The sequence below is a fragment of the Oryzias latipes genome, chromosome 3 (genome assembly GCF_053564925.1).
Source record: "Oryzias latipes strain Hd-rR chromosome 3, Olatipes_Hd-rR_3.1".
NCBI lineage: Eukaryota > Metazoa > Chordata > Actinopteri > Beloniformes > Adrianichthyidae > Oryzias > Oryzias latipes.
This window is the reverse complement of record NC_136239.1, coordinates 32400370-32682274: the sequence shown is the minus strand read 5'-3', so window position 1 is coordinate 32682274 and position 281905 is coordinate 32400370. Positions and strand designations below refer to the sequence as shown.

Below are 281905 nucleotides of genomic sequence, written 5' to 3'. Positions count from 1 at the left end.
AACACTGTTAAACAAGTCATTGTGAAATTTAGTACAAAGCTTAACCTTGTCCATCAAGTCCTGAATTTTTAATGGCCACTTTTCAGTTAAAAAGATAAAATATGGTTGAAATTCTAGTTATATCTTCCCTTTGCAAGTATTTAGGTCTCCTACAAGTAACATCTTCAAACAGGACAAATTAAACAATTTATAGGGCACTTCTCATGGATGTAACCAGTGAATTATCAAACAACTCAAAAGATACACACTGTACCTCTGTAAAAACGGAAAATAACTTTGATTAATTGGTAAAAACATTATATGATAGTTTAAAAAGACTTATGGAGTTGCCATAAATCTGAGAATAAAGGCCATTGAGATGGCTGTTTGATCTCTATGAGCTTACAGGGTAAGGCCGGTGTCTTTATAGTGATCAGTGGGCTCAGCAGTCTCTCAAAAATATTATTACTCAACTAGGTGTAAAAAAGTGTAACTTGAAGCTGTGTTTTAAAAAGAAAAAAAAAACATAAATCAACCAACCACGTTGTATTGAGATCATCAAACTTTCTTTACACGAACTCAACTTAGATGACGAAAAAATGAAAAAAAAAAAAAGTGTGATTCAGGTCTCCCCTGGGATGAGCAGATGTCAATGTGCAACATAGATAGCAAAGATGAAGAAGATCATCGTAAAAATAGTAGGAACAGTTCAAAAGCCAGTGTCTTTCAGTATGTGTGAAAGCAGTTTATCATGGTAGGGTGACTCGCTTAGGTGGGAAGGTCACACTGACCCTAAACCATGTGTTTAAATTGGAAACAAACTGTGGGTGTGGTGTGATCTTTGGGGATTAAATCAAACATGTTTCACAAACAACAAACGCCTATTTTCTTGTTATGTATTATAAAATAATATTTGTTTACTGAAGATATTTCTCTGACACAGTGTTTCCCAACTTTAAATAACGCTCAGTGGACTCATTTGGTTTCTGTAAAGTTGATGAGAATCCTTAGAGGAAAAAGATAAAACATGCAGGGTTGTTTCAGCTCAGTGTTTGTCCTGGATCTGGATGATCATGAATCAAGTCACAACAAAGTTTTTTAAAAAATGGAACCTCTTGCATCCCTGTTTGACACACATCTTTAGCGGTTTGGTTGCATTGGCTTTGGTTAAACAACCATAATGATTTCTTAGCATGGCTGTGGCTGCAGCTTTGTAATTCCCTGAGGAGATGGGTTCACTTTAAAGGCAGAGATTTAGAAACTAAACGTAACCTCTTTATCTGTTGATAATTTGCAACATTGCATTTAATCCAAGACCCCACTACAAAGGAAAAAAAAACACTGACGAAAATGTTTCATATATTTGGAAGTAAAGTCAGGCATGAATGAGTGAGCGAGATCTTTTCAAGAAGCATTGTGCGGAATTTTACTTCAAATAAACAGTTCACATTTTAACCTCTGTCCTCCATTTGTTTAGATTTTATGGAGGGTCCGAACGCCTGACCAGTTTGGTTTGATTGGCACAGTTTTGAAACTACAGTCCAAAACAAATATCCATCCGTCCATTTTCCAAACCCTCTGAATCCTGTTCAGGGTCGCGGGGTTGCTGGAGCCTATCCGAGCTACTGTTGGATGAAGGCAGAGTCCATCCTGGACAGTTCCCAAAACAAAGGTATTAAAGCCTAAGCAGCACATTATAAAAGCATTATAAAAGCAGGAATCAAGCAAACATCCAGAAATGTGGAAAAAAACTATTTGACAGACATCAAGTTATTTTTGTCTTGCATGTAACCTTATTATGTTCTTTCCTTTCGAAAGACTAATGTATGATAACCTTGTTGTTTACCAGTGATTTATATCATGGTCTGGGTAAATGCTCCAATATGATTGGCTGCTGGGTGTGGATTAAAAAGCGATAATCCACAGTGATTATGCACGCCAAAAAATGAAGCTCTGTTACATAGCTTAAATGTTCTATATCACTGAAAGAAACTTTCGCCTTATAATCTGGACAAAAACAAGTGGTAAGAGGTTCTCTCTGAACTGAAGCTTTATTTAACCCATTGTGATGATCAGCATACATGTCACTATCCTTTGCCACCGCAGTCGTTGTCGGTGCCGTCTAAACGAGGCATTGTCATGTGGCTGTGACAATGGGCCGCACAAATAAAACAAGTAGTCCGCATTTTTGTAAACAGATACAAACATGTTCAAATTGTGGATAAAAGAAGCTGTAGAAATAAGAAAAACACAAAAACAGGACCTGGGATCAAGGAACACACACACGGTCACGTATATTTGCTACTGACTTGCAACTTATTTTACTGAAGAGATTTAAGTTATTATGACTTTGGGAAAGTGTTAAATGTTTCTCTTAACCTACTGTATCCCTTTCGGGGTCTAGGGGCTGCTAGAGCTGAACCTGGCAACTATCAGGGCAAGGTGGGGAACACCCTGAACAGCTCAGCAATCAACCCATATTAAGCTTGTGTTTGGACTGTAGGAGGTAGCTGGATTGCCCAGAGAAACCCACGCGTGCACGGGGAGAACATGCAAATTCCACGCTTGGATTTGAACTGGGGCCATTTCGCTGTGAGGCGAAAGCACTAACCCCTGTGCAGCCCCAGTGTTGCAGCAGTTAGTGATCAAGATGTGTCATGATAAAATGATTTAGCATGTTAAAAAAAGAATTATCTTGATCCTAAATTAAAAATATTTGTTCAGTGATAATCTAAAATCTAAAAATGTATCAAGAAAAGATACATTTTCATTATTGTAATTAATCATTCAGGCAAACAAATATGTTTAGACAAAAATTAACTGTACTGATATAGGTTTTGATCAAAAAGTAAACTAAATGAAGCATGCAGCTGTTCTCCTATGAGAGAATGCCAGATCTGATAATGAAACTCATCTCAGACATCAGCTGAGATCACACGCATCACCCAGCTTTTTCTAACCATATGTAGGTTTAATATAACACATCTTCCGTTGGACTTCCATTGTAAAATATGACCAAAACTCTCGCGACTGGATTGTCTCAGGCAATTACTCTTTTGTTTCTAGTTGAAAAAAATGCTTGTTTATTTTGTCATTGTTTAAATACTAATACAGACAACTGTATTTAGTTCATGGTCACATTTAAAAATGTCAACATTTTATTGTAAAATAATCATCTGTGAATGTTGGTGTCCAAATATTGCATCTTCTGTCTTCCATTTAGTGTTTCCCCCTGAGTTCCACTCTCACCTGTTTTTTTTTTTTAATCAATCACAGCTGTTTCTTCTTCAGGTGATAATCCTTCAGTCTATTTAAGCTCACGGTCATCCATCTGTCCCCCTTAATTGCCATCTATTTTTGTTTTTTTGTTAGGTTAGTGTTGGGTCTGTTTTCTGCTTTAATGTTTAAGATTTTCGTTCATGTTTTAGTTCCTGCCATGTGCCTGGACTCCTGTGTTTGGGTCTTTCGCCAATAATGACATTTTAAATTCACGACAGCATGAAGTGTCTAAAGGTTTAGCTTAGAGGTAATGCTTCAGCCATAGATGAGGCATATGATCCCATATCCCACTTATTTGTGTTGGGCTCATTTGAAGATATGATAAAGATTATATGAAAGACTTGGATCAACACCTAAGCTAGCTTCAGGCACTTGAAATAACGGAGTGAAGAAAAGTGTTTCACCGAGTGCCAACATACAATATTGCAGGCAAATATTAAAAGAACGGAAGGAACAAAATAATTAAATAGAACAAACCCAGACAAGTGCATAAGACTGCCATTTTTTACTTGGAGATAAAGACTCAGTCAGATAAATAGATAATTAATTTAGAATTAAAATGATCAAAATCCTTAACTGAACGTCGATGGAAAGAGGTTTAGATTCATAGACCAGCAACACCTCATTTTCAAGAATAACCTCAGTGGGCCATACTGTAGCTGCCAATCACATGATCACCTGTCATTGAGCAGAATTTCAATCCTATGTACAAAATATATTTAAGTTTGTACAAATTCAACCACAGTACAGTACAGAGTCTTGAATATTCAATCTGAGAGCTAAAAAAAAGCCACAGAAGTTTATTCTTGTAATTTCTACAGTTGAAAGACGGGGGTCGGAGTTTTTGGTGGAATAAGCCATCCAGCAAATGGCCTCTGTATTTATCTGGCTCCAATAATTTCAATCTCTAAACCACCCTCATAAGAGCAGGTGAAAGTCTGACCCATAACTTCATTCTGGTTTGAAATCACTTGGCCACTAAGCTGGTAGGTAACCTGATAACTATTGGTTAGACATGTTATGCATGTCTGTGAGGGTGTTTGTGTCCATTACAATAGATTAAAAATAAAGCATTGGCCTAACAAATGTATTTCTGCATTGATGTATAAAACACTGAGTCCTTGTTGCTCTGCCTCCCCAGTTTCGTTTTTCCTGATGTCTGTTTGATCTAAGTGAAGCAGAAAGGTCAAAGCCACAAAGTTTTATCAGATTTGTTTAGCCAATAAAAGTCAAGCCAGACCTCCACAGACTGATATTTAATTGTTAGCCTTCTGCAGCTCCAACATAGTTGGAGATAAAGCGAGCCTTTTAAATGCACTTCTGAAGGCAGGAAAAAGATATCACAAAACATTAGATGCAAATTTAGGTTATTCATTTACCTAATGCCAATGGCAATTAACACACACCACCATAATCAATAACTAACCTAATATACATACTTCACTTGAAATGTGATAAGATGTTTAGATATGTACTTAAAAGTAACAGTAAATATTATCATCACATACTTTTGGTTTCAAGTCATTACAGTTCTCAGTCCTATCATATATTCTGTTTAGGTTGAGCTTTCTTTGTTTCTGATCATAGACACTTTTTTTGTTCTACTAAATATTATATATATAAATATTAAAATATTTGAGGTCAATGTACCTTGGTAAAGGACATAAATGTACACTGCAAAAACAGGATCCATAGAAAAAAGTCAAACATTCTTAAAACCTGAAAGAAATTATTTAAATGAATAAAAACGTCTGCTAATAAAGTACAAAAAATTGTCTAACAAAGAATTCTTATTTTAAGAAAAACAATTCTAATCATTAAGATGCTAAGACTTTTTGATAATTGTTCTCACACGACAGAAAATAACACATTTTTACTTTCTTAAGATTCCCTTTTTGCCATGTCTGTGCAGATGCAAATCCAGGTAGATTTCATCAAAATAGTTAGTAAAAAAAAGCTGGAAACTGTCAGATTGGTTTGCCAATTCCAGTTGACTTTGGTCGTTTTAAAAGACAATTACATCTGGGAAATTAAGTCAGATTTTTTTTTTCAAACACTTTATGGAGTCAGTTAAAGCAAGATTTTGTGTAGTGCAGCAATATAACAACTTTAGCGGACTCTCATGGTGGGAAAGTAATGTGTTATGAAAGAAGCATTGCCCCTGTAGGAATCCTGCAGAGAGAGGAGCATGCAGCGCAGCAAGAATGTGTGACTGAACACAGCTCAGCAGGAAACTGTCTGCAGAGCAGCAGTGGGCAGACTGCAAGCTGAGACAAATAATGTATAATTAATAAAAACACCTGGCTGAGTCCCTTGTCTGCTTTCAACTGTTGTGAGAAGTGAAAAAGGGTTTACACGAAATTACCTGCAGTTGCATTTTATCTGCATTTTAGTTAGAAAATCAAAGCTGTCATGTTGAAGCACTCCCGTGAGACACTTTGAATGTATTACTTTGTTACCTAATTCCCTTCAACTGGGATTCCAGCATGAGACCCCATGTCCAGGCAGAAAAGACAAGGAAGCAAGCAGAAGCCAAACATATTAATTAACTTAGGAAACAAATCAAAACTGAGTAAAAACACAACTCTAAAAACTACATTGATATAACACAAGTGGGACAAAACTGTCAAATCTATTTAGCAAGTAGTATTTACAAAGGTTAACACAAGAAAAAAAAAGCCTGTTGTCAACTTGATTTACAGAGTACAGTAAAACAATAGCACTATTACAAAAAAAACCCATCTAAATGGACCGCAGTGTAATAACTTAAAAGAAAACAGGAAGAATGTCAGTCATCTGATGAGGGTTTTCAATACGACAACTCTCACTGGGGTTTCCACCCAACTTTGTGCTACAGAATGTCAAAGCCCAGGCAGTTTTCTGGCAGTTTTGTTTAATGAGTGTTTCCTAAACCTAAACCTAAAAATTAAAAGCAAAGAGAAACTTTAAGCTTTAGGCTCCCTCAGCTCATTTCAAGCACCCGCTGAACTATTTTGGTCTCAAACTAGAAGAAAGTGTAGAAACACCTCTAGACTGAAGAGCATGAACACTATAACTTTCATAATTAGTGTGAGGTTTCTCAAACTGGGTTCTAAGAAGCTAAGATGGACATAGAGGACACTTTGGACATCAGATTCAAATCAAACTGAGCTACCACCTCACTGTTACAGCGATTTTTAAAGTCCCTCTCTGGTCATATTTTGATCTATTTTAAAAGTGTTCCCAGTGTTTTATTTTAATTATGAATAGGCTGTTTTTAGCCAAAATCAATTAACCTGTGTAGTTTGCTAGAACATGTTTTCTGCAGAGTGGCAGGAGTTCATCAGAAATTCACCTCTGTGTTGTGGATGGAACACCGCCCCCTTACCTGCCCCATTGCTGAGAGGGAGCTTGTGGCCTACCAAACTTACTACATCACAAATAATGTTTTTGTCAAATGGTATTTTTCAATCTGCTCCTGAACCTTAATGATTTGAAGAAAGAAATACTCAGAAATGCAAATTTGAATGTATTCTTTTTCTGATTTATGCCCTCTATCATCAATGCCATAAGAGCATTTTAAATACACAAAAACACTATTTGTATCTGAGTTGTCTCTGAGGACTCCTAGGTAGGCCTAGGTTTATCTGCTTCTTTTGGTTAGAAAATGTATATTTAATATCCTTGGTCCCTGATATGAAAACGTCTAATAATTCTTTAAAAAAATGAATGTTTTCTTAAACTTTCCAGGCAGAAAAGTTCTCTTTAGTGTCTTTTGATTTATAAAACCCCAAATTCAGAATTTTTGTAAATGTGGGGGTGTCTCTGTCAAAGCTTATAAGGAGCTGACAGAAATGTAATCTCACCCCTGAGCATCAGTGTTAGAACCACTGAAGTAACAAATTTACAATAAAGAAGGGAAAGCAGTGTGCTCACGTTTTTGTTTGGGCTTTTGTTTCATATTTGTTCTGACATAAAGTCCCATCTTCTTTTTCAGCACTGCAGCCTTTGAATGACAACAAGCAAGGATTGGTGCTTTAATATTTTTATTGTGAACCTGGATAATTAAAACATAGATATTCTTTTTCCAGTAAAATGTTCAACTTTAATTATTTCTTATTACCTCTAAACTCGACTCAACAGAGCAGCTCATATTTCCCTCCTATCATGTATGTGAGTGTCTGTATGCTTTTGAGTGTGTTAATGTGCAAGAGGACAGTGAGCACTACTTATGATAAATGAGGGCTATCATGTAATGTCCACATGTGGTCTGTATCTGAAAGATGATGTTGATTAGGGCACATTTGCACTCAACAAAGAGAATCTTGAGATTATACTATTGCATAGTCAGGAAATACCTTGTCTCCCTATAGCCACACTCCAAGCAAAATGTATTTCCTGCTTATTTCTGGGGCAACTCCTAAAACTGTATACCATGAATACCATTAAAGAACTGGATCAAGTCCAAATATTCTTCACAGGAATGAGATAACACTAAAAATTGTGACCCCTTCTTCCCCATTGGTCCTTTCTGTACCGGCTTTTTTTCAGACCCTAACAAAGTTTTCCACGAAAAACAAGGGCCTGTTTCCTGTCTTCAAACAAAAACAGACATGAATCTAATAAATGCCAAATTCAGATTCCACATGAGATATGGCCTCAACTTCTCAGAACTACTGCTGTGCATTTCTGACTTAATGTCTTAAACTTAACCTGGACACTGAACCTTTAATGAGTTCAAGTCCAAAATAAACAAGGCTTATGTGATAAGTGACTGAAGGATGCATTGATGTAGAATTTTTGATAAGGGTCAAGTGTTAAGGGCAGAGTGGATTGGAAGCAGGAAATGTTAGGACTGTTTGTAATTCCAAGTAAAAAGATCCTGTGTTTCATACAGTCATTTTGACCGTTTTCATTCCAAACACTAAGAACCAGAAACATTTATTTTTTAATTACATATTAGATGCAAAAAAGTGTGGGAACTCATCAACAATAAGTCTAAAAGCCTAAAAATATTGTATTTGTCTCCACTCTTGAATGACAACTACATTGTGTGTAAATCTTAGTCTTTACCTTTTATGCTGCATTTGTGTGAGTTTGTACACTAAGCAAATACAAGCATGATCAATCTGATGTACAAACACATGGAAACACACGTTCATGCCCCCTTTTATAATTGTCTTCTTTTACTTTTTGTAAACGACTCTACCACAAATCTTAAAGAACTGACATAAAATCTTTCTGGGTGAAATGTTATCAAGGGGATTTTTATAAACAAAAACACCAAATTGTAAAATATTACACGATAATACATACAGAGAAAAAATACATTTTATCTTTTTGAGAGCATGCTTGTGCTGCACTATGGTGCAGTGGTTAGCGCTCTCGCGTCATGCATGGGTCTTCCTCCTCTCACAGTCCGAATACATGCTTTATAGGTTGATTGGGGACTCTAAATTGCCCACCAATCTCTAAATTGTGCATTTGATTACGTTGCCCTGTAACTGTCTGGTGACGTGTGCAGGGTGAACTCTGCCTTTGGCCAACAGTAGCCAGAATAGGCTCCGGCAGCCTCTTGGCCCCGAAAGGAGTACAGCGGGTTAAGAAAGTGGATGGATGGATGGATGGATGGAGAACATGTCAAGTAATTCTTACCATCTTTGCATAATAACATATGTCTGTCGGTAATACATATATCCCTTGTGACTGCAGAACATCCTGAAGAGAGTGATCCCTCCTTGCATGCGCCTTTTTTGATCACTACTCTTGGTATGCCAGAGTAAGGCAAAATGTTGCTTAAATTGTTGCTTTGGCATGTTGGCAAAATAACCTTACACACCCAGGGCCTTCAGGGACGTATGGCAAAAACCATTGTCATGATAGATATAACATTGTTTTTCATTCAGCATTTGTATCTTTCTTGCATTTTGTCAGCAGGCGAAGGCCATCATCGAGTCTTGAACTCATCTGATCACTTTCTCAGTACGAGAAATTACACATAAACTTATTTTACTTTTTACTACTATTTGTTGGTCCTTTTAATCACTTTCTAAACTACATATATAATATTTTGGCCTTATTTGTCACAGTCTTCGGGCCCCGCCCCCTCTCCTGTGGCTCTCCTTGAGTGGCACTCAGCTGTCTGCAGTTAGGTTACGGTAATTTGTTTGTACACTATTTAAGTCTGTCTGTTTCTGCCTTCTGTGTCGGAGTGTGTTCTTTGTTTGGTCTGTATCATGTTGGTTCCTAGTCCTGTTATGTTGTGGAGTTTTTTTCCCACCTAGTGTGGTGTTTTTTTGTTATTAAAGATCTCTGGATCTTTTCTCAACTTTGGAGTCTGGTCCTGCATTTGGCTCATCCTGAGATATCGTAACATTATTGGAACATATCAAGCTTGGTTTAATGCTTCTTGTACACTTCCTGTTGGCCTTTAAACAAACTGTGAACTGTTTCAGTTCTAAACTGAATCAAATGTGTCCAGAGGAAAATTAGCTTTTGTAATAATCGCGTCTTCTGGAGAGTTCATTTGCTTTTTGTTTTCCAAGTTCAATTTGCATTTCAGAACTTGGGTGTTTTACTTTCATTTGCAGATAGGACTCATTTGCATCGGCAGCGTGTGACGTGCACCAAATTTAATATCCAACATCTTTCTCCCATTCCTCCTGTGAACTCCTGGGTTAAGCTACCAATCAACACAGCTGCTTCTTGTTTCCATCAGTGTATTTAAACCTATGGCTTCTGCTCTTTTTTTCCCTGTCAAAGCCTAGCTTGTCATCACATTTTCTTTGGTTTCAAGTCATTACAATTCTCAGTCCTATCATGTAATGTTTAGGTTTAGCTTTCTTTGATTCTGATCATAAACACTTTTTTTTCCAATCATTACAATGGCAAAGTAGGCTACTTTTTAGACTGTATTTAACTTGCCAAGCTTTAAATTAAATATCAATGAGTTTCACTCAGGATTTGCAAATGTTTCAGCAAACCACATTGTTGACAAGCTACATACAGGACCAAAGCACTGAGTTGGAAAACAAAAAAGATTTAAATGAAAGCATACATGAGCCTTGTGGAAGTGAGATAATCTGCAGTTGAACTCTCTGAGGACTTGGAAGAAAAACTTGCAATGCTTCAGCAAGCAATTCCAAAACAAAAAATCCCAGAGGAGTGTTGTGAGAAATGGCAACAGAAATTAGATAAGTTAGCAGAAAGAAACAAAAATCTTTAGCTAACAGTTCCAGACCGTAAGTGAGAGTTTGGGTTTTCTGAAGAGTTATCACAGGAATTCATTAGAGTAGGGGTTTCTGTTAAAGCAGTTACAGAAAATGACATAAAACAGTAGAAGGAGATTCAGAAGGTACAAAACTATTGTTCTCAAACCTCCATGCACCTTCTTCCGCTCATCAGGGCCCAGGTCGCAGGGGCAGCAGTCCAAGCAAAGATGCCCAGACTTCCCTATCCCCAGCCACTTCCTCCAGCTCCTATGGGGGGACCCCGAGATGTTCCCTGGCCAGCCGAGATAGTCTCTCCAGCAGGTCCTCGGTAGTCCCGGGGGTCTCCGTCCAGTGGTGGAAACTAACTCTGGTTGAATTAAAGCGAACCAAATGTGTCCAGTCTGAAAACACCCTTGGACAACCTTCGGGATTAAATTGTTAGTTTAGACGACCCAAAAGAAAAATACACAACTGCAACAAAAAAAAGTGAGGCTGTAGAGGAGGAAAAAGAGAATCCTTTCTAAGAAGTGTTTAGACCTTAAGTTAATATTCCAAGAAGAGAAATATGAGAAAATAAATCTAGGTATCTCTGCAGAAGTCTTAGAATTTAAAGAAGAAAACTATTAGTTTCAGAACACAGCACTGCAGAAAGAGCTTCAAAACACAGAAATCATTCATGAGGAAACACAGAAATAAGATTTTGCTCTAATGACTGATAAAAGAGTCTAAAGAATTAATTAAAAAAGTAAAGACATAGATGTGTGTGCTTTTCAGTCAAATGGAAAGCAGGACTGACACTTTAATATAGGTACAGATGGCCTTAGGAAAAAGATTGTAAAACATTTGAAATCATAAAAGAACAATTTCAAAGAATGAAACCCAACAGAAACAAAGGAAAAGTCATACAAAGAATCAAAAAAACATCAAGAATGATCTAAAAGCTTGCTTTATACATTATGAACTTGAAACACATGGACGTAAAGTATGAAGCTGCACAAAAAAAGAGCATCAACCTTTACTAGAAAATTCAGCTACTAGAGAATAGACCTAAAAGTATACATCTAATAGCTAACATCAGAAAGTTGCTCAGAGGTTAACCTCTGTGTGCTCCTGCTATGGGGCAAGCATAAAGCTCCAAATAAGGAAAACCAAGCTGCACTGGATCAGAATTTTGCTATTGTAGAAAAGCTGCAAACTACATATGCAGGCTTTGACAGCAAAAAGCTGCCCTATGGAAGCAACTTTTTTTGCTCTGCAAAAAACAAAAAAAGAAACTCTTTAGTCGAAGATTTACAATTTAGAAAAAAGGGGGCAGATGGACCCAGTATGCACAGAACAGTTAACCTCAACATTGGGGAAACCATTCAAGCAGCCTCATGTAAAATCTGGGAGGCCCCAGTTCTGCCACATATAAAGGACAAACTCACAGGGTCTAGAAACCTTCTGTAATTTTGACAGGCCTGTGCCTCCAAACTACAATTTTAGCTATTCTTTTGAAAAGAAGAAAACAAACGTCTGATCTTCACAACAGGAAGATAGTATAATAATCTTCACCAGCTTAGCAAAAAAAACAGGTAGCACGTTGGTCTGTCTGATAACATTGAAGTCTGTCAGGCCTGTCTCAGCATTGGTTTGCTCTGAGTGCCTCAGAAATTATAAGTGATTGGCTAGTGACTCATCAGTTCCTCTCTCTAAATCGCCTACTGATCTTTGCATTTGTGTTCCTGGATGATCGAGTTTTGTTATGGGCATTTCCCCGATTAGAGTGTCCCATTGCAAACCAATCCTGGGGGATGGGGCATGCAAAACCATAAACATACAAAGGGTGGTTAAATATGAAAAATCCTCAGACTTTTACTGTAGTTACAGAGACAGAAAGGATCCATTTCCCATGTCTATCTGTGTCTAGTATCTGGAACTTCACCCATGGCGTCTGGTTGGGTTCAGTCCAAATGAAATCCATGGGGTCCCCGCTGATTCTGCTGATAACTTTTGTGGACAGGATTTCTCTTGGAAGATGTTTTACTTTGACAGAATTTTGCAATTTACAAACAGTATCAATGTAATGTTTTTTACTCTGGGAGTCACAAATATGCTTTTACTTTGAGTTTTGGAAACCAGCCTCGTTGCTCTTCACATCACATCCTCAGTATGTTGGTCAAACTGAAACACACTTTAATTTGATCCATGTGGGACACTTAAGTCACTTCTTCAAACACAGTAACAAAAACTTTGGCATTATTTGGTATTTTGATCATCTGAATGAAAAATGACTAAAATATGTTTAAATTATTTGTAAGGGCTGCCGTGGAGGAGGCCCTGAAGAAAACTAAAGAAGGGATTCATAAATTCAGTGATGGAAGACAGGAAGTTGGTGTAAATTAGGAAGATTCAAAGCATAGGGTTGGATAGAGACATGTGCTTCTCTGTAGTGATCCCAAAAAAAGGAATTGAAAAAAAGTTAAGAAAGAACTCTTGAGATAATAAATTTTAAAGCAAAACAAAGAAAGAACTCTTGAATTATTTGAAGAAGAAAAAAGAAAACACAGCAGAATTAGTTTTGGAAATCTAGCCTCTGATGGTCACTTGAGAAACTGCAACATTTGCTTTTAGGCTCATGTTATGTGCGACCAAGCACAAAAAAGTGATGGTATTTCATGTTGCACCTTGCTGCGTTGTATGCACATATTTTAAGTGTGTCCAAGACTTAATTGTGTCATTGGTCGCATATATTTAAAGTTAAAGTTCCATTAGTTGTCATGCACCTGTGTGAATTTTGTTCCCCATCTCCTGGGGAAGTGATGAGCTAGAGACTCAGCAACCATCCAAAATCCTATCCTTAACCCTTCCTCCAGGTTCGTGCCACACATATTTAGAAAATACTGTGCGAATAGTCACTTTCTTGCTCATAATCTGGGATGCAAAGTGGGAACTTGGTCGAGGTCCTTGCACACAATTTTAATGTATGAAAGAATTGAACACACAATTTAACTCCCCCTCCCCATCCATCAAGATAACACCTGTGTTAAATTACTGAAACAGCTGCCTGTTGTTTATTCAAACAGTCCCCGCAGTGTATTTAAATCCATGAATCCTGCGGTTGTTAACAATCAAAGCTTTGTCCTAACATCTTTTCCCCAAATCAGTACAGTTCTTTCTGTTTCAAGTTTTTATTATTTCAATTTGTTATGTTAATGTCTGGTTTTCTTTGTTTCGAGTTCTGTTTTTTGAGTATTCTTTTGAGAGAGAAAAAATGTTTGGTTGGGCTGAAAAAGCCAGCTGCTTGAAGGAAAATGTCAAATACTCAACCAAAGAAATGATAGGAAAGAAAGATAAAAGGTAAATTAACTAATAAAAAATGTAAGCTGTAAGGAAATTCATAATACTTATATGTAACCCTAATTAAAAGAGTTACAGAAAATATCTTGCCTGCCATATCTGTACTTAAAAGAAAATGCAGATTTTTTTTTTCATGATTTAAAATCATGCAGGTAGCTTCCACCCCACAAAAAGAAATGTTTTTACCAGCTGGGGAAGCTGCATGTTTATGGCTTCTAATTATTGGGCGAAGCATTGAAAAATGTTGAACTTAGATTGCGTGCCATAGCTTTCTAACAAGACAAAGGAGATCAGGATAGGGCAAATACAAACGTCCTGTCATGACCCGAATGAGTTTGTTTTCAGCTAACCTTGGGTTAATTTCTTAACCTCTCCTGATCCTTGGTCCATGATTTTCTTCCCCTTCACACTCCCATTTCCCCTGTTTTTACTGTGTTCTTTAGCCCTTTCACTTACCCCTCGTGAAATCCTGTTTGAACTGCTTCCAAGACTGTAATCTGTCAAAAGGAATACGAGTCTGATCTTATCATGTCCGTCCCCAGTAAATATGGAAAAGATGGTGTGTGGCAGTCTAAGTAGGTGTCCGTCCATTTGGATGGAGTGTTTAAATCATGTTATGTTACACACTAAAAGGGCAAGATCCCTGATGGTGTTGATGTGATAAAATCACATAAATTAATCATAAGAACTGCAAAGCAGAAAATGAGGTAACACTTTCTTTTACAGTACTTACAGTGTACTTAAGTGGTATTTACATGGTACTTAAAGTGTAACTAATAAGTGTAAAAGAAAGTCAGCCCTCTTTCCACTCTATTACTTGGTACTTTCAGTACTAAATACTGAGTACGTTCACGTATTACCTTCCCGTACAGTGTACATACACACTTGGTCTTCTGACCTTACCAAATGAGGCAATGCTAACTTCTTTGTAAAGGTGAAGTAACTGCATTGTAAAAGCATATTCTGACCTGATTACTTCTTGTAACATGTGGCAAATTTAAAGAGAAACAAGACAGCAGTGAAAACAACAGTATTTAATATGATACACATCTGTAAGATACAAGGTGTCATCACAATGAAATTTGTTTTAAGTTCTCAACAAAACAGTAAAAAGGGGTATTCCGAAGACCAGATTTTTTTTCACAATTTTTATCTTTTCTTCAAGAGTTTTGCATTGTTCCAGAAATGATTCACTCTCCTTTGCATAGCTCATGAGTTTTCATCCACCGTTAAAACAGGAAATGGCCCCATATCCTCACCTTTTCCAGCCAAAGTCATTTCTGCAATAGTTGCAGTCAAATCTATTGTATTTTAGTCTATATTACACTGACGACATGTGGAGTTGTGCTTTTTGACTGTCGTAATTCCTTAAGCAGAGTTTGGTAACAGTGCAGGACTTCTTCAGGGTTTGTAACTACAAGAAAAATCACAATACAAGCTCAAATGAACATAAACAGCATAATGGCTTCGATGAAATAAAAAGTACATTTTAGTTATTTAATCGTTTCTGTATTGAGTTTGATAAATATCTGTGAATTCTTTATTGCTTTGACACAATGCTTGAAATCAATCAATTATCCTCATTTATAAACATGATAGATTATCCACAACTTTTTTGATTAGGTACAAAGTATATCTTAGCTACATTAAACAAAAACAAAAAAAAAAGGAAAAGATCAAAATTGCCACAAAAAAATCTAATTTGCTTAGACAAAGAATTATAAAAGTAATGTTTTAATAGGCAATCGCTGTGTGTATTTCTTCTTCATAAATATTATTTGCACCTACAATTTGCATTATCATAAAACACATGGCAGTGTAAAAAGAAAATGATTTAATGATTTTCACAACATTTAAAGTATATGTATTTTAGTGCTACACATTTCAAAGTTTCCATTCATTATTGACTCTCCAATATCCATCTCCTTTGCAAAATGAATAAAACTGTTCTCCATCTGTTTGAGCTGAACAGTTTTGACACCTGAGCCCTGAGATAAGACGTACAATCTGCATTAAATGTAAGTAAGAAGAGACGTGGCATGATGTTTTCAGGGCTGTTTTCTTATCTTTAATCTCTGTTAGTGTGTCTGGTGTGGATGTTGCTGTCCACAGATGTTAGGGGGACTGTGCTGAACACTATAAAAGATCTTGGTCCTTTACGATCCTTTATTTTGAAAAAGATCAGTTGATTTAACTTATAATGTCAAGATACTACATTCTTCTTATAAAACCTACAGATTATTTTCATTGCAGCTCTAGCAGATTTAATTTAGCAGGTTTAATTTAGCAGAACCAAGGCAAAGTTTAACACAGTTAACAAAACAATAGTTGTTCTATGAAAAAATTTTGCTTTTTTTATTTTCATTTTACAATCAATTCAACATTTCAGGAATATTTTACGTCTCTCTTTAACCATCATCTACTGTTCATGCCTACTTCATGCATAAAATTACAAATACCATGTACTTGGAAAACTGGATTCAATGCTTGCTAACTCACAACATCACATGTTGTATACTTTAAATAACATTTCGTATCAATAATTTGTTAACAAGTAAAGTAATACAAATGTAAGTATCATGAAAAGTTTTGAGTCAAAGCCAATTTCTGCCTCAGGTCAGAAGGCCAGTCACAGCTAAAATATACAATTTTTGATGCTCGATGATTAAAATAATTGTTCAGTTTTGCGGTGTTAATGTGTGTGAACACAATAATCTGTTTTTAATGTCTGTACTGTCACAGATTCACAACGGAGCATTGACTTTAGGATGCCACTGTTTAGGTGAAACTGAATTAAAGTTGTTTAAAAGTCCTCAGTCTTTAAGTGGGATTGCATGTCTCCGAATGGCAGTTATCAAGTTAAGTCTGAAAGAGTTTCAGAATAAGACTCAAAGAAATAGTTGAGTCAGATCCAAGTTACAAGTTTTTTGCAGATAATTTTTTTCCACCCACTCTTAACACACAATAAATTACTGCTGACTTCCCTAAAACATTATTTCATTTAACTACACTGCAAATGTTACAGAAAAAAATAATGAATACTAACATGGGTACCAGTTAAATTTATTGTTTTTCATTGCATCCATTTTGTGGTCCATAATATTAATAAATCAGAAAAGGATTGGATACAAATGTTCTTGTTTTAGTGGGGCAGGTTAGTACCATCAAAATGTGATTTCATCCTGAAACCTTTTCACCCCATTTCATCACTTCCATTTCTCCCTTGACAAGTATCACATCATCACACAAAGGCAAACAGTAACAAAAGGAACTAACTTGAGAAAATTGACAGAATGCTCCTTTTATATATGTTGGTTTCTAAACTTTAAACAATATTTATGTTCAGATGAGGAAACACAAATGGTTTATATGGTTGCAGCCACAGAATTGTGAAAGGATTTCACTTATGTTGAAATCAACCGTGTTAAATTTCCCTAACTACATCTAGGCTTTATTTTATAATGACATGCCATTACCAGTAACTAATGAAAGGAAATCAGCTTCACATGACTTTCCTGTTGCCGCACAAACTACCTTTTTGAATGTTTTTAGTTTCAACAAATGTGAAAACATGAGATGAATCTAAAGAACCATTGGTGCTCTTTTTTTTCCAGGAATTTCAACGTCAGATGTTACCCTTTGACTTTGAAGTGTTTGAAAAAATGCCGCTGTCAGTTTAATTAGACCAACAGTTTTTTCTATCAGAAATTTTCACAGAAATGAACCCCTCTCTCTCTCAAGAAGGTAAGTAAAATGCCATGAATTCCCTCTGTATTCCAAAGACCGTATCAGGTTTAATACAACTATTCAAAATGGACTAAAGCACATGTCAAGGACTTAAAAAAAAGGAGAAGCAGTTCTCACAAAAGCAGTCATTGTTCTAAGAAGTAAGGTGCATCCTTTAAGAAGATATGATGGCAAACACAGGACGAATGTTTAAAAATGTCTGTTTAAATAATAGTTTCCTACAGCATGGATGGAGCTTTTTAAAGTCTAGCTATTACAACATTTTATATTTCTCCATATTGTTTTAACAATGGATATTTTTTTTTTCTTTTTGGAAAAGAATAGAACACCAGAATACATGAAGAAGTAGATAGTTTTTTAAGGTTCAATATAAAAATACCAAATGCAGAAAGATACAATTTTACAAGTATTTGTCACCACAGTATTAGAGAATGACAAAGCATATATGAAAAAAACAGTTAACTGTTATAAAAAAAAGTATAAGCAATAAAGACGAGGCTCAGCTTCATATACAGGTAAGTGTTTCTTGGACTTTGCTAATATTTTTTTCTGAATGTTGAAACTGATACATTTACCGAGTGCTTCGTTACATTTAATATAATTTTTCTTTTTTCTCCTTTACCCAATTAAGACCAGGAACAATAATTTAAACAATATTTTATATAAAATAACTGTTAGCTTGTGAAACAATAACATGACCAACCTTCCAATGAAACAGCCAGGTTTTGTGGCATTCATTGTCCACAAATCCAGATCTTCAGTTCTGGACACAAAGTAGAGGAGCCCCTGGGTCTATGTCAACTTAATCATGGTGGCCAAAGGTAATTGGATTGACTTAAGTCCCCACAGGCATGGTATTAGAAAATCCTAATCAGTGTCACTGGTAGGAATCCAAGGGGCTGCTTGGCTTTCACAGCCAATTAAAATTAGCTGTTTGACTAAGAGCCATTCATTCAAACTACAGGGAAGTCTTTTCATTCACTGAATATTAAGAAAAGTTGTTCTCTGTTCAATTTGAGCTGAAAGGGCAGGATTACTCTTGACAAAATTGGGTGAAAATTGATTAATATATTATTTGAACATTTATTAATGCAAATATTTGGCACAATTCATTAAAAATCTGTTATTTTATCTTAGATAATAATTCAAGGACAGTTGATTAGTGTTGTTTTATACTGGTCAAGAGCATTTCCAATCCAATTTATCAAATGCGCTTCTGACACTGTCATTTATGATATTTTCTAAAACCAATGCTATGAAATCATCTGGATAAAAAATATGGCTGTACTCTCAAATGACATATTTAAGGGCTTGAGGGTGATGGCTCCACTTAGCAGGAAAGTAGGGATGCCCAGTTTAGTTTAGTCTGTTTAGTTAGATCAGTTCAGAATGTTCTATTAAATTCTATGTATTGTATGATATGGTATATCATGATTTCATGTTCACTTTACAATTACCGCTAAGAAGCCCATTGAGACGACTGTTGTTGTGATTTTGGGCAATATAAATAAAATTGAATTGAATTGAATTGAATTGAATTGAAAGTAAAAATCTAAAAAGTATGAAGATTCATGAAGCATGTAGGAGCTGCCATCTAGTGGTTGACATTTGCAATTGCAAGCCAGCTGCTAGTTGGTTATATTGCTTTTGTATCAGAAAGATCAAGCCTACTTTGTGTGATAATATCAACACAATTCATGAGACAAAATATGAAAATACAAAGTTCGCAGACATTACAAAATTTGTTTTAGCAATGCTGTTACACATAACAATAAAGTGTGTATTTTGAGTTTGGAAAAATTGTCTATTCGTACATTTCTGTCATACCATGTTTTGTTTTAGTATAATTGAGTTGCCATTTAGAAGTTAATCAGCACTTTGTGAGATAATTCTAAAAAATTCAAAGAGCTTCCTCAAAGTAATCTCCAGGGCTGTAAACATACTGACCCTTGTGGGCCTCATATTTTCTGGGACTTGCCCCTCCAGCCTGGACAATGTTTCACCAGACTGAGGTCTGCCTTCATGCTGCTCACTGACCTGCAAACAGCATCCATGGGTAGGGAGTAACTCCAGCAGGTGGGTGACGTATGTGTACTAAACCTTCAAAACAAGGGAATAAAATACTTTTGGCTTAGTTCAACCTCAATTCAAGATTTTATTGTCAGCTCATAAAAAAAAGAGATAAAGGTTGCAATTAAAAACAGATCCTGAGCTTTCTCAGACCACACACAAGTTCAGGGAAGTTTGCCCACATTTCTGTATCAGCCTGAGTCTCAATTTTTTAATAAAGTAATAGTTTAAAAAAAAAAAGGAAAAAATAAACATCCTCAACCCAGAGAAAGAAGCTGCTTGTTTTACCCATGCCTTTTTAATAACAGTGTTTCATTTATGAAAAAAACCAAAAAAACAACTTGGTACTTATCTCAGAATTAGAAAGAGAAACATAAGTACATTTTACTTATGATGATCTCTTTGGTATATCAAGCTGTCGGTCATCACATTTTAAAAATAACTGTCAGGTCCTTGATTTGTATTATTTGGTGTTAAAAGAATTTCTTTTCACTCAGCCTCATGCTGTTTGTGAACAGTTTTTTGATTTTTTTTTTTTTTTTTGTTTCTGATCCAATATGTTCCCTCAAGCTGTTAATGATTTTTCCCAGATTCCACGTCACAGTCACGTTTGTTGAGGGGAGCAGGTGCAGCGGGAAGCCCGTGAACCTTGAACTTGCAGCCTGGTAGCTGTCACTGTGACATAGAGCGTGGGGCGGGCGTGACCTCACAGTTAGTCACTCTTTAACTGAGTCCATGACTCAGACATGGAAAAGCTAACTTTGGGCTCAAAGCCTGTCAGACAGGGTTGATTCTTCTTTTTCAGGGGGGTGAGATGATGTTTCCCAAAGTCTCATTTCCTGTCAGTTCACACACACAATAAAGAATCCAGGAGGCTGGCTTGTGGGCGGAGAGTATGGTAATATTCTCCAGAGGAAGTGAGCACAGAGTAGAGGAATGTAGATGCCATCAGTGGGAGCTCAGCTAACAGCTAGCCTGCTAAGAAAAGTTAGAGCTGCAGACGGAGAGCAGAGTGATGAAAACATGCCCCACTTCACAGTAGTACCAGTCAAGGATCAAGACCAGTCCAACTACGACAGTCTAGAGGGGATTAACTGGGTTGATTACAGGGATACTGGACAGGACAGCTTTGACCACCAAGACACAGTTAGTTCTGATGGTAAGTTTTACACAGTTTCTGTTTTTTCTGGCAGACAAAAGATGAGGAGTGTCCTTTGGCTGAAAAAGTGGGTTCCGCAGTGAAAGTTTATTTGCTAAAGAGTTTCGTCTTTGGAGATCTCTGAACATCTGGTTGAATGGTTACCATGGCAATTCTCCAGGGCCTTTCAGTGTTTTCTTGTTTTGAAAACAAACTGTGTTTGTTTTGACAGTTCACTTTTGCTTTAGCTTGGAAAAACTTTTTCCTTAGTTTTGGTTGGGTCTTTTAAGGTTAGTTTGGGGTTAGATCACAAATAACAAAAGAGGGAAACAATAGAGGCGCAAAAAAAAAAAAGAAAAAGTGGGGGAAAGACGCAATGGGGGTGGGGCTGTGTGAGAAGGGCCAGTACCACCACAACAGAGGGCCTCTACTAACTTTTTTTTTTTTTCCATAAAACATGGAGCTTTTATTCGTGCCAGCGGAGGATTTACTTCATCGCCAGAGCAAATGCCTCGCTCCTCACTTTCTGCCTCAGCATGTCCCAGCTGTCTCGTACTTGTTCCTGAACTCGATCAACATAAAAGGTTCTGAACTGGTCCTCAACAGACACAAACACAGGGAGTGGAGGGAGACTAAAATTGCTAGATTTTAGATTCTAAGAAGGCTGTTTCAGTTTATGTGGGTTGAGACAGAAGACCACAGTTACTGGATTCTTTTTTTTTCCACCCTTTACTTCAGGCTGTCCTCAGTCCTTCATGGTGACTAAAAAGTTCTTACCACAAAGGACCATGTCGGAGGCGCCTTCTAGTTTCAGATTTTCCAGTCAGATATTTATACCACCAAATGATAGACAATTGTGTTTGAAAATGTGTGGACATTTGAGGAAGACAGAACTATGAACAGCGGGAATCTCAGCACATGTTTATCCAGCTGCTCATATTTCTGAAAGTTACACATCAGAGCTAAATATCTATTGAGTTAATTGGAAAATAATTTGTAAAAGTCTTATCTATCAGTGCTTTACAGGTTCCTTAGAAATAGGTCAAAGAATAATTATTCCGTTGGCAGATTTTCTATAAATAAGCGAAAAAATCTGCCAATTGGGTGCAAAAAAAGTCTAACTAAGAATTCTAATCTTAAAGATCCACATAAATAAAAATCTTGTTTGTGGATTTAAGGTGTTCTTTGGGCAATTTTTCTCAAGATGGAGAACTTGTATAAAGAAAATTAAGCTTAAAATTGCAATTCTGAATATTACTTTATTCAAATTGTTGTGATTCAGGAGCAGATGAAAAAATGCTGTTTGAAAAAGCTTGTACACATGATGTAGAACAGGGCTGCTCATTCCTGGTCCTCAAGATCTACCACCCTGCCTGTTTTCCAGCTCTCCCTGCACTGCTTCCTGCTGATCACCTGGACTAGGTGTGTTCATTCAGTCAGAATGTGGAGAAATCTGATTGAGCTAATCAGCAGCTAGTAAGACTTGGAGATATGGAAAACAGTCAAGGTGGTAGAGCTCCAGGACCAGGAATGAGCAGCTCCATTCCGATGCATTCACCTGCAGACAAATAGATCCATGTACGTCTTTGTTTTCCCCATCTGAGTTGACATCCAATTAAAAACTGTGCCATATGCAAGAGCGCCGATATTGTTAGCCATTTTTCTTGCATCCTAACCTAATGTTAGGTTTGGGTTGAGAGGGGCTGTAAGATCGCGAAAGAAGATATATGATAGGAAGTCAGGACGAGCTTACTCCTGGCCAACAGTCCTGTTCACAACTCAGAGGTGAATTTCTAATGAACTCCTGCCGCTCTGCAGAAACTATGATCTAGAAAATGACACAGGTTTCTTTATATGAGCTAAAAACGGCATAATTATAACTAGAAGGAGCTGCATTTCCAGAAGAAAATGCAGGGTTGAATGCTGTATTGCTGAATGAAAGCTGAATTTCCTAAAGAAATGGCTGAACAGAGCTGAAAGAGCTCAAAATTTTAAAAGTAGAAAGGTCAAAGTGGGCAAAAACAGTAAAAGAAGTTAAGCGATAGGATGTCCTATGTATTTTAATGAAGCAAAAGTCCTGGAATGTCTTTAAAAGTTCAAAGATTTGGGAAAAAAATAATAGCAGGAATAAGCTGAAAAAGTTGAACATTGTAACAGTAGAGTGGCTAAAATAGGTCAAAATTTGTAGAAGGAGTTAAGCATTAAAGCTGAAATTGTTGAAAAAATGGTTGAACTGTTGAAAATTTGAAGATGTTGCTAAAATGGATAAAGTGCTAGCTTTGGAATCAGCATCATCAACTGACTCAAAGAAACACATTGTTTGAGAGTATCATATTGGTAAAAGCTACATGTTCTAAGTTGATAGAAAATCCACTTTTTTCAAAATGGCGGCTTTTCTATTGATTTTATCTCCATAGCAACTATTTTATGTTTGAGTCGCCTGAGGATGACGAACCAATCGACGTCAGTTTCAGATAAATCGGAAAAATTAAACCTTTGGACGTCCTTAGCAACGAAGTTTGTTTGCTAACCACGCCCACATTCCTTATAAGTACAGATCCAGTGAATTTCAATATGTTCAGTTCCAGCCATGGATGAAGTTTAATCAATAAGCTTCAGATTTGGTCAAAAAATGGCCACCAAACAGTAGGTTGTGTCGACATCCCATAATGATTTCTAAACCTATTTTATAGTCCAAAGCCTTGTGATCAATTTAACGTTTGAACGGTGTCTCTAGCTGAAGACATGTTGAAGTTACAATGGTTGAAAGAACCAAAGGTTTTCAAGGATTCTCAATGTATTTAAATGGAGCGAAAATCTTGGAAAATCCTGGAATATCTTAGAAGGTTCAAGGATTTAAAGGACCAAAAGTAATAGCTGAAAGGAATAAGCTGAAGGAGTTGAACATTGAAATAGTAGAATGGTTGAAATAGGTTTGAAGGAGTTTAAAATTGCCTCACATTTTGGCACAAAATGGCCTTCAAACTGTAGGTAGTGTTGCCATCCCATAATAATTTCAAAACCTATGTTGAAGTCCAAAGCCTTGTGAACATTTAAATGTTTGAACGGTGTCTCTAGCCAAAAGCATGTTGAAGTTACAATGGTTAAAAGAAACAAAGGTTTTCAAGGATTATCCTTGTATTTAAATGAAGCAAAAATCTTGGAAAATCCTGGAAAATCTTGGAATATCTTGAAAAGTTCAAAGATTTGAAAGACCAAAAGTCGTAGCTGAAAGGAATAAGCTGAAAGGGTTGAACATTGTAATAGTAGAATGGTTAAAATAGGTGAAAGTTTGAAGAAGTTTAAAATTGCCTCACATTTTGGCACAAAATGGCCACCAAACTGTAGGTGGTGTTGCCATCCCATAATAATTTTGAGCCTTATATTAAAGTCCAAAGCCTTGTGAACATTTCAATGTTTGAATAGTGTCTGTAGCCAAAAGAATGTTAAAGTTACAATTGTTTAAAGAAGCAAAGGTGTGGCCAATGGAGCAAAAATTTTGGAAAATCTGGGAATATCCGGGAATATCTGAAAAAGTTCAAGAATTTGAAGGACAAAATGTCATAGCTGGAATAAGATGAAAGAGCTGAACATTTTAATAGTTGAATGGTTAAAATAGGTGAAAAATTGTAGAAGTAGTTTAACTGTGAACTTCTGCACGAAAAATTCTCCATGTATTTCAATGGAGAAAAAATCCTGGAAAATCCTGGAATATCTTAAAAAGTTCAAGGATTTGAAAAACCAAAAGTCATAGCAGTAATAAGCTGAAAGAGCTGAACAGTTTAATAGTTGAATGGTTAAAATAGGTTGAAAATTGTAGAAGGAGTTAAGTGCCGAAAAACAGCGGAAGATAGCATAAGAGGAAAACAAAGGGTTGAATGCTTTACAGCATTCAACCAACTAGAAGGAGCTGCATTTCCAGAAGAAAATGCAGGGTTGAATGCTGTAGTGCTGAATGAAAGCTGAATTAGCTGAAGAAATGTCTGAACTGTACTGGAAAAACCTTGAAAAGGTAAAGGTACAAAAGTCCTAGCAGGAATAAGCTGAAAAAGTTGAACATTGTAATAGTAAAATGGCTAAAATAGGTCAAAGTTTGTAGAAGGAGTTAAGCATTAAAGCTGAAATTGTTGAAAAAATGGCTAAACTTTTGAAAATGTGAAGATGTTGCTAATATGGCTAAAAGTACTAGCACTGAAATCAGCATCATCAACTGACTCAAAAAAACACATTGTTTAAGAGTATCATATTGGTAAAACTACATGTTCTAAGTTGACAGAAAATCCACTTTTTTCAAAATGGCGGCTTTTCTATTAATTTTATCTCCATAGCAACCATTTTATGTTTGGGTCGCCTGGGGATGACGAACAAATCGACATTAGTTTCAGACAAATTGGAAAAAGTAAACCTTTGGACGTCCTTAGCAACAAAGTTTGTTTGCTAACCACGCCCACATTCCTTATATGTCCAGATCCAGTGAATTTTAATATGTTCAGTTCCAGCCATGGATGAAGTTTATTGCAATATTTGCTTCAGATTTTGTCATAAAAAGGCCACCAACAGTAGGTTGTGTCGACATCCCATAATGACGTCAAAACTTGATGTTGTAATCCAAAGCACTAATCATTTGACAGTAAAAGTGGAGCCACGTCCTGCAGCAGGAGACATTCTGGCAAATGCAAAGCGTCAAGACCAATATTCTCAACTATGCATGTGCCATGCGGTTTTGCACACACATCCATGTATAATGGAGAGATATATTGATCATCAGACAGCTAGCTGAATGATACAGCATTATATTTTCATTAAACAACTAATTTGTGTGGTGCAAAAACATCATAGTCACTTCTCGTAACAGCCACCTAACTCATGGTTTGGGAATCAACACTTTCCCATGAGCCTTCACTTTTGAAATGTCGAAGGATTTGAAGGACCAAAAGTGGTGGTAAAAAAAAATTTTGGAGGTAAAAAAATTGTAAAAGGAGTTAAACAAGGCCTGAAATTATTGAAAAAATGGCTGAATTAATGAAAATTTGAAGATTTGAAGGAAAGGAATGAGCTGAACTGTTTCATACAATGGTTAAAGTAAGTAAAAACCTGTAAAAGAAGTTTAGCACAAGGATTCTCTATGTATTTTAATGGAGCAAAAAATCCTGGAAAATCCTGGAATATCTTAAAAAGTTCAATGATTTGAATGACCAAAAGTAATAACTGTAATAAGTTGAAAGAGTTGAACATTTTAAAAGTTGGTTGGAAGAAAATTTTGAAGCGTCCGAACCGGGTGTCGAACCGGGCGCCTCGGGCACCATAACTTCCCAATGCATTTTAATAGGGCAAAAATTCCCGGAAAAACTGGAATATCTTTAAAAGTAAAAGGATTTGAAAAACCAAAAGTCATACCAATAATAAGCTGAAAGAGCTGAACATTTTAAAAGTTGAATGGTAAAAATCGGTTAAAAATTGTAGAAGTAGTTAAGTGTCAAAAAACGGCGGAAGATAGTATAAATAACTAGAAGGAGCTGCATTTCCAGAAGAAAATGCAGGGTTGAATGCTGTATTGCTGAATGAAAGCAGAAATATGATGAAAAAGCTGAACATTGTAAAAGTAGAATGTCTAAAATAGGTCAAACATTGTAGAAGGAGTTAAGCATGAAAGCTAAAAAATTGTTGAAAAAATGGCTGAAATGTCCTGGAAAATCCTGGAATATTGTGGAAAATTAAAGGACCAAAAGTCAAAGGTGAACATTGTAAAAGTAGAATGACCAAAACAGGTCAAAATTTGTAGACGGAGTTAAGCATGAAAGCTGAAATTGTTGAAAAAATGGATGTACTGTTGAAAATTTGAAGATGATGCTAAAATGGCTGAAAGTGCTAGCATCAGCATCATCAACTGACTCAAAAAACCACATTGTTTAAGAGTATCATATTGGTAAAAGCTACATGTTTTAAGTTGACAGAAAATCCAATTTTTTCAAAATGGCGGCTTTTCTATTAATTTTATCTCCATAGCAACCATTTTACGTTTGGGTCGGCATGGGATGACGAACAAATCGACGTCAGTTTCAGACAAATCGGAAAAAGTAAACCTTTGGACGTCCTTAGCAACGAAGTTTGTTGGCTAACCACGCCCACATTCCTTATATGTCCAGACCCAGTGAATTTCAATATGTTCAGTTCCAGCCATGGATGAAGTTTATTGCAATATTTGCTTCAGATTTTGTCATAAAAAGGCCACCAACAGTAGGTTGTGTCGACATCCCATAATGATTTATAAACGTATTTAATAGTCCAAAGCCTTGTGATCATTTTAATGTTTGAACGGTGTCTCTAGCTACAAGTATGTGGAAGTTATATTGGTTGAAAGAAACAGAGGTTTCAAATTTGAAAAACGCAAAATGGCTGCCAAACAGTCTCCATCCCACAATGACATCAAACCTTGATGTTGTAATACAAAGCACTAATCATTTGACAGTAAAAGTGTAGCCACATCCTGCAGCAGGAGATATTCTGGCATATGCAGAGCTTCAAGATCAATTCTCTCAACTATGCATGTGCCATTACTTTTTGCACACACATCCATGTGATGGAGAGATATATTGATCATCAGCTAGCTAGCTAGCTAGCTGAGTGATACAGCATTTATTTTCATTAAACCACTAACTTATGTGGTGCAAAAACATGATAGTCACTTCTCGTAACAGCCACCTAACTCATGGTTTGGGAATCAACACTTTCCCATGAGCCTTCACTTTTGAAAAGTCGCAGGATTTAAAGGACCAAAAGTGGTGGTAAAAAAAAATTTTGGAGGTAAAAAAATTGTAAAAGGGGTTAAACAAGGCCTGAAATTATTGAAAAAATGGCTGAATTAATGAAAATTTGAAGATTTGAAGGAAAGGAATGAGCTGAACTGTTTCATACAATGGTTAAAGTAAGTAAAAACCTGTAAAAGAAGTTAAGCACAAGGATTCTCTATGTATTTTAATGGAGCCAAAAATCCTGGAAAATCCTGGATTATCTTAAAAAGTTCAATGATTTGAATGACCAAAAGTAATAACTGTAATAAGTTGAAAGAGTTGAACATTTTAAAAGTAAAATGGTAAAAAAATTTGAAGCGTCCGAACCGGGTGTCGAACCGGGCGCCTCGTGTATCATAACTTCCCAATGCATTTTAATAGGGCAAAAATTCCCGGAAAAACTGGAATATCTTAAAAAGTAGAAGGATTAGAAGTACCAAAAGTCATAGCAATAATAAGCTGAAAAAGCTGAACATTTTAAAAGTTGAATGGTAAAAATCGGTTAAAAATTGTAGAAGTAGTTAAGTGTCAAAAAACGGCGGAAGATAGTATAAATAATAATAATAACTAGAAGGAGCTGCATTTCCAGAAGAAAATGCAGGGTTGAATGCTGTACTGCTGAATGAAAGCTGAATTAGCTGAAGAAATGGCTGAACTGTACTGGAAGAACCATGAAAAGTTAAAGGTGCAAAAGTCCTAGCAGGAATAAGCTGAAAAAGTTGAACATTGTAATAGTAGAATGGCTGAAATAGGTCAAAATTTGTAGGACTTAAGCATGAAAGCTGAAATTGTTGAAAAAATGGCTGAATTGTTGAAAATTTGAAGATTTTGCTAAAATGGCTAAAAGTACTAGCATTGGAATCAGCATCATCAACTGACTCCAAAAAACACGTTGTTTGAGAGTATTATATTGGTAAAAGCTACATGTTCTAAGTTGATAGAAAACCCACTCTTTTCAAAATGGCGGCTTTTCTATTGATTTTATCTCCATAGCAACCATTTTATGTTTGGGTCGCCTGGAGATGAGGAACAAATCAACGTCGGTTTCAGATGAATCGGAAAAAGTAAACTTTTGGACGTCCTTAGCAACGAGCTTTGTTTGCTAACCACGCCCACATTCCTTATATGTCCAGATCCAGTGAATTTCAATATGTTCAGTTCCAGCCATGGATGAAGTTTATTGCAACATTTGCTTCAGATTTTGTCAAAAAATGCCCACCAAACAGTAGGTTGTGTTGCCATCCCATAATAATTTCAAAACGTATGTTGAAGTCCAAAGCCTTGTGAGCATTTCAATGTTGGAACGGTGCCTCTAGCTGAAAGCATGTTAAAGTTATAATGCTTGAAAGCAACAAAGGTTTTCAAGGATTCTCCATGTATTTAAATGAAGCAAAAATCTTGGAAAATCCTGGAAAATCTTGGAATATCTTGAAAAGTTCAAAGATTTGAAAGACTAAAAGTCGTAGCTGAAAGGAATAAGCTGAAAGGGTTGAACATTGTAATAGTAGAAGGATTAAAATACGTGAAAGTTTGAAGAAGTTTAAAATTGCCTCACATTTTGGCACAAAATGGCCGCCAAACTGTAGGTGGTGTTGCCATCCCATAATAATTTTGAACCTTATGTTGAAGTCCAAAACCTTGTGAACATTTCAATATTTGAACGGTGTCTCTAGCCAAAAGAATGTTAAAGTTACAATTGTTTAAAGAAGCAAAGGTGTGGCCAATGGAGCAAAAACATTGGAAAATCTGGGAATATCCGGGAATATCTGGAAAAGTTCAAGGATTTGAAGGACCAAAAGTCATAGCTGAAAGGAATAAGCTGAAAAGGTTGAACATTGTAATAGTAGAATGGTAAAAATAGGTCAAAGTTTGAAGAAGTTTAAAATTGCCTCACATTTTGGCACAAAATGGCCGCCAAACTGTAGGTGGTGTTGCCATCCCATAATAATTTTGAACCTTATGTTGAAGTCCAAAACCTTGTGAACATTTCAATATTTGAACGGTGTCTCTAGCCAAAAGAATGTTAAAGTTACAATTGTTTAAAGATGCAAAGGTGTGGCCAATGGAGCAAAAAGATTGGAAAATCTGGGAATATCCGGGAATATCTGGAAAAGTTCAAAGATTTGAAGGACCAAAATGTCATAGCTAGAATAAGATGAAAGAGCTGAACATTTTCATAGTCGAACGGTTAAAATAGGTGAAAAATTGTAGAAGGAGTTTAACTGTGAACTTCTGCACGAAAAATTCTCCATGTATTTCAATGTAGCAAAAATTCCCGGAAAACCTGGAATATCTTAAAAAGTAAAAGGATTTGAAAAACCAAAAGTCATAGCACAAATAAGCAGAAAGAGCTGAACATTTTAAAAGTTGAATGGTTACAATCGGTTAAAAATTGTAGAAGGAGTTAAGCGGCGAAAAACGGCGGAAGATAGGCGTAAAGAATAATAAATAAAGAGAAACAGGAAAACAAAGGGTTGAATGCTTTACAGCATTCAACCAACTAGAAGGAGCTGCATTTCCAGAAGAAAATGCAGGGTTGAATGCTATAATGCTGAATGAAAGCTGAATTTGCTGAAGAAATGGCTGAACAGAGCTGAAAGAGCTCAACATTTTAAAAGTAGAATGGTTAAAGTAGGTAAAAAACTGTGAAAGAAGTTAAAAAAAAGATTTCCTATGTATTTTAATGAAGCAAAAATCCTGGGAAATCCCGGAATATCTTTAAAAGTTAAAAGATTTAAAAAAAAATCATAGCAGGAAAAAGTTGAAAAAGTTGAACATTGTAATAGTAGAATGGCTAAAATAGGTCAAAAAATGTAGAAGGAGTTAAGCATGAAAGCTTAAGTTGATAAAAAAATGACTGGACTGTTGAAAATTTGAAGATGTTGCTAAAATGGTTAAAAGTGCTAGCATTGGAATCAGCATCATCAACTGACTCAAAAAAACACTTTGTTTGAGAGTATCATATTGTTAAAAGCTACATGTTCTAAGTTGACAGAAAATCCACTTTTTCCAAAATGGCGGCTTTCCTATTGATTTTATCTCCATAGCAACCATTTTATGTTTCGGTCGCCTGGGGATGACGAACAAATCGACGTCAGTTTCAGACCAAATCGGAAAAAGTAAACCTTTGGACGTCCTTAGCAACGAAGTTTGTTTGCTAACCACGCCCACATTCCTTATATGTCCAGATCCAGTGAATTTCAATATGTTCAGTTCCAGCCATGGATTAAGTTTATTGCAATATTTGCTTCAGATTTTGTCATGAAATGGCCACCAAACAGTAAGTTGTGTCAACATCCCATAATGATTTCTAAGTGTATTTTATAGTCCAAAACCTTGTGATCATTTTAATGTTTGAACGGTGTCTCTAGCTACAAGTATGTTGAAGTTATAATGGTTGAAAGAAACAAAGGTTTGCAAAGATTTTTTTCAATGTATTTCAATGAAGCAAAAAATCCTGAAATATCCTAAGATATCTTAAAAAGTACAAGGATTTGAAAAACCAAAAGTCATAGCAGTAATAAGATGAAAGAGCTGAACATTTTAAAAGTTGAACGGTTAAAATAGGTTAAAAATTGTAGGAGGAGTTAAGTGCCGAAAAACGGCGGAAGATAGCATAAGAAGAAAACAAATGTAACACTAGAAGGAGCTGCATTTCCAAAAGAAAATGCAGGGTTGAATGCTGTATTGCTGAATGAAAGCAGAAATATGATGAAAAAGCTGAACATTGTAAAAGTAGAATGTCTAAAATAGGTCAAACATTGTAGAAGGAGTTAAGCATGAAAGCTAAAAAATTGTTGAAAAAATGGCTGAAATGTCCTGGAAAATCCTGGAATATTTTGAAAAATTAAAGGACCAAAAGTCAAAGGTGAACATTGTAAAAGTAGATTGACCAAAACAGGTCAAAATTTGTAGATGGAGTTAAGCATGAAAGCTGAAATTGTTGAAAAAATGGATGTACTGTTGAAAATTTGAAGATGATGCTAAAATGGCTAAAAGTGCTAGAATCAGCATCATCAACTGACTCAAAAAACCACATTGTTTAAGAGTATCATATTGGTAAAAGCTACATGTTCTAAGTTGACAGAAAATCCACTTTTTTCAAAATGGCGGCTTTCCTATTGATTTTATCTCCATAGCAACCATTTTATGTTTCGGTCGCCTGGGGATGTCAAAAAATGCCCACCAAACAGTAGGTTGTGTTGCCATCCCATAATAATTTCAAAATGTATGTTGAAGTCCAAAGCCTTGTGAGCATTTCAATGTTTGAACGGTGCCTCTAGCTGAAAGCATGTTAAAGTTATAATGCTTGAAAGCAACAAAGGTTTTCAAGGATTCTCCATGTATTTAAATGAAGCAAAAATCTTGGAAAATCCTGGAAAATCTTGGAATATCTTGAAAAGTTCAAAGATTTGAAAGACTAAAAGTCGTAGCTGAAAGGAATAAGCTGAAAGGGTTGAACATTGTAATAGTAGAAGGATTAAAATACGTGAAAGTTTGAAGAAGTTTAAAATTGCTTCACATTTTGGCACAAAATGGCCGCCAAACTGTAGGCGGTGTTGCCATCCCATAATAATTTTGAACCTTATGTTGAAGTCCAAAACCTTGTGAACATTTCAATATTTGAACGGTGTCTCTAGCCAAAAGAATGTTAAAGTTACAATTGTTTAAAGAAGCAAAGGTGTGGCCAATGGAGCAAAAACATTGGAAAATCTGGGAATATCCGGGAATATCTTGAAAAGTTCAAAGATTTGAAGGACCAAAAGTCATAGCTGAAAGGAATAAGATGAAAGGGTTGAACATTGTAATAGTAGAATGGTAAAAATACGTGAAAGTTTGAAGAAGTTTAAAATTGCCTCACATTTTGGCACAAAATGGCCGCCAAACTGTAGGTGGTGTTGCCATCCCATAATAATTTTGAACCTTATGTTGAAGTCCAAAACCTTGTGAACATTTCAATATTTGAACGGTGTCTCTAGCCAAAAGAATGTTAAAGTTACAATTGTTTAAAGAAGCAAAGGTGTGGCCAATGGAGCAAAAAGATTGGAAAATCTGGGAATATCCGGGAATATCTGGAAAAGTTCAAGGATTTGAAGGACCAAATGTCATAGCTGAAAGGAATAAGCTGAAAGAGTTGAACATTGTAATAGTAGAATGGTAAAAATAGGTGAAAGTTTGAAGAAGTATAAAATTGCCTCACATTTTGGCACAAAATGGCCGCCAAACTGTAGGTGGTGTTGCCATCCCATAATAATTTTGAGCCTTATGTTGAAGTCCAAAGCCTTTTGAACATTTAAATGTTTGAACGGTGTCTCTACCTGAAAGCATGTTGACGTTACAATGGTTTAAAGAAGCAAAGGTGTGGTCAATGGAGCAAAATAATTGGAAAATCCGGGAATATCCGGGAATATCTGGAAAAGTTCAAGGATTTGAAGAACAAAATGCCATAGCTAGAATAAGATGAAAGAGCTGAACATTTTCATAGTCGAACGGTTAAAATAGGTGAAAAATTGTAGAAGGAGTTTAACTGTGAACTTCTGCACGAAAAATTCTCCATGTATTTCAATGGAGCAAAAATTCCCGGAAAACCGGGAATATCTTAAAAAGTAAAAGGATTTGAAAAACCAAAAGTCATAGCACAAATAAGCAGAAAGAGCTGAACATTTTAAAAGTTGAATGGTTACAATCGGTTAAAAATTGTAGAAGGAGTTAAGCGGCGAAAAACGGCGGAAGATAGGCGTAAAGAATAATAAATAAAGAGAAACAGGAAAACAAAGGGTTGAATGCTTTACAGCATTCAACCAACTAGAAGGAGCTGCATTTCCAGAAGAAAATGCAGGGTTGAATGCTGTACTGCTGAATGAAAGCTGAATTAGCTGAAGAAATGGCTGAACTGTACTGGAAGAACCATGAAAAGTTAAAGGTGCAAAAGTCCTAGCAGGAATAAGCTGAAAAAGTTGAACATTGTAATAGTAGAATGGCTGAAATAGGTCAAAATTTGTAGGACTTAAGCATGAAAGCTGAAATTGTTGAAAAAATGGCTGAATTGTTGAAAATTTGAAGATTTTGCTAAAATGGCTAAAAGTACTAGCATTGGAATCAGCATCATCAACTGACTCCAAAAAACACGTTGTTTGAGAGTATTATATTGGTAAAAGCTACATGTTCTAAGTTGATAGAAAACCCACTCTTTTCAAAATGGCGGCTTTTCTATTGATTTTATCTCCATAGCAACCATTTTATGTTTGGGTCGCCTGGAGATGAGGAACAAATCAACGTCGGTTTCAGATGAATCGGAAAAAGTAAACTTTTGGACGTCCTTAGCAACGAGCTTTGTTTGCTAACCACGCCCACATTCCTTATATGTCCAGATCCAGTGAATTTCAATATGTTCAGTTCCAGCCATGGATGAAGTTTATTGCAACATTTGCTTCAGATTTTGTCAAAAAATGCCCACCAAACAGTAGGTTGTGTTGCCATCCCATAATAATTTCAAAACGTATGTTGAAGTCCAAAGCCTTGTGAGCATTTCAATGTTGGAACGGTGCCTCTAGCTGAAAGCATGTTAAAGTTATAATGCTTGAAAGCAACAAAGGTTTTCAAGGATTCTCCATGTATTTAAATGAAGCAAAAATCTTGGAAAATCCTGGAAAATCTTGGAATATCTTGAAAAGTTCAAAGATTTGAAAGACTAAAAGTCGTAGCTGAAAGGAATAAGCTGAAAGGGTTGAACATTGTAATAGTAGAAGGATTAAAATACGTGAAAGTTTGAAGAAGTTTAAAATTGCCTCACATTTTGGCACAAAATGGCCGCCAAACTGTAGGTGGTGTTGCCATCCCATAATAATTTTGAACCTTATGTTGAAGTCCAAAACCTTGTGAACATTTCAATATTTGAACGGTGTCTCTAGCCAAAAGAATGTTAAAGTTACAATTGTTTAAAGAAGCAAAGGTGTGGCCAATGGAGCAAAAACATTGGAAAATCTGGGAATATCCGGGAATATCTGGAAAAGTTCAAGGATTTGAAGGACCAAAAGTCATAGCTGAAAGGAATAAGCTGAAAAGGTTGAACATTGTAATAGTAGAATGGTAAAAATAGGTCAAAGTTTGAAGAAGTTTAAAATTGCCTCACATTTTGGCACAAAATGGCCGCCAAACTGTAGGTGGTGTTGCCATCCCATAATAATTTTGAACCTTATGTTGAAGTCCAAAACCTTGTGAACATTTCAATATTTGAACGGTGTCTCTAGCCAAAAGAATGTTAAAGTTACAATTGTTTAAAGATGCAAAGGTGTGGCCAATGGAGCAAAAAGATTGGAAAATCTGGGAATATCCGGGAATATCTGGAAAAGTTCAAAGATTTGAAGGACCAAAATGTCATAGCTAGAATAAGATGAAAGAGCTGAACATTTTCATAGTCGAACGGTTAAAATAGGTGAAAAATTGTAGAAGGAGTTTAACTGTGAACTTCTGCACGAAAAATTCTCCATGTATTTCAATGTAGCAAAAATTCCCGGAAAACCTGGAATATCTTAAAAAGTAAAAGGATTTGAAAAACCAAAAGTCATAGCACAAATAAGCAGAAAGAGCTGAACATTTTAAAAGTTGAATGGTTACAATCGGTTAAAAATTGTAGAAGGAGTTAAGCGGCGAAAAACGGCGGAAGATAGGCGTAAAGAATAATAAATAAAGAGAAACAGGAAAACAAAGGGTTGAATGCTTTACAGCATTCAACCAATAAATAAAGAGAAACAGGAAAACAAAGGGTTGAATGCTTTACAGCATTCAACCAATAATAATAACTAGAAGGAGCTGCATTTCCAGAAGAAAATGCAGGGTTGAATGCTATAATGCTGAATGAAAGCTGAATTTGCTGAAGAAATGGCTGAACAGAGCTGAAAGAGCTCAACATTTTAAAAGTAGAATGGTTAAAGTAGGTAAAAAACTGTGAAAGAAGTTAAAAAAAAGATTTCCTATGTATTTTAATGAAGCAAAAATCCTGGGAAATCCCGGAATATCTTTAAAAGTTAAAAGATTTAAAAAAAAATCATAGCAGGAAAAAGTTGAAAAAGTTGAACATTGTAATAGTAGAATGGCTAAAATAGGTCAAAAAATGTAGAAGGAGTTAAGCATGAAAGCTTAAGTTGATACAAAAATGACTGGACTGTTGAAAATTTGAAGATGTTGCTAAAATGGTTAAAAGTGCTAGCATTGGAATCAGCATCATCAACTGACTCAAAAAAACACTTTGTTTGAGAGTATCATATTGTTAAAAGCTACATGTTCTAAGTTGACAGAAAATCCACTGTTTCCAAAATGGCGGCTTTCCTTTTGATTTTATCTCCATAGCAACCATTTTATGTTTCGGTCGCCTGGGGATGACGAACAAATCGACGTCAGTTTCAGACAAATCGGAAAAAGTAAACCTTTGGACGTCCTTAGCAACGAAGTTTGTTTGCTAACCACGCCCAGATTCCTTATATGTCCAGATCCAGTGAATTTCAATATGTTCAGTTCCAGCCATGGATGAAGTTTATTGCAACATTTGCTTCAGATTTTGTCAAAAAATGCCCACCAAACAGTAGGTTGTGTTGCCATCCCATAATAATTTCAAAACGTATGTTGAAGTCCAAAGCCTTGTGAGCATTTCAATGTTTGAACGGTGCCTCTAGCTGAAAGCTTGTTAAAGTTATAATGCTTGAAAGCAACAAAGGTTTTCAAGGATTCTCCATGTATTTAAATGAAGCAAAAATCTTGGAAAATCCTGGAAAATCTTGGAATATCTTGAAAAGTTCAAAGATTTTAAAGACTAAAAGTCGTAGCTGAAAGGAATAAGCTGAAAGGGTTGAACATTGTAATAGTAGAAGGATTAAAATACGTGAAAGTTTGAAGAAGTTTAAAATTGCCTCACATTTTGGCACAAAATGGCCGCCAAACTGTAGGTGGTGTTGCCATCCCATAATAATTTTGAACTTTATGTTGAAGTCCAAAACCTTGTGAACATTTCAATATTTGAACGGTGTCTCTAGCCAAAAGAATGTTAAAGTTACAATTGTTTAAAGAAGCAAAGGTGTGGCCAATGGAGCAAAAACATTGGAAAATCTGGGAATATCCGGGAATATCTGGAAAAGTTCAAAGATTTGAAGGACCAAAAGTCATAGCTGAAAGGAATAAGATGAAAGGGTTGAACATTGTAATAGTAGAATGGTAAAAATAGGTGAAAGTTTGAAGAAGTTTAAAATTGCCTCACATTTTGGCACAAAATGGCCGCCAAACTGTAGGTGGTGTTGCCATCCCATAATAATTTTTAAACCTTATGTTGAAGTCCAAAACCTTGTGAACATTTCAATATTTGAACGGTGTCTCTAGCCAAAAGAATGTTAAAGTTACAATTGTTTAAAGAAGCAAAGGTGTGGCCAATGGAGCAAAAACATTGGAAAATCTGGGAATATCCGGGAATATCTGGAAAAGTTCAAAGATTTGAAGGACCAAAATGTCATAGCTAGAATAAGATGAAAGAGCTGAACATTTTCATAGTCGAACGGTTAAAATAGGTGAAAAATTGTAGAAGGAGTTTAACTGTGAACTTCTGAACGAAAAATTCTCCATGTATTACAATGGAGCAAAAATTCCCGGAAAAACTGGAATATCTTAAAAAGTAAAAGGATTTGAAAAACCAAAAGTCATAGCAGAAAAAAGGTAAAAGAGCTGAACATTTTAAAAGTTGAATGGTTACAAACGGTTGAAAATTGTAGAAGTAGTTAAACGCCAAAAAACGGCGGAAGATACTATAAGATACGATAATAATAAATAAAGAGAAACAGGAAAACAAAGGGTTGAATGCTTTACAGCATTCAACCAACTAGAAGGAGCTGCATTTCCAGAAGAAAATGCAGGGTTGAATGCTGTATTTCTGAATGAAAGTAGAAATATTATGAAAAAGCTGAACATTGTAAAAGTAGAATGTCTAAAATAGGTCAAACATTGTAGAAGGAGTTAAGCATTAAAGCTAAAATTGTTGAAAAAATGCCTGAAATGTCCTGGAAAATCCTGGAATATTTTGAAAACTTAAGGGCCAAAAGTCAAAGGTGAACATTGTAAAAGTAGAATGACCAAAACGGATCAAAATTTGTAGACGGAGTTAAGCATGAAAGTTGAAATTGTTGAAAAAATGGATGTACGGTTGAAAATTTGAAGATGATGCTAAAATGGCTAAAAGTGCTAGCATCAGCATCATCAACTGACTCAAAAAATCACATTGTTTAAGAGTGTCATGTTGGTAAAAGCTACATGTTCTAAGTTGACAGAAAATCCACTTTTTTCAAAATGGCGGCTTTTCTATTGATTTTATCTCCATAGCAACCATTTTATGTTTGGGTCGCCTGGAGATGAGGAACAAATCAACGTCGGTTTCAGATGAATCGGAAAAAGTAAACTTTTGGACGTCCTTAGCAACGAGCTTTGTTTGCTAACCACGCCCACATTCCTTATATGTCCAGATCCAGTGAATTTCAATATGTTCAGTTCCAGCCATGGATGAAGTTTATTGCAACATTTGCTTCAGATTTTGTCAAAAAATGGCCACCAAACAGTAGGTTGTGTTGCCATCCCATAATAATTTCAAAACGTATGTTGAAGTCCAAAGCCTTGTGAGCATTTCAATGTTTGAACGGTGCCTCTAGCTGAAAGCTTGTTAAAGTTATAATGCTTGAAAGCAACAAAGGTTTTCAAGGATTCTCCATGTATTTAAATGAAGCAAAAATCTTGGAAAATCCTGGAAAATCTTGGAATATCTTGAAAAATTCAAAGATTTGAAAGACTAAAAGTCATAGCTGAAAGGAATAAGCTGAAAGGGTTGAACATTGTAATAGTAGAAGGATTAAAATACGTGAAAGTTTGAAGAAGTTTAAAATTGCCTCACATTTTGGCACAAAATGGCCGCCAAACTGTAGGTGGTGTTGCCATCCCATAATAATTTTGAACTTTATGTTGAAGTCCAAAACCTTGTGAACATTTCAATATTTGAACGGTGTCTCTAGCCAAAAGAATGTTAAAGTTACAATTGTTTAAAGAAGCAAAGGTGTGGCCAATGGAGCAAAAACATTGGAAAATCTGGGAATATCCGGGAATATCTGGAAAAGTTCAAAGATTTGAAGGACAAAAAGTCATAGCTGAAAGGAATAAGATGAAAGGGTTGAACATTGTAATAGTAGAATGGTAAAAATAGGTGAAAGTTTGAAGAAGTTTAAAATTGCCTCACATTTTGGCACAAAATGGCCGCCAAACTGTAGGTGGTGTTGCCATCCCATAATAATTTTGAGCCTTATGTTGAAGTCCAAAACCTTGTGAACATTTCAATATTTGAACGGTGTCTCTAGCCAAAAGAATGTTAAAGTTACAATTGTTTAAAGAAGCAAAGGTGTGGCCAATGGAGCAAAAAGATTGGAAAATCCAGGAATATCCGGGAATAAATGGAAAAGTTCAGGGATTTGAAGGACCAAAATGTCATAGCTAGAATAAGATGAAAGAGCTGAACATTTTCATAGTCAAACGGTTAAAATAGGTGAAAAATTGTAGAAGGAGTTTAACTGTGAACTTCTGAACGAAAAATTCTCCATGTATTTCAATGGAGAAAAAAATTCCCGGAAAACCTGGAATATCTTAAAAAGTAAAAGGATTTGAAAAACCAAAAGTCATAGCAGGAATGAGCTGAAAGAGCTGAACATTTTAAAAGTTGAATGGTTACAATCGGTTAAAAATTGTAGAAGGAGTTAAGAGCCGAAAAACGGCGGAAGATAGCAGAAGAGGAAAACAAAGGGTTGAATGCTTTACAGCATTCAACCAATAAATAAAGAGAAACAGGAAAACAAAGGGTTGAATGCTTTATAGCATTCAACCAATTAGAAGACTTCTGGGAACACTTTTAGAAAAGCTCAAAAGATCATCAGAGTGGTACTGGTCCCTAAGACATGTTTTCTCAAAATACCGGTAATATTATTTTGCAACAGCAAAAGCTCCTTGATAATAATATTGTTTCCTTGCAAGGTAGAAATTCATAATATTTTTTCTTAAAAAAATCTTTTTATTTTCTTAAATTCAGTTTTTTGTAATGTGGAATTAATTCAAGAAAAAAAAAAAGATGAACATCATAAACTAAACTTATTTACATGAATTCACAGCTTTTTCTCTTTTAACGTTAAAACGCTTTGTAATCTGCCTAAAAAGACGTAGTAAAGTGAAGGGACAAAAAAGTCATTTGAGAAGTAATAATATTCTTTTGGTTAATGAGATGATATGTTGACTTACTGTTTTACAAAAATATGTCTTGTGTTTTGTCTTTTGCTTGAGTGTCAGTAACGCTAAGTTAACTTATAAAATTCACAAATAAACTCGTCTATAAATCCCATTTATGAGTCATATTGTATGATAGAGAACACATTGAGAAGAGGGGATTGTAACATCCATAAGTAGCTGCTGTAGCTTCATGACATCTTAATGGGAGTGGTGGGCTTGGCTGCATGGTACACATCCTGATGATGGTGTGACGTGTGCTGCATGGGGAGTCAGACAGGGCTTTGCCTGTTCGAGGCTGTGAATTTCGCTCTGTCCAAGCAAAGCAACACAAACCTGTGGTCACTGCAGTGCTGTACCTCTGGAAGAGCATTCTCATCCTGGGAGGATTTTTATTTACCACTTTTTTCTTGTGAAATTTGTTTGCAAAAAGCTAAACTTTTACAACTAAGTTTAGCCCTTTACCTGTAAATTCTTGCATTTTAAAATAAATTAGACAAGTATATTAGTTCAAATATTATGAATATCTTGAATTTCTGAAGATTTCTATTTTATGGCTAATTTTTCATGCTGTCACACTCTGAAAATAGTTCCAGCATTAAATGCTTCTCTGGGATCTCAAATATCTTCCCACAGCTCTAAAGCACATGACTCGTGTTTTGGAAGTCCTATAGTGACATCTAAAGCACATGTAAGGGTGTATGGGTGTAAAAGTCAGTCCATCAAAGTCTTTGTCCAGAGTTGAGCTCCAGCAGAATCGAATCGGAAAAAAGCGACTAAATCAATGGATGAGTTTAAATACATTTGCATTAAAACAACAGAGTCATAAGAAATACATTAAGCCTTCAATCCAATGTCTTTTGCAAACAGTCATTTATTACTTTCATGCAGATGTTCATTCTAAAAAAAATGTCAAACAAATTGTGTTGTAAGCTTTATTTACTTTTTATACTTACATAAAAACTTGGTTATATTGAACAAGAAATTGTAAGTTTGTATATTTCTCATATACATATTCTTTCTTTTCTTAATTTATTCAATTATCCTTTCATCTTAACATTCATAAAAATACAAACCTTCATTTTATGCACAATGAAATCATAATGATTCCAATGTTTTTAAAATAATATATAAAAGTCAGAATTAGAAAGAAATATAAAATTAAACCTAAAATATGTACATCCAGTGTCACTGAAGGATAATAATAGACTGTGCTGGCGACCATTCAGTGATATAGTATTGCACTTGTGAATAATAAATAACCTATAAATTCACTTTTCAGTCTGATTCCATGCAGATAGAGGGAGAGCAGAGGTTAAGGACACATCAGAACATCATTCGATAGGTTTTAAAATATCAGTAGAATGTGAAAAATACCATCTCAATACCGTTATTCTTTCTTATTCTGAGACTGTAAAATTATAAGCTAACAAGTAGCCTACTGTAAAGGTTAAATATATTTCATAAACGGTGACGTTTACCACAAATACATAAATAAATAAATCTAGATTTTTAACACAAAGCAGGACAAAGACTACGATTTTTTTGACTGGCTTTTTAGAAACAAATTGGCTTAAATTACAATTAATTAAACGTTTTGTGCTCTCATGTTAAAGAGAGTATGTCCTTCGGAGGCTTATTTACAGTTTTTAGAGCTACTGCAGAGCGACAATTTTGGTTTGACGGACAAAGCTGCAGTGGCTTCAGACCTTGGTTTCACTGGATGTTCTTGGGTTTGTAGCAAACGGCACACTCACCTCTTCACACTTCTTAACCCCCTAAAAAAATCAGACTGTGCTGCCCCCCTTTTTCTATCATTAGCACACATCAGGGATAATATGGTTGGTGTACAACCCAGCAGGTGAATGTTCCTCCGCTCTGTACAGATTTTACTCTGCATGAAAAACAAGCACTGTGGCCAATGTGGACGATAAATGGTTAATTAGCCACAGGCCATGCCTGAGAAAGGAATGCAAGGGATCCAAGAAAAGAAATAAAAATCTAAAATTGTTATCTGAATGTGTGTCATTTTAGGAATTTGGTTGGCTTTGTGCTTTGATAACATATGTTCTACTTATTTCTTGTTGAGAAACCTTGACCTAAGATGAAATATCATATACAGTTGTTGATGGCATCAATGTATAAAACCAGCAGGGGAATATTCTTAGCTAAGACGTAGATAAAGAGTTGATCCAGGGTTTCAGAACCAGTGCGATAAGGTTATTTTTTGTTGGTGTTTGTGGTTGGTTTGCTTTAATCTTTTTCGCCGTGTCTTTGCTCAAGCTTGTTTTTAACCTTGCATCTGTTCTGTCTTCGTTGGGCTTGCCTGTACGAGTGACGCGTCTCCAAGCTCCCACAGGCTAACCAAGTTCTGTGCGTCTCACTCGCTAAAATAACTCCTTTCTGTACAGATTGGTTCCAGAGCACAGACATGTGTGAGAGCCTGTTAAAGAGCCTGCTGAGCCCATGTACAACTGTCTAGTGGCTGGCTGAAAGTGAGCCACCTTGTTTGATGCTTCATTTCCCAAAAGTGGCAAAACTGTCAGAATTAAATAAATATGGCATCTACAATTTCTAGCATAGTTCAGACCACTAAACAAAGAAGTTACAGGTCCATTTTTTGATTCCTTCTTTTACATGGATTGTATTTGTATTTAGAATCACAGTTTGCCTTAAATTAATTTTGGAATCTCTACCTGGGGCAAATGATCCAGGGGTCACGTTGACACTAAAACCCCTCTAATAGTAATAAAGTAGCAAATAATGGAAAGTTTTAGCCTAACCTTAATCTATCTTTAATTGTTATCTTTACACACCCCACAAGTGTGGCTGGTTCCAGTTACCACATCAGTGTTCTAAAACAGTCATATACAATCACAAATAATGTAATTAGTATTAAATCCTCATCACACAGGGCAGTGAACTTTGACGTCTTTGCCTCCCAGATTAAGTCCTAAATGTTTCTTAAACAGGCAGTTTAGCAAAGAGGATTTATGTTGTAATCTTAAGAGGCTAACCAACAATGATATTGTTTTATAATCTGTTTTAAATGTTGCATTTCTCTCATATTTTAAGTGTATAGACAATTTGAAGAAAAGAAGATTCTAGCAACTACTACCAAAGGCTTTATCATTTTGACATCACTTTACAACAGTTATGTCAGTCGGAAATGCTCCTATGTTTGTATCTGCTTCATATAAAAAGCTATAATTTAGTTTCAAATGGCTTGAATTGTGGGGGCTGCAGAGTGGCACAGTGGTTAGCGCCCTTGCCTCACAGCAAGAAGGCCCCTGTCTCAAGTCAGGACCCAGAACAGAACACCAACAGGGAAACCATGTGGAGTCTGCATGTTCTCCCCGTGCATGCGTGTGACACCGGCCTCCCCCCACCATCCAAAAACGTACTCCATAGGTTAATTGTTTACTCTGTGAATGTGATCGTACATGGGTGTGGGATTTGTGGCCCTGCAACAGACTGGCGACCTGTCCAGAATGTCCCCTGCCTTCGCCTTCAAGTGGCCGGGATGGACTCCAGCAGCACCGTGACCTCGAAAGGGACAAAACATGTTTAGGAGATGAATGAATGAAGGGCTTGAATGGTTCTATTTAAATAAGCCAACATCAAGAGATGTTTTATACGACCTAAATTCTGAGATTGTTTCAATAGAAAAACACTTTTTAAATTAAACTCAGCAGATTATTGAAAACACTCCTGTAAAAAAAATCTAAAGGTTAAAAAAATGGTTTGGCACGCAAATCTTTCCCTGCTTGATCCTGTAGAAATGGCAGTTAGCCCTTTTTGCGGGGGCTCAGGTGACTTGTCACTGCACGCTCCTGTAAAACCTGCTGTTGTGTGTACGCAGCATGACTCCTATCTGCCTTCACAACCTGCCAATTAAGCTTTAATCTGTCCAATTCCACATTTAATGTGAGGTCATTAACAGCACACCCCTGCTGTCTTCTTAGCCCTTGGTTAAATCAGCAGAGATGTCATGTGCTGTGCAGCATGGCTTTGCAGGGCAGCATTGAATGAACAGAAGCCCTCATCAGGAAAGCTGTAACCCTTGTGCTATCTTAGATGACCCCACCCTTGCATTGACGTGTTCTCCCTACCATGATAAAGGCAGATAAATGTGGAAAGATTTCATGTAATCCATGGACACCAGTGAAGATCACAAATCATTGAAGAAAAAGGGTTCAGCGCGCTGTCTAGTGGGTCTAGATGACCCAACTCCCAATGTTAAAGTGCCTAGGCTAGCACAAGGGTTAAACTTTTTATTGCATCATGTTAAAGCATTTTTGTCATGTGGTTTCCTTTCCGTAAAAGAAATAAGTGCCTCTCTGCATTGACACATCACATCACTTTAGCTGTCCCTTATCCAGGGTTTAGCCTGCTTTGGCCAATGATAGCAGAGATAAGTTTGAGTTATGTATATAGCTGTTGATCCATACCTTACAAATGGCAGCTGGATCAGATGTGACCCAAGTCGGGTAAAGATGGATGAATTTTTGTTATCACATGAAAGTAGCACTAGAGGGCAGTGTGGTGATGCTGTTCTTGGTGTTTGCAGTGAGATAGATGGGTCCTAAATGTACTTTTACTTTTAAATAGTTATAGATTTTAAAAATTGATTAAAAACATTTTTCCCTTTCTTAGATTTTAAATACAAAGTCAATGTCATTGTGGTCTGCTAAAATGTAGGAAACAGATTAAAATGACAGTTATATTGTAAATGTGGGCCTTAAAGAAAGATTAAATTCACTTCAATTTTCTTGTACATTAAGAAAATACAGGAGAAAAAAAACCTAAACAAAGTCAGAATGAATAACACTTTTCATATTCCATATTTTTTAAGATTTTATCATTTTTAATAGTTATATTACATTTTTATATACTTTTAGTTTTTAAAATGCTTCTTTACTATGGATGAAAAACATCTTAATTTTTTATTAAAATTGCAACCTATTATTAGTTAGGCATTTGTGACCCACATATATGTGCAGCTATAGAAAAACCACTCCTTTCTCTCAAAACAAAGAAAACAAAAAAAAAATGCATCTGTTCCATTTTATAATGAATGCCCATTTTATTGCTCAATGTATGGATAAACGGGCATTTACCTGAGTGAGAGTGGATAACAACAGCTTACTCCTATCCACTACATCACTGCCCCCTCTCTGTGCACCATGTGTTAGATCGGACCCCTGAATGAGTGCTCACCCCGGGTGACTGGGTGTCCTGGATTGTAATTGACAATTCCCCTGACTGGAGCACAGAACACTCTCCTGCAGACTCTGCACAGCTCGTAACCATGCTTCCCTACAGCATTATTAGCAGCAGTGAGACACAGAACACAGGTGAGCAGAAAACTACAGTCAAGGTCATTCAGTGCAGTGGAGAGTTATTGTTTTATTTCATGCTCACTTGGTAAATTGTCTGGCTTCTTGTTGCGAGATTAATTTAGATTTGAGAATGCGGCTGTTGAAGTTCACATGCTCTAATAACTCGAGGTTAGGTAATTTCTTGGTAATGAGATGTTTGCCTGCTTGCGAATGTGAGTGTGTGATAAAGTTTGAGTACAATAATTGCCCTGGGAGCTGTGCTAATCTCTGTTTGATTCTTTCCTCAAAAGCGGAAATAAATGAGAGTGAAATCGAATTGCATGCCTGTTTATCACCTCAACTTGGCTTTGTCATTCTGTGCTGCATTTGGCCTTTGTTTGGTATATCACTGGATTTTTCTGCAATGTGGGAACTGTTAAAATCTTTCAATTATAATTGTGACATTTAAAAGCTGGAAAGGAGGCGTTGTAAACAGTGGAATTTGTTTTTCTGTCTTGAAATACTCAGGCCAGAGCAGGGAATGAGCAGCCCTTTATTATAATGTTCATTTACATTCCACACTTTTTCTATAGTGTTCTGTTTAAAATGTTTCTGTTAAACAAAATAATCTGATTCAAGTTTTAACAAATACGTTTAAAAGGAACAAACCCTTTTACTGGAAAAACGTAAATGAAACTCTTTGTACAAAATCATGTTCTCATATTTTTATAAATAGTAAATATTTTAAAATAATTTCCATTAATAACTGTATGTTTCTTTTCCATAAAATAGGACATGGCAATCATAAAGAAGACAGTCCATTTCTCAGCAGTGCTGATGCTGCAGGAAAAAGAAATGACTACTATGACAGGAACCTGGCTTTGTTCGAGGTCTGTTTTTCTTTTTTTTCCATTTTCAGAAATTTCTGATTGACATGACACCTAATCCACCTGGACGTTACATCCTCCTGACTTTCATTTTAGGAGGAGTTGGACATCCGTCCTAAAGTGTCCTCCCTACTCAGCCGATTGGTCAACTATACCAGTATAACGCAGGGGGCCAAAGAACACGAAGAAGAGGAGAGCGCCGATGCCTCACGGCAGAAGACGCCCAAGGTCAGCAGAGGGGGAGCTCGCAGTTTTCATAATATGTACACTCAGTCATTTGAGATTTGGAAATATTATACTTCAGTGTTGGCTCTGGTCCTGCCTCCTCATCCAAGTTATTAAGGCTCGTTGACGGATTGTTTATGACTTCGGAAACTCTGCTGTTAGACCGTGCCCATGCAGAACCTTGAAACACACAAAGTGCTGATAACAATTGAATGACCTTTACAAAGTACATCAATCAATACTAATGATCTCTGCACTTGTTTCCTGAAATGTCATGCCAAATAGACCACTCTTTGTCATTTCCTCTCTCTGTCAGTCCCCCAACATGGGCACCCTGATGGGAGTCTACCTGCCATGCCTACAGAACATCTTTGGTGTCATTCTGTTCCTCCGTCTGACATGGATTGTGGGAATGGCTGGAATCATCCAGTCCCTCCTGATCGTGATCATGTGCTGTTCATGTGTTAGTATGCCCACACATGCTGCACAGACACGCACACAGCAATACTGCAAGCCGTTTCCTTTTGAACAAAACCTACTTTGAAGCTACATATGCTAAACACGTACAATTATATTATAGATGTGAGCAGATGTGAGATGTGAGCTTTTTCAGTTGTCATTTCCGTGATGAGTAAACATCATCTTTTCACTCCCAGGTCGTCATGTTAGATGTGTTCACAGATTTCTCCTCAGGTTTAATATGTTTTCTCTTTTCTTTGACAGACCATGCTGACAGCCATATCGATGAGTGCGATTGCTACAAATGGTGTCGTTCCAGGTAATATTTAGATGTCATTTTATTTTCTCTGAACTGATCTTGCATCTCTGCTGTAATATATTCTTATTTTTGCACAAAGCCTAAAAAGCATCACTGGTTTAAATTAGTTTTTAAAACTCTGACCACAACAACGTATAGAAGAAAGATCTAATTTTGCAAGGTCTTCTTTCTGTAGCCAACCGTTTTCACTACATATGGTAAAATCCGTTTGGTGTTTTATAGCTGGAGGGGCGTACTTCATGATCTCCCGCTCTCTTGGCCCTGAGTTTGGAGGAGCCGTAGGGCTCTGCTTTTACTTGGGCACTACTTTTGCTTCTGCCATGTACATATTGGGAGCCATTGAAATTTTTTTGGTAAGTCTTCTTTGTTTATATTTTTATGATTTTTTTGCCTTTTCTTACGTTTGTGTCAATTTCAATGTTGTGTGCGAAATAAACAGTTCTATTGGGATTTCAATGAAAGTATAAAATGTGTTTTTGCAAAGGGATTACAGTGTCAAACCCCTAAACAGAAAATATATTCTCTGAAAAATATTTTTGCTTCAATGAAGTCAGGGAAAAACTATCATGTGAATGAATTATAGAAATTGTTAGAAGAGAAAAAGGGTTGATGGCCAATACCTTTATGAATAGCACAGTTGCAAAAGAATCAGGGAATTGGAGTGGCCTTCTAATCAAAATAGGCAATGCAGTGCTGCCTACTTAAAATAAAATCATGAACAATTCTCAACTTCTATCTATGAAAAACATACAGGACACTGGGAGAATGTTCCAGTTTCTTGGGAAAAAAAAGAAAGAAATTCTGACTTGTCTATGCATGTTGCTATTTCCTTAATCTAGCTTCTGAAGAGTGCAGAAGAATCTCTGCTTGCTTCTCATCCTGTTACTGCTTTTGTCTTTCACTTTTTCCTATCCAATTGCAGATGGACTAAAATATTTACTCAAAGAGTTGTGGATCTCTGTTTAATTATTTTTTTCTCCTAATCTTTAAAAGAAAAACTTTCTAGAGATCGTCTGACTTTCTTTCTCAGCACAATGTCTCACTTTTTTCCAGTTGACCTCCCTAGAAGGTCACGACTCTGGAATCAAAAATTGATTGATTTGAGGGAAATTGGGAAGCATAAGGGACTGTGTCCGAATGACAGCCCCCTGCCCGGCAACCAATGTGAGGACACAGACTCTCCCCCTTAACAAATGCATGAGTTACTAAGAGGAGACAAGAGGGTTTCATGCCACAAGTAAGTGTGTGCACCTTGGAAAGCTCTTGGTCAAAGCTGAAGGAATGACTGGAGCCCCATATCCTGACATTTTGAAAGCTACCGGCTGGCCTGCTTTATGCTCAAAGCAGAGATCCTCGTCAACTGCTGGGTATGGACGTGTACAGCAGTGGAAGTTTGGCAAAGGAAAGTTTGACAGAGAGCGTCCTCAAACTACTGATCTTCTGGAGCCCCTTTGCTCACTGAACACTGAGGTGTTTATCAGTGATCCTGTGGTTTCCACAGGTTGTGGGCTCTAAAGTAGATGGCTTTCAGTGGAACGCAATACTCTAACGCTGCCCCTTTTTAGTACTTTTTACCTTTACTGGGACAGAAGCCAGATGGAGTGTGCCTAAACAAATTAGGGTTTGTTTGTTTAATGCCAACGTTCTGTCTGGAGTATCGCAAAAGGAATGTCTCATTAATCGAATGAGTAGAAAGACGATCTTTGCAGTTAGAAATCAGAGCCGAAAAAGACTGGGAAAGCCTTTTTTGTGGATCTTATCTGGAGCAACATAAATTCTTCTAGTGTTTTGTTTGCTTCTGTTGAACGACAGCTATTACTAAATTAGCTGCTTATTTCGTATCTCAAAGCAAGTTCAATGAGCTTGCATCCCTTTTCAACAGAAATATGCAATTAATGGGAACAGCAATACAGCAATCCATCACCAATAAGGTAACCAGGCTTTAGTGACAGCCTGGCAGGTTGAAAGGTTGAGAATTGACTCAAATCAGTGCTAAAACACTTGAGGGCATGCTATTCTGAATAAACACTTCATCCTGCTATTTGGACACTTTGCAAAGCAATTTCCTCAACAGTCTGAAATTGATTTTTTGAACCGTCACTTAAAACTGCAATTGTTAAACCCTTGTGAAGAAAAACAGCCTGCATCCTTTCTTGTTTAACAGTTACAGGGCCATTTTTAATTTTCATGACAGACTAAGGCCTATTAGTGATTCAGTGTTTATATTAAGGCCACAACTAAATCAGGTTTTTTACTATTTTAATCAAATTGCAAGACTCAAATCTCCAGATGTTCAGAAACGATTTGAAGAAGCAAATGCATGCCTTTATCTTCTGTAGGCTGAACTACTGGAACAGCCTGGTGCTAATTTATAAATCCCTTTGTGGCTTGAATTTGAATACCTTCCAAATCCATTGATGGGATACAAACCTACAGCCTCCCATGGTAGCGCTCAGTTTGAACTATCTTGGCCACATCATCAGAGTTGTTTCCTGGAGTCACTTGGTGTTTTGAGTCCTAAAACCCTCAAGACAACCTGACTGAGGCTGATCAGGCCCCACCCTATGTCCAGGGGAAGTTCTACTGCCCCCATTAGTTTACCTTCCATTTAGCTACAATGTACCCAGCAATATATTTTTTAAATAGATGTTTGAATAATGGTAATTAATAATATCATGAGATGCACATGCATCTGTTTTATGCTGTCTTTCATCTATTGTGATGTGAGTTTGTAAATGGAGTGGAAATGCATTAACCTACTTGCTGTGATTATCTTCCTTTTAGAAATATCTGGTCCCTCAGGCAGCCATATTTCATGCTACAGATCCCCTCCGCAGTGACAGCGCCCTGCTGAACAACATGCGGGTCTACGGCTCCCTGTGCCTCAGCCTGATGGCTGTTGTAGTTTTTGTGGGAGTCAAATATGTCAACAAGCTGGCTTCTCTTTTTCTGGCCTGTGTCATTATCTCTATTGTCTCCATCTACGCTGGCGCAATTAAATCCGTCACTCACCCACCAGATTTTCCGTAAGTAGCTATAAATAAACAGTTAATTTAAAAAAAATTATAAAACATATGTCGGCACAATCATGTCATGTGATTTATGATGATTTGGTTTTTTAGCCCCTTTCACACTGTTCCATGTTATTGTTTTTCCTTTTATGTTTCTTAGGCCACGCTCTTTTAATTCTATTTCCCATCTGCAACTAATTAGCAGCCTTCGGGACGATTTCAACTTGTTTTTAAGCTGTAAATCATTCTGAGACAGTCAGTGACAATTTGAGGAAACAACTTAAAAATAAATATAGGCCACGGTAATAAATAAGAGCTGTATCATTATGATTATGATGACGTTAATGGAAGTGCTAATGGTAACTGAGACAGTAATAACTTGGCCATTATTTCCGCAGGATCTGCATGTTGGGTAACAGGACTCTGAAGCTTGATGGCTTCGATGTGTGTGCTAAAACTGTAATGAGCGGGAACATTACAGAGCTCAGCCAGCTGTGGAACAGATTCTGCCTGCCAGGGAACATGAGCAGCACTCATTGTGATGACTACTTTCTCCACAACAATGTGACAGAGATTCAGGGCATTCCTGGACTAGCAAGTGGAATTATCAGTGGTAAGGATGTCCAAGATTCTAAACAATGGAGATTGCGTATGTTGTTTGGTAAAATTACACTTTTTCTTACCATAAAGGCAACATTTCAAGTTATTTGTAATGCAATCTCTCAAATGGGGTTTTGTAAGGATTTAGTAAATGAACTTGAACACAATTATGAATTTACTGTTTGTCTGTTTCATACAAAGTGCATTACTGCTAATCTAATATTTTCATGTTTTTGACGACATTGATTAACTACCTGACCTTTTGAAATTTCTCCATTTTTTAAAGATGTACCTATTTAGATCATTCAAGAAGAGACATGTTGGAAAATATTCATAACTTTCATTTGTGTCAGGAAAGGAATCCTCTCGGTTGATAACATGCTGTATTCCGTCTTCAGATCTGAATATAAAGCTTGCTGATTTAAACAGTTAGAATAAAGAAAAGAAAAATATCAATGAGAAACTGCATTTCCTAATAAAAAAAAGTGTTTTTTTTTATTTTGGAAAAAAAATAATTTTTTTCCCCCCCAAATTAAAACGTTACCTGTTTTAATATTTGTTTTGCATTATAGATAACATGTGGGGCAACTACCTACAAAAAGGGGAGATTTTGGAGAAGGCGGGCCTTCAGTCAGTGGATGCACACAGTTCCATTGAGAACTTTGTCAATTATGTTTCGGTGGACATCACCACATCCTTCACTCTTCTGGTGGGAATCTTCTTTCCATCTGCCACAGGTAATGCAACTTCACCTTTAAAATACTGTGTGTGTGTGTGGGGGGGGGGGGGGGGTAATTGTATTTTGTGATTTTCACATTCTGTAAAAGCACATCAGTGCTTTAAGTTGGGTGTAATAAGTGTTGGAAAAAGAGTTATTCACCACAGCCACTAGGAGGCATTGTGTCTCTTTTTTTCTCTCCCTCTCATTGACGCATGCGTTTGATTGGCATGCTTCCTTGTTTCTGCAGGTATCATGGCAGGCTCGAACAGATCTGGTGATCTCAGAGATGCTCAGAAGTCCATTCCTGTTGGAACTATATTAGCTATAACAACTACTACAATTGTTTGTATCCTCTCTATCAGCAAATATGCTTTTACTTATGAGATTAATATGAATTTACAATCTAAGTACCCCATTTGTGCTATCTGAAAATCCCTAAACTATTGTGTTTAGATTTAAGTTCTGTGGTTCTGTTTGGTTCCTGCATTGAAGGAGTTGTCCTGAGGGACAAGTAAGTTGATGTGTGACACATTTTTTTATAGCAAATAATGGGTGGAGAAGATAATCCAAGTTCAGATTCACTCAGTCACTATTACTTACAGATTTGGAGACGCTGTCAAAAAGAACCTTGTTGTGGGGACACTCTCCTGGCCATCTCCCTGGGTGATTGTCATTGGATCCTTCTTCTCCACTATTGGAGCAGGCCTGCAATCCCTCACTGGTGCCCCAAGACTTTTACAGGCTATTGCCAAAGACAACATCATTCCATTTCTTAGGGTGAGCAACACCCGACCTGAAATCTTCCTCTTACAAAAAATAATTATAGACTATCTGAATGCTTTCGTACGTGCACCAGAAACCTTGGATGGTTGCCAAACGATGAACAATTTACTCATTATTTGTCATGCCAGGTTTATTTGGCTTTACTTAATGTACAAGAAAGGGAAATCACTGAAAGCGTAATCTCTTAAGCATGCACAACTTAATACATATAATCTTTGTCTCCTTATAAGCAAATTTTATAATTTTAGAACACTGAGAACTAAAGACCCAAAAAAAGTATTTTGATTTGTTGTATTGGATTAAAGAAGATTGAGTCCTCTTAAAGTGTTTTTACTGAAGGATTAGGAAAATACTTCAACTTATACAAAAGAGTGCTTCATCATGTATAATACACATTCTCGGCACTATAATGACACCTTTTGAGATTTATTAAAATATTGATTTCTTTTTTTTTGTGTGATAGGTCGTTGGTCATGGAAAGTCCAATGGAGAACCAACATGGGCATTGCTGCTGACTGGTCTCATAGCTGAGCTGGGAATACTTATAGCATCTTTGGACATGGTAGCTCCGATCCTTTCCATGTAAGCTTATTTCACATTCCTCAGGAAAGATATATCAACATTATTATGTGTCTTGGATAACCCCCTGCTTTCACTACATCACACAAGCAGATTTTGACATGTCGGTCAACCACAAGCATAGGGGCCATTACTTCTTTTTTCCTTCAGTTTTAAAACAACCTGCATTAGTTGAAAGACCTGCAGCTGTGGGGGAGTTCATGTCTCTGGCAGTAGAGCATCTATCAATAGATATTTAATGCGTAATTTCTTGGCCTCGACAATTTACATACCAAAGTTGTGCTCGGGTAGGACACGCTACAACATTTTGGCCCTAAGGCTCTACTGTTTATTTAGAAGCACTGGTTAAACACAGCTGATAAATATTGGAAAAAGGTCCTATTTTATTTTGTTTTTCTTTAAGGGTCTTGTTATACTTAAAAAAAAAAGCAAATGTCCCCCCTCATTCATCAGTTAGATGTCTGCATACAGGTACGCTTCTGTACTCTCAAATATTTTCATCATGCTAATGTTCAACATATGGACCAGTTCTGTGTTTTACCTTGCTAAAAGTTTCTGCAGGTTATTGATCCTATTTACTTTGTCAACAGGTTCTTCCTGATGTGCTATCTTTTTGTGAACTTAGCCTGTGCAGTTCAGACTCTTTTACGAACTCCAAACTGGAGGCCACGGTTCAAGTATTACCATTGGTGAGTGAAGTTGGGACACTGTGTGCACATTTTTGCATCTAGTTTGTTTCTCATACATTTTTTGAACCCTCATAATTTTGTATGACGCAAAGCCATTGTTTGGTCATTTAAATCCACAGGGCTCTGTCATTTCTTGGCATGAGCATGTGCTTGGCACTTATGTTTATATCCTCTTGGTACTATGCCATTGTAGCCATGGGCATCGCAGGGATGATCTACAAGTATATTGAATATCAGGGGTATGTATGAAGTTGATGTTACATGTGTTCCTCTGACCTGCTTGCCTCTCTAGTCAAAACTTATGAAGGGTGATCACTCCCTTTATCTTTTTCTACACTGTATTCACTTATATAATCAGAGCAGAGAAGGAATGGGGCGACGGTATAAGAGGACTATCCCTTAGCGCTGCACGCTATGCTCTACTGAGACTTGAAGCCGGTCCCCCACACACCAAGAACTGGAGGTACAACCACAACAGCAGAAGACACTATTACCTTACAAAAACATCAGTGTTGATTTGTGTTTCATTTAAAAGTAAAAAGATATTTAAAGCAAAGGATGTCAAGTAAAGGTTAAAAACAAGTCTCCTCCATGGAAAAGTTACATTTGTGTTTTTCATTTTGGAACCAATCTTTAGGCTCTTTAAGACCTGTGATCTCTTCCACATGGCACTTCCTGCTGATAAAGCAACCAGTCTGTCTTGCAGTAAATATTCACACATCTGGATTCAGTTACGGAAAAAAAAAAAAAAAAAACAGAAAAAAAACTGCAGCCTTAGACTTTCCTCTCCATTACCCAATAACATTTAAACAATCACAATATTTTGTTAACTTTTTGTTTTTTTTTGCATAATGGTTAAATGTGCAATTTGGCATTGAGGAGGGTTAAAATATAAATCTATAATACTGGTTGCCTTTCGGTTTCTAACTGGTTACACTAATTGCCAAATGAAAAAATTGTTAAGAGTTAATCAGCTTAAAAAATGGGAGAAATAAACTCACTAATAGATGCTATTTGTTTGAATGGATAATTCAGAACGTGTGTGGTTGCTTCTAAAAGCATACATGCCAAGCAATACCAGCAAGTTAGGATGGCACACTGCACACAGCACCAAGTACCAAGTTTAGTTTGTCTGTCTTCAACAAACACTCTTTTCAGACGTCAAATATGACGTATTTTAAATGCAGAGGAAATAACAGATGAGTCACTTTGATAAGAAAACAGAAGAAAAGGACCAAGCAGTTATTGCGGTCTATGAGAAAGATGGAAGATGTGTGAAGAAGATATTTTTTCAGCGACAGAGGCAAAAGTGAAAAACCTTCTATTGTGCATGTCACCTGTTATCAGACCCTTTAATCTAAAAACCAGTGTTACTTTTTAAATGAGTAAACATTAAAACATTATGAATGAACTCAGTTTTTTCAATTCAGTTTGTCTGACAATGAAAATTCTGCCCTACAGACCTCAGCTGCTAGTGCTGCTAAAGCTCGATGAAGACCTTCATGTGAAATATCCCCGCATGCTCACTTTTGCCTCCCAGCTGAAGGCAGGAAAAGGTCTGACCATTGTAGGCTCCGTCATTCAGGGAAATTTCCTGGACAGCTTTGGGGAAATGCAGGCAGCTGAACAGGTAAATTCTAGAAAGTAGCACACAGTGTGCACCATTGTTCACTGTTGTATGGCTTTGCTGACTGTGCTTGAACTGATTGTAGCAATGAGCACTCTTTGTAACTTAGAAAATGACACTGAGACTCTTACTCTTGACAGCAATACATTGTATTTTTCTTTGGCAGAGGTTATTTAATTTATTTCACAGTTATGGATAACATGCAACTGGAGTAAATAAAACAGGGTGAGTCACTCTGATCAGATTAGAAAGACATGGGTAGTTGAGGCTATATTTCTTTGAAAATAATAAAAATAAATTAAAACATTTGTCATGATTAACTTGAGATAAAAATGTTAATACATCTTAATTAAAAAACAAACGGCTTTACAGTAATGATTTTAATCAGATGCTACTTTCTATGCCAAACTTAGAATATAGTTTACTTTTTCCTTGTGTTGTAGATATATTAATGTTCAGTATCTCTTAATGATTCTAGGCCATAAAGAACATGATGGAGATCGAGCGAGTCAAAGGTTTCTGCCAAGTTGTGGTGGCAGCAAAGGTGCGGGAGGGCATCGTTCATCTGATCCAGTCCTGTGGTCTGGGGGGGATGAAGCACAACACTGTGGTGATGGGCTGGCCTTACGGCTGGAGACAGAGTGAAGACCCTCGAGTCTGGAAGACATTTATTAGTAGGAGTCCCATTGTGTTATTGACCCTCCAACATGTTAGCTGAACACCCAAATCATTGTTTATTGCCTCACTCCAAACTGTTGTTATAGATTTTATAGATAAATACACTCTACACTGCCCCTGGTTGCATCTTTTTTAAGCTAATGTACTTTAATTTTTCCCAGACACAGTCCGCTGCACCACAGCTGCACATCTGGCTCTGATGGTGCCTAAAAATGTGTCCTTCTACCCGAGCAACCATGAACGCTTCACAGATGGCAACATTGATGTGTGGTGGATCGTACACGACGGGGGGATGCTAATGCTGTTGCCTTTCCTGCTCAAACAACACAAAGTCAGTAAGAACGTATTGTTCTAAAAGAGACTGCTCATAAAAGATTATCATATATAGTCCTGTAAAAAGAAGCCCACACGTATGTTTTATTTTAGGTCTGGAGGAAATGCAAAATGCGCATCTTCACAGTAGCCCAGATGGACGACAACAGCATCCAGATGAAGAAAGACCTGGCCACGTTTCTGTACCAGCTGAGAATAGAGGCTGAGGTGGAGGTTGTTGAAATGGTGAGAGCTCATCTTGCTCCATAGATCTTTTATTTAAGGGTTTTTAAATGCTAAATCGCTTGTCCTGGCAATTCTTGAGGAAACATGAATCATATTTGCCAGGTAATCAAAAATGAAACCTGATGTTCTTGCTGCTGCAGCATGAAAGACACTCTGCCTCTGGCAAGATAGATGCATGAGTGCTGCAGCATGATGAGACCATTGGAAAACAAGAAACTATAGTTGAATATGAAAAAAAAATAAAGAAAAAATTTGTTCACAGAACCTCAAACATAAAAATCCTGTATCAAATGGATTACATGCTGTTACACACTGACCTCCTTAAATAAACATGTTTTATTGGGATTTGATATGTACATTAAACATTTGTTCAATGGGATTTCAGCATGACAGTGACATCTCTGCATACACTTACGAGCGAACATTAATGATGGAGCAGAGGTCCCAGATGTTGAGGCAAATGAGGCTCTCCAGTGCAGAGAAACAAAGAGAGGTATGCTCCAAGTCTCAATTTCATCTGTCTTTTTATTGTTTTTAATGACCATAAGGAGGAAAGAGGTCACAGTATTTGGCATATTTATGTGTTTAGTGGCAAGGAGGAAAGATGTTACAATATTTGGCATATTTATGGGTTTAGTGGCTTGAGTTTCCTCTATTATAAGCACAAACTATATTTACAAAATAGTTTTTTGACATTTGGATGACACATGCAGGCACAGCTGGTTAAAGACAGACACTCTCTGGTGCGGATGGGCAGCCTGTACTCAGACGAGGAAGAGGAGGTCGACGTTCCCCTAGACAAGGTTCAGATGACGTGGACCAGAGAAAAGTGTGAGGCTGAGAGGAAAAACAGGAGCAATGCCCCAGAGAATTTCAGAGAACTCATGAGCCTCAAACCGTGAGTCATTTTTTTATAAACAAACTTTAATGATTTGAGTACTCATGAACTGAGTTTCTTCAGTCAGACTAATGCTTGCTGCTTCACAGGGATCAGTCCAACGTGCGAAGAATGCATACAGCAGTGAAGCTGAATGAAGTGATTGTCAACAAATCCCATGATGCCCGATTAGTGCTCCTCAACATGCCAGGGCCACCTCGTAATGCAGATGGAAATGAAAACTGTATCTTTTGCCTATGTAAATCCGCATGGATGCAGGTGTGACTGCAGTCAACGTGAAGTGTGTGAGCACTTGTGTTTTTAGTTCTTCTTAACAAGCTGCCCAGATATGGAGTTTTTGGAAGTGTTGACTGAAGGTTTGGAGAGAGTGCTGCTGGTGAGAGGAGGAGGGCGGGAGGTCATCACCATCTATTCATGAGGAGTCAGGAGCTGCAACATGGGGAGCGGTTTTGAACACACCAGGACACAGTCTGTTTTCAGAAAAGAAGGCAGCACCTACTGTGCTTCTCAGCAGAACTACTCAGATGCATTCATTTTAAACTTTATGCAAACTGTTGAGTCTAAAAGATATAGAAAAACAATGTAAAAAAAAAAAAAAGAATACACAAATGTGTACATTTTAGTATTTTGGCTACTGTAGATGCTCAACATAATTTTGCTATGGATAGAGGGAAAATATCTGTATTTTTGTACAATTATTACAATACAAAGAATTGTGCTATTTATACTGTTTGGATACATGAAATGACTTCCATGTTGGCTTTTACCAAAAGTTCATATTCATCTTTACATTAAAAAAAATCCAAAAGTGCAATAAACAAATACATTTAGTAAAATAAAAATACATTCCTAAACATAATTTATCAATAATTACCAGTCTCTGGACGAGCTGCTTGTTAATATATAGGTCAAACTGCTTTTAGAAAAAAAATCAGTGTTTGGCAGCTTTTAGATATGAATTCTTTGGTTGTACCACACTGGGTGATGCTGAAACATGTTCTGAGGGATTTGGGGATTAAAAATTAAATTTAAATTAAATTATGTGAGGGATAACACCTCTTTGACATTCACTCATAAACCAAGTGATATTATTTTCTTTACTCCTAATCTTTTTTTTTTCTTTACACCCAATCACATAGTTTTCCAACACAAAACTACGGTTACAAAGTACAAATATTCATAGAGGAGCAAAAAACATTTTTTATCAGTTTACTTAAGGAAATGTTATGAATCGAATAGATTATCGCCATTTTTATTTTTTATTTTTATCTACTATTTATAAAATCTCTGTATAAAGAGAAAAGAATTCAGTCAGCAACTGCCTTCATCTCAATTTAAAAATAATTTTGACTCACCAGCTTGAGATATTACAGGTGTTTTATGAGTAAATAGATCCTCAAATTAGAGTCAATTATGAACAGATGTTGAGAGCCTTGCTACAAACATCATTTGAAAATCCAAAACAGTCAACCGAAGGAAACAGTTTGGAGTTTCTGAAGTCTGTGGCACTTCTGCACGCAACTTCAAGTCCTGTGTTTACATAGAGAAAATGTAATATAAAGGTATAAACACAGGATGAATACACAGGCATCATAACAGGAAGGAAGAAAGCAATTTCTGCCCCTCAGTTATTGATGTGATTGGATGTCAAAGAAAAACATGTAAATGGGGCCCAGAATGACAACAAAGAACCTTGTGAAAATGCAAGCTGAAACCAGTATCACTATCCAGTACTGAGTTTGTAAGCATGTGACGGAAACCTAAATATATGGGAACAAGTCTTGCTTTTGACGAGGTCAGAACGATAATGAATTTAGTATTCAGCTGTTTGGTTATTGTAACCTTAAAAATGTTCTCTTTCACAATTCCCACTTTTTAAAATGGAAAAGTGGTAACTGAATAAAATTCAAGAAGATTCTTTCACAATGTTACTGCAGGCAAACAGCCCCAATGTTTAGTGTGTAGGGAAAAAAACTTTGCATCAATTTTTTTTACATTCCATTTTTACAGTTTTTTACATAAAATGTCTTGGGATACAATTTGGCTTGACCTCAAGTTTAAATGAGAGGCTGAGTTGAAATTTCTTAACACTGCAGATCCAGATCATTTTCCAGACAATAAGCAAACAACCAAACTTAATTGAGCAAGTTTCCCTTTCATTTTCTTGGCTTTCTGGTTGCATTTAAAGTTCAGTGCAGAGGTTAGTGTAAAAGTGAGACTTGTGCCGTGTGATGTATATTTAGCTATTTTCATTCTTTCTAGTAAAATTATTTTAGCAGGTTTTAAATACAATTTTCAATTGGAATTGTGATATGATTAAACCTGAACTTAAGGCTGTTGAGCAACAGTCTGATTTGTTGAGCATGAAAATATCCTACATCTGGTAAGAAATTTGCAACATTACCATGAAAATATTTATTTACAGGTCACTTTTTCCTTTTTGCCTGCAATTTAGGTAGACATTCAAAATTCCTAATTGTAAATAATGATGCCTTCTGTGATAATGAGAAAAGTATGTTCAGTTTGTTTTTGATTCTTAACATTTGGGATGGGGTTGCTGTTTATCAATCCTGAAATCAGACTGGCTTACAAAACATCTGCATACAAAATTTAGGACAAACGTTTTTGTAATAGACACAGAGACTGCATGCAAACCTATTGAAATTTGTTTTTATACTTTATTTTTTACCCATTAATTTTAAGTGTTATTTTTATTTATTACCTTTCTTGTGGCTGCCTTTTTAATTTCTTATAATTTTTATTTGATACTTAGTATCTTGACTGTTTAAAACAGTATGTTTGCCCTGTGTTTTTTTATGTTTTTCATCTTCTGACAAGTCAAAAATTGTTTGCTAAGTGTTTGTTTGCTAAGACTTTATGATCTCAAATGAAACACAAAATACAGAATTGGGCTTTCCATTGATTTCTATATCAGTAAAACCATGTTATCTTATGTCATTCAAGGCCACAAATATGGGCTCTTATTTGCACAAAGGAGGAATAGTTTTTTGTGTGTGTCTTTTTAAATGTATTGTAAATGTAAATGTAAAAAAAAAAAGAAACTGTTTCAGTCAAAATGCCTAAAAAGATGGGAAAAAACATGCTAGACTGTTAAAAATTGATGTAAAAGTATTTTAAAAGGTTAATATCATTAAAACAGAGCACACACACCTGTTTTATCTTTTATGAGCAAATTGCTGATACTTTAAAGAAAAACATTGTTCTATGCTGATGATTTGGCTTAATTGTTGTATGTGTGTAAAGAATGAAACTTAAAAAGTTTTTCGGCAGAAAACTATCATCAATTTTCAGTTTCCCAGAAATTTGAATTCAAAGATAAAAACGTACTTTTATCTTTATTTTCTTGATTAGTGTTACAATTCTAACAATTCCTAGGTGTACATTTCTTTAAAGATTATGCAACAAATTCAGAAAAAAGAATATTAGTAATAAAATAAAAAATAAAATTTACATCAGTTTGTGAAATTATACATATATGTATATATATATATATATATATATATATATATATATATATATATATAAGTGCATTAAATAGATTATATGCAAGTATTTCTGAAATATTTCTGATCTAGGATAAAAGCTCTGTTTATCTTCATTACTGATTTCACAAAATAATTCTTAAAAAAAAGATGTATATACATTTTCTTCCTTAAATATAATTTAGAACTAAGCTGTAATTCTTGATGTTTATTTGTTCATAAAAATGCTAGAAAGAAGTAAGAGTGATGACATGAGATACAAATTCGGTAAAATGAACTTTGCTCCAGAAATTGATCTCTGAAGAATTGGATTATGACGGTCTAGTCTGCAGAGATTCTTAACTTTTTCAGAGGGAATCTGGTCTTCACTGGGCATCAGGTGCTGGCTGTTGTCACGAACCTGCAGGGACAAACATGAAGAAAAAGGATAATTGGGCATGGTGCAGAACATTTTTGAAAAGGATGGTTTCTATGTAATGTCAGGTAAGGGATAATGACTGACAAAGTGTGCCTTGTCAGAAATGAACGCCCGCCGTGGAAGCCTGAACCATCTTACGCGAAGCAGAGGACCCTTGCGTCTGCGATCTGCGTTAATTTTTGATACTGCACACTTCAAAGGCTATTATCCTACTTACACCATGGTCACTTACAGTAGAAATAAGTATTCAATCAGTCTTTAGTAGTTTAGTCTTGTTATTTTTTTCGGTTTACACCGCTTTTTTCACAAAAAGCGGACTATTTGTTACATGGTGCTGGGTGTTGTCACAGTAAAATAATGCGCCACTGAGCCAGCTGAGCTGGTTGCTAACACAGTATTCCCTTACTGCCATCAAAGGGACTTCTGTTTTCACTAACTCACATTCTCGACTTCCTTGAACACTCGCAGGAAGTTTCTTCGGAGGACATCTGCAAGGTCTTGTTCAGACCAGTTTCTCTTCAGGAGTTCTTGAATGAGGGCGGGGTACTTTGACACATCCTGTAGACCCTGAGGAAAGCTGTAAATCAAAGCAAAATGTGGATGAAAGCAATTCTTAAATCTGTCATTTAAATGTGTCATTTTTTTAAAATATACTGACAGTATCATTCCCTTCAAATTCAGTAGTTTTTTAATTTTACAAGAACAATGGTAAATGAAACCATTTAAAATAATTTCTTAAAGAATATTTTTGTGAAAGAATTACTTTTGTAAAAAACCTCTTTGAATAATGTTGAAAACTGGATAATTGTCAATTGCACACATTTCCTTTTGCTTCTGAAAAGAAACCCACTATAATTTTTTAACAGTTTTTGTAAATGCATCAGCAGTAATACAGTTCACCTCAATTAAAATCCATTGTAAAAAAAAAAAAGGACAAATCCGTTGATATCAAAAATCTAAATAAATGGTTTTTTTTAAACTATACATTTGTAAAGGACTCCAAGTGCAATGGGTCTGTGTGTTCTACAGCCATGCGTAACAACTGCCGTTCTGTTCACTGATGGAAAAGCCTGCGGTAGAAATATTGATTCAATGATTTGTGTAGCTAAAGTTTAGTTTATGCCGGTGAGAAGTGATACATCAAGTTAAGATATTATTTTTTAATTTCCAGGAAAAAGTAAACAAACAGCTTCTTTATTTTCTGAAGGGTTCTTACCACTTTTTCTTAGTTTCATTGATAATATTGTAAACATGAAATGACTGTTGGAGCCAGATTATAAGCCACACACTCCCAAATCACACTTTAATACAAATCACATTTCATTGCTATTCAATTGACTCGTCACTGAGACCATAGTAGTCTCACTGACTTAGAGGGAGAAGTAACCAATAGTTTAGCCTATTTATTTGAACACACCCACATCTGCCAAACAGCATGGACCACACTTCAGCTAACAGCTCCCTCACTTATGGTGTGGAAATTCACACTCCGGTTTTCCACCTTCCATGAGTCTTAGGGGTTTAAAGCGGGGGTAACCCCCGGTTCGCCACAGTGTTGTAGATTGAGGATGTAAGCGCGCGCGGCACGCGCCTATGCGTGCTCTACGTGGCTCTGCAAAGCGCGCACGCCTCGGCGCAGCGCATGCACCAGAAGTTTCCTTCTACAACAGTGATGGAAACTTCTGGCACGCAGCAGACCGGTTTTTCCAAACCCGTTGGTGATGGTTGATTTTTTCACGCTGCTTTTAACGATGTCTCTTAACTAGAAAGCTGCGTCATATTAGTGGCAGTCACGTGCATGTTGGGTCTAATGGCACCAAAGGATCTTGGGATTCTTGGGATGCGGCTGGGCATGGGTGTTTCTTTTATTGCACCATGACTTAAGTGTCTAACAACTGAAGTCAGGTCCATGCTGTTTGGCTGCTTGAGTGCGTGTCAAAGCAACAATCCTTAATGCTGAACATAGAATTATGCAGGCAGTCTACCCTCTGAGACTGCTAGAGCGCTCCTGGCGGCCGATTAATAAAAGCATAAATTAGCTGCATCATTGAATAAGTTGCAGGGTCAAAAGTTGGTGTCAAAAGTAGCGGCTAATAGTCCGGAAAATACAGTAAGTTGGAATTATCTGAAATTTATAATATTAATACCATTTTATATTAAGAAAGAAATAGATCATTTCTATTTGCATATTTGTAATGATGTGAGATTGGATTAGTTGATTAATGTCTCCTGCCTTGCTATCTGTGTTCACCTGCAGCATCAGGTGTAGCTCAGATAGTGAGAGGAGGAAAAGACTTTTAAAACCAAAAATTCTCATAACTTTTATTAAAGAAAAAAAAGTTTTTTGATAAAGAGAAAGTGGGCAAATATTTTTGCCAATGCGATTTGGGACCAACCTCCTCCAACAAGGGCTATTGTGACTGCAACAAAGACATACAAGTCAATCAACAAATAATTTAGCTAACTGATTTGATATACATTCCACTGCCTACACAAAAAGAATACCTGATTTGACTTTGTATGGTGTCTAACTGAGACAGGCTGTTGTGAATAAGTAATGTGAATTATACCCATAATGCATTGCACTGTAAATGAACTAACCTAAACAATATATTCTAAAAAAATGTGTGTGTGGCAACTTCTAAAATACAGTAAGACAGGTGAGATGAGGCCATGGTTCTTGGCAGAGCGTTATACTAGAAAGCACCGTTAAAATTGTTTTAAAATCAAAGAAAAAGTTTTTGATTTGAAAACTATTTAAAAGTTTTGGACGTTTTTTCTCAATTTCTGTCTCAGTTCTGAGAAAGTTATTGGATAGGGGCGAAACATCTTCAATCTAAAAAACTATCTCCAGATGGCTTTTGGTAAAATCCCCATAAAGCAATGTAACAGTGCTTCCCCAATAGGTCTTTAGAACTTAACCAGAATGGCCTCTTTTTATCAAGTTCTACATTTTTATTTTTCATGTTACTTAATTTGCTTTGATCATTTAGATTTTAATTACCAGATCCTTTGGACTGCCCGCTCTCAGGCAAGATTTTTGTTTTCACACTTTGACAAACTGGAATCTTGCATAAAATAAACAAGTCAGACTTGTTCTAATGTATTTGAACTTAATCTTAGGCAGTTTTGTCAAATCATATTTGTGTTCTGTAGGATAACGTAAAAAATAAGATGCTTTTAAAGAACTTGCGTACGAGGAGAACTGTATGTGCCCTTGCAAAAATGCTAAGGTAAGTGTTAAAGAAATGTCATCACAAAAGACAGGATGTCAGTTTTCTAGTAGCTGATTAAAGTCAGATAAAGAAAAAAAAAATGCTGAACTGTTAAGTAAAAAAAAGGGCATTTTCTTACCTATCAGCACCATCAAAGTCACCACCTATTCCTATTGACTTAGCCCCAATGATCTTCTTTATGTGGTCAAAATGGTCTGTTAGGGAGTTGAACATTGAGTCAAGTTAACACATGAATTAGTGATCATTAATGTTTTGATGTTTTGAAGCATAAAACTAAGTTGTAAAAGACAAATGCCTTACCAGCAACGTCAGAGATGTTGGCGTCTTTACCACAGGAAATGAACTTGCTGTAGAGATTCACCATGATTAAGCCATTCTTCTGTTCCTAAAACAGAGTAGCTCTATTAGCACAGAGAACTCTTGTAAAAAACCAAAAGAGAAAACAAAAGAGACAGGTGCTTTCGCAGAAAAAAGAAACAAAGTACGTCTTGGGTGATTCCCCAGCCCACTCATGCATTCTCACCAGAAGGCATGTTGATGGGATCAGGGAGATTCTTAAAGTATATCTTCAACAATAAGTTGAAGTATATCTTTATACTAAATTTCTTTGAGACAGGCCAATAGTCTTTCTCCATGGTCTTCCAGAACTCCTTTCAGATCTGAGTTTTAGCCTCTGTAACTGGCCTATGAGGTTGGACTGCTAATGTCTGCCAGCTGCCTTAGGGTTCCAGCAAGCCAGTTAGACTTGAAACAATTGCTTCCTCAGTTAAAATCATTACTTACTGTACTTCTGGTGACCATCACTGGGTTTGTGGATTGTCCCCCAGTACAACATGCACTAATGGACACCATTGTGCTCAAACATGGTTATTACTGTTATAATTAATATTAAGGGCCTGCTCGATCACATTTTTTTTAAGTCCGTGCGGTCAGTGCTTTTTTTTTCGCTGCAAGGAGGACCCGGTAGACAGGTTAGCATTAAGCTAATATGTGCAAAAAACCTTAGCCGTGGAGGCACTTAAAACTCTGAACGGGGAATGAGCATCTCGGATGTAAATATGTGGGAATTACATCATCCTTTATTTTGTTCTGGACACCACCGGAAACACAAATTCATATGATGGTTTCTGAGATTGTAGCAGCATTTCTGCCTTCGGCGATCAGGAGCTTCGCGCTCCGCAATGCGAAGGCAGCTGCCGGTCCGAAGAAAAAAAGCTTGTCCGCGTTGCGTCCGAAGGAGGACCGCAGAAGGCGGAAATGCTGCTACGTAGTCCTGAGAAGCTGTGTACAATCATCAGAAGTTCACAACCATCACAAAGCCATCTCTTCTGCCGCTGACACAAAGCTCCACTGCTCCTGGTGTGTCTATGTCTCTTAGCAGCCGGACACACAAATAAAGCACTGACGTAATCGCCCCGCCTCCCCAATGGAAATGCTTATTCGAATTGAATTATGCAACAATGTTCGCAGGGTGGATGTTAAAATGCAAATTCAATCCCCTCTTTGTATTTTCGTTTTAATTATGACACAGAATAAGCGGTTTTAAAGAAGAAAATGAAAAAGCATTTTGAAGTATTGCTTTTTCATTTTAATTTTTAGTCATTTGATGCAGTTACATTTTGAAAATTAAAAAGTGTTACTGTTAATCCATTTTAATTGTCAAATTATACATTTCTAAATTAATTATGCTACACATTTACCAGAGAACTTTTTGAAAATGAAATGTCAAATACCATTTTCATTATCATTTTAATTAAGGGACAGAATAAGCGGTGTTGAAGTAGAAAAGGAAAAATAATTTTGAAGGAATGTTTTTTCATTTTAGTTTTGAGTCATTTGATGCAGAATCATTTTGAAAATGAAAAAGCATTTCTGGTTTTGACTTTTATTTTTAATTATGCTACAGAATCGCCTCCATATTATGCAACCACACATGTTTGAGAGAATGGTATGCAGACTGCACTGCTACAGGCAAAAAGGCAGCAAACAGCTCCAAAGACTGCAGTGAAGAAATAACAGGCTCCCTCTTGGTCCCCATTGAAAAGATGTATAGTCTTCTATATATTAGCAGAGCTAAAAGAATTTGAACGATATTTAACCAAGTCCTAAAGAACAGCCAAAACGTGCACTACCAGACTTAAAAATAATTTGTTGCATGTTCACTTTTGCACTAAGTTCTGACAGTTTATTTAAATCAGACAGTACTAATTTACTCTTCATGTCTGTGTTTATATGTTTATATTTTATGTGTGTCTGTATATTTTAATAATACTAACCATATGCTTTTCAATATATCCATGTATACATTTAAGGCCATTTCATTCTATTCTTCTGGGTAATTGAAGTCTTAAACCTACAATCTCCAAGAATTTGAACGGACACTCTCCTACTTAACCACTGAGCTGATAGATTCAAGTGTCAAGGTTACAAATACCATTCAAAATTCCTCAGTTCTACTGAACTTTTGGCTTCCTTGTTTGTGCCTAGTTTGTATATGTCTCATTTACATGTTCTGACTTCCTATGACTTGCTATTTTTAGAACAATGCTAGATGTTTGCCTTTCATACCATGGGTCTGATGAGAAAGACAGACAGAATATTTTATTTGCTTCCCCATCATATTTTCTTTCATGTTTCTTACTTAAGTTTCAAATGGTACAGGGTGCTTTTTTATCTTTCTCGAAGCCCCAAACACTTTACAGTCACAGCTCCATTCACTTATTCACACACTGATGTAGGCTCTGCTGACTTACACTGGCACCAACCTATAACCACCAGAGGCAATGTGGGGTTCAGTGTCTTGCTGAAGGACACTGAACCCTACGGGAATCGAACCTGCAATCTTCCGATCAGAGGTCGACTGCCGTACCACGCCACGGCTGCAGCCACCCTATGTGTGCATGAGCTTGTATTAATTATGGTGTCTTTTGTACTTGTTCTTTACTTTCAGAAACATCAAAAATATGTCCTGCTTTAGTATATAGAATATGTGTGCCATGGGATTCTGCTGTTACTGCGCTAGCTTTCAGTATTTTTGGTTTCTTTTTTGTAACATCAGACATTATTTTTTGAAAAAACATTTAATACTTAACTGATACATTTAAAGTATAAAACTTTATTATATTAAAAAAAAAAAGTATAAAACTTTTTTTTTTTTTTATCTTATAAAAACAGAATCTATTCTCAACTTTCTTCTTTACATCCTATTCCTGTACCTCTGGTTTATACACATATTCTCTCCTTCTGCTGTGACAAACTTTTACTCCTCTTCTTTTCAGAATGAATCTTACAGTTTTTCCTTTATGTGCTCTTTGCTCTCTTTACTGGTACTAACTGTTTACATGAACACCATTTTCCAGACAAGCTTTTCTTCAATGAACTTGTATTCTATATTGTCCATGTGTTGAATGTGTTGCAACAGCAGGAAAATTAACTGATTATATCAGTAAACTCAGTCAGCCGAGGGGTAGTCATAAAATTGTCATAAAACACAGTGATTATGTCTGTGCCTCTTCCAGTCCTTGTTACTGCAAATAATGTGTTTACACGTAAGAATGTTCAGCCTAAAGTCTGCATATTCCACGTCTTCTTCTGAATAAATCCTCTTTACATAAATCTTACTGATCATCCTACTCCATCACAGTCAATATCAATTTGTTTCTAAAGCACATTCACACCACCTCAATGGTGCAAAATTATCAAAAAGTAAGAAAACCATTACATAACAATAGTAAATAAATAAATAGTTATAACTTAAACTAAAAGAAGTTCAGAATTAAACTGTTTTAAAAAGTCTGTACTCCCTTTAATTAATCTTATTCTTTAAGCCTTTAAAGTACTCCTTTTATTTTTGACAGAACACTTAAGAGGGGCTTGTCAGTACATTCGCCAGCCCTGTCATTAATCCTCTGACCTGCAGCACATTCTTCCCATTTCCGTCTGTCTGACTCATGAACCTTAACAAATCCACCTCTCCAATGGTGTCCAAACTAGCTTACGAGTCATAATATGGTCTTTGCCACCTCTGCTCACCTTGTGGTGGATCCTTCAGTTCTGAGGATCTCCATTCTTTCAAGCTAACATTTCACCAACAGGTCTGCTAAACTCATTTATTTATAATCGTGTTCCCAGATGACATACCGAGTAAACCTCTACCTTCCACCCTGCAGACAATGACTGTAGCTGTCCAGTTCTTTGTCAACCTTCTTCCTATGCTGCCTATTTGCACTGTCCTCTAATACTTCAGAGTGACTGATCTGTTTCAGAGTATGACATCTATACAGAATGTGTTTCTGTGTGCCTCTGCCTTTATAAGTCACACGTATTCTTGCTTCCTCTGAAACTGACAATTTGATGTTTAAAAAAAGTCTGGAAAAAAAACATTCTGATTAATCGAAATGCAACATTTGTATCAGACTTCTGTGGAAACTTAACTGTATTCTCATTTCTGATGATTTTGGCAAATATTAAAGATATCTGTGCTTGATTGGGTGGAGTCCACTCAAACTCGGTCTATTGTTTCAAAAGGGAAATCCTTAAAGAGAGGAAAATACAAAATTCCTCAGACTCCAACAACGTACAGGTATTGCATTATGAACTTTTGCAAACACATATGTGTAATCTATCACTTTTTAAAGTTTAGTTTCAAGAAATTTTTAAATAGATTTGTCACACTTTTTGTAAAAGGAAAATTAAAATGTTTTTCTGTTAAAGATTATTTAAACATATTTTTAATAAAGTTATTGTTTCTGAGATAGTCATTTGATCTATCTGTTTTTGAAATACGTTTAAAAGGTTGCAGGCTTATAGGTGAAATAAAGCTACTCGTTAAAACTTTAAAGATAAAATTGGGTTTTTAATCAATAATAATAAGACCAAGTTGTTAGTTATATCTTTAAAAGATAAAATATCTCATAAGTGTTCAACTATTAATTCTTGAAGGTAAACAATGATCTATTCCTTCATATGTGCACAACCAATAAATCTCAGAGTAATTTTGCTTTCTTACCAGCTCACGCAGGAGCCAGTCAGGTACGTTGCGTTTGTTATCACAAATGGAGTAGGAAGATGAATGGCTGAAAATAACTGGTGCCCTGGAATGCTTTAGGGCGGCCGAGGCCGTTTCCCAAGAAGAATGAGAGAGATCCACTATCATTCCCAATCTGTTCATCTCCTCCACCACAGACTGAAAAAGACATTTAAAAACAATTTGAGGAGCCATTTATGCATCACAGAGAAAAAGGAAGTCATCAAACAACAGTAGATGTTCAGATGCACAGGCACATTAAACAATCACATGCAAAAATCTAACCAGGAAGTTCTCAATATCACAGCAGCAAAGGCCGGTCTAATAAAAAAAAGCAATACAAAGATGTGCTTATACTGTTGAATAATATTGCTGTATGAAAAAAACGTGCATGTTTATTGGGATGACCCGGCTTCCGGTAAATATTTGGCACCAACCATCTACCTGTTCACCCCAATAAAATAAGTAGTGTTTAAAGGGCTTACATCATGTTTTTCTCAAGCCTTTCAGAGTAAACTATATCCATATTTAATAATATGGTAACTTTGGCACACTAAAGAACACATTTTTTGTGAAATATTAGTTATTGTTGCGACTAATTTTCCAAACCAAAAGTAAGGCGCCTCGATCTCTGAGGCACTGGCTTTCGCTCCCTGTGAGTGCCCATTTCATGACTTCAAGCTATGCCGGCCTCTGCAGCGTGTCTGATTTTCACCCACAAAAATATACAACATCCAAACTTTTGGGAAGTTGGATGTGCATATTGTGCTTATAAAAGGAAAGCTAATCACCGCTAGCTCCATGGAGAAAGCGTGTGTGTTAGCCTGAGGGCGGTGCTGGCAGCGCAGACTTTTCCTGGAAGGGGCTGTTCTCACTACGTTCACACTGCACTGAAACGACCCAATTCCGATTTTTTTGTCCATATGCGACCTGTATCTGATCTTTTCATGACTGTTTGAACGACACAGATCTGATGTATCCGACCCGTACGTCATTGATACGCTACAAACGTCATCATTCCACGTAGAAGTAGGCGGGAACGAGACATCAACCATGGCGGACGATGCTACTGAGACCAGTCAGTGGAAGGGAACCGAGGTCACTGATTTGATTAATATTTGGGGTGACCGCTCTATTCAGGCCAAACTCGAGGTCTCTTATCGCAACTGGGCGTTTTTTGAAAAAATTTCCATGCGAAATGGCCGAGCGTGGTTTTGAACCTGCCCCGCGATGACTTTTTTTCCCCCTTTCCGGCCGTGGTCAGAAGAAGCGCGGGCGAGACCAGCTTCTCCAGGGCCTGAAGGTGAATCCTCCTTCGGGGTTCACTTCCCCGTTCTGACCCTCAGATTCTCCAGAGCGGGTTAATAAAGAGTCAATAGCAGATCTTCTGGGGGGAGCCTTCTTTTATTACCGTTCTCCTTTCTCCATAACACACAACATTAATGCACGTCCCCACTGCCCCCCTCATTCCCTACCTCGCTGCACACGCTCTCTCTTACATACACACGCGCCCCGCCCCAGCACATAAACATCCCCATTCCACAACAGTGGGTACAGACGATCCTGGCTCCAATGCCTTCTTAAAATGAGAATATTTTAATTGTGCTGGCTCCTTTGTGAAAATAAATGTAATAATGCAAAAAAAAGCTCCGCTGTTGACAACACTGTTGTTGACATCCATTGTTAACGTTAGCTACTTCCGCAAACAACAGTGACGTCGTTCACCGTTGAGTACTCTTCTGCACGTGCGGGTCACTTCTGGGTCATTTCACGGTCACACAGGAGATCACAAAAGTTTCCATTTAATCGGAAATGTAAACGGCCTTGCAAAAAAATCTGATTTTTTCAAAAAATCGGAATTGAGCATTAAGCCCTGCAGTGTGAACGTAGCCTATGTCACAATGTGAGAACCCACTCGTTTTCATGGACTGGGAGGGGCTGGTGCTCAGAGGCTTTTAGAGAAAAGTTTAGAAATGTGTGAATGGAAAAAAAAAAGCCACTTTTGGGTTGTTGTTTTTTTTCTGAGGAACTAACATAATAATACACTTAAAAGCTCAAAAAGTTGATTTTGCATGATATAGGCCCTCCTATTTACCTCTGGATAATGCTCCTATTTGCATTGGTATTAAAAATAAATGACTTTAGCAAGGGCAATATGACTTTTGACTGCCCAAAGTGGAAGACTCATGCAATTTACTTTAAAATGCTTTGACACTTTCCTAAAATAGACAGATACATCGGGATGTAGCATGATGAATGCCTACTAATAATAAATCGTTGACATTTAAGAGGAAGTTACCTTGCCAAACGGTGTTAAGCTGTTGTTCTCCCTTTGAAATACACCGTAAAGATCTGTGGAGGTTTCAGCCCTGCAAGAAAAAAAACAAATATCAACATTGAAACATGCAGAAACACTCCTTTATTTCATAAAAAACAATGTGTCCGATTAAATCATACCATGTATGATAGACATTTAGCTGAAATAGCTCTCAAACCGTGACAATTAGTTTAAAAGGCATCCTAATTTACCAGGGAGTGTTGCAGTTATGTGTGAGGGACATGGAGCGGACCCCAAGCTCGTAAAACATCCGCAGAACTGCAAGGCTGCTGTCAATAGAGTGACCCCCCTCTATACTTATCAGACAGGCTATTTTTTGTTTCATCATAGAATTGGTCAGGTCTGCAGGGACAAAGAGAGAACCACAAAACACACAAATATTGGTACAGGAAAAGGCTCCCATTTAAACCATAGAACAGTTTTAGAGCTCTTATGACACTCAATTACTAGAGTTCAACATCCATCACAAGTCACTGGCATAAAAGAAACAAATAAACCACAAAGAAAAAAAAGGAACTTCTTGTTTATAATAAAGAACTTGTTGTACCGTCGTAGGTCGTGACCAGTTCCAAGTCCTGGGCCTTATTGCACATGTGTCTGACCAAATCTATTTGTTCCAGCGTCAGCATCACAGCATCTTTCTCCTGGGCCCCACACGGAACATAGGCCGCAAACATCTGACAAAGCAACACGGGCGTCAAACAACAGGCACAAAGGAGACTAACTGAACTGCTTCCATTTTATCGCCACCCACTTACCCCAAATCAATGCTTTCAATCATACAGGTTGAGAGATGTCATTTAAAATGCCACAAAATGGAAATTAAAAAAAAAAAAGAATCACTGGCACAAACAAAGAATAAACCAGCTGACTGTACCTGTGTTTGCACACTTCCAGCTCTGAGACGAGAGATGTCAGTGGCAACTTTGCTGATTTTCTGCAGGTCAATCTGGCTGAGACGATTGTTATAATAGACCCTGATCTTAAGAGGAAGGTCATTATGACTGAAAAATAAAAGAAGGGAGACAGATTTTAATTTAAAAAAATGTTGTATTTGTTTACTGCCACAGAGGAGGATATAATAATAATGGATCAATTACCCATCAATCAGAGGAAACCTGTCCATCAGTTCCTGTGCTCTTTCCTTTTCAGAATATGCAGATGTTAACAGAGGCATAATTGTCAGAAGAATCCAGAGCCACATGATCACTGGCCAGCCGCTTAACATTTTCTTTAAGGTCCCATTGAAAGCATAATAGGAAGAGAAAAAATAAGAAGTCAACGGTGGCAAATGGTAAAGGAAAACAAATGGTGAAAATTAAATAAATGATTTTAATTTAATTTATACGCAATCCATCTGTACGCTTGTTTTTCTTACTTAAAACTTTTTAACGTGTTGAATATCAAAAGAAAACAACAAATAAAGGGCAGAAAAGTAAACAAAGAAAAGCAGCCGCGTCCAAATTTTAATGGGATCACAGGTTATCTGTAAAACACCAAAAACGGAGTTAACTTTGTTAACATGGACTTACCAAGTCGGTCTGTTTACCACCCTGTTGAGAAGCTGCATGAACACTGTGTAAAGTTTCCAGCGCCTTTGAACTCACGATACGATGACGACAGGCGTGTGCTGCATTCGAGTCTATCAGAAACATCTGCATCATTTAGTTTGACCTCAACTTACACGAAGACTTGTGTATGTGTGGATTAAAAACAACTAAAAACTGAAGTTAGTGCCAGTGTTAAGTACAAAGATTTGATTTCCAGAATTTTTAGATAGTAAAAGTCGACCTGTTTAAAGGGATGATCTGCCTTTTACGTGAGACATTCAAACGCATCAAATCGAATCAAATCAAACTTTATTCATAAAATAGCGCTTCTCATGCATTGTGCAACTCGAAGCTCTTTAACATTTTAAACAAAAAAAAAACAAAAAACACAATATTACAGTAAAAACCACACCCACAAAACTGCAGCAACAACCACCGACCAAGCCAGCAAGCCCAGGCAGAAAAGATCCCCACAAGAAACAGTGGGGCTAAAATCGTGATAAGATGCTAACATTAAAGACATAAGATTTATATAAAAACGTAAAATTGAGAATAAGATGCATAAAATGAAATGAAATACATAAAATAACCTAAACTACCATCTTGATCAAAATGATGGTGCTATCTGCTGGCCAAACCAAGTAATGGGCTGAAGAAACACTAACTGAGGTTTACATTTAGAATAAAAAAAATAAATAAAAATAAAACAATCTTTTGTTTTACTCATCAGTGTTTTGCTTCCATTTTCTAGTTTGAAATGGGGAGGTTGGTGTTAAAACAATGTTGGAAAAAAATACACACGAGAAAAGGAAGAAAACAAGTCAGCTGAGGTAAATTTGAATTAAAAAAATGAATGAATTTAAATATTTGATCCAGTTATTGTTCGGGCAAATAATGGTCCATTTTGCATATCATGTATTTGATCACCTGACCTTTGTAGCGTGCCACAAAACACTTTTCAAATATCTTCTTTGTAGAGCTTCTTTTAACTCGACTAGACTTGTTCTTAATTGCCCTGTAGGGAAAAATTCATTTTCACTTTCTTGAGACCAGAGATAACATCAAGAGGCAGACGTGTGACATCACCCAGACACTTAAAAGTATCACAAGAACCTCACACCATAACAAAAATACATGGCAACTGAAGGGACATTGCCAGTGACAAACTGACTAAACAGTCGCAACATCATATTGAAATACATGCAACATGACATTGGTTCCCAATTAGTGGCCGTGGTGCAGCGATAAATAGCCCTTTTTGGAATGTTCTGTGCTTTTTCTATCTTTCTTGAAGGCCCAAAGCGCTTTACAGTCACAGTCGCAATCACCCCCCACACACACACACACATGCACACACACTGATGGCGGCTCCGCTGCCGAACACTGCCACCATAACCACCTGAGGCAGGTGGGGGTTAAGCGTCTTGCCCAAGGACATTTCTACACATAGGCTAGCAAGACGGAAATCAAACCACCCTAGCACTGGGGTGGCTGTGATGCAATGGTAGGGTGGTTGACCTCTGAAGCGAAGATTGCAGGTTCAATTCCTGCCATGCCTGCCCATGTGTCAAAGTGTTTCCTTAGGCCAGGCACTGAACCCCACATTGCACCACCATGGTGGTTATAGGTTGGCACCAGTGGAGCCGCAATCAGTGTGTGAATGACCATGATTGTAAAGTACCTTAGTGCTTCAAGGAAGGTAGAAAAAAGTGCAATACAAGTATTTATCATTTCAAATTAAATAAGTAAAACACAGGGTAAAATATAATGAGTACTCACAGCTGCTACATTGTGAAAGGTTTCTCAATGGAGAAAATAAATATTTAAAAGAGTGACAGTTTTATCAGGACTGGTTTTAACATGATTACCTCAAAACCATTTCATTCAAGTTAAATACTAAACCAAAAATTTAAACAATTTACCATTAAACAATTGCATTCAAAAACCCAGTGGTCTTTTGATTATTAATGCAGTTTTTAGGCAAAATCAGAAAAACCTCCATCGTATTCTGGGACAGTTTTTGCAGAGCTGCAGTACCTCCTTAGAATTTCACCTCTCAGTTGTGGTCAGGACCGTTTGAATCGGGCAGCCCTGCCTCTCCTTCGTCTTCCCATTGTTGAGAGCTCTCTGTTTACACTTTCTCCCTCTAGCTTACAGCCCCTTACACCTCCAACCTAACATTACCAGTGCAACAAAAATGGCGAGCAATATTGGAGCTACAGTTTTGACCCAGAAACCCACTTGAGCATGGAAAACAAATAGGTACATGGATCTAGTCATCTACAAGTGAATGGATCAGAATTAGAGAGCTTGTGGCGTATTTTTTATAAAACAAATAAGCTCTTTTTCAAATTACATATTTTTCATGTGCTCCTGATTTGCAATAATTTGGATAAAGAAATCCTTAGAAATGCAAATTTAAACTTAATTTTCTTTATATATGTCTTCCATTGTCAGAAAAATGCCACAGGAACACTTAAAAAAACAATTGTCATCAGATTGGGTCTTTAATGAGTTATGGCACAAATACACAAAAGAAAATATGACATGATAAGCTTTTCTATTTTTTTAATGTTCGACATATCACTAAAACTAAAAAGCTAAACATCATATAACTATTTTAAGAAAGGAAACTAAGACTAAAACTAGAGAAATATTTTTCAGGAAAAATAGCAAAAACGTGTTTGCCTGATAGTGGCCTGCATTAATACTTTATAGTAAATTAAACAAACATCCAGTCAGCCATGCAAATAATGTCAATTTTGTTTGATCTATTTGTCAAACTGTGAAGGCTTATTTTAATGTGACTTGTATTTCCATTTCCGTGCCCACCAAGGTTGATGCTCTGACTAAATGGTTTGGTCAATTCAAATGGAAACAATGGCAGCTGGGATTCCCCCTCTCACAGCAGGAGGATTAGCAGAATAATATCCGTAAAGTTGTGATTACTTTATTAAAGCAGCAGGGTGCTCCGATCTGAACTGAATCGCTCTCATCATTATGGACAACATGCCGTATCTCAGAGGGTTGACCAGCAAGCGAGGTTTCTTATTTTCCCCCTGAAATGAACCAAAATCCATTTGTGGCCTGCCTGATGCTCCCTCATCAGCACCAGACTAATTCCAATTTGCACTATTCAGTCAATACTCATTAAACAGAATATTTCAAGTTTGAAAGAATATAAATGAGGAGGCTGCAGTGTGTAACCAGGAGCTCTGCCTTCATAATAGTTTGCACTCAGTTGGAAGATCAGATGTATCATCCTGTGAAAGCTTACTGTTAAGAATTAACACAACCAAGTCATAGGAAAGAGTACATGCATATGTTGAAAAACATGAAAACATTTTGTGGGACATCACTTATTTTTTTAACCATTTCTTCACTTGTGCATTTGCTTAGAAAGCTACAGACATTCCATAAATATACCATGTGTTACGTAATTAAGATTCTGCTCATACATTACACTCAGTTAAGGCCCAAAATGAGACAGACCAGGTATGGCAATTACACTAAGTAGCTATCAGCATTGCCAATCTCCAGATTGTGTTGTTTACCACACAGATAGAACTCCAACAGATGTGGTTATCAGCACAGCTGTCCTGCGAAAGCAACACATTGCCTATCTGCATTACGAAAAATACACTTGGTATACGAAACAAGAAAGTTGTAAGTGGCTATAATGTTTTACTTGTGATTCATTTGTTTGTTTTTTTGTGAATGTGGCAGGGCACATATGAGTTAAATGATGTGGAATGTGGCACCTTGTTGCTGCCAGATGAGTTTTTAATGCTTTGTTTAAATGCAGGCTCCATCCGGTTGTGGTTTTAGGCACGGAACGTACGGGCGATTTTGTAAATTTAAAAGTGGTTCAGTGCTTAGAAACAAACAAGAAAAAATTTCGCCACTATTGGTTTTCTATTATCTCTTATATCACAGGGTATCACAGGCCATCAGGATGCTAAACACCCTCTCCCCTCTCCACCTACCCACCACCCATATCCCCCCATGAACAGTGCTCAAACGAACCCCCCCCCCCCCCCCCCCCCCCCCGCTGCCTTGAGACACTGCCTTAAGTGCACTCGCACTTTTATAGCAAATTGCCTATGTTGTATATTGTAAATTGTATCTTTTTCTTTCTTTTTACTTATTTATTTTATTTTAAACGTATACTTTGTTTTTATTTTTCTTCCCCTGAACAGACACGAGAGAGTAAGAAACGGATTTTCGATTCATTGTATGTGATGCACATGTGAAGAATTGACAATAAAGTTGACTTTGACTTTGGAATGGCCTAAAACCTGCGAATTGGCGCCCCCTGCAGCTACACGCGCACGGGGCTCCCGCATGTACTAACTAGAGGGTTACTTGTCCGGGGATTAAGTTGGTGTAAAACTGCCACTGGTTCCATCAATAGACATGTGGTACTCATATATGCAAAGCTTTGCAGAAAACGTCATGACAGATTTTCACAAATCACAAAAGATTTCCATCCTTAAAAAAAACACAACAAAACAAAAAACCTGCTGAGTGACTAAATGAATGGCAAATCAATTACAGGGATATCATTAGAACTTGTGGAGCAGAGAATAAGATGCATGAATGAAATTCATTGCATTTCTGTCATGAATGGTAAAATGTTTATTTACAGAAGCAGATATTAGAAGCTTTTTATGTCTTGTCATGTGCAGCCAGAAGGCCTCCACAAAATAAGTAATAATACAATTCTGATTTAAATCAATAGTTCCTGTCCAATGATCTCTGCAATTATCTTTTTAGTTTGTAGTCCATCTAATTCTACACAATACATTTATCAAATCTAGTTTATTTTGTTTATATCATAAAGGGGAGGCACCAAGGTGACATGCCTCTCTTCTGAATACACAATCAAACCCTCAAAAACCCTCCGTTTCACAGCAAGATTTACTTTTATTGGTGGCTCATGGGTAGTGTTCAAGTACACCTTAGGGGGCGCCCGTGAGCCGCCAGGTGTTTGTTTCCGTTCTTTGAACAGGTAAACGCTAATAAATACATTCGATTATATTTCATCTTAACACAGTCTGATATAGGCAGATTCGAACATTTTTCGTTTGGATACTGTCCAAAGAGAAAACAGGAAGGAGTTTTTACCAAAAATGTTGCAGATTTTCGTGAAGGAGGAAATATTTCGTTTACCAATAAGGTAGGACACAAATGTTTGATTTGCACAAAAGTTAGTACACAGATCAATGATTTGACAACAACATTTTACATTCGAGAGAAAAAAAAAACTATTTTTTAATTTGATTAAAGTCTTTGAGACAAAAAAAATTGTATACCACTAGACCCATGATGAAGAAAAGGATGATGATGATACATTGATTAGAACAGACATGGGCAAGGATTACTACAGTAATATTTCTGCCTTTTTGTTTTGTTTGCTTGTGTTTATTGAGAAATAATATCTTTTTTTCCCTTCTATGCTGTTTTTAGTCAATCAGTCCCTGATTTAGTGTTATTTCTTGTTGTTTAGTGAGGTTTGGGGTTGGTTGGTTGATCTTTTACTATAAATTAGTGACTACATCAGTCTTAGCTCAGCAATTTTCCCCCTTTTAATTCTAGCCCTAACTTGAAGCATTTTCTGTTCATGATCGAGTATGGTCTCTTTTTTTCTTATTATGACACAAAGACCTTTTTTTTTTCTAAAGTAATGTTTTGTTTTTAGGTCTTTACTCCTTTTATGGTTGTTGATTAGCCTATGCCTTAAGAGTTGTCCCGAAAAATCACAGAAAGTCCACACTGCTATCTATGTTTCCTTCTTTGAATGTGCTCTTGAAGACAGTTCAACTGGACATATGCAACACAATACAGGGAAATTTATTGACCAACAACACTGCATGTTTAGTTTTGTCAGTTGACATCAAACAAAGGCTAAATTCATTTCAAAATCTTTTAAATTCATGTTTGTATCAAACAAAGTAATGACTATTCAGAAGAATTGTTTGCAACATACTCTCATGAGAAAGGCTTGCTCTGAAGCAGGACCATCTTTTTAAATTGATCTGCATTGATTTGAACAGAACCGGATTATGAAAACAATGTTAAACTATAAAATGAATTAACTCAGTAGGGGTGGGATTGTATACATTTGCTTCTTCCCACTCCTTTTCAAGCAATAAGTCAAGCTCTTGACTTTAGTTAATAATAACTATATTTAATGAATCAAATGTGACTTAAGTGTGTTTTTGTTAGGTTTATTCATTTATTTTTATTTTTTTATCAATGCAAAATCTGTGGGATTTTTTTTAATAGTCTACAATTAATGCTTTAAATAAACCAAATCAATCAATCAATGAAAAAAACGGCATGTCATAAAAAATACGGGATATCTCAGTCCAAACTACAAACCTGGATGTATGAATTTAACAGCATTTTTAAATGAATGCTTTCTTGGTCTCATATGTCTGTGCAATATTGTACAAAAAAAAAAAAACACAAAAACATGCACACTGCTTCAGCTCTGCACAATACCCTGCAGAAATATTTTTTTCCTGTTGTGTTGATTTTAAAACATCTTAATACGCCCTACATAGCCAGAAACGTGAACATCTCTTTGAGCATTTTGGATAAATATATGATGGATTAAAAAAATAGCTTAATTCAGAATTTCGTGAATAATTCGTATGAAAATCCACCTCACTTCTTCCTTTTTTTGTCTTTATCTGTGATTACTGTCCATTTTTTCAAGTTATAAGCTTGTGGAGCAAACTCTGTTGGTGCATCAATATAGAAAAGTCTGTATGCAGAATGGACAAAGGTAATTTTTTTAGCACGCCCGCTGAATGTGGGAGTTGTTCTCTTTTAAAACAAAAAAACTTGATTGGGAAAGTATTTCACCTTAACGCACTGTGCTTTACTGCTGATTGCACCATTATTTACTGACAAAAAAAGCCTTTAGTAATTGATGGGGCTGTGGTAGCTGCTAAAAGGCAAGGCTCCAATGAACAAAAGATAAAATTGTTTTAAAAGAATTTGTCTGATTGTCTTTTATTAGTTAGTTTTACAGGAAGAAGAACTGTCAGTATAGGACTTTGTTTCACTTTACCTTTAGTTAGACAGCTGGAGACCTTCATGTGAAATAATAATAATAAAAAAAGCTAAATTAGCAGAGCCCCCTTTAAGGTGAAGCGTCTGTAGATAAATATTCATTTTTGTTTGGATGAAATAGACTTGGTTTCTCTGATGTACAGAGGAGCCTGCGATGCTTTTCATTTGTTGTACAAAGTCACACTGAAGATAATAAGATGCGCTTTTCTGCAAAAAAAAATGGAGTTTAAACATTTATATCTGTGCAGTGGATGTGTGCACAGTCTGCCCACCCATAATGCAATTTTTTAGTAACATTTCATAACAAACAACAAAATAGTTAATTCCTTATAAGTCAGTTTCAAGCAAATATGTGGAATAAACTAAATGTAAACACTTTTAGACCTAAAGGTTTATGTGTGTGTGTGTATATATATATATAAATAACAAAGTGTAATAGTTCTTTCTTTATTTACATTGCAGTTTTAGTACAGAAAAAAATTATTTTGAAATTAAGAAATTATGATTTTAATAAGATAGGAATTATGCACACATTGTGAAAATAATTACTTAAAAAATGTACTCTTTTTTTATTAACTGTGATTTGTAGAATGAATATTGACAACATGTTTATGAAATTTATAGTAATTATGTCTCTCATCACATGATACCTTTCTGCAGCAGACTCTGATCTGCCTTTATCACTAGAGGGCAGCAGTCAGTCACTGTATTGCAGGCGAACGTCTTCACCTTTACACAATTTTTATATGAATCAAGATGAAATGCATCAAAAACAACTTTTTCTTTTGCAAAACAGATAAATGACTGCACTACAACATGATACATGAAAACACTTGTTCGTATCTAAAGCTTGAGAAAAAGCCTTAAAGCATGTCATTTCACATCAGTGCCCTTTCAAATTGTAACCGCACAATGCTGCTGCCTAGAATTGTACATTTTTCCAGAATAATAACCACTGAGCAATGACAGTTTTTTAAATAGCTCATTTTTCCAAGTAACTCACTTGCAATAAGACGCTTTGTGTGTTGTGGCCTTTGGGAGACTGAAAGAATTCTTCAGTTTTAAACTATTTTTCTGCTTGGGATTCTGGCAGCCAGTGTTCAGTGTTTATTATCTGCTCTTACAGCCTTGACTTTAGCATAGCAATTACATCCTCAGCTGCACTGATTAGTCCAACATGGAGGCATTTCTTAAAAATGGGCTTGAAAAGACATTTTCCAACACTTACCAGGGAGTAGCTGGGGCACAAGCTTGTTCATTTAGATAGACCACTGACAGTCAAATGGCAATAAGATGCTGTCAATGGCTGCTTAAGAGTTCGTTTAACCTCTTGTGTACACCGTGCAAGAAACAAAGGGCTGTTCAGAGAGGCATTCATTTAATTCATTTTAACCCAGACACACAATAGAAGTGCCTCCTGTCATTTTTTTTTAACACATTCATTTTTGTTCAACACATTCAGTCTACGGTCACTGACAATATTTCCACCTCTCTTTGGTTAACTGCATAACCTTCTATTCTCTGAGCAATCACATAATCAATCATTGTCCCATTGCTTGACAAGGCAGACAAAGAGAGTGTATGAGTGAGAAAAAACCTTTCGCCCTGTCGGAACAAGTAAGAGGAATGTCGGCTTCACAGGCCTAACACCAGCAGAAAACATAGGCTTGGTAAATATTCAATTTAAAGGATTCCCAGATAAGGAGAGTTGAAAAATTGAGGCAGCACCCATTCTTCTAGATAAGAGAAGACGGAGCCATCTGGAGGCTGGGAGATAGCAAACTCCCACACCATCCCAGAGACCTCACTCTCATCTGCTGCAGCGGCAGAGAAGGGAAAATAGAGTGCCAACACTTTCATTATGGTAACTTCAAAATGAATTTATTCACATTCAAAGCAGGCAGTCAGCTAGTTTTGGGCTTTGGTAAACAGCATGTTATTGCTGTGTCCACTGTTACAAGGTTCTCAAATAATGTTATCCATTTTAATATTCAAAGAATTTTTTTTAAAACTAAAATCTATTTCTCCATATTACCCAACGTTTAACAAATACCAAAAAAGGGGACACACGTAAGCCCTTGTTTGTCTCAAGAGGGGAAGGTACGGTGTGTTTGGCTCCATGGCACTAAAATTACATGACCTTAAAGAAAAAAAAAGCTCTATTTTAAAAGACTTTATTACTGACTTTAGATGTATTAAAATAAAATTCTAACAAATAATGCGGTGCATTTTCAAAGAGATCCCACTTTGACTGCATTTTATGAACAAACATCACATCCAAGAGATTCACTGTTTGAATAACCTTTTCCACATTCCTATATTGCAGTTAGTTGACTCCTTTACCAACCCATTTCATGGCAGCCGCATTGGATTTAGTTCTAGATTAATGATTTTGTCAGTATGTTTTATCTGTTCTCTCATTCGGGTACGCCTGCCGTTATCCCTAATTACCCCTCTGCATTTCACACTTGGCCCTGAATTCTTAATGCATGATAACAGATGCAGGTCGATTTGAAATTTACTTGTAGCATCATTATCTTCTTGACCTGCACTGCATACCGACTGTCCCAAAGGCTCTTCTGTGAGAGCTTTACCTCTGAGATAACAACAACATTAAACGATAACCTTCCAGCGGTCCGAGGACACGCGGTTTGCTTCATATGTGCAGGACTGCAGCACAAACTGATTCGATCGTGGCAAATCGGCAAAGCTCTGATTCAGATAATGGGTTAGAAAGAAAGGTTAAACACTGAAAAAAGGCGGTTAAGGTGTAAATGCTTTATACTAAATTATCCATAAACTTTCATTAAAAGTCAAATTTTACAGTCTGTGCAGTTGGAATTACATCTTATTTTGTTAACATTTCAGAAGCAAACATCACTTTATTTCTAGTTTTCCTTTTTGCACATGGTATCAATAAAATATTTTGTGATTAGAAGCACATGTTAAAGATTCAATTAGAAATTTTCAAAAACATTTCATAGGAAAATTTTTGTACTTTTTTATTCTAAACATGACCTTTAATAAGTTGCTTTTCAAAATAACATTTGATTTGGTTTCCATCAGCAGAGAGCAGTAACAAGACTTGCATCAAAACGAAATGTAAAAAAAATGTCAGGTAGAAAAAATACTTAAACATTGCATTTTGGCAGAGTTAAATAGAAGTTTTACAGTTTTGCTATTAGACATGTTTCCTTTAACACTTATACTTTTCTATATGTTAGTTTGCTTGAGAAATACAGTAATGTAAGAAAAAACCAATGTGCATAGAGCTAAAGGCAAAAATGGGAAGATTGCATTTTTCCCTTGGTTTCATATTTAGCAGAAACACTGAATGGAGGGCAAATCCTGTCAAACCGAGTTTTAATCCTTTTCTCCACTCTGTTGTGTGATGTTATATTGTTATCGTAATGATAATCTGTGCCTGTATTTTTCCCCTTGGCATTTCTATCAGGCTGGGATGGTTTGGTCCCTTATCAACAGCTTTGTCATTAAATCAGCTTTTTCTACAGACAAATTTCACTGCTGTTATTCATATCAATAGATCAGCACACTATGATTTCTTTTTTTTTTTTCTTTTTCTTTTTTGTTCCATCAGAGCTTTGCAGATCCAGTGGTGTGAGTTGGAAAGATTAAATACAAAAGATATTTCCATTGGAAAGAAAAAAAAGTTTATTTGTTTTTTCTTTTGTTCTGTGTTAATAAGAAGAAACATAGGCTAAAAGGTATTGCATCAGTGGATTCAAGCTGTTTTTATTTAAAGTTGTTAAATCTGTGTGGTGCAGTTTTAGAGACTAAAAGTCATTAACAAATAAATACTAGTTTAAAATAACATTAAAAGATTTTGTCTACAAGAAAGAAAATCTGCAATTTGTGCAACACATTGTCTTTCATAGCTTTCTTTTGATTTTGTCATGGGGAAATAGAAAGCATTATTTTGGGGAATCAATCACAGAGCAGTTGCACACATCATCACAGGTTGGTCCATGAGAAGAATCATAAAAGATGTCCTTTAAATGCTTTATATACACAGAGGAAAGCAGTTCAGACCCGGTTAAACTGACCCCTGGAGGCCTGAATTGGTACTCGGTTCTTCTTGGAAAACACTGTTCTGACTGTGTTAATGTTCTGATTGTCTCAGCGTTGTGCAGAAGAGGAATGCGGTGGCAAATGAACTCTAGCGATTCCATCCTCTCTCCTGTGACAGAGGTTCACGCCAGTCAGTGAGGAGGGAGGACGGGGACGCCTTCCCCCAAACACAGTTTCTTACAGTGAGAGAAACTGCTGTATGGCAAAGGTCCAAGAGGTCTCTTGCATGTTGTTTGTGCAGCCTCAGCACCCGTGCCCTCCCACAAAGCACTGACAGCTTCTGGGGGCTGATAGCCTGGTTCCTGGGGATCCAGCGGGTCTTTAGAAAGAAGGATGCTGATTGAGGGTACTGTCCTGTGCAGTGTCATTTCAGATGTGCCCCCTTCAGCACTTTCCCATACTTCTTTTATCACTTTGTACCGCAGTTTGGTCAGCTGGTGCAGGCGTCCCACTTTGCGCTTCATGATCTCAGCACAGGTGATGGTCTTGGTGACCGCTCGACCTGATCCAGTGAAGACGACCTGCCGAAGCCCAGCACTGCTGACACCGCCCTCACTTCCTCCTTTCTCTCCCTGCATCCGTGCCATAGCAAATCCCATTAAGTTGCGGATCTTGCTTCCCTCTTTCACTCGCATCTCCAGCACTCCAGGAGGCAAACCAGGGAATGGGGAAGGACTGTCCTCCTCGGTGCGGCAAACTTTCCTGAATCCGTCTTGCCCCAATTTAGGTGGTGGGGGAAGTACTGGTTGTGGTGTAGGTTTCAGAAGGTTTAAATCACTGTTAACCAGTGCTGGCTGCATTACAGCATTTGCATGTGCTTGACCCTGGTTGATGGGAAACATCCCATGGTTTACTCCTTTCTCAACTTGAATTGATCTGTTTACCTCGTGCACTAGTTGGGGCTTGACATTGTTAAAGGTCAGACACTGGTTCTGGCCACCGACCACTCCACACCCTGTGAACATTTCTGCAGTCCTCTAAATCCTCACTACAGTGTCACTCCACAGACTCACTCTTCCCACATTAAATACAACACAACATGATTTTTTTTTTTTTTTTTTACATTTCCCGCTTTTCGTTTCCTCCAGTCAACAGCTGCAAAGTTTTAAGACTTCAAGAAGAAATTTTACTGACTCTCCAGAGGCACTATCAACAAAGTCTTTAATGTCCCCTTTTAGAAAAAGCTGGAGAAATAAGATAAACGCCTGGCTGGTGAATTCAGAGTACTGTGGGGACTTTCCAAAAGATTCTTTAAAGAGCATCTCATTTTCATACCAAAGTGCTCTAGAGAGATTAAAAAAAAAATCCCCAAAAAAATAGCTAAATTATCTTCTTTCCTTCCTTTTGTGTTTTTCTGATAGTGGTGTTATCTAAAAGCTGCAAAAGATACAGAATGCTTTGTTCCAGCCTTCTTTGAAAAAAGTTTTCTAACTGCAAAAAAGAGACTGAAAGCTGAAATTAGGACCCCACCTTTTTCTCAGCGACCTAGTCCAATTTTTGCTTGACTGATCGTCTCACCTTCAACCCAAAACTGACCTCTTGAATTGATCAGCTTTTAAGTTCCACCTCCTCAGACTTCTTTACTCCATCTGAAGTAGTTCTGGATCTCCTGTCTTTATACCCCTTCTGGCATCCGCTGTAGCCAAGGCCAGGTGCGCAGAGGTCTGCTACCGGGGTGTCGTCCCTAGAGTTCAGTCTTGTCTTCAGTGATGCTCTGGGAAGCCTGTTCTCTTTCTCACAAAGAGACATAAGGGACAGGAGCTGCCTCACAAATGCTCACAGGAGGAGTGTCCGTATAGTTGAGGGGGAGCATGAGGGAAAGAGGAGACGGCCCTCTTAAAGGCACAGGTCTTTTCATCTTTTGGATGAACACCCTCCCCTCTGCAAATGAAGCTTGCCGTCTGAGGAAACCGAGAAGGGGACAGTGTCCCTTTAAAACCTAGAATGTAGATCCCCGGCAACTTTGTCAATCTCTTTAGAGGACGTTCAGGCGTTCAGTGTACATGACTGATTAAACCAGAGTTCTGAAATAGAGACCCAGTCAAGCTTTAAAAATGCATTTTCAGCTATAAAATAATGAATCAAATTAGCTTGGTTGTAATTGAAAACATCCTTCAAAGTGCTACAGAAAGTCAGCAGCATTAAATTGCACTGTGCTTAGCCTTTATCCAGTTAGATGTTTGTGACCATTCCCATTTACATAATGCAGCATTAATAGCCCCATTGTAGAAGCAATCAAGTGGCTGAATGTCTGTCTGAATGCATGGATTGGTGAAGTTCTGGAAGCCAGAGAGCCGCTGGGATCAAGGACACAAGGACCACAAAATCCACAGAAGCATGACTTCCATGTTCGAGGTGCTGTAATGGGAACCGCCTTTTTTAGACGGGCTTGTCGGCGCAGGTGTGGAGATGAGGTTGGCAGGTGGGGTAATAAGCATCATAATGGGGTTTCTGTCACCAGTGGAGGGCGCTGGCTCGCTCAGGCCCGGACAGCTGTGGCATTGCGCTGTTCAGCCCAGTCTCCCGGTCGACAGGTGGATTTGTTTTTGTGCGTGACTGACAGATGGAAGAATATGTAAAGACAGCCCACTGAGGCTGAACCTATGAGGCCAAGGGAGAGAGGCAGACAAGTCCTAACTACTCTCAGCTCTGTACATCTCAAGGTGCACAGCAGTACACACACAATATAAACTCACTGTGGCTCTCTTAGCGCTTAATGTGAGACTAATTCACTCTGGCATGTGCATTATATTGGGTCCCTATGGTAATCAAGGGATAAAATAAGGAAACCCTCCTCACCCCCAATCCAACAGCTAAAGTGAAAATCTTTTATTAGCAGAGTTGGGATATGAATCCTAACCAGACTATCAACAGATTGTTTGGATTGCGAGAATGCTTAACTTTTTTCTGCTTAATTCATATGTTTCAGGTAAAAAAGCCATTCATCTCTGGAAATGTTCCATGCTTAGTCGGAGACACCGTAACCATTGCACGTCTTTTTCTTGCCTTTTTTGCAAGCTAAAAGAAAGATGGGAGACAGAGAAAGCAGGGGGAGGAGGGGAGTGTCTGTCGTGCTCACCGCTAAAGTGATCATTCTGTTGTTTGGGAGAAATTACCCTCATCAGTCATACAGAGATGCACAGCTGCCTGAGGGGATCCGTAATGTTACTGCGTAACAAACTGTGTTTGTGGGTGTGCGCACGGGCGCATGTTCAGTGAGAATGAAAAGAGGCGAGGAAGAAATCCGAGAGGGCAACTCTGATTTAACCACAGCGAGGTTAAAAAGGACGATAAAGGCTGCTCTCTAATCATCCCTCACTTAAATGGGATGTTGGTGCACCATCAGTGTCTTAGCTTTTTTGCCCGAGAAAATGTATAAAGCAATTTAGAATTTCAACAATAACTGCACTATGTCAGATAGACATAATTGTACATTTTAACCCTTGGTAGGTCTTTGTTAACTTTTTTTTTCTACTTTAAAATTTTGCTCTAATAGTTTATCTTTAAATTGATTTTGTTGTGGCAATGCTTGATAATAATCGTTTTGGTACAATCCCAGCTTCTTCTTTTTTTTTTTTTTTTTACAGATAGCTTTCATATGTTACACAGTATTTCCACAATGTACCTGCAAATTTCCAATAAACCGAATTCAGAGTAGTAAATTTACGACAAATTACTTCAAAAACTGAAAATGAAAAATTGTATCAAACTGTTTTTTATGTCATATGAAAAAAATCAAAGGCGTGGAGAGCAAAAATGAAAGGCTTAGAGACAAAATACAAATGTAAAAATCCAAAAAACAAAGCAAAGACAATGTCAAAACAATGTGAAAAAAATGAATAAACCTTAATATTTTAGGGATTTATTATAACGGGTATCGCAATGTCATACCTATTGTTTTTTTAAACCAAAAGAAATGTCATTCCTACATCATTGTACTCAACCAATGTGATTGGCAAACCCACCAGGGAGTTCATAGATCACTGTGGGTTAATGCATCAAACTCAGCAGATTTGCCTTTTTTTGTCAATGTTTTCATGTTTGGACCATTAAAAAAAGAAGAGACTGCAAATTCTCTTTCAATTTCTTCACTTCTGTCTTGTTTTGAAACTCTTTTAAAGCCAAAAACGGCTGTGAGGTGACCTTCTGAGTGCAGTCCTCTTCCTTTAAGTTGCTTCATTTACCGATGGGTGGAGGTGGTGCTCATGCTTGGCAATCTGGGTTTTTACACCTCCTCCACATAAATGGCCTCTGCCCCTTAAGCTCTTAGAGCACTTACTCCTCCCCTTATCTGACCTTGGCTGGCATCCGTGACAGTCTTTGAATTCTCTACTGAACGCTCTTTTTTTCTGTGTTCATTTGGCAACCACTTTTCTTCTGCACACCATAATTGACGTAAAAAAAATATTTGTACTGAAAGATTCTGACAAATAGAAGTTGCTGCTTTTTATTCTTCTCCCCCTCTTTGTCTTGTACTTCAGGTGTCTGACATGGTTGATGTTATAAATTATAGGGCTCCTTTGTTGTTTGTTGCATCACTGTAGAGTCAAATTGTAAAGCAGCTTGTTGTGCCGTTGTCAGGACTGCACATAAGAGCGGCACCGCGCTGTGACAGCCGGTCTCTCACTTTACGTTAACCGCAAGTGTTTTCACGGTCATCAACCAATGGTGGCCTGGAGGCTGTCATTTCACTCCGTGTGCAGCTCGCCCGCAGCTTGGTTCTGCCCCACAAACTCACAGCCGGTCCTGGTGGGGGGAAACACAGGCACACACGTGCATGCATATGCACACACCCGCACGCACACACAAAGAAAAACTATATGCTCAGCATAAGGCCGTCTGTTGGAGCAATTACAGAAACATGGCAGAACACGATGAAGCAGGCCCCACTATCAGAAGGGAAATAGAGTGAGCAGAGAAAAAATGATGATGCCATTAATAACATGGAGGCTCAGAGGCTTGCAAGGAAGTGCTGGTAGATGACCCTCTCTATGATTTTCCTGTGACGGCACTTTGAAATACAAATGGGTGTGCTTGGGTACAATTTTTTGACATTTAAATGAACATGCTTGATGTACCAAAAAATAAAAAAAATAGCAGTACGGTTATGCGATGTACCAAATGATGCATGAAGTCATGATTTACCGTCACTCAAACACCTATTGTTTTGGTTAAAAGAAAATAACAATAAAAAACAGAATAAACTTTTTCATTTATTGAGTCAGACCACACACACATCACTTCCCAAAGCTGCTGCCACATGGCACTGCAATGCAGATGTGCCTCACTCCGTGGTGGGAAACTTCCAGGAAAAAGTTTTGTTATTGAAAGATGGGAGAGAAGAAAATGCTTATAATTTATACTTCAGAAGGAATAATACAGAATTAATGAAGAGAAAATATTTCAATAATGGGGCCATTTTATCAATTAAACCGTGAGCAGTATGTATTTTTTCAGCTTTTAAAAACAGCATTTCATTGTTTAGTATGCCCTTAAGGTAAAAGTTAAAAGTTGTCATTGAAAAACTTTGATCAAATATTTAAAAAATTAATTCGCGATGTCGGTTTGAATGCAAAAGCTAATGAATGCCTTCCAGGTATGAGTTCTAAGTTTATTTTTTCTTTTTTTTTTGTTAATTTATAGACAAGCAATCATACATTGCATGAATTTTGGTAAATATATGGAATTTGAACTGCTACTCAGGTTTAGCAACACCCCCCCCCCCCCCCCCCCGATTTTTGGTATTTCTTATTTATTCATTGACTTTTCAGCGTTTCTAAAGTTTTTGTTATCGCAAAATAAAGCAGTAGTAATAATCCCGTCTTGTTCTTTTCAGAGACAGTGTTTTGAGCTTTAAGGCGCAAACCAATGTTTTGTAAAATGTACAGGCTTAGTGGCTTCTTTATGACTAAATGAAACAAAGTTAGTTGTGCCCCCCCCCCATGTCTCCTATAAACACTTAATTTCCACTGAGTTTCCAGATGGTGACATTCCTCTGCACCCCTCTGTTTTGAGCTCTTAACTTCCTGGTGCACACATTTGCATCGGGTCGCTGCTCACTCCTGCACACTTGAGGCAAAGCTCTAATCCAACCCTGCTGGACTTTCTGCAAATAGCTTGATGCAAATAGTTGTTTTCATTTATTTATTTTTTACTTGGAGAGATAGTACAAAAACCTATTTGGTCACAAGTGTGTAAATTCAACAAAGATGCTGATGGAAATATATGTTGGTCACTTGTCTCTGTACCTATCTGGGATGTTGTTCTTCTGGTCCAACTCAGTACAGGTCTCTGCTTAAGACTAGCTAAAAGAAACCACAACAGTTGGCTTAAAGGATCTGCTAAGAGGACTACGGTAGTTTTATTCTCCATTTAATTGCATCGAGGAGCAATCATTTTCTGTCCTCCAAATCCTTGGTAAAGCTACGCTTTAGAATAGAGCAATAATTGCAGGAGTTTAATTGCCTGCCAATGTTCTGCTCCCACTGCCTGCTTGCATTGAAGAGCCCAATAATTAGAAACAGGGAGAAATTACGTGGCAATTTTGTCTTGGCAATTATCATAATGCAAAAGAAGTGCCATTAGTATTGTTATCCCCACAGCACATAATCCTTTGAGACCGTCAAGTTCCTCTCTTAGCTGCTGGGTACAACAACTCTTGATTTCCCAGTAGCCTTTGCACTCCCTCTGTCACTACTTTAGGCATCAGATATCCAGGGCAGCCGCTACACTGTTAGTCAAACTTACGACTGAACACATCCATGTGGGTTCTGGGAGGATTAGAAGTTGCAGCATTAACGGTCTCTATTCTTTAAAGGTATAAAAATTGGGTGTTAATCCTCTTCTGCTATTTCAACCGTGTAATTATGTTTGATATGACAGAAAAATTAACACAACTGACAGACATTGTATGTGTACCCTACTGCCACTACAACCGTTTCACAGATTCTTCTCAAATTTAAATTACTCCTGGTTTTGAAAACACTAAGAAAAAAAAAGTACTCTCAAAGGGAATTTTGACTTAGTTTGCTCTTTTTAATTAAATAATTTTGTAAATGTATGTTGTCATCTTTAGTACATTCTACAAAATGAACCATTGAAGGAAAAGTAAGAAACCAGTCAGTGCAAACACGGCAAAAGCTGTCTCATTGTTGTTTCAGTTGTTTATTTATTTTTTTCCCAGCTCTTTTAGATGAACAGACACCAACAGATAAACCAAAGAAAAACAAGACTCTAACCAACAAAGCTTTCATTTAGCTAGACACTGCTGTAGAGCCAGGAAGTTATGTTCAACATTGCTGTTCTAGTGCAAAAAAGGCAGTGTATGCATGTCAGCATTGACTGGTGTACAAACACAGTGACCAATTGACTTATACTAGACTATTATCTTCTAAAAGATAACTGGGATAGATTTATTCTATCAGATGCTAATACTAACTCTATTCATGGCGTTTATTTGTGTTGGAATATTGGTGCTCATCCAAATGTTGATATAAACTTGGTAAATTTAGAATTAGGGCTCCTTGATTTTCACCATGCATTCTACTAGAGTAGCTACTCAACAAGGTTTGCCTAACCATCAAGTGTTAGTGTAAGAGGTACAAATCACCAACACACAAGGACAAAGTAGATGCTGTTTACACTATCCCACCTCAGAAAAATGGATGCCGTCTTCCTGGTTACGTGTCATTGTTATTGCAGGACTTCTGTAAAAGCACCAACATGAAATTTTTTTGAATTTCAGGACCTGCAACCGTTGGAGTCACCGACTCTACCCTGAGTCACATTAAAGTCCCACTCCAACTATATTTTTATCTGTTGTACATTTTTATTTATTTATTTTTTATTTATTTAACAGGGACAGGCAACATTAAAAGCATTGCGCCAGAATTAGTCCAAAAGGTATTTTTCATTTGAATTCCCTGGACAGGTGTTAAAAATTGTCCACCTCAAAAGCCCAATTAAATACATTAATAGAAAAAATATATATACAAAAAAATAAATTTGTTAAACAATCATATAATATACATATAACTAATAAAAACATGCACACAGTGAGCTAACATTAGGGTAACATAAAAAAAGACATTTATAAATCTATTTGTCTGCAAGTCAAATTATTTTATATTTGTCCTCCATCATGAGAAAAAGGCTACAGAAACATGTTAAAAACACTAAAAACATGATTTTCATTGGAGTAGGTCTTTAAGCACTGCACAGACACTATAGCATTCATGATGCTATCAGAGTTTCTCAAGTCCTGAATGACCATAGAGGTTTCTCATTATTCTAGCAGAGAGAAACATTACCATCTGCTCTGTTGTAGTTTTTATTTTTTTATCGTTTACAGCACTGCTCACTCACACTCGAAGAAGGACATTCAGAAGCCTGAGCTGTATAACAGAGGAAGTATGGAAGACCACCTTGGCAGCAACAGCAATAGTCAGGTTTTACAAGATATTCATTACCTAGGTTAAGCATCAGGGATTAGGACAGTAATGCTTCACTGGCTGAGAAACTGAAGCTCGTTTTTGCATGGTTCAGGGAGTAGTCGTCTGTGTCAGCGGCTTATCCTTCTCACGGATGCCTCTCCATCACAGTGCAGTATGGCGTAGGATGGGGCACACGATGGTAGCCTAAAGAAAGATCTGATAATGTCTGTAGTATACAGAGTATTGTCCAGTTGTCTAGTTTTTTTTTAAGTATAAAACCAGTCCTCATTGTTGTTTAGCTTATTTATATCAGACATTACTCAAAATAAAATTATCAATAAATTCAAAGGTCTGACTTTGAATTTTCCCATTATGTATCATTTACATTTTTCAGCAGTTTAGTTTTTGACATCTCAGGTATTTTACATGCAAAGCATGCTGCCCTATAAGGGATAAAAATACATTGTAATAAAAATAAAAAATCTGGCGATATTTTATGTAATACTTATTTTTGCAACCAGTTATTGAATAATTTTAAGGTTCATGGAAATTTCTCCATGCAATTCACAGTGTTTTGTGGATTTGGAGGAAGCGTAGGATCTTGTCTGTCATGGTGTTCTGTGTGAGGTACATTGAGTTCTGAACCCCGCATTAAGGGCTGTCTGGTTTCCGCACAACCAGAGCAAGAGGCTGATCCTATATGTAAATAGTAAAACAAACCTGTTCTAGGTGCATGCCGTGGTCCAGCAGGGATGCTTCTTTGTCTGTCTTTTAAGTTTTTTTATTATTTTGAACAAAATTTCAAGATGCAGCCAGGGGCTGGAGGGAGTCTGGTAGGAGAATATAGGATTACATCTAAGCTTTTTGAAGATGATGTTGTTCTTCTGGCTTTCAGGAACCAGGACACCAGTGTGCACAAGGGCAGTTTTTGGTTAAGTGTGATATAGCTGGAATGATATTTAGTACATCCAAGTTGAAAGCCATATACTTCTCGGTCAGAAGAAGGTGGCTTACACTCTCCAGGTAGTGGGTGGAGAGCTTATGCTCAGTTTGGAGGATTTTAAAAAACTAGATATCTGGTTCCTGAGTGAGAGAAAAAGGGTGCGAGAAGTTAACGGGCACATAGCTGCAGTGGTTGCAATAATGTGGTCTGTATTGATCAGATATGGTAAAGAAGATGTGCTCATGAGAGTATAGATAAGTTCCCTGGAACAAGTAGCTGAAAAGAGTTTCCTTTACATGGTGGCTTTAGTGTTCGCTTTGATAAATGGTGAAGAACTGGACACCCCCCTGGAGGAGCACGCAGCAGAGATGCTGCTCCCCCACATCAAGAGGAGCCAGCTAAGGTGGATTGGGCACTTCCTTTGAAGGACCAGGATATGCCGTGGATACATTTTCTTTGCTGGTTTGGGAGCACCTTGAAGGTCACCCTGCAAACTTGTAGAAAGCTTCTGTGGAGAGGAAGATCTAACACCAGAGCTTTAGCTCCAGTGTTGACATTCTTTCGACAACGGTGGAGGATTCTGGAGCTGAGAAAAGTAGGCTTGCATTGATATGCTACACTTTACAGCGGTGAGGTGTTACGCAACATTTTACGTTTGTAAAGGTAGCTTCTCTCCTTGTCAAAATCAGCCAATTAACGTTGATTGCATAAACAGTCGAAGAGGATGTCAAAGGGCGTGTGTTGTTTAGGTGTCATCTCTGATGCTGAAGGGTTAAACCCCCACAATATTGCTACGGCAAAGAGTAGAAGTAGAAGATGGATGGATGGATGTAAACAGAGCAGTCTTTGCTAAAGAGTCACAGATAAATATCAGAGGGGTTGGCAAAATCCAAAGTATAAACAGTTTAGTTGTGTTTACTTGCATATTGCCTTGAGTTCTATTCAATTTGTACACTGTGTACTATTTTACTGAACTGAACTGAACCTACTTTTCATTATAGTACACATATTTGAGTGCAAATTAAAAATACATGTTTTTGTTTTGTTTTTAATCATGTTTTCAAGTTTGCTATTGCTTTCTTCCCCCAGATGACAGATTGTTAACAAAAAAATATTTTTTTTTGTGAACATATTAAAATAAAAGTAATTCATAATGCAGCCTTTTTTGTTTTTTGCATTTCAATAAGTGATCCCTAGAATAGAAACTGAACTGATGCAAACAGAATGTCCCATCAAGGACCAAGTGAACTTTAAAATGAGCACAGAAACAAACTAATAAAGGAGATTAAGACCGTCACGTTTACTGAGCTAACTGTGCTACGGCAGGCAGTTTACTAGCAGGGTATTATCTCTGTGCAGAAAACAAGAGGTTTCAATGCGACGCTAAATAATGAAGAGAAAATGACTTTGAAAATCAGGATGTCCTTTACTGTTAGTGTTGAACAACTCTCAGTGGCTCTAAAGCAATCAAGTGAAGGGATTTACAAAAGATTTTAATTTGCATGCATTATCCAAAACTCCTTACAGACCAAAATGCAGCCAATTGCTCTGTCAAAAGATATGCACTGATAAGTTTGAAGGTCAACAAGCAGCTGCAGTTAAGATATCAGCAGCTGGCCTATACCATCAGCTCAAAGTCAGATTGAAACTCAATACACACTCAACGTATACATACCGATTAGAGGGAGGGTGACCAGGTGGCATAAACACTATCAAACACCAGAACAGAGCGTACAATTAGCCTTTTTCACTCCTCATCAAAGTTTACGATCAGTAAAATGCTTCTGTTTCATCCCAGTCACTTGAAAGTCACACGCTCTACTATTTCCAAATGCCATAAAAGAGGTCATCTAATGAGATCCAGTGTAGAGAATAAAAGGGGGATTAATGAACAACGCCGTTTGAAGAGACTAGGCAACCCTCACCCAAACCCTTCGTGGTGCATATGCAAGGTGTGAATATTCTGAGGCTTTCACGTCGCCACTTTATTGAATGGTTTGTGGCGCGCTTGGAGGAGCATTCTGCTGATGGAATCAAAACCCCTTTCACAAATTCAAATGAGGTGCACTCAGCTGTGATTGGTATTGGAAAAGCATTTGTCGGAACAGGGGCTCACAGAAGGCTTCTTAAATACAAGGCAATCACAGTGTCTAAAGCAGAGACGAGGCGAGAGGTGTGCCTGGACTGCAGAGTGGAAACAGGACAAAGGATTATGATGATAATAAGCAGTAAACCAAAACAAAGTCATCCCCTGATCCCTCATTCTCTCTCTCACTCTGTCTCCATGTATCTCTCTTGATTCTAAATCCTCCATTGCTCTTGCAGTCTTTCCCTCCCTCTGCATCGCACTCACCACATATTGACAGAGCCCATTTTTTCACTGTGCCTGAGCTACAATTTAAAACTCATTTCTCATTATTTGGGATGAACCCTCACTCATGAAATTTCTAATCTGTCGAGGCCATGATGGTTTCTGGCTGAAGCATAGTCTCTGTATGCATATCCCTGGCTGTACACCTACTGTATACGCAATGTCAACTCTTACACTCCCTGCTCACATTATTTTATTACCATTGTCAGCAAATCTGCATGCTGGCAACCTGAACCTTTGTACTTATGTCTTTCTTTTCCCACTTCAGCTGCATTTGGTGCAATGACTGAAGTCTTTTTCTTTTTTCATTTTAGCAGTAATGTGCAAGCACAGATCAAAAACCATTTCTAGCTCACCAACTTCTGCAGAAACACACATGTGACAGACCTGAAATATTGAATCTGCAGGCTGGGGACATGAAAGATAAGAGGAAGGAGAAAAAAGCTGTGGTGGCTGAGGTCATTGACAGTTTACAAACCTCTCATTTTGTTTCTTTAATGAAAGGTTGCTGAGACTACATTGTACCACAGAGAGATTCCCTCCTACTCTTCAACAAATCTTTAAGAAACACAGGAAGGTTGTGTGTTTGTGAGCGGATAGGAAAAATGAGAGGGATAGAAGAAGCCATTCTTATGCCTGCAACAACTGCGGCTGGCAGCAGAGAAAAGAGAAGAAAAGTGCGGAGAAGATTGTGTCTGGAATTCTTCAAGTGTGGCAGTAGTGGTCCTCAGTCACTTTATCAGTGCCACACCAGAGCATTTTCCTCCCATCTATCTGCCCAGCGACTACTCTTCCAGCGTCTCAGAACAGGAAAAACAGTTGGTCCCTCACCATGGATGGCTCAACGCAATCAGCAAGCTTTCTTTTTCCACCCACCCTGCTCATGCTATCTCTTCACTCAACATCACTCTTTGTCTAAATGCTTTTTTCCTCTAACTCAATCCCATCATATTTGTAGAAGTGCAGAGTACTGAAAAATTGCTATACTTCACCTACGCTGCACATTCTCTTTTCTGTTCACTGAACACTGCAGTTGGGTGTAAATACCACACCATGTCTGGTTACTTAAAGGATTTCTTTGAGAGGGTTTTGGGATCGTGCACTTAAGTTCAAAGACTTTTATCTGGAATGCAGTTTAAGTTTGTGTACTTTTCTTTCAGTCGAGAGAGTACGTCTGCCCAAGAATTGCTTTACTTGTTTTAAAAAAAAAACACATTTTAACAGAAAATGATGGTAATATGGATTTTTGTTCATAATGTTTAAAGGTTTTCACTTTTATTTAGTGTATTCTACCTTACAAAAAGGGTGGTATAAATGTTCATTTGTCTGAGTGCATAAAAACTTTCTAAATCTTATAATTTAGTTATTTAATTAAAAAAAATATCAGCAATACCTATTTAAACAATGTTGTAAATTAATAAATTCAGAAAGATCAGAAATAATGAACATCAGTTTTTTTTATGAAACATAGTCTCCTTCATAGTATACTTTGGATATTAAAACTACATCTTTAAATTTAAACATTTAATTCCTGACAACACAACAGGAAACCCATTTTACATGCAATTTTAACTTTGAGTTTCACAGAAATTATATCTTAAACCATTTGGTATAGTTGAAGTCTAGTGTTTAAAAAAAGAGCATACTTAACCTCAAAGGGTCTACATCAATGCAAAATCAACTATTTTGAGCTTTTAACAACCCCAGTGTTATTTTGCCCCATTCATGCATTTCTGAGTATTCCTCTAATCCACAAAAACAAGTGGGTCCACACATTGTGACGTCACAAAGTAGGAAACTGCCTCTTCCAGGTAGAGTCTGTGCTGCCAGCACCCAGCTAACATACACACACTTTATTTGCTGTGCTAGTGGTGATCGCCAAAAAGGCTTTTATTTAATATGCACATCCATCTTTGCAAAAGGCTGGATGTTTGTTTTCGTGGGCGATAGCAGACAGGCTGCCGAGGTCGACTCTAGGTTGACGTCATGAACTGGGCAGTACCCACAAGGAGCGAAAGGCAAGTCATATTTCATATAAAGAAACATTCTTTAGTGTGCCAAAGGTAAATTGGCATATATATGGATACAGTTTACTCTAAAAGGCTTACGAATACCATGATATAAACAGTGAGATACTTCTGAGATTGAAAGATTTAAAAAAAAATCAATTATAAATGTATGTACACTGGACAGATAATCTCACCTATTTGACCTTGAACAGTGGAAATAGAGCCTGAAGTGGGAAGGGCCGTTGACTGGAGTTCACTCCATCCACCTCAATGATACTTTCAAAAGAAAGGATTGTGCTGGGCACAATTAATCAAAGTCAGTTTTCCTGAGTTCAACTTGGGCTCCATCTTCCAATCAAAAGAAAAAAAAGTCCAATAAGACTTACATTTGAGCTCTAATAAAGTCCAAAAAGCTGATATATATATATAAAACCAGACTTCTCATAGGTTTATTTTTTATTTAAAACATGACTTTTTTTTAACAAAATGGTCATTTTAAAGTTCTTCTCCTTTGAAAGCAGCCACCAGTGATCATTTGAGGAACTGCGACATTTTTTATGTCTGGGTTGAATCTGGGGACAGAAGATGGCCTTCAGTCCAAAATTCACACATCATCGCAAATAAACAAAGCAAAAGTAAGAATGAGAGAAGCTTGAGTGGATAATTGATCAGGTTGAAATTACCAATGGATTTCTTTGTGCCAGAAAATCTATTGTGCTTCAGGTCATCTATTGGGAATCATAGAGGTATGAAGTACAGTGTAATAGGCACGGAGCAATCTGTTGAAAATACTTTTACATTCCAGCACCATTTCCATTGATTTCTACTCTCAGCATAAACTCAGACCCACCTTCTTTAAGGACTTTAACAGGGGCTAAACAGGGAAAAATATTTTAAAATACACATTAAAAAAGTTGTGATAAATCAGTATTTTTAAGAAATAGGTGTTTTTATCCACTGATTCGGGTTAATATACGTATTTAGGGTTACAATATTCTTAGTTTATTTCTGAAACCTGCACCTAAATCCAGTTTGTGTATTTCCTGGCTGCACTGTCTTTCTCTCTTTAAAAAGACTGTGAATGATCTTATTTAGTGTGCACTGATTGCTGCTTTAACCTGGCGGCCACGCTGACTGCTGCTGCATTAATAATGGTAGAAAGTCAGGAGAGCTGGCGAGGCCCGCACCTTGTTCACCATTCGCTTGCTATCTCTGCGGTACCAAGAAAAGAGCCAGCAAACAGCAGGGGAAGTGTGGCGGAAAATTACAGTCTTGACATGCCAGCCAGGGAGGCTGCTGCTGCTGCCGCTGCTCGGTGGGGGCCGGTGTGTGAAGAAGACAGAGTTGGCAGGACTTTTTTTGTGAGCTATGCATGAGTTGGGTTAGAGGAGTAATGTGTATAGTTGTGCATGTGCCTTCTTTTGCTTTTGTTCATGTCTGAGTTGCAGATCTATCACCCTCTCTGCATTGAGGACGTCTAAGTTTCAGCTGTGAATAAAGTCCAAGGTGTAAAAAAACAGACCTTACTTTGGTTCTAAAAAATATATACACAGAAAATGTTTTTGGACCAGAAGGTTCTATGTGCTGACGTGTTGTAATGGTAAAACAAACAAGCAAACTCAGCTCATATCACTGTGACAGATCTGTCAATATTAACTAGACGAGTGAAAACTGCTGCCCTTTTTAAGTGTGGCCAACAATTCCCTATTTCTCTCTACTCCACACGACATGTTGATTGGCTCTGTGAAGATTAAAGCTTTGCACTCTCTGCAGGGGGAACACTATAATTGATATTTCAGCTCTTGGCAAATTTTCTCTCATAGGCCAGTGGCTGTTTCAGCAGAAAATTAATGTTAGCACAGCTTGGTGGCAGAACGGTGTTTTAGGAAATATACTCTGAGTCAGGGTCTCTGTGGTCTGCTGGTTTCTGCTTCAACTCTCTGAGCGTAAAATGAACATCCTGTTCAGAAGAAAAAAGTGTTGCCTTTACACGGGCACACAAACATTGTTCTTCAAAAGTCGGCGCTAATGATTGCAAATGTAAACAGCAGTGGTAGGTGCTTTAACAATTCTAAAAAGTTTTATAACTTTTACCATATTTTCTGGACACGTTTACACGTTTCTTCAGAGAATAAGTCACAGCAGCCAAATAAATGCATAGTAAAGAGGAAAAACTCTAAGTTTCTCTGGAGTATATTGTATGTCACGCTTTAGGTAGAAAAGTGCAATGTCTGAACATCCTGTGTGCGGTGCTGACAAATCAGCTCTCTGGATACTCCTAATGTCGGGGGCTAAGTATGACCAGTGATGTCACAACAACTCTGCCAAGCTCCCTGTAATGCCGCCCTCACACTTAATGAGAGTTGCGCATCAAATTTTGGCCTCATCGCTAATTGCCTGTATGTTTAATTTACAATGCATGAAAGACATGGATGGCGTTGAGAGATCAGGTTTATTTATATTGAAGAGCTCTACAAAAGCATTGCTAATTACATCTCCACGTCTGGGCTCATGAGATCATTCAGTCTTTTTTGTAAGTTGAGGTTCATCAATTACTGCAGAAGAAGTGTTTGAATGACGGTTGCCTTTTATCTGTACTTCCATCTCTCCATCTCTTCACGATTTGCTGATGCGCGATAGTCCGAGGAGGGAAAAAAATAAGAAAAAGTTAGAGGACAGTTTGATCATTATCTCTATTAAAATAAGAAAAATATGATGTACTTGAGTAAAACAATCAGATTCTGTAGCTAGTAGGCTACATGCTATATCAAACTGATGCTATGTCCAAATTCCTTCCCTACTCCCATACTACTAAAAAACTATATAGTGCGGGACTTTATAGTGCCTTGGATTTTAAAAGTAATTCGGACACCATTATAGAGTAAGGAATCTGTCACAAAGAAACGTATTCATAAAGACGAAGTTGTGCACAAATTAATACAATGTGCACAACTTTACAGAAAAAATATGAATACAAATTTTTTTACATTCACCATGTTTGTGAATACGCTTTGTCTTTGTTTTGATTACGACTTGTCTTTGTCTTTAATATGAAATTTCCTCTGTTAACTCACTGTCAAAAATACTTCAGGGGGTCACAGACGTATACATCTAGTCCAGAAACATAGAATGTTCAAATTTGTGCATGCGTATTTAAATTTAGTTATGAAACTAAAATAAAATAGAACTTTTTAGAATATTATTGTACGCATAACGGGGAAATTATCTTGTTACTATATTAGCTGTAACAAATTGTAATACAGCAGTCTCTGGCAGCCTATTGTCGGTGCCAGTCGTCAATAGCTGTAAACGATGCACCAGCGAATATTTTCAGACCATAGACTTAAAAACCAATGCACAACCCCTCCCTTCTCATGTTCCCAAATATGAAATACTCGCTGGTTTCATAAAGTCAAAATCCCATAGACTTATTTTGAAAAATGGACAGTTATTATTCAGTCATATCTTTCTTTATCCTTCGGCTTTTCCAATCAGAGGTCGCCACAGCGAAACAATCTCTCTATCGAGGATGAGTCGCATGGTTAACTTGGCAATGTTTTACGCCGGATGCCCTTCCTGACGCAACCCTCTCAATTTATCCGGGCTTGGGACCGGAACAGAAGCAGAGAAGGGAACAGGGAGCAGCCAGGATTCGAACTCTGGTTTCACGGACGGAAGGCGCTGCAATCTATATAATTTTCAGAATTACCAGTGTTGTTTCAAATACCTTCTTCTTAACATCTTCCTTCTAATCCTAATTTTTTCTCAAATATGTTTTTTATCGCAATTGTTTGAAGTTATTAACTGATCAATCAGATGCCTCAGTAAAAGTGTGTGTGTCTGACAACGAATGTCTGAGGTGTTTGACAGATTTTGGGTAGCAAATGGCAGCAGACTTCATGTCTGTTTTCTTTCTTATTTTGAAATTATTTTAAAAGTGTTAAAAAAAAAAAGATTTTCCCTTGTCTCTTTGGCCCAATGAAGATGATCTAGGAGTGAAAATCTATAAAAATAAAATAAATGTTAACAAATCTACAAAACTACTGTTCGGAGATTCAGATGTTTGAATGCTTCTCCCTCAACAGCTTGTACAATTATCCCTAGCTCGCATTATTGACTTTCTAAAGGGAAGCTGAATACAGTCTATGTTTCCATTATACAAATGCACAAAACTTTATCAAAAATCTAGAAATGTTAAAAAAACACAATTTTGGAACTACACTGTTTCCATTAAATCATAATTATGCGAGTAAACGCAAACCAACTCACGCAATAAGTCGAGAAAAAGCACGGTTGTGAACAATACTTTGATTTACAGTATACGTTTAAATTTCTGTCTGTGTATAACTCATTACAATGCATGTGGAACACGAAGGATGTTCAGAGATAGAATTTTTTATTTTCAAAAGTTCTACAAAAGCATCGGTAATCACTTCTCCGTGTCTGTGTTCATGAGATCATTCAGTCTCCCACTGCAATAACATCTTCCTGCCACTTCTTCTGTGTCTCTGTGACCCACATTGCTTCAGAAGGAGAAAAATAAAAACATGAATCCAACTAGAGGATCTTTTTAGAATTGTCTTGATATAAATAAATAAAAAATTCATAAGATTTAGGAGGCCTGAGCTGGCTGCCTTTCCATCCCGCAGAGGGGCTCTTACTGCGGCCGGCCACCCGCCCGGATCCCGGCATTGCAGCTTGCTTTGCCTGGCGGCGGAGCAACCGCAGGCTGTCAACCTGTCCAGTCAGCATCACTACTTTGCCCAACAGCAACCGGGACAAGCTCTGGCAATTCTGCAGCCCCAGGAGCTTAAGAAAATGGATGCAAACTGTCTACCTGTGCAGAGATGTTGGTCACGTGACTTTTTTAATTAGAAAAAAGTGTTTACATTGCAGTTTTCTGAAATATTTCCATTTTGCATTATTTCTTCCATCAGCTGTTCTCACAACAAAAAATGCGGCAGGATATCACTGTTATAATCTGTTTTCTTATTCAACAAAGCTATGGTATCAAGATAATTTCCCTTCCAGGGGATCAATAACATTCTAAAAAGTTAAATTCTGTTTAAGGTCTTTTTTGGACAGAAAATCAGAGATTTCACTAAGTAAAAATCAAATAAATACAAGCATTTCACAAAAACTATTTATGAATTCACTCTGTTCTAATGATGAAAATGTGGACGGTTTACACATTTAAAAAATAAAAATAAATGTACACATTGTATTGTGTGTCTATATTCGCCAATCTAGTGAGCTTCGATCCACTCTGATTTTTGGCAGAGGCTTCTGGGATATTTCTTCTTCTGCATTAGTGCCAGTAGCAAATACTGATATACATGCCTGCAGTGCCCTCTAGCAGTTGTTAGTGGGAAAATGACAAACGTATTTATTTTTTAATCACATATAAGTCGCACCCCTGGCCAAATTGCTCAAAAACGCGACTTATACTCCAAAAAATATAGTAATAAGATAGAAATGTTGCTTATATTACACTCTCATAAAGCTAAAAAGATGCAGCACATATTAATGTCAAGTGTACTTCAAGAAAGACAACAGTAAAAGTCTGACAAGGACTTGACCAGACTTAGTGGCTCTTTAAAATATGAAGTTGCTCAACAATGAGGAGCATCTCTTGTTCACTTCATTAACACGTGTCATTGTGCCAGGCTGAAGAACGTAAAAATCGACCTAGCATGAAACAACACCAGAGTCATCGCTCCGATCGTTCCCTTATGGTGCACTTGTCCTGAATGGCCGAGTGGCATTAAGTGGACACAGGGGATTAGGCAGATGATGGCAGGCGAGGTCCTCATATTGGTGCAGTGTGACTCCGACCGCATTAACACAACATTAGTCTCATTTCCATTCAAACGGCGTGAGCTTTCACACAACACTGGAGAGCACCGCCAAAAATCATTGTGACCCTCACGCTCCAGTCTTTCATTTCCTGTCTCCATTCAAGCCCTTCCTTATCTTTCTCGCTGTGTGTTCTCCCATTTTCTCCTTGCCCTTTCTCTGCTATTTCCTTTTTTGTGTCCTTGCTCCCTCACACCGCTCTTTCTCTCTTCTCCTTCTCGTCTTTCCCTTTTCCCCTCTTGTTCCACATCAGCAACTGGGTGAAGCCTCTTCCCGTCATGCTTGGCTGCTCTCCCCTTAATTACCATGCATTCTTCTTTAGCTAATAAAAAACGCTGATGAAACCGATTACTTGGCAGCAGGGCTTTATATAGAGTTGGATTTAGGCACCAATTGAGAAGGAGAAAAGACTAGAAAAGAGAGGGACACTGGCAACAAAGAAAGATGAAAGGGGAGAGTCGAATTGGTAAAGAATGATGAGTGAGGAGGAGAAAAGAAAGAAAAAGACCCAAAAACAATGCATGAAAATGAAAAAAACAAAACAAAACAGGAATGGTTTGGGCAGTAACCCATTTGTTGTGTTTGTTGTTGTTTGGGTCAGGGTTGTTTTAGGCCCTGAGGGAACTTCCTCATCTTATCACAGTGAGCAGACGGCTGGCACATCTTTCTCATTACTAGCCTCTCAGTTATAGATTGCTTTTGCCTTACTTCTTTTTCCAGCCAGAGGCAGTCTCTGTTACAGTCTCAGAGCCACGCTTGCACCAAACTCGGTTTGAACTGCTGAATTTAGACTCTGGCTTTTCATTTTCCTTTTATGTGAATTAAGTCTGTGACTGTCCATGTAATCGTGGTTTCAACCCAAGCAACTGTGGTCTGGGGGGGGAAAAAATGAAAGTGTCAGTTGATTGAAAAGGCAACTGAGAGAAGCTGAGGGGCTGGTTTACGATACACTCTCTATGCTTTGTTTGTTTGTTTGCTGGTAAACTGAATGAAATGGAGATTAACACTGATACGTTACTGTTGAATACGCAGGCCATGCATTTGTTGTAGCTAGTAAGATGTCAACACTTCGCTCAATGTTATTTATGCTGAGGCTGAAAACTGTTGGAAACTGCAGGCTATTACAGTGTATTACAAGTACAGCTTATTTATTATTGAGAAATGATGGATCGTAGTTCAATTAAAGCAAATTTATGAACTTTTTGTCTCAAGTGGATCTTTTAAATATGTATGAATAATGCTAACTTGTACCAGCACATCTTTTAATAGTCAAATAGCAGTTAAAATAATAATTATTTGTGTGTTATATCAAAATGTTATATATAGCAAAGGAACATAGTTCGGACATAGTTTCTAGCTCCACCGCAGAACTCTTTTGCTTGTCATGCCGTCATTAGGGCAGCTGGCTGGCCGGCAGCTGAGGTATGGGATATTGTAGTTTAAGGTTAAATAGGAATAATAATATTCAAGACTTGTCTTTTATTAACATACTATTTAGCAGTCACTCTACATCCGAAGGCTAGTAGGCTACATGCTACCTATCCCTAGACTAATCACGTGAACAATTATTTCGTTCGCACAAATTAATTTTTTCGTTTGCACGGATTTAATATTTCGAGGGAACGGAATATAATTTTGTGGGAACAAGAAATTAATATGTGCGAACAAGATATTATTGATATTGATTGATATGATATTTTTTATTTTATCCAGGACACGGGCTCTGTACAAATCTATCTAGAAGATAAACTCTTCTATCAAACTGCTAACTTCTTAACCAGACAAAATGTAGCCTTTTCTAAATAATACATTCATAAAGTTGATGCCTTATGTATCTCACACATGATCCTGCACCACTTTTTGTATAGGCTGCAAGACCATTTTTCTATAACATTCTTACAATTAGCTTCATTGGCCAATTTCTTTATCATGCTGACTTCAGAGTTTTATAACATGCTGTTAAAAGAGTAAAACGGCATTCGGTGCTTTCAATACTCAGTACTTAGCCAGACATAATAGCTGTCCATCTTAAAAAGTTGTTTATGTAGGTTACAGCAATTTTGTAATCATTTTTGAAATGGTCTTTCAGAAACTGTCTGACTTTGTGGTAACTCATATCTGGGTGCATATGGAGACAGCTATTCAATCCATGCACCAGCTCCCTAGGAAAACCATTAGTGTCTGCTCTGAAAAACAGAGTTGATCTTTGAAGCTTTCAGTGCACAATTCAACTTTATGCACAAAAGCGTTTAGAAAAAAAAAAAAAATCTCATTGTTCTCCACTAAAAAACTGTAACAAATTGTGGTACCAGAGAGCTTTTTGGTGTTTCATGACTAACTTAAGTTATAATAACTTGACATGAGTGTTTTAACTGAAAAGTCAGTTGCAGGTAAGCTGGACATTTTGCTTATAAACAAAGTTAGCTTCATTTAGCCTGTTAAATTCCTTCATCAATTAGTCTTTAGGTGAATAAGTTGCAAAACTGGACAAGATGTAATTTTTTTAAAGTCTGTAGTATAAAATTTAAGAAAGAGGATTAGGGCCATGGAAAAAAAAAATAAAAGGTCACAGAAAATTCTGACTTTGAAGTCAGAATTCTGACTTTATTCTCAGAATTCTGACTTTAATCTCAGAATTCTGACTTTAAAGTCAGAACTCTGAGAATAAAGTCAGAATTTTCTGTGACTTTTTTTTTCTTTCTCCATGGCTTTAATCCTCTTCCTTAAAAATTAGATTTAAAAGGGTTTTAAAAAGACAAGTTTTAGTAAGTCTCATATTTATCTTTTTTAAAAATGTTGAAATGTGCGACTGTGGTGCAGATGGTTATGGTTGACCTCTGATCAGGAGATCACAGGTGCACCAGCGTTGGGCATTAGTGTGTGAATGTGTGTGTAAGTGTGGGTGAAGGGAACTGTGACTGTACACCGCTTTGGCCTATATAAGTATATACCATATACCATTTACCATTTTATTCTGGAATGTGCATTGTTATTTGTATAAGTGTCACTGAGATGATCTGACAGATTTGCTCAATGGAATTAGCAAATCTTTGGTCCAAGTATATTAAAATGAGAGAAAACCTTTTTTTTTTTTAAACAGGCAAGAAAGTGGTGAAGAATAATAAAGAAAAACTGGCTGGACAGACGCACTGAATACCTCTGATATATTGTCACTTGACTGTATCTTTACATCGTTATGTCTGGATCTCTCTTCCTGCTCTTTAGCTGCTGTATCATTTTCCTGGCTGATCTTTGGCCAAGCCGTTACCTTTTATCTTCTTTGTATTTTTATCATCTGTTTTATGTAAGAATGTATTTTTATTAATCCTGGAAATCCGTGTAGTCCTCATGTTTCACTGCAATCGCAGTTCAATGGTCCTACAAAAGTCATTCGAGTCACTTTGATTTGCCTGGTTTGTCAGCCGTCTTGCTGTGAAATTGAGGTAGCTAGTCTTATTTATCCTTGACGGCCTTTTATTTTTCTCTCAACAAGAAAGCCCTGTTAGAGACCCAATTAGATGAAAATTGTGCTTTTGGTGTTTTTAACATTCTCTTGGGCATTTTGCTCATGACATATACAAACTCAAGACAAACCTACTTTCTACTTTGCAAATCTGTTGATGGTGAGGTAGTGATTTATATTTTTTTTTAAAAATGCGTGAAATAAAAACTCAAATTGGCACAGGAGAGAATTTCCTCCAACAAATCTTTACAGGAATATTTAAGCGGTGGGGAGATGTTCAGTATTGAAATGCCTTATAATGGGGATGTCCAAAATCCGGCTCGTTGGCCATTTGCAGTCCACATTCAAATTTCCACTGGCCCTCAGGCTCTTGTCCCAAAATCAATTAGCAATTATTTTTTAGTCTTCAAATTTGAAATTCACAGTAATTTTTATAAAAACAATTATTAAGATATAATTCTGATTTATGTGAAAAAAGTATCCAATTGCTATAAAATGATCATTCAATAGTTTATTTGCATTTAACTTTGTTATTTGAGTTCAAAGAATGCTGGCCCTCACACATTTTTACTTCACCAAATCTGGCTGTCTTTGCAAAAAGTTTGGACACCCCTGCCTTATAACCTGCAGGAAAAGTACAGTTCCTGATTTTGTTTTTTAATTCAGCTATGGTTTGCAAGCTTGCTCATGTTTGATTGTACTTATTCCTCATACTTCAAAAAAAAAATCCATTAACGAGATTTGTGTTTACAAGTGTATATTTGCATGTACCTCTATCTTGAATGGGGTACTTTAACCTCTTTAGGCCACACGGCCACACCCTGCTTTAAGCTTTCATGTCATTCCGAGATACTCCTTCATCAGTAAAGTATAAATCAGAAAGGGAAAAAAAAGAAGAAATACTGACTTTAATTATTCAATTATCCATCCCTTTTCAAAGATTTAAAATATCTGCTAGACGATACACATTTAAAAAAAGAGAGCAGAGACAGCTGGAGTGAAGCCGTCCTTGTCAAAGTGTTACTGAAGCTTTTTTCAAGTGAAGGTGACCTGTAGCCTGGGTATTGTTTAATTTAATAATATTCAGCTTATGTTATTTATTTTTCTTACACTATGTATTTACTATAATGATAAAAGAACTAAGGTGCAGAACCAGCATGACCATGAAGTGTTAAAGCAGTGCTTAGATAAACTGTGTAGCTAAATAGATACATTGACATGCACAGACGCTTTAGAACAAGCTGAGCCAGACCCTCTTTGTTATCCTATTTCATGACTCTTTCTCAATAAATATGGACGTCCTGTGAGGCATCCTCCACATTAACATGTTAATGTTTGCAATTTGTAAACATAAATTGAAAATGTCAGAAGCTCAATAGCTAAATGGAGATAAGTAAACACATTATTGACGCCACGGCCACTTAAGGTTGGACACCCATTCCGTGCAAAAAGGGAATATTATTAGGAGAGGGGAAGAATAGGAAGAATGTAAAAGGAGGTGGAAGAAGACAAAGACGAATAAGAAAGAAAGAAAAAAAAAAGAGAAGAGGGCAGGGGTGCTTTAATTCACACAGCACGTACTTGCCAAGGGGTGGAGACGATTAGGTTTGTGATGAGAGGCAGCAGTGTGACGGAGAGGGCATGGGGGTTGTCAGGATGAGCGAGGATGAGGTAGATGAAAAGGAGAGAAGTATGTGGCTGTTCCTTTCGATTCCTGCACATGCCTGTGCACATATAAACAATTGGTTGCGATTTGTTAGAATTACATGTGCGCTTTGTTTCAACTCGTGCATAGCTTTGCTCACATGTTTGCACTGGCAACTAAATCATGTTCACCCCATCCCTTTATTCCAAACACTCAGGGACACACATTGTTAAAAAATGAGTTGGTGCAGTTGGCACCTGGTTTCCCTTGGTGCACGCACATTCATCATTCAGTCGTGGGCCTGACAGAAACCTTTGCCCCACGAGCAATGAATCCATCGTATTTAGAGGTAGGAGTCCCTGACAACTTCACAAAAAACCTTAGAGTTAGTTTAAAAAGTAAACTTTGGAGTTCTTCTAGTTAGAGTATGTTACTGTAGTTTTAAAAGAGAAAGATTATATATCCTTCTGCACAGATATCACATCTTTTTTTGGCAACCATAGAAACAACCTATAGTCCCACTGCAATTATTTTGATCTATTGTAAAAGTGTTCCCAGTGGTCTTTTTATTATGATTATGCTGTTTTTAGGCAAAATGAAAGATGGAAGGCTAAAGAATCAGTACAAAATCCCTGTGTAACACCTACTTCACTCTTACTTATGACCTGTTGCCCATAGCTTGCCCGTAGAAAAAGCGTGCATGAACATTTTTGCTCTACAGACTTATCAAGCGGACTACGACATTCATATTTGATGCAGGCTACCTTCATCCGCTGTACAGGTTTGCATAGTTTCCACCCACAGACAGCCTGTATCCACCTGTAAGGGCAGTTGTGACTAATGCTTTAGGAGGATCCTCCACACCAGTGACATAGCTTTATCTGTGAGCAGGGTTGTTACGGTGGGATCTCCTGGGTCAGGCTGGTTGTTTCAGAGTACTTAAATTATTTTTATATCAGACACTGGTTTTTTTTATATATATTTAGACATAATGAACTTTATTGAATGATTGCTTCAGTCTGAGAGTTCCTGTGGTGATGCCCTCCGTGAAGATGATGAAGACGACGAGCTTGTTGGTGTGAGCAGAACCTCACATCATTTCCTCACTCCGGCTTCTAGCCTGATTTATATTTCTATTCTTATTTATATAAAAAAATATTTTTTTTACTGTGTTGGGTGTGAAGGGAGACCACCCAGGCAATGTGGGTGTTGTCTTCGTGGATGCTTTTCTTTTCACTTTCTTTCTTATTTTTATTGCATGAAATACAATTTTGTGATAAGATGCTGGGTAATTAACAGCAGATTTTTATCATTCTGTTTTCATTTTAGACAAATGAATAAATAAGAGGATGTGTCCTGTACTCATGAAGATACTAGCAGTAAAAAAAAAAGCTTTTATTCTGTAGACACAATCCAATAAAAGTTGTGTTTTTGGTCTTTTTAAAATGTTATTTTAGTATTTTTGGCATGATGGAGGACATATATAATAAAACTACAGATTAAACTGCTTTTCTCATTATTTCTTTATTGAACTGTTGTGAATCAGGTGTAGACGAAAAAAAAATACTGTACTATATTCCAGAAAACAAAATAGTTTGGTAAATTAGTAAAATTAAATAAAAACACTGGGAACGCTTTTACATAAGATCAAAAGATGACCGGAGTGGGCCTGTACCATGCAAAATTATTTTTTTTAGCTTTTAAATATATTATAATGTGATCGGCAAAAACGCTTTCCCTTTATATGCACAACATGCACATCCATCTTTGCAAAGTTTGGATTTTGTTTGTGGGTGAAACACAGACACTCTGCCAAGTCCGGCTCTAGGTTGCATGACGTCACGAAATGGGCGGCACCCACACGGAGTGAAAGCGATGCCTCAAAGATCGGGGCGCCTTACTTCCGGGTTGGACAGGAACTCAGAAAATAACTAATATTTACAAAAAAAAAAAATGTTATTTTGTGTGCCAAAGGTAATGTATTATAATATGCATGAATATTGTTTACTATAAAAGGCTTAAGGATAGCATGGTATAGGCCCTTTAAGACACAGTTGTGTTCTAACGCAGATATGGCTGACATGAATGGATGGCTCCACAACTGGTAATTACATATCTCAACATTATAGTGAAACAAATTCTTTCCATCAGTGAGTACATTTTCTATCAACAATTTTTATAAGTTAAAAAAACATTACAAAAAAGCATCACACCATACATGCATGTTCTGCAGCATACCTCGTGAAAACTTTCCTTTTTATGATGCATTAGACCTTATTCAGAAGTGCATTCTGTGGAAATTACTTTAATTTGTATGTATGTGAATCTGCCCGAAAAGAAGTGCATTAGTGTGCTCATTTGAAAGTGTGGTCTTGTGTGTAGATTTTAGAATTAATGAACGTTCCAGTACATTTGGTCTGATGCCAATGGGCCCAATTGCTTAGCATGCCTGCAGGACATTAATTGATGGCCGGGTTACGCTTCCTAATAAGTGTCATAAATAACGGTTTAGCAAGACGAAAGGGAAAAATCTCAAATACATTAACTACTGCAATGACATCTTAATGGAGATTCAACTGAGATGTGATCAAGAGGAATCTGTCATGTATGAATCCATTAATGCAAGACTGAGCCTCTGCTCCGGAAAACTTGTGACAGTGATGATGGGAGTGGGACATGCCAGCTTTGCTGGTGCTCATGTGTCATTTGCAGCTTTAATGGACAGTGTTGTCAACATCCTCATCCATACTCACACATGGCCCTCCACCAACACAGCTGTTAAAGATCTGTCAAACCTCTGTGCAAGAGAGCCACACACCACACACCTCCGGAGGCTTTGATGGAGCTAGTAAAAACCATGGGGTGAGCGCTGGCAGCATCATTGATTTTATCCCCAAATTATTGTTGAGGACGCACATGTCTTGCATACCGATGTCGGACCTTTCATAGGCAGAGAGACCCAATGGTGAAATTAGCTTCAGCTTAACTATTTTACTTTTATTATAGGAGTAAAAGTTATTCAAGCAAGTTCTGGCATCTAAGTTTGGTAATTGATGCATATACTGCACATCGTGTACCTGCACCTTGAACCAGCCGCACCTGTGTTTTGGATGTTCAGTAATCTATCAGTGGATTTACATGTTTAGCTTGCTGGCTGGTTTTCTATGTGACCATACTACAAATTAAAGGCATAAAAGCCTTTGCGCCACCGTAACAAAAATGTTGCTCAGATGAGTAGTTGCTATGCGTGTGATTTGAACTGAGTGGCTTCCCTGGCAAATTTCAAAGTTTGAGAAATAAATGGGAAAGTTCTTTAATGGATGTGTTGAGTATTTATATATGGGATTGAGTTTCTTGATGTTCTTCATTTTGCTTATGCAAACTGAATTTGCAAATCTATAAGTATTTGTTTATATAGCTTTAAGTAATATCCTAATTAAATCAGTTTACTCCAAAATCAATAAACTGCTTGCACAAAGACTAATCTTTTAAAAAATACACAAACTGAGAAATTAGCTAATTTTCTTACTTTAAACTTTTCAATATAAAAAGCCTGTTTTGTTTATTTTTTTATATACTTTTATAGTTTTTCTTTTGTTTTATTTTCCATTTGTCTTTCATCTATTGTTAAAGTGCTGTTTTTATGATGTGTGCTGTTGACCTTTTGGTCTGGTTGCCCTTGCAAAAGAGATCTTGATCTCAATGGCTTGTTATCTGGTTAAAACAAGATTTTACTACAGTAAAAAAAAAAAAAAAAAAAAATTCTGACACTCTTAATCTTTAAAGTTGGTTTAGCATCAGGTTAGTCCTGTGGACTTGGTTTAAATGTTATTTGAAATGTTAGAAATATTGCACCTTTGTCTTGAGAAGTGAACCAAGACAGAAGTGGACTAAACTAGCTGGAAAAATGGTGCAGTTCCAAAGAGAGAGATCTTGCGGCCGACGTTGCTCGACCAAGACAGGAAAGAAAGGCATTAAGAACTACTCAGAGGAAAATCGTGTTTTGGGCATTTTTAATCTATTCTTGTGGCATTTTTCTGATGATTGAAAACGTATCTAATTAAAATAAACTCAAAATTGCTGTTTACAATAGATCAAAATATGATCTTTAGGAAGATAACCGGATAGTCCTGTTGATCTCCCATCATGTATGAAAAAGGGCCTGTAGTTTTTTCATGTTTGCCAAGTTTTTAAGTTTTTGTGATGACTGCTTCTTCTACAGTTTCGTGCTGTGGGTTAATTTTTAGAAATTTTTGTTTAAGTCTATTTCAGTCCCTGGCAAACTGCAAAATTAAGGTGATATATTTTTAAGTGTTCATTGTCTATTTGAACCTATCCTTGATGTAAAAGCAACCTAGGACTCAAGGCAGCCTCTCAGAAATGTAACACTAAGTGCCTTGGCACAGAATCGGACATGGTCTGTCATCAAACAACAAATGCAAAGGCAGCTAATTTTGATACAGGAAACCCTTAATATCTAGCAGCAAGGTTTTGAGAAATTCCTATTGTACATGCGTCGGTATTGTCGTCCCATGAGTGTGTGTGTATGCGGATGCGTGCGTTGATGTCCTTTTGTGAGTGCATGCATGTGGTTATTTGTGCTCATACATTCATGTAAATGTCAGCTGAGGCCTGTGGGGTGACAGTTATGCTCTCAGCAAGTAGGTAATTAGCATGCATTATTCAAATGAAAGACTGGTGGAATGAGGGTGGGGACCTGTCCACCTGGTTGTCAGCAATAGAACCAGTCTCGCTTAGCACCACTTACTCCACACATTTAGAACATCAGAGCATGTCTCTTGTCATTGTATTACCCTCTTGCAAAGTGTGTGGATGACACACTTTTACACTGCTTCATAATTAGGCAAGATATGATCAAAGACAGCTACATCAAAGAGGTTTAAATCTTCTGACTGAAATAAAAGTATCCATATTTGCACTTTTTAAAGCAAATTCAAGTCATGCAGATTTCTTTTGTATGAGAATGTCAGCAAAACGATGGGACAAAATGTTTCACAGGAGTAAAAAAGTCTACAAGAAGAAAAGGTCTTTACATGTAAAGAGACTGTTTCAATAAATGTCTGTTGGTGTTTTTGGGATGAGAATATCAGTGCTTCACACAGAATAATTCTAAAAATCACAGAACACAAATGAATTGCTGCAAGCCCTAATTACAGGATTTGAGCTGTTACTAAAACAGTTTCACAACATTTTTCACAGCTCTCACCTCCTGGCCAGCAGGTGAAAAATGTCAGTGAAGAATTTCCTCAACTCATTTTGACTTCACTTTCAGGACTGAATCAGTCGTGTTAAACTTAGACAACTCTAGTTACCTAATGTCACAACCATGTGTTACTTAATTTACTATACTGCAATAAAGTTTATTGTTTCAAACTTTTTAAAATATATTGTTTTATATGTGTTTTATTTTGCTTTAACCGTTTTACAGTGTCTACATCCAGCTTAATTGCGCTTAATCGCAACTGTCCTTATGAATCACAGACAAGTGGAAATAAAAGGTCACAGAGCTGTGCCTGAGGTTATTCTGACAGTCTTCTGAACCATTGTCAACCTATTTTCACTTTGATAAATGCTAAGAGCTAAGATGATAACTACCGAAGCCTAAAACGGCCTGTCCTACTTTTGTTTTTTTTTGTCGTTTTCTCGTGATAAAGAGATCCACTATGTCGTTATCACGAAAAAACAAGATAACAAAGAATATACTGTAGTTTCCTGCTCTCTCCACCACACTGAGACCCAGAGACGTTTCTTTTTTAAGTCCCTTTATTTTGTGGTTAGTCTAGGCTGTTACCATGCAGCCTCCTCATTTAGACCTTAGTGAATATAGTGCCCAGGTTCAACCCCTTCACCCCACATCCTCCTGTTATTCCTCTAAAACCGCCGACAACAGGTTGAATGACACAACCCAGGGCCAACAAACGTCTCTGCGTGGTTCGTTCACTAGGCTGCGGGACCCAAAAAGCCACCCAGCCCGCCTCAGTCCGCTAAGATGCTTTAAATTACATTTGTGATCAGATGAGGGCATCAGGCCGTATTAAAGTGTAAATAGAAAAATAAATCAACAAATATAAAGACATACTGAAAAAACAACTTTTGGGGAGTGTTTTCTTCTGCTGTCTTTGTTGTTAACCACAAAATAAAGAAACTTAAAACAGCGTTAAAGGGTTGACACTTAAAACAGACTATGTTTTTTTACTGATAGCACCTGTGATTCTCAAAAACAGCCATGTTTTTTTGTGATGAAGTCCTGTTTTTTGTTTTTCTCTGTGAAGCAGGAAGAAGCAAACGTTTAACGTAAGAGGATGAAAGTGGGAAAGCAGCTGGTCCTAACCCTGTGAAGGTCTGTAAGTGTTTAGGAGAGGTGGCAGTATCTGAATGGCCTCTTTAACAAGATCTTGACGAGCGAAAAGATGCCTGAGAACTGTATGAATACCCATTTTTAGGTTCAAGGGAGATGTGCAGAGTTGTTGAAACTACGTCGAATCCCTGTGGACCATGGTGTTTGCAAATGACATTGTGGTCTTTAGTGAGAGCAGGGAGCAGGTGGAGATTTGATCTGAGAAGGAGAGGACAGAAGGTTAGCTGGAGCAGGACAGAATATCTGTGTGTATATGAGAGGAACTCAAGTGGAACGGTGAAGTTACAGGGAGCAGAGGTGAAGAAGGTGGAGAACCTGAGGTAATTTGTGTCAGCAGTCCAGAAAACAATGTGAGAAAGAGGTGAAAAGGCATGTGCAAACAGGTTGGAGCAGGTGGAGGAAGGTTTCAGGTGTAATGTGTGACGAGAGTGTCAGCAAGAATTAATGGAAAGGTGTAAAGGACTGTGGTGATAGCAGCCATTTTGTTAGTTTGGATACAGTAGCTCTGAGAAAGAGACAAGAGGTTCTCTTTTAAGAGTGATGAGGATGGATAGGATCAAGAATGAATACATCAGAGGAACAACTCATGTTGTATGTTTTTAGATAAATTAGATAAATCAAAGAGGAGGTTCATGGATGATAATTGCGGAGAACATGAGGGTAGTTGGTGTGATTGAGGACACAGAGGAGAGTCAGATTATTTGCCGTGGCGACCCCACATGGGAGCAGTCAAAAGACAAAGAAGATGCATTTAACTTGCATTAATTGTATTTTCACAAAACTAAAAGAATTTTTACAATTTTTTTTGAGTCATCTTGTTTTAGCCTTAGATAATCCATCGACACCGTCCTAAATAAAAAATAAAAACTTACGTCATTTGGTAAAACTTGGACAACTCAAGTAGTTTATTTTCATCACATTTTTAGTATCCAGCAAGATATTCTACAGATTGTAAAAAGTCTTGGTATTTATGAAAGGACTCTTGCTTAGAATGGTATTTGCTGTTAAGAAAAATACATCATGAAAAGTTGCCGTGGAGGACACAGCTGGAGGCAGTCTGGCAGCAGACTTGGACTTTTAAATAGTTAATTCAATGAACTGTAAAGCTACTTTTAAAAGAACTAAACCATGATAAACCGTGCAACATGAATCCAAAACACAGAATCTCAGGTAAAGGAATACAAACCGATGACTTAACTGCTCTGAAAGCATCTGTGATTCCTGACTAAGTAAAACCTGGTTTGTACCTTACTCAATTGAACCTGAATAAAAAAATAAGTAAATGCAACAAACATAAGAAAAATAAAATAAATGAAAAACATTTACTGAAAAGGACACAAAGGTCTGTAGAGTATTACTTCTCAAAAGATCACATACCAGGTGACCCTAAATGTACATGAAAATCAGTAAAAGTGACCCTGTTCTTGCAGGGCAAAATCAAGCTTTAGAAAAACAAAACTAAGAATTCTCATGAATGGTCTGGTTGTAAACGTATGTTCAGTTCCAAGATGTATCATTTTAAAAAATCCCCACAAAAAAGTTTGATTTTTTGATCAGTGTAATAACAAGTCCTCTTGTTTTAAGGCATTTTTTGCTTTTCCTTTACGGCTTCCTTACTTATTGAAAATACACAACTTTTTGGTTGTTTTACAGAAAGCTGAACTACAAATACTTTCTGACCATGCAGCAAAATTGATTTTTTTTTCCTTTATTTGCAGCCATTCATATTGTTTGTCAGAGCCAATGAGTGCAATCCCTATCATAAAGAGGAGTAAACCTGAGACAGCAGTATCTCTGCTTGTGTGTTGAAGCCAAATCTTCTAGATCACTAATGCATTTGTGAGGAAAACGAAACTTTAAAACTGTACATTAAAAGGGGAATAGCATTTTTTTAAAACAAAGATTACATTTTCAGGCTCTTTAGTGCACGTGTGCTGTCTCATGATATCATTCTCCATAATGCAGTTAGATTCACCCGTGCCCAGTCTGATATATTATCATTTCCACAAAGAAATGAATCATCAGCTCCTCATCTTGCATCCATTCTCAAGCCCCACGTCAGCGCCCCTCCTGAAGCAGGCTGTGTTTACTTAATTGATCTATTAGCTGCTTGAGAAGGCTCACACTCCTCCACACAACCTTTGCAGCCAGTATTTGCATCTGCCAGTTTAATTGTGTCCCTATCTCCTCTTCCACATTATTTACCTACTTACTCACCCTCACCGCAAAGCTCGCATTGTCCCACAGTGACTGATGGCCTCACTGGAATGGCAGTGTGTTACCTTGATCATAATTTGACTTTGTAGCTGGAAAATTATGGCGATAAGACCTGCAAATAATCAGATATGTGCCTGTTTCATAGTGTTACTCTTAACTTTTCAACAGTAAACCACAAAACTTGTTTTTCTCCACTTTTGCACACAAGGTTTAGCAACAACAAGTTTTATTCTGGCTGCTGGCATGGATGCTTTGTAATCCTCTCTATGAAAGTGCAGAAACAACACATGTGCAGGACCACTCTTTTATTTAAATACTCAAACATAAGGCCTGCTGGCCCAAGGCTTATTTCCAGTGGATGAACTGGGCATGAAATCAGCCTGGCGTAACCCTCCTCTTCCATAGTGGATTTACATGATTTACATACAACAGTCTTTTGATTGTGCTGGGCCACCAACTAATCCTTTGTTCCCCGGAGTGTGCTTTGGTTGTTCTGTGTCCACTTTTGTTAGGTAGGTAGATTTGTTCTGCCCTCCAGGGGTGATAATATGTATTACATCTCTACAACTAACTCAGGTCTTCTTGAGCATCATTGCAACAAAAAATCAAAAACACAACTGCAGCACAGTGTTCTGTAGAAAATATAAATAGAGCATCATCAGTTTTAAAACATCATCTTACAGATTCATTAAGTATTTTTGTGTATCGGCATTAATAAAAGTGATATAAATGTCATGGTTCATGTTGTACTCTGAGCAACCACTAGATGGTAGTAAATACTTGAGACTGAGTTTTATTTTCCTCACAAATCAGACCACTCAAAGATGAGAGCCACAATGGATTTGCTTCAGGTTCTACTGTATATTTGCATTTTATGTCATTTATATTGATGTGAAGTGTTACATAGTGCTGCCACCCATAATGTTATTAACCTTCCAATGTATATTGAGCAATGTAAAAAAGTGTAAATACTAAACTTTCATACATTCAGCCTTCAAAGACTTCTCTTTACCTTCCTGAATGGAAGCCATGTTTAAAGAAAAAAAATGTAAAAAAAAAATGAAAAACAATGTATTGTTAAGTTTAATAAAAAAACTATTTTCTGTGTGATATATTTAATAATATTGAAAATGTATGAAATAGAAATAAAAACAAACAAAGCATTTTTATGATTTCCTTAGACTCAATATTGATGTTTCAAATATGTATTTTCTTCTTAGAAAATAGTTGTTTAAAAGTTGTGTTTTTTTGTGGTTTCAAGAAGTATATTTTTGTACATGTATGCAGAAAACAACTGTAGAGTCCACTGTAGAGACCCCTGTCAAATTCAGGACCCCTATCACAGATACCCAGCCATCAGGGTTCAACCTATCTGTCCATTAAGCTGGAGCTGGAGGGCGCAGGTTATCCACACCGAGGGAGTGCCAGCAAACCTTGTACAGAGCAGACCTCTCTGCAACGGCAAGCTCAACAGCTTATACTTACCAAGAACATTACTGCTTCATTCCACCGGCAATCTGATGGCAGGCTATCATTAGTGACTAGAAAGGTGATAGCAAGGGAATTGAGGGCTTTCATATGCACAAGCTGGCCTACTGGATGCCACATGGAGTGTGGTAGTTTAGCTCAGAGGTGAGGGGAAAAAAAGACACTTTTAATAAAAAGTCACAAAGTCACTCATCAGACAGTGCGGAGCGGAACAAAGCAATAGAACCAGCTGCATTGGGTGCGTGTATACATTTCTTTCATAGTTTTTTTTTTTTTTTTATGTTGTGCAAATTTTTTCATCTCTGGGAAAATCAGTTTTTCTGCATTAGGAACATTTTCTAAGCAGATTCAACTGCTTTTAACAGGTAATAACCGAAAAAAAGAAAAAAAAAAAACCTATTGTTTATTATCAGTTATTATTGCAATTTTACTTTCAAAAAGGAAAAAAAAAGTTTATTATTAGGCATCTCCAAAGAATTTTAGGAAACATTAATTGTCACAGCTATGAAACTTAATTAACTCAACTTAATTAATTTGCTTAATTAAAAACGGGTTTAATTAGCATCATTATTTTTTTTCATATTCAATTGAAGCTATTTCTATAACTGAATGTGACTATCATGTAAAAATCTATAACCAGGTAACTCCACGAACTCCTTAAAATGAAGCCTATCCTGGATTCAAAGTAAAGAGGAATGCTATTAAAAGATATCAAACAGCTTCCTGCTTGCCGTCTCCACTGTCTGAAATGTCATTCACAAATGGAGGTTAAGGGAAACTGTGGAAGTCAAGAAAAGATCTGAAACATCAAAGAAAAATCCCTCAGATATGACTGCATAACTTTGAAAAAGAGAGCAAAATCCCCTCATGACTGCAAAGAGGGAAAAGTTAGGCTGACACAGAAGCGCTGGTGCACTACTTAGGATTGATGATCACCCAACCCCACCCTAAAATCCATCATCTTAGTAAAAAAAAAAAAAAAAATCATCGGCTGTTTCCACGATGAGTTCAAAGAGGGCACCGTTTAAGGAAAAGGAACATGTTTACAACCGTTACCGGCAATAGAAGAAATGTGTAAGTGCATCTTAAGCATGCTGTGTGTGCAAGGCATTTTGCAAGGAAGAGTGGGTGAACATCTTTAATCAGTCTGTTTGCTGGATGAGATATCTCCCAGAGGGGAAGGGAGTTCACTCACACACAAAGAAATGAAACAAAACAGTTTTATTACTGCAGGGGTTTGTTAGCATATTCTGGCATGCATTTTTAATTTTTTTTTATTTTAAAGACGTAAAAATGTGATAAAAAAAAAGCTAAAATATATTAAAAGGGCAAAATCAATATATTTGAAATAAATTCTGAATCGTTTAGGACATTTCAGTTCTATGAAATACAAATTATAGGGTTATATACATGTTCTAACTGTTTGACTGGTGCATTTACGTATGTTTTTATGATCAATGCATTTTTACCTTATCAACTTTGATTTTAGGAAATGTCTTAGTACTTTAAATTTCTTTAAACTGTTATTTTTATTTTGTTTATAATTATGTTACAGTGCATGTTGATCTATTTTGTTACTTCTCAAGGAATACTTCAGATCCTTAAAAGAAGTTGTGTTATTCTGTTACCAATCTTTAAACTTAATTGCAGAGGCAAGAAAATGATCCTTAAAACAATTTCAATTATTAAAAAATGGAGTTAAAATATTTTTAAAATATATTTTATTTATACATTTTTAATTATTTTTTAAATCCATTTTGAATTTATTACAGCGAGAAAACAAATAGAAAATCAATCCCTCATCTCTGTCTCCCTTGGCAACAGGTTATAATCCATAGTTACAAGAAACGGTTGCTAGGTGCGTTGCTGAGATACGGACCCTTCTCTCCACTGCCGCTACGTAGGAGGCCAGCAGGTCCTTGATGATGGCAGAGAGATGAGGGACGGGTGAAAGGATGACAAGAGACAGGACAATGAGGACAGGAAATACACGCACACACCTGACTGAAGTGGCAGGAGCAGATGTACAAAGAGAGCACAGTAGACGAGCTGAAATGATAGCAGAAAATGGAAAGTAAACACTGAAAGGATAATGCAACAGTCTAAGTGGGCAATCTGCACACCTCAATTTGCTGCAAAAGGTTCTTAGTGTGTCTGCTTCCTTATATGTGTGTGCTTCTTTTCTTTGTGTGTATTTGTGCTACATCTGCAAGACTGACAGTGGAAAGAAGGGAAGATAGGCCGGTGTACTACTCCTTGAAAAGCTATCAAGCAGAAAAAGGCCGGCTGATGACTTAAACCACTGTGTGCTTTGTCTGAGGTTTTTGGTTCAGAGGGAGGAAAATTTCATCTAAAACTACAATAGAGTAAAAAACTGAGTTTTAGTGTCAAATGTCTTTGCTAAAGTAAAATAATATTAAGTGCAGTTTTGCAGCATTTTTTTCATGTTTTCATAAAAAATGTTTTCAACATTGAGTTTAATAACCAGTCTCCAATGACTGTAAAGACTGTTAAACTAGAAATTCAGTGTTGCCTATCAGGGCTCAATCACAAATGTTGTTCCATAAATGCTGCAAAAAATAGTAACAGTTGTGAGTCTGTGAGTGCGAGTGAGTACAACCGGTCATGGCTTTGCGCTGCTGATCTGATTAGTGCAGTGGTGACAGAAACTCGTGGGAGCGCTTTTTCCTCATGACTTTCCTTGTTTGTAGATGGAAAGAGTGCTATTTGCTACAGAGGCTGCAACAGCCATCTGCCGCTCCCAGTTTAGATAATCTCCCATCTCTTCCCCTAGGGGGCAGTAACACCGTGCATAAAGGCACGCCACTTTTGGCTCTGCTCGGAGATCAAAAACACAGTGCGTCTACAAGCATTGGCTTCTCTTCTGTGCACCTTAGGACACGTTTCCAGCTTATTTGATAATTACTATACAAATAAAATAAAAGGGTTATTAATATATTATCTCCATTTTTCTTCCATTTTTTAGATTCAAAATCCCTGGTATCCTCAACTTTGCGATGCCAGCTGCTTTGACAGCATCAAAAGAAAGAAAATTCCCACAATCAGATAAAGGGTGCCTCACACCCTTGAGTTTTCCTGTCAAGTTTGGTTTGGTGTATGTTTGATTATTATTGTGTCATGTGCTGAGGGAGGAAATTTCAGCTTGTGATTATAGCGGAGCTTCTGGATGATCACAGCAAACACATTCATTTAAAAAACAGCTCCAACCTCATGACTGACTTAATTTCTTTTGGGACTCAGATGATTTAAGAATCACAGGGGCCTCCTTGTAAGTAGTACTTAAAATGCTCAATGATTTGTTATTAATAAAAGGAATTGAATTTTAAAAATGTAAATTGTCAGCAACCGTGTCTGATTGCTTTGAGCTCTTAATGCATTCAAACAAAAAAATAAATAACAACAAAGGAGTAAGGCGTGGACTGTGTTTCTCATTGTCAAAATAATTATTTCTCTCCCGTTTACTTGTTTACTGTGTTATTGTGTAAAAGTTCATTGTCAGATGTAAAGCAGACGGCTGCGGACTGAACAATAGCTGGACCTCTGACTCAGTTTTTGTCTTTCAGCTCGGCAGCTTCTCCACGCTGTCAGGCAGTGCTTTGATAGGAGACTCCTGTTTGTTGATTGGAATGCCTCCCCTAATTGGATTCAATTCCTAATTGAAACGTAATAAAAAATGCATCAGTGGATGTGGTGCCAACAATTATCTCATGCAAATCTCTCGATGAATTGATGCAAGGAGGGCGTGATGGCAGGTGTTAAAAAAAAAAAAAAGCATTGATTTATTAAAGAATAATATTAGTTTAAACCCATCCTTCAGTGTTGAAAGCTTTCATTACCACACCAGTACCTCTGTTTGATTCGGCCTTAAAATACGTGTCACACACCTACTTTTAATTATGGGAGAAAGTGTACAAACACTGTACTTTGTCACAAAAAGTTGTCATCTGTTGAGACAGCAATGTAAGAAAGAGTTAATGCGTCCTCTGACATATTGCCTACTGCTGTAGTCATAGCAACAGGTCAATAAGTAGTTTCTCTGATCTTCTGTTGCTGCACGGGTTGCTAAGATACAAATAGCTTTCTGGACTAGGTGAAGTGGGATGCAAACATCTTTTGAAAAGAATGAACTTTATATGTGTCAAAAAAAGTAATGCAGAAGCCACAATGCTGCAAAGAGTGTAAGGTGAGGAAAAGAAGAAAAGAAAAAAAACACTCGGGCATTGCACTCTCAGCCATAGGGATTGCATCTACTTTGTTAGACCTACCCAGGCCCAAAAAAGAAACAGAAGTGAACAAAATTGAGCACTTGCTAAATTCAGCTACCTCACACCTCAGAGGCGAATGGTTGGCCATGTCTAAAGGTAAACGGGCCAATCAGCTTTAGAACAGAATGGCTGTTCCTAGACGCCTCTGCAAAACCAAGGGCAAATTAAAGTGTTGCCTCTGAGTTGCATCATTCTCCCCTCACAGCTCTATTAGTAGGCTGGCCACAATGTCTCTTTATGAAAGATACTCTCACAACAGAATTAGGCAAACTTCCCTGCAGTGATATGTCTTTTTATAAACCTTGCTGGCATTCTGCATGACTGTTCCTATGGGACTAAACTGATGTTGATTTAGAATGTGAAGTATATCTCTGGATACTTTTTACGTCTTTTCAGATGATGTAAGAACAGAATACACTCATAAAATGTGACCCAGACTTGATTAATTTGCTTCGCATAAAGATGGATGAGGCTGTGGGTCACAAATGAAGGACCGTCTACCTGGATAGTGGTGAATAGTGTCTAAAATGTCTCGCAAGAATGAGAAATAGGTGGCTGCCGTATCTGTGTTATTATCTCACCATTTTGTCCTCAGCTTGTCTCTTTTCCCCCTCAAGTATTAAAATACTGAAAGCAACATTGATTCAAGAGAAGATGGACCGTCCACACAGACACAACAAATAAACGAACAAACGAACAGCTTGACTGGAAGAAGCTGTGAGGCCGCAGTGGGAGCACCACACTTGTTTTTGATAATAATGCTTGATCTCTCTGTTCTCTCTATCACTGGGCCTTGTGCTTTCACTTCAGCTCTGCTCAGCTGTCAGCAGAATTGGCTACTCACTCAAGTACTTGGACACAAGCGCACAGTATGTGCAGTTTCAGACATGTGTGCAAGATTGTATATAAGTTTGGCAACAGTAACTATCAATGTCTGGTCATTTGGCTGATTTATAAATGATGGCACCTCCAATGAGAGGAGGAGGAGAGGGAAATTGCTGGGTGGAAATTTGCTGGCAACCCTACTGGCCACCCCAGAGAAGCTTCCTCCTTTATTCAGTTCAAACACACCAGACAAGCATCCTCAGCTCAGACATGAATGAAAAACCCAATGAATAAATAAAAAAAAGCCTTGAGTACAGAAAAATATAATGAGTGCAATAGAAATATACCCCTGCGGCCCAGCTTTTTCATAATGTAGAGCAGTGTTTTTCAACCAGTGTGCCGCGGCACACTAGTGTGCCGTGGGAGATGGTCAAGTGTGCCGTGGAGAAATTGCCCTCATTAATCATTCACTGATCTAAAAACATTTCCCATCTCCAGGATATCAGCTCTTTGTTCATCCAAACAGGCCCTGATAAAACACTGAGTAGTTAGGAATATGAAAGATCTTAAAATTACTTTTTCTTTGTGTTTATTTAATTCTATTAAAGACATTTTGATAAGGATTACGTTACCGCGATTTACCTGCAGCTATGACAGTTTGCGGAAAAGTCCCGTCCCTTTAACTGTCTCCACCAATCATTCTTGAAGGCTTAATCACATGTCATCAGTCTGACCAATCAGAAGTGCTTAAAGTCTTCACTTCCTTGTTCTTAATTCTGCTGATAAAGTCGCTCAGTTCTAACAAAAATACCGGCTAAAGCTCTTCTTTAGCGGTGTAGCTTTCCACAGAGTCCGGTGTCAGACCGTGAAACAAGTGGACAATACAATAAATCTCAGAGACGCCAGTCTTTCTGCAAGTTTTCGGCACTTTTCACACTACATCTCCCATGATGCATTGGCTTAAAGAGCCAGTGTCCCAGCGCACAATGAGTTGTCCTTGCGAAACGCCTTGAAACCCCAACAAACAAACAGTTTCTAAATTTTTCTAATTTAACTTTCATTTCATCTCTTAGAAAAAACAGCCGCAACTTCCTGCTTTTCCGGCCACAATTATCACAAAAATACACGTGAGATTGCGGGCGGGCGGGGGGGGGGGGGGGGGGGGGGGGGCTGTCGATCAATACAGACCATGAATTTCTGTTTTTTTTTTTTTTTTTGGATGCTGGTGTGCCGCGGGATTTTTGTCAAGGTTAAAGTGTGCCGTGGCTCAAAAAAGGTTGAAAAACACTGATGTAGAGCACTGGCTCACTAGAGATCTGCAATGCCAACTTCCACCTGTAGGGGTGATGTAGGCCAAAAAGATTTGGTTTCAACAAACATGTAAATCCAAAGAAGACAGATTAATAAGGATGAATAAACCTAAAGTCCAGCCCCAATCGTTTTTTGATCGATTGTAAAACTGTTCCCAGTTGTCTTTTAAATAATATTATGCACTTTTTAGACAAAAAATAATAATAAACTGTCGTATCTAGGACATAGTTTGTGCAGAGCAGCAGGAGCTCATTAGATATTTGCCTAGATGTGGGCGGGACCGTTGGCACGGAATAAGCCTGCACTTATATGCCATCATCTCCCTCCCGCTAGGTTACAGACACTCACAAGCCTTAGAAACAAAAATGGAGAGTAGTATTGGAGCTATCCAGCAGTACAGTTTTGAGCCAGATGCCAATTCATACGAGGAAAACAAAGATGTACATTTGTCTGCATCAGAATGGTGCGGAGCAGGGAGTTTGTGGACTGCTGATTGTAGATTTTATTACAAGCTTTTTGGCATTGGCATTTTTTTGTCTTCTCCTGATTCATCACAATTTGAATAAAGACAAACCCAGAAACACAATTTTAAACCTAAATTCCTTAAGTCCTCCATCATGAGAAAAAGGCTACAAAACCATGTTAAAAACGCCAATAACACGATTTTCAACAGATTGGGTCTTTAAGTTACAACAGGGAGGACACAGGGATACACTGTCTATTTGAATGTATATGTGTGGAATTAAGCCCATTTTTAAGCAATGTCTTTACTCTGGTATAATAAATAAAGTGCATGCCATAATTTAATAAAAGTTATTATGTAAAATATTTTAGTTTTTCGGCATAAAGAGACAGACTTAAAATGCACGTGATGAGTCAAATATTTTTGCTGTATTTATATCTGAACTAAAAGCAAGCTAATGAGAATCTTAAAAAAACATTTTCTTAAGAAGGAATGGATGTTTGGGTTAGTTACCACGGATGGGGGCATAATAAGTACCGATACTCATTACAAGAGGCTCTTACTTTACTTTTAAGATGCCAGGGTTTTGTGATGCTAAGGCTGTCAAAATCTGTTGAAAGCAAGTGCATCATTTCAATAATTTTCTTCCAAAGTGAGGAAAAAAGAATCACCAGTGTTTTCAGTTGTGTGTTACTAACCGAAGCAGAGTAATTCTGTATATAGCTGCAGATGAAAGCAAAACTCTGTCCAATACTGATTAAAGGCTTTTTGCTCCCACCGGGCACCACGCTGCTTTGGGTTCATTCAATCTTGGCCTTGATTACTCGATTGGACTCATTGATTGAAGGGAAACTTTAATGACCTATCATCTCAAGTGTTAACCAGGTGATGACAGACGGCTCACCGTAGGACTGGGCAGAGCTGAGGGTCAAAATGAACAGAACTTGCTGGACTCCTGCCGCTCAGTTTGAACTAAGGGTTAAGCAACACACCAAGCAGACACGCCACTTGACAAGTTTTCCTCTGGAGCGCAGTCTGTGCAACACCGTGACATCATTTTTACTTTACCCAGGTTAACTATGATGACTCAGATCTTCTGTTGCCTTTCTTAAATACTTTCTATAGTTCTTATATTTTACAACTATGCCATTTTTTTTAAATCAGAGAGAATGGGCTCATACCTATCCCCACTGTATCATTACTTTTGAACAGTGAAGAATAGAAAAATATGCCTTAATAATAACTTATACTAATGTCAGTGCTTCTCAAATAGTGGGATGCCCCCCCCCCCCCCCCCCCCCCCCCCCCCCCCCCTGCCAGTAGTTGGTCAAAATGTTTCTAGTTTTAATAAGGAATGACAATTTTTTTTTATTTCAGGCATAATGTAATATGTTTATTTTCTATATGAAAACATAAATTGTTACAGCACTTTGAATAAATGTGTTTTTAATTTTCCTAAAACCCTCGATGTTTGTTAGATAAAGTATTCATACTCCATGATTGGTACCTTTATTTGGAAAATATCTTGCTTGGTAAATAAAAAACACAAAAACATTTAATTAGTGTAAATCTTCCAAAGTCCAGTGTTTGTATGAATGTTATGTCATTGCCAAAGGACTTTTTCAAATTTCCTCTGTGTATTGCACCTCAAGGCAGTTCCTAATCATGTTAGTCCAGTTGTCAGATAGCAAATAGTCAGTTCTTAGTGAAAATAATTTTGCTGATTAAATTTCATAAATAATCTTAACACAAATCCCAGCTTGATTAAAATTGCCAGGGCACAGAAATAGTAGAGAGCATGCACAAGCCAAATCCTTGTTAGTTGCCTCAATTTGGGGTTTTTACACACATGTAGATGTGTACTAATCTGCTGCATATATGTGGTATCTAAAAAAACAAAAAGTTTAATTTTTTTGCCTTAAACTTAAGATGAAAACATAATGCAATGATTATGTTTCATTTAAATCTTTTTTCTTTGAATAAACTATAATTTTAGATTGTTTTTTTGTAGAAAGATCGCTTTAATAATAAGATTTCTTCAATTAAGTCTTCTAAATTGGAATCAAATTTGACACAGTTGGCGTTGCTTTGTAAATGAAGCATGTTAATCGTTATGTTAATCCAGTTGTTGTAGATGGAAAAAATATCTTTGAAAAATAACTTCAAGTGTGGCTCATGTGGCTGGGATGGTAAAATCTAAGCAGATTTCCCTCCCGCTGTTCTGGTGGTAAATGGTGCAGGCAGACGGCAGCATGTCCAAGTTCCACCTGTCTTCCACATCTCCAGCTTAAATCTCTTTTGTTTCCTCCCCCGCATCCCCTGCTGCTTCCATCACTTTAATTATCTCCCTTTTCAATCCCCGCATCTTCAAGTCTCATCAATGCTTCTTAATTTCCATCAATACGGCTGCAGCCTGAGCTCTCCACACCTGTCTGGTAACCATAGCAACCTCACCTCTGACAACAAAGAGTGCTGTAAGACACGGCATGCTGTATTCCCCTTGATTAGATATCGATTAAGCTTTTGTAATACGTAATAGGATCAAAGGGATTGTGCAGCTTTGGTTACCCAGGTAGCCTTCACACTTTCATTTGGTTTATAGGCTTTTGTTATTCAAGAATCTGCATGTTAAGAAGGGTGGAAAAAACACTCAACACCCTAGGTTTTACCCTTCCAGAATCTATTCAGATGCACAAATATGCTCTTCATCATTTTTATTAAAAGCTGCGAAGAGAAAATGAAAGAATGTCCATAGGGTGTTAAAACATATTCATTTGTCTATGTGGTACAAGTGGTTTTTTACTTTTAATTTTTTTTTAAAGAGGACATTTTTTGTTCGTTCACCGAGGCTTGAAATGCATGCATTCCTACATTATCAAACATTAAATATAGCATTTTTATTCAGATGACTAACTTATTGTATATGCAAAGTTTTTGTGTTTGATGTGTTTGAGATATTCAAAATAAAATATTTACCATGACCTGCAAAATTCAGTTTCAGAAGAGACATTGAATAATAAAAAAGGGAAACTAGATGTGAAAATTTTTGTCAAAAATGTCAAATTTTCAATTACAAAACCATAGAAAATGCATCAAAACTATTTTTTTTACAAATGTATTAAAATGTTAGTTGAGTTAAAAAATCAATTTAGGAAAAATACTTAATTTACCAAAAAACTAAAACAAAGAAACTACATTGATCATTTACTAACCAAATTTAAAACAGTAATTTTATTTTTTTAACAAAACATCCCACTTCTAGACCAGCTCATGATTATAAATGATTTAACGTGATGGTAAAATCAGAAATACAGTTATAAAGGGTCACAAGCTGGTTTTGAGACTGGTCCCTAGTTAATTTCTGTTTCTAGCTATTTACCTGAGCTCTATAACACAACTCCAACTTGTCAGTTAAAAAAATAAAAAAATAAACTATACTCAAGGGTAAATACAGGGTAAAGATGTAGTGAAATAATGGAAAAACTACTTAGAATGAAATGAGGCTGAGAGAAGTGTGCATGTGTGCACTGCAACTCTGTGAAGATCAGAATAAGACTTTGGGATAAACCTGGAAATAGCTAAAACCATGTTTTAAGCAATTTGACCTCTTTTTTTCTGCAGCTCAAACATGGATAAAGCCAGCAAAATGTAATAACTTTCACCTATCTAATCCATACTTCTTGATTATCCCTTACTCCAAAACATTGGAAAAGATTGAACTGTCAAAAGAGTCTTGTTGTTCCATTTTCTTTCTTTTGCCCCCCCCTCCCGGAGACAAACAAACAAACCCCTGTTAGCACATTTCATCAGCTTTAGGGGTTACAGATCTGATTGAGTATCGACAACGGTGGCTGTCGAGGCTTATGGCTCAAAGGCAACAGTAGGGGAAAATCTCAGGGGTACCAGATGCAATCGAAAGGACCAAAATAATTCAGCAGGACTCACTTGAGGAACAATCCAGTTTGTCATGTGGAATCATAGAGTGTCTGCTGCACAATAAGAAAGGATCCCCTGAGACTCCATATGGAAGTCCGCATGTGAATGGCCGAGTATTACTGACTCAACTGACCATCACTGGTCTTTTTATCACCTGTAAACTTAGCAACCATAAATCTGTTTCCACGTCACTGCTTGCTGTGCAGAGCCAGCACATAGGGCAATAAACAAGAAATTATGTTAGGTGTCTGGGGGTAGCTTGGTCCCTGATGTTTCTTTCAGTGTCTGACTCTATTTTTGGAAACAATTAGTGTCACAGTGCCTCGTTTTTATTCCCCTAATACTGCAGTAGACACTTGTAGCTGTTTTCTGGGGCTATTTCTGAAGAAGCACATTTGCTTTAGTTCCACACCCTTTCAATGGGTTTTAAGTCAGTTGTGATATCTCATACTGCTTCAATAGCCGGCTTTGAAGCCTCTAATGCTTATCAAATGATAAATGAAGACAGACAAGACTCTAGGCTACAAAATAGTGCTGACCTTCCTTATAATAAAGTTTTATTCAATAACTCAACATGAGGTAAACTTTTGAATAATTACTTGGCCTCCTGCTGACTATTTACAGATAATGACCAGCTGCATGCTTTGCAACTGATATTGTTTATAATGTAACACCTCCACATGACAAGAGCTGAATATCCATTTCCCTTTAATCAATTCATAATTTATTCCCCTCCCTCTTCCAATCTCCCTTCAATTTATTATGCATTATTCACCCTTTTAAACTGTTTTCTACTGTCTTATCTAATTTGGTATTCGGTTTTGGTCAGCACTCTTAGCTCCATTAATATAATGACATGTCCTGAATGCATTCACACCACAATCCCCATGACATTAGGACTCTGACTACTTCATCTCTATCATCAAGATTTTGTATCCATTCCTTAGGACTTCTTTCATGTGGCTACATGACAAAATAAAAAAAAGACACATCAGGCTCCGTTTTCTACAGGAGTGTGCTTTATTTTAGTCTAAGTAGAATATAATGAACTAGAGAACTACAGAGTTCAGGAGCACTATGAGAGATATCATCCCGATTTAGGGGAAACGGACCCGAGCCAACGCTAATTGAAATTACATCTCTGTTTAAAACAGAAAGATAAAACAAAACAAAAAAAAACAGGAACCGTTGAAAGTAAAATAATACAAAGACATGGGTATTGATTTTATTATGATTACAAATCCTGAAATATATCAGGAATGATTATGAATGTACAAACAGAATTGAAACTAAACAGAGTAGCTGGGAATTCAAGGTTCATGACACAAAGATCCGTGGTGCAAAAATACCTATGACTAATTGTGAACAGTTTAAAGGCTCTCATTGAACACTTGATTGAAGCAAACTGCTCAGTTAGCTGAGTGTGTTTACATTTTGGTCCTTGTAACCAAAGAAAATAGAGGCGAGTGACCACTTCCATGTTTGTGTCAGGATGGGCTTTGAGTCAAAACCGACTTAAAAAAAAATGTTTGACATCCCCAAGATGCAGCGACTTACCACTCGTCACAGGTAGTGCCGTCAGAGAAAACAGGCTGTTTTAAGGCAGAATTCCCTCAATGCTTTAACAAACCCACTTGACTAAAGAGTGATGTGATCTACTGCTGGCACAGTGTCTTCAGTGTATGGAGTCACATCAGGTAAGAAACTGTGGTAGAGATGTCCTATAGGCAATAACAGAACATATGAGACTTGGATATGTGAGTGATTGCAAAAAAAAAAGACACCAATTTAACCACGGCAAACAACAATAAGCTATCATCACATAGACAGGTCCCAATACCAGTGTAATATCAAGGTTATTTTTTTTTCTTTGTTTAAATCTAATTTTTAGTCATATTATTTCACTCAACTACTTTTCTTTTAGCTCAAAAAGCCTCAAATGTGTATTTTTATGTTAAGAAATGCTGACTCATATGAAGTCAGCTGTGCAAAAGATTTTTTTTTTCTCAATCCATAGACCAGTTCCATAATTCTCCTTTTACAGCGCACTTTACTAATTCTTGTATTGATGTGACTGCTTTCAGGGAGCAAAATCTTTTTACACTTTGCAATTCACAGGGGATTTCACACAGGAATTGTGCCCAAGAAAATAGGAACTGATTAAAAGCCTGTCAGAATAAACATTGTGATAATGGTTCTACCCCAGCCTCAGCCAGTGACAAAGAAAGAAAAAAAAAACAGTTTTTAAACATCAGTGTATCACTTTACAAGAAATAAAATCCTCTTATCTGTTTTCGATAAATTATTTAATATTTTTTGTACTTTTCCTGAAATATATTAACTATGATTTTATTTATTTTTTATTTTAAACGTTTGGACATGATCTATTTTACGGTTTTAAATAATGGTGAACAGAATTGAAAAATAAGCTATTTTGTATGTACAGATATAATGCAGCTGCGTTGTCAGGAGAGCGGTGGAGATTGAGTCAAGCAAGCAGGGGTTCTGCTGGGATCCATATTTTGATCTCTCATTTGTCCCCTTTCTCTGAAAGCACGTACATAGTTTCAACATTTTCCTCAGAACGGTTTATGTACATGCCAAACAACTTCAGACCTGGACTTCTTTTTTAGCTTTTAGTTAATACTTTCAAGGCAATTCAAGAATTTGTTCTCTTCTTTTTGGTAGGTTTTCCACAGTGTCGAGCAGAGCTGTTGTCGTCAAATCTGTTTATCAAGCCAAACTGGGGTAATCCAGGTACCACACGGGCGATCTTCTGCAGAAAACTCATGACGTGTTCAGGGACACAGATTCTTAATTAACAGATCCCTTTGGGGCCATGGGTTAGGTCTGACATTAAGTAAGATACTCTAAGTTGTTCTCCAGCGCTTAGGGGTTGTAGGATGCTTGTTCACAGCCCAAACCTAAGGGGCTTAAAAAGACTGAAAACTCTCCTAAATCCCTGCACTGCTGTGGATACATTTACAGTGACATCATTGTCCCACAGAGCTGAACTTTCCAACACAGGAGCTGTACAACCTTGCCGTTTTTTTTTACATATTAAAGACTATTTACATTGAGAAATACGTTTAAAAAAAGTCTCCACTAATCTTATCAGTGTTTTTTTTTAAACATGGTCCCACAATTCTTAACTGTGCCCTGTTGGCTGGATGCCATAATTTTTATGTAATGGTTCCTAGTATAAGCGTGATTTTAGATGATTTGTCAGCACCTCCGTTTGCTCAGCACTTGCCCTTCTACACACCTGCTTTGCATCTCTTTGTGTGCTCGATCTTTTACATGATCTGGGGTAAGGCAAGGCTCTGAACCTCTCCACTAATCATGACATCATAATGCCTGATGCCCTGAGTATTGGGAGTGATTTTGTGGAGTTTCAGTTTAGCACACAGCACCCCCACCACCCAGTGCCCATTTCCACTATTATCAGCCACTCACCCTCTCGAACGCAAAAATCCCATTTCCACCGCAAAATCTTTTCTGCACCAAAATGAGATGACGAAAAAGTTCTCTCACAAAGCAGCTATTAAGTGAGAGACATTAATTTCGTCCCTCCTGTCCAACAGGTTCCTTTAATTATCGCTCTGCTTTCAGTCAATTACATTTCACTTCCTTTCCTTGACAATCACTCCTATTTCAGGGTGAATGTTATGCACCCAGGGGGTTTGAAATCCATGCTCTAGCAGTCCTCTTCTCTGTCCTGCAATTGGCCGTGAGCCCCAAAGGATATGTGCGGCTATGGATGATGATCCTTGTGAGCAGTGCATTGCCAGCTTAAAATGGGTGTAATATGCATACAAGCTCCCACTGTCTGAGGTGGTTTTAACATGACTACTCTGAAGGCAGATTTTGTCATTTTTGCACAGAAACAAAATGAACAGTTTAAACTCAAATGTACTTTTTAGTTCACCACAGTCAAAGCTGCTTAGCTCAGCAACAGACTATTATTTGGCCCAGTGTGCTGAAGATGTTTTTTTCCCCCACAATTATAAGATATTTACATATTCTTCACAAAAAATGTTACAACAGTTTTGTATTCAAAATGCTGTGGACAAATAAACAAACATTTGGCAACAGATCTGTTGGCTGGTTAATGTTTGGGACTCAGAGGTAAAACCATGGGGACTAAAAACCAAAGTGGACCTGAACTAATGGAAAGGCATGCAGAAACCCATAAAATAAGTGGGTAATGAGAAGCCTTAAAAATCACTTTGTCTTTTCATTTCAGCAGTTGCATCATATTACAGTGAGGCTTATTTTGCCCGTCTCTTTAGCAACCTCCTCCCCAGGGTGTTAAGGCAGTAAAAATGCCCATGTTAAAAGTGTTGAAGTGCTAATTTCACATTGCCTAAATTAGTCCTGGCATAGCAGATATGGTACATGAGCACTGCACTATTAGCCAAGCCAGGCAGCAGGATACTAAGCTAAGCTGGGTTTTTGGCTCACTGGGGACCGAACCTGCTATTAGCAGTGGGAACAAGTACAAAATGTGATATAACGCCGAGATGTTCAGTTGAGCATGCTTTCAGTTATCTTGTTACGGGGTGTATTTTAGAGCTCACCAAGACAAGAACAGGACACTTGATTGCTTATAAAACATTAATTTGCACATTTATAACTGCAGCATCACAGACATAATGAATTTGGATGCTGTAGGTTTGAATTGATCAAAGATACACAACTTTCTGCATTTATGAGTTTAGCCAACAGAAAAACAAGGACTCTGAATTAACAGGAATAAAAAAATCTCACTTTGAATTTAGAAGGCTGTGCTTTCATATTTTATATCTGATGAAGAGAAACTGCTTTATAGTTGTGCAGAAAGAACGCAAGCAAAGAGGTTTAAGAAAATAGTGTTGTAAAATTGGATTGACCTCTGTAGTGTACTGCTGAGATACAGTTTTGGTGATGAAAAAAGAATCACAAGGACACAAGCTTCACACCAGGTGCTTAGACAGGATTGAGCCTTTTTCAGCAAAACTGCTGTTTTCGACCCACTTTTGACCAACTACTGCTGCAACCTTTGTAGTGAAATGAAAGCAAAATACTTTTTATGCTCTTCGTCCTCTTTTATCTCCTGGTAATGTCATTCTGCTGTGCAATATTAACACCTTGTTATTATACAGAAGCTTTTGTTCCACTCCTCCAGTGTATTTTCGGGTAAATTTAGCTGTATTATCTGTGCCAGGTCAGCTGTCAGCATTCTTGCCAGGGAGTAGGCACAAACATAATTCTCCCTAATCTTCCTTCTGTTATCCATGTGCATACAGGGGACCATCTCTGCCGTCATTTGGTCCAAGTGATTATCCCAGTGATTTTTCACTTGGTTGCTGCTAATGTATAGAGGCTGATGATTACAGTATGATTAGAGGGAAAGGTGAGATAGCATGTCTTATATGGTGCAGGAGATAATTGAAGGGTAGCAAGCTCAGGCATTAGGCCAAGCTTTAAAATGCTGCTCCATGGGGGGAGATGTGAACAGTTGAGCTGTGGTTTGCAAAGGCATGGCTGCAAGATGATAGGAGGTAATAGGCATGCTGATATAATGGACAGATATCACGACCTCCAGCTTTTTTTTTTAAATGACAAAGGCAGTGTATTAATATCCATAATATGCTGGCATATTTGATCAGTCCATCTTTGATTTGAAACTCATCTAGTATGTGGCTGAATTTGAAGCAAAAAGGTGATGAAACAATATAGTCGTAAATAGGAATTGGAATGAGTGGTTGGCTAAGATAATCCCACAGTCTCACCGTTAAATGTTATTTTTGAAAGCATACAGCACAAATCTATAATTATTGTCACCATAGGCCTGATTCCAGCTTCTTATTTTAAAGTACTCTGCAACAACTCAGCAGCAACCTAGAATGATCTCCATGTGACAAGCTGTTGACTTCCTTTCTTCCCTCCTTGGCCTGCCTCTTAATGGCAGCTGCTGGTGCTCAGAGGACTGGTGTACGGATGTGAGCCCGTGTTCTGCTGAGAACACTGCGAAGTGCTCATGGTGACTGAAACAGCTTTGCTCCTCCCTCTAGGCCCACTCCAAACATATTGATCTAGTTTCCGAGAGGAGCCTGCTCCAAAACAGTCAAAATAAAGGCAAACGGAATCAAGCTATGGATTTTTTTGTCCGAGAAGCTACAGGAGAGCTGTGTGGGAGGTGAAATTAATTTTGGTTTTGCCTGTTGTAGGCTTTTTTTTTTCCCGCTGTAAACTTTATGTACATGAAGAAAGCAGGTCAATGAAGTTGTTTACAGTGGAGTCTGAATAAATTATATTTGGCAGAGCTAAATGAGCTCCTCTTTCCCAGCAATGTGGGTAATTTGACTTTATTTAAGAAAAAAAAAAGGTTTACTCTTAACTGCCAAGAGACAAGATAAACACTTTATCATTTCAGACTTTTGCAGCATCACCAGAAGACTGAAGGACTCTTGGCATGTCACCAGCACATCCTCCTTGATTGACACATTTTTTTTTCCTTTTGAAGGAACACCACACAAAAGTCGTCATTAAATTGGGTTCATTCTGTTGGGACTTTCAGTGACTGTCACCTCGCTGTAGCACTGCTTCACAGTTGTCCATCTCTCTTAAACAAATCCTTTTAACAAGTTGTGGTTTCAATAAAAAAAAGAAAATACGATTAAATAAAAAAAAAGAAGGGAAAAGACAGCAATGTCCATTTTCTTGGTCTTTACAGTGGATTGTCGCATGAACACAAAGGCTAGCGAGAAGCCTTAAACATCTGTACTTCGTCCAGCACAGACATCTGTAACTTCAGTCTTTTTTTTCATCTCTCCTTTTTTTGTCTTTCAGAACAGTCTCTTTGTAGCTCTCAGAGTGTGGTAACTTGTACATCATTATGAGTGAGATATCCAGTGGCTGATACCTTTACATCCAAGAGAAAGAGAGTTGCTCCACACAAAGAGATATTGAGCGTCTTCCTTCACCTCTTCATTCCACCCCTTTTTCTTAACGACTTCAAGTATTTTTTTTTAAACGACAGCAAAAGTTAGCAAATCTACTTTTTTTTTTTCTTAACTACTACACTATTCTACAACTTGCTGCTAAATCAGCATCCAGAGCAAAAGATCAGCCCCTACACTACAATTCCACTTCATTTTTTTTAATACAATATTTCCATTTTCTGTAACTTATACTTACAATAGGCCACTGGATATTGATTTAATGATTTTTTTCCCCTATAAGTAAATTGTAATACTTGCAGCTACAAGGTATGAGTTTTAAATATATATTTATATATTTATATATTTATAATCTTTTAAAAAGCGTTTAGTCCTTTGGTCCCTATTTCCTAAGGAATGATGCATGTAAATTATCCTGGATTCTCCACTTGTCTCTTCTTCGTCTTGTTTTCTTCTTTGATCCAGAGCTTGCCCTGTCACAGAGCACAACACCTGTGTAGGCACAAAAACCAAAATGGCAGCAGGCTGGTGTGTGTGTTGGTGTGTATTAGTGTGTGCACACGCATGACCTTGATTAAGTTCTTGTGTTGGCATTTGCACGTATTTATACATGTACAAAGTTCTTTTTTTTTTTTTCTAGTCCAGTGTTTTGTTTAACTGTCTATGTTTGGTTTATTTTCTGGTTGTTTATCTATATTGGTTGTCAGTATGCATGCTTTGAGCATAATGAGTCTATAAAGGTTTCTTTTCCCCATTATGTCTAAAAAACAGCAGCAAAAAGTTGGTCTCTGCAAAAAATCTTCTTCCACATACGCCAAAGCAAACCAGGAAAAAAGAGGCTTTTGCAAAGAAAGAAAAAAAAAAACGTAGTATTTAAAAAAAAAAAGAAAAATAAATCAACTCTGGGATCCATCTTTCAGTCACCCAATCTTTCTGCGGCTTTCCAGGAGGATCAAGGGACCACCCTTCCTTCATGATATGTAGCAGAACAAGAAGTCTTTGTACTTTTACTGCACTTGTGGAAATAAGGTGTTGTGGCCCTTCATCCTGTGAGACAGAAAGGAAGAGGAGGAGAGAGAAACAGAGGACCACAGGAGAATAAGGTGAGTGGTTTCAGTGAGGCTGTGGCAAACATGTTCGGGGTTGCTGGCTGCTAGTTATCACACAGACTGACAGGCACAGCCAACAGCATGAGAAACAGACGGGGAGGAGAACAAAAAAAACAAGTGTCAATCACAGCTAGAAATAAGTGGGCTAAGGGTGGGGTGGGAGATTTGTGTTTAAACCATATGAAACAGACATCTACACTGTGACAGAACTAATCCAAGGAAGGCCTAATTTAAACTGACTACATTTCCCTGCTTGTTGCTTTTTTTTCAATTTCATTACAAGCAAACAACAAGAATGAAAAAAGTTGTTCGAGAAAGGAAACATGCTACAATGAGAATAACAGCAAAGGTGAAAAAAGGACAATTTTAAGTTACAGCTTCCAATTAGGAACCCATGAAAACTCAACCGCTGGGTACATTTGATTTCCTGGACTGCTGCTAAATGCATCTGTGCCATTGAGCTCTGGATACTATAAAAAAAGATCCTGTTTACAGTCTATCAGTCCTAATGTGTTGCAAGCTATGCTGTGGGTGAAGAAAGGCTATGAAATCACTGCAAATCAGTCTCTGGGAGTGAACATGAAAGGCTTTGACATTGTGATGTGAAGGCGAGCCGAGCCACACTTTGTTCTACCTTTCCATTTCTGTAAATGAGCTTGTTACTTTTTCATAATAGATCTGTTTTCCTGACTGGGAAATTGAAATTGAAATTTCAGATTTCTTCCATGTAACAAAGCCAACAAAGCCTTTAGTAACATACGGCTCCAACAGTGCCAATTACAGATCCGCCTTGTCCTGCAGCTATTTTCTTAAACATAACTACAAATGAAACACATAGGGGCTGGAAGTCATTTTATTTTATTTTTTCTAAAGTCAACTGCTTTTTAGAAAGAAGATCACAACAGTTTTACCCTGCAACTCTAAGATCAAGATCTTTTAGTTCATGATAAGGCTCCCCCACACTGCAGCCATTTCTCATGCAACTTAAATACATTCTCAGAACAATAAGATTGATCCCTGTAAGAACTGTTAAAAGAATCAAAGAATACTACTTCCTACTAGGCAATAAGCAAAATCATAGAATCTAGTTTAAATTATATCCTGAGATAAATACAATAATACTATTTTACCATTTGGATCGGAATCTATACCCTACATTCACTATTACAGATTTAATTGACTGGAAAGGCATATAATGAATGTGGCCATTGCTGAGCTTAACAGTTTGTTTTGAATGAAAATCATAGATGGTTTAGCAAATTTCTTCAACCCACACTTTTTTTTAATAGGAAAAGAAAAATCTGTTTTGTGGGACAGAAGTATCTTCTGAATCGTGTGATTTTCTGTGACTCTAGTTATAAAGGGAACTTTCCCAATGTGATATCAATAAAGCTTTATTTTTTTTTTTTCTTAACCTTTACTGAAACAGAAATCAGTAGTTCAGTGGAAGAGGAGTATTGTGGATGTAAATGTGAAATACAGAGATAAAAAATACACCCATACACATGTACCGCACAAGAGAAAAGTATAACATCACAAGGGCACACAGTACAATGGCACAACAAGTTAGAGGCCACTTTCAGTTATAACCAACCAACCAGTCAGCACGTCATTTACAGGTACCACCCAAAAAGGCATCAATTACTGCACTCCACAAACTGCCATTATACAATATACAGTAAAAATATATTTATAAATAGATATATAAAAGGAGGGCAGAATATAAAGAGATAGAGTTTAGAGAAGTCACTGAACGCCACGTCATGCAACGCAGTCACAGTCCCACCACATGACGTCATCCCAAAGAAAATGACACCATGGGTTCAACTTACAGCTGTGGGAACTTGGCCCCGTGACAGTTGTCGGGGTGTGTGTGGCTATAGCGGAGAAAGGCCACCTCACACTGTGATTGGCCATATCAGGTTGCCGGGTTGTAGGGAGTGCAAATAAAAAAAAACAAAAGAAACAGTGGGATTTTCTTTTCCTTAAATCAGAATTCCAATCACCCTTTTCATGATTGTACTCCATACTCATTTACTCTGTTTGACAAATCAAAGGATGTTTTCAAGGTGATTACCATGAAACAAAACAAACACCAAGGTAACAAAGGAAGGAGAACAAATAATAGTCAGCACAGAAAATTAGCATTTTGAGCTTTGGTGTTTTGGGTGAAATTTTCTCAGGTTAACAGCATTCCCGGGGTAAAAGTCTGAACTCATATATTCACAAAGATAACCCTTATGTCAGAGCATTTCAGAAACTACCCTTGTCTGTAGTAGTAATTGGTTTAGCCTTATGTTGTTTACGATGATGGCGGATTTCTATTGAGTGTTTCTTTTAACTTTCTGCATGAAGTTTATCTTTGAGACACAAAATGCAATTTTTAAGTAAAGGAACTCCCAAATCCAGACGACGAGAATTCTGTCTGATGGTGTTTTTAATTTAACTTCAAAGCCAAATTGTCAAAGTAAAAGTAAAACAGAGCTTCTGGGCTTATCTGCAAATTGAAGTAAGTTTCTGTGTGTGTGTGTGTGTGTGTTCTAAAAAACACAAAAGAAACTCATCATTCAGGTTCCATCAGTGTTTGTCATCAAAATGATGAAGCTTAGCAGGAATCCAGAGAATGAAGCACTTAAACTTCACATATTTGTGGCTCAAGCAATTGTCTGCCATTGCGTGCAAATTTATGCATGTCAAACTATTCAAAATAATTCATTTCAAAGGATCTTCTTCACATAACTTTACTTTGCCACACTATAATTATAGGTAAATGTTGTTTTTTTTCATAGCAAAAAAGTGTTAAATTTCTCTGTATTTTCTATGATTTGAGGATTTTCCACAACTTCAAAGCAGAAATGAAGTGAGAACAGAAGAAAGACAGAAAAAAAATGAGGTTTTGGACCGGAAATGGTGAAACAATGATGAACAAGAAATGAAATAGTGTTAAAAGGCATTTGTGATTGGTGATTTCCCAAGTGCATGTCAGTGATTGCCTTGTCATTCTGTGTTTCTGTGACACATTTTTTTGTCATTTTATGTCCAAAATAAAATTCAGCCCATTCTTTTGTCTCATTGGCAAGTCAGCTTTGAATGCTTTCCTGCAATTAGCAGGGCGAAAAGCTCCCTTCAAACACTCCTAGGACTTGGACAGCTCTAAAGTCAATTACAGATGCCAAATTGTGGCTTTCAATGAGTCAAATTCAATACCAGATATTGGTATTATCACTATTTTATTTATAGACAGGTAGAAGTTTTATTATTCTAATGAAAAGTTATCTAACCAGTTCAGACTATGAATCAATGATACTTTTGCATTGGCAGCTGTGCCTTGGAACAGATGGGTGATAATTATTTGAATCATGTGCCACAGTCAAAGTAGTCCATTGAGAGACATTGCTACTTTGAATAAACCATATTTTTGTGGCTACGTCTGAAAAGTATGACTCATTAGGGTCAAAATAAAGCAAATGAAAATAGTGTTCATGGTGAAAATTTGTGCTATAAAAGAGAAACGGAGGGAGAGAGAGAATAAACCAGGGGGATAATCATTATTATCACTATACAATGTATGCACTGGGGCCAAATTACAACGGCTGCACAGCACGCTTTTAAAATAAACTTGTTTTCTTTTTCCCTGACAGTAAAAAAGAAGAAAATCCACAACAAAATATAGTTAATTATCTAAATGTTAGTTAATAACACAGCCCTGATAATCCTTCTATTCTTGGAGATTATTCTAATGACAAGTCTGTGGTTGCAAAGTTTATTTTTAATTTTTTTTTTTTTCAATTAAATTTAGACTGGCTCCTCACATGATCAGCAACAGGTATGCACTTGTAAAATCTTAACTATTTTTTTGTTTTTATTTTTTACGACAGAAGAATTCCTATTCACCCTTAGCTTTGTTCTTAAGATTCATGAGGCATGTGAAGCATTTCTAGCGAGTACTGTTTACAGAAAATCATTTTTTTTGTATTAAATAGTCAACTGATTTCTGATTGAAAGCTTTACTAAACATGACATCTAATGTGGACATTTACCAAAGTGTGAATGCAGAGCTACAAAATGCATGTTCTGGGACAACACTAAATCCACTTTGCTTCTTTGCACCACATCTACAGTGATCTCACAGATGATTTGCCAGAGCATGAGCATCAGAAGCTAGAACGAGTAACGTTCTCCAAGAATACTGGAGTTGAGCCTTCTATCAGGAAAACAAAAAAATACATTTTAGAAATAACTTAAGAAAAATAAAACAGAAACCTAACACACCTGAGGCACAGGACCTACAAACCCAGAGCTCTGGTTACAAACCTGAAAGAGTGACACTGAGAATTAGTCCAGTTGACTAGACAAGAGGTTCTCTACTAAGATTTAAAAGGTGCACTCTTAGTAGAAAAAAAAAAAAATGATAACAGCATTAAAGCATATTATAACTTCCAAATCCCTGCAACGAATCATTCTAGAAAATAATTAAAAAAATAAAATAAATAATTTTCCCAAAACAAGAGTTCTTGAAATGGTCAAATTAATGAAAAATCCAGCTGCACCTTTGAAATTTCTACAAGGTCGATGAAACTAGCTGCTACTGCGCAAGACACTCAGAGTTCTTAAACTATAATTAAACAGACCCTTAATTCAACTAAAGGTCAACGTCCTGGCTCTATTCTTTCCTATGAGTGAAATCGACCAACAGCTCTATAAACCCCCTGAAATGAATTCTAATACGTCAACTGACTTAATCAGGCATTAATCTTGAAATGCTTGGGATTTTATAACATCAATAAAGTAATAAGATCTTTAATCAATAATTTCACATGACTGAAGAGGACAGATCTAAAGGCCAGTTCACACTTTTATGTAAGGAGATGGCCAGAATGCAGTTGAGACTGAGCAGAACTGGGCTGATATCCTAAGGCAGACTCCACTGGTAGTTGCAACTGATGCCAGTTTTGCTGTTATTCCACCATCAGCCACACCCTGTCAATGGTATCATATCAGTCATGAATGAGAATCCCACTTGTCCATTCCTTATCATACAAATATCTTGATTATCTTGGAGAATTTGGGATTCCATTTGGAACCTGGCCAAATAGCCAAATGGACATGAATGGTAAGGCAAGGCAAATGTATTTCAAGGGAGCACAACTAGTTGATTGAAACCTTGCTAAAGTTGTAAATAGATGAAAATAGCTGGGGTTCATTTTCACTAATGCTAAGACAAGTAATAATCTCAAAGTAGGTGCCAATGTATAGGATGAAACAACAAAGATTTCTAGGTACTTCTGGAAGGTAACAGCCAGGAAAGAACAACTAAAATGTGTTTTGGGCTGTGGAAATTTAAGAAAGAAGAGCAGGATTAATCTCTGATATCATAGACGAGTCTAGTAGACGGAAGGTATAGTAGATATCAGTTCTCTCCAGAGGGCATGACTATAGCAGGATAAGGACAGACTCTGAACAAGAAGGGAATGGAAGCAGACTAGAGCCTACATACAGCACACACAGATGCCTCTGACACAGATTGGAGCATGGGGTTAAATATGCAACTAGGGATAGTGTGCATGGAACAACATACAAGTGGATGAATAAATATACACAAACATCTGTGTTGATAGCCGATGGGAATCCCTGAGGTTCAAAAAGGGAGTACCTATACCTGTAGAACAAGGGTTTCAGAATTCAGGTCTCCAGGGCCAGTGTTTTCCAACCAATCTGCCATTGAAGCCCCTTATTGGCTAAACACACCTGTTCTAGGTAATCAGCAGCAGATAAGGCAGGGTTACTGGAAAACCAGCAGGAGGCTGGCCCTCGAGCCCTGGAGTTAGACACCCCTGCTGTAGAGGAACCAGCCAGATTATTGTACTATTGGCAAGCACTGGATGATGGTAGTATTGTTTCATGAGAGCAAATATTACTGTCTGCTCCACACTAGGACATACTCTGGGACTGGGACATTCAAGAACTAACACGAGAAAATTGTCTAAAAAGAAAGCAATGAGGGAGTATGATTGTGCATGTCGAGGTTTCTGCTAGAAAACCATAGTTTAAACAGCAGAGACCTCTAAAGAAAAAGAGATTAAATGTTCATCATAGGAAGGTAGGATTAAGATCATATTGTTTTCCACATGCATGGAAACTTCAACTTTACAAGTTCAATATAATCCGTTTTTTTATTCATAGTAACAAAGTTGTATTTTAGATACCTTGAATTACTTGCTGTGAAGTTATCTAATTTGAACAAGAACAGACCTGTTGCTGATTGTGTAACAAGAATAGCATATTGTGAGAGATGTTATCCAATGTATTCTGTAAGAAAGGCACAATGGCCATTCTTTGTGTTTAAAAGTTTAATAGGAAAAAAACTGTCAAAAGGACAGAAAGAAAGATAGAATATGGTAAATATTTCAAATATATTTTGTATTTATTTGCACAAAAAATTATGAATAAACAAACTGCATAAAGTATGGACTGTGACTGCAACACAAACACATTTGCATAACATGATTGTACATACTTTTGGCCAGTTTAATTAAGACAACAATGTTTTAAAAATACAGTTTTCTATACACATTTTGGACTTAAGTTTGCTTGTATTAGCTTTAAATTTCAGAGATGACAGTGGTCAGATCAGGATCAGGTCACTTAGAAGCATTGTTGCATGCTTTAGTGCAAACTTAAATAACACATCTATTGTCAGTTTTTGTGAAAACGGAATTTCAGAAACATGAAAATGTATTTTTTTTAATACTAGCCCAAAAATGTCTAATGTAATGCACTTTTTTTTTACATTACAATGGATAGTGAAACAGGTTTTTATTGTTTGAACTTTGAACTTTTTTTTCATTTGAATCAATCCAAAAAATGTCAAATTAATGTAAAAGTGCAAACAAAATCTTGCTATTTAAAATACTGAATAGGAAAATAAAGCCTGTGCAATGAAGGGTTTTGCATGCATTTATGCAAATGATTAATGCACTGAACATTCAGACATTGTTGTGACAGGACAAAGTAAATTCCCCTTTTTTGAATGAAGTTTAATATTTGAGGCATTTCTTATGGGATGTGTGTAACTGTACCTGGGTACGGATAGCAGACGAGTCAATAAGGTCGGTTGGCATCCTTTGGCCGCTTTAGCTGCACCTTCAGCCTCTTCATGCCTATCTGAAAGCCATTCATCGCCTGGATAGCGGCTTGAGCACTGGATGGGTTATCAAAACTTACAAAGCCTGACAGAAGACCACAGAACAGGAAAGAGAGGAGACATGAAGGAAGAAAATGGATACAATGGGGAGTGGGAAAGACACACGGAGAAAACACAGAAAATGAAAGACGACAAGAGAAAAAAATCCTTTTAGTGCTCAACAATGACACAACAATAGCTCTCTGTTTTTCTCTTTTCAGTGGATTAATTGAAACTTTATGAATTAAAAAGATAAGACAAAGCTAGACAAAGGCTAATAACCCAGATATTAAAATTCAAACAAAGAAGAGGTATTAGTTACCCAGTTTAACTTGAACAAAGAAACAAAAAGACAATAGCTGCTTAAAGATTAGAGAAAGTAAAAAAAAATGAAGTAAAGTGGGGGTACGTTTTCAAAGCAAAGCCATGTTTGCAAATGTTATCCCAGTGTTTGAGTGATCTCAGAACAGGGGATGCAGGGACAGTTTATACATGTGAAAGTGTGTTTGCAATTTGTGTGTGTGACTGAGCATGTATCTAAGTAAAGAGCAAAGGGCAGGGGGTCGTGATGAGATGCTTGGAGCAAGGTGTGCAGGACGGAGGTGCCTGCTGCTCTCAGTAATCACCTGGGTGTTGAGGCAGAATGAGCCCACAGCTTTCCCCACCGGGACTTCTTGCCTGCTCTTATCAGACACCTCTGTGATTGACAGGCAGAGTGTTCCGCCTGCCAGCTGATTTGATCACAGTGCTATAGGTCCAATTTAATTTGGGGAGAGAGGGCAGGCTTTTGTCAGTATGGGCGAGATAAGGCTGATGCTTTTACAAACCTTTTAAACAAACTGAGCAGGAAGGGCCCTGTCTGTTGGTAGTGATCCTGTTCACACACACAGCTACACGCATTCACTCGTTTTAATGAATCCCCATACCCCACATTTACATCCACCCACAGAAAAGGTGATTCGGAGGGTCAGAGGGCAGTGTGAATAAATAAAAGCTTAATTTACTTTACAAACATTTCTGCATTTGAAAGGCACAATTGCAAAATGAACAATGTAAAATAAAATTTTCCTAAATAACGCATATTGTATAACTATAGTTCATGAAGCCTTCAACAAATACTTAGTCCGTAAGGATGACTGATGTGTATTTTATGTTATAAAAATTTCCGATAGTGCCTACAAAGCTGAAAATGCAAAGTTCAAACTGAAAGAAGTATCCTAAAGCTGCAAAGTGTCAACATCATTGCATCAAACCTAAAAAAAAAAAATTTTTGGATTCCAGAAAAAACAATGCAACTTCAATTGAACTTTACAAAGACTCACTCCAATGAAAATTGCGTTTTTGATGTCTTTAAGCTGTTATTGTAGCATTTTCCCTAGATAGAGGATATATGTAAAGAATATTAGGCTTAAAATTGCATTTCTGAGTATTTCTTTATTCAAATTGTTGTTAATCAGGAGCAAACGAAAAACATGACATTTGAAAAAGCTTGTAGGTGTGATGTAGAAGCTATAGTTATGCTATTGCTAAATGAATGACAAGTTTCTATGACAACACTCATCTGAAATAAGCCCTCCAACTCATCCTCATACTTTCCATTTGGAGAAAGAGATGGTTAAAAAGAATAAAAAAATATTCAAAAACTTTTATTCCTTTAAATTTTTATCAACATTCATCTTCAAACTCTGTATCAAAAACATTGAGAACAATATAAATGGCTTCTACAGAGAGTGCTGCCCCTCAACTGCCCTTATTTGCTTTGTGGGCAATTCAAACATTTAATTCTATTAGTCATCTCTGACATTATATTTTATATCTCGTTCACACAATTTCATTTTAGTAGCTATAGTTAGTAAGAAGAGCAGCAGCTTCACTGCCTTCATTATGTCTCAAAAATCACAGCCACGAACTGAGAAACTGGAAAAAAATGTTGTCAAGGTCTCCACAAAAACCTTAACCTTACATTACTTCTAAAGTCATTTCTGAACAGTTTTGATGGAAGGAGCGTGTTCCCTAAAACCGTTTTCACGTGGACGATCCATGTCAAAGTTCCATCAACATCAGTATCGGGTTTCCCAGCAGCCATTGTAGTTACATTAGTTAGTGGAAGATATTAATTTAGCAATTTTTTCATTCAGTGGACGCTGAAAAGCTCCCAAACTAATGATTACAGACACATCCTAACTAACGAGCTGGTGTTAATGTCTTTTTAAAAAATCCCCATCTATGCCGCTCAGATGTTGCACAAATTAAATTTCCTTAGCTTGCAAAAAAGAAAAAAGAAAAAGTAAAACAAACATTTGGCAGTGGTTCTACGTATTTGTGACATTAATATTTTGAAAGAGCTCTGGAAGCATAAACAGTTGCATTGGCTCTCTCATCCTCTCATGCATTGGTAGTGAATTTGCATATACTTCTTTAGTTATTGGATGGTTTCATCGTGACAGTAAGGGGTCAAATGATTGAAGCTGTGCATATCTGCAGAATAAATTGATAACACAAGTACTGGCCTTCTGTATCTTACAGTTAAATAGACACAAATGCTAAACACCACCAATGACAATAACACCACAAAGAAAAAAAAAAACATTTTCAGCAGCTTTTAAGGCACATTGCCAATGAAAACCATTTTCCTTGAATATTAAAAGCAATATTACTTACTGTGTGTGCTATCCTATTCTCCAAAGACCTTTTGAAATTTACTTTCATGATCATTCCAGCTAATTCCACTGAACAGGGTAGGTTTTGATCACTTTTAAAGTCAATATTGAGTGACTGAACACAGGGGATTAAGTCTAATGTTATGTCCATCGAGATCTGGGGTAAACTTAAAAGAATGTGGAATTTTTTTCTTCCATTTTATGTTGTGTAAAGCGCTTGAGCTGAACCCTGGAACTTACACTATATTAGACTGCAGACAGTCTAATATAGTGTATTCTATTTAGGATATCTTATAGGCCTACCTCTGAAGTATGTTTGTTTGAATGTTATTTTTCTTAATGCCGCAATCTAGAAAATACAACTTACTTCAGTTAAAGAAAAGAGACTATTATATTTGCAACACTTAATAAAAAGAGAATCAAATTATTTGCCTGGAAATGAAAAAAAAAAGTTTAATTTTATATAAACAACATAGCAAAGCCACATATGTGATGTGTGATGTATGGCTTAAGAGGGTCTGAAAATAACTATTCCAATGGGTTAAGATATGGACTTTTTGAATTTTTTGAGAATGTGTTTATTTGTGAAGAGATATCATTAATACATCACCTATGTGTGCCTTTGAATATTATTAATAATACATAGTTAAGTTGTAAAGTGTCGGCCGTGACACGTCATGACAAGGGATTTAAAATCCATGTTAAGACATTACCAGAGACTGACTATTGGACCTCTTTGACAATTAGCCTTGTGCAGGATTGGGTCCTTGGATTAGGGCTGCAGCTCTTGGCTCTCTCAGGGGATGGGTCATACGCAGAGAAACTCTCTACCAAAGTCAATGATGTTTGATCCCCTTGCAAAACACCAAAATGTATGTGATCACTTCCTATAAAAAATAATCTCTTCAGAGGACATATGTCTGTAAAAACTGAAGTAAAATATGTTTTATTAATTATTAACTAGGGGGAAAAAAACCTCAAACATAGTACACAATTAAAAGGGACTGTAGCGAAACGAAATAACTGCAGCAGCACATGATACAAATCATAAAGTAATACTTGAGACAAATTGATAACTGTTTTATGTTGCTACCTGAAAATATCCAAAGTTGTAAACAGTGGATGGATTTGGGATAAAAGTGAAAAGATTTGAGTGGACACCAGAATACCAACTGGTTATCCTGCTTGCTTAATCGATGCTTATTTTAAGTCCAAAGTAAGTATGTTATAAGTATTTACTAGTTTCCATAGTATTTACTATGACCATTGGTTAAAAAATGATATCTTAAAGTCTGTAGTTAATTGCACCTTCTCATGTGAGTCCAAAAGATCTTTGGAAAACGTTTTTTTTTTAAAGTTTGAGACTCCAAAATGCCCCCTCCCACCATTATTTCTCATTAAAAGCCTCTACTCACTGAATCTTTTTGCCTAAGATTACTTGATAATGATATTCTTTGAGTGTCATTTAGTTGATGATTAGTTTAAAACTGATGTACACAAGCTTTTAAGTGCATTACAAATATTAATAGAATAACTATAGTGCACTGTACAGTGAATGGTACAATAAATTCCAACACTGAATGCACTTCAGCATATTTTGTAATCTCTAAAGACCACATAAATATTTTTCTTAGATGCAGGGGCCTTCACCTACAAGATTTTAGGTTAACACTTTAACACCATAGCTGTCGCCTGGGACAGCAAAGTTACAAACGCTCCCTCTACTGTAACTCCTCAACCGTTTACACTATTAGCATAATTCCAGCGGATTCTGACGCGGAGAAAAGCGTATTTGCGCTGTTATGCAACACATTATGCAAGCTGTTATACAGCTTTACTAACATAAAGTGTTGCATATGGAAACAAAAGTGCTTCTCTTAGCGTCAACATCAGCTGATGCAGTGATTGCGTAGACACTTTACTAAGGTGATGTGCAGCACTTCAGCACAAAGCTGATTCTCTAAGCTTCAGAATGTGTTACAGTTAAGTTATTTGCGTAAATGGTTGAAGAGTAACAGTGATTCGAAGAACTCAACTCTGGAGCTAAATCGCTGTTGTTAAACTCCTGTTTAATTTTTTTAAACATCCTAATAACAAGGTGTCAAAAAGAAACATGGAACAGACTAGGTCACCATCTCATTGACCCTACTCATCCCTTTTTAACCCTTGGATGTGCTACATAAGATAGATTGCTTCAGAAGAGCGCACATGTTGTAAGTAAAAAAACAACAAAAAAAGCACTTTTCTGACATGGATGATTGAAGAGGTGAGAAGAAAAAGCAGGAACTTTGCAGATCTACCAAATAAAAAATAAATTAAGAAAAAACAGAGTATCTCTGTATGTCTCCTGTGTGCAGCTGTCCAACTAAATCAACAGCAAAGTCCACATCTGTCTGTTATTATCGCTTTCAGACTGTAGATTCCACTTGAACTAACTTGACCTCAATCAAGTGGGTTTTTACTACTCCTAACACTCCTCTGCCAAAGTATTTGTTTGTAGTTTAAAGCTTTTGGACCACCCACCTGCTCAAGACTAAAAAATCGAAGCATATATAGAAAATGTGTCATCAGGCACTGCCTGCTGCTTCCCTTTAAACACAGTTTAATGTTTTTCTACGTTTGTTTTTGCTGTCGGACATTAAATGTCAGGGCCTGGTCTGGATCAAAGTACTTCGCTTGCTTGCCTGCATAGCATTTATTGCATGCAAACATCTGGCTTATTATTGTAGTCAGTAATATTTAAGTCAGTAATGCAACAGCCATAAATCTAATATATCTGCACAGTGTACATAGGTGTATTGCTCAAAAGATTGGGCACTTCATCCATAGAATCTATTGAGATATTATTCGTTTTTTTATTTTTTATTTATTTTTTTGCTATGTTTTTTCCATATTTGGATTACGTAGCGCCCATTCAAGGAGTTCCAATTTTTGGCTCTTGGCTTCATTCATCAGAATCAGACATTGCTGCTTGCTTTCTCATTATGCAATGAAACCAGGGACTATTGCTCATTAATTTCCCTTCGTACTCCCCTTGTGCAGTGGCATGCAACACCACTTGGAAAATGTGAATTGCACCTCGATTAGGACTCACAGTTGGACTAAAGGCATAAAAGTAATTGCGGAAAAGAAAAGAAAGGAAAGGAGTGCCAAATACCAACGTTTTTTTTTTTGTTGACTCACCAAAACATTTGCTCTGATTGGTTGCTCTGTCCACAAAGACTTTGGCTGAGATGACGTTGCCAAAAGGTAGGAACATTTGCATGAGCTCAGCGTCTCCAAATTCCTGGGGCAGGTGGTAAATAAACAGGTTGCAACCTTCTGGCCCTGGTGAGGTGACAGAGACAACAGGGGGGTTATGGGAACGTAAACAGGAGATGCCCGGGGTGACACACACTGACCCTTGTTATTCAGATGATGACTATAAATCAAGGAGAGGATGAAGCAAAGCCAAAATGCTTGTTTTTTGTCATAACTGATCATAAATGTCATTTTGACATCTCTGTAGTAAGCAGATCTTAATTCTGAAGTTATCTTAAAACAGCATATCTAATTTCATACAGAAATCCAACAGTTCTCCAGATTTCACTTATACCTTCACATTTGACTATTTATTACAAAAATGCTGGCTGAAACAACAACCAGCCAAATGTTAGATTGCTATTGAGACATAAAGAGGCTGGGCCAGGAAACAGATCACACATTAAGATGTAAGCAGAGTTTTTGTTCCAATTTCTAGAAGAAAATAGGACTGTCTACCAATCTCTCTCCATCCCTCCACACTCTTGGAGCTGGCTGCCACGTATTGTACAGGCCAATCTGGATGAAGGCAGAAGTGAACTGGAGGCAGTCAAAGGGAGAGGGAGAGAGTAAACCATGGGCATAGAGAGGAGGCAGAGAGAGGGACGTGATGGACTCGAGGACAGTGAGCTTGGAGCTGGCTGTCTGGCTAGCTTTCTCTCCTGTCTCATTGCTCGGCCTGATAGCATGACAAGATGAGCTTGGGTCTGGTGAGAAGGCTGATAAGAGGACTGCAGTGTTAGCTGGCTGTAGTGCCGATATGCCTCAGCAGAGCTGAAGACACACACACACAGAAAAAAAAAAGTAAAAATATATTTACTAAAAACTATGTAACCCCATAGGTTCTCCAGGATTAAATGGCAAGGCTGCACACTGCGTTCGCAGAAAGATCAGCTAAAATTAGAGAAGGACCCTTGATGAACCAAGGAGTGTGGGAGGTCTTCTCTTTTATATTATTCTTTGAAAATATAGAATGGATTTAAACTTAAGTTTTTTTTTTTTCTATCAACAAAAACCAGGTTTATTTTCGGAAATAATGTGATGTTTAGAAATACTTTTTTTGTCTGTATTGTGGCATTTATCATAACTATGCGTAAGATTAAAAATGTTTTGTTTCAGAATGTTGGAAAGGCTTAATTTAAAGTCTATACACTGCCTCATACTGTATAATCATATGGTTGAAAAACTGACATTGACAAATGGAATCAAAAGTGATTTACCATCACAGTATATTCCATGCCTTATTACCTCTGATGTTGTGGCATAAGAATGAAAGAACACTAGAAATGGTAAGAAATTATTATGCATGCAGCTAATTAATCTGATGAATATTTATAACCACTTAAACACATTGTAATGGACTGATTAAGCAGTCCAACGCTGTGAGTTTGAATTAGTGCAGTTTTTGAATAATGACAGCGTAACTTTCCGTCTCACTGCTAATGTTCTTCCCTTTAAAAGGGAGACTTTTTGTCACATTTTCCCCAGCCGGCTTTTTCTCTCCATTGCTAATTCAAAGCAGTGCAGCTACATTAGAATGGAACATGGCAATTATCACCTTTTATCTTGGGTGGGCGCGTTTGCTCGCTCTTACCTTCCCTCTGTTGCTGGGGAATGATGGTTGGTTGCTGGGGGAACGCTTGGCTGATTGGCGCATAGGCGGCAGGGTAGGCTGCTGTTGCAAAGGGAGAACCAGTGATTTTTTTTCCCCCCACATTTCCATTTTCATATTTGAAAACAACAAAACTCAAATCATTATTCCATTGTTCATTTGCATCTTGTAGACGTTGCATAAATAAATTGCATTATGACTGAAGCTCATTTGGATGGTGGATCACTTACACAAAAGAGTTGCAAAGGAAGAGTGGAGTGCAGTTCAAGTAAGCAGACATACAAAGCAGGGGGGGGGGGACTAACACTGTGTTGATGAAAGCTGATGTAAGGCAAAAATTAAGGGTTATAGGAGATCTCTGTCAGTCATTGTGCAGGAAGCAAAAGCAGTTTTAAATCCTCAGCTGTACTTTTGTAATTAGACTTTTAAATTTATGTGTGAGATCACATTATTTGAATTTCAGGTAAAAATATAAAAATATAAAAGCTGATGGGGTATCTAGCTGATCATTTTGTTATTTCTACCCATCATGATGACTCTTGTTACCAAAAAAAGGAAGAGGCAATACGAAAAGAGACAGATGGAGGTACAGAGCAAGTAGTGAAGGAGGGAGAGACAGATCACCTGCGTAGTGCTGGACACCAGCATAAGCCTGCTGAAGAGGGTCAGTCACCGTTGGACTCTGTGCTGTAGAGGGAAGGAAAAGGGAGGGGAAAAAGAATGAGAAGGAAGACAATGGTGGCATTTGTGACAAAAATGATGGAGTATTATGTTCAGACTGTATTTGCTTGAAAATAGCAAGACAGAAACTGGCTCTGAAGAATTCCAACAGAAGGTAAGATCACACAAGGAGTGGGAAAAAAATTGGGTTGTCATATCTTTTAGTTCTTCAAAATGCCTGTTTGCCCCAGATGTTTGCATCAAATATTAACAACATGCCAAACAAACCGCTTTGTAGTTCATTACGATTGCAGCTGCCTTTGCATAATGCAGAGAAAGGGAGTGAGTCTGTCAATTTTTCAGGAATCACTCTTAGACAACATTAAGAAGCTAGGGGTTGCGCTGACACACGTCAAATCAAATATAATTGAGTCATGTGTAAATGGATGGATTCATCATGATACAAAGCCAGGTCTTTCACAAATGAGTCAAAGACGCTTTTGAACCTTAAGCCTTAAGCACTTCAACAAATGGTATCCCTGGAGACGCACCAAATCAGAAAACGATATTACCAAAAGTCAAGTTAAAATGACTCTTGTCGTCCTTTCAGCTGAAATAGCTGAGATAGTAAATTATCACAATGTGTCAGTTTACCTTGCATTGTGACAATTAGGCAGTACCCTTCTTCAAATGACGGTACCAATTAGAACACCACAAATCTTCAGGGTAAAAGCAACAGTGTTACCACATCCCTCTCCTAATTTATGTCTCACCTGGGTAAGGATGAATGCCATTGGTGTAGATGGGCTCAGATGTAGGCTGCCCATTGGTCTGAGGTGGGAGGGCACTGAATCCATTGACCCCAATAGGAGTGGCTATGCTGGGCACGGCAGTGGCAGAGATGCCTGGGGGTGTGCTGGTGCCTGCAGATAGATCGTGTCTTAAACAAACAGAAAATACCCCTTGTGCACGCATAGACAACCTAAACTGTGTACCAATTTACAGATTGTAAACTGTAAACTGCAATTTTATGTATGTAGCAAATTAAATTTTGAAAGCGGTTCTATGTTGTTCACACTAGAGGAGCGCTACACGTGACACTCAGGAAATAGAGTATTTCCATTGGTTTTTATTTCAATATAAGTAAAAAATATTTGCACAATAGACTATTTAATGTGTTGTTGGGTGTGCTGTTGCAAATATTCAGTTCCACTTTAAAAAAATCCTGCTCTGGCCACAATCCAGTAAACATGCTGCAAGGAACCAAGGTTCTCATTGGCTATGTCTATATTCCCTCATTACTTCCTAACCTTTTTGTCTTCTTTTTGTTTTTGGCAAATATGACGTCACACGCTTCCCACGTGTGACGTTAGTCTGAATGCATGAGTGTATGTGAACGTTAGTTGTATTGTGTACATGTTGACATGTACGTATGTGAACATTTTTGGAGCCAACAGGTATGTTTGTAACATACAGACTAGATTTGTATAAAATAAAAAAAATAAGACTAGATTTGTATTATATCTGAACCTACATTTTTTAATGATTATAAACATCCAGCAACTTGTTGCTTTATGCTGCTTCATGGTTTTACCCCCCCCCCCCCTCTCTATAATCACCCTCCTATCCCTCCCTCTCTAACATCCCTCTCTCTTCTTCCCTCCTTTCCTTTTCCGTTGGTCCAACAAAAAAACTGTTACAATTTAATAAAGATTATGAATAAAGTTTTGCCTGAAATACAAAAGGGGTTTATTCAAATATACCTCTGGTGTGTCAGAAGATTTACAACCCCTGTTCTAACAGTAAAATATGTCCCCACACAAGAGGGCTTCAGCTCTTATCTGTTTGCTCAGCTGTTGGACAGGACAAGTAAAATTGTATAAATGTGAACATTTTATGAGGACTAATTATAAATCCACTGTGTGCTGACAATGAAAACTAAGAATTTCTTTTTCAAAAGAGAATTTTTCAAATGCAATGCATTTGTGATGTGAGCATTGATACACACTAGTTTTTGACTTCTGAGACTTTTCCAGTACACTGAAATTTGGAATTGTAGGTTTGGACCTCCTGACAAAATGACGAACGCCCTATATAGTGCACTAAGTAGTGACTGGTGAGGGAATTTGGACAAAATCAATGAGTCATTGTTGAGATGAGGGAGGGCCAAGAGCAGCATATGTTGCTTAACAGAGAAGTAGGAGAATTGCATGCTTTTCATTAGTTTACAGCACTTTCAAACAGTACCAGAGAGAGTTGCTTGTCAAAGAAACGTGTGATCTTGAAGGTTTGTCTAAGAGTGCATCTGAAAGTCTAATGCTGTCACTTGGGGTACATATCTGATTTATTGAAGCTAAAAAATTCAAAAGCACAATTAGGATATTAAAATGAAGGAAGGGACCATTTAGTTTGTTGTTTTCTCCTTTTTGCTTTGCAGTGAAATTCTAAGTATGTCACCTCGCCAATAGCCTTTTGTGCTAGAAGAATTTATATGAATATTTTTATGCTCTTTTTAATCCAGGTGAAAGGCATTAAAGTCATCTAAGATTATGGTTGATAGAGCTTCCTAAGTATATAGGGGCTTATGGATTACAAATGTCAGGTAGTGCTTCAAGTCACTTTATATAATACATCTGCAATGGCCTTGCCTTCAGGTGGCCTCCCTACTTGTCGAGCCATCAAAGCTGCTTTTGACAAGGGCCAAAAAAGATAGTTCAGACTGCAGCCCAGGATTATCTTCCACAAATCTATGCTCTTATATTGTATAAGCCAAGGACTCTGCATTCAAAGTCAGTGGATTGGCTGTGTTCCCAGAAAGCACACCCTGTCAGGGAAACGTTGGGAGAGAGTGATAGACAGAGGAAACTTGAGTGAGAGATAATGTATAGGCGGAGGAGAGGAGAATGACTATAATGTGGCTGCCAAACAATATATGCTAATGCTTTACATTGTCTTGCACCTTGCATCACTAACTGCAACGCGTCTTTTAAAAGAAATCTGACAGTTTGCTTTTATTCCAAAATAAAACATATCTTTGAAGAAAGAGGTCCTGAATGATTTTATTGTCACTTGTAGGTCCTACTTTTTTATTTTATTTTTTTTAAGGAGCAGTTACAGTTGAGTTAAAGTGTTTGCTGTTGAATACCTGAGGACGGTGTCATGGGAGTAGCCACCAGACCGTTGACATTGAAAGCTGCCATTTGCTGCATTTGTGCGGCAGCAATGGCTGCCATGGGGTTCAGGTAGGACCCTTGTGTTGCTGCCATCAGGGCTGCTTGCTGTTGCATCATCTGCTGTAGGATTAAAGAGCAGTGGGGTGAAAGGAAAATGGGGCGGTGGGATGGAGGGAAGGACAGAAAAAGGAAAGGAGGGTGAAATAGCCGCAGGAACAGAGCATGTTTACTCTCACATCTCTGTTTGCTTGGCCCATGCCTTGTTTTTGAACAGAGTGATCTGTGTTGCCCTGCAGCTTTGCTTCACAGCTACTAAGACTGTTCTGGCCCTGTGCTCATTATACTGACACAAGATAAAGGCTTTGTGGTGAGATCAGTTTAGGATGCTGAAGTCTATGTACATCTATATGTGCTGTGTATTGGAGGGAAAAAAAGTGGGGGCTCTGCATGGGTGGTGTTAGTGAGTCTGTGTGCAAGTGGGCGATTCTCACCTGTCAGAGTGAGCTGTTAGCTACCATGTGAGTGTAAATTCTCATGGATTTCTAACTCAGGCTGTGACTTTCATGTGTGAATATGTAATATGGTGGAGTGGGATGGGAAAGAAAGGGGTAAGGGTGAACGGGTCTTCTTTCAAAAAAAAAAAAAAAAAACATCTATAAAATGTATTTCATGGAACACAGTGATTTACATTACATTTTTTAAAAATATATAAATAAAGTAGAATATGCAGTTCTGCTGAGAATATATGCTTAGCAACTTCATTTGACACATTTTTGTTTTTGTTAACTACAGTCATTTCTATATTTAACTATCCCTGTAACAGTGTGAATCCATGAAAAAGCTGTTTGCTGGGGGAGTTGCATACCTAATGGAAAAAAGATTGAATTCAAACCTCAAATTATAACAGTTTATTTTTTTAAGCTCACCGTCTCCTCCCCCGCCGGGCTGAGACTTACAGCATGAGAATAGGTGCCATAGGCCCCAAACTGGATGGTCATGGGACTGAAGATACCGAGCTGGCCTGCCATCTGGTGCATCCTGCGCAGGGTCCTCTCCTTATCAGTGTCTGCAAATTTGACCACCAGGCTAGACGAGGCACCCTATAGGGACACATATAACATTTTGCAAGGTTAATGAAGTGCAGACCAAAATGGTGGTACCCCACAGTTAATGAAAATTGTCACTTAATTACTTAAAAATAAGCATTTTTTTGCTGAACAGAATTATTTAAAAAAAGAGAATACTGAAATAAGATTTTTTTTTGTATAAAAATGGATGATGCATTTTGAGGCAAAATGAGCTCCCCATTATCAAAAGTTTTGTCTATGTAAATGGTCATAACTGGTCAAACAACAAAAAGACCAAAAATCAAGGTCATCCTGTTTGTGTTAGCTTTTACTTTTAGTATTTTTTTTTTTGAAGATTGTATTTAACAACTTTTTTAATTGTAAGTTTTCAAATAATTAATTAACAAAGGTATACCATTAATATTGTCTATATTTCATAAAGTTTAGCCCTCACATTAGGGTTCTGTTTTGGAGGTGTGTCCAGTTTCTTTTTTCCAATTCCTTTATGATAATTAAAAAAATACAAATTCTTTGCAGTTTTTTGCTCATGCTTTTATTATCTTCTCACACCTCAGGCTCAAAAATCTAACATCTTCTTTGGTTTGATTTAATTTTAACGTAGTGCACTCTCAAAAATAAAACTGCTGTTACAGATAGATACTTAAGTGGGCTAATGGAAATTCAAACTTGCCGTTCTTGTTACAGAAGTTTACCTGAAGGTAAAGGGATCATAAATCCATCATTTATTTGTGAACCTCTGCCAGATATGTACTTTTTGCTGATTTATTTGTTAAACTTTATGCAGCATTATGTGATATTTATATATATATATTTTTTAATTTAAAACTTTTCATTGCTTGAATACGGGCAGTGACTTAAACAAATGACTGATTTATTCACATTTTTTGATTTAGTGTGCAACTGATATTCCATGCTTGAGATCAAATATCTCACAATCCAGGGAGCTGACAGTATTAAATAAGCACCTGTCAAGTCTGTAGTCATTTAACTGTTTGCATTTAATGAAAGAGAGTAGTGAGTGATATTTGCTTTGTGAACTTTCTGACTATGCTGTATACACTGCGAGTGAACTGTGATCCTAAGCAGATCCCACAGGAGTCCCAGTTCCCCACTGGTAAAGCTCCACTGAATACAGCACTGGGTAATTAGGTCTGACAAAAGCCTTCAGCATGTGGAGGGCAAAGTATTGACTAATGGCTCTTCTTTATGGCAGATATAGTAACATATTGATGTCCCTGCTCCTGAGTTTGCATCCAATTAAAACATTTGAGAGACAGAAACCAGAGTCAGTTAGCCACGTGACATCCAGACAAAGAGGAGGAGGAAGAGTGTCTGTGTGTGAGTGAGAGGCAGATGCAGAAAGAACAAGGGAGGATGAGGAGGCTGCCAGGCAGAAAAAGCAGCCTCATACATTGTCAAGAAGACCAGGCTCCTATTTAATTACAGGCAATGCATGCTGGGAAAGAACATGGACTACCACCAGGACAGAAGGACAGAAACAGCCAGGGGCCAGTCAGGATATGATTAGTAAGATCATAAAAGCAAAGACACCGGGAGAGGAGGCCTCCACAATCACAACTTGAAATTCATTGTTCACAAAGTGTCTCATCCTGACAGGGTCAGAGCAAATTCTGCTCTGATTAAAACTTCCCTCTTTGTTTGATGTGTTGAATTCAAAATGTCAGAGACCTACATGATGATCCACAGCTAAAAATTAGGCCAGCCAGTGTGTGTGATGCTGTGTGTAAAACTCAGCTGCCTTTTATACGTTAAAAGTGCACTTTTGTTCTCAAATCTGGAAATTAAAAGCAACAATGAACTCGACCTGTGTGCCTGGAACAAAACCAAACAAACCTGAGCCCAGATAAACTAAGCAAAACATCTCAACTTCATAGTGGGAGGATGCATTCATCCTTAAAGCAACATCAGCCTCTGAGCAGATATATATTTATGCATGAAAAATAAATCAATAAAAACATTTTTTTTTTTTTTTCAATAACTAGCAGTAGTGTAGGGCTGCATGGTGGCTCAGTGGTTAGCGCTCTCCCCTCATAGCGAGAAGGCCCTTGTTCGACCTTTCTGTATGGATTTTGCATGTTAAAATATGCTTCTTAAGTGAATTTGTTACTCTGTGTGTGTACATGTGAGTTTGTGTGTGTGTGGGAGTGATTGTGCGGTCCTGCAACAGATTGATAACTTGTCCTGAGTGTACGCCATCTTCATCCAACAGTAGCTGGGATAGACTCTGGTAACCCAGTGACCCCTAAAGTGATATAGTAGGCTAAGAAAATGGATGGATGACTAGTGGTAGTGCACAAAATATAAAATTTAGAGGAATTTCTTTTGATTTTTTTTTTCGTGTTCAGATTGTGATCAAGGATAAAAATGAATTTACATGACGATGTTTACATTGAACCTTTCAACATGCTTAAAACTAGAGATGTCCCAATCAGAATTTCTTGTTGCCAATCCGATTCAGAATCATTTGAATTTGATATTGATATTGAGTCCCGATTTGATACTTTTGTACAACATTTTTAAAAAATGAAAAAAATAAAAATAAAAAAAACTGCTAGGAACTGATCCAGATTGTTTTTATTTTTATTCACCTTCTTTTTATATTCAACACTTAATCAGAGCACTTCTTCAAAGTAACTTGAAAAACAAGGTAAAAATAGTAAAACTATTAACTAAAAAGAAATGTTGACTATAAACTTGTAAAAATAGGAGAGAATTATTCATGTCAGATAGTTTGGAGAGTTTAGCATTAATTCTTTAAGACCTACAGGTATTTTTGATCAATTATGATCCATGTTTACATGAGACATTCTTAAAAAATTGAAATGATTTTCTCCAAAAATATGTGTTGCAGTATGACGGTAAGGTAATAATTATTCATGTGAGAAAGTTTGGTGACTGACGCTTTAGAATCTTTGGAACATTTTTGATCAGATGTGATTCACATCTGTAACAAAAATTAAAAGCAAGTACTTTCTTCCATAATTATTGTTTTAGCTGGAATGTTTTGAGTTTTCATGACTAGCTCATACCAATGTAACAATGTATTTGTTTTGGTTGTTTTTGAGAGATTAATTTATTTAGTTTGTTTTCTTTAAGAAAGTGACTATTTGGATGTAATTTTCTAATTGCATGTGACTGAAAAGTGTGTCAATTAAAAAATAAATAAATCATTTGTCCCTTTTTATTTTACCTTTAAATAACCTATGATAAATGTGTCTCATAGACATTCTATTAGGAATAAAAGGAGGATGTGTTGGCTGGAGATAACTATGAAACTGGAGCTGGAAGAAGTTAAGCATCAGCTTAGACCCCAGGGACACAGTGTCTCAGATGGGAACCTATCAGAGCCAGCCAGCCCCACACCTCAGGCCAGAGCAGACCCATCTGGTGTTTTCTCCCTTGGTGCCATTTCAATTAGTTAAATCAATATTCCAATATAAAGGCGTTAACAGCACAATTTTTCCTTTTCTAATTTAATTTTGTTCCTCCTTCTGACCATTTTTCTTTTGTTTCTTAACTTTTTGGGCCAGTTTGAAAGGACCAAGCTGCTGGATTTAATGAGGCTGGCACAGAGCAAACATCTTCCTCTACTGTTGGTGCTCAGTTCTGCCCACAGCACAGAGGCTGGCATTTAGATTTGCAAATTTCTCTGCTTTGTGTATCTGTGGGTTCTTATATTCATTTAATACCACATGAAGAATGCTTTCAGAGCATTGTGACTGTGAAAGCCTGAGGCTGCCTGTAGTCACTGCACCGTGACTCATATGAAGCGAGTCTGGCCGGGTCTGGTTTTCCCAACAGAGTCTTCTGCTTTAGACATCAGCTCAGGAGGAGACCCACAATGTCTCCAATGAATCGTTTTGGCAGCAACACTAAACCAGCAAAACAGCTTCTGCAGCTGTTGTCAACATTGCCATTTATGTCAGAGCTAAACTGCTGCAAAAAGACCAAAAAGTCATGAAAAAAACAGTTGCATCCTAACTTTTGAATAGAAGAACTTTATATCCTTTGTAAACGTGTGAGATAAACAACCACAAACATGGAAGGTCTAATCAGACAATGTGTCAGCCTGTCTTACGGATCAACAGTTCCCATTTCGCATAAAGAAAGGAGTTTTTTTAGTCAGGTAATGAAGGAACAGGTTGGGGCAAACAACTAGTGCTAAAGCAGCTGTTCCTCACTGGCTACAGAAAAATCACAAACTCACAAACAAACCGAATAATAACTTCCAGCAGCACGACTCCCCTACCTGGAGAGAAAACGAATTTGCTGAATTTGATAAGGGCCACCAGGGAGCCATCATTTTTGACAGCTACAACTAAGGAATTTGTCACAGGTTCAAAAACTAATCTCATTTCTTGAACAACACACTTGACTTGTGAAACTCTCCCTTATTGGATTGTGTATAGGGCACGAAATGTGCAGATGGAAAAATGCACATTGGTAATTGAGGGATTAGTATTCAACTACAGCGGTGAAGTAGCATAATGCTTTTATCTCAGCATTACTGTGATGGAAAGACACTGTTCTGAGAGCTCTACCAACAGGTGAACATGAGCGTATCTCCCAAACAGGCTTTCAATAATACAACAGTGTGGCCAAAGAAAGCAAAACTTGAAATAAAGGCAACAAATAGAAACATGTTTATTTAAAATTCAACACATGGCAGTTACTTTCAAATACAGTTGCATTGTAAGAGGGCTTTCCCTGTTTTTCAGAGCTCCAGAAAATTAAAATGATCAATTCAAAATATTACAAGTTCATTGGATGATTAGATTAACTCCCTTGAAGCCTTGAATTCAACACCCAACCTTGTTGCATCTTTGCAAGCCTCATGGGAGGATTGCCTCTCATTAGCAACGGAAGATGCTGCCTTGGTCTGACTCCACTTCCTAACACATGTGGCTGCATCTGCTCAGCTCACTGCATTATACTAAAAGGCACAAACTCTCACTTTCAGTCATCCGTACATGCATCTTTTCTTTGAATATACAGAAAAATCTCTCATCTTCCAGTTTTGATTCTAATAAGGAGCATTCTGTAAAAAAGAAACAAAAAAAAGGCTGCATGTTGAATGGAATACAATACTGCTGAGATCTAACAGTAGTTCCATGTGTCACTTGATGAACGGTGTTCTCTGGCTTGGTTTTACCTGTCATGAATCTGCAACTACAGTATCACATACAAGCATGCTCTTTTTGCTGCCAACTCTGGCAGGCTCCACAGGCCCTGTCAGCCACGCTGTGACACCAAACATGACAATGTCTGCAATTTGCTGGGTGTTGTGAGTACCAGCCTCTGGCTTTGCCCATCTGAAGTTTTGCCACCTGTGCCTCTGCAGCCTTGAAGCATTTCACCAGCTAATCCTGTGGGAGAACTTGCTCTGCACTCAATCACCTTTAAATTTTGGAAGCACCTGCAGTCTGCAATAAACATCAGTTGAGGCTATGATCCAGTCTTTCAACACACGCCCTGTGGTGACATCTTCTGCTCTTGAGCTTTGTTAAATCTTTTTTTTTTTTTTTTATTGTGAGCCAGTGTATGTTGGGGGCAAGAATATTTTATGTCACATATATACGAGCATGACAGATAACACAGATGCCACCGACAGAACATTAAGAGAAAAAGGCAGAATGAGAAAAAACTTTGTTCAGGTTTCGTTCAGACCTCACAGCTGGCAGTGTGCAAGGCAAACCACTCTCTGTATCCTGCCTCCTGTTAGTTTGTTTTTGAAGACATGTGGCCATGATATTATCCAAATTAACTTCATCCCCCACATCGGTAACAGAGCTTTACTTGGAAACCAACGGCCACGTTGCTTATTAATCTGAGAGGAAGCTGGATTTGGGGAGATGAAGATAACAGGTGCAGGTATAAAGGGAGAGAAAGCAATGGATATTGCGGATTATTAATGAACTTTTGGCTGGCTTTTAATCTGTCCAGGGTTGCTTTTGGGCTCCATATGGTGCCTTGGACATTCAGCTGTGGCAGACATCAGGTGGCTCAGTGACCCCTCCTTAATATAACTGCTTGAGCTGGGGGATGAAGCTAAGAAAACAATGTTCTCAACAATCAGCACCAACTTTATTTCTGTGCAAAAGAGAACACTAAAGATGCTCTCAGGAGTGTCAATTATGTAAATATTTGTCATGTAAACATATTCTATCGATTGAGTCAACAAGATATTTTGAGGAGAGGATGAAATTGTTGATTATTCTCAAAATTTACTAAGAGGCTTTGAATAATTTGATCAGTGAGCGGCGTGATTATCCCTCAGCTCACAGTCTACTCCTCATTAAATTTTGACCCTTGTGGTTAACCTTCTAGAAAAGTTTGGTGTCTGCTAAACCAATTCTACAACGTGTCTTTCCCCCTCACCACTTCAATGTAATGCAAAATGAGTCGGCATCAAAAAGATGTGTAAATTACATCTGGCTTCCAGGACACTATCTGGCTGCCAGGAAGCATCCGTAAATATTTATTGCGGAACATCAGTGAAGTGTGTGAAGGTGCGGATGCCTGCCAGAAAAAACTGGGTGTTCGTGCGCGTTTCCAGCTGTGTAGTACTCAACACACACCCACTACTGGCATTAGACACTTGGTAAATCATGATTTCTTTCACTCAAGTCTTTTTGTTGGCCTCATTCAAGCCCATTAAAAGCAGCATTTATTCAAAATGAAGTGTAGTTTGATGAAATTTGGGTTGCTTTGTGCGTCAACTAATGAAATACTCATCATTTCATACAGGATGCATTTCTTATCAGGATTGTGTATCAACCCACTTCTGATCATTGTCTACAATGCTGACTTAACTTACATTTAAACACTGTAGGCATCAAGCATTTCATTACTGTGACTCTTTATGTATTACAGAGTTAAGCAGCCATATGCTGCAACTTGGACAGAATGTGGAACGCTACTATGCACCAGGATAAGTGCCAAATCTGAAATGGATTTTTGCCAGGATTTGAGAAAAAAAAGAAGGAAATACAAAATCGGATATAAACTGCAAGTGTCTTGGAATATTATTAGGGACTTACTGTTGAATCATCAACAAGCACTTAAAGAAGCAGAGACAGCGTATTATCAGTTTTTGAAATTCTGCAAACTCAAAGAAGTTTTTTTAGTATCATGGACCTGCTTGTTAACCTTTGGTTGGTGTTCAAGATGGTTCATATTGTGTCACCAAATTGTCACGGAAAGAATTTGACTTTGATGAAATCTTACTTTACGATTTTTCAATGCAGATTTTTTTTCGATATTTGACTTTAGTCCATCAAGACATGGTTACAAAGCTACCAAGATCTATGCTTTTACGGAGGCTAGCACACCTCCTGATAAGCACTTTGATATGGGCTGGGAGTGCTTGGAGACAACTACACCTTTCACAGTTAGCTCTGAAAGGTGATCTGGTGATATTAGCAATTAGCTCATACCAAAACCTGCAGTAACCATAAAATAAATTTTAATCAAAAAAACATGATTTTAAAAATTGAACAATAGCTTTTACAGCGCTGTATGTACTGATTAGTTTAAAAACAACAATTACACAAAATCACTGTGTAATTTAGCATTCTTTTGAATAAGCAGACATGGTCTTGGCACAGATGCTTAAACCATATGAAAAGATGAAGACTCAAACTCTTGTATTTGGGAAATTGCACTTCAACTTCTCAGGCAGCAATCAAGTTTAATACAAAAGCTGAAGGACAGTAGTCAAACCAGGCTTTAGACAGCTCTTCTTTGACATTTTTTTTTTTAAAATTCCACCCACATAATAGCTGGTATAGACAGTGGACTGACATCACATCCATTGGAAAAACAGAACTGGCTGCAACTACTAATGACAGCACTTGCAATGAATGTAATACTTACAGGCATAGTTTGTCCTCCATGCAAGCTGTTAATTGCAGCTTGCGCTTCTGCATGACTGGAAAACTTGACAAAGGCACAGCCTGTGCACACAAAAACAGACAGGCACATCATGAATTTCAAGGAAAATACATCATTTATAATCATTGTTCTCATGTTATTTGGTTTGTAAATATATTAGACCAGTTGTTTGTTGGCAGCATTTAACTGTAAAACTGCCTGGTTTTACCTAAAGCACTTGGATACTTGGAACATCCCATTTCCTGTCTTTTCTAATTTGACCTGCTCCGTTTTGGAACACAGCGCCAAGTCATGGCTTATTTGTGATTACTAATTATTTTCTTATTTACACTTTGAGATTTGTGCTCACTCACTCATAAAACAGATTATTATGACAAAGGCATATTTTTCTGATCTGCCTATCTAAATGAATATTTGCTTTAAAGCCATTTAAAATGAGGAAGGTTTGCTTTTGCAATGATCTTTCATACATTTTAAAGTTTTTATAAGGTTGCCGCAAAAAGGAAAAGTCAACAACAAACTTTGATAAAGCAAAATTGAGAACATCCCTTGCATTTAAAAACCAAAAAATCTAATGCAAGTTAAAAAATTGTGTTTCTTACGGAAGCATAAACTGTGATCACATGAGGTGGGCATATATTGCTGTTCAAGCGGGGGAGATCACGAGACTGATATACCATAAAGTGATTGATAGTGACCTGAGATGCTGTGGAATTAAAATATGGTAATTTTGCTAAAGTCGTTAAATGAAAAAGGAGCACATTTTCGAAGCTTTATTCAGTATTGTACTATTCTTATCCTTGCCTTCAGGTAGCTCATGTGTTAAGTCAAGAGATATCTCATTAACAAAGTCACGGATTAATTCTGCCCCTCTTTTCATTAACGGAATAGCACTGGTGACTTGGACCCACATTTTTTTCCATCTCTTTTTTTTAACAATTGTCCTTGGTGGGGCTCACAATTGGTTACTTATCTCGGAATAGGATCTGTTCACTGTGAACCCTCACAATTAGGTTAGATCTTAGCAGTGCTGCAGCCCCAAACAACGTAACTATATATAAAAAAAATGGTAAAATGTATGTTTTATAGTGTGATAAAAGGTTTATATTGATCCATGACAACTGCAAATACTCGTTAATCCAGCAGAAGCCTTTAATAACTGTGACCCTTAAAGCAAATAAATATATTTTCGACCAACAAAGGTTACACTATTTTTTTAAGTTTCTTCCATCCATGTAATTTTGGGGGGATTTTGCAAGCATTTTAAGTTTTTTGCCAGCAAAAAATGTTTTGAACAGCTGTGGATGTTGTGTATGTTAAATGTCCTTATATATGCATGCATCAACAGCGATAAGTATATTATTTGAGGAAGCCTTTGATTTCATAAAATCATCCTTTAGCTATACCTGACCTCTCCTCTTTGAGGATCTATGAAAGCTCTTTGTCTGTCTGACCAAAAAGCATCAGCCTGCAGTCAACAATTTGCCTGCAGCTGTGTCTTTGAGAGACCAATCACCACAAATCTTTAAAGACAAGCAGATAAGAGTCATTTGGATTTCTCTTAAAGCCATTTGATTTCTTTAAACCATAATAACTTGATCTTGCTTCCCCCTTGTTGTCAAAGATAATAACAGTTTCCAAGTTATGCCGAGAGCAAAACAGACAGTGGCATCCACGACTGCAGGGCTCAGTTTATCATCAATGTCATAATCATGCTGAACAATTTGCTCAAATTCCTCATCAAATACAGCTTTTTGTGACCCAAAAAAACTAAATGGAGAAGGAACACAACATCACAAAAACTGAAAGTGCTATAGCTTCATAAATTACAGTGCACATTTGAGTTTTTGAGTTTGATGGCCTAAAATGACTTTGGAAGGAACAAGAAAAAAGGAAATTGTATTGCTTTCAAGCAAGAGGATCGGCATTGGCTTTTGAAATCCCAGGGTAATAATATGTATGCATGAATTCCGTCCTTCTGGATGGGTGACATTTACAACACAACTTAATTATAGACCTAAAAGCCATCTCTCCATTCTTCTTGACAATTCGCCGCTCTATTCAACTCTGGCAGCAAGTGTTGCACTTTCAAAGTACTTTGAGGAGCAGCACCACAGATAGACGGATGTTAAACTTCTCGGCCTTTTTATTGGGTGAAGAGGGGTGCTGAAAAGCCTCTGAGTAGCATAAATTTACATCAACAGGGGACAAAGCTTCAACCATGGAACAGATAGCACTGTCAATTTCAAGGTCTGTCTCATTCAAATTATGGGAACCTTATCCCGAGTGGGGTGCCTGGCAAAATAATTTGCCTTAACTTTCTGTAGTGGTTGCGTGAAACTCTTGCGAGGGTTGTGATAGATGCTGATATCAACATATATGAGAGATTTTTTTCAGGTGGTTCAGACTTTTTTTTTCATTTCACGTCAGGAAAACCTGACAAAAATGAAGTGATCGAGTTGGTGATAACATGAACAAAAGCATGGAATGCATCGCATGTGATGAGAGAACGAAAAAGCTTATGTGTGGGCTAAAAGAAGGAGAAAGGAAGTGTAAGCTTGAAGAGTGGATGAAACTAGTGATTGTTTGACACGACAACAGGGGCCTTCTTTAATTTTGTGTGTTGTCAATCAGCTGGAGGCATTTGAGCAAACAGACAGGAAACCAGACAGGAAGAGTGGGACGGCAAAAGAGAAAACAAACCATGAAGAAATAAAGGTTGTGGGCCAGAGGAATAAAACGCAGCACTGCACCCAGCAATGAAAGGAGGAAGGGGCAAAGATAAGTGTGAATTTCAGCACAACAGATGCCTTAGTCACATGTACCGAACAGGTCCTGTGGGTTTTTGGATTGTCCCGGCTTGTATAGAATCCGTAGATGCAGCAGCAATTTAAAGGGAACAGAGGTGTGTCTTGTAGTTCCTTAGTAGCCCATGCGGCCACCTTAAGGGATTTCATGAAAATGAAATGTACAATTGTCGTGAGAGTGGTAAATGTATTGTGAAAAATTCATAAGGATAATGTAAGCTGCACAGATTTATGACCAACGGGTGATGCTATTGTACAGTGTCCTCATGCCGCACTCTAGCTATTAGTAAGGTGCACGCACTGACTCCTCACTGACCGCGCACAAATGCTTGACGCACAGGGTTTGCACATGATACATATGAGCCCGTAGGATGCACATACTCTGATTGCCTGATTTCCACATTTCTAAAAGCTGTGCAGCATGGATTAAGCACACCCCTTTCACTTGAACAGCTCTAACCAGCTCCCTATACACTATGATGGTTTAAGTAGGGTAAAAAGATTCATAATTTGACAACACGCCTGCATCTCACCTACTTTCCCCTTACGTTTTGCTTAAGTGTTTACTATACCCAGACACCCACAGCATGCCCGTAGTGAACAATTTCCATAAAATCTTAGACTTACAGGCTCACTGGGTTGTCTATGATCTTAAAATTAGGTGTGTGGGCCACCTTTGTGACCCATACAGATTTGCCCATTTTTCACCCGCATACCCCCCATATCCACCCAAATAAGGGCAGTTGTGACTAAGGCAGAAGCTTTGTATGCATTCTCAATAAGCCAGCATTACACATGATCTGCTCCTGCCTCTTTTCTACCCACTAACCTCTGTCACAACTCTGAAGGCTCATCAGAGGAAAATAAATTGCCGTAATTAGAACAAGAGAAAAGGTAGATCTCGAGCAATGAAAGGAGAATCATCACTCCAGATGTGACTGAGACAGAGATTGTTTTTTTATGAATTAAAGATATTTCATCCCCAAAATTCTACCTGCATATTGCAATATTACTGCTTTTTTTTTTATCTCGCCATGCTTTACTAATCAAGGACCACATAACCCAAGATGAGAAATCAAATTATGTTTGTTCTATGAATGCAAGCAAATCTGCCACCTGGTGAGTGACAGCAGCAAACCCCAGAGTCTGGCTGCGTTATTTACAGTGGAACATTATCAGCCAATGATGTCTCTCGGGAGGGATGATGGGAATGTGGGAAACAAACACGATTACACCCCTTTGCTTTTTGGAGGGAGAGAGAGGTGAGGTATTATGTGATGCTCAGGGTGAGAAAAGCTCCTGTGCTGGAAAGACAATGTATAAGATCTAGAGGGAAATAAAAAAAAGAAAAAGGGCTAAATGATGGGGTGAAAATACAAAAAGAAATGCAGAACAAAAAGGAAAGAAAAAATGTACAGAAGGTGAGAGGAAAGAAAGTGTCAGAGTACTGACAATGAGGCACAGAAAATAGCAAGTGGGAAATAAAAAAAACTGTTTAAAAAGTGGGTAGCTGAAGGTTGAATAAACAGTTACAGAAGTACATCACAGAGAGTGTGGATGAGCGCGCCACAGGTAAAACTAAAGATAGAAAGATAAGAAACACACATATAGCCATGTAGGGATTAAGAGGGAGAAAAGGTGAAAAATGTGTGGGCTCTGACCCTTACTGGCCCCATCAGGCCCTCGAAGGACGGTGCACTCCTCGATCTGGCCGAAGGTCTCAAACAGCCGCCGCACGTCGTCCTCGCTCTGCTGCTTGCCGAGCATCCCAACAAACAGCTTCCTGTCTTCTGCATTGGATGGGGTTGGGGGGTGGAAGAGGGGGAGAAAAGAAGAAATGCTACAGCTGATGGCACCATTCTGCTGAGCTAAAAAGAACCACCTTTGCGCACCCTTTCCATCCCCTACGCACCCCCCCAACACACCCAGCTTTCTTTATCAACACTCCGCTGTGTTGTTGATGTTTTTCTGTGGTGTTCTACCCCGCCTTGGTATAATAGTGACATATCCTAGTATCCAGAGAGCTATTCAAGTCTCCTGCAGTGATTTCTTATGTACATAAAGTTTGGAGTGCTGCGGATTTCAGGTAAGAGTAGAAAGGAACGATGGAAATATTTTGCCCATGTAGACAAGCTCTTAGATCACAGTTTGTCTGAAATTGAACACAGCACAACAAAATGTGTATTGTTATTACCAGAATAGTAGGCATTAAAAGAAACGGTAGTAAAACTTCAGATAGAAGGCAAAAAAATAAATAATATCCCAGGGATGTTTTGAAGAATACATGTCTTAAAAAATGCATTATGAGTCCCAGTCTGTGATTTTTATTTATGTATTTTCTTTGCATCTATTATTTACCGTCTGCTGTTCTTTGTTTTATCGACAACCTAAATAAGGGGTTCTGTCACACACAACTGATGCTCAGTTCTGCACAAAATAAATGACTGCCTTCGACAATTCCCAGAACTCTTTTCTTCAATGTGTCAAAATGTAATTACCTCATTGGTTGAGTTAGAAATGATTCATAGAATATACTAGTTCCATCTAAGTCAGAGTGGATCGTTGTTAAAAAAAAATAAACTCCTCAAAGTAATTCCCATATTACCCTAATATTCACAACTGTTTTTATGAAAGATGGTTTTTGAGCCTAAACTTTTGCCTTTAGTGAGCGCTGTAATATCACAGACCAAGGTTAAACCCTTGATGTCTGAATTGAATTTCAGCTATGAAAAAAAGAGCAATCTTTTTGTTTGCTTTCATGTAATGTTAAATTAATGTATTTTTTGAGGTACAGTGTTTTGAAACATTCCTACATCAATAGGCGGGTTAAGGGCGGATATATTTAGCCATTTGTTTCAATCACACAACATCACATCATGCTGCTTTAACTGTTTTTTAAGACATGTTGTGTGCAAACTTCCACCAGTTCTAAGAGCTGTACCCAGAAAGACATGGCCAGAGATTCAGACTCTTTGTCTAATACACCTTTGAAACGTTTTTTTTGTTTAATGCTTTAAAATATGTCAAATGTAATTTCATTACTGCAATATCTTGCATATAATTAAGTAATAAGTGTTGGTAGTAAGGTGCAAAAAATATCAGTCATGTATTGTTGATGATATAATTATATTTCTTTTTTTTTTTGCATCAACAGAACACTGCTAGTGTCGTGCCAAAAGGGTATGTCGTGAGTTTGGTATTAAAGACAAATTTTGATTAGCTTTTTTGGGAGGAGCTAGTAATCCTTATTGAGTTGAAAAACATGTGTATCTTTATCCCTTCTAATAATTTTTGTCCTTGCCTATTTTGAACTTAGCAGGGAAAAGATCATTTTAATGTAAAAGCTCCATACTGCACAATTTTCTACATTCAAGCAGCTAGATTTTTCTAATTAATCATCTGACTGCCCTGGTCTTATAGAGAATATTCATCTTCTTTACATCTTTTACATTATGCATTTCCTAATCCTTAGTGTTGTGGAATGAAATAGCTACTAGTAAGAATCTATCACTGGGGCTGATGGAAAGTGGCAGGAAGAGGAAGCGGGTTTATTGGAAATGACACTGTTGATCTTCAGTGTGAGTCATTTAGATGGTGGGGAGCGGGCGAGGAGTGGGGGAGGAGTTGCGGGCAGGAGCATCACCTGGGCCTCGACAGATGTGACGCCTCCTGTACCTGCCAGGCCCCATTAGATGCAGCTGTTCTAAAAATAAAACATCAGGTCCTCCTTTTTGCAAAAAGAAAATGGGATTCTGCTCTGTTCCTGTAAAGTTCAAATGAGACATGATCCTGCGTCCTGCTTGGCCACACAAATGAACATCAGCATAATCAATAGGACCATGCCGCCTGCTCTCTGCTGCCTGGTGTGGCGGCAGCAGTGTTTTTCTCTGTTCCTGTGGTTTTACCTGACAAAAAAGGTTTCTTAAAACCAAATACTAAGCCTGGACCTATTCCTTCACTGTTAGAGGTAACAGGGTTGGATAAGTCCCGCGACGATCACCACTGGCAGTCACATTGATGAGATTTAGCACAGGCTGTTTGGTAAACAGACATCAAGCTAGATTTTGAGCATCAGTGGCCAAGCTATTTAACTGAAAAGCAAGCAGATGGCAGACAGAAATAACTCTGGCGAGTGTTTGTGGTACCAAAGGTGAGGTGATGCAACAGTTTGCACAAACTTTGTTTCGCGTTTCTTCTTTATTCTTCAAGTTTACACATGAATGCAGATGGATACAAATTTAAGAGAAGAGAGTAGAGTTACAGACCCTCTACATCCTGTTAATGCTTTAGGACAAAAGTCTCATCTAAGTCCTGGCCTAAAGAGATCTAATGGTGGCTTTACAGGGATAATTAACAAGCCATGAGCGAGGTAATGAACTTTCCAAATGCGCTGGCAAACACAAAAATAAATCACACCCCAGCGAAGGCATTAAAGGAAGTGTGAGTGTACTTCTGAGCTCTCCTTTGGGAGAGCCACAGTGAGAAAATGAATTTGGAGCTGCTATCTTTTCATTGCCTGACCTAAGAGCGTCTCAGTCGGCCCACTGCATGCCCTGGCCAGTATATAGATTGCTATTAATTAGTCCACTTTGCACCTGTCTCCCAAGCTCTTATTGGATTTTGCAAGTTCCCACTCATCTCCTATGGCCACTTGGAAGCTTTAAATTGCCATTTTACAAATATGAATTAATATTTTGAACAGCACATTCTTTACAAGGATTCCAAGAGAGATCAATGAGTTGAAAATAAAAAGGGCACACTTTTCTCAAGAGTAACCATGCAATGTATTTGCATTTGGAGGGGTTTGACTCTTCCTCTAGAACCTGTTAAAGATATGGAGGTCTGCTAAACTTTATTGAACTGCCTGCTTGATCTCTTTGAGGTTATCTTTTACGGAGAATGACTCGTTTTAATCTTCAAAATTCAACCGCTGAGCTGGAGAACGTTTGAGCATTGCAGAACTGCTGTCTCTGTACTCTGGAAAGATCTCTGCTCTCAAATATTAACAGCATTTAAAAAAAAAAAAGTGTGAGTATGTGAATGTGGGAACTGAAGTCAATTCATTAATAAAATAGTGACATTACAAGGGAACAGCCACTCCAAATCAGGCTTGTATGTTATTCTTCTTCTTTTTCCTCAAATGTGTCATTTCCAGGCTGAAGGTGGGAGCAATTGTGTGGAAAATGGTTCCATGTCAGTCTTCAGCCATGTCCAAACTGAGGTGACATGTGGACAGCCCCACTTTGTGAATGCAAATAAAAAGGGAGAGATCAAAAAAGTTATCAAAACACTACTGACATCTGACAATTGCTTGTCTCAGGAAGCCTTTTCATTTCAGTGCCCGGTATATTAAAAATTAATGGATTTTGCACAGACGCCATATGCTGTCAAGAGTGATGCTTCTCCCTCTGGAATAAAGTGCTACTTGTGTTGAAGGCTGCCGTATATGCATATAGATTGTGCTTTTCTTTTTCGCTCCTTCTCCTTTTGCATCTCCTACTCGCTACATATGTATCTTTGTTTCTACCCTCAATCGCCATTCCTCACACTTGCCTGTCCCTGGGAGCAAGAATCAGTTGTGATTTCTACTTTCCAAACTTTCTATTGTTGTCTGGCAGCGATGGGGAATATTCTCTTTAAAGTATTGTTCTCCCGTGTCGTCGTAAATATTCTGGTTTTTTTGTGTGGTTTTTATCACTTTATTTCCCGCTGGCAGTATAGTCAGGGAAGCTTAGTGGTGGTAAGTGTTCAGAAACCATGGACAGCTGCATTCAACGATAAAAGATGTATACTACACCTCTGGGTGCATTTCATATGCAGAATAATGTTCCAGCCAGCACAAAAAGAAGTTGTGTTTATTACGGACTCATTAGAAAATCCTGATGCTGGTACACAGCTGCCTGAAAGCCCTGCCACCAGACACACGTGAATGAACCAGTCGGGTGCAACTGCTTACTGTTGAGTTAAAGACTTTTTTATTTATTTTTTTTCAATGTGCTCAGGCCATAGGTGTCTAAAAAGAATGAAGTCTGTAAAGATTCTCAGTCATTCTGGTTATGTTATTGCAGGATTCTGTTCTTCAGGGAAACTGAACTTTAAAATCCTGTGACTACATGATGACTGACCAGCTTCACAAACATAATGTCAAGCACTGTTAAAGGAATACACTTCAGCTTAGGTTAGAATATGAAAAGAAATTCAAAAAAAATTGCAGGTTATTGAAACCCTCAATGCATGGCAGGAAAGAATCCCCACAAACAAGCCTTTGACTAGACCCCCCAGTGAAAGAACACAAAACTAAAACTATCATTCAGACGACTCCGAAAATCCTTCTAAATAAAATGATAAGGTGGATCAATTTTACCACTGATGGTTTATGTTTAGACCTGCCTTACCAGAGGAACACAGGTTGCCTTTCTTATCAAGAGAGCACAGACCAGACATCACAACGAGGTGAAGGAACAGACAAAAAAATAAAAAAACAGAATAGACTACCGGTACTTGGATAAGCAACAAAATGTCTTATAGATTAACCTTTTCAAGTCCAGTTGATTGACAAATAAGAATTCTGTGACTACGGAAAATGAGAGTGGTGACTGTTGATGATATTTGGCAAAAAAGTCATTACAGTTTCTCCTTGTGTTTTATTTTTCTGGCTTTTACTTCTATAATGGATGTGAATTCCCTTATTCAACACCCGAGACTAGAGCTTTTTTTAAACTATACAATCAGTTTGAGTATGGAAAATGGATATTTGCGCATTAGTAAACAAATGTTTTTGATGTGGCAAATGTCAATATACCTTAAGTAGTACTGGGATGTGCAGTATATTCCATTTTTTTCAAAAGCTATGAATATGTAAATTATAATTTTTGAAGGTTTTTAAACCTCTTTATGACTTTTTATTTTGCCAATTCCACATTTTTAAATTCTGATTAAGTTTAGAAAAAACTAATTCCTGTTGTTGTTTTTTTGTTTTGTTTTTTGCTTTGGTTGAAATTTTAGTTGAATAAAAATAATGTAAAATGTTATTTTTCCTTGTTCCCTAAACGGTTTCAAGCCGTAGTTATAGGAGCTAATTGTTTAAATGTAATCTTTCCGAGAAATTCTAACAAAATATTTCCCAAATGTTTTTATAAAAGTGACTGCTGTTTTGGGACCGGCTTCCATCAGGTTATGTGAGAGGCATGAAACAAGATTAAACAATTCTGGTAAGGAAAGATCCCAGAGGTATCTCCCACTCTGTGCTGCATATTTTTGGCTAAATTGTATCATATTTCCTCAACTACAGAAAATGACTGATCATTCTGTGCCAGGAAACTCCAAATTTTCATTATCATGTTTTTTTTTCTTCAACGAATCGGCATTTGAAAGCCCCCATAAACAGAGAAATCTGTGCACCACGAGGCTCATTTTTGGGGTGTATTCTGCTTAACTTTATATTTTTTTAGGTATATTCCTCAGGTTATTTAATCATTTACTTTTATTTATTTATGTTTCTCAACATCAAATTTTTATTTCAATAAAGTAAAGAAGATGCTTTCTGGCTCTTAGAGAGTATTGAATTGTGGCATGTTCATTTAATTATTTAAATAATTAAGAATCTTTCTGATACAGATTTGAAAAAGAGGGTCTGTGTTTCATTATCCCAGACAAAGCTAGAAACAGCCCTGAACTTTCAGCTAAGTTTGGGCTAAGTTTGGTGTTTAAAGACAGTAACAAGCTCTAAACGTCAGATTATTTTTCTGGTTTCCAGAAAAATAAATCAAAAGCAATTTAGGATGCGATCAAAACAGCCTCTATGACCTATTTAGAATATTTATGAAGCAAATTGTTTTAAAAAAGTCCAGAAATTCCAGAACGAGAACTTGCAACAACATTGAGTAAGTTTCTTTGGAAAAGCTGATTACAATATGTCCTCAACATAGTAGCCCAGTACCAACGGAAAGCACACAGGAATGACTTAATGGTGTGCAAATCATACTTAGAACTCATGGCAGAGAACATTTAAAACATTGAGCCAAACATGTGGAACAACTGTGTGGACAAAATATAAGCAAAAACAAACTTAAATTGCCTTAAAGTGTGGTCATACCAGAGTAGTTAGGCCGGTTAAGTATGAAATTTGATTAAGATCAAAGTGCTTATTAAAGTAAACAAAGTTATTATACCTGTTTATTTTGAGAGTGTTATTGACCAAAACAAGCACTGGCAAGTTGGGAAAAATGCACAAGAAAACACTGGGTATGTCGTAATCAAAATCAGGTTGGTTCCACACAGTCCTACAGACTTGGTTCTATTGGGCAGGGAAGCTGACCATTTTGGTTTTACTACATTGCACAATCAGAGGATTACCTGGAACTACCTAGAAAAAGTGTAGATTTACACCCATTCATTTAGTAGTGGTATTGTCCAAAACAAATTCTGATCACAAAGCAAAAAAAAACAACCACAACACATTGATGAAAACTGGTTAGCCCTTCTGATTATCATATAATTCATGCTTGGACCTCCTCACGGCACCACTTTCACTTTTTGTGTTATTTGTAGTTCTTTAGATATGGATTGCAGCTGTTTTTTGTGTTTTTTTTTTCCGTACAAATGTTTTGTGACACTTTATCATTTACACCACTCAGTGAGTTGGCCTCATTATAAAAACTAAGATAAGCGACTAAAGAATCTGTCATATTTCTTAGGTAGATTATCTAGTACAAATAAAAGAAAAACAAAATAATCGAGAAGATATCAACATGATAAAAGGTTTCCGACTTATGAAAACCAGCCTGGTTGAGAGAAAAATAAAGTTAAAAGCAGTGACCTACTTTAAGTTATTCCGTTCATTTATTTAACCTTATTTAATTTTTAAACTTGTTTTCTTCCTAATAAGAAGAAAATGTTGGTAAGTCCCCATATTCTGTCGCCTGTATCCAAGTTATATATATATATATATATATATATATATATATATATATATATATATATATATATATATATATATATATATGTATATATATATATATATATGTATATATATATAAACTGGAGAAAGAAAATCAAGAAATAACTAGAAATACCTATACATACATACATACATACATACATACATACATACATACATACATACATATATATATATGTATATATATATGTATGTATGTATGTATGTATGTATGTATGTATATATATATATATATATATATATATATATATATATATATATATATATATATATATATATATATATATATATATATATATATATATATATATATATATATATATATATATATATGTATAGGTATTTCTAGTTATTTCTTGATTTTCTTTCTCCAGTTTTTACCAGCCTGCATGACCATAGGCCAAAGGGGATCCTCTGGCTTAATTTGCATGTAAAGTGAGAAAGTGAGGCCCTCCCCTGTGACCTGCCAGGTTGAACCAGCCTGTAACCTTCACTCTTCCTGACTCGTTGAAGTATGGGATGACAACATAGTCCTTAACACCTTAAGGTTCTGTCAATCCTTTCACTTCTCAGCTTAGGTCAGCCTACTGAGAAGCAGCAGGTTGACAAAAATATATAACCTGTTAAACAGCCCTTCTGTCAAGTGAAAGGCCTATGGACCTGAAAAACTTTCAGATCAGGCATCTAGTCATTAATTATAGATATTGCTTATAGTGGAAAAACTAATGTCTAGTGAGGGAAAAATGAAAATACTGTAATGCTCCTTCAAATATTAAAGAAAAACTCTAATGTGATTAAGCCAGTCTTTTAAGATGGACGCACCTAGCAATTGTTCGTTAGCATATATGGGACCTTTATTGAAATTTTCCTTAAATTCGGCCTAGAACTGCTTTGGGCTCATAATCAGAAAGGTTTAGGTTCAAGTCCATTCCTAGTCGCAATCTGCTTGGGACAAGAAGGGTATCCCATGTAAAATCTGCTGAGTCACTCTGCAAATGACTTTGTTGTGTTGACCCTTGTAATGTTAGGCAGCCAAAATATTAGAGTCTGTAATTTTCCTAAAAGAACATTACAGAAAAAAACGCATCTTATTTTTACTTTAAATCTTTTCATGATCCAAGAAATCTCTAAAAAGAAATAAAGTCCAGGCATGCAGTCTGCAGTCTGTAATGGTGGATCTAAATCAAGAGATACTCCACTATCATTTATTTCTGCCACTGCAAGGACAATTTGGATAAACCTTTCTCATCCGGAGTGGAAGCTTGAATATGAATTTTTTTGAATAGGAACTTTCCCAGAATTATTCTTAATAATTCTAATTTGTAAAGCTTTAGCTGTTGAGATAAATTCACAAATACCAATCAACAAATATCCAAACAAGACCTAGTGGTAATCAGAGATTTGATGTTAAACTGACATCTGTAAAAAAAAAAAAACAAATAATAAAAAAATCCAATAAGATATGAATCTGGGTTAATCATAACAAGTGAACAAGGGCGTTATGATTAATATTGACAAAACTAAATGTTAAGGAAGGTTGCTTCTTAGGACAGAGGTAAAAACCATCTGATCAGAGTTAATAAAATGAGAGGGTGTTCCTAGCTGATACATCATCGTTCTAATCATTAGTATTGGTTTGAGAAGTGGGACCTGGTTCAAGATTGTGTTTAGATTATAGCCATCTCCAATCATAGATAATCTGGCCCCATCTTTCCTTCGCAGACACAGCAGCAGACAAGGTCAGGGGGAAAGGATTCCTGGCGAGGCAGAGATAGGGATAGGGCGGCTCGGAGATGATTTACTGCTGAGATTCACTCAGCTGCCTCCATCACCCTCCGTTAACTTTCTCATCCTGTCATCTCTTCCTCTTTCGCTCTTTCTGTCTCCTATCCCTCACTCTTTCGCATTCCTCCATGGGCCTTGTAGTGAATCTCACTTTCACTCACAACCACTGTCTTTCTATTCCTATTTGGTGAAAAGAATCAGAGAAGTAAGAAGGAACTAAGAAACTAGCCGCGGTTACATGGGCAGAATATCTTGATCGGATCAATGGTCGGGTTAAAATTCACCCATGCACATGGGCACAGAAAACCGTTTTCCGATTAGAACAAACGTTCCCATGGCTCACACTTTCGGTCGGAATGAATAATTTGGGCATGCGCAGTAGTGTAAAATCACCCGGATGAGGAAATATGTCCCGTTGTAAACAAACCGCTGCCACAGACAGACAGCATGTGCAGCAGCTCCGTAATACGAGAGGATCTTCCAAACGTGCTTTTATTAATGTTATGAATATTATGAAGCACCTGTTCGCTCATCGTTATATTTAATCCGTGTGGTCAGTGCTTTTTTGTGGAAGAATTAAGCTGGAAGAAGGGTTAGGGCAGGCTAACACGGGCTAACATCATTAGCCTTGATGGACACAAAATCCAGGACCGTGCGAGAAACGCAACAATCTGCATCTTGGCTGCACGTAAATGTGTGGGAATAACATCAGCCTTTATTTTGTCGGGACACAACTGGAAACACAAATCCACGTGATTGTTTAAACAGTTTTTAAGGACTGAGCGACATTTATTTCTGCTCTCAAAAGTTCACACAGACCGCCCCAAAGCCACTCTGTGAGCTAGCGGCCCGAGCTCTGTTCGAACACGGTTCCTCCTGAGTTCTGCAGCCGCTAACCCAGAGCGGCAGGACGGCTCGCAGTCTGAATTCTCCCACACATAACAAAACAACAAAACGCACACGTAAAAAAGCATCTTCCCCCCCCTCAGACACAAAATTATTAATCCGGCTGCTCTGCTCACTCGGGTGCCAGTGGACCGAGTGAGCGTCGGGGGGCACGAAGCGCTCCTGCCCCGCATCTCCCTCGTGAGGGGTGAAAGAGAGGGGAGAGCCAGCGGGGCGAGAGCGGAGCGGCGCTTTTCACGGGGTGTCCGCAGAGCAGCAGGTCAGTCCCGTATGAGCTCCAAAGCTTTCTCTCAGCGAAACACCATCTATGCATGACGTAAAACAGAGCAGTAGTGACACACGATCGGAATGACCGTTTACATGCTCCACGATCGGATAAACGATCGGTATAACCCACCTATCTCGATCGGAAAGAAATTCTGATCCGAACGAGTCTGATCGGGGCAGAGTATTCCGAACGGCGCGTTTACATGATGCATTTTCTTTCCGATCAGGCGTTCATTCCGATTACTTTTGCCCATGTAAACGCGGCTACTGAAGGCAACAAAATCTGAAGGAGGTATGCTGGACAACATGTTATAGCTAGAAGGAGAATGTGTGGAAGAGTTTAGTTTAGTTAAGGGACAACATACAGATGCAGTGACTAAGACGCCTTTAGTTGTGTTTTCAGCAAATCTGAGGAGAAAAATGAAGTCAGACGTGAGTCACTGTAATAGACGGTCAGAGAATTAGCTTTGTGATCTGCAGTGCCAGTTCCCCCTTCACTCACTTTATGAGCATTGGCTTTACTTCTGCTCCTGACAGCCCCATGTCCCTAGAGATATGGCATCTCACGGGTACAGAATGAACAAAAGAGGGGCTACTGAAGCCTTCAAATGGAGTAATGGGCCTTAATACCTTCACAGGCACGTAATTCGAGACCCTGCACAGGCTTCCATGACAGATAATTGCAGATGTCTTTGTAGTGATAAATGTTACTCCATTCGAGAGGTGCAAATGTCCTGGCTCAGTCCTGGGTTTGACAGCCTAGTGGCCCCTCTGGGATTGGTGTACCTGACTGGCCCTTAGCCGTCCACAGATGAATCCTTGTCTGGTTTCTCCCCCATAGTCAACCCTAGCCAGGCTGTCTATTTTCCCTTAACCACAAGCCTTCATAGTAAATCTCATTTCATTGTCAGCCGTGACTGTGGTTTACTTCCATGACCTGTCTGCTGACTTCCTGTTGCCATTAATGCTCAATATCTCTGTTGGGGCCTGTCGACTTGGTCTTATTTCACTCTGCACTGTGCCCTATCTTGTGCTTCCACATAGAAAGTTTGTCTGACAGACTGGCAGACACTGTGCTAATTGTAAAAACTCTGTTTTTCATTCATTCTGCCTGTTGACCGTCCTTCCCTTTTCTACAGAAAAGGGTAGTAATTGATATTGGGCATCATCCATCCTCCCCTCTTAAAACCAGAGATGCAATTCATCTGGGTGAGAGTGGCGACTGGCTCTCTCCCAGGCCTTGTCGGTCAGACTTTTCCTGTTTTTAGATGGCCGTTAATTAAAGTGCCACCATGACAAAAATAAGATCTACACTGGGGTGTGTGTGGTAATGGAAATAGACCATCTGAATCACACTTGACCACATAAATCACAAAGTGGCTCAGACTAATCTGACCTAGCCAGTCTAAATCACCACTCTAAAATGAAAGCACAGGGCTGACACAAAACAGTCCAATTAGATTGGATCCAGCCCGTGTAAATCTTTAACTGGCTTAATCTGTATTAACCTCAGTGATGTTAGTCACAAATCGCTTCAAAATGATATAGTCAATCACTGTGTCAGTCAGTGTATAGCTGCTGAAAAGAAACTGCAACAGATTTAGCACATAGCAAAGCAGATTTGCATAAATTAAAATGATAATTTGTACTTAAGCAGGCATCTTTATGCAAAAAAAGCAAAGGAGTACATTTGTCTATTATGTTCATCTTGGAATTTAAAATCATACAGAATTGTTGTGTAATGATGAGAAATATTGCACAAGTCTGTTACGTTCAGGAAAAGAAAAGCAGATTGTGATGAACATATATCGTTCTTTTTCTGTCAACCAGAATTTTGCATTTAGTTATTAATAGCTTTTAACCAAGTTATATCCCAAGTTACTTAACACCCAAAATAATTTCCCGACAGACTTTAATCGTGATTTGAAATATAATTGGTACGATGAGAAATTATAGTGAATAAATCATTGTATTTTTAGTATATTTTAAACCTTTTTTTTCTTAAGTTAATTTAGGTCACCATTTTTTTAGTGCTTTACTCCCAAAGATATCTTAGAAAAATTGTGTGAGAAAATGTAAGAACTTAAACTCCTAGTGTGATACATAGTCTCACTTAATTTACTGTGATGTATAGGCCTATATAAAGACAAGCCTAAATGAAATAATTTGGGTAACATGTTGCAATCTGCACTGAGCTCTGTTATCAGAAAACAAGGTTTACAATTTCACTGCTAGCCTGACCACAGCTCCATTAAAACTGACTTTGTGTTAAATGTTCTCTCTTAATGTACAGCAATTTTTTCCACTGGGGTGGGAGACAGGGATCATTTACTGCACCATGTATATTGTCAGAAAAAAGTCTTTCCTGTTGCAAAGTCCTGAAGCAAAGTTTTCTATTTGTGTTCTGAATTAAAACCCAATTTAGATACTCTTATGCCAGATTCACACTGGTCAATCCGAGGTGCGTCACCCTGGGGACACCCATGGGGAGTCCATCTCACATCACTACTCCATTCCCCTCTCCCCCCTGGCTTCCGCAGGAGTGGTTTGCCCTGCCACTCCTGTGTCATCAACATCCAAAACTTTGGCAATCAGACCCCATGCCCTCTCCTTCCACACTGAGTCCTTATATAATGCATCTTTTGTGTAATAAATGATGTTAAGTTTTTGTACTTACGAATATTAAACTTTTGTTGTCTATGGCGAAAATGGACAACAGTGTTATCAGTGGCATTAAAGTGCATTATCACGTGGGCACGTCACCTTAAATATATAATAAAAATTTCATTAACACTAAAATGTCATGAAGAACAACAGATTTGTCCCTAAAGATAGTTGTGTCTGCAACCCTGCACTACCACAGTCTCTAGTGTGGGAAAGCCCTTACGTAAACTAAAACATGCATTGCATGTGCAAGGTTGTTCTGAAAAGTGTTTCTTAGTAGCTGTCTCCATATTGAGACTATTTGTTTTTTTAGTTAAAACAAAAAATAGTGTTTCCTGATTTAAGAGTATGTGACCATTACCTCACTTTTTGCTATAGATGACACTATTGCTATACTACTGCAACACTTAAATTCTCATGTGACTGACTGAAGAAAAATCTGAGAGGACTGATTTGGATCAAATACCAGCCTGATGTGGAAAAAAGTAAAGTAGTTTACTGTTGTATCTTTGTGCTACTATTAAGCTTGTCTATAACAAATACAATGGCCTATTATAGGTGCCTTAAAAGACCATGCAGCACCAGGATGGGCTACTTCAAAGATTGATCATTGATTTTACAGTCACATAGTTTCACAGGCATTGTCTTGGACATCCAGGTGAAGAGAGAAGCTGAGTGTCAAATGATCACTTCCCGGTAGTTAATTGGATCCAAAGATTGTTAATTAAGATGCTTGCATTAGATGGCATGGAAAGGTGTTTTACAGACCTATTCTACTCAGGGCTGGATTAGAATCTCAGAAGTCTCTCATATAATGCCTTCATTTGGCTTCATTGAACAAAAAGTGGGAATGTTTTTAGTGCAGCGCTATAAAACCAAGATAAGAACCAGAAAAAACAAAGTCAGACCCGATAGTCTCCCCAAATCTGAAAAACCACCAGTTTGTAATTGTTAGTTTTGGTATTAAAATTTGAAGAAATTACTTAAAATAAAATGGTTAAATCAATGACAAATACCCCTAACAGAGCTAATAATAATTGCTGACTAACAATAAAATTACTTGGGTTGAGGACTTTAACACAACGCTGCTTTACAACAACATGAAGATTTCTTGAATTGATAGAGACCCAAGACCCAAAGTCTTGGGGTTTGTGTGGCTACACTGCTCTAAAAGATTGTAACAGTCTTTGTTTATGGAGTATTTTACGCTTGTCTGTAAAGAGACTTTACAGTCTCTGTGAAGATTTCAGTTTGGATCCCCTCCACTGCAGGACTTTTCCTTACCTTTTTTGTTCTCTTTTCTTTTTGTTCATGTCTGTCTGCCTCGTCTTTGAACTGCACTGAGCGTCTGAACCTGAGACAGCCCCTCTGCTGGCACAGATGGGAAGTCAATAGAAGCAAGTGACCTATATTACAGAGTACTCTACTAACTCCCAGAGAGTCTCGAGAGAACAGAATATTAAGAGTTGGATGAACAATGTTGTAGTGTATTTGTGTGTTTGTGACAGTGCATGTGTGTGTTTTTAAGAGAAGTGTTCACCAGAGAAAAGAAGAAGGTTAATTACCTCCCCGTCCTTCGCTGTCGGCTGGTTTCACCTGGATTGGCCGGTTCATCTGGAGAGAGAAAAGTAAAGGGAGAAAGAAAATGGGAAATACCAGATTAGATTAAAATGATAGAAAAGATCACAAAAGAAAGGAAAACATAAATAGTAACGCTCCTGATATGTGTCGGCTCTGCCCTTAAATCTCTGCAAGCACAAAAAGGAGTCAGTGATGATGTTGTTAAAATACACAATTCAGCACAAGATTCCATGCCAGAATGTTTAATTAATCCAGGGTAATGTCTCTAGAGATGCCTGAATTCCCCTCACAGTTCAGCAGAATTAGCACTTTTCAATGACGGAGCCACACTGGGTGTCAGATGGCACGCAGAGATTAATGCCATTACATCAGCTCCTCCTAGTCTCACAGAGAGAGGTCCTTTCTGCCTGACCCTTGCTCTTCCTGTCCCCTCTTGGCTCCAGACTTCTAGTCACCGGCTGTAGTTTTCTCATCCCTGACCCTTATCAATTCCTCTCCCACAACCTTTTCTCTAGCTACCTTATACAGAAGACATGTTTCCAATCAGTTTCTACAAAAGTAGTCAGACAACTCTATGTAACTCAGGTGCTTTTCTCCTAATGCTATATTCGTACTGGAATCAGCAGTCACTTCCAATGAAAAGTTTATGTAAATATGTATATGTGTGTTTTGGGCTTTTGTGTTCAAAACTCTTACGTTCAAGGTTTTGAATCTGTTTTTGGCTTTAATGTAAAAAAACCATTGAACACATGATGAAAGTTAAATAAGTTGAACCTTGACCAATCAGGGACTAGGCTTTGGTAGTGACGTATGGGTAGCATCCTTTTCAAAACACAAAAGTGCCAACTGTTTGTAAACTGACCAGGGAGGAAAAATTACAGTTTGTGTTCGGCAGGAATTATATGACACCATGTATTTTATATATCAGAATAGAGCTTTGAAAGAAAAAGCCGGGAGCAAGATTTGCACCACTTTGACATTTCACACCAAGCCTTTTACACCTGTGAGAAAATGTGCTGGTATCAGGTAGCGACAGGCCTGTGTAAACACTGTTTGTTAAAAGCACATATAAAACCCGTGTTCAGTGAGATTTTGAACATTCCACACATTCCCAGTGTGTTCATAGCTTTATAGTAATTGTTGTCAATAAACCAAATAAAAAAAATTGAAGAATGGATCCATTGACTTGGTAATAATCTAGGTTTAAATAAATATTGCAAAAGTCACGGTCATAAGTGTGTTCCACTGATTCCTTGATTTTGGGTTTTGATGAAAAAGTCCAAATATTTCTGGACTCAACAGCCTCCCAAAAACTATGTCTTAGTGAGAATACCTGTTTCATCGCATTTGGCATTGTGCTTCACAGACTCAATCGGTATTTCTAACTAGGTCATTAGGACAGGTCTAACGCAAGTGTACCGATGTCTGACACACCGCACTACCCACTCATATCTGTCAGCCAGGGTAACACAGTGGGATTTGGACCCTGAGGGAAGGCAGCACTTGACAGCAGTTGACATGAGCTCAAACCATGGCTAAATATAGACCTCAGAGTAGTGGACATGTATAGACAAGCTCATACATGGTGACACCCTGGGGACATATTGTAGTCCTCTGGCAATATGCTGGTACATTGGAACCACACTCAAATGACAGATGCAGGGCAAACCAAAGGAAAGACACAAGAAGTGGCAAATAAAGTTATATTTTGAATTCACTAACAAAAACAATATTTATTCAGAAACACATTTCACCTAAGGAGTCATGCCCTCTTTAGAACCAAAAGTAAAGATCGGGCATTCAGTTCACACTGATATCATTGATGGGTCATTTATATAATTTTAAATAAAGAATTATCAATATTTTCTTTCCTAGAGGACTCACAATAACTCATTCAACCTAGAAAAACAAACCACTAGAAGTTCTTGATTAATGTGTAGCAAAACCAAACTGTGTTATGATCTTGAATGATTGCCAAACTGTTTCCGTTTTGACCATTACTCACTTGGAGGCTGGCTCCGTGAGATAGATGGACTAAATATGTAATCCTGTAATTTTTTCTTTATTGTGTGGATCAAAGGGTAATGGTTCTCTTATTGTTGCCATTTTTCTAAAGCCTCAAATGGGCAGCAGTTTTGCACCAGTATTTATGCTTTGATAACAGCCATCGATATTGCACTGATGTTTACATATGAGTCTTAGATAAAGCCCAAGGAGGGTGAAGCATTGATGTATGTGAGTGTGCTGTGGAGAGAAATAAGGTCAGTTGGAACATTTTAGGCAGTAAGTTGGGAAGTGCAGAGTGTGCGTTTTGCGTGTGTGAGTGTGTTGACAGCTGTTTGGGTTAGGGACAGAAATGGTCCCACATAAGGGGTTTATGATAGTCTGAACTCCCCAGACCCCTGTTCAGTGATCAGTCAGCTTCCGAGTCTTAAACGGCAGGGACTGGTTAGAAGGCTTCATCAGGAGCCCCTGAGCCACTGCAGCAACAAGAGTCATTTAACAACCAAAAAGTGCACTTGGGGTTGCTAAGCAACAAAGTGGAGGTGGCCGGCAGGCTTGTGAGCCAAGCTGGTCATCGGTCCACAGGCTGCCTGCCAACCAATTGGCAATCTTCACTTTCTTCTTTTTTTCCCCTTTTACTTGGTCCAAGGAGGTGACTCAAAAAAAGAAGAGAGATTTTTTTCACTCCCACCTTCCAGCATGTCCCACTTTCATGTCCCTTTTTGGGGATTGTGAAAATGAGTTTTCAGAATGGGTCTGCTGCAACTTCTGCTTCATCTTCTTGCCAAATTATGGCTTTCAGTATGTTGCCAAACGATGTTCTTGTAAGTGGTGCTCGGACGCGTCAAGTTGGCATTAAGATGCTTCTCTGAGCAACTTTATGGTGTCCTTTACATACATTTTTGTGAGCAGACAGCTGGAATGTCTAACTAACTTTAGCTGGAATGTCTAAAATATGTAGCATGGCCATTTCTTAAGTTAATTTTACTCTTATCATTTCTCTGGCTTCAGTCTCCTTTGCTCACACATTCTGATGCACACACAGAAGCACAAAAGTCTTGGGGCTCAATAACAGCAGGTGGCTTAGGTGACATTTTAATCCCTTATTACTGAGTGCAGGATTAGCCAACAGATCAAGGCAGAGTTAATTATATGAATTCATCAGAGACTAGGAGAAGAAGCTGCTTGCTTTCCCCTTGGGCCAGGACTCACCCCCACTCCTCCAACCGCCCTTTGTGCACACACACACACACATTTACACACATGCTGAAGAAAATGACAAGTGACACTCATGTCTGAGAAACTAGCCAGCTTTTTACTATTATCGCACGGACAGAAAACCATGGTAACATATGCAGGAGAGCCTCAAGAGACGCTGTAAGACAAACAACATCTACTACCTTCCATTTGGGCACAGTGAGATGAACTGCATAGATGTTAGTGATGAGGACTGTGGGCTTTTTCATCCTGCAGATGTGTAGCTGCCGAGAGTTCAACCACCCCCCGTCTTGCTTTATCTTTGTCTCCCCCTGCCCCTTTGGCCTCCAAAACCAATATGCTTCCCACCACTGCTCCTTAATGGGTTGATCAATGCTGACAAATAGGCAGCTCATGCTGTCTTGCTGGGGAACTCGCAGCTCTGTGCCCCTGTGCAGCTGCACTTAGAGAGGCCATCTCTCTTTCTCCTCATCTCTCCTTTTTTATGTCTTTCTCATTCTTCCCCTCACTTTTTGTCTGTATTTTCCCTTTCTTCATGCTCTATTTCTTTTATGTCTAAACATTCATTTTTTTCTCTCTCTGATATAGTCTCCAGGGGGGAAATCTATAGTTTTCAGACTGTTTTGATGACAAAAAGTTAGCTGGAGTCAAAGACATATGGTGAACCAACAGTGAAGAAGAAAGAAACTTGGTTGGTTTTTATCCTAAATTATGGTGGGTAAAATTCAGAGCATACGCACTTGTGTTTATGTTTTCATGCAGTTCAGTCTGTGTGACTTTGTCTGTTGTGTTTGACTGATACTAGATAAGCAAAGTCAAAGACAGACAAGGACACACTTTGACTTTGATCCTGTTTGACCAAACTCTTTTTATATGGGGTTGCTGAAACTGATGCAATACAAATTGCATAGTTTGTCATGGGTTATATCTTTACCATGCTACTAGCCAGCCAAATCTGGTCTTACACCACCAGCTTAGTCCAAGACTTTAGATAAAACTGTTTTAAATAAGCTTCTAAAGTTCGTTAACTGACTAAGAAAAGTTAATTTGTCTTTTTTTTATTGTTGTATATTGTTTGTTCATTTTGGGTAGCAGCAATTAACAGCAGCTAAAATAAATTAAGGACTAAAAATAAAAAGATAAAAGTGAAAGAAGGAAAAAACCTAAAATTACAATACAAAAAAACTGGAAAATAAAAACCTTCACACAAAGTTGACCCTGTGGATTCTCCGGGGTTAAACTGATAAAAGCACAATATAAAGATGTGTCCACAAAGCAGAATTGGCATTCTTAATCATTTACTGAAAATACTTCTATTTCTATTTTGTCTATTTTACTTCATATGAAAACTGAAATCCAGTGAAATCCATAAATTCAAAGATTATTCCAAGCAAAATCAGTGTATAATGATAAATGTCAACTAAATAATTGTGTCTTTTTGCAGCTGCTGCTTTAGTTCTTCACTAAGTATCAACTAATCAGCTGTGTTGGTAAATGAAGACAATCGCTGCCATATCAGGAGGTGATCCTTAACTGTTTTTTCTGTTACTTTATTTCTGGGTTGACAGTGATACCAGTCATCAATACACAATAAATATTCTAATAAATGATAAATATAGACTGATGCAAGGAAATACTATACATCTTTATGTACAATTGTGTAAAAATCCAGCTGGAAGACAATTCAATGATTACATGTTTACTAATGTGAGCCGCTTGAAAAAATATATGATTGTGTTATTTTGTGTATGAACATATCCATGAGGACCCACATATTCTGTCTGTGGTTAGTGAACATAGTAAAGGAAACGTGGATTAATGCATGTGAAGAAGTAATTATCTCCACACAATTGCATACGTTAAACTCATATTTGCTTTCTTTGATGAACTGTATACTATTTTATAACTAAAATAATTAGAGCCATAATTCTGCTTTACCACATCATCTTGCACGTCATTAACTTTGTCCTTGTTATTTCATCTCAGACCCTTTCAAATAATCAGGTATCATTGTCTTGATTAGTCATCCATTGTTTGATGCCTCTCATTATCATTCAGCAGTTTCAGCGTCAGTGCATTCATTAGAGCTCTTGATGCCATTAACAGACTTTTTTTTAGCTCAATTAAAGATGGGTAATGCCGAATGACTCTTGGTATAGAACCAACAACGATCCATTAGCAGCAGTTGAGACAGAGACGCATCATTCCAAACTGAGATGTGATAAAGCTCTGACCTTTGATCATTACAAAGCTATTAAGAAATCCTTTAACCTCTGTCATTTTTCACACTGTCATTCGAGAGGATTAATGATTTAATCTCTTTCTCTGAATGCAAATCTGTAAGAATTTATTTTGCTTAAGGGTCATGGTAAACCTGCAAATCCCAAATAGTTTTCTTGGAACTTAGTTTTTGAGACATGGACTCATAAAGGCAATTACATTTCAAAATGCTAATACAAGGAAAGAGTCGATCTTTTGTTCGTGTATTGTTCAAGTGCAATCATTTTTTTTTCATTCCTTAAACAGTACATAGTCCTCTGAAATATTTAGATTTTCCTTCAAGCTTATAACAGAGTCGCAGATTTCACTCGGCCTGCACTGTAGCAGTGTAAATTACTGTTTCCAACACCCATCGCTCACACTTCAGGACATCCTGCCCCTCATTTTTGTGTGGAAGGAAAACAGAGCCAGCACTGTGGGAACGAGTCTTTCCCTCAAATTGGTGTGTGAGTTCACAGCGGCCTCCCTGTGAGACCAGCCAGACAGGAGAAGCTGGCTCTGCTCTGTGTGTGTGTTGCAGGATATGGCATTGAGGTGGAGTGATCACACTCCGCCTATCTCCCCAGAAAGCACATGAAGGAAGGCTGCGTCTGCCTCACTGTGAGGAGGAGTGAGAAGAGGTGCTGACAGCTCAGCAGAGGGCTGCTGGTGGCAAAATGCAGCATGTTTTAACTTTGAACCCCAGTTCCTATTTAAAGACCAACTACTGAGGGTCGATTTGATTAGGGATGAGGGTTAGCAAACACTGAAGACAAAAAAAATATGGAAAGAAGTCTCTGATATTCAGTTATGACTCTAACCCTTTGTGGGATCACCTTGTTTGTTTGTTTTTTGCTTCTATTATCTATGTTCATGAACCCCCCCTTCCCCTTTACGCCTTTTTTTTAGTCAAAATCTGTAAACCAATAAGTAGATCTCTGGTTATGTGAGGTTGAACTCTTTTTAATCTTGTGGACTGCAGTCCAGCCTGCATTCGCAATTGTCCTACGCTCTCAACCTTCATTTCTTTCTAGTGCATCCAACACAGCAGGCCTCCTGTGGAGGTGGAACACAGGAGGCCTCACAAAAGGCAAAAAGTGGATGAGCCATCAAACTGTTGTTATTGTCTGCACCATAAAGCCCCTGTTCCTCCTCCAACTGTGGATGGATTGCTGTGTAGATCACTGAAACCAATGGGCAGTGCACTTACATTACTTTTATTGTCGTCCCTCTACCCGTCTGTCTCTCTTCCTCTCTGTGAATGGGGGGGGTGGGAGGAAAGACGGGGAGAGTCGGCATGGAGGTGCATCAGGTGAAGGAGGTTTTGACGATTCAACACACTGAGACAAGACTAACAAATTAGTCAAAGTGACAGGGAGTTTTATGAGGTCTGTTCTTGTGAGGCGCGGGCTGCTCTCTCGCTCTGTCTCTGGGCCGGAGGGACACCCTGTGTGTGTGTGTTGTGTATGTGTGTGTGTATTTGTTACATATTTGCACATTTGAAAACAGGAAGGATAGTGAAGAGAAGTGTTGAATAAGAAACAAAGTGAAAGGAGCAGTGAGAATGTGTGCAAAACAAAACACAAAATGCCATTTTTTTCTGATGTACTGTATCCACATTTTTATTTCTGTTCTCAACTCAATGTTTAAATCTTTTTACAAGTTAAAGTCAAAACCTGCCTTGCAAAATGGAAAGAAAAATAATCAATTTTTTTGATCTATTGATAACTGACTATCCTAAACGTCATCCTAAACTTCTGTCCATCAAGAAAATCTTTTTTTAATGCTTGAAAACAGTTTTTGCCGCTTTTCAAAAACTGCATCGTTTTCTTGGACACAGTTTCTGCAGAGCGGCAGGAGTTCATTAGAAATTCAACTCTGAATTTCAGGCAGGACCGTTAACTCGCAGGAAGTCTACCCCTAATTCCTGTCACCAATCTGTTTATACTCTTTCCTGTTATCTTACAGCCCCTCACATCCCCAACCTAACATTACTGGCACAACAAAAATGCCAAACAATATTTTAGCTATTCTATTTCAGGCAGATGCCAGCTTAGATGAGGAAATCGAATATGCAAGACATGGGTCTAGTCGTCTTCAAGCAGATGCATATAAATGGAGCATAGCAGGGAGTTAGTTCGTGCCCCGCAAATTGTGGTTTGTACGTCACAGTTACAAGCTTTTTCAAACTCAATATTTGGTTTGCTCATGATTCACCAAAACTTCAATACAGAAGCACTCAGAAATGCAATTTTAAGCCTAATTTTCTTAATATGTGTCCTCCATCATCAAAAAATGCTACAAAAACATGTTAAGAACATTAAAAACAACATTTTAATCCCAGTGGATTTTAAACACTGGTAGTTTATTTACTTATAATTCCCTATGGATATTGTATTGAGGTCACATTTGCTAACTTGTGATAAAAAAGAAAAATAATACAAAATACACATTTACAAAGCACATCTTTTTATGGTTTGTCTGTGATACAACAACGAGTTTTTCAGTTTATCAGCTAAGCAACGATGTCAGTCTCTCACAGACTCAGTGGAAAGTGATAAAATCTGCTCAGAACATAACAATTCAAGAGGACAACAACATGCTGTTTACATTTACCATAAATAAAGATTAAATTATAAATAGGTAAGGATGTCATCTGTTTGTGCAGACGTATGCCCACATTTGCACAAAAGCCAGAGAAGGAGCCTCCGAGATAACGCAGTGGCTCCTCCGCAGCATCTATCATTCTCTACGGTCTCAGTACAAATTTAAATGAGCCGGTCCTGGAAAGAAGCTTAAGTGGCTCACAGTATGAGTTGTGAGAGAATAGTAATAAGTGGAAGGTGAATGGTATACCTGCTGGTCGGGTCTTCACTTGAGCCTGTGCACACACCTGTGCTGATGAGAGGAGTCAACAGTAAGAGATAACGGAAAAGAGCATGAATCAGATACACCTGTTGTATCAAGCCACATGCTTTACCTACTCAAAACAAAAGTATTTTTTTCCCAATGAGAAAATGTATATTTAGAACATTTTAATATTTTAATGTTGGAAAAGAAATAATAATAAAAAGAGCTTTCAAAAAACTGTTTTTAGGAAACGGCTCTACGCATAATTTTGTCACATCATTTTCAATTTCTTTTGCACACAATTTTCCTGCTTCTACTAGAAATTAGCTAGTTATCAGGCTATTTGTTGCTTCTTTAGACTTCACATCCAATACTGTTTCTTGTTTATCGTCTATGCCTTTATACAGTATGTTCCTAAAATACTGACTGTTTGTTCTGATTATACACAAATTGATTTTTGTTGTCTTTTATTATCAAAGCGTCAATGTTCCAACTAGATGCTTAGTTTTTCTGCTTTTATTCATTACTGTTGTGTTTCATGCTTAGATAAAAATCTCTTTCCGTCCTACAAAACAAAAGAGGCTGTTACATAGTTGAATTTCAATTCAGAATGTTCTGATTAAGCACACAAACAAAAAAGAAAATACACACATGAAATTCCATGAAAAATAAAAGAGATTATTTGTTGCTGCACATGCATGCAATTTTTTGTTTTTAAAAGTGACCAAATTTTCAAATGTTCACATTTGCATATTTAGACATGCATCCTAACAAGCATACACTTGAACATATACCAGCAAATCTACACAGAAATGCTTTTATACACATCTGTGCACATGTGTGGCCCTGCAAGTGTGCTTCAAGCTGCCGTTAGCACAGCAGGCTGTTTGTGAAAATGATCACATCAATCGAAGTGATAGATAAAAGACTGGGAGCTATTGATAAAGTGCCACAATTATTTGGAAGATGAATGGCTGAATTTGCTTTTGAAATTGGACTGGATCTTGGTGCAATGAAACAGAACTCATCATCATCAACGAGGCTGCCGTGAGATTGCTTTCTGTCACAACCAAATATCAGCACGGACAATTGGATCCATCTGCCAAATGGGATCAAATAGACCTACTCACAAAACATCAGAGGTGATGTATAGTGACCATGTGTAAATCATTTTACGCTGAAAATGTGCAATCTATCATTGTTCCGTGCAGGGTCGAGCATCACCACATGTGATCACACTCAGAAATAATTTGAGGCACATTAAAGAACGGCAAGTACAACATGGACAAAATTGATAGTATTATCAATGAGGGGAAACAGGATGCTGAAATGCCAAACATGAACCCATCAACTCATATAATGTGTGTGAGATGATTGTAAACACAAGTATTGAGTGGATAGCTTCAGACTAATGTGCAGTCAAATGCAGCCTTTAACAATGGGGAAGGAAATCGTTTTCTCACATCTTCCAAGATATTTGTCTTTTATTGTTATTATTTAAAAGAATATTTGCAAATTTCCAACTCATAAAACTTGCAGTATTGTATCACATAATTTATTTAAGCCCATAAATCCTTTGGCTTTTGCAGTTATAAGCCTCATAATGATGCATTGGTTAACACAGCCTGAATATTTGAGCCACATAAAAATGGTAATAGATTAAACCAGGGGAGTGTGTTGAGCTGTAGTTCAGATGTGTAGGTGCGTCTGGATGTGTGTGTGTGGGTGCGTCTGAAGGGAGCAATCAGTAAAGCATTCCTGCAGCTTCCACAGGCCTGAGCATACAGAGGGGGACATCAGAACGGATGCACAAAGCCAACGAAGAGGGACAAAGCAGCAGGGGGCTGGAGGGAAACACACTAAGTAATGTATTGTGCTAGGAGGGAGGTGACAGGGGTCTGATGATGCGGAGGAAAAGCGTGTAAATGGGTCGCTATTAAGGGAAACGAATGGTGAATGATGGTTTGTAGCCACAGATCTGCCCAGAGAAAACATCCGTCCAACTAAAATTACATATTTACTTTTGCTCTCCTTTCTGTTTGTGTATCTGCGCCAGACGTTACATCTGCTTCACATAAATTTAATTCACATCAGCTTTTGACTATAAATCTGTCAGAAAAGATGACACTAGAGCTTTGTCTTATTTATTTTTATATATCATGACTGGTATCATCTTTGACATTTTCTGTGTTTTATTTTGATTTTTTGGTTTTGATTCTGTGTACTGTAGCATGTTTTATTTGTGTTTTTTTTTTACCGACACCAGCAGAAGCTAAGCGAATTGTAATCAAACTGTCTTGAACACAGACATACATATTCATGCATATACACCCACACTGTGTATATTTTTGCTCACATTTGCAAAAAAAAAAAAAGATAAAAATACAGTCCCTTTATTGCTTGCCTGTGAGCAGTACACGTACACAGCATTCTGACATACCCTTCACATTCCAATCCTATCCTTTCTAAGAGCACTGTCCCCTCAGTCACAAACAGAGATGTAAGCATGCATGCACACAAACACATTCCCCACACATTGTTTCTATGAGGCCACTGTCTGGCAGGGTCCTGCAGGGACTTGTGCTGTCAGGGAGCAGACCACGGAGTGTCCCTGGTCCCTGCTCCACCTGCTGTGACAGCTAATTAGGCCTGGCCACAAAGGTTGTACTGTCTGGGTGCTGAAGGGGGTGTCATGGCTTGGCATGGCAGGGTTTGGTATGGGATGGTATGAGGTGGGGAGAGCCAGCGTATGAAGTGCCCTGCCATGTTGTCTGAGGACATGCTTCACTTGGTAACAACCCCAGCAAAAAACCCCAGCAACACTCCCCGTCTGTCATTAATTAAATTCACTCACTTTTATTAGTCTCCCATTTGGACAAATCAACAAACAGGGCCTCCGCTGACATCATTAGCTGTCATAACAAACAGCTACAGTAAGAAGGGGGTTGTTTGTGAACATTAACCCTTCCTTGAAAGTAATGAGACATTGCTATCTTGCAGCCTACCTCGGGGCCTTTTGTCCTGCTCCTGCTGCCCCCCAGTCTGTTCTGTCATCAGGAGACGGCAGTTGCTAGCACCAAAGCTGTGGATGCTCCAGGCACACAAGGAAGCTTAAATAGCATCGCAGCAAGTTAACACTGACAGCATGGGGGTGGGGGAGTATATTTTTGGGAGGCTTGGGGATCAAAGGCACTGATGAAATGGGATGAGACAGGGCACCCTAAGCCCCTTGGTTACGTGTGATGCTTTAAGCGTGTGTGTGACTCAGATATGAGGCGAGGAAGGAAACACAGGTTGGAGATGGTGACAGGGAGCTCAGCCGTTTGCCTGGACCAGCAGGGAGCATGAAACGACAAACAAGACCCCTGAGCGACTGCACACACTTGTCGAGTTAGAGGTGTTTGGATGTAAATTTAAACACACCAATACATTCATGTTAATAAAACAACTTAAATTCACCACTTGTCCTCAAGGTAAATACATGCTGAATTTAAAGGTTAACTCTATCCTTGTACTTTTTCACTTGTCACAACTTCTTTTAGGTACAGTAACAAAAAAGTATGCATTTGTTCTATTTCTTTACTTTTGGCTTGATGGAAGCTTACATAGAAAATAAAGAAAAAACATTATATTTGTTTTGTAATATACTGTTGATTGACTTGCAGGCTCACTAAAAAACTGGAAATAATAATTTTCAAAAAATTGTATTCAGACTTATCTCTACTGATACTGCTAATTTCCATCCAGTTTATCAGTTAGATCCAGACTTGGAATTTGCCCCAGCAGCATTTTCTTTCTTTTACTTTCGTGTACGAGAACATTTTTTTTTTGGGGGGGGGGTGGTTGCCTAGGACCATTTTTACAGTTATATACAATTTCAGCTAGAACTTGCTCACCTAAAAAAAAAAGCCACACACAAAAAAAACAAAAATACTTTAGATTTAGAATGATTGCTAGATGCCCAAATCCAGAGGCTGCAAAACAGACCTAAATCATTAATTCTCCACCACCATGCTTGACAGCTGGCATGAGGAATGTGACATGCTGTGTGTGGGTTTTGGCAAAAGTTGCTATTTCCATTGAAGCCAAATAAATCCCTGTTTGTCTTCTCTGTTTGGAAATTTTTGCTGTAAAGTTTTGTGGTCATACACAACTCTGTAAATATAAGCAATACTACAGTTATTTTTTATTTTTTATTTTTTAAGATTCTCTCTTGATTATGTTTCCAAGAAAAAAAAAATCACATTTTGTCTTTTGATCTTTAATATCATGATTCCGTTTTTTTTTTGTTTTTTTTTTTTTTTACATAAAGCTGCACTATCTGCGCCATGGATGAATTCACACCAACATTTACCATCAAAGAGTTCACCATTTGTCATAAATGTTGTCAATATTTTAATATTTTTGCTCATTCTCACATCGTGTTTGCACACTTCAAATTGTTGGACACAGCTTTAAACTCCTCATCGGAATGATAGGAGGTAAATATTGCTTTTGTATGCGCCTTTTCTATGTCTGCCCTTCTTGGCAAACTTCTTGGCAAACTTAACACACATATATGAATTCTCCATTCCTGCAAACTGACAAACCTCTTCTTTTATAAAAGTTGTAGAAATATTTTATGGACATGTCTGTTTCTGTCCTCAGAAAGTGCAGCTCTGTCAGCCTCAGATGTAGCTGAGGATGCTATGGACTGTTCTGATCTATACAGCATTCTGGATGCAGTGGTCAAACTTTTTCACCACTTGCCTCGCATTCAAAACCCTAGATAACTTTGTTTGGAATTGTCCATGCAACCTGTGCATGTAAGTGTTTGCTAAGCAAACAAATATGGCTACAGTGACTAGAAATAAGCAAAGCAAACTTATTTTTCCATCCCGTTGAAAAGCTGTTTTTATTTGGCCGAATGCAGTTATATGAGATAAATAAATATAAATGTATGTATAAAAAACAGTTTATTAGAAACCAAAGAATTTACTGATCACAAATCTATGGGTTATATCAGGAGGAGAAATCTTCCAGAGAAAATTTTTTTTTTTTTTCAATGATGTTCCAGGTTAGCACTATTGACATCTCTGGAAACAGGAAAATGTGGGAGAACACTACAACAGCAGCAGAGTAACCTTCATTAAGCTGATATGCTTGGCAAGTTGACTCTGAAGCTGCAATCCCAGCCAATTACTGAAAGGCAAAAGTTTTGCCAAGGGCAATTGGTGGCCCTTTCTGTTCTTTACTTATTAATCCCTGCAGGGTTTTCTGTACGGTGCCCTGATTGACGGATCATGGTGAAAAATTCATGTACCCCTGCTCTTTACCGCAGTTTTACTCACCTTCATAGCAGCCAAAACTGGATGAATAACTAACTGAATTTCTTGTCTTCCAACACGCAATTTAAATTTGTACGAAAGCACCGCAGCTCCCTGTGAACTGCTGAGGCGGAACCACGTGCAAAAGGCTTTAAAGATGTTGATGAATAATGTAGCCACGTTAATGCATGCTATATAACTCATAAACTGTGGTAAAACTTTGAAGTGTGGGCCATTTTGAACATGCTTACAATAAAAGCCTGGATCTTGCTTGGACAATGATTAACGGGATTCACACAAACCATGAAGAGCAGTTTTCACAAATGACTTGGAAATATGTGCAATAGCCAAAGTTTATTCTGTTTGCTTGTTTTCCAAATTGTTTGTTGGCCTAATTTTCCTGTGTGTTACTCAAAACAAACATACATGTTCACATGTAATTTGTGCCAGAAGGGTTTATGTGGGAGAGGGGTTAATATATTATTTTCTTGCTCTTATCAGTGCTTGTAAAAGGATAAGATGAGCAAAAGCGAGAGATAGACATAGAGGAAGCGAGAAAATGCCATTCGGGGTGAGTGCCAAGTGGGTCTGCTAAACGAGTGTATTTGTATGCAAATACATGTAAATTTATGCACACAAGGCAGTGGCAGCGCCCGGGGCTGCTTTGATTGGCAGTTGCAGGTCTGTGAGTGCTGACGAGGGACGCTTGGCTCAGGGTGCTCCTGTAAAGTTGGGAACGACTGGCTCTCCATGTTATACATGTTCTGGATCCACCGACTGCACATGTCTGCAGCCCAGCCTCTCCACCGGACCACAGAACAGCAGGGCCCCCTCCAAAAAACTCTCCACACACCAAGAGCTCGGCTCAGCCAGCTCCAATTCCACCATGGCTGGAAGCAGCCAGGGCATCATTATAAAATCAATGCCCCAACTTCATCTTGCCTGGCTGCGAGTGTATGTGAGCAGGAAGGGTAGCATTCAGGGCTTGTTTGTGTTTATTCTAGCGGGTGTTTGTGAGTGGCAGAACAGCAGAAGCACTGATGCAATACTGTCCGCACTCTCTAATGGGCTGACAGAGAGGCTTTAGGTCAGGGCCTCCCATTACTTCTGGAGGGAAACTTGCTAAATGATTAGGAACCTGCTACTAGCTGCCACCCAGAGGAAATGTAAATGCATTTATTTAAGTATCAGATTTTTTTCTGTTTTTGTGGCAGTGTTGTCATGAAAAACAGTGTTGCATCTCAATAAGATAAGCATAAATTCCTGAATACAGTGATGCTTGCATAATTGGGTAGCTGCTATTTAGAATTCTTTTCTCCTTTTTTATTTTTTTGTATGTACAAGGTACAAAATGGGAAAAAAAATAATAATAGGTGGGCGAGGATGAAGCCATTAACTTTTCTATTACTCATTCACACAAGCCTCCAGGCCAGTAGTATAACACTTGGAAATCACCAACCAAAAACACAATTTGTTCAGAAAAAATGTGGAGCGTTTTACACAGCGTCATAAATTCCCTCTGCCATGATGACGTTTCTCAGAAACTTGCTATTTTGCCTATGTCTCCATTCTACAAACATCTCAGTCTAATGGGCAAGCATGCTTGTCCCATGTGTAAACAGATGCATACAAATAGTTTTTTCTCTTTGTATTTTTTTTTCTGCTCACAGGACTGATAACTCTGATGCACTCCCTCAAGCTTTTCAGATGTGCCAAAGCAGGGTGGCTATTTTTAAGGTCTGCAATTATACTCTCTGCAGAGCACAGGCAGCAAAATTACTCAGTTGGCACCAGTAGCACCCCAATCTCACACTCACTGCAGACCCAATCTCAATGGGAAATAAAGCAAAACTTGTTAGGTTCATACACAACAACACATCCAACCTTTTGTTTGTCACACCTGGGGACCACAAATGGATTCTCATCAAACAGGAGATTGAAAATGTATGCTTATTTACACCAGCATCCTTTCTCCGCAAGTATTCTGCGTATTTTGCCAACTATAAAGTGGACCATGAACTGCCCGTGTTTTTCCTCACTCATACCCCCATCTCTGCCTTTAACAACACAAGAGATTCAATGTGATGTTCACTCATCAACTATCACATGTTGGAAAATCCCGGCTGTTGAAATAACACGTGCCCTGTGCATTTTTCATCCCTCCCTTCCATCACTGTAGCTGCAATGAATAATACATATTTTACTATATTATTGCAAGAGATTTGTAACACTTGAAACAGAATGCAATATGCAGTTTATCTCCATGCACGGCAAGCACAAGGTGCTTCCGTAGCGTCTGTCTATGTCACTGGGCGGTTGGGGGAGAAAAGAGAACAGAGGAAACAAGTTCGTGCGACTCCTGACAGTCCATCAACTTCCAGGAGCAATTATTCCCTCAGCCGATTCATCCGATGCAGACGCTGGTGACTTTCAAGTCAATGCTCTTGAACAAAGAATGTGCAATTTTCAAACATGTCTGTGTGCTTTGAGTTGCTTTTGAGCACAAAAGTATTCATTAGCAGCTCATGTCGCCGTACATTCACTATTAATGACAGCGGCCAAAAGCTCGGTAAGCTGTTGTGACAGTTTGGCTGTTAAAGTGGCCGTATCACTAAGCAGTATCTGGTCTCATGCACTACAACACCAATAGATAGTACATGACAGCGACTTTAGTGACTCCATTATGCATCCTAGATGTCGTATCAGATAAAGTTCACTATTTTAACTTCCACTCTTGTTTTTCCTTTAGTTCACAAACCTTTCAAATACGCATTCACCTCCCTTATTTTGCAGACCTGTGTAAAAAATCTGTCATTATTAAAATCCGCCCTTAATCATTAAGCACCTTTGTTTTGCTGGCGTAACCACAGCCCATTTTGAAATTTAATTTCCTGAAGTAGAGGGTCGAGAGCTGGGGCCATTTTATATGGAATAATTGAAGTACAGCCTCCCTTCACACACAAAACCCCCCCCACCACCACCTCCACATGTGAGAGCGGTGCAGCAGTGTTTGTCATCGGCCTGCCTCGTCCTCTTAGAGATGGAAGGGTGAAAGCATGCTGAAGGCCCGCAGAAAGCCCTCCAGTCTCTATCGTTTAATTTGATGAGGAGGCGTGAGGTGAGCTGGAAGAGGAAATGCGTCTCGCTGCTGTTTGCCACTTGAGAGCTCATTCACTGCCTCAGGCTGTTGACCACACCATGTAAGGTTCTTGCTACAAACACGTTGCCACACAACACTTAAATTGCATTTGGACCTCGACTGGGGTGAGCAAATGCCTGGCCAGAAATCAATGGGCTGGATATAAGCCTCAGTGGACATGGGAGGAGGTTAGCTTTCATTGCAGCTATTGATAAATGCCAGGTACATTTCATCAAACAACTGCAGCTCATTGAGTTTTCGTACACATGCAGAATTTGAGATGGAGACAAAATTTACATGAAGACATTTATTGTCATTATTTAGGAAATCCTAAAGTTCCAGAAAAAGTAATGTTTTAAAAAAAAAGGTGGATAGATAATAAACATTGTATCTCTGTTTTGCTTCACTGATCTGTGACTAACTGGATAGCCATTAAGGTGTAAAAATCCCACAGTGTGACACGGACTGGAAAGCATTGAGGTTCGGCGCAGCAGAATAGATTTTCATTTCCTTAATCAACTTCCTTATCCATCCTTTTTTTTCGAAGAATTAATATAGATCAGTGTTAATGGGAGCCAAATACGTGAGTGGCAGCATGCAGGGAGCAGGCTCGGTGGAGGAGAGCAGGCTTTTCTCCTCTATCAAGAGCAGCATCTGTTGCTCTCATGCTCCAACACTATTTACAGATAGCTGTCATTATTTACACTTGATGAGATCCTATCTAATTTGTCAATCCACTGTTCACAGAGACATGGACAACATAAGCATATCACCAGGAAGTAACACTGCAAGATGTTGCATTCATTCTTTGTACCAGCCGTGGGTAAATAGTTTTTTAGAGCAAAAAGAAAACCTTATTTCCTGTGTACCCTACGATTCTATTCTTTGTGTTTCTTTTGAGTCTTGAAAACAAACAGTATAAAGAAAAATAGATCCAGATATACCAGATATGCCGTGAGCTTAAACCTTAACGCTTCAAGCATTAATTTTTTGGGGTTTTTCTATGTTAGAATTTATGTCAAAAGGGTAGAACTGGATAAGAACCATCAGTTTTACCTACAATTTCCAGGTCACCCTTTGCCAAATAGCTTTTCTGACAGAAATCTGATCTTAGCTGCATTCATCTACCGTTCTTTGAGACACTAAGACTATATTTATAGATGAATTATGTAACGAGTGAAACTGAAAAGGGTGGGGCCCAAGGAAGCCCAATGTGTGTGAATGGTTGAAACGAAATAGAGCAAATATTTTTTAGGTGTTCTGTCTCAGCCCTAAGAAAACAAGTTTGAAGAGATGCAAACATATTTATTTTCAACAAATCTTCAATATTTTTCACTGTTATACAGTCCAGTCATTTTCAACACCCTACCTTGCAAAAACTGAATCTTTAAAAGATAAAAAGACTCTAGTTTCAAAGAAGAATCTTATATTCTGTCTTTCAAAAAAAAATATTATCAAGAAAGTTTTTTTTTTCTATTGAAATTGCATCATACTTTAAGAAAACATGTCTTAGTGACAAGAATTTTTTCTTAATTTTTCTGACCTTTCAAGTATTCCAATAAGAAGCATCGGTCTCAGGAGGATAAGCAAGATTTCAGAACATGATATGTAACAGCAGGGGCCCTTTGCCAAAAAGCTCAGTTCGGAGGGATGAATGTTTCAATTTGATAAATGGAAATCTCTTCATTTGTAACAGTATACATGTCCTATAATGTTTTTTTGTATAAATTATTAAAAAAAAATAAACATTATACACTGAAAAACCAACAGCAGTGCATCAAATGGTCTGTATAGGTTTGCTTTTCTTAGCAACCTTGGTTGAAAACACAATAGGTATGCTAAAGTTAAGGAGAAGAAAAATTGCAATACAATATGATATCGCTTCACAACAAAACTTATCACATATTGAAGAAAGCACACCTCTGCCTGAACACTGTATTTCAGAGATGAAAACTTGAATGTGTCAGCTCTCAGTTTGATGAGTGCTTCTTTTTTTTTTCTTTCATGATAAAAAATGCATCTTAAATGTTTTGTGGAAGTCACTGTTTGTGCCATTTGGAAATTCTCTTTCTGTCCTAAGTGACTTGACTCAGGAAACATTTATTTTAGCCTGTGTGTGGATGCATTTGTGTGTCTATTAAAAAGTGTAAAAAGACAGCAACAAAAAAGGAATTGAAAAAAAACATGTTGCAGGGAGCTGAAATGACAGTAAAACAAAAGACCCAAAGCAGAATGACAAATGGACGAGAATAAAAGAAAAAAAATGTTGAAAACTAGAAAAAAAAAACATAGTACATGGAAAGTATAAAGGAAAGGTAAAAATAAAAGGACAGCTGGGTGATTTCTTTTCAGCCAGAAAAAGGAAAACTTACAATTGATTGTCTGTTGCAAAAAATCATCACTCTATAATTGCAATCCTCTTTGCAAATAACATATAATGTCAGTTTTAGTCTGCTCTATGCAGCAGATGGGTGGTTCTCACGCATATGGATAATTCAGATGCCAGGAGTTGAAAAAAAGATGCCAAACAGAAAAGAAGTAAGAAGGCCATCTAAACTGTTCTGTTCTGCCACGTGTCAATCCATGGGATAGCAAAGTGGTTTAAAATAAACCAAATATTTGGAGTTTAGTGGATGGAAATTGAAACAATTTTTCTCAACAATCTGCAAAATGATAAAGTTGCACTTTTTGTCTCATAAATATAATCATTGGTTATGTTTAGGATGAGAGGACAAGTGGATTTTCTTTTGATTTACAAAATATACGGCAAAATATATGGCATTAAAATTTTAGAATAAGTTGATTTCTAGTGATATTTCATGCTCCAGGGGTTTTACTTTGCTTGTCCCGACTTCCATACATACTTGGCCAATAAAGCTGATTCTGATTCTGATGCTAGGACAAAAGCAGACAGAAGCTCTAAAGAGCTGAACATTTGCTCTCAATCACTGTAAAATCCTTGTATGTCACTACAGCAAGAACAAAAAGACAAAATACGCTCCCAAACGCATCCCTCACAGCGCTTCCTTTTTCAGTTGACAACTCATATGAGGCTATATGAGCTACTTTTTTTTTTTTTTGTCTACAAAAAAAAAGTGTTTCATTTCGGTAGATTACGGTCAGACACGATTAGGATCTGTGCCTGACTGAAGAAGAGAAAAGGAAGAAGAAAAGAGACATGCACTGCGTAACCTCAAAAGGAGGGGAAAAAAGCCAGAAGAGATAAAACGGATGAAATCTTTCCCTTGCTTTACAGTCCCAAGCTGCACAGTCAGTGGGTGTGGCGATTGCCTTGTATGAGCAACATCATTAGCTTCTCTGACGTCGAATGCATCTGTCTTTCTGCTTGCTTCTTGTGTGTTGCATGCTTTCTAAATATCCTCGAGTGTTTATCATTTTGCTCTTTTTTTTAAAGGAACAAAATGTATGTAGATTTTGCTTGTTTGTCCTTTACTTTGATCTGGAAATTATCAGTACACTGTAGCACCAAAAGGTAACTTTTCTAGAAGCTGAATGCTTGAATGTGAGACCAGTCTTTCATTGCACTTATAATTTAAAACACTTTGACAACATATAGTTTCTGCACCAACTGATCTTTGAATCTGTTATTTTAGTTGCTGAGGAATCGTGAAAAAAATAATAATATTTATCAAAAAACAACTCAGAGAAATTACTGTTTTGCCTCTTTGTTTTCCTTTTCCTTTTTGTATTGAAATGTGATGCCTCTTGGCCAGGACTCCCTTGGAAAAAGAGTTTTTTAATCTCAATGGGACATTCCTGGTTTAAATAACGGTTAAATAAAAGAATAAATAAATACATAAATTTCGTTTCTCCCATGGAATTAAAAAATGTCATAAACAAGATGCTGTTGTCATTTTGAATAAGAAAATATGACAATGTGGATGGTCCATCAACACAATGCTTTATATTTTCAGTGTGGTCAGATGATTTAAATTTTTTTCTTTTTTATTTAATTTTTGTACACTTTGACAGCCGATTAAACTGACCTAAACGGAAAATATTTAAACCCTAAATAAAGTTATTATTTTGCCATAAAAAACAATATTGTAAGTTGATCCCATATTATAAGCCTTATGCCCTAAAATAATTGTTTCTCTGTATTTAAATAGGTTCTGTTAGATTGTAAACATTGTGTTTTATTATTTTTTCAAACTAAATTTTGAGACGCCTGTTTGTCCATTTGGGTTTTGTCCTGTTTTGCAATCTGTGATCACCTTTGCTTTTTCATTGATACTTTTCTGTCCTATGGTTTTTGTCAATATAGAGTCCCTGTGTGTCTGTTTGATTCACATTTGTATTCTGGAAGACCACCACCAGCAGTTCTACCATTTTTCTATGTCAACATGTATGTTTTTTGTGTTGAGATTTTCAGGCTGTATGTCCCTTGTCTCTGCAACACCAAAATCTCCTATGACATTAGCCCTCTAGATAGTTGCATCTATTCCCATGGATATTTAATAATAATTGCCGTTATAGTACAAGTCTGTTAAAAATATTTTAGATTTGTGTTAACTTCCAGTCTTATGTTAAAGGATATTTGTGTCTCAGCTTTGTACATTATTCACCAATGTGAAAATAAATGCCTTTTTTAAGTTTAGCTTGTGGTCATGTGACTGGCTGTCAACATGTCCAGAACGTCCCCTGCCTCCCACCTGCTGACAGCTGGAATAGGCTCCAGACGCCATGACCCTGAACAGGATGAAGCAGCTACAAAAAAATGTATGAATGAATAAATAAATCATGCAGAAGTTGTATGTGACCAAGCAACATAAGCCAGCAAAAAATAAATAAATAAAAAAAGCTGCCACCGTATCTGAATCAAGCTGTGAAAATTAGATTATTTTCCATTTGGGAATGCCACTTAAAGCACCTCTACCTCACATCATGTTTGGTATCACACAACAAACAGTTAAGTATTTAAAAAAAAGTTAAAGTCATCTTCATCTGTCAAAACTTAACTGGTCTACTGCTGCCCCACATCGTAAGCCTGGTTTTGTGTGGGCATTATAGCTTCCAGGCACGTTCTTGAAGAGAGGGAGAGATGGCAATATTAAAGACCTTTTTGTGGCTCCAACCCTCTGCTTTCCTCGCATGCCCACACTGCAAAAAATAATCATATTAACAATTCAATTTAACCAGGGTTCAGCCTTACAAAATTCCTTGCTGGTTATTTCCCCACTGAGTCTGTTACAATTGTTTACCAATTAGTTTAACTTAATTGCCAGAACTTGTTGGGGTTTGTTTGTTAGATATGAAAATGTGCTAGCCTGTTCAGAATGAGGCCAAGCTGGATTGCATTGTTTTCAAGATCATTTTGCAAAATGACGGACTTTCTCTCAATTTCCGGATTCTTGGACAGTGGTGCCTTTCTATGGAGTCCCAAACTGTTCCTAATTAATTAAATAAATAAATATGACCTTGTTCATTATACAAAATTGTGAAAACCCTGCACACAGATTAGCCATTATATTTTTGAACATATTCCATTTTGCTTTAAAAACCTGTTCATTATTTTAAAACAGCATTTTAAAATATTCATTTTTAGTCCTATTGAACATGATTATAATTTTTATGGATTTTTTCAGAACCTCGCATTTCAAAATCAATATTTTCCAAAGTATCTATGTTTTTATTTCACATAGCTGTTTTTCAGAATGACTTATTTCATAAGGAGCTTTTTCAGCAGAATGAGTCTGTCTGTCAATCAAACCAGACAAGGCGGAGGCACTCTTGTGATTGGCGGCTCCTTTATAGACATAAGCAGCAGCAACCTAACTAAATCGATCGAAGTTGCAGCATTTTTCAGACAGATTGTTTGTCTTTATTTGATCAGCTATTATCAGCAAAGCCGTGCAGATGTCGCCGAAATATGTCACCTTCTAACTGGCACACCAGCGAGTATCTATGAATAGGATACTCGCTCAGCCAGAGTCCCACCCACTTTCACTAATTGAGAGACAGACTCATTCTGCTAAAACAGATAATTATGAAATAAATTTCATAAATTCATTCTGAAAAAAAGTAATGTGAAATAAAAACAAAGATACTTTGGAAAAGATTGATTTTGAAATGAGACTATCTGAAAAAAAAACCACATGATAATAACATTCAACATGATTAAAAATGAATATTTTAAAATGCTGTTTTAAAATGATGAACATTTTTTTAAAGCAAAATGACATGTATTTAATAATTTAATAGCTAATTTAAAAACAGTGTGCAGGTTTTTCACAATTTCACGATCTTTTAATATATTTTTGAGAGATTTATTCGTTGATTTTGTATTTGCACAAGGTCATATTTATGTATTTAATTATGAACAGTTTGGGACTCCATACGTTCCCAAGAGAAACCCCATATCTAATAAATGACTGCAAATTTCAACAAACTACATCATTATTTGTAATCAAAATATTTAACAAGACCTGGTAAACAAATTATCACGAGTTAATTAACAAATATTTACTGAAATGTACCTTTGCTTCCTGCAAAATGTATGTGCAGGGCCAGGTGCATTGAAAACAAAAGTTCTAACCTCTACCTATAGGAACACCTGCTGCAAAAATGTATTCAATCTGTCTAAAGCCATAGAGGAGAAAAAGGTGTGTGTGCCACAGAGAGCCTTTGAGCCTTTTTTTTTCTTGCTAAACTTTTAAAAATCCTTAAATAAATCAAATTGTGTGCTCAAATGAGTTTCTAATAATGGCTGCATTTCTCAGATTCCAGAGAATATTTGAGTGAACAGCTGTATCGTGCAGCTATAGCTGGACTACACTGAGTACAGACAATTTGGTGTTCAATCAAAATGGTTTTTTTTAACCTTTGTGGTCCCCCTGTGAACGGTTTAAAGACGGCTACTAGTTTTAATGTAGAAAATTGTTTATATGACTTGTAGATAATTGACATTTCCATCGTATTTTTGTCTCCTGCTTTCTTCACTCAGCCCAAGGAGGTCATATGACAATGTGGGCCCTTAATCCTTTTGTTCTACCTTACATTTGTGTTCAAAACACACTAAGTTAAACAGAAATAAAGGAGAAAAGCACTGACCCGCTACAACTCCTGGTGCCAAGCATTGCAGGATTGTTGACCAGAGCAGATGTTTGTACCTTTCCCTAGGTCTCTTTCCTATCTGATTGTCAGTGTAGTTTGTGTTGTCGACGCAATACGGAGAGATGCTCCAGGCACCACGATGCCCCACATTGAATAAAATGTATTCATATAGAAGTTGTCTTAGGAGATTAAGCATCTTTGTTGTGTAGGCAGGATAGGGTCAGAGTTGGCTGGTAACAAGGAGCAAAAGCACAAATGCTGGGTGGACAATAAATCTTCCTGGTGTGCCAGAAGACCGATGGACCTAAAGCTCACTGAATACTTTGATTTTAAAATGAGCAGAGTTGACCTTAGCAGTCCATTAATGCACATTTCAGGTGCAAAGACATTCTTCCCCAGCAGAAAGAGAAATATATATATAAGCATTCTGCTTCAGGCTATGTGACAAGGAAAAAGGCTGGAGGCATAAAAGAATGGGTTTCTTTTTATTCACCTTTTTATTCTATCCGCACAATTAATTTTTATTTTTACATGCCTGCTCATGTTTGGCTGAGAGATACTGACAGAGCAACAATCCTCAGAAAAAGAGCAGAGAGTGTTTTCTAAAAAAGAGGCATTTGCCGTTTCCTAAAAAAGGTCTTTTGGATCACAAGCTAAAAGCACTTGGGGGAGGAGGGGGCAGTAGCACTGCGGATCTATGGGACATTGGGGGCTCGACACAACCAAAAAAGTAAACAACAATAGCTTAAAAAAGAATGGAAAGCACTGTTCTTCAACAAAATATGGAAGTCTCTGTATTCTATTTGGTGTTAAACGGCATTTCACACAAACAAAGAAGCAGGCAGGGAAAATAAAATAAATATATAAAAATAAAAAACACTTTTATAGTCGAGCTGAAATTGGAAACATATTTTTACTGTTGTGGTTGGCACTGGTAAATGGCTTCAGTATAAGGAGGTCTGCACTGCACCCCCATCAGGAAGGGGAACTTGAAACAATTTCCCTTGCAAAGTTGACCATGAAGGTGAAAGTATTTTCTCAAGAACTAACACAAATATTCATCTGCTAACACACCGTGCTTCCAACTTTTTAAATTTTATTTTAGGAGGGAAAAACGCAATGTAACCCTAGTTTTAGTTTCTTGGGGGGAGGGGATCCTGATAAAACTAGAAAATGGTCTAACTGCACAATGTGGCGGCCATGGTGTAGCGGTAGGGCGGTCGACCCATGATCGTAAGACTCCAGGTTTGATTCCCGCCTTGCACGCCCATGATACAATGTGTCCTTGGGCAAGACACCGAACCCCACCTGGCCTCTGGTGGTAGTTTGGCACCAGTGTTCGGCAGCGCAGCCGCCACCAGTGTGTGAATGTGTGTGTGACTGTAAAGCACTTTGGGCCTTGTAGGTAGAAAAAGTGCTATATAAGTATACGCCATTTACCATTTTAATGTTGCCCTGAGGCAACACATGAAAAACTGCCATTTTAGTAAATAACTGTGTCTTTATTAAATCAAATATGCTTCTTCACATATTCATGCACATCACAGAATTTGTAACAAAAATACTTAAATTTAAACATACCAAAAAAGTGGAATTAAAGTTACACACCCAGCTCAAATAAATCTAATGGGATGTTTTGTTTAAAAAAAAAATATAAGAAGGCTGTGTGAGTCAAAATAGTGGGGGCAACGCCATACCATAGAGGGTTTAGAGGAATATTCAACAATCAGAGAGCCATTTTTATCAACTGTATCAATATTATCAAAGATGGCTACAAGCTTTAATAACAGAATTTTAAATGTACACCAAAAAAGGAACAGGACACCAACGGAAAACAAGCTATGGCCATAGTTGTCTTCATTTGCCCCAAAAACCCTCCTGCATGGAGGCCAAGGTCAAACAGACAGCCAATCACAGCTGGGCACAAAAACACTAAGGCATCCCGTGGGTAAACGGGCGGCCTTTGATCAGGCGTGTCATTTCTGTCACAAAGGTGACCCATGCACTACGAGTCTGATGACTCACCAGTGCTTTGACTGTGGCAACAAACGATGGCTATCTTTCATATTTTCCACTCACTCTCTTGAGTAAAACTGGAAGAATTCTTCATTTTGTACCCACGATAGCCTTATTACATGAGGTCATTCTGTGACACAGATCCCAAGCCCTTTGGTCTCTGAAAAGCTTTTTCTTCTGCTTTTTTTGACCTCTTCTTTATGAAATTCTTCCAAAATAGATGGAAGATTTCATACCGAGAGATGGAGAGCAATAAAAAGGGATAGAGGATCATTAGACAAAGCAAAGACGGACACACAACCACACAATAATGCTTCATGCAGTAAACTTTTAGATCCATGAACATGATCTCATGTCCCAAAGACCCTTTTGCTTCAGCTTTTCTCTCAGAAAAGCTGACACTTTAGTTAATTAAGATTTTAATCCAGATGAATATGTCAGTGAAATATTGTGCACCAAAAGCAAACTCTGCTTATCAACACAGAGTAAGAACGGGAAAAAGAAGATTTCAATGTGCACTATAAAAAGTTCAATGTCAAAACTAACCCACCCTCCTAGAGGTCAGCCAGATTCAATCACTCAAAAAGTAGCTTTAGATCTAGGTCCATAATGCTTGGTCAAGAGTTTGTCAGTTCAATGTCAGTCTATAATTACGGTGACGAGTTAACTTCCAAAGACTGAATCTCCGACCCAAAGCCACTTCTGGTGTTGGAAAAACAAGAAAACAAATCCTTCACAAAGGTAGAGCTGTGACAAGCCATGATAGAAGAGAAGAAAAAGACGACGGAATTGAGTTGGAGCCATTTAAAAACCTTCTCAAAAGTCTCCCTCAACTTAACTTCAAAATAAGACAGCTTGTCACAGTTGAGACATCAGCAGATGAAATACGAACTTTTACAAAGGCTGATTCATTCCCTCATGTTTTTCCACTTAGTTCTGAATCAGATTTGAGGACCTTTCTATATCAGTGTGTCCCTGGGTTCAGTATAGCCTCGAGTAAGATCTTTTGGGAAATGAAGTTGGAGTGGAAAATACGAGTGAGACTCCCACTGGCCTGATATCAGATCAGGCAGCAGGTTGCAGGAGAGACAGGGGCCTATCCCGTATTAGAAGGGTTCACCTACGTGGCTGGGTGTGTATGGTGGAATAAGTGGGCCATCTCCCAGCAGGCTGTGAGAGCACCGGCCAATAAATGATAAAAGAGTAGGACTAGTCCAGATGCTGCCTTATTGAAGTTTACCTTTGTACATTTACACTGAATCCCAATTTGCCCTCCTTGTTTTATTTTTTTTAAAGTAACATCGTCCCTCCCCTAAAAGTCTGGGGACCATCAGACACATCCAGAACATTTCTACCTGCCTGGCTTTCATCAGTTAAGATAAAGGAGATCAAAGTGGGATGTAGTATAACTAAACCTATTTTTAAAAAAAAGAAAAACATGTCTCCCTTTAGACCAAAGAATTTTTTGTCTTTAAGCAAAAAACTGCTTGTAACATGTTTTGTAAATGTCTACCTGCTGGTTGAGTGAAGTCATATGCACCAAAGAAGACACAGATTATGTAAAAATATTTCAGAATGCATATTGTTATCCACATCACTTTAATCTGACAGCCCCATGGTACTTTATTTAAACCCTATGAGAAAAGACAATTCCCACTTAGATCAACAAAGTTTGCGTCATTCCATGTTGTAACCACTTTTTAAAGCAACAAGAAAATGTTTAAATTAGCTGTCCAACACAGAGGAGACAAGCACATTGCAAGTGAGGGCTAATGTAAATACACATTCCTTCCACTTCATTAGACCTGAACAACCGTAAGCCTGATAATGCTCTGCCCTACTCAGCTGACCCAAAAACTTTAATCATATTTGCGTCGTTTCCCAAACATAAGCACTTTACTCGGATATGCAAATTTGACCTCATAACAGTGCTTGCAAGCCAGACTTTCAGTGATGTTGTTTTTTTTCCCCTGTTCTATCTAGCTCAATACCTTTCCATTTATTATGCTGCCAAGTTAATCAACCCCGGTTGAAATCCAAGAGATCACAGGCACTTTAGCTGCTGATGCGCCTGGCGTTCCTCAAAGGCAGTGGCTGATGGATCTCCTGTGTTCATTATAGAGAAAAGAGTTCTCTTTAATCAGGCTGGGAGTCACTTATCATAAGGACCTGCTGTCATATGTGCATGCACGCACAGAAACACACATCCTTGCCTAGAAAGACCCATATGAAAATGTTTGTGTGTGTTATTTGTGCACTTTTCTGCTACAAACACTGGGGTGCCTCAACACTCGGTGTGCTTTGAATACAATAGTACCCAAGCATGCAAAGAAGACAAATTAGCCTTGTATGATCACATTGTGGACATGCACAGCTGGAGAAAAGGCCTCACACTTCACACATACAAACACTTAAGTCCTTTTTAGCCTCCCATTCAGCAGCACAGAGCACTTGGGAGACACGTGGACAGTACTTATAGGATCTGCTTATATGAGCATGCTTAATTACTGTACTACACCGAACACATACAGCCAGCTGTGCCTTAGAAAGTAAGCTGCATTATACAATCCAAACACCACAAGCAGGGAAAATCGGATCTTGTGGCGGACCAGTTTAAGGAACTCGATAAATATTGGGGTGTTTGTGATTAAATACATGTCGGGGGTGTAGGTAAATACATGTTTCTGCACATTTGGATCTGAACAGTACCGCTGTTTGCAAGCTTTTTAAGAGGACTGTGTGGGTGTTTGTGGTGTACATGCGTTTGTGTGTATGTTTGCATGCCAATTTCTTTGGCTTGTAGACAGGCGTACACTGATTTAATCACTCCCCAGGCAGAGTGTGGGGGAGGCAGAGAAGGCTGTGAGGCAGATAGGAACAGACAAATGTGACAAGGCGAAAGAAGAAGGGAGCATACTCGCCCTGCGGACCAGCTTCCCTGCACAATAAATACAGAGTTGTGCACAGCCAACTATAACGCACACCTGCGTGGATTCATAAACACAGCACATCTAGCAGTAGCTGCATTTTCACCATCCAAACTTTTTTTTTTATATTTGTATGTAGTGGGCATGCTTTTTTCTGTTTTAATACCTGCTTAAATAGGTCTAATGTTGGGTCTATTACATGTAACCTTGCCACTATGAGGACAGATGTACCTTTGTGCATTCTGGAAGCATGTACTGTATACATTTAGCTGCAGCCAGAGGTCACTAATGGAAAACAGGGTGGTAATGGGCCAGGCAGTTGAGGCCACTCTGTAATCTCATCACACTAAACTCAATAAGGTAAAGGTCAGTCTGCCCCCAGTAGACTTCCTGTCCCTACTTTGACCTGAGCAGCGCGAGACATGGCACTGCAACTCTGAATCTGCATCAAAACAGTGGAGACATATACAACTTTCTAACTGAACACCATTTTACTACTATGCCTAACAAAATCTTTGACGTGGAAACTTTACTTTATTTCAACTTAATTTACTTCACTCACTAGTTTTGGTTTTTGACTCACTTGTTAAATTAAATAAGAGACACAATCTTTGTGTTTAATGGTGTATGAGCAAAATCTGATAGCATTTCCCCTCAAATTATTACCGGTAATTTTTTAATTTAATGATAAAGGAAAAGCCTCTGTGTTTTTTAAAAGACTCTACCAGGTAAAGCTTGGTTGATATGAAAGCTCACTTCAGTTCTTTTTGCATTGTGAGAAAGCCATGGCATAACAGTGAATATAGAGGGATGTTAAACCCTTGTCCTTTTGTCCACCTTGTTCATCACATACAGTATTTGGTCTTTTACTTACAGGCAAAGACAGCCGAATCAGTCGCTTCGTTTCATTGGCTATCTGTCAAGTTTTAGTTTGATTGCGTTAAAGTTTTAAGAAGCTCATTGTCGAGATACTTTGACAGGCGTCAAGCATGTGCTGTAGGATTTTTCAAGCTGTAGTGGGATTCACTTGGATTTTTCGCTTGAAAATTAATTCTTCATTGTGTGTTGCTGCTTTGAACAATATTAAACTGTAAAATAATATTAGCTCTCTGCATAAAAAATAAATAATCATCAAATGCAGAAGAGTAGTAAGTCTTAATATGTGATGTGATCTGTTCCCGCTTTTTTTTTGTATTCCCTTTCTGTACAAGGAGAAATTTCATTTGGACATTAATATTCTTCTCATGCTGTTGAGATGCTGTCATTTGTTCCACCCCTACATAGTAATTTTGACTATTACATCAAGAATATTATTACATTAAAGTATCTCAATACTCTTTAGCTTTACGATTAAATTGCAATGAGAGAAATTAAAGGAAAAATGAACCCTCTTACAACTCTCCTTTGTTACATTTTCTCTTCTTTTCCTTTTTATTTTTTGTCGTTCAGTAATTTGAAGATGAGACACACAACTGATTTTTTTTAGCTAAAAATGCCAAAACATAAAAACCTTAGATGATTAGAGGGCAACAGAAAAATTTAGAAAGCACAAAAGAAATCCATAAAAAGGTTTTGTTCCTCGTCTGCCTCTCTAGCAGCAGTTAGTGGGTTGGTACCAGTGTTTGACAGAATCAGACCATGAGATCAATTACAGCACAGTGGTGACAACAGGGCCAATGGGTGAAAGATTACATGCACACTCAAACACACACACACACACATTTGGTTGAGAGCTGTGCCAAAAGTGAAGTGGTCTATCCATAACCATGGTAGCAAACATGTATGCATTAAGAAAAAAAAAAGAAAAAATATAGTAACGGAAAGGTTAACAGCGGATTTTCCTTTTACATGTGAATCCTTTCCCTTGGTCTGAGTTTTTTTGACATATCAGGCTTTCAGGATGAGGGAAGACTTTAAAGAATGACCTGAGATCTCTCGGTGAAATACCTGTAATCAGCCTCAGGGGATTTAGCATCCTCTGCGGGTTCTGGCTGAGCCAGGAGCAGCGGCCAGGCATACGGCTCTGACAGACTTTCTTCCCTGGGATCAATACCCTGACTTCTTTTAAAGTGTGACATGTTGAGAGGTAGACAAGGAATTCTACTTTTGAATTCCCTTGGGGAGTTTTTTTTTCTTTCTATGTGACTTTCTGGCAAAAGTACATGGCGTATTCTGAAAGGTCTGAACATCATATGTGGGTATAAATATGTTACCTTGCTTTGGGTTACATCAGCTAGATGAAGACACAGATTTGGGGAGTTGTGCATGTGTAACACATGTGCAAACACAAATCAAATCAGCAGTTCCAATGAAATTGTAAACCTGTTTCCGAGCGTCTAAATCTATAGGTTTTCTTTTTAGATCTATAAGACTATCACTGTTTTAGAGGGCCTTTATTTAAAGTAAACATGTTGGATCTCACTATGAATTATAGACCAAAAGAAAAAAGCCAAAGTCAATGCTTCTCTTGGCTACAAAAAAAGTACAAAATAAAAATAGGCAAACGTAAGAGTTCAAAAGAAACAGTGCAACCCTTTAATATTCTGTTTTATTTTAACTTGAAATCGAGCCATGACTTATTTTTACCTTCAACAAGATCTTGTTAAAAAAAAAAGAATCAATTATAGAACTATTTTCTTTCTTTTATGTGTAAATGTATACTTTTATTGATTTATATTAGATTTCTGTAAAAACAATTGTAAAAACAGCACGTACATGTTCACATCTTCCTGATTCCGTTTACATGTCAAGAACATCCGTCTTGATGTTAGAAATATTCCTGCAACATTTCAGCTGCCGTTTGGAGAAAGCCCTCGAGACAATACAGTGTGTCATGATTAATCATCTAGGTTAAAAGATAAAACGGCTTTTAGATCATTTCAGGCCAATGCTTTAGCATCCTGATGCATATTTTTATTTTATGTTCCATATAAACGGTATCCATCTGGCACCCTAGTAGGCAAGCTTAAAAAAAAAAAAAATTTTTAAGTATTTGCCAAAACTACCAGTTCCAGACGGGCTTCTGCTTTTGCAAAACTATCTCTGTCATCCATCCCATCTGACATCTGGCATCGGCTGACTGGGCACAGCTCAGCCCAGCTCGGCTCCATAGCTTTAGGGGAGGTCAGCAACTCGGGGCTGAGCACTGGGCCGTCAGGGAGGTTGTTCTGCATACTGAGCAGCCTGATTAGGCAGAGGGGCACAGAGGGGCTACAGCATGAGAGGGGCAGAGGGGAGACAGGCGTGACAGTACACTTCCTTGCAGCTTCGTGCCACCACTGACTAGGTACCCGATGAGAACTCAGAGACCATCTTGCCCTTACATAGATGTTGAATAGGGAAAGACTCAAGTTCCACTCTGGCATTTAGATAAGTGTCATCATATGGAAATAAAAGTACAGTTAACATTTCACCCTTACTTTCCATTCCCAAAATATCATATCTCATATTTACCGTCGTTGTCATGTTAAAACCAAACTGATAAAGATAATGAGCCCATGACAATGCAGGTTCACATTTAGTCCACCACAGCTGAATGCACAGAGCCACGCTCTGCCTCCACAGAAACATTGCTGGCTTGACGGATAATTTGGGCAATACCTCTCGATTCTGTCTCAACCTACTAGACAATTTAATCGCACCACCCTGCCCCAGAAATCCTCCCTGGTTGCATGGAACATGCCCAGGTGCATTATGGTAACTGATGACTGTTATTAGAGTAAAAAACAAAATCAGAAGGACGTAAATCAGGCAGTGATTGGGGACATTTTTTGCTGCAACATGGGGATGGGGTTTATGGAGTGTCCCCGACGCGCACTGATCACGTCTGATTCTTTTTACCGTGTCGTCTCTTCCCAGTTTGGTGAGCCCCAGAGAACTGGGTTGTGGGACTGGTGATGAGGACTCATGTGATGGCTGGATGAAGAATGAGTGCAGAGGGATCGATTGAGTGGTTTTCTCACATCATAGAGTGGTGGCTCAGAAACCCTGGCCAAGAGGAAAACATGTGTACAACTACACACAGTTGTGCCTAACCCAACAACCTTACATTTGGCATAAAAAAACACCTTAGACTTTACAGTGCATGCAAAGGGTGGAGGAGAACAGGAGCCCGAGGGGTAAAAGGGTCAGCAATCCACCGAGATGAAAATGAAAGAATAATAACAGAGAACAGGATAAAATTACTGAGCTTTACCCACAATATCTTCTCTCATTAGCTCAAGCACTAATGTTGCCGTTTATGCTTGTGTTCTACACCAGCTCCCCCTAATTAGGCGTGGGCTTCTAAAAATAAACAGCAAGCTAAATAGTGGCGTGAAAGTACATGCAAATCTGTTGATGTACAGGAATAATGGCGGCAGGGTAGAGGAGGGGTGGGGAGGAGATTAGTGGTGCGCTGCAGACTAAAGTAATTGAGTTGGGTAGTTCTGACATCCAGGCGCAGTCAGAGTGCCCATGTTGTGGAACATGCTGTGTGCGTGTGCGCTACAAGGCTCAGCTGGCATTTGTTTTGTGTAGCTAGTGTCATGGTAAAGGTGTTAGCTCTGGATAAAAGGCTGGAAAGATTCTAATCCCTACATTACTTCAGAGGAGGAGAAGGGTGGAGTCTTCCTCCTGTGAAACAGCATGGACAATCTGTTGCAACACCTGAGCAGGGCACAGAACGGGCACAGCCTGAGCACAGTGCTTGGCCCAGTGTGGACCAGGGATCATTAGGTGGAAAACATTTTTTAGGGCATGGAAAAGTAGATAAATATTACTTATTAATCAAATAAAAAGAGATATTTATGTAAAAACAATCTTATTGCATTCATTAGTCATCCAAAAGCAGTCCTGCAGCTGAACCTACATTGCTATTTGTTTTAAGCTTTTATGACAGCCGCATTCAATCATCACATAATAATCAAATAAAAATAAATAAAACAAATAAAAATAAAGATAATATAACCCTTATTTTTCAACAGCAAAATGTGTTTTGCTACTGTGATTTTAATGTTATAAATCAAGTCTGAAAAATTCTGTTACACTATAAGACAAAAATCTTATAAATCAGGAAAATCCTGACATCTTCTTGTGGTTAATTCCTTTCCATTTAGGCTACATACTCAAGATTTAAATGGAAAAATTATTATCTTTGTAGCTCCTTTGAGGATTTCCAAAATACTTTAAACCGTCAGTAAAAAAAGAATCATTTAAAACTCATGATATATCACATTTATTCAGGAGAAATAAGTCATTTAAGCTAAAGTCCTAAGGTTTTCTTATTCTTTTTTCTTCTTTATTTTTTTTTGCCAGGACAAAATGAGGGAAACAGGAGTTGTCTTGACAAGGATTCTGTTGCCACTCAGATCTGGTGGTTCTTAACCCTAGAGTTCCCAGGAGCAATTTGACTTTGTTGTTTGTTTGTATATTTGTCTTGGGTGGCAACAATTAACAATGGCCAAAAAATAAAAATAAAGATTAAAAAAATAATAAAAATGGCCAACGTTGACCGCTGGGGTTCTCAATGGTTAAAGGTGTTTTAACAAGTAATTATTTTGATGTAGAGAAGAGGTAATGAAACTGTTTACATCCCAGCCATTGTTTCTCTGACAGAATAGATCCTAATGCAGACCTTCAAAAAGTTATCTGAGAAGGTACTTTTTATTTTTTCTTGTTTTTAAAAGATATTTAGAAACAAAAGAGTGGCTAAGACATAGAAAAACAGAAGTATTACCAAAATGTCCTTGTGGAATTTTTCGATTATTTAGGTCAAATCTTGCTGGTCTGCAGAATACATGTTTCATAGCTATCCATTATGAGCTTTTAGATTTACTCCCAGCATCGTGCACAAAAGTTGTGGTTGCACATGATGTGTTCAAAGTGAGAACCAATTTTCATCATGAACATAGTCTATTTGTCCTTACATCCAAACCACCTCGATCCATTAGTGCAGCCCTGGCTTACAAACCTCCAGACCTGAATTCACTCTGGCTGGGTGATGGTGGGTGAGGTGTTTAACCACACTGACAAAATGTGCACTTCCAATCCATGCACAAACTTTCACAAATGTCCTGCTTTTGTCTCACACTATTACACACATGCACTTTCCCTCTCTTTTCTTCAGTCTTTGCGCACAGCCGTAATCTTCTGAAATCAAATGTTTTTATAAATCAAGTATGTTGGTGGAGCTGCAATGTGGCCGGGCTTTTTCGCCTAGCTCAGACTGGATATCAAATCAATATCCTGTTCCCCTCGCACTGCCCCCCCTATAGCTGGCTAGTTTGGACTGGCAGACTGCCTTTGAAAAGCAAGCCGTGTTATCTCATAAAATAAAAAGCTGGTTATTGAAATGCCACTCGATGCAAACATGGTTGCCGTTATATCTGTGCCTTAAGATCTTGAGGGTATGATATCTTTGTATTACTTTTTATGCATATGTATTTCCTTCAAAATGTCTAAAGTGCAACACTTAATGTTGCATTTACGGTCACGATCAAGTATGAAAAATAAGCACGAATGAAGATTACCGACTGCTGAGTGCTCCCTCAAACTGTTATCGTTTCCAAGTCCATTTTAAGTGGCATGTGTTTGTTTTTTTCCTTATAGTGCTGTCATCAGTGTGTAAAACTATCCATTAACCTGTCTGTCCATGACATGACTCGAAAATTATACTTTTCCTTTTGCTTTCCCATTAAATGAAAACAGCATCTCAAAAGAACTTTTTTACAGCACTTATCACAGCTCCCATGCTGGCTCTAAATTAGGTTTAGATTGTCATCAAATCTATTTCATGGAACCTTTACAAATGTTTGAAGACCCACTGCGATAAAAATCCAGTTTTGGGTGTTTTTTTAACATGGCCTTGTGGCATTTTATCTGATGACGGGGGACATAGAGAAAGAAAATTAAGCTTAAAATTGTGTTTCTGAGTATTTCCTTTTTCGAGTTGTTGTGAATCAGAAGCAGACACAAAAATGCAATTCGAAAAAGCCTGTAGCAGTGACGTAGAAGCTTTTATGGCAAGCCACAGGCTCCCTGCTCTGTTCCATTCTGATGAGTCTACTTGTAGAAAAATAGATCCATGTAGGTCTTCATTTTTACTCGTCTGAGCTGGTATCTGGCTTAAAACATCTTCTGCTTGCTGGCAGTGACGTCCAAGCACCCCCCCGCCCACCAACACCACCACCACCACCAAAGGACTCAGATGTCTGAGGTGAAATAAAAACCGAGAGGGGATAGGCCCGTATCCACGTGGCAACCATGGGAAAGGGACCACTGCCTTGTATCTTGTCCCCCTTAGGTGCATTGCAGACTGACCCCCCCCCCCCCCCACACACACACACACACACACACACACACCCACACCACCACCACCACCCTAATAAGTGATTATATGAGGAAGAGGATAAGTGGGGTTGGTAAAAACACCCGCCCCCCCCCAGCTTCCCAAAGCATTTGGCCAAGGTCTCGTCACCCATCCTTGGGGTCCCAACACTCGGAGAGCTGACACCTCAGGTCCCCTCCCCCCACCCCACACAATGAGAGAGGAGCCAAGAAAGAGCAACTCCCAGAACCGATCCCAAGAGCGATCCCAGGCCCCCATCCCCAATCGTTGCCCCTGTGAAAGCTCTGGTCAGACACTGACGGAACTGTGGCAGCCGACCAGTTAGGGCAACCACTGATTGCCTCAGGGGAGACCCCAACCCGCCAAACCTCCAAGCTTCTGGACTGATAGTGGAACCACCCCCTCCCCCAGACAACCCTCCCCAGGACAGGGCCAATCAGCCTGCCTACCTGCCTCCACAGATCCCGCGGCCATGGTAGGTGTTGCCCAGAGCAACCACAGGCCCAAGAGGGTTGCCCATCTCAGGGCCAGAGAAGACGTGATCCCAGCCCCAGGTGCAGATGGCACCAACGTTTTATAAAATGGTTAAATTTTTCAAGGAAAGCCAATCAATGCCACCTAACATGAATCCAACCAACATAGTCCTTCTTCTAAAACAAGACAAATATCCCACAATTCCTTCAAGCTATTGCCCCATTTCTTTAATCAACGCAGAGTCAATAGTGGGCACATTTGATTTGATTTTCTATTTCTAGTAAAGTTACCTTCTCTTTGTTTTTTTTTTAGTTGAATAAGAAATGATGTTCTCTCTCATCACTGCTATTGCAGGAGTATTATTGAATTCTGAGGAGGTTGCCCACTCTTTTTTAAAGAATTGAATACATTCTTGGTCTTTTAACAGAGATGTATTAAACCTCCAGTTTATACCTGAGGATGTGAATATTTCCCTAAAATATTTACAGAAACTGGTGAATGATCACCATCAAAAGGCCAGTTCTTAAATAACTTTATTCATCTAACCTGCAGTAGCTGTTCCAAAAATGTGAAGAGAAGAAAAAAAAACAGGACTTTCACTGAGCACTCATTTGTTTTCATTCAAATCTGCAGATCAAAAAGAATAGTATATTATAGGCTAAATGGTGAAACAACAAAAATACTTGATAGGATTAGACTTCTTTCAAAACTGATTAAATTAAATCATTTGTTATCCTTTCTTCTGAGATAAAAAGGTAATTTAGGACCAATTATTAAAACCAAGGCAAGTAAAGTCTAACTAATCCAGCTAGCTTAACAAACAGGAACCCATCTTAATTAGAATAGAGCTCAGTGTTTGATAACCCATGAAAACACAAGAAATACCCAAAGAAAAATGAAAAATTGCTACATTTTAATTTATAGAGTCATTCTGTGCCAATCTTTTGAAGTTGCCAACATGATGTCTAGAGCAAACTCTGAAATCCCCACCCCTGGGGTGTGGGATTGACTAAGTAGATTGTGCAGCTACTGAGAGGAGCTGCAGGGATCTCTGAGGCTGGGGTCCTTTCAAAATCCTGCCAGCCGCTGACGGCCCTTCATAATCAAGGTGACTTATGGGGGACCATTTGGCACTGTGACTTTGTGGTCGGAATCTCATTCCCTGACAGATTATGGTGTTGGACAAGCTGCCACTCACAGCGGTGCAACGGTGATGGCTTTGATAATTGAAGTGCTCAAAGGTGGATGGGGTGGACAGATGAAGCCCAGCTAGTCAATGGATCAATAGTGTAATCTGGAGCTCCAGGTGATGGAGCTAAATGTGCCAGGTTGACTGAGACTGAACAGAGGCTAACTAACGAAGGTCACAAAGCTTTTCTGATGTCTACATGTTGCCTTTTTGTTTAAAAACTATTGCATACTGAAAAATTTACCATCACAACAGTCTTCAAATACTAATAAGCTTTTCTTAGTCGCATATACCCCACATAATACAAGAGAAACATTTCTTCGTTTGCACGTACTTTGACAATATATCATAACCACTGGAAGATAACAGGAGATCTGCTGAGGATTTATCTGTGACGTCTTTGTTCCTATTTTGTCTTCACAGTCTCATTTCACTAATATAACCACCTCTTTGCCAACTGGCTCCCTGGCAAATATACAAACAGACTGCTCAACCTTCGTCTCTTGCATTGCATTGCTCTTCGACTTGCATTGCTCAAAAGTCGATAGCCAAGACTTTATCTTCAGGAAAACACGCAGACAGTTTGTTCATGGACTTAATTGAATAGAAATAGCTGAGCCCCTGCATCAGGCACTCAAATTCATTTTAATATCACTCAAATGTCACCGGCCGATTGGGGTGACAGGCTGGTCTGGCCACCTGTCAAGACGTCAATCCTCTGTCTGAGAAGCAAAAAAACACCCAAAACCAAGACTTACCAACAGACTTAGGTACAAAAATTGACATCAAGATTAGTCCACAGTTGGTCTGCTTTTCTCCATGAAACTATCACATTTAGTCACAAAATAAGGTTTTAGGTAAATAATTGACATCTCCTACAGTTTGGTATGATCAGGTAGAAAAGGACGGTAGACACTACAGACATTGTCAAACAGACACATTGCTTGGCCATCAAGGGCACTCTGATGTAATAAAGTACAGACAAAAGTGACAAATACTGTAGATATTTGCCTACCAAAGACAAATGCCCATCAGAAGAGCAAAATAGGGAGTCTGGGGATTCAGAACAGAGTGATAACAGGAGCAGTCGAAAGACAGAGGTGGTGATTACTAATATATCAACACAAAACTAATAGCTATGTGACACAACTGTCATAACTGGCGTGGCAGAGATATACAGTAGAATGACAGCATACAAGACCGGTGCCAGAAAGTGAAATAAAGAGGTAGAGGAAGAAAGAACTGGACAGGTTTAGATGAAGATAGATGTCAGACACTGAATGCCAGTACTGTGATCCAACTCTGCAGGAAGACAGAGCCAAGAGTGACTAGGGTAGAGCAAAAGGAGGAGTTTAGGAGAGAAACAGAATAGAAAGTGGGAAACTAAATTTAAAGTGGACAGGGAGCAGCACCGTGGTCGAGAAAAAAGGGAAGTCTGTGGAAGGGGGCAAAAAGTTAAAGTGGAAAGAGGTGAAAAAATGAGAAACCGAAATAACCAATTAGCAGAAAGTCAGCAGGTGTGCTTCTTCTCTCCAGAGCACCTTCCCGTCCTTTATTTTTTTAAAGCCCCATCTTAGGTATGGGGTAAGGAAGGGGGTGGACCAATGCTGTGTGGGCATTAAAGTGCAGAGTTGCTATAGCAACCGCCTGGCATGCTCTGTCTCCAGGGAAACGGAAATGTCACAGCTTAAGAGGTCTAACAGAAACGAGTGAGGAAGAGAAAAGCAGGAAAGTATAGGTAATAGTGAGGTTACTCTGTGACGGGATCGATGCATTGCTCCTTATCTTTGCACCAAAGCATATTACATTATCGACTCAGTCTCTGTAAAATTATATTAATCATCTAGCCTCAATCCACCCACTCACTCTTTAACTTAGTTTACAGTGGAAATAGATGACATTGTAAAAGTTAATTTTGAGATTTTTCCCCTTAGTGTAAAACTGTAGTCCGATGTATATTAGTGCAAAACCTTTCAATGCCAAGCCTCTGAGAGTCAACCAGTCCTCATTTCTTTAATCAAATATTTACTGTCACATGCAGGCGAGCAGCATCAGGGTGTGGTGGGATAGCGAAGGCCAGCATTGGCCATGAGGGTGAATGTGACCGGCGTTTGCTGCTGAGCTGTGAGCTGACCCTCCAAATCACACATTAGGCAGGGCTGACTAGCTGAAAGCCCATTAACCTGAATGGCCGCTGATTGCTCCATTATTAACACAGTCTGACTCCTCTCCTCCAGGGCTGTACCCAATTACACAGGTGCTTCAGCCCCCCTTAAGGTCTTGGCTTAATCAGGGTAAACAAATGTTGTTTCTTTGTCATGGCAGTGACACTTTGAGTGATATATGCCACATATTGTAATTAGAGTTGGTCTCACTCTGCTCCACATTTTATTTCAGCTTATTATTTTGCCCATTTTTTATATTTGATGTTTAGCATGAGTCCATTTCGTTTCTAGATTGGTTGTTTATGTTGCGTTGAAACATAAGGGACGACTGCATCCTGCGTGTGTTCGTGCCTGCATGAAGAGAGTGGGTTGTCAGGGAAAGAAGGTGGTCAACTAAATGGAGCATTTCCCCAGCATGCTTCTGCATGTCTGAGAGTGTGGTCTAGCCATGCCTAATTTATTTCCTCTTTTGTCGTTGTTGTCTCCCTTCTTCGGTTGATTAAACCAACCTCATGCAGCTATGCTCAACAAACAGCCTAATTGAGTATGACCTTGGCAAATGATATATCAGCCCTATCCTCCAAAAACACCTCCTGCACCAGGCGCCCATCTCAGCCAGCCCATTGCTCTGTGGGCCGTCGCTTCAAGCACAACAAACATAAACAGGGGATTCGCATCCTGAGCCAAAGTCGTTTCTTGCACGACCTTTCCCACAAATCACAGCAATGACACAGGGCTGGATGGATCACTGAAACGGGGCACATTTGTATCACTTAGACCTTTCATCAGATGCAAGCAGATACTCATCTATTATTCTCCATACCATTTGCAACGTTCGCCCCACAGCCTGCGCATGGTGGTAAAATAAGTGAACAAAACACTCCTATTTCTGCTTCATACAGCAGCTGTAGCGGGCTTAAACAGCACAGAATTCTTATTAAATTTCCATCCCGTCTCTGTGCTTAGATGGGAGCTGGGAAATCTGGGAAGGAGGGGGGGGGGGTTGTGTTCAAAGGGGCCCGCTATTGAAGATCTGATGGCTCTCTCAGTAAAGTCTCTGGTGGGATCTCTCACAGGATACAGATGCATGCTCCGAGATGGCTTCATACCTAATGAGTCTGAGCTCGAGCAGAGCTGCACACAAAGCAGCACTGCCCTCGATTCTCTGTTTGTTTGCCACTGCCAGCCCCACCCTCGAGTTCTTGCTCACGCGCTCACTCAGCACTGAAGGATGTGCCTGCCCACAGCTCCAGTGTGACAGTGATGTGTTTCTCAGGAGGGATGCATATCCTGCAGGTAAACACCTGGAGGCTGAAAAATCACCCTCCAAAAGCAGGCGACAGGGGCTGTGCTGTAGCCAGAGACTGTTAACAAAGAGACACTCATCCCTCTGCCTGTCTCTGTCTGTGCCCACCTTGTCTGTGCAATGAGGCACTGGACCTCAGGACCATATTCATGTTTTTTATTGTCAATTTAATGTGGCTCTAAAGTTTAAAAAAAGTCTCACCTTTATTTGACAAAGTGAGAGTATGTCTTCCTGGGAACCATGAATAAATCTGAAATCCGTTTTAAAACTTAGTAAAGTAAGTGTCGAAGATGTACAAGCATATGATAACAGTTTTTTTCTTCTGTGTGTGAATCGAAAAACCACATTATTGTTTATCAAGGGATTTCTGTCCACCAAAGAATTATTTCAGAAATAAGCCACCCACTTCCAGATAAAGTGAGAATATTTGTGTATCTTTAATGCGCCTTGTGGGTTTGCGTGAGTCAGAGTCCATGCTTCGGCGACCTCTGCTATTAAAATAGTGAGGCCTGTTGCTCGGTAAACAGCAAATTTCTTTTCAGTCTCTCAGAGTGGTGCATCTGGCCTGGAGGTGGGATAGGAATGTATTGATAAAAATAGATCACACTGCCAATAAACAGCCTGAGAGGATGGTTAAGAGGTTGCCACAGCTGGGAGAGTCAAAAGAAGGATGCATTTGTCTATCTGTCCATCATCCTCAGTATGTTAGGAGACTGCTGGGTGTAAAAAGGAAGATAAAAATAGAAGAAAAAAAAGGAGCGTCTTTACTTTTGCCACTACACAGAGGTTACATACTGTCTTGAGCACATGAGGCTTTTGCACTGCTGATTATTTCAGCGACAGCATCCACAGGCATCCACTTTTTAAAGTCAGATGGAAAAATCACACTAGGGGGTAATGCATAGTGTAGCTCATTAAAATTTCACTTTAGAGCTCTTTGACGAGTTTTAAGCTTGCAGTCAGCATGCCACTGAGGGTGTGTGAGAAGTCCCTCAAGGCCACTCACAAAAGACAAATTGCAGGGGGTGTCAATGTTCTTTGCAAGCAGGGCGATTAATGCAAACTTCACTGAGGGCTTCATAGTCCACCGTCCGTGTGCTATTATGTGTCTGCTCAGAATGAGCCGTCACCTCATGGATGCCTGCTGTCCCAAGGCAGAGTGGCTTTAATCAAAGCCAGCGAGAAGCCGCCAGACACAGGGTACAAGTTTCATTCGGAGTTAAGCCATGAGAATGGAGGAGCCATCTTAGCTCTTCCCAGATTTAACTGAAGGCAAAACAGTGAAGAAGAAGCAAAGATAGATTGAAGGAAAGGGTCATTTCTACATGCTGTTCAGCATTTTCATCTCAGTGAGATGTCTTGATAACCTGCTATATGGAAGGTTCTGATGACACCAGCTGACAGTAAATGCAATGCTCAAACCCACCTCAGTTCTCATTTACAGTATTTGCTCAAACAGTTTTATTTCTGAAAGACCCACTCCAATAAAAATTGTGTTTTTGGTGTTTTTAACATGTTCTCGTAGCATTTTTCTCATGTTGGACGTACTGTATTTAAAGCGAATTACACCTGAGATTGCATTTCTGAGTATTCCTTTGTTCAAATAGTTGTGAATCAGGAGCAGATGAAAAAATGCAGTTGGAAGAAGCTTGTAGGTGTGACGTAGAAGCACAGCAAGGCATGAGCTCCGTGCTCTGCTCAATTATGATGCATCCACTCGCACAAAAATAGATCAATGCATGTTTTCGTTTTCCCTTTCGGAGCTGGTATCTGGCTCAAAACTGTTCGGCTGGAAAGCTTCAATATTGATCTTTTTTTTGTTGCACCGCTACTTTAAGGTTGGGTGTGTGAGGGGCAGTAAGCTAATGAGAAAGTGTAAACAAAGGGATGACGAGAAGTAGGGGCGGGCTTACGTCCTGTCCACAACTCATAGGTACATTTCTAATGAACTCCTGCAGGAACTAAGCCCTAAGACACAGGTTTTTTTTATTTTGTCTTAAAACAATAATCATAATTAAAATAGATCAAAATATGAGGGGAGTTGGACTTTTAGATTTATAGATCATGTTTCCATCTACTTTACATGTCATGTCAAGTGTATTACACCAGTCTTCAATAGTGTTTACTTTTTACTGCTTAGAATGTCATAGGAATTCTATTAAAGTACTTTTCATTGCTAGCAATCTACATATGGCCACAACCACAAGACGTTGATGAATAACACAGGAACACATCCCTTCTCAGTTACTTGCAAATCAAATTATAGCTTTATCAAATTGGATTTAACGTCATTATTTTTATTTTTTCAGGGTGTATTGTCTAGCAGTAGGATGATGAAAGTGGCGCAGTTTAATATCAGTGCTCGTGATAAATGTGTTTGGGCTCATCACTGCAGCTGCAGACGGTCCAAAGGGCAGGCACAGTGCTCTGGAGCATGGGCAACTACTGGGACGACTTCTACGTTAATCATATTACGGCGCAGCTCCAAGATGTGCAGAGGGCATTTGCACACAAAGAATCCTTTTGGCAAGGCATCACAAGGACCTAACACCCTTTCATGGATCGGCATTGACAATCTTAAAGCTTAAAGATATATAGAGACGGGGCTTTTCATCGTAAATTACTAGTTGTGAAAGACAAATAAACAAAAAAAACATATATACATACATAAAACTGTCTGTGATGCATGGATGACTTATTTACTGAAAAAAAGTTTAAAAGACATCTCTATTTCATCTCTATTTCTACCAGTATTTTAGATCACATTTTAAAATAAAAAGAAGGGAATTCTCTTTTGACGCAGTAAAACTGTTCTGAGCATACTTTCCCTAGAGGCTGAAAGAAAATGACGGTCCCTAGAGTTTCTGTGTCCACTTTGAATGATATTCCAACAGCCAACAGCACTGCTCCCTGGGGAGAGGCGGTTAGCGAGGCACAGCAAAAAGATTAAAGAAAAAAAAAAGGCAAGGAAAATAAAAACATTCTTGCTTTTTCTCTCTTCTTTGATGTCCTTTGGTGCAAACGAGGCTTCTTTTAACATGATGCAACAAGAAGTAGGTGAAGGGAAGAAAAGAAAATGTGAAATACCAAAACTGTGGAAGGAGAAGGTATAGAAGGAGCAGGGGAGCGCTGAAGCTGTTTTCGCACAGGCAAAAACACAGAAAGAAAGGCATATCTTCTGATGTGTTACCTGCAGTCTTGCCAGAAATCCCAATATGTTCTTGGAAACTATAAGTATCCATCCTTTGTACCTCAGAGAAACTATCTAGGGGTTCCAACATGGGAGTTTTGAACTTATTGTTCATGAGTGAAAAAGCTTTACTGCAAAGAGGGTAAAGACTAAATGTTAGTTGTTCATTCCTGAGTAAGCACCATTTGCCAGAAATATCTTATGGAATCATGAAACGTGATGTCTAGTTATTTAAACAATAGGTTTTGTGTCTTTAGTTTTTATAAAATTAGATAAAATTCCACCATTCCAGTTGTGCTTTGCATTGCAATTTATGAAAGAAAAAACTGGAAACCTAGAATATTGCAGAGGTTGGACAGCAAAAGTAGGGCATTGCTCTAGCTTGTTCATCAGCTGTTCTTACTCTGGCAGGAAGGGGGTCGGTAAGTCTGAACATTCTTATTCTGCTTTAATTTCTGACTTCTGACTTCAATTCCTGAATTCTCATTTCAAATTCAAATGATCTGTTTTTTAGAAAAAAGTGCGAACAGCAAAATAAAGAAAAAGACAAATTAGGGGAAACTAAGATTTTCTGCTATGTGGCTGAACCAGGAAAACTGGTTTATTCCTGTTTGTGTTACATAACAACACACATGGAACTGAAGCAGTGGAAATGTCACCGCTGTGAGATCCAAAAGCTGGTATTTTTGTTGAAATCATGACAAAGTAGCACTTCTCAGTCGGTTCACAACACTAGGTCAAGATTTAACATCAAAGGACAAGGCTTTTACAACCAGCACAACCTGGCCAATAGCTCCCCTTTAGAAAGGTTTCCAACAGAGCAGATAGGTTGTTTGGAAAGCACAGCAGTGGGACTAAGGGAAGCTATTTTTGCTACTTGGGTTATTTAGGAAAACAGTGAAAACTTGGTTTACCTCCCTTGTGTCATTTGGTCGAGGGAATTTAAAGGACCCACATTTAGCACATTGAGGAAAAATAATTAACGCAAATAGATGTGAGAGTAATCGGAAACAGAAATCAAAAGTGCATATAAGACAACAGTGAGACAGAAAAGAGAGCATCTGACATCAAACAAAGGAAACCAAGTTGTGTGATGTGAGAAAAAAGAAAACAATATTTACAATTATAACAAAATATAGTTAGATGGGAGGCAAAGCTCCACATATGTATCAGTGATCAAATGAGAGAGAAAAAGCAAATTAATAAAAATAAAAAAAGATCTATCTTCTGGCATAAAAAATAAAATGGCTCCTTTCTCCTGGAAACTAAAGGGATCAACATTTGCCAGTGACTCATTTTCTAGGGTTATTAAATTGGCAGTGTACTGGTCTTACTTTAAGCTTTCAAATCTTTATGTGCCTTCATTGTTGCTCAGATCAGCTGATTTACCGTAAGTTGATCTAAAGTTAAGCATAGCATCCAAAATACAGTTCTACATTTTTGGAATGATCTGCCAGTGATCAGACAAGCTGCAGGATTAACAATTTTGTAATCCTTTCTTAAAACCAGCTGTTCACCTTATCCTTAAACAAAGTTAAAGCAGGCAGCAACATTTTTATTTCTTCTTTATATTTGTACAGTATCTCCTTTAAACTATTCTATGTATTTTCTATCATCCTTTTCTTTAGCTGTTGAACGAGTTTTGTTTGAATCGCCTGTTTTACTTGTGGTTAACTTGTTGCTTCATTAATGCCATGCAAATTTAGACGCAATAAAAGCAGTAACCTTTTTGAAACCACAGCGCTAAAACAAAAAATGTATAACTCATTTAAATGATGTCAAAGGCTAAAGACTATAAAATGATTAAGAATCTTAAAATAATTTAAACAGTTTGTTTTACAGGGAGGGTGCAATTTGTGGGATAACTGAAGATATTAAAACACATAGGATGACTCATGGCCCTCCCTTAAGGCTGCATGCTATTTAGACCTAATCCCACCGATCACATAAAGCTCAGTAAGTGCTGATAGAAGAGGAATGTGCAAAATTAAGAAAGATATACCACATCATGGCATCATCAGCATAATTTAATAGACAACCTAAAGCCTTGATTTGATGGGTTTAGTAACATATAGCCCTGGGGTTGCTCCAGATGCAAATAGCTGAATCCATTCAACCTGTATCAGATGCCAATGACATTAATGACAAGTAAATGTATTCACTTATTTTGAAGCGGTACGTTTGAAGGAACCAATGCTGCAATATTGCAATGCAATTTGGTGTAATTCCATCTGAAAATCATTCCAATCAAATCAAATCAAATCAAACTTTATTTTATAAAGCACTTTTCATATCACAAATTGTTTACATTAAAACAAAACAAAATAGATAATCTAAAAACAAGGATAAAAATGAAAATAAACAAGCACAAAAACAAAACATTTAAAAATAGGGTCCCCCACCCCGTACCTACACAACCCCTCACTTCTTTCACACCTCCCACCCCCCTAACTGATGGGTAAAGACATTGTTAAATTTTATGTATTTTTTATCTTCAACGAGTAGCCACTGTTGCACAACTGTTTACAGTCAGTGTTTATATTTTTCTTTCTTTTAAATAATTTTTGAACTCTTTTATGCAACATGAATCTGAAGATGATTGCCTTTTCTGTCTCTTATATATTCCCTTAAAATAAAAAATCATTTACATTGATATTGTACATTGTCAATGATAGTATTTAGTAAATGACACCATATACTGTTGTGTACGAAACAAACAACCTCACAAAAACAGGATGTCAAACAGGAACAATAAAAATGAGTGCACACATTTCCTGTACTGATTTTATGGCAGTGAATGAATACATTTCGTAAAGTCAAAACAGGAAAATCTAAAATTAGGTGTAAAAGAAGTTATTTCATGACAAAATAAAATAAATTATGAAAAATAATTAGTGAGAAGCTGCTCAGTACAATTATAGACTTGTTAAAAGGCTAGCACTTTACCAATACCTGAACAGGCAGCAGTTCGATGCAAGTTTGTATCATCTCCTGGGACCTTAAGCTGTTTGTGATATAGGCACTCTAATCTATATGTCCTTTCTTGCCAGTGGGGTTGAGCTGTGAAAATGGGTTTGGAGTTTGGCTGCTGGTGGCAAATGACAGAAAACAAGCTGGAGATCTATGATGTATGGTGAAAAGATCCCACCACACTGAAGCCCCACTCCTGTCTGGCTCCCTGATACCTATAATGTTCCTGGGCCATATACAGAAAGGAACCCAACATTATTTTTGTCCTCTCCTCTGTCTCGTCCACCATCATCTCTTTGTTTATCCCGATATGAAAAAATAAATAGAGAATTACAGATACACCTCCTCCTTCTTTTTCCAAGTCCTTTCCGTCCAACTGAAATTCATATTTATGCTAATATGCTGCACCTCTTTCCGCCTCAACCTCGCATGGGAGATGGGAGTCAGGCTAGAATTAATGACATTGCATTGGCGGTAATGTTTGCCACGTTTCATTAGCTGGTATATCTTTAATTTCCAATAAACACAGTAATTAGGAGAGGTATCCGTGGAGACAGGCCCTGGCAGGCGGCTGCTGTGGTAACAGCTGTAACCGAATCTGCACAGAGGTAACAGCAGTCAAGGAGGAGTTTCAGCTTAACCAAATCCTGCCTCGCAGTGGGAAGGGACGCGATTCAATTATATGAAAATGAAGACCACCACAGATATGAGAGCGTCCATCCACAAGAAAGTTAAGGAAGAGAAAGAAAAAAAATAATGAGACCAATTCTGCATTTGTAATAACTAAATGTGAAAATTCTAGTGCATTAGGAGCTCCTTTAACTCATCCTAAACTTCAGCGGTAACATTAGTGACTACCTTTGCCAACAAAATTTCTTTTTTTTTTTTAGTCATGGGTAAGGAGAGGAAGGAAAAAATGAGGTCCACATATATTACAGTCTTCTCAATGTTAGCTCAAAGGGCATGAGAATGGATTAATCCTGCATATCATAGTCAAAGAAGTGGTGAGACTCATGTACAGAGAGGAGATTTACTATCCTGACCTTTCAATCTTTAAAACTCTCTGCACATTCTCATCTTCTATACACACACTTGCACTGACACACACTCACACACTTCTAAGGTTTTCTCTTCTAACAAAAGAGTCAAAATTATCTGAGCTTTTCTTCATCTCAGTGTGACTTCGTGAACACAGAGGGATGGAAATGGAAGTAGAATGGCTGAAAAGTAAAAGGATTGACTGGATGAAAAGGATATATATATATATGTGTAGAAACAAATAAGGAGAGGTTTGTCCTCTAGAGAGAATCTTCCTGAGGTAAAAAGGTGGCCACACTGTGAAGGAGAGCTGGGCTGTATTATAATAGAAGCCGACACTCTCTGCCTTTCCAGATCTGACTTCCCAGTCAGAGTGTCCAGTTTATTTAGAGACAAACAAATACTGAACCACTAGGACCAAAGATGTGTGAGTCACTCTAACTCAATCTGTAAACTGCACGGCACAGATTTCACAGGGTCTGAGGGGGGCAGCTGTTAGATGTTGAGACAAAAAAAATAGTGCTTTTTTCCCAACAGATTTCAGGAAACCATTAATTTACACCAACAATCTAGGCTTGCAGCTGAGTTCTAGACTCAAACATTTTATAGTGCACTTTTGGTCTCTGTCTTGATATGTTCCACAGATTTTGTCATCTGTTACAAACATAAATGTTTTAAACTCCCACTCAGATCATCTTTTGATGTGCTTTAAAAGTGGTCTTTTAATTATGATCATGATGTTTTTAGGCAAAATTAAAAAATTTATTTTTCCATCATCTCTTTTGTTTACACTCTCTCCTGGTGGTTTACAGCCCCATAGCCCAGCCCACCAATTGTAGCACAGCTACAGGCTTTTCAAATGGTATGTTTTCATCTTCTTCTGATTCACAATGATCTGAATAAAGAAATAATCAGAAATGCAATTTTAAGCTTAATTTTCTATAAATATGTCCTCCATAATGAGAAAAATACCACATGATAAAACACCAAAACATGATTGTAATTTAAGTGTCATTTCAGGACTACATATGACCTGCAAACAGTCGCTGTAATATTCATAATGCCAATTTATTAATTTGTACAAGTAGACTTAGCCAATAAAGTTTGTATTTGTGCCTCACAGTGCAAACGTTTTGTTCTTTTTTTCATTTTTAAAACAATTGTGAGACCCTTTTAAAAGTAAATTTACTCTTTAATGTTAGTTATTTGAGGGATTTTATGTCATACAGAATACAAATTGAACTTGTTCCAATTACTCCACTAACTTTTAAGAGATGCATTTTATATCTTTAAAAAAAAAAAAAGATTCACCATTTCTTGTTTATTTTAGGTTTGCTAATCTGATCCTTTATTTCTGCTCTTCTGCTCCTCTTCTAAGTGCTACTACACGTCTTACTAGTATCATGTCAGATCCTGCAGAGGCTTTGGAAAGGTCATGGCTCAATGGTGGGTCCCTGGCAACCAGCCACTCCCGCTGACCTCCATAGTATCACACTTTGAATCCAGGTTATGTGGGCCACAGAGCTATTTTGCTTCCCTGTAGGTTTCCAGAATCCTTCAGCACAGTTTGGTCTCCCAGCATGCGTGATCCCTAATGTCAGCCATCTCCATATAGCCCATAATCAACAGACCAGTACAGGGCTGTGTTTACTGTGGTTAGCAACAGTCACTCACCAGTTCCATACAGACTTTGCAAAGAAGAACAATAAGAGCTGACATTCCCATCTGCTACCAAGAATTAGTGCTGTCCCTTTTCCTCACACTCACCAAAGTGAGAGAGTCTCAGGAAGGAAGAAAAAAGCTAACACGCCTCTGAAAAGCTTGTGCCCTAAGTCAGAAAGTGACAGGCTCTAGCTTTGCCTCCTCACCCTAGCATCTCAATTGATCTTTGGGAGAGCATATGGCCTGAGAGTCGACAAAGTGCAGCATCTCAGCAGGCTGGATTAGGGATGGAATAACAGGCTGCGAGGGAGTGGTGATGGGCACTTTGGCGGGTGCACACTGCAATCTACCCGGCTAGGCAGAGCACAGATGCTGGGCCAGGCAGGGAGGCTCAGCCCTCGTTAAGGGTCCATTACAGTAAAGTCCTCATTAAAGAAACATCTCTGGGAGTAGAGACTGTCCAATAGATGAGCGGGAAATGAAGAAAAAGATGTAATAATTTACAAAAGCATAATTATTTTATTGCCACTGTGTCTCAGTTTCTCTTGATTAACTAAAGATCCAGCAAACCAGGGCAACATATCTCATTTATAAATATTTTTTACAGCATGTCTGTAAGACACTTTCCTACTGTTGCAGACTCACACACACACACACACACACACACACACACACACACACAGACCTTGTTTCTTTCAACTTTTAACTAAATTTTGCCCAGACTTCGATTTCTGGTGGTGCCTTCTGACAGGCTTATTTCAGGAGATGCTTTCGGTTAGCCAAGCAGAGCGATGTGGCAAGGTAAGACGAAAAGAGAGGCCTGAGGAATTCTGTTCAGTTGAGCCGTTTGGGGGTGGGGTGGGGGGGATTGTTGACACGGAACCCTTCACCTCTGCCAAAAAGAGTTAGCCTTACTTGATGTTTTAGTGTTGATTAAGACAAAACAAAGGGGAAGAGCATTCACCTAGTGTTTAGAACAGGACAAGGCAAACTGATGAGGAGGTCTGCAAACCGTAAAAAAAAAGGGGGTTTTATGTTGGCATGCAGAAAACATCTTCATTTAATGGTCATGTTTGTGCGTTGACTGACATTTTATTAAATTAGAGACAGCAACCACATGGAGGCACTTTCCAGCATCACCCAAATCTGGGAAAATTCAAGGGTTATGTCAGGAAAGGGATCTGCTATAAAACTTAAGCTGAATTGAGCGGTGATTTACTGTGGCAACCCCTGAAGGGAGTAGCCAAGACAAAATAAAAAACATGTTGATCTTTTGGGGCAGTATAATCCTGTGAATTGTCTTTTTCTCCATGTGGTTGGACAAAGAGCAGTGTGGATAAACGTATGTATGTTGTTAATTTGAACTGTCTTTACTTACATGTTTAAAAATTATTTGCAACAAAGCTTTCTCATAATTTTAAAGCTTTGCTAGAGGGGAACTAATAAAATAGGTTATGTTTACAGTTTTTTGGTCATGCAAAAATAAAAACAGTGTTTGGATATGTTTGATTTTTTCTGATGAAAATCACGTTTTTGGTGTTTTTAACATGTTCTTGTGCCATTTTTCTAATGTTAGAGGACATCTATATAAAGATGTTTATGCTTAAAATTGCATTTCTGAGTATTTTTTAATTCAAATCGTTGTGAATCAGCAGCAGATCTTGTAGAGTGACGTAGGCCCTACAATCGGCTGGCCACTAGTCACTGCTGCACTTCATTCTAATGCATCCATTTGCAGACAACTAGTACGTCTATGTATTCCTCGTCTGAGCTGGCATCTGGCTCAAAACTGTACAGCTAGAAAACTCCAATATTGCTCACCATTTTTGTTGCACCAGTAATGTTAGGTTGGGAGAGGCTGTAAGCTACCGGGCAGGTGTGTAAATGTAGGGATGATGGCAAGTGGGGTCAGCCTTACTTTGCTCCAACGGTCCCACGAACAACTCAGAGGTAAATTTCTAATGAATTACATCCTAGAAAACGTCACAGGTTGTTTTTTTTTTATTTATCATAATCATAATTAAAAGACCACTGAGAACACCTTAAATAAATCAAAAGATGATCGGAGTGAGACTTTTAAAACAAGTTCTGCCTAACTTGTTCTAACTTGTTTTAACTAGTTGGTAATGGCTGAATGTTTTAACTTCTATTCATCTGTTGTGTTGAAATTGTTCGGGGAAATAATTTAGTGTATTTATTTGTTTCTTTACTTTTCTTTAAGTAATTAGATTAAAAGACTTTAACTCATTCAGTTTTGGGAGAATTTAACATAACTTTTTGTCAGTAACTTGTCTCTACTGTGGAGAGGTGCTAAAAGAAAAAAAAATCACAAGATTATTTACACATAAAAAAGACTCCCCAATCTTGCAGTATTATATAGCAGGAACAAAAAAGTTTGATTTGATGCCACTTTAGTAGTTCTCTGAAGGTTATTGTCTTTCAGTTACTAACTGAGTAAAATCCTGAATACATTTGTTTTATTGGGAATTTAAAATCATGTCACTCCAGAATCTAGTTGCTTCTCAACAGTATGATTTAATGATCAACAGGAATTTAATAATAAATCCTATACAAATTTTCTGCAGTGTGGAAGCTGGAGGAAAGTCTCTAGAGAAGCACGTAGGCTGAACTGATGTGAGGAAGATTTTTTTTCCTCTCCTTCTCTTCCCTGTAACAACCTCCCAGAGCATTTCATCGCTGCATATGCTGCTGCTTAAAGCACCACTGAGATTTATGCCGTTGTCAGCTCACAAGGGTGCAATCAGAAATAAAGATCCCATAAACCCCTCTGATGTGTCCACAGGTACAGCGGTACTAGGTTATTGCTGATGACGGATAAAAACCATGAGAAGGGTGTGTTGATTTTTTGTTCTTTTTTTTCTTTGTTTGGGATAAAAACTTATTTAGTTGTTTTGTAAGTGAAATTCATGACTTCTACTTTTGTGCAACCCGAACAAAACCTTTGGAGATTTTCACTAATACATTGACGTAAAGAGGAATGCAAGTCAAGTGCATCTTTTTTGCTTCCAACAACAGCCGAGGACACAGGAGTCGTTGAGATTGCTGAGTGCCGGGGAAAGAAAGATTAGGATGGATGGAAAAACGCACACGCCTCGTCAAATCTGGAGCCTCTTTTGTTTTTAATCCTAAATAATGCTTCCTCTGGGTTTCAAAAGTTGGCAAGATGCTAGAGTGAGTAGAGTGTGTGTGTTCCCATGTGTTTCTAAGTTTAGATTGTTAGTCCACTTCTGAAGTCGAACCAGGTTGCATCACAGATGCTGCTAATATAAGTTTGCACAAATGCTAAAGGTAGCATCCAAGGGACACAAATAACTCCTAAATGTCATATTTTGATGCAAAGTATTCGCTCAAAGCCTTTACCCTTTTATTACCAGATATGCCGTAGGCAACACGCTCTTGAAACTACCGCAAGTCTTTGACCGTTTATGCAATTCAATAATTCCATTGGATGTTGACGCAATTACGTTAATTAAACGGTTGAGGAGTTAAGTCAGTCCAAAGAAAGTCAACACTGGAGCTAGAGGTCCAATGTTATAGGGTTAACCAAGATATTGCAATAAAGTCTGTGCATTTTGATGACTGATAAGAGTTTTTGTAAAATCCAAACCATAAGGGACATGTCAATGCTGCATGTATATGACCGCTGAGTTTCAATCCAAAAAGTTGCAAAGCCTTATGGCAAACACTGTCTTTTTCTTTTGCACCCAGGGACTGACAAGACCAATAGGGTACTTCTCGGATGTCTTGGGTTGAACTGAGGTCGCACTGCAAACACAAGCCAACCCCCAACCCCCAACCACCTCTGGGCTTCTGAAGGGCCGTCTATCCCACTCCATCGCATCACTGTGGCGACAGCTTGCCTTCGCCTCCCCATCAATCCCATGGCCACTCACAGCTTCCCAATCTTACTGCCAGCTCTTCAGCCAGTCAGCAGCTGCGCAACAACACCAGGCCTGACTATCGCTTACCCTACCGCCTTCACGTCTGTCAACCCTGCGCCTGTCAAATTACTGTCAGTGCCAACAGCGGGGCAGGACAGAGGGAAGGGTAGAAATAAAGCAAAGAGGAAAAAGTGGATGAGAAAAGGGTGGGGTGTATGTTCTCCAAGATGAGTTGGATAAAGAGTCCAGAAAGACATATACAGTACACGCGCACATGCACACAAACACACACACTTTTGATATATGTATATCCTTTGCCTTATTTTTCTTGATGCTGCCACTTGCTGACTCCCATCAACATCCCTCCCCCCCATTTCTCTTTAAGGTAATTCCTTCAGTTGCATCAGTCCTACTCATCTCTCAATGCTTTCAGTCCCCTATTCCTCCCACTGCCCATCAACTGCACGTTTCTATCTGCCAGTCTCAAAGCACCAGCTCAACATCACTTTGATTCCAAAAATGGAGGGGAAAAATGGGAAAAAGATGAGGCTGAAGAAAAAAGTAATAGGCAGAAAAATGGAATGACTTTTTGGACCCTCACGTAAAAAGCGTGGCTCGCTGTTTGAGACAGTCAATATTCCATCAATTATTGCCTTTCACAGAACCATCTTTACTTCTGGATAAAGTTTCTAGGCCTCCAGTAAAATGCTTGCCCCAGATTTAATGTGGAAGTAACTCCTCAGTGATTCAAGAACTGCATGATAGCACTGGAGAAATGTGCACTCTGCACACTTCTTCTACATGCATGAGTCACCATGTTCTTCTCACATAATGTCTAAGATATGTAAAGGATCATAGGAGGCAATACATTTTTTTTTCATAAAGCAAATTTTTCTACTTCTAAGATTTCAAATTACTTAATATATTTTGTATATATTATTTAAGTTTATTATATTACATTGTATGTGTGTTGTGGAAGCAAAATGAAAGTATTAATTTCCTCATAAGGGACAATACAGTTACTATATAATCTGTGTAGCTTCCATCATATAATTGTGTCACCTAAAAGCCCGGCTTGAGAAGGTTGCGTCAGGAAGGGCATCCGGCGTAAAACATTGCCAAATTTACCATGCGACTTGTTCGCTGTGGCGACCCCTGATGGGAGAAGCCGAAAGTGGAAGAAAGAAGACCTAAAGTACGTACTTTATTTAATGAAAAACTATTAATTCAATGAATTGATTCTTCATCACAGTAGACCAAATTTTGTTTAAAAAAGGTTCCCAAATAGTTTCACAAATCTCACAAATCTTTTACATTAAGATTATTTAATGTATTACAATATTTCCGTTTCTGCACGGTGGCGCAGTGGTTAGCGCTCTTGCCTCACAGCAAGAAGGCCCCCAGTTCAAGTCCCGGCTGGGGGACGTGAAAAACAGAACATCAGTGGGGGACCTTTCTGTGTGGAGTTTGCATGTTCTCCCCGTGCATGCGTGGGTTCTCTCTCCGTTAATTGGCAACTCTAAATTGACCATAGGTGTGAATGCGGGAGTGAATGGATGTGTGAGTGAGGACATTCTACCCTGCAACAAACTGGCGACTTGTTCAGGGTGTCCCCCCTGCCTTCGCCCACAAGTGGCCGGGATAGGCTCCGGCAGCCCCGTGACCCCGAAAGGGATAAAACGGTTAAGAAAATGAATGAATATTTCCGTTTCTGCAAAACTGACTAACTGGTTCTAATAGCCCTTCAACACCAGAGCTCCAGTGTGCAACTCTTCAACTGTTTATGCAATTAATGTAACTCCATCAGGTTTTGAAGCCGAGAAAAGCAGAAAAAAGTTGCCTTGCGCTTACATTCAACACTCTACAGCTGTGAAGTGTTTATGCAGTCCATAAAAAATCAGCTGAGTCTGTCGCAGAGAAAAGCAGCTTTGCACTTATATGAAAACCTGCATTCCTCCCCTTCAGAATCAACTAACTTACATGGATCGCATAAATAGTGTATGAGTTAAGGCACGTCAAAGGGCGTGTGTTATAGATGAAGGTGGCAGCATCTCCAATATTAAAGGGTTAACTTATTTTGTGTGTGTGTTTATGTATTATGTGAAAAAAGTAGAAATTTTATCGATTGTCCCATATTTCACTTATTCTAAAATGAAAATGCCATGTTATTGAAAATGTCAAGTCTCATATTAAATAAAGGTGAAAATCTTTCGAGCAAACTCAAAGATTTCTTTCCGGACACCAGTAAAATGTCCAATTTTTAATGATGTTGTAAAAAACATAAAGACACCACCACCACCACCACGGCTGTAGAAGTAATATAGAATGTCATTACTGCACTGCGGTACTTTGGTGTTAACCCATCCAATGTTTTTGACACTGTTGATTACTCTTTACTGGAGCAACAATGCATGAAACTGTTTGAATTTGCAGTCGGTTTGTTAGTTTCTTCTAAAAAGAATTATTTCCACCATGCTGACCAAAGGTAGGCTATGCCATAGGGTTCAGGAGTTGGATCACTTTTGTCCATAATTTGTCAGTGAAAGTTAGTTGTACAAACCTCCACTTATATCCAGATAACACAATTACACACAGCACAGCTTTGTGTCTCCTAGTTACTGCAAATTGTAATGTAATCCAAAGTATACTGCTTAATCTCCAAATTTAACTAATTAATAACTAGAATAACCTTATTGTTTGAAACTTTAACATTCCAAAAAATAATTTTCTGTGTCTCAGTGGGTGTTTATAGGGCTTTAAATTAATAATTTTTATCCCCTTTACGCCTCATGTTTAACAGCTGGTAAAAAGGCTCAAGGTAAAGTTGGATTTTTATTTGAGTTAGACCTTGTTTTTCCTTTGAGGTTAAAAAGAGGCTTGTTGATGGTACTTTCATGTCTGGGCTAGACTATGGTGATATATTTTATGCAAACGCATCTTCTGAGTGTTTACATGCTTTGAACTCTGTTTATCATGAAGCGCTGTGATTTATTACGGACCTTAAAGCTTTCACTTATCCCCGTCTCTTATAAACTCACACTGGATGGACTTTCTTATTTGTGTGCAGACTAAACACTGCCATGTTTTTATCCATAAAGCTGTATTCGGTTGGCGACCATTATATCTCCAGACTTACCTCTGTTAAAAAAAAAACAAAAAACAATCAAGTAACTATGGCCTTCACTCACAGAAATTTATCTCACTTACAGTTCCAAAGGTGCACACAGAGCTTGGAAAAAAGGTTTTCAAATTTACTGCTCCATCAGCCTGGAATAAACTGCAGTGTACATTGGAGATTAAGATGGTGGTCTTTCTCTGTTTTTATAAAAAAGTATGTTATAGCGTAACATTATGCAGAAAACTGTAAATGCCTTGCCTGATTTTGGAATTTTCCTTAATATTGAATTTGCTTTTCTTATTTATTTTTATTATATTACTAATTCATTTTTTTATGGAAGAGTGATGTTTAGAGCATATCTTCTTTCAATCTTGCTGTTGCTTATGTGCCAAGGTCGCCTTAGTAGAAGCAGTCGACTCATTGAATTTAAAAACTCATTTAATTTGGACTGCTCGAAGAAAAAGAAAAAAAAAAGCAAGTGGCTCAAAAATCTGATTTGTGTCATTTTTGTCCTGCAGTCTGAGAGCAGATAAACGTACAAAAGGCTCCACTTTGACAGATACAGGTACAGTATGATGGGATTTTCTTCAGGTCGCTTCAATAACAATTTGCCCCAGAAAAACGTAGCTTGCCGTAAAAAGAAATGATATTAGTACCTCGCATAACAAACCAAATTCGTTCCTTCTGTGTTTTCGTCATGCAAAGTGTTAATTATGCAAAACACGATGGACTTTATTTGAAATGATTTTATCCATTACACATTGCAGCAATAAATAAAGAAAATTCAGAAAAAGTAAAGGCAAAACACTGCTAAGGGGGAGGCAACAGTAAAAAAAAAAAATCACCAAAGCATGGAGTATTTAGCAATGATGAGCCTTTTTCATATCAGAAATATTCCAGTTTTTGCCGCAAGCATATGGCTTATGTGATGCAATCTGTACCTTTGCAGCGGTGCTCCTTATGTGGACCATTTGTTTTGCACAGAGTTTATTATACAAGGTATACTAAAAATTATGTTTTATTATTAGCAGAAGTTTTTAGTAGCTTAGTATTTTATTTTTATTTTTATTGTTACCAACATTACCCATAGCAAAATCTCTTCATACTGTACTTGTAGTTGTCATAGTGGGGCTCTTTACTTGTTCCTTTGTACTCAAAAATTTAAACCACACTACTTTGTTTAATAATAATAAACACCTGACTATGAATTTTCTTTGAAACTCTGCCCTACATAAAGGAATTAAAGGAATGTCAGAAATATTCTAGGAATGTCAGATATTGAAGATGACATTTTTCCGCTCTGAAGATGACGGCAAAGAAGCAATTGCAAGCGACTGTTGTTTCTTCAGGTTTTTTATGGTTTTACCACAAAGATTTGATTGTGGAGTGCAGAAAAAACGAAGCAGAACAGGAAAATTAGACTGCCAAAAAAAATATGTCAGTAAAGAGATTTACTTCTTGGAATTGAACCACAGTTTTAGGTTAGTTTTGAAAATAATTGAACAATATGTTTGTATGAAAGCAAATAAGCCTAAATCAAAAGGTTGGATCTGTATCATATGGTCATTCACCCCAATGATACATGTCAGCTAAAAAAGTATTTTTAGCTTTTTAGCAAGGTTAATAACAGGGGAAAGTGACCCAAAAGTATTTAGGTAGCAGTGATGGTAAGTGATCATTGAATTCTCTAAAATGTGAGGAAAAGGAAATTCAATTGTCCTTTATTATCTCCTTCTGGATGGGAAACACCGGACCAACCTTTATGAAAGGAAAGGAGATCATTCTGTCCTGCAATTCCTTCCAGGTGCAAGTCTAAAGCGATGCTCATTAATTTTCATTCATTTGGTGAGTCATAAGTCATTTTAAGCACCATTACTGTAAATAAATATGAGGACAGGAGTAAGTGACTGAATAACAGAGGTGAAAACCCATGACTTTGTCTGTTTTTGTATGTTTTCTGCTTTTATATTTTAACTTTTATTTGATTTATAAACTGATTATATGATTCATTCATTGTAGCATCAAAGTTTTTTGCCTAGCCACATCTCAAAATACTGTAACTGTTATTTGATCCATATTACCATATTTTCCGGACTAAAATTCGCCATGGAGTATAATCGCAGACACCAAAAATGCAGAATAAAGAAGAAAAAAAATCCTATACATGTCACACTTTTGGTGAGATTTCCTTAAAAAAAATAAGAGCACAAGAACGTACATTTCAACTTAAAAGGCAAATCATAGCAATGGAATAGAAAACAATAATATACTGAAAATGTGCAAGTTTCAACATAACTGTATTTATGGTCATGAAAGATAAGAGGAATGGAACAAGTGTCTAGTATTGTAGTGCATACAATTTACAATTTTTCAACCATAGCATAAAGAACAAGTCAACTCAAATTTAAATAACTAAATCCACAGAAGTATTCATTGTCTGTCTTGCTTTGAAACAACCGGTCAAGTCGGCGCTTCGTCTTCTGCATTGCTCTCAGTAGCCCATACTGATACACACATAGAGTCTCCTCTAGCAGTTGTTAGTGAGAAAACACTGTACACATAAATCTAAATAAAAATCCCATATAAGTTTTAGCTGAGTATAAGTTGCACCTACAGCCAAACTAAGCAAAAAAGGGAGACTTATACTCAGAAAAATGCTGTATAATTCAACAGCATCCTTAATAAATCTTATTATATCCTAACCCAAGGTCAGAGCGCTGTGCTTGAACAAAGACTCTAGGAGGTGACTGATTTAGCTGTTCAGCTGGACTTTGTCTTTATGTATACATTAAATAGGTCCTGTCCCAAATCGCACTCCATTCAAGCAATTCTTAGAGTAAATAGCCAGGAAAACTTTACACAAATGCCAAAAGCCATATTGATGATACTTTGAAACTGTTGAATATTTAGAGTGGAAAAAAGGAATTTAATGTATATATATATTGTATTTTTTGCACAAATAGAAAATTTACATGTTTGGCAAAAAGGTAGTGCTGTTCTGGTTACCTAGTGTTTTTTTAATGACTTAAACAACTGCGTCTTAACATAGTTATTGCGCATGACTTTTACATTTTTTTGGAAGTTAGTTTGTAGAAAATGTATTTTTATTCGACCTAAAATATTATCATTTTTATTGGTCACCTTCTCAATAAATCCTAAAGGTCATATTTTTGGTCCCTGGTCTAATTTTAAAGGCAAAAAGTTTGTCCACTTTGCAAAACTGTCTTATTTGCATACAGATGCTAGACTGGTTTGCCATACCTCAGGCACTTAGGTTTCTGATTGGTCAAGGGAAGGGAGTTGCCCCGCTGTGCATAGATGAGTGCTCAGATAATTGGTTAAGAGAATTGGGAGTCGTCAGTGGCCACTCTAACAGAAATGGGTCCAGCCTGCTCAGCTCCCAGCTCCTTAAGTGCCATTTTAACACAATCCTTCCCCCCACCTTTTAATTGCGACCTCGCTTGGAGGGTAGGGACGTGGCCCTGGTCCTCCATTCTGAAACATCTCACACATTTCGCATGCGCTAAAGTGGGGGGAAGAAAAGAAGAGTGCCAGACACAAGACACACTGACGTTGACAGCGGAGCAGAACTCGTACAAATCCACACTGCAGACACCAGAGGGAAACATGGCAGTGGCTTCAGCTTTGTCTCGCTCAGAGAAAGAGAACAGGGAAGACAGAAGCTTTGTCTTGGATGTAGTTTTGTGGCTGTGGGATCGATAGGTTTAGTCAGCAGGGGCTTGGGTTTGTGGAGCCGGAAGAGACACAGGCAGGAGGTTAGGGCTGGGCTGAACATCCTGGAAATGCTTTATCTCCAGTACCAGCGAGGCACTGTCTCCCATCAGGGGCACAAGCAGCTTAGGGACTTTAAGGGGCGTGCGTATGTGTGTGTACCTGGGTGCTGTGCTGGAATATGTTCAAGTGAATGCATTAACAGTGTGTGGCAAAAAAATCCCATTATTGTCTTGCCGTTTCCCTTGCATGTTGATATTGTTTGATTGAACCTGGCATTTGTATAGACCTCAGGACAACCCTCTGCTGTTGTTTTCATTTGCCCTTTCTTGCAGAACCAAGTTCAAATGGAGCTATCAGAGAGAAATTTGAAGGGAAAGACGATAAAATAAGAGAAGAGTGGTGGGAAGGCCGTAACAACATGCTGACCCGTCACACTTTAGTGCCCAAAGCACATCAGAGACAATAACACCATACAGCTTGGGGCAAAGGGATGTAGCTTGAAACAAATTCACTGTTACTACCTCAGTAGGGCAAGACTTGGTAAAGTGTAGTAATAGAAATCATGTTCTGACATACCATACATTTAGAACTTGCTGTTTTCCATTTGACTAAAGCTGAAGTTGCATTGCAGAACCTGTTTACTAAGAAAGATCATATTAATGAAAATAGACAAAATTATTGGACTAAGAACATGTAATAGGATTCCTGTTTGGAGTACTTAAAAAAAACACATTTTGAATTCAAATATCGTAATTAATTCGGCCAAAAAATTGAATTATTGGGCTGAAAATGTTCAATTAATAATTCTAAGAAAATTATAATGTTTTTTAATCAAGTTACATTTTTTTGGTTGAAAAAACTGCTCATGTACTACATGTACTAAAGTAGTAAACGTTGCTCAGTCAAAATGAAAAATGCTCTCTACACAGTCAAGCTTGAATGTGGCTGCTCTTGTTGAGTATTGATTCAGAGGGCTTTGTTTCATGTTGCAGTCTCGTTGTGATTCACACCCTTTACTAAAGCAGTTTGGTACTGTGATTCTAAAACTTTAATTAAAATGCTTTCCTCGTCTCGATATATGGATTATTGAGGTTTAAAACCAGGCAGTAAATTTAATTTGACAATGTTTTCTGCTAAAAAGCAGAAGGTATATTTGCATATGATCTTCTCCTTTTTAAGTAGCCTTTCAGCAGCACACAATGAGTGCAGCTTTGAAGATACCTTCAAAGAAAAAATCATTGTATATTTCCAGAACCATGTTTTCTCTGATGTGGAGTATAGATCAGTGCAACGGCGTATTGTTGCCGTTCACAGTTTTTTTGAGTGCACAAAAAGGAAAATGTGTGATGCAGATGATATGAAAACTCATTAAATTACCTTGTTCTATAATGTATTGAGGATCTTCAATAAAAATCTATAAACCAGCATCAGTGAAGTTCTTTACTAGTTTTTAGTCATTTCTAGTTGCATGCTAATAATCTTCTCTTCCTCTGTCTGCCACAGGAAATATTTTATTTTTTGAAAACCTGAATCAAGAAACTGATCTAAAATAATGTGTGCTCTGCTTTTAAAATAAAACATTTTCCAGCATACTCTTTAATGTATTTAAATTATATTTTTATTTGGAGCTGAAAAAAACAGCTTTAAAACAAAAAATATTAAATTATTTACATTTATCTTGTGAGTTTTGAGTATTCTTACTTTTTTACTCATGAAGTATCTCGTCTTTAAACATGAAAGTCAGCACTGCCTTATAGTCGGAGATCTCTCACATAAAAATACAGCTTTGGGTTTTATACGTATCATTTTTATCCCAGTTTTACAGCTACTTGTTCAGTTTCCAATACCCTGTCTGACATTGACATTAATAGTTGTACTGTAACTCTCAGCACATTTCTGCCCAGACAACCAGAAGGCTCAGACATGTTTCATGCTGTGTGAACATGAGAGATATGTCAGTCATTGAGTCACTTTAGCTTTTTTTCATTTGTTATTCAACTTTCTATGACACTCTTCAACCCAATTTAACACTGTCAATCAAGTTTTTCTTGTCTAGATGTGAATTTTCTCTGGGGTTTTTTAAAGCAAAGACACCAAAACGAGCATTTCTTCTAAAATCAATTAGTTTTCATTTTAATTGGACATTTTCACCAATAGCTGTTAGATGTTATGCAATGTTATTCATATTGGGATGGTAATTGGATTATATGTGAAATCCATTCTGTGTTCATTAAAACTAACTTTTGAAACTTGACAAATCAATGGTCTAATGGCTAAAGTCAAGACAGTATAATCAAGATAGACGGAAAGGTATACATAAATCACAGCTTGGGGGTAAAAAGCTTTACAGACTAGCAAAGTTTTACTTCCATTACAGAGGTTAAGACCCGTCTGAGACCTCCGCAGATCGAAATTCCAACCATGCCTTGGATTTGTCAGCTCTGGGAGAATGCTGAAATACTGGACATAACAGCAAAAGGAGACTTTTCGCGCGAGCTTGTGTGTCTGTGTGTGGAGCTGTGGGATGAGTTGTGTTATGGGTAGACAGCAGGAGTGAATGACGGTAGAAAAATGTCTGCAGATGGATGCTGGAACCCTCATACATCCTCGTTAGACCCCCTGTCTCCCAGTGGCTCAAACAGCCCCCTCATCTCCTTTTCACAAAGACAAACACCCACACACACTCACACACAAACATACACATTCTGCCATCTCCAACTAAACAAAAGATATTGGACTTGGAATTGTTGCCAGCGCAAAAATGAGCTATCACATATAAACATCCTGGACACAAATACACGTAAAGTATAACAATATAATGGTTTTTGTTTGAATGTTTTTGTTTTTGTTTGTTTCCAGAAAAATACTAGAAATTTCAAAAAGTAAAAAGTGTCTTTCAGTTGATTTATAGGATTCCCCAAGTTGTAAGTTTAGTAATAAGATTAAAAAAAATTGATTTAGCAACACTTTGATATGTTACTTTCTGCTGCAAGTACTGAGCTACATTTCATTATTAGCCTATTGACATGTTCTTGAAACATTCCGATGCTTTGTAAATCCAATGTTTATCATGTTTTGCATTGTATTTTAGTGTCACAGGAAGCAGTTTTGATCATAGGTGATGCACATATGTAAACGTTGTGGTCATTATTTAAGCAACCTGAGGCCAAAAACTAAGCTTTTCTATCTTGTCTTATCATGCTATGCTGTGTTCCTCTGATAAGCAGTGTTAGGTGAGCCAGATCTTGATTGTTTCTCATATAAACGAGTATAATTATTCATCTGAAAAGATTACACTGCTTTCTAAAATGTGAAACTTTTAATTAAAATACAAACTCAAAGAATTTTTGAAGAAAATAATTCTGTCAAGTAAAGAAACAAATCCCCAGTGGTTCATCTGATGAGAAATCTTTTTGGTATACGGTAGTTTATCGTTTTTTACATTTGTCTACGTTAAATCAAATTTACTTCAGTGGTCTCCAACCTTTTTCTAGCCATGGAGTGGTTCAATGTCAGACAATATTTTCGTGGACCGGTCCCAACGGGGTCAAAGTTTGCATTTAATATTTTCAAGCTTCCGATTTCTAAAAAAAATATTTTTTTCAAATTAAAATGCTACTACAAGAACCCCTGATTAGTTTAAAACCAAGAATCAAACTTAATTCTAGTCAAACACTGCCTCATCAATTCAAACAAATCCTTATTTAATCAATATGCTTTTTAAAATGAGTCAGAAAAGCGACTTAAAATGTCTCCATCTTTTTGTTTAATTAAATATTAACCCAAGCTCACGACTTTCTTTAATATTCTCAGCAGATCACTGAGTTGTGTCCCTTTCTATGTAGTCATCCCTTCCACCGTTTACCAGAGGCAAACTTCTCTCTATCCCCTATTGGAGCAACAAACAGAGCCAACTTATATGATAATCATAAGCTTCATGGTAACTTTACAAAGGCCTCAATACTTCCACAACTTGAAGCAGCTAGAGCATGTTTAGTCAGAGGCAGTCTTAAAAAAGATACATTTGAAACTAATGTACAGGACAGCTTGCTTTCCCCATTCTTCAGTGTAGATGTTCTCTGTTGTTGGTGGTCATAAATATTAACACAGCTGTCGTGATCAGTATTTATAGAATACCTCTATGCTCCTTCTGTCCCCTTCCTGTAAGTGAAATATATAGCGTGTTTTTTTCTTTGTTTTCTTTTGTAGAGGTAAATTTCCATTGGCACAGTGGCAGTGAAACAGTGGCTTGCTCTGGGATGTTGACCCAGTTTTTTTTCTGTATGGTATACTAAGTACATGCTGTGGGATTATTGTCTCATTATATTGACTGTTCCTGTCCTTGCCAGTTTCAATAACCAACGCTGGGCAAAAGAATAGCAGTAGTATAAACAATTTGGATCTTTTCAGCCGGTGGGGTAGTAGTGAAAAAAAAAAGGAAACAGAGGCAATAAAGCACAGAATCATACTTATTGTCTTTTGTTGCAGTGCTGGACGTGATAATAATACTGCAGGCTCACCTGTTTGGTGTATGGTTTTTTTTTGTTGTTTTTTTTTTGTGTGTGGATGTGTGCTCAGATGAACTTTTACTGTTTGTGGCTGTCGCAACAGCCGGGTGGGCAAACGGATGGACGGATGATTTTATCATCCTTTCCACAGCCGCTAACTTTAACTTTTAAAATAGCTTTTTTGAGTATTTATTTATTTCTTTTAGCATAAGTGACATAATAATAGTTAAAAGACCACTAGGAATGTTTTTACAATAGATCAAAAGATGATGGGAGTGGGATTTTAAGTGATCCTAGGGGCTATGCTGTCTTAGGCAAATGCAATGCCTCTGGTAAGGTCTCCCATGGCATACAAGTTCTAGGTGATGAGCTAAGAGTGATTCAAATGCACCATATGGAAACCTTCAAAACAAGGTCCGCCATGTCACCAAATCTGTGGTGGGACTTCTTATGGGACGTGGCTGGTCTCAGCCTGAAGAGACCACGTTGGATAGCTTCTTGGCTGTTCTTGTGGGCCTTGGTGTCCTCACAACACTACTGGAGGAGGTTTAAAAATCAAATTAAAAGAATGGAATCAGAAAAAGTTTATCAGTCTAAAGATAAAAGAACCTTTTTAACCACATCAAACCACAACCAGGTGATGTGAGTTAAGAGATTCTTGTCACCAAGCTAGCTTGAAGCTCAGCTTGAGTTTGGACTTTGATAGCAGGCTCGGTGGGTCTCAGCAGTTTTCCTCAGGTTAATGTTGTTGGCATGGTCAAAGATTGACGTGTCCAAATCTCGCAATGAGACTAGCAATGGTGATGCAGACAAATACAAAGGATGAATCTCTTCTGAATTACTCTTTGTAACAGTTCAGTTTGAAAGACAAATGTGATGCAGTTTTAAATCAATCTTTTGAGTATTTCCAAAGATCAGAAGAAAATCTTGATAAGCTTCAAAAACAGTTTCAAACACAATATAAATTAAACAAAAAATGTAAATAATATTTTACAAAAATATGTACAAGCTAAGTATTTGAAAGAGGAAAAAAAAACAATTACAAAGTTCTAACTTGACAAGTTTTGTAAATTAAAGTAAGGCCTTAGGCAGACCTAAGAAAAGATGGAGCAGAGACAGAGTGAACTGGTGGAAAACTGAAAACCAGCTCAGAGTTAAGATGGGCTTAAGAAGAGGTAAGAGCTAAGCTTTAAGAGAACGCAGGCACTTTTAAACCAAAAGGCTGCTCTGTCTTTCAGCCAATCCTGTGTGGATACATGTATCTAGAGACACTCTGAAAGGAATAAATAGCTTAAATAAAATAGAAAAGTGTATCTTACTTATTTTCTTTATTGTTTTGAACGTTACATACATTGAGTGTCTTTAGATGTCAGAGTAGATACATAGAAATTCAAACAATCACAACGATTTCTTCTGAGCTGAAGGTTATGCTTAAAGAAAAAAGTTAGCTAAATGAAGTTCTAACTTCTAAATCCTGATTTGCAGTAAATGAATAAGAAATAGTAGGGTTGAAATCCATAATAAAAAGGATCAAAAATGAAACTTGCATTTAGCCACAATAACTCTATCAATAGATTAATGTATTACCTTTTTTGAATTATCACAGAAAACACTAAGATGATGAAATGGTAAATATTTTTGTAAACTTTTTTTTTCTTCAAAAATTCATAAAATAATACTGCTGATGATGTTAACATGTAGGGGTATTTTTACATCGCTGATATAAATAAAGACAATTTAACAATGATAAAAACGTTATTGTGAACATAGTATAACCCTTGAGTAATGAAATTAAGTAAATTACAAGATCTCATACAGATGAGAGGTTTGCTTTGCAGTACCTTGGCTTATGAAATCATATAATAAATGAAGATCAGTGGAGTAATTTCTGCAAGAATTTTGGGTGTTTCACTGAAAAACTTCAAGGGCAGTGGAAAAAAAGGATGTCAATCTTTTCAAGATATTTTCAAACCAAGTAAAATAATGTCAAGAAGTTTTGGACTTTGTGGGAGGATTGCTGTTAAACTTCACATTTTCATTATTGGTGTAAAATTGAATATTTCAAAAGACCATGCAGCTTGCATGCTACATCTATTAAGATTTACACATAGCGTCTTTATCCATATGTGATGAAAATGTAGAAAAAATCCTTTAGTCTCAGATTTAAAAAAAAACACTTTAACGCTTTGTCTTCCAATTTGACCAAAGCCTATTTTTTTCAAGAGGTCTAATCATCAATTCCAGGAGGAAAGTGATGTCCTTAAGCATGACTTTTAGCTTCTATGCATATATTTAAGTGAGTGCTGTGGCAAATAAGGCTTTCAGATAACTAACTTAATCTGATGGTGCATTTGGAGCCTTGTACTTATTTGTTCCTACAAGCCATTTGCTACTCATTACAGTCAATCCCTTTGGTCCACTTTATCAGCTACACAGCTCAACTTTCCTAAAGATCCCTGGCTTTTACCCACAATCGCTTGTATGCATTGTATTGACTGAAAGGCAAAGAAGACACTTAAGAATACCGTGGGCGTCCCTTAGTGAACATAGTGTGAAAACGTGGGGAAGAAAGTGGGTTTTGGGACAAGAGGAGCCTTAATGGAGGGATCGGGTTGGAGAGGTGATAATATGTGTGTGTGTTTTTAGAGATGGATGAACGGAGTAAAGATTGCTCTCATCTGTCGTGGTACAGTGCTCCCATCAAGTCTAATGAGTGCGCCGGGGTGACCTCAGTCTCACCGGTTCACAGGCCTGATTAAACATCGTCTCAGACTCGGCTCAGGGGATGCAGGGCAGACCAGCACCATCTCTCCCATCCTCTCCCCCTCTTCTTTACTCCCTTCCATCGTTATAATGGCTCCATCTGATCTAACCCCATTTGTCTCTATCACCACAGCCACAACACACAAAAAGGTTGATGGGATTTTTACTTTTGCTCGACTCCCATCAATCTTAATATGTTGTCCTGACACATGTGCGTTTGCAGCCCACAACATATTTTTGACTGTAGTCAAGTTTTCCTCTAATTTTTTCCAAGTAGTCAGGCGTTTGCTGCTTATCAACAGACAAAATTCTTACATTAAAGCTCTTCTTTTAAGTTTATCGGAACCCATGAAGTCTAATGAGGATGAGGTTGAAAGATGATGATTAACTGCAACAGGACGGTGGAACTGGTTATACTTGCATCCTGCAGCTACGTCTTTGATTTATTTTGCGGAAAGGTGGAGAATATCACCATTCCTTAAAGCTGGAGGCCAATTGGAAAGGGTCACAAGTCGGAGACCTGCAGTTAAGACACAGCCGGGCAGTGTGTTTGAATCTTGTTTCTTTTCACTTTGATCACACTAACTTCAGTCGAAGCCAGTTCAAATCATCACCAGACATTTTAAAGCGCTGCAATTAGGGCCAAATAGCCTGCCATTTATCAAGCTCCTTTCATATCCACTATTTTATGTTATGAAAGCGATCGATTGTCTCTCTGTGGCATGGAGGCGCAGCCCAACCTCTGCTTTCGCTCCTGGGTGAAGGCGATAAGCAGAACCCGACTGTTGCTCTGGCAAAAAGAGAGAGATATATGATAATTTAGCCACTGCCGACACCTTTTTCACATTCACTCCAAAGTAATCAGACAGCCCGGTTGAGTAAAAATATAACAGCTTTTCAAACTGCCAGCGGCACCGGGTTTGTGTGTGTGCGCAAAGGGCGGAGCCTTTTACCATTAGGAAAAGTAAAGGTCAAGATAAATATAGAGTAGGATGAGAAGGTGACATGCAAAAGTGAATATTATGATATGGTTTTAGTTTGTATTTACAAATTTTGTCCTTTTCCTCACTCCTCCAAGGGGTAGCATAGCTTCTGGCACACAGGCGTCGGAGAAAAGACGAGAGGCACACACAGAAAAAGAGAAGGAGACTGAACCCAGACACATGAACACACACCGAATATGTTGCAACAGTTATTAAAACAAAAACAATCATTGAAGCACCATCCATTATTATTATTTATATTTTTAACTTTCAAGTGAAACCTTTTATACATAAGATGTACCTGCGGAGATCTTTCTTATCATTTCTTCTAAAAATAGACATATTTGTTGGCACTATATTTTTGTATGGATCATATTTAAAAAAGATAGCTACATACAAAATAATGTTTTTTTTTCTTTCATATGTGCATGGACTGCATGTTCACACACATTGAGATGCACATAGTCAGAGCTGAGCTCCAGCAGTGTGGAGCAGGGGAGGAGGCTGCCAGGCCCTGACCAAATAATCATCTCCTACAGAGTGATCATCAGGATCTCCAACTTCACTGAGCAAATACACCAGCCCTGGACCCCTGGCATTAGAAGAGGGAGGAGGAGGGATCAAGACAAAGGCTGTTTACAGGAAGAGGAATGGAGACAGGAAAAAAGCAAAAGGAGGGGCAGAAAAAGGAAATTAAAAAGTGGAAAGCGGCAAAAAAAAGGAGTTGATGTTTACAGGGCTGAATTTTGAGAAAGGCATAACAATGAAAAAGAAATATCATGGGGATATATTAAATGTGGCTGTGCAGGAAGAGAGAAAAACAGACAGCAAGGCTGCATGAATACTGTCAATTCTCTTAAGGAGAAGGCAAAAGAAAATAAGGATGGAAGAGGGCCACTCAGTCTTGATTGGTTAGGGACAAAAGAGGGAGAAAAGTGGGAGCAAAGAAAGGCAAAGGGGGAAACAAAGAAGATTGAACATGTTCTGTGATTTCAAGGAAAAGAAAAGAAATCAAAGAAATACACATTTGAGGAGGAAATTATGCTACCCTGGCAGAAAAAAAGAAGAAAGGGAACTGTCAAAAAGCTAAAAAAAACAAAAAAAGATATGGTGGAGAAGCATTTAAAGACTGACAGAAATAATGGAGAGCGAATGGCTTTAACACGCATGAACGTATAGCACTGTTGCCCGGGAAACAGCAGCCGCTTGGATTATGAGCTGATTAGTTACCCTACTCCCAAACATGCTGCTTCAGTTCAATAGGGTGTGTGTATGCTACCTGGGACACAGTCTGATGAATAGTTGTGCACGCACACACAAAACCTCATAGACAGATTCAACGTACAAATCTAGCATTTACTCTTGGTTACCTATTGTATTCACTATGGCCAATACCTTTCCACATCAACATCTCAATCTTTTACTCTCCACTGGACTCTGCCTCTCTTCCTCTCTGTGTGTGATGTGGCGGGGGGGGGGGGGGGGGGGGTAATCTTGGTCCTCATCTGTGTGTGCAGCTCTGCTCACATTCCCTTCTCTCCAAGCGCCTTATCTGCCATCACTGTCAATCAGAGGAGATCAGGCTACCTACAGCTGAGTCTGCTCGACCCTCCTCCTCAAACATGTCCATTACTAACAACCCGAGCACAGATCCTCCTGGCTGCAGCATCTGCCACACACACCCCAAAACGCACGCTTACACACAAGCACGTGCTTAGACTTGTTTTAAGTTTAAAACCATCTCTCATGCCAACAAACTGCGTGTTTACCCGAATTTTACTTTAGCATCTGTTGCGCACAATGATCTAAAACATCTGTTCTTCTATCAGTTTTGTTCTCCTTTCATGTTTAAGCATTGTAAATCACTTTGTGAGACTTTGTCCATTATCTGAATTATGGAGGCTACCAGGTCAAATTTGAGTTTTGAATTTTTTTCAAATACATATATTCAATGTCTGCATTCGTTTTATGATTAGTACAGATCATGTCCAGTATCGCTTTATTACAAATAACTTTCGGTTGAAATGATGGACGAGCATGAATACCCAATCAGTGATGTCCCATAATACCTATATTTTCTGATTTCTTATTGTGTTTTGTTTTTTACCAATTTAATTTGTATTTCTGGAAATTACATTTTGTTTTCTGAAATGTTTCATTCTTATTTCGTTTCATTTTTTTGGAATTATGTTTAGGTTTCTTGAATTTTGTTTTGATTTCTAAAATGTAATGTTGTTTATTATAATAATTATAGCAATTCATGCTTCTCATTTTTGCTTTTTTAATTGTTGTTGCGATCTTCTTGTTGCGTGGAGTAATTTGTTAGTGTGATTTGGACTTTATGGCCACCGTAAAAACATCTAAAAAAATTTCCAGGCCCAAATGTTTAGGTAAAAGTTATTATCATGTCTTTTCATTCATTTTGTTTTTCCAGAATGGATACATTAAAATCACAGAAATAGTAACTCTCAAATCTGTTATGAGTGCAATAGGAGAAAACATATTTTTATCAAAGCAACAACACTAGCTAAAGAATATTAGTAAAAATATATATATATATATATATATATATATATATGATTCACGTTTATTTGAGCAAAGTAATAATTTCAAAGTATAAAATAAAAAGCAGTGCATAAAAAGAAGGGGTTTTTATTTGATTTTTCTTTGGAGTGTGGACTTTCTAAAAAAACATTTGCTTTCATGATTACTTTATAAAAAGAGGAGCAAATTGTTTTCACACATCTTCCATAGGAAAATATTACATATTTAATATTTCTATTAATGAAATATTAATTTTATTTTCATTTTATTCCTGTTTTGGTATTTACAAAGCTGAAAGACAGATATAAAATGTACTTAAAAAAGAAAAAACTATAAAGCAGAACTTTTTATATGTATACACATGAAGGTTGAGTTAAACGTAAGCGCCAAATTATTTCACACGCTTCGGCCCATTGGCTTTCTCCTTCATTGAGGCAGAGCCATTGACCTTCTTACTGGGATCTCCCCCACCAATCCAAACATTGCACACACAGACCCACCCACAAATAAAAAACTGTCTTCCACACTGTTGGCGTTCTCTCCGAAGCCTCACAATGATGACAGGCACAGCACGGGTATAACAAAAGGCAAAAAAACATAAAATAGCTCAAATCCCTTTAGGTGAGGGCACTTTTATGTGAGGGCAGGTGTGCACTGGTTCCCTAATGCTGAAGTAATTGTAGATAATGGAGTTTTAAGGACAGCTGCTGATGCTGGTTTAAGAAGGATTTAGGCAGAGATTTATAGCGGAGGGAAAATGGGCGGACGCGTGGAAAAGTCGGACTGTGTGAGGGCGTTAAGGAGGAGGTGAGAGAGGAGATGTAGAGGTTAGAAGAGAGCTGCTTTGCTTTATCCCAGTGCAGGTAAGAAGCAGGATGAAAGGGAGTACAGGAGAGAGAAAAAAAGAGGTTCTATCATCTTTCAGAGAGCCCGTCTGGCTCAGTGCTTCTCGTGAATAGGAGGTTAGAGAGGGCAAAAGCTGGATGACTAATTGTGGAGGATATGAAATGAGGCTTGACTCAATCTACACCCTTGAATCAACTCTGCCCTACAGTATGCATCAAATAGGCTCCCTAAGTGGTGCTTTTCCATTGATTATACCTCTTCAATGTTACGCTCCAACTCCTTGTTGGAGAATTTTGACAGGAAAAAAAGGGAACTGAAGGGGGCAGTTGCAATACGGGTCAATACATAGAAGGGGTAAAACCAAAAACGCAAAACCAAAAGGTGAGTAACATCATATAAACAGATACCTTCAAAAACAATTTTTTTAAAAGGGAGAGAAAGGACAAGGTGTGTATAAAAAGTGCATTTGGCTTGCCGTAAACGCAGCGTTGCGTGGCACTTTGCCTGGCATGGCACTCTCACTTTATGAGGTGTGGAGGGGCCGTTTCCCTCGCCTCTCTGCTCCCTTTAATGATACAGTTTAAATGGAAAAGCTGGAGCTTCTGTCGGCACTGAGAAGTCCGTATCATCTGCTTCATGCACACAAAAATTCATGCACAGATATGCGTGTGCACAGAATCATCGTCTTCTACATTTGTCAAATAACTGCAAATTAAAAATGTTATCAAATGTATCTAAAAATGTGTTATAGCTCAAATGTACTTGGCAAACATCTACTAAAACAAAGTGCAAGTTAAAATATCAAATGTTATGAGCCTAAAGACTGTCATTTTTTTCCACAATAAATTGTCTGAACATGTTAAGCACACACACACCCACGCAGACACTCAGCGATCGCAGGCCGCAGGCAGAGCCTTGGATGTAGCTAGAGAGTGACAGCAAAGAAGTCAGCAGGTGAAACTGACTGTCAGAGCTTCGAAATGTACTCAGATCTGCCTGGTCTCCGCAGAGAAACAAGAGAGGGTTTCTACCCAACACGCCTCACCTATCACTGTATCCTCACAGACAAGAACACACCTCAGTAATGCAATATTGATCTGCCGATGTAATACGTGTGTTTGAGTCAGGTGTCTGCTCACCTGCATTGTGAACAAGTGGCTGAACTTTGCAAAGTTTGTTGTTGCGCTATTCATCGGTAGTGTGACTGTGGAGTCTGCATGTGTAGATTGGTGGCCATGGGAGAGATGCTTTGGGAAGCAAAAGGTGAGGTGTTAGCCTTGGTGCTATTTCTGACATCTCACAGCCTGTCTTGTCAACGGGGGATTGTGTACCATCACTTCACCCTTCCCTCGTCTGTATCCTGTCTTGTTCTGTCTCATTTCCTCTGTCTGGCAATCCAGCAGTCTGTAGTCATTTCCAAAAAGCATCGCAGCGCTTGAAATTTTCTGTTAGCTGATCGCACACAGGAACCCGAATGTCCAAAGCAGTCAGATCCAAAGTCGTAAAGATGTGTCCTGTGGTCTGAATAATAATTTGGATGATAAAAGAAAAGTTTAAATAAATATCCACAAAGTGAATGGCTCTAAAAAAAAGAACATTAATATTAACAATATTAATAAAAAATAATCACACTTTTCATTTGCTGTTATTTTTATTTGAACTCAAAACTAATGCCATACCTCAAAAGAGACATTTTTGTTTCTTTTCTTTTTTTTTTTCCATAAACCAACAGCTTTTCCACCTGATTTCTATTTGTTTTGTCAGCACAGCCATTGGAAAATACTCCTAATGTGTATGAAGCAAAATGTGACTCATATAATTTAGAGCACTTAAAACATCACATAAAATGGTAACAAAAAATATGTTGGTAAATAATTGTTAAGGACAATCCAAAAAAATGTATTCTGGGACACTTTTTGTTATGTTCCCATGTCTTATCGGTTTAATAAAAGTATCTGGAATCACAAAAAAATGGATTTAACAATATCCTTACTATGTTAAAAGAAAGAAGTTAAGACAAGAAGCAAACTTACCACAAAAACACATTTATTATCATTATTTTTTTTATTTTTCTTTTCTAACCACAAAAATCATGTAGTTTGTTCCATAGCTCTGTCATCACATATTTGAGGCAATTTTTCTGTGCTTGTCCTTTCCCTCCTATTACTTATCGTACTATGACTTGGAATTTACATTGAAAAGCTGCACAAGCAACTGCATTTTAATGCTTTTAAGGATTTCACAAATCTGTAAATTTGCTAATCAGCTTTTTATGAACAGCTACTGACACTGGTGCGAACAGTTCTCTTTTTAATCCTTGAAAAAATGTGTTGTTATTTATAATTTATCATTTAAAATGGCAAACGAGGACTTGCTGATCTTGTCTCGAGCTCTTAATGCTGGATTTTGCCACAGCACCTTGCTTTTATGCTGCTTTGTCAAGTGTTACCAGTAAAACATTTATGCTTAGCCATAAAATAAATTAGTTAACCTGCTTCAGAGCCATTTTTGTGCTAAAATTTAAACTATGTTATCACATGCCCTTTGAGCAGATGCCTCTTCATACCACATATATTTTATACCTTACCGGTAATATTCTTCTGATTTCTATCTTGGTTAATTTTGATAAGAAAACATGTACATAAAGAAAACTAGCTCTTCAGCAAGGTTTTATGCAAATGCTTTTTCTTCAAAAACCTTGAACCAAATACTGGTGCACAAAAAAAAAAAAAGTATGAGCTTATGCAACACAGATAGCATTGTGCTGTATCTAGACCGACTCACGAGCGCCCAGAATCAGCAGGTATTTTCAGTGCAATGAAACATTCAGACTGCCGTAACTAAAAGAACCACCCACACACAGCAAGATTTTTTTTAGCCCACAACACACTGAGACAAGAACACACACACTCCGTCTTCCAGGCCTCTCATTGCTCGTTAGCTGCTTCATAAGAGAGGTTGTTTTTACCGGGACACAGTCTGGCAGCAGCTGGCTGTATCTGCTGAGAACACAACATCAAAACTACTTCACTTAACAAACTCCTCTGATTACAGTTTGACTTTCTCACTGTCTCCTTTCCCTCCCGTCTTTAATCAGCATGTAAACAAGCACAAGGTCGTTTTCTTTCTTAAACGAAATGGGGGGGGGGGGGGGGGGGGTAAGAGGAGCACGGCGCAGTTAATCCTTTGGACACGCTGATGGAAGAGTTTGTCGGGGTGATGCCTGAGTGTTAATTATGCAAGAATGCTTCTGCTCCATCTCTCTGTCTTTCTTAGATGACTCATCAGTTTTTCCTCTTTCTTTTTCAGCTCTTTTTTTTTTGTAACTCCTCACACCACCACACATCCCTTTATAAATCACTGCACGGTTTACCCAGATGTAATTAAAACTCGTCTTCATGGCTCCCTTAACCAGAGTGACAGCTAAACGAAGCATCACACTTGCTTTATTTTATGTTTGCTCTTCAGGCAAAAATACAGATTGATAGGCTATAGGTGGTTCTTTATGTAGAAGTTAAGGGAAGTCTGTTTGAGAAAAGGAAAATGAAAGTTGTCTACTCTGAGAAGCAAGTTTTCAACTAATTTGAGGACTTTCAGCAAGACCATCAGATATTTATTTATAGTTTGTATTCAATGTTTCTCAAACCAACTCTCCCAGTCTCTATAAAACAGAGGCTTTAAAGTCTAATTACTTGAGGAACTGTCATTTTTCAGTATGCAGCTTCAAGGCAAGACAGCAGTCCAGGTTGAATTAAAGTCTGAAAGCATCATCATTGGAGGAATGACAGCACCTAGCCTTCATTTTCATCCTTCCCCACTATGTATCAACCTTCTCCTCTTTCCAAATGAAGCAGCAGTGTTAACAAAGCTGTCCCCACATTTACCAGTTCTGCCTCATTACTGCTAAAGAAGCAGCTAAATCAGCACAGGAGAGCTTGTACCGCAGAGTCCGACTCTACCTGTCAGCAAGGGAAAGAAAGGCAGGGGGTGTGAAAGAACTGCTCAGCTTTCAACACATTTTAAAAGGAATTCAACCAATTAAGGCAAACTCTCATCTTTCCAGAATCATTACCCAAGGTTGATGGCTCAAAATTTTTTAGACAAAGCTATTCTTTTTTGATCAAAGATTTACATAACTCAGTTCCTAATTTCTATGCCCAAGTTCTGTCATTTGCTTCACTACTTGTAATGTCAATGACCAAAAAGAGAATGATTTCTCTAGAAAATGTAAAAAAAAAAATCACTGTTTTCAAATGACTATTTGTTTGTACTTTTATAATGTGGACAATGTATTAATTAGAGAATTGTAAAAAAAAAAATTTTTAAATTTTATTTTAAAACCAAAATATTGACCGTGTACTACATGAAATTTAATAAGAAGTCATTTTTTTATGAATACTTTTTTTCTTGTATGAAATTTATAATCAGTACATTTTTTCATTAATTTTGTGCAGCATATATTTAATTAGTATTTTAAAGTAAACTCATAGAGTTAAATAACGTTTCACCTTTGCCTTTTGTTTAATGGAGGGCTATAAATAAAACAAATAAAAAAAGGAAATAAAAATCTAAGCTGTTAAAATAAAAAGATTTGAAAAAGATCAGTCATCAATTATTAAACAACACCAGCAGTGCTAATAAAAAAAAATTACACTTAGTGGATATATTTTCCTGGAGATTCTTGTTTATTTTAGCACATTTTTATAATGGAAAAGCAGAAGCATGAGGGACTCGCTCCACCAAACAGCAGCTGACGGCTCCATGAGGCCGACCCAGGTCCCTGACGAAATTCCACTGGTTTTTATCTGCGTCGAAGCACCACACCGTACACAACGTTAGATCTTGGGTGTCGATGCCTCCAACCACATACAGCTTTTCCTCCAGCAATGCAACACCAAAGTTACTACAGGGGTAATGCATTTGGGCTACCATTCCCCAAGTCATTGATGCAGGATTGAAGACCTCAACATTGGCCAAGCGTCTTCCATGGCTGCATCCACCAATCTGAAAGCAAAAAATATAAATATATTGTAAAACACTTTGGTTATTTCCATACATTCATTTATTTTAATGTATTACAATATTAAGTATTTTTTTTAAAGAGTCAATTTGATAAACAAGAAATCTACTTTGTGCTACACTTACCACAAAGATCTGATCATTGTAAGCAATGGCTCCCATTGCTCCCCGTGCAACCGACATTGGAGTGATCAGTGTCCACTGATTGGTGGTGGGTGTGTAACACTCAGCTGATGACAGAGCCAGATTCCCAAGTAATCCACCAAAAATGTACACCTGGTAGACAAAAGAAATATAAGACATAAGACACCACTTGACGCCACAGTACTATCTTGCTCAAACCTGTGCTGCCTCATTAAACTCCTGACAGAGAATTTTTATTCAGCAATATTACATCAGAGGCAGCACATATGTGAGCTAACAAGGAATAATTAAAGACAAAGGTGACAAGTGTCCTTGTAGTTCCTTAATAGTTGTATTTACTATCAAGCAGTTCAACAAGATCAATGCATGTAACTTTGACTACACCTATAAAAATATTCGAAAATCTTTTCAAAACAAATGAGTATTGTAAAAATCTGGTTTTAATTATTAAAAAAAATATGTGCAATTCTTAATTATTCTATTGCTTCTTTTGTTTTTGCATCTTAAAAACATCTGTCGAGCCATACAGAAACTCAAAACAAAATGCTAATATGCCAACTGACAGCACTTAAAGTTGTTTTTGTTATTCAATGTTAAGAAATAAAGTCAAAGAAAATAATCACTGATACAAGTATATAGTTTTATATTGAAAAGTAATGATGTATAGTTTGTGATTTATTATAGAGGTTTAATCTAAAACACAACAAGAAATTGTCCACTATAATACTTTTTCATGTGGCCAAACAATTTGGTTTTTACTTTTTCCTAAATGTCAGCTTTTACCTTTCCGTGAAGTGTTGCAGCCGCAGCATCAGCCCGCCTGTGTTCCATTGGTGCGATCTGAGTCCACTGGTTGGTGCCGGGTTCAAACCGTTCTGCAGACTTCAGCGTTTCTTGTTCATTCCACCCCCCCATGGCATATATGAAGCCATTCAAGGTGACCACGCTCAGATTGGCCCGAGCCTCATGCATCACTCCGGCCTCCTCCCACGTTTTCGTGGCAAGATTAAACTTTGTCACGCTGCTGAAAAACCGATGGTCAAGGAGGCCTCCAACGCAGTAGATATATCCGTCGATGTAAACACATTGACTGAACTCTGGCAAGAGATTGTCTTTGTTGTACACAGTTCTCCAGCGGTTGGTGCGCACATTGTATAACTCGATCACGTTAGCTGGTAGATTGTCGTTAAAACCTCCAACAGCCAGCAGCACTTCGGCGGGTAGGCGAGCCCTGGCCAGAGGTCTCACTAAGATGGACGCCTGCAGCTTTCTCATAGTGTTGGTCACCATAGCCATACATTTAGGGCTGCCCTTCACCAGATTATTTACCCTTACTGTGTCAACCAAGTAGTTAACAGATATTAAGTTTAGGCGTACCTTAGGGAAAACAGGAAGTTGATGTAAGTTTACAGATATGCAAACAATGTAAGGATCTGGTGAGTATTGGTTACCTTGCTCATTAGGGAGACCAAGTGACCGTGCCGCTCTGCTGGAGCATAGTTGATCCAACGGATGACAGCCTCAAAGACAACCCTCTCTTGCCTTACATTTAGTTCAGTTTTTCCAATCAAATGTATTAGCTGTTCTGCAGAGAGATTACAGAAGTCTGGGCAGTACTGAGCAACATCTTCAAAGTAGCGCAGAATGAAGAGGCACGCTTTTTCCTTCAGGTCAGGATAAAGATAGCGGTCTGCCAGTGTCAGAATCCAGATGCAGTTACTGGTACTAAGCTTCTGCAGCAGGAAGTCGCAGCAGGCTCGAACAATGCCCTTGATCTTGAAGCACTCTGCTGCCTCCAACAGCAACTGCACATTATTCTCCAACACCAGGACAGATTGCGTGTAAGCATATTTTAGAATAAGATCCATTATACTTGCTGAAACATCTGGGAAGCTGCAGACTGTCATTTGCGGATTATTGTGGAAGAGTTCACTGTTGGATAAAGATAAAATGATTGCAATAAAGTTTCAACAGGAAAATCATTTGAAAGGACCATCTAACTATGAATGCACACAAAACTAATCATCCACAACTGAACTGAGCCTTTTTTTAAATCTCGATTAATGTAACTCAGGAGAATAGAAATAAAAGAGGAAAAACTTTAAGTTCAAACTAAAACAAAAAAAGCAAGGTGAAATAAAGCCATATTTTGTATTACACCAGAACTAAGAAACTCAAACTTTTAAAAACATGTTTTGTTTTAGGCTTACCAGAAGTACAAGCTGCTGTTGGAGAGTATGGTTCTATTAATTTTGAAATCCCTGTCCCTAACTTTAATCACAAAGTCGCTCAGCTCCCCCAACATAAGGGCTTCTTCTAAAACCATCTTAGAAGCCATCCTTTAAAAACTGATTAAAAAGAATTTGAATTGACCGTCACACAAAGTACTTCCTCCAGCTTGAAACAGACTATATTGCCATGTTTTTATTTAAAACATCATTCTTTTGACTCAGGGCTAAAAAGAATGTCCAATATTTAAAAATAGCATTTTTATGTCACACATGTATTTTATAATATATATCTATATTTTACCACAAAATAGCATTTTAATAACAATTTTTGAATCATCAGTTGGACACCATAAACTGTAAAATAGCTTATTAGGTTTTCTGTTCTGTATTAGTCTAGTTGACAGGTTTCATCATGATGCTTTCATTTAAAAACATTCTTTGGGCTTTCTTATTTTTGTTTAAACACGCTTTAAAACAGATTCATAACACATGCATGACATAAGATTACATTTAATTCCTTGCCACTTGAATTCATTGCAAGCTATAAAAAAACTATATTTTTGCTTTCATGTAGATACTAAATTAGGGTAAATTTGGAGCAGAAGTGGTTTGATATGTTTTTGCATCAATAGGGTGCAAGGGCTTATGATCTATATTTAATATTATATTTAAAGACTACATTAAAGTCCAAACGTTTTAGATTTTCTTTTAAGATAGCTAATATCCTTTACTTGGATTAAATCAATAACTTCAAAAATATGTATACTTTTTTCCTCTTTTAGCTAATTTTGTCTTATTTGATATTTAGAGATGTACTGTAGGTGTTCTAAAGTTTACATTTACAAACCAAGCTAGATTGATTTGAGAGAAAAAAAGTGATTTATTGTCTTTTTTCCAACAGTTGGAAAAAAGGTAAGAACAAAGCCAGCGTTCAGCTGCTTTTTCACATGCTTTGGTTTTGGCATCTTAAAAATATATCTCCGTCCTCTTTCCCAATTCCTCTCTTAGGTTTTGTTCATTTTGTAACTTTCATTACCTACATAGATCCAAAGAACGACCTGAGTTCTACCGCAATAAAGGTTGAAGATCAAGAACATAAATAATCCTGGTTGTTGCTGTCCTCCGAACACCAAAACTCTCCTGCCCAACAGTCTTTAAAAAGCTCCAACTCTCCTGTGTACTCCTCTAACACCTCTGGCCTGCCATATTTATAGTCTGGGCAAAAGTGTTCTTGCATGTAACAAGATCAGTATTCACCAGCAAAAAACCAGACATTCCACAACGTCCACCTGAATGTTTGCCAGGATTAACAATTTGAGTTCTCCCGTGTTGAAAATCCCATCAAATGGAACAAAATGAATTGTTGTTGTTCCTTATTCGGGACCATAAACCAAATAATCTGACACAATGCAGAAAGCATCCTTCGAATGCCATTCAAATTACTGCCCAATCAGCGGGATAGCAGAGCGCCGTACAGCACCGTAGAAAATGCTTTTATCCCAGGAGGATAAGAAAAACAATGACCCTTTTAATTCCTCTTCTAAAGTGGGCAGCAGAGAAAGAAGGATATAGATTTAATTAATGATGTCGAAGGGAAGATGAGACTTTGTTGAGGTCTCCCATCTGATCCCATGGCTTTAACCCATAACAAGTCATTGGTGCTCTTATGGAGCTGTAACCCTACACAACTGTGACCTCTGACCCTCTTTCTGAAGGGGCACAGACAGTTGATAATGAATAAATATATGTCTCAAATTTTGAAGTAATTCAAAATGTTTAAGTGCCTTGCAGTCTTATTTTCGTTTTGTTGTTCTATTTTGTTTTTAAAATGTTACTTCTTGTAGCTGTTAAATAGATGGTGGGTCTACATCAACCAAGTCTGAGATAGTGTGTGATAAAGGGGCACAAGATCACAGACACACTAACCCATGGCCCCATGGTGTGTGTTTAATGATACATAATTTTGCTACTGCAAAATCTTCCCACAGCCTATTTTTAAGCGACAGGCATTTTGGTAAATTGACTGTACTTTTGCAGTAAAGTCTGGGAGCTTTCCTTAGTCATCAGTGCTGTTCTAGGAAAGGGAAGTTGCAATACAGAGGTCTGATAAGGCAGAAGACTTTGAGAAGGACAGGTATGACAGATAAATGCTACAATATTTTTGTTGTTTTTTATTTATTTATTTTTCAATTAGTTTTTGGGTTTCTATTAAATCTGAACAGGATCTTTGTTCTATTAAGAGCTAATGAGAAGTCAGCAGTCAAGCCCTGATGTCACAGAACAGAATGCAATTAATGGTCTATTGCCAACATTGGGTTGGGTTTTGGCAACCAGTTTTAAATAAAACTTTGCTGCTGCGGCTGTTAAAATTGTTTATACATTACTGAGATCTTTATTAGCACGTATGAAATAAGAATCTCTGCAAGAGCAGGAAAGGTTATTGGCTATCAAAGAAAAATGATTAGGTCATCTGGATTTCTTTTCAGTGGTTAACCTACTATATCTCTTTGTCCATAATTGTCTTGGTGTTAAAAAGGAATTGCTAATGCTTTGTTGATGCACTCATAATCTTCGGCCCTTGGTTATATAAATGTCCCACAAGTTAATTAGACCCGAGAGAAGTAATTCACAGTCAGACCTAACCTGTTGAGATCCAGGATCATCCTGCTCTGCATTAGGGAATAGGCAGAATACTCCCCCCATGCATAACAGCCCTTTAAGCACGCCAAGGGCAGCTGGCTGAATCTCTGATTACATTTGCTGTACAAGCGGCAGCAGCAACATTCGATGCAGAGAACATCAAGAGCTCTTTAAATGCAATTGATCAAACAACATAAACAAAGCTCACCTCAGATACAACAGAAACAGGATACCCCTGGTGGCAGCTCCATTTTAGCAAGTGTATGTAATGTAGTCTATCTAATAAGATGCTCAAGTGGTGACATTTGAAAAGCATCAGTTAAAAAAAAAATGTTTTTTTAAAATAAAAAGTGAACAAATGCAGTTTGAACCAAGAAACAACAAATTCCAAAACATAATTTCTCTGAAAATTAAACAAATTTAAATGTATAACATTTTAAACAAAAACTGTTCATAATGCAAACATGTAATTTTCATTATAAATAACTCAATGTAACTTGCTGGTATCATGTTGTGAGTTAAAGATGGATGCAGCCATCATGACAACCCTTTGCTGTGAGGAGCAGCTGTAAATCCTTGAGTTTGTCATTTCGTCATTACTGTTTTGGGATTTTGGAGGCAGAGTGCCATGTAAGTAATGGCTGTGACTTACAACCCTGCACTTTTTTTCCATCCATTCAGCAGGGGCCAGAGCACTCAGCTGTCCTTCACCGCAACAGGTCTATTTTATCATATCCAACTCCCGGTGGCTCAACTGCCATTCAGATGACGTGAATGGTAAAACTGGCCCTATAGAACAAAACACTTCCTTTACAGGCCATCTAATTCTTTGAGGTGTAGACCGTATAGCAAATGTTTTATAAGGATTTCTTTGCTTGTGAAATAAGCTCAAAGGGGCCATTCAGTGAATTTAGCAGCACACAGCATATTAATGTAACATTAATTTTCTGTATATGAACTTCAGCGTGCTTTGAAAATAACCAGTGTCACTGACACCATTCTGGTATTTTACGCTACCAGAAGTTCAGAATGGTCTCTGTCATTATATGGCTGTATAAGAAAATGAAACCTAAAAGAACCCAGTGCACAACATCAGCATTCTGTTTGTTGCTCAGTATAATATGATCACATCTATGTTAAAATGCATGTTTATAATTTAAAAAAAAAATCTGGAATTTTGTAAAAAATGTCATCACAAAAGTGGAATTACAGGTTATTGTACTACAACTTCTATAAATCCTGGTTTATTATTATCATCTGGCATGTGTCCATTGTAGCCGGTTGTGAATTACCATGTTTACAGGACATATTAATCATTAACCTTTTACAACAGTTTATTGCAATCCTGGATCGGAGGGGAGTCTTTTGTTATCATCATCAGGCAAAAGCAATAAAGACCCTGGAGGCTTTACCTATTAAATTAAAAGAAGCCACAGAAGAATAACCATACACACAAATAATGACAATGCATATGAGTGGCATGTGATATGAGACAGTCGCACGCATTTAAAAAAACAAAAAAAAATCCAAAATACCTGCTGCAAATCATCACACCTGAATTAAATTCATCCATGATTTATATGCTTTAAACCAAAGTTTGAGTTTTGAAAACTGTGATATGAAACACATTGTTTTTACTCTTCCACCTGCTATGGGCAGTTGGCTGTCCGAATCTCATTGTACCCAGCAATAACCAAGAAACACACAGGCTCCCACAACAGCATCTTTGTATTGCAGGCAAAATAAGAGAAATAAAAGATATTTACCCGTCTGGTTAACTAAACCTAGTTAAACCTACACATATACTTGGCTTTAATTTTAACTTAAGTGGCATTAAAACCAATATCACCGTTGCTCACTAGCTCTAAATGTGCAATATTCTCTGTTTGCAAGTGATGCCAGTAAAACTGACTTACCGGTATGCGTAAAACCAAAACATCCACAGAAGAAGAATCAAACCCAACACAGAAATGCTGAACACAGGGGTTAGAGGAAGGATCTTCGACTGTGAGGTGAAGCTGATAACGCTACAGCCTCAAGCCATCTGTGATATGACATATGGCTTTCTCAGATTAAATGCACATCTGAAACAAAATGTTATAGACTGTAATATGTGGATAAGAATCATTCAACCAGCTTTGGTATGGACTTTTGTCTTGGTTTCTTAGATCTTCCTGTAGGCGTGTAGGCTTTGGTTGGTTTGATGGTTTACATAAACTGTCATTGCAAGTCTTAACTGTTTTCTATTGCTGTAACTTACACAAAACAAAATAAAAATAAAAACGTTCCTCATATGCTCCTTACCTCATTGCAGAAGTAAATCTAATCCTTTCTATTTTATGTTAAAGAACATTAAGAAATCCGACCTATCTCATTTGAAATGTAGAATTACTGTGGACATCTAAGCACAGGCCATGCAGCACAGGTAAAACGACTGAACTGGCTTTGTTTCCTCTGATAGGTTCTTACTTTGGCTCTGCCTTGATACACTCCCAAGTTGGATGCCAAAGAAGAAAGGAGGTAATTTTTGACTGAATTACTTATGTATCGCACCTGGGTGAAGGGAAAAAATAGGAGATATAATGACAGCTTACAGAGCTTACACTGCTATTGCAAATACTATTCACCACCCACGCCACAAAGTATTTCAGGCAATGTTTGTATTATTTTTACCCTATCTATCCTCTTGAGAGAAGGAGCAAAGCTTTTTTTTTAATGCCACATGTCTGGATGGTACAAAATGTACATTTGGCTGGCTGACAATCACACAGCCACAACTGGCCTGCACAATCATCTCTGCAACACTGTGTGAAGAAGCTACAGAAATGGCAGCATTATACGACTGAGCATCTCAACCCATTAGGCTGTGACAGTGACAACGAGGCTTGTCCAGACATGTCACCTCTCCCAGTCTTTTCCTGTTTCCGTCTCTTGCAGTCCCCCTTGTTTTCTTTCTTTCCCTGTCTCCGTGTCTTTCTTTGTGTGTTTCAAACCCAACACTCAGATAGTAAGACATAACATCTTTATTAGTCTTCTGTATTCAGACTGTGCTCAGTCTGAGATTGCACTGACCCCTTGCTGTGAGCTGTACTGGGGAAATGTTTACTCAAACCCCACAGAACACGCCATTAACCTCTTACTTGATAGAAGGCAAACAAGAATGTCCCTCCATGAAAGCAATAAAGACGGGAACACCAATCCAGGACGATCATGGCAATCATCTCATTATGAAGCCGCAGGAGGTAGGAAGGAGCAGGGGAGGCTGGACTCCTAGGGATACTTTCACAGCGGTCTTCCAAAGTGCATAACGTTCACTGATGTGTCTATGATATGCAGTCAAGTACAAACAACTAATTAACCTACCAGTCAGGAACAATATGAGAAATGCATTAGGTGCATCTGCCCCCTTTTCACAAACCAGTCTTCATGCTTTGCGATGCAATTTCTTGTATGTTTTCCCTTGACATCGAGCAGGATATACTCCTGTTCTAATTAAAACCTCAACCTGGGAGTTTGTCTTACTGGTAAAACAAAAAGGGGGACGGAGCAGCCTGGCAAGAAACTGGGCACTACAAGGACTTCTCCTTGTTGGGGGCCCGCAGGCGTAATTCAATCACACCTCAATGATTCCCCCCGATGTTGGAGTCGTATCGCCCTCCCACACATCAAACGTAGATCGACAGCACAAGCTCACACTCATCCCAGATTGAGGGCCCCCTCCTGGGTGAGCTAAAGAGCCCACTACTGCACGCTTTACTTGTGTCATTTGAAGAGGCCATTATTTTAATTGAAAAAGTTACCTGCTTGCCAAAGGCAAGTGATGGAGGATGAGCAGGGAAAAAATAACAACGGATTAAAAACAAAAACACCAGATGGTGTTATACATGGTAAAAATGATTGTTTATACTTACTGTTTGATTATATGTGATAATGAGAGCGGGATTCCTCAAGGCAATTAGAGTGTGAGGCAGCCATATTGTGAGAGGACAGGGGAAGGACGGCATGGGTTGTTATGAAGGAGCGCTTATCAAACATCTCTGGCGGGGTGATTAGTGTAATAAGACACTGCAGGGTGAGATAGGCCACTAAGGCTCTTTAAGAATGTCTGCGGGTGTGTCCGTCTGTGTAAAGGGTGTGTGTTAGAATAAGGTAAAACGGGAGGCAGTGGCGATCCATCTTTTGTTTAGAATCATGTCTTGTATGTATGTATATGTCTTTACAATGAGCTGCAACATACTGGTGAGGATGAAATACTCCCTATGTCAGGTAAGGTTTCTGGGCTGGTGATCCCAAGAGTTTTAGTCTATGACATAGGACAAACTGGGCGCACTTACCCCTGGCAGAGTCTTCTGTTCATGCAGGGCGCTCTGGGCCTTCAGTGCTGACTCTCTGGCACAGTATGTTAGAAAGGCACATCCTATAATAACAAAGAGATGGGACAAAGTTCAAGGATTATTAGACTCAACAGGGGTATGCTCAGACCTTATATTTTGCTTATTTCTGGAATAATCTCAGTTAGGAGAACCAAAAAAACAAAAAGTGTAAAAATGTTTCCAGTAACCCTTGTGCTATCCTAGGCACTTTAACATTGGGAGTTGGGTCATCTAGACCCACTAGACAGTGCGCTGAACCTTTTGATTGATTTGTGAACTTCATTGGTGTCCATGGATTACATAAAATCTTTCCACCTTTATCAAACTTTGTCATGTATGGAGAACACGTCAATGTAAGGGTGGGGTCATCTAAGATAGCACAAGGGTTAAAAGAAACAAAAAACTTTTTTACAACAATTTCAGCATTTCAAATAAACTTAAAGAAAAACAACCACAACGTTCACACTATAACTAGGTTACATCTGGTTCAGATAGCTTTATTTAAAGATTAAAATCATGTTTTTGGTGTTTTTAACATGTTGTTTAATTTTTCTCATGATAGAGAATATATAAATAAATAATACAATAAGGATTAAAATAGCATTTCTGAATATTTCTTTATTATAATCATTAATCTGGAAGAGAAGAAAAAATGCCACTGGAAAAAGCTTGTATTTGTGACATAGTAGCTACAATCGCCAGGCCACAAGCTCCCTGCTCTGCTCCATTCTGATGTATCCACTTGTAGAAGACTGGATCCATGTATGGTTTCCTCGTCTGAGCAGGCATCTGGCTCAAAACTGTGCGGCTGGATAGCTTCATTATTGTTTGTTATTTTTTTGCATCTGTAATGTTAGGTTGGGGTTGTTGGGGTTGCAAGCTCGTGGGGAGAGCATGTAACTAGATGGGTAATGGGAAGGGGGCGGGCTTACTCCACATCAATAGTCCCGCCCACAAGTCAGAGGCGAATTTCTAATGAACTACTGACTCTCTGCAGAAACTAAATACTAGAAAATTATGTTTTAAATTTTGGCTAAAAACAGCAAAATCATAATTAAAAAAACACAGGAAACACTTTTTAAATAGATTAAAAGATGATCAGAGTGGGAGTTTAAAAAATCTATATGTATTTGAAGGATTTAAAGCTACTCACACACCTGGACTGAAGCGTTCAAACCTTTCCATGTGTATCCATCTGTTTAGGATTTGACTAAGGTTATTGTATTCCACGTATGGCCAGAATATATGGCCACAAGCTATTGGAATTCAAACACGCCTCCAACTGGATGTTGCTTTCAAAAGTTAATAGCTCCATACCCTCCGAGAAAATAACATCCTGCTTCAGAAATAAGATTAAAATTGAAGGGTTTTTTATGTAAAAACCCATTCAGATTTGATCCTGGGAAATCATGCATATATTCACTGTTAATGAGAAAAAAGTTTGTAAAGTTTCTTGTATTGAACTTATGTAGTAGTAGTGGAAAAAAAAAAAAAGCTCTGACTTGCAGGCAGAAAACCATAATGCGCTTCAATGAATGATTGCTATTGTAGACCATAAATGTGTCGGCATGATTATTAACTGAAACTGTGTCCTCACACATCTCCTGAGACTTTGTTTGGATTAGAAACTTCAGGAAGCGGAATGCAAATGCCTGGAACGTAGTAAATACATCTCTGACAAAAATGTGACAGCTTTCATTAAAGGTTGAGTTGTTGCTCTGTTTCGTGCTTGGCAGAGCTGACAATGGGTGACCCTGCTCAGAAGAGGTTTTGCACCATGCAGCATAATTTCCCATTACTACATGTCACACCTACTGCCAAGGATTCCCATGGGAGAATATACACAAACACTCACATATGCACACACCAGCTCTCACACATTCAGATGATGCCACGCACACCTAGCAACCATCATGCCTAAAACTCAGCAATACGCACTGGCACCTGGCCAAAAGAGCTTCCTTTCACAACAACCTTCACCCGGCATCTCAACAACACGGCTGCTCAAGAGTAAAAAAAAATTCCCCAAATGACACTGATTTAACTGTGTACCACACAACACAGCAAGCTATTAAGGAAGCCTGAGGAAACACTCTTCATCCTTTGCTACATTACAAAACTCAGGACTAAAAACCAAAGTCTCCCAGGGGACATGTCATTACAAAGACTCATGGGACTTGAAGGCAAGAGTTGGCCTTCATGTGCCTTTTCATTTATGCATTTCATTTATGCATGTTACACATTTTTAAAACTGGATTATTGTGTCAGGAGGACAGTTGTATTTGTCTAAAGGAGAAAATACATTTTTATTTTTTACAGCGAACTAACTTGTCTGTTATAATGCATCTCTTTTAATCCTTTTTAATATTCTTTATTTTACCAATATAAGTTGATGATCCAGAAACTAAACCTATCTTTTAAATTTCTTATTTATAAACGTCTAATATAAAAAAAAAACAGTTTTACACCAAAAGTGTGTTCAGACTTTACTCTTACAATTTTTTTTGAATCACGAATTGGTCTTATTAAAAAATAAAAAAGCCAAATGGAAAAATCCCTGTAAGTCTTTAAAGTTTCACAAAAAAAATGCTTCGATATAAAATGTGAAACTTTAGCTAAAGTTTCAATGACAACACTAAACCATTAATATTTGTTTAATCGTTCTTTTATATATATAGCAGTTTTACAATGTTTTTAATTCCTAGTGCAAACAAGGACTTTTATGTGGATTTTTTTTTAAATAAAATACACCATAGTTTGATTAACAGTTTTATTTTATTTTGAAAATTCTGAAAACAATTTAAAAATAGAGATGAAACTGGCTCATTCTAGTATGGATGGATAAAGGAGGGCAGGATTTTACTCTACATGTGAAGAAGGACAGATTTCAGCATGAAGAACATGAATGGAGAATCAATGATGCCATTCTTGGAAAGGTAACATTAAGGCAGTAACAGAAAAGCAGACAAAGCTGTCAGTTTAAAATGTGAGGTTGAATAGTTAGGAAGGGCTCATATTTTTACTCTAAACGTAATCAAAGCTAATTTTGAATCTAGTAGAGCAAAATATTACAAAAATTTCATTGTTTTTGGTTTTGACCCACTAAAATTACATCCAGAAAAGCGGAGAAAAAAATCACAATAATCTGAGTTTTCCTCCTTGATGACATATAATGGATTGCACGGCCTTTAAATCATTTGAAAGTACTAAGATTTTTTTTTTGTCAGGTTGTTCTTTAAGTTTCAAATCATCCACTCCATAACTTAAATTAACCAAATATTAAGCAGAAGTTCTGGGAGTACGATCCTTTTAATTAAAGGGAGAAGATGATGAAGAAAGAAAAGTAGAGTGTGGAAAAGATTTTCAAATTTAGAGTAAGCACTGGCTGTGGTTCAGTGACGAACTTTTGACTTGTCTTGATGAACAGGTTAAGTGGGGTGAGAATAATACTTTGGTAATCAAATACAATTTACCACACTATAATTTTAGTAAGGACCAAAAGTTCAAACATTGGTGTGTAAAGTAAATGGAAAAAAAACAAACTATGCGAAGTGGTTCAGAGAAAGCAGGAAATCTGAAATTAGTCTTTGCTTTTGTGGGACACGTTTTGGGTAATTACTTGACAAATTTTTCACCCTCATAATGATTTTTCCAACAATTTGTTTTAAAATGTAAATTAGTATGTGGCCACATCTGCCTGCGTCCAGGCATTAAGACTAAATGCTGCTTTCTTTAAGAATCCAGGTACTTCAACTGAAATAACTTGACAAGTGTGTGCCAAATTTCAATTAATTTGCTCAGAATCCACAAATTATGAGCTATTTGTTTTCCTTCCACCTGAGCCAAGATGCTCATTAAAGTGGAATGATCTTGCATTTTACTTTTACCCCAAAGAGAAAAAACTTCCTGTAAAGTATCTACTCTATTAAAAGCTGAGCATCTTTCCATCTCTCAGCAGTTCCCTCCATTTACTTTGGAAGCAGCCTGCCCACAGCCGTTAGCTGTCTGCTTCGCGCATAGTCCCTTTACTAATGATCAAAGAGGTCATCTGTAGACTTAAGCTACACCTGTCACTCAGCTTACACAAACTGTCAATCACTGTCCAGCACTTCTTCCACTGTGCTCCTGCTGCTGATAAAATCCAGGCATGACTCTGTAACTCAGTTGCCATTAGAAGTAGATAAGAACTTAATTCTTCTGAAAAATTCTGGAACTGTCAAAGAACCGAGCCCTTCAAGGAGTTCAATTCAATATTCATATTCTTAGCTGCGGCTTACTTTTGACATTTTAAAGCCTAAAAGAAATTTTCATGTCAATTTGTCTTCCTATTTATAACCATTACACTGTATAGACCAACTGAGGAGAGGAGAATGGATGAGGATATTTAACAACTCTTTGTATCTCTTCTTCCTGGCTGTGTGGCGCAGTTCCCAGTCCCTCTTCTCTGCATCAGAGACGGATTGATAGATAACGCTGCTCAAGCAAAAGATTTGCCCCCCACTAGCATTCAGCATGTCTGAACAATGCATGCACTCTGGCACTGACATTAAATATTATGATAATGTAGGGCTCAGCAAAATAATGGATGTTAAACCGCACGACCTGTCTGCACCACGCACTGATGAGCACCGTGCACACCAATGGTGGCACTGCGAAAGGCTCTCTGTAAACACACAAAGGCATCACACATTTAAAAAAACAAATGGACGTCACAAGAAACTGTGTTTAAGAACTACAGGGAGCACGGAATTATCTGTTTGAAATAAGAAGCACAGCTCTGAATGTGCAATGAACAGAGAAACAGAACATGGAGAATTCCCCTGATGTTTAAATCGTCCCTGGAGATTCTCAAAATGCCCAGTGAAAGAATTCACAAAGCAGGGAACATCTGTTTCAATTGCTGCAGTGCAACTCACAAACATCATGAATTAGTCACAAGCAAACATGACATATTTTGATCTACCCTTAAATACATAATTGTGGTGCAATTTTAAGTCACAGGACCCGGGCTATAAGGTGAGATACAGAAGGTTTAATAGAAATCATGCATTGGGTATAGTTTACAAACTGATGCCGACAGCCAAATATATCATTTTTCTGAAACAAACCAAAGCTTTCTCAACCAAAAATGAACCCTGAAGAGGAATTTCTAAGTAGTTATCCAGTTATAATTATGAAAAAGAAGAAAGTCTTCCTGAACTTTATTTTGTAAGTTCATAAGAACAAATTTATTATTACAATCCCATAATGTTGTGTTAAAAATACAAAGCAAACAAAACAGAGGACTTAATGTGTCATAATGTAGCGGCAAAAAGACTCCCCTGAGTCTTTGGCAAAACACCTTGCCACCATTCAGTGGTACATTATGCATTTTTGTGAACCAAGAAGCATCCAGACATCATTTTTAAACCTCTCTACACAAACAAAAAATGTAAAATGTTTTAATAAAAACAAGGAGGGAGGCTCCGCTCTTACTGATGCATGTCCAGAGAAGTTACACAACTAAAACAAATGTTGTATGCTAGTTATTGTGCCATACATTATAAAACTGTTTTGTTTTATTATATATTTTTACACTGTAATATAACACAAAATCCAAGATAATATTTTAATGGAAAAAAAATCAAAGCTTACCAGGTACTACTATTTTTTAAAAGTGCTAGAATCAATGCCAATTACTTATTTTGGTGAGACAACTTGTGGAAAATACAACCTGGATGGAATAGTTTTTTCATCGGTTAAACACGACCCACACTTATTTTTGTCACATTTCTGAAAGCCTACCAATTTCACTCTGGAAATAATGTCTTTCCATTCCTATATTTTGGCTTTTTTTTGTCTTTAGTGCACCCCCAAAAAATAAAATGAAATAAAAAACAGTGATATTTTGGTTTGTCTCTATTACACAAAGCAATGTGGAATCACAATTTAGAATAATTCAATAAAAAACCTCAGCGAGATGTAACTAAAAACCTCACTGTGAGTGCAGAAAAGAACTGAGCCTTTAAAAGCAAATCAGGATGCAGAGATGAAAGAGGATTTAAAGATATTCTAAATAAAGGGGACAACTTCCTGTCAATCCGGTCATTGATCATAAAACCTGCAGTCGATGTGAAAATTATTGTGTTTTTTCTTTTTCTTTTAACTATCCCAGAATCGAGAGCCTTTTATATGCAAATGATTACTGGGTTTTCTGTAACTGAAGTAAAGTCCAACAAAAAAAATGTTAGATGTTAGATTAAACCATAATCCTATGTAAAAAGTTATGGCCATTTTAATCCAGAGTCATGTAGCTACAGGGGCTGCTGGTTTTAAACCTGCACCCAAATCATTCGATGTCCTTCAAACATTTTACTTCTCCTGTTTTTCTCTTGGTTACTAAAAACGATTAAACGTACATTGTTGATTGTTTGAGGGATTGAGTTTAAAAGTTAAACACTGTTTCATAGTTCAAAGCCACTCAGCAGTTGGAGCTCCCTTTGAGTGACATATCAGCTTTCACAGAGCACCTTCCTCTGTTTTGTTTAACACGCTAATCCTATTTTCTTACTTGTCTGCCCTCATGTTTTCGTTCACAGATGTCACACATCGACGCAGCATGAGACATGTACATGGTCTGAGGGAATGGCTGATAAGAGAAAACTCATCCATATAATGCATTGGTCAAATCTTATTAAAAGTGCACGCCTACGTTCCCAAAGTGACTTTGAATGTCACACGGGATGAAGTGGGTTTGCTGTATGCATCAGAGTGGCCTTGGTGGAGGATGATTTGAACGGGCGCGCAGTCTGGCTTTGGAACGGGATTATCCTTCCAATGGCAAACCATCCTCCAGACTGTTGACATTCAGGGGTGTTACCAGGGCAGGCGTAAACAACAAGAACTGCCGAAAAATGATAGGAATCGATCAGTGGGTCTAAAAGAGGGGGCACCTAAAGAAGGAGGACGTAGGTCGGTGGTTGGAGGAACAGGTGGCGCTCTTCTCTCACACAAGGGAGCTTGACTTCAGCTAATAAATATGATCGTAAACTGTAACCACTGATCAACACACTACACAAAAAAAGGGATTTTTGCTTTTTTTCGTATCCATTCGGTAATATTAAATAAATGACAGCAGCACAAGTAGGAACACTTCATTCATATAAAAATAGAGTTGGCAAATCTAAATTAAGACAAATATAAATGTAGAATCAATAATAATAACACTCCTGTCTTTATCCATATTGGTTTCATTTTTGCAACCAGTGACCCACGTGAATATTTCTCACTAATTGCCATTTGTCTGTGGAGCTCATTGTTTGGGACCATAGAGGGGTGGTGGATGTGTTGGGGTTGTTTGTGTGTGTGAGCAAAACAAGCGACACGGGTCTCAGCCTCTACTATTATCCCGCTTTGTACTTCCTGGCTGAACCCGCCCACGGAACGACAATGCGATCCAGCTGCCAAGCAAACAGTGCTCTCCACAACTAATGACTTCCGAAAAGTGAACAGCGCACATGATCATCAGCCCGCCTGAAAGGTCAGAGCGGCATTCCGGCACCCTAATCCCCGGTGCTGATTGCCTGATAGTGGTTTGCATTTCCCTGCTCCCGGAAAACAATCACTCCTATGTGACAGTCAGTGTGTTCTGTGTGGGTTCTGTGGTCGATGGGTATTTTTTTTGTTATCAAATGTTGCGTTTTACTTATTTTTTTTGCAGCTGCAAAATACCACGGGGTCCCGGGCGCGTGCCTGTCCCCCGTCCCGCCCCCTAACTCGCCCCAACAAGGAAGCGGCACATGATTTTCGATGTAAACACAAAAGGAAGATTTATTTATTTATTTTTTATCATCGTAGTATTTACGTGGACTGGCCCAATTAACCCTACACTTGCAAGTCATCGGCTTCCACGTGTTCTCCCTCGCAGTCACAGTGTGTGTGCGCGCGTGACGGCTCCCACTCAGCCCCGTGCATCTGCAAATTGACACACTTTCCCTGCCCTCTGCCCTTCAGCTGAGCTGGGACGCTTCTCTCCAAATGTCTTTGAGAGCCCCACTAGTCTGCGCGGCGGCGCAAAAGTCACACCGAGAGCGCGGCAACCCACCTTTATGCATCCCCGTGAACCTGTCTTTCAGCACGGTGAGTTCGTATATCTTTCCGAATTCCTCAAACAGGGGTTTCAGGTCTTTTTCCTCCAGGTTTCTGGGAATCTGCCCGATGAAAAGCTTGATGGCGTCGTGGTCCTTCATTGGAATGGTGTTCTGGCCGATGGTGAGCCCGTTCATCCTGCCGGCGCTGTTCGTGGTGCTGAATCCATTCTCTTGCTGCACTCCGTTTGCAGTGACTGTAGCCATCTTTCCTCAATGGGCCGGCGGGCTGCTCTCTCTCTCTCCCTCTCTCTATTCCTCCTATCTCTCTATAGTCAACTGCACAGTACCACGGTGCCCCCCCTCCCCATCCCTTATACGCTCCTGACTCCCTACTCCTCCTCTGATTCTTCTCCCTCCCCTCTTCTACTCCTTCTGCAGCCTATAAGCTGTCTTGTTTTGGAATCAGCCTTATTTATTTTCTCTTATGGTTTATGGCTTTATGTTCTCTAATTTTTTTCTTCTTTTTTCGTAAGCCTCCGCAATTCCACCCCAACAAGTGTCACTCATTACCGTGACGTCAGATCGCACTTTTGAGGACAAACTACGCCTACTCCCTGATTTGCATAATGAGCGAGGATCAGACAAATACGAGTTGAACAGTCGTGCAGAGTGGGGCATTTAAATGATGCAGAAGCTGCATCTGTGCTTTTTCTTCACTCTTGATGAAGTGATCTGCTTAATCTTTACCATGACAACATTTATGTATGTTAGGGTTTTTTTTTCTCCACTGCACCTCTTTCTGAAAGTCTGTTTTATGAGAAAATTTATACTGAACTAATTTCCTGTACATTTAAATTTCCCGACTTTTAAATTTAAAAATTCACTTAATTTACTTTTGCGTATGTGGGCTGCTTAACATTTTACCAAGTCATCCATCAAAAAGCTAAACTTTCAGGCAAAACAGAAGGCTTGAAAAAAATTCCATGAGTGTCTTTGTTTTCTTTGTCTGAGCTGGCATCAGGTTTAAAACTGTACGGCTGTATAGCTCCGATATTGCACGCCATTTTTATTGCACAGGTTTATTAGATTGAAGCTGTAAGAGCCTGTTAGCTAGTGGTAGAGAGTTTAAACAGATGGATGATGGGAAGGGGCCAGGTTTTTTCCAGCCAACATTCTAGCCAACAACTCAGAGGTGAATTTCTAATGAGCTACCACTACTCTCTATGTCTGATGAAAATGACACTCTTTTTGTTATTATTCTTATATTGACCAATAACTCCACAATGATAATTAAAAGATCTTTGGGAACACTAGATCAAAAGATGATTGGTATGGGAATTTAAATATTCCAATTTTGAAAATGACTTTATCTACTTTAGAGTCTTTAAACTCTTCAAAAAGCATTACCCCAAAGCGATTTGTTTATATGTTTTCAGTAAAACATGTTTAATGTTATTCAACTGTTAACGATTTCTCATACTGTTCAACAGAGATATTTACAAGCACATTTATGAATTATAAATGTGCGTTGAATGTTTAATTTTTTTTATTTTCATTTTATTACAAACATTTGTAAAAGACCAGCACAATCAGTCTCACATGATAGGTCAGACAATGACATTAATAACAAAGTGACAATACAATGCAATCATGTTTGAAAGGGAGCAAACAGAAGCATTGCTTATTTAAGCTTGCCCATTCGATGTCAATTATGATGTTGTACTCAGATTATACAGTAATAACCATCATCCTCAACATTATATATAATGGCAGCTGCAAACCCATAAGAATAATGTGCTGTAAAATTATACATTCTTGTAATCTTTCCATTTCATTTGCTTATAACAACTTTTAAACACACACACACACACCCACACACACAAACAAACACATATTATGGAAATACATGGAAATAGTTCTTTAAAATCAAAGAATAAAACCCTGTTTTATTGAAAGCCTTTCTGTTGCTCTGGTACTATTGTAACTGTCCGTGGTGCTGAACCAATACTGATGTTTAAAAAAAAAAAAAAAAAAAAACTCCAAGAACTTTAAAGCTACAGTTCCACAATCCCAATACTTGATTTCTTTGCATGACAACAATAAACACAATTTGTAGTACTCATTTTAAATAATTAAAAAAATATATAGTTTTGCTATCCATTGCTCAACTTAAAGATTAAAGAAAAACTACTTTAACCTGTAAGGGCAATATAAAAGTGTGTATAAAAGTAATAAATAAAGTAAAAAGTTAAGATGTG

General features: G+C 37.8%; 5 protein-coding genes across 22 annotated transcripts; 1 reads left to right on the top strand and 4 right to left on the bottom strand.

Moving 5' to 3' along the window:
• The first annotated feature begins 20493 nt into the window (after positions 1–20493).
• Positions 20494–60347, top strand: slc12a4 (solute carrier family 12 member 4). Of its 2 annotated transcripts, none has more exons than XM_004067309.5 (24): positions 20494–20763; positions 45938–46035; positions 46129–46260; positions 46574–46720; positions 46981–47035; positions 47258–47388; positions 49820–50061; positions 50445–50659; positions 51219–51383; positions 51615–51713; positions 51821–51878; positions 51970–52144; positions 52614–52732; positions 53320–53418; positions 53538–53657; positions 53777–53881; positions 54880–55048; positions 55524–55719; positions 55885–56054; positions 56150–56281; positions 56667–56774; positions 56995–57179; positions 57269–57402; positions 57506–60347. In XM_004067309.5, the coding sequence occupies exons 1-24, from the start codon at positions 20547–20549 to the stop codon at positions 57595–57597; spliced, it is 3363 nt and encodes a 1120-aa protein (XP_004067357.2). In that variant the 5' UTR covers positions 20494–20546; the 3' UTR covers positions 57598–60347. The 2 variants fall into 2 exon arrangements, with proteins under 2 accessions (XP_004067357.2, XP_023809404.1); XM_023953636.2 differs by lacking the exon at positions 20494–20763 and adding an exon at positions 45054–45181.
• A 528-nt stretch (positions 60348–60875) lies between these two features.
• On the bottom strand, positions 60876–73546 carry dpep2 (dipeptidase 2). The gene is made up of 11 exons (XM_011493285.3): positions 73233–73546; positions 72801–72931; positions 72578–72704; positions 72248–72377; positions 71892–72042; positions 71662–71731; positions 69345–69521; positions 64637–64721; positions 64455–64530; positions 61542–61677; positions 60876–61082 (listed from the first exon to the last, which is right to left on the bottom strand). The coding sequence occupies exons 1-11, from the start codon at positions 73362–73364 to the stop codon at positions 60891–60893; spliced, it is 1407 nt and encodes a 468-aa protein (XP_011491587.1). The 5' UTR covers positions 73365–73546; the 3' UTR covers positions 60876–60890.
• Positions 73547–83981: 10435 nt separating this feature from the next.
• Positions 83982–86166, bottom strand: LOC101161623 (ribonuclease P protein subunit p25-like). Its single transcript, XM_004067433.5, has one exon. It carries the CDS (start codon positions 85385–85387, stop codon positions 84554–84556), a length of 834 nt encoding a protein of 277 aa, XP_004067481.1. The 5' UTR covers positions 85388–86166; the 3' UTR covers positions 83982–84553.
• A 44881-nt stretch (positions 86167–131047) lies between these two features.
• Positions 131048–280067, bottom strand: celf6 (CUGBP Elav-like family member 6). Of its 17 annotated transcripts, none has more exons than XR_911651.4 (14): positions 279662–280067; positions 271540–271622; positions 184643–184691; positions 170158–170286; positions 165672–165751; positions 157614–157787; positions 156660–156807; positions 154288–154437; positions 153479–153541; positions 152837–152917; positions 151126–151269; positions 145179–145328; positions 139932–140002; positions 137438–138037 (listed from the first exon to the last, which is right to left on the bottom strand). XR_911651.4 is itself a non-coding variant. In XM_011493216.4 (13 exons), the coding sequence occupies exons 1-12, from the start codon at positions 279909–279911 to the stop codon at positions 145201–145203; spliced, it is 1479 nt and encodes a 492-aa protein (XP_011491518.1). In that variant the 5' UTR covers positions 279912–280067; the 3' UTR covers positions 131048–138037; positions 145179–145200. The 17 variants fall into 17 exon arrangements, 12 of the variants coding, with proteins under 12 accessions (XP_011491518.1, XP_011491546.1, XP_011491551.1 ...); XR_013654916.1 differs by having other exon boundaries at positions 152837–152914; XR_013654917.1 differs by having other exon boundaries at positions 156660–156804.
• Positions 261838–265951, bottom strand: LOC101172064 (kelch-like protein 10). The gene is made up of 5 exons (XM_020700236.3): positions 264545–265951; positions 263786–264266; positions 263118–263711; positions 262317–262466; positions 261838–262175 (listed from the first exon to the last, which is right to left on the bottom strand). Exons 1-5 carry the CDS (start codon positions 264670–264672, stop codon positions 261873–261875), a joined length of 1656 nt encoding a protein of 551 aa, XP_020555895.1. The 5' UTR covers positions 264673–265951; the 3' UTR covers positions 261838–261872.
• Positions 280068–281905: the final 1838 nt, after the last annotated feature.

Excerpts from the sequence above, each read along its gene's own strand:
- LOC101161623 (XM_004067433.5), bottom strand. The coding sequence starts at position 85,387 with ATGTTCACAGGGTGTGGAGTGGTCGGTGGCCAGAACCAGTGTCTGACC.
- LOC101172064 (XM_020700236.3), bottom strand. The coding sequence starts at position 264,672 with ATGGCTTCTAAGATGGTTTTAGAAGAAGCCCTTATGTTGGGGGAGCTG. Across the intron at positions 264,267-264,544 it reads AACAGCAGCTTGTACTTCTG|TGAACTCTTCCACAATAATC; the intron begins GTAAGCCTAAAA and ends TTTATCCAACAG. Across the intron at positions 262,467-263,117 it reads CTGCAACACTTCACGGAAAG|GTGTACATTTTTGGTGGATT; the intron begins GTAAAAGCTGAC and ends TTTGTCTACCAG.
- slc12a4 (XM_004067309.5), top strand. The coding sequence starts at position 20,547 with ATGCCATCAGTGGGAGCTCAGCTAACAGCTAGCCTGCTAAGAAAAGTT. Across the intron at positions 51,714-51,820 it reads AACAACTACTACAATTGTTT|ATTTAAGTTCTGTGGTTCTG; the intron begins GTATCCTCTCTA and ends TATTGTGTTTAG. Across the intron at positions 51,879-51,969 it reads GGAGTTGTCCTGAGGGACAA|ATTTGGAGACGCTGTCAAAA; the intron begins GTAAGTTGATGT and ends TATTACTTACAG.
- celf6 (XM_011493216.4), bottom strand. The coding sequence starts at position 279,911 with ATGGCTACAGTCACTGCAAACGGAGTGCAGCAAGAGAATGGATTCAGC. Across the intron at positions 156,808-157,613 it reads GCCCGGCGGGGGAGGAGACG|CAGATGATGCAACAGCAAGC; the intron begins GTGAGCTTAAAA and ends TTAATCCTACAG. Across the intron at positions 151,270-152,836 it reads TCCCCAGCAACAGAGGGAAG|GGCCAGAAGGTTGCAACCTG; the intron begins GTAAGAGCGAGC and ends TCACCTCACCAG.
- dpep2 (XM_011493285.3), bottom strand. The coding sequence starts at position 73,364 with ATGATGCAGATGTTTCTGATAGACTCGAATGCAGCACACGCCTGTCGT. Across the intron at positions 72,043-72,247 it reads ACTGGTCACGACCTACGACG|ACCTGACCAATTCTATGATG; the intron begins GTACAACAAGTT and ends TTGTCCCTGCAG. Across the intron at positions 69,522-71,661 it reads GCTTAACACCGTTTGGCAAG|TCTGTGGTGGAGGAGATGAA; the intron begins GTAACTTCCTCT and ends TGTCTTTTTCAG.